This window comes from Globicephala melas, chromosome 16 (genome assembly GCF_963455315.2).
Source record: "Globicephala melas chromosome 16, mGloMel1.2, whole genome shotgun sequence".
NCBI lineage: Eukaryota > Metazoa > Chordata > Mammalia > Artiodactyla > Delphinidae > Globicephala > Globicephala melas.
This window is the reverse complement of record NC_083329.1, coordinates 62274406-62533862: the sequence shown is the minus strand read 5'-3', so window position 1 is coordinate 62533862 and position 259457 is coordinate 62274406. Positions and strand designations below refer to the sequence as shown.

Below are 259457 nucleotides of genomic sequence, written 5' to 3'. Positions count from 1 at the left end.
GCGATGCCTCCTCTTGCGTCCCGAACCTCCCCGCCTGCGCCCCGCCCGAGCAGGGCGCCGCCACGCGTGACGGTGCGCGCGCGACAGAACCTCCCGTCCCTGCGCCGGCTCCCTACGTGGGGGACGTGCCGGGAGATGCCGGGCTGTGGGGGATTTCGCGGCGTCGCCCGCCCCCTTTCCGGCACGGGGAGGAGCAGCCACCGAGCCCCCCCGGCCCTGGCCCGGCCGCGACCGCCCGGCGCTGCAGAGGCGCGCGGCAGCCAATGGGCGCCGAGGAGGTGGGCCGGCTGGAGGCTGTCACCCTCGCGGGGACGGGAGCGCGGAGACTGGGAGCGCGCGAGCCGCCGCCGCGCCCCAGGTCGTGGGGGAGGAGCGGCCGGAGGAGGAGGAGGAGGAGCCGCGGAGCTGCAGCCCGGGGACCACTGCTCACCCAGGCTGCGGAGGACAGACGCCCGCCCCAAGCCTGCCGCCCCGCGTCCCCGACCGCCAGCATGATCGCCGCGCAGCTCCTGGCTTATTACTTCACCGAACTGAAGGATGACCAAGTCAAAAAGGTGAGCCCCCGCCGGCGCCGCCGCCCGGCGCTCTGCCCGCAACGTTGCATTCCGGTATCCGCTCGCCGCCGCAGCCGCCTCCATCCTCCCGCGCCCAGCCTCCCCCAGGCCAGCATTGGTTGGACCGCAGGGCGGTGGGGAAGGCTTCGCCCTTTGATTCTTCCCCGGATCGTATGCTGCGTGTGTGTGTGTGTGTGTGTGTGTGTGTGTGTGTGTTGGGGGGTGGGGGGGGAGACCCCCGAGACTGGGCTGCCTGCTGCGGTGTCCTTGAAACGGGATGTGGATGTCAAATGGGCCCCCGGGCCGTGCGGGGAGGGTGACCGTGTGGCAACTGGTGGGTTGGTCCACAGGGCCTGTTTGGTACGGTCCAGGCGCCATGGGCGGAGGAGTGATCACAGAGATGCTGGGGAGGTGAGCGCGCAGCAGGCGGGGGTGCTGGCTGGAGGCCATGCATCCCATATTTGGGGTTCCCAGTGGAGGGCGTCGGGTGCCCGGAAAAGCTGTCACCCCGGCTCTCCCAGTTGCGGCTGCTCCTTAATCTGAAGACGGGGCGACCGGCACGGCTTCCTGGAACAAGGAGAAGCGTGGAGGCCACCGGAAACTTTGCTTATAGGCCTCAGGTCTGGAGCGGCATGTCTGAATGGAATTTTTTTATCCCTCTCCGTGACCACTCTGCTCTCTTAAGCTGTAATTTCCAGCCAGCCCAGGGAGCTCAAATAAGAGACTGGTCTTTTGAGTCGGATGGAGGCCTTGACATGTATGCTTGTGGCATGTGTGTACTTGCACAAGGACACATTTCCCTACCCTGAGGTATTGCTGCCTTTAACTTATGTCTAACATAAAATCCTGTCTGCTGGCAGGTGTATCTCTCCCTTATACCCGCTTTGGCGTCAAGTTTTTGAGAAACAGCCTAAGCTGTAGGGAAAGACGCCCATTTTATCATTGCCACGCCTGACAGATCTCCTGACCCATCCACACCCAGAATGGGTGACATTATTGCTGGGATAAGCTGGGGTGGACAGCAAAGTCAACCTGACTTTGGAGTTCAAACAAAGGAGCTGTACCTACAGGTGAGAGGCAGGAGCCACAGGTCTGCAGCCACAGGATGTTCAGTGCTCTTCTTAACCACCCAAGACAGCCCCCTCCTCTGGCACAACAGGAAACGGGCCTGCTAAGGGCAGTGACCTCATCAAGGTCACCCGAGGAGTTAGAGGGAGAGCCAGGGCGGGACCCAGGTCTCCGCCTCCCTCCACTGGGAACTTGACTGAGGCTCCTCCTGGAAGTCAGCTGAGGGGGAGGTGCTGAGACAAAGGCATTGGGGATGCTGCTTGGATCCTGGGTCCTGCGCTGAGTGGGGACCAGAGTTGGGTAGTTAGGAGAGAGGCCTGGGAATCTGCCACGGTCCCTCATGGCTACAAGTGGCAGTGACTATAGAGTTGTCAAACCGTGGGACTCATGCTCACTCCCGTGGAGCACCCTGGAGCCTCCTTCTGACCACTGAGCTTGGGGAGCTCTGCACCTCAACATGTGCATTTCACCAGTTTTCTTCAGTGGTGTTGTGTATCCTTGATGTTCTTCCCATTTCACAGTGGGGGATTTAAGGCATAGATGAGTTCACTGCCCTCTCCCTGCACACGGTGCCCTCTGTAGCTCAAGACAGCGGATCACTGAGGTGGGGACCCGAATGACCTTGTAAGCCTCCAGCATCCACAGCCACCAACGTCTGTGTGGCCGCCAGGGGCCATGCTGGGTTGAGGTTTGGACTGCCCTCAGTGGGGCCTATTTTATCAGGCACGCAGTATCTAGTGTGGCCCCAGAGCCCTCCACTCTCGTGGTGGCCTGTTTCACACTCTATCCACCAGGCTCCTGTAGGCATCTGACTGTGTGACTTCTGAATCAATTGATCCTCAAGTCCCTCCTCTGAGACTGGCATTCTGAAATTCCCTCCCCGCCCTCCTCTGGCGTCAGAACCTTGCTGGAGGTGGGTCTTGAGGCCAGAGCTTCCACCAGATAATATTACTGGTCAAGGAGAGTCTTGAAAACAGGCTGGCTTTCTTGCACCTCATGGAGGAGTTCTCAGGCTGCTTTCTATGGGGGGAGTATGTGGATTCCTGCCAGGGGGTCACCTCGGCCTTCGTGATGGGCTGTGTGACTCTGCCATCCGTGATGGTGGTTCTCAGGAAGCTTCCTGGGCCTCCTGAGCACATAGTGGGCACTTGTTCTGATGGCCTAGTCAGTTTTCCTGGCCCCTACTCGAGCAGATCCTGGGAGACTCCATGTGCTCTCCTGGGACTCAGGACTTTTTAGAGACCAGCTTTTCCTACCTACCACTTACCCTGGGACTCCAAGGTACGTCCTCCACTTGCAGGACTCCAAGCCCTGTTCCTCCTGCGGGTACTGGGCCCTACCTGCAACCTGATGAGGACCCAGTGCAGACAGCCCCCACCCCGCCGCACCTGCCAGCGTGGGCAACCATGGTGATTCAGCCCTCCAGCCCTAGGTGGCCTCTGGAGCTCTGGAGACAGCGCTGGCATCCCACACTAATCCTCATCCATCTACTTGCCCTCTGGCCTGGGTGTAGAGGGAAGATGGGGATGGTGCCAGGGAAGGTTTGTGGGATTGCTCAGGATACAAAAGTGATCGTGAAGGGGTATCATTTCTCCCCCCGTTGCCTATGAGACACATCAGTAATTCAGCCTCATAAATATATCCTGGGTTGAAACAGGCCAAGCATCTGGCTTCCCAGCCTGGAGTCCCATCTTCCAGACTGCATCTGCATAGTGTTGGATGATGTGGTGCGGTGAAAAGGGTGTCGTGGCATTAGACTGAAGTTAAGTATAAAACATAGATTTCCCTTTTACTCTTCTAGTGCTTTTAGGAGGAAAAGGATGCACATGTGTGCTTGTGAAAGGTTCCGTTCATCAGAATACCAGACATCTGTTAATTCTGCAGCTAGAGCCTGGGTCTTTTTTTTTTTTTTTTAATTATTTATTTTATTTATTTTTGGCTGTGTTGGGTCTTTGTTGCTGCATGCAGGCTTTCTCTAATTATGTCGATGGGCTTCTCATTGTGGTGGCTTCTCTTGTTGCGGAGCTTGGGCTCTAGGCATGCAGGCTTCAGTAGTTGTGCATGGGCTCGGTAGCTGTGGCTCGCGGGCTCTAGAGCGCAGGCTCAGTGGTTGTAGAGCCTGGGTCTTTTGACCTCCAAGTAACTTTTACTTTTAACTTTTACATGCCTCTCATCTTGCCTGCTTCCTCCACTTGGGTTAGCCATTAAGAGCTCGAAGGAGGGTAAAGGATTACGTAGTACTCTGTTCCTTTAGGAAAGGAAGATGGGTCCAGCAAGGTCAGAACTGGGCCTCTAAAGAAAAACTAGACGTCCTTTCCTTCAGGGTTGACAGATGGTGAGCAAATGCCGGTGGATTTTCTCTGGGAGGGATCCCCATGATCCTAAGGAATCCCCCTAAGCAGGTGAGCAACAGGTGTGATTTGTCCAATGGCTGAACCCAGAGTCCTCGAGTGGTTGGCTCAGGAAGGCAGAGGAGAGTATGCTTAGCAGTTAAAAGGCTACCAAGTTCTTTTTCCTGGGAGCCCATGTATTCCAGCGGCAAAAGCAAGCATTTAAAAAATGCCCATTTCCGTATTGCTCGGGGGTGAGAGAGATGAGAGTTAGAAAATTATGAAAACTATCTCATGCACCTTTTGATCTGGTGTTATACAAGCATCCAGTAAGAGCCTCACTCCCTGGGGAATCTTCATTTCATAATCCCTGTCCCCTCTGCCTTGGATGTTCCTTGGAGTTCTCCCCCTAAGAAAATGCCCAGCACTTCATTTGGTTTGATAATTTGGGATTGTCGTGAGGGAATAAACTGGGAAAGTGGGTGGGTATGCAGGACTTTCACATCTGGCCGTGCTGCGCTGTCCTCCCACATTCCTCCTGTTTTCTGGAGAAAAGACTGATTTGTCTCCATGTGTGTCTGCAGTCAGGGGTTCCTGCCTGATAGAATTAGCCACTGGAGTCAGCGCTGAACATGCCTGAGGAGGCCCTGGAGGAGATGCTGGATAGAGAGGCATCCATACAGCCCCGTGTCCAGGAAGCAGTCATGGCTAGACAGCAGGCACCTGCTTATTGATTTGAGGCCCTTTAGAATCAAATCCGATCATGGGAACTCAATCATTTCTTCAGAAAATGTTTGAGTCCTTTATTATGTGCAGAGTATTGTGCTAGGATGGGGTGACAGCTATAAACCTGGTAGAAATAGTCCCTATTCTCATGGAGTATAAATAATTATTTGCTGTCTTATGATAAGTGCAAAACAGAGAATGCTATGAGAGCTATAGGGGCCAGTGGTCAGATCTTGGGTGGGAAATCACTAGCCTAAGCGTTGCTTAAAGCCAGGCTGTAAGGAATTCCCTTGTGGTCCAGTGGTTAGGACTTGGCACTTTCACTGCCGAGGGCCTGAGTTCGATCCCTGGTTGGGGAACTAAGATCCCACAAGCTGTGCAGCACGGCCAAAAAAAAAAAAAGAAAAAAAATCAGGCTCTAAATGTACAAATGGAAATATTATACTTAGAAACTTCGTAAGGGAGAGTCGAATAGATAGTTACCAAAATGTAGCTTTCTTTTTTTTTTATTATAAATTTATTTTTATTTATATTATTTACTTTTGGCTGCATTACGTCTTCGTTGCTGCACTCGGGCTTTCTTTAGTTGCGGCGAGCGGGGGCTACTCTTCGTTGCGGTGCACGGCCTTCTCATTTCAGTGGCTTCTCTTGTTGCGGAGCACAGGCTCTAGGCACGTGGGCTTCAGTAGTTATGGCACACGGGCTCAGTAGTTGTGGCTCACGGGTTCTAGAGTGCAGGCTCAGTAGTTGTGGTACACGGGCTTAGTTGCTCCACAGCATGTGGGATCTTCCCGTAGCAGGGCTTGAACCTGTATCCCCTGCACTGGCAGGCGGATTCTTAACCACTGCGCCACCAGGGAAGTCCCTTGCTTTCTCTTTTTTTTAAATGGGTTGTTGTCGCTGAGCATCCCAAGACACCTTCTGGGTGCCATATCAGCTATCAATTGTGTGTGTAGCTATATGTGTGCGTGTATGTATATATGTCTGTCTATACCTAACAATACACATAGACACACTAACGTGCACGTGTGTGTGTGTGTGTATGCTTTCATCTGATCTTTCAGAAACCTGAGCGATGATGTCACGATAGGAAGTATTATTCCTGAGCTCCCGGGGCAGCTCCCTCCCCCTCGCAGCTCCTCCCCTGGACATCCTGCTGCCTTGTGTACAGTGGACAGAAGGCAGAGATTTTATTCCCCATTTAGAAACAGGGACTGACTGGAGGCCCAGAGGAGATGAATGACTCTCAAGGTCTTAGAAAATCTGGAATGGGATCCATAGGGCCATTCTTGCTCCCCCCACTTCTTTCCTTTAGGAGAAAAACCCATCTTTGTTGATTTGAACAATTTAACTTAGAACCTGTATTTTAATTCTCTCCCCCACAAATCAATACATATGAGTTAATTTTTTATTATGAAATATTCGGGGTGCGTAAAAAATATTGAAATTAACATAACAAACACTTGTGTATCCACTCCTCAGCTTGCGAGGTAACAGACACAATTACAATTACATTACAGACACGACTAAAACCCCTTCTATGCCCGTCTTCAAGTCACATTCATTTCTCCTCCCAGAGATGACCTCTGTCCTGAGTTTGGTGTTTTATCATTTCCTACATGTTTTAATATTTTTATTACATATCATGTATCTATGAACAGTATGTAGTGTTACTTTATATGGCTTTAACCTTTTGTAAATGGTGTTATCCTGTTTGTATCCTTCTGCAACTTGCTTTTTTTTAAGCTCAACGTTGTATATTTGACATTCTTCCATGTTGATCTGTATACCTCTGTTTCATCAGTTTAAACTGCCGTATGCCCTTACATTGTGTGAATACACCAAACTAATTTATCTGTTCTTTTGGTGAGCCTTTGAGTTTCTGATTTTTCAAATTACAGACAGTGCCCCCATGATCCTTCTGTACACACGTAAGTTGCTCTAGGCTGTGTTTCTAGGGCTGAAATCGCTCAGTGGAGGAGTGAGTGCATCTTCCCACTTTTACGATATTGCCAAATTTCCTCCGTGGTCATGTCAGCTCCCAGTCCAGTCAGAAGTTTGTACAGGTTCATATGGTTCCACAGCCAACCCTTGGTTACAGTAAAACCTTAAAATTTTTTAATAGGTAATTTTGAAAAAAACTGTTTCTTCCCAGCCATTTCCACTCACATACAACATTTGAGCTTGGCTTAAAATTAGCCATTTCCTAGTTTACCTTATGAAGGGGAGCCCTTGCTGCCCAGTGTTACTGAGTGAGGTTGACAGCTCACTGTGAGCAGTGCCCACCCCATTGGCTGTTAGCACAGTGCCCAAGTGGTGGCGGGGTAGGGCGTACAGAGAGAGGCTCGTGAAGGCTCTCTGTGTCCCCTTGTGCTCTAGCATGAATTCGTTAAACTTTTCTGGGAATTAAAACAAACAAGTGTGCTTTTGCCTGCACATACTCTCTTCCTGGGTGGATCTGACTGGGGCAGGGCTGGCTTATCTGTCCCCTAAACGTTTCTCTATTACAGAAAGCTCATGCCGGCAGCCTCTCTCAGACTATCTTCCGTAAAAGGAGAGGGTGGCTGTGCGCCACCTGCCCCCCGCCCCCCACCAAGGCACACTGCAGTGTGAGGTCTGCAGCCCAGTCCTTTGCAAATGCGGTCCCTGGGGAGGCAGAAAATGTCAGATCACGTTCATCTGATTGCATGCTTGGTTACAGGCTCTCAGACGCCGAGGCCTTGAGGGGGCCTTGGAGGGAAGGGTGCACTGAATGCCTACTAGGGGCCTCTCTTTCTTAAAATGGGTCTTATTTAATCATCAATAGTAACAATACTAATCGAAGCCAACATATATAATGCCTGTCACATTTGCTGCACCAAAGGCATTACATCCTCACAGGTCCCCCGTGAGGTGGGTACCCTTATGATCGCCACTTTTGGATGAGGACTCTGAGGCTCAGATATAAACAGAAGAGCCAGCATTCAGACGCATTAAGTCTTCTGGCAGAGCCCCTGCTTTTTTTTTTTTTTAATTGAGATATAAGTCACATACCATAAAACATAGCATTTAAACAATTTTTTTTAAATAAATTCATTTATTTTATCTTTGGCTGCATTGGGTCTTCGTTGCTGCACACGGGCTTTTTCTAGTTGTGGTGAGTGGAGGCTACTCTTCGTTCTGGCGCGTGGGCTTCTCATTGCGGTGGCTTCTCTTATTGCGGAGCACGGGCTCTAGGCGCGTGGGCTTCAGTAGTTGTGGCATGCAGGCTCAGTAGTTGTGGCTCGCGGGCTCTAGAGCGCAGGCTCAGTAGCTGTGGCGCACGGGCTTAGTTGCTCTGTGGCATGTGGGATCTTCCCGGACCAGGGCTCGAACCCGTGTCCCCTGCATTGGCAGGCAGATTCTTAACCACTGCGCCACCAGGGAAGCCCAACTTACCATTTTAAAGAGTGCAAGTCTGTGGTGTCTAGTATGTTCACAAGGTTGTACAAACGTCACCACCATCTATTTCCAGAACATTTTCATCACCCCCAAAAGAAACCCCATACCCATTAAGCAGTCACTCCCCATTGCTCCCTCCACCCTGATATCTACTTTCTTTTTTTAATGGATTTGCTTCTTCTGGACGTTTCATATGAATGGAATTATATAATGTGTGACCTTTGTGTCTGGTTTCTTTCACTTAGCATGTTTTCAAGGTTCATTCATACTATAGCATGTTTGAGTACTTCAGTTCTTTTTATCACTGAATAATATTGAGTTGTTTCTCTATACCACATTTTGTTTATGCATTTGTTAGTTGAGGGACATTTGGGTTGTTTCCACTTTGCGGCTGTTATGATAATGCTGATGTGAACGGTTTTCCCTGTGTGGACATACGTTTTCATTTCTCTTGGGTATGTGTGTAGGAGTGGAATTGCTGGGAGAGCCCCTGCTTCTGTCCACCTGAGGAAGGCATCATCTCCATTTAGAAATGAGGACACTGAGGTCCCCACGTAGTGAAGTGACTTGCTGACCACACAGCTCATGAGTGATAGGGACAGAAACACTACCAGGTCCCCTGACTCAGAAACCCATGTTCTTTCCACCATAACACATCCAACTCTGATTTTGCTGTAGAGGGAAACAGATTCAAGGAAGGAAAGAGGCGGGGCCAGGGCAGAGCTGGGCATGAGACCCTCCATACTCCCCCGATTCCCATTCCCCATCCTCCCCTTCCTCCCCATCCTCCCCTTCCTCCCCTTCCTCCCCTTCCTCCCCATCCTCCCCTTCCTCTCCTTCCTCTCCATCCTCCCCTTCCTCCCCATCCTCCCCATCCTCCCCTTCCTCCCCTTCCTCCCCATCCTCCCCATCCTCCCCTTCCTCCCCATCCTCCCCATCCTCCCCTTCCTCCCCATCCTCCCCATCCTCCCCATCCTCCCCATCCTCCCCTTCCTCCCCTTCCTCCGCATCCTCTCCATCCTCCTCATCCTCCCCATCCTCCCCAGCATCAGCACACTGGTTTGTGCCTGCCATCCCCACCCCTCCACCCCTCCACCCCCAAGCTGCTCAGTGTTGACCAGCTCCCTCCACTTGGGCAGGAAATTGACCCAATAAAGTCTTTTACAGTGAATGTTAGGGATTTTCTCTGGTTTTCAAATTTTTCTCTGTACCCTTTTCATTTGTCCCCTTCCCTCCATCCTGTTTGCAATTAAAAGAGGACACTTGGGGAGGCCAGTGCTTTCCCTGAAAGACCTCCCCATGCTTCCTATAAGGCATTATTCTAGCTTTCTCTCCCAGCTTCTGCCTGGCCCTACTGTAAGCAGCTGATTTCCTTGATTGATTGACACGTGGGGTTTGCCTTCAGCCTTGTTATTCAGTCTGATCTCATTTCTCTAATGTCCCCTGGTGCCTTCCGGGACCCTCTCTGGGTGGGTGGGGTGAGTTGAGTTGGAGACCCGCAGGCCATCCTTGTAACAAAGACACCAAGTCACATTTGCAAAGTTCTTTTCCACTCTCAAAATACTTTTACATGCTTGATTTAGTGAAGTCCTTCTGGCAAGCTTGGGTGTAGGTGTTTCTTTCTGCATCTTACATGTGGGGCAGGCAAGCTTCAGGAAGTGGAAGTGATCTGATCTTTGGTGGCCAGAGAACAGAGGGCTGGGATGGAGACACAGGTCTGTCTGACACTAGTAGGCAGCTGTCACTGTCATGCAGATCCAGGACTTCGGTCCAGGGCTTCAGGCTTCTAAAGCAGTGCATTGCAGCGGGCTCCCAGCAGAAATCATCACCCAAGGCTCCCACGATGGGGATGTGATTGGAGTGCTAGAGCCGTGCTGTCCACAACAGTAGCCACCAGCCACATGTGGCTCTTGAGCACCTGAAATGTGGCAAGTCTGGTTTGAGATGTGCTGTTGAACATAAAATACAGGATTTTGAAGACTCTGTATGACAAAGATATATAAAATCGCTCGTTGATCATTTAAAAAATATTACATGTGGGAATAATATGTTGGATATATTGGGTTAAATGTTATTAAAATTAATTTCACCTGTTTTTAAAAATCTGGCTACTAGAAAATGTTAAATTACATATGTGGCTTGCATTGTATTCCTACTGGAAGCACTCTGCTAGACAGGAAATTTTATGCTTCAGAAGTTCAGGCAGAGGCACTCTGCATTTAAGGCAGTGGGTTCCTGCGGTCCTTGGGCCTCAATTTCCTCATCTATAAAGCCAGGAGCCTGGAATCCTTTATCTCTCAAGGATACCTCTAGCTTGAGCAGTGTTGTTCGGTGGACATCAAGCTCTCTGGGGCTCAGTTTCCTTATCTGTCAGATGGGGTAAATGATTCCTACCTCACTATCTGCCCATTTATCAAATCAGAGAATGGATATGGAAACACTTGGAAAGCGTACTGAACTGTACAAATGTCAGATGTTATCATCGTTGTTCACCTGGAACACACCTGTAGGCACCTGCCGAGGCATGGTGGGGGAGTGTAGCTTCCTGGATAACAGAGGGTAAGCGGACAGAGCCCTGAGCCGGGGCAGGGATCCTGGGTACCATTCTGCTTTGCCACCATGGGATTTTGAAAAGCCTGTGTTCTGAGGAATCCATGGTGTCATGGAGCTCCTATGCCCACCATATGAAGACGAGAGGGCAGTTTTCATTGTTGGTTTTTTACTGATGGAAAAACACAGAGATGGAAGTGACTTGCCCAAGGTTATAGAAGGAATCTATAGCTGGAGGAGGCCTGAAGCCCTTCACTTTCCAGCCCAGTCTGCTCCCATCACTGCAGTATTTGCGAGCCATGGCTCTGGGGTCTGGTTGTCTCATAGTGAAAGCAGAGCTGTCCGTACTTCGGACCCTCTCTTCCCTCTCGTCTGGAGGCACCTGGCACATTGGGAACTGTGAGTCTGGTGCCTGGCCCTGCCAAAGCCATTGACCGTGAGGCCCAGAACGAAGCCTGTTGTTCTTGCCCCACCACATTCCAGGGCTGTTCTGTTCCCCTTGAGGGACTGGGTACCTCCTTTATTTTTAGCTAGTTCAGTGTGACAGCTTTGTTCTTGTCTGGGCAAGGGCCTGGTCTCTCACCAGCGGAAAGTGCCTCTTAGCTTGAGCCAAGGTCACCAGGAGGACCTTGGGCATGACCTCACGGCCTTCTGTGGTCCTCCTAGCAAGAGGAGTCTGGGGAAGTAGGGAGGGAGCACCGGGGCTGGGGTCTGAAGCCAGAGCCACCCTGGGTGCTGGATGCTCGGGCCTTTCGCTTGGCTTCACGCCCCGGGTTCCTCCCATGTAAAACAGGGCTGATAGCGCCCACCCTGCAAGTGTGCAGCTTGGATCAGGGCAGGCGGAAGTGCCCAGCAGGGGACCCATCCTTGCTGACCGTTACATCACAGTTCCCAGAACCTCAGTTTCCTCATCAAGAATGGGGATCCCGTTTTCCTCCTGATTTGCTCTGATTAAACAGAAGTGTTGTATGTGTGAACAGTCCATGGTGCTTCATAGGTGCTGCGTCCATGCTCACTGAAATGGAACTCACAGTTCAGAGGCGTCAATTAAATGATAGATAAGGCACCGAGAGCTGTGTCTGAATTTTGGAAAAGGACTGGAGAAGGGAACCCTCCCCTCATAGTGTGTGAACATGCCGAAGGGACCCTGATGCGCTGGGGATGTTCGCACGCACAGCCTTCACTGAGAAGCCTCTAACGTGGGATTTATTTTCCCAAACACATTTCCTCTTTCAGATATTCCACAGTCTCTGAGAGCCTTGAAGAGTGGAGCCTCCTGATTATCTGTAGAGCGTTTATATGTCCCCTTGGGCCTTGAGGTGCAGATGTTGTGAGGCGAAGCAGGCGTCTTAGAGCGCCTGGAACTCTCCATCACTCAGGGAGGGGCTGTTGGCTCCACGCAGGTCACCCTGAGGCTGAAGTGAGGGGCTGGTGCTGGAGAAGGGCTGGGTCATTCAGGGAACAGGAGTCTCCGGCCTTATCTGAGCCAGCAGACCCTTCGGAGAAGACCTCCCGGGCCAAGCGTCTCCAGAGGCCTTCCTGCCCCTCCAGGAGAGCAGCCACTCAGCCCAGCTGAGAAGCCACCTGAGGGGGTGGGGACACAAGGAAGTTGGAAGCGTGGCCCCTGCACCCCTGGCACTCGCGGTCTAGCTGGAGGCGTGCACCATGCACGTGTTGCTGCGGCGCGGGCAGATTGCTCCTACGTAGCACGAGGGCCGAGGGGATGCCGAGGAGAGCGGCAGCTGGTGCTGGGCGGGCGGATCATGGTACCCCCTTCGGAGGAGGTGGGTGTGGAGTGGAGTGCAGAGAGGCAGTTACAGGCCAAGCCAGCCGAGTAATAGAGGGGGATCTGTGAGGAAGGACCGTCGGGGGTGCAGAGGGCAGGAGGGTGCTGGGAGCAGATGATCCTGGTAGGGAACCCACAGGGTCCAAAATGTCTCTCCTTGTGGCCAGTGCCCTCTCTGCTCAGGTACCAGCTGCCAAAAGCAGGATAGAAATGTAGGTTCCTTGCGGCCGACACCCTTGGCAGTGAGGTGGGGCTGGGCAGGCAGGAAGAGGGTTGGACCTGCAGGAGGAGGGCTTGGGATGGGACCCACCACGGCGGAGGGTCCCATCAGGCCAGGACCTTTGGGCTTGCTATGGCCTTTGAACTTCCTTCCCAGGATTGTGTGAAAGGGGAAATGAGCAGTTCAGATCCCTGGTAGCTGCTGGAGGGTGAATGAGGCTTCCAGAATAATCAGGCCGGAGCAGCGTGCTTTCTGCAAGGCAAGGGAGCCATGCTGCTCCTGCAGTGGATGGAGCTGTGGCATTAATGCCACCATGTTCCCACGTCTCGCTGCTCTCGGAAGCCCTGGGCCTGGGTTCGCCCTGGCCTGAGCAAGAAAGGTACTGAGGAGGGACCACAGAACCAGGAACTTGGGGTCTACTCCGGTTTTCTTGCTGACCAGCGGTCACCGTGGCCAGTCGAATAACCTCTCTAGCCTCTAATTTTTCCTTAGGGCATTGAATGTGATGGCACCTGCCCTGCTTCTCTGGACAGGATAGTTTAAGGACCAGCGTGTGAAAGTGCTATGCAAAGTAGAGAGGCCTTCCTAGGTCAGAGTCAGGTGAACACACCCACATTACAGGTGGAAAGACTGAGGTGCCTGCAGGATGGCAAAGCTGGAGTCTGGCGCAGGTGTTTGTACTACCCAGTCCATGTCCCATCATTGAGCCAGGTAGGGTCCTGAGAAAATCTAAGTATGGCTGGTAGTGTGAGTCTTAGAGGCAGTTCCCCGAGGAAATAGAGGAGGAGTTAAGGTTTCAAGGGAGAAACTGCTTATGATGTGATTCCATTTTTTGTAAAATGAAATACAAAAAGACCCAAGCCCTGTATGTATGAATGTTTGTTTAGGTAGGAAAACTGTCCTAGAACATAAAGCTCTTTTAGCAGGGATTTCTCTGGGGAGATGGAGGGAAGAACTCAGACTTTTTACTTTTGTGCATTTATGTATTGTTTGAATTTTTTTAATAATGAGTGTATATAACTTATTGTTACTATAATGTACTGTTAGGTTTTTTTTTTAAGTAATAAAACAATCCAAATGTTTCAGAGGACTTTTGTGAGAATCTTTTATTTGCTATGGTTTCAGGCAAATGACCACCTACCTTTAGTTTTCTTTTCTACAAAATGGTTCAGTAATATTTGGTAATCAATGCATTTCTCTAGGTATTTAGGTAAAAGGAATTAGGGATATGTGATTATGAGTTAGACAAAGGAGTGAGGGAGATGGATTCCCTTTCTGTCATTTCGTTGGAAGGGTGGGAAGAATTCTTGGTACATAATTAAAATTCTCCGAATAGCTCTCTGAGGTGAAAGTATAATTATCCTCATTTAAAAGTGAAATCAGGACTCAGAGAGGTTAAGTAACTTGTCCAAAGTCACACAGCAAATAAATGGCAGGTCCTAGATTTGAACTCAGTTGTCTTCATCCATAGCCCTGTGTTCTTCCCGCCATGTAAGAAAAGATAGAAATCTGTAAGAAGAAGCCCCAAATGAGGGGTTAGAAGACCTGGAATGTAGATCTAGCTGCCACTGATAAACCATGTGACTTTGTGTGAGTCATGGGGCTCAGTTTCCTCGACTACCGCCTACTTTGCTGGGTTTCTGTGCCGGGAGAAGGGGAGCTAACACATTAGGCACCACTTCATGCCAGACCCCCGGCATCCATGAGCTCATTGCTTCTCTTTGTATGCCGTCCAGGTGGGATAATGTGTGTGAAAATTGTGTGTGTAAATAGCAGAGCCCTCTGCACACGTGAGCTCTTATTAAAATAATATTAACCCCCCTGGACCCATTCGTTCCTGAGTCAGTCTCCTTAAGAAAGAGAAGTGAATCTGATGTTGAAATCTCTGACCTACCCTTAAGCAAGAGTCCTTCTTAACGCTTCGCTGCCAGCTCCCCAATTTCCTTTGCAAGTAAAGTGTCTCACTTGGAACGTTCACTTCGTAGGCCTGTGCCGATCCGCTTCAGTCACACCTGTTGCTCTGCCTCGTTCTTGATCCTCACGGAAGAATGGACGAGAGAGGGAGTGAAAATTTTCCATGGCTGTTCCCCCTCCCACAGGAGGTTAGAGTGCCTGGGTCACCAGTGGTTACGGAGCCTCCTGCCATGACCAGCCTGTCCACTTGGGCATGTACAGTCTTGAATTGTTTTTTTCATACGTGTCTGTTGGGACCAGGAGGTGGGGCTGGGGTCGGGCACAGAAATGTTTGAGTTTAGACCAGTGCGGGGTCGCTGGGCTCTTCCACTGGCCGGACAGCTCTGGGCCAGCGGGGCTTGGTGAGGTTGTGTTCTCTTCTGACATCTCCTCCTGCCTCTGCTGTGTTCCTGCTTCTGGAGCCGATGAGAGCTTCCAGGCCCTCTTGGTCCGCAGGAAGGACAGCCCAGGTATTTGCACAGTAGTAGGGCACCAGTGCCTGCCCTGTGCAGCCTCCTCGGCTCCCACCCTCGGGAGAAGGGCTCTTCCCCTGGTGGGTGGGGGTGGTGGTGGTGGTGGTGGTGGTGGTGGTGGTGGTGGTGGCGGCGGCGGTGGTGGCGGTGGAAGATGCCCTGGGGGCTGGACAGGGGCGTCGTCAGTCTGAGCCGAGAGTCTGTAGGACCCAGCTCGCCATGTGGTGTCTGGGACCCTGGGACCTCCCCCATTTCCTTCCCAGTCTGACCGAGTCCTGAATACTTGTGTCAGACACCATGTGTGAAAGGGAGCCCAGGAGGTTCCTATCACAGACTCCTGGAAGCCTCTGTCTCTGTCTGTGACAGACATCCTATGAGAGATGTTCCAAAGGCTTGCAGCTTGAAGCCCACCAGAAGAGGTGCTGTGCCCTCCTGTCACCAAAATGTAGCGCTGGGGGTTGGAGGCACAGGTGGGATTCTTTGGGCACCAGCATTTGGCCAGAGCAGCAGAGTTTGAGGTAGCGTCCTAAGAGAAGAGCAAGAATTGTGGAAATGTGAAAGGGAGGGAGAGAGAGGGGAGAGGAAAAGATCTGGAGTTGCTATGGAGAGGGGACGGAAAGAGAAATGCTGAAAGGACCACAGACTTTGGCCAAACCTCCCAAAGCCAGAAGTTGTCCTTCTCCGGCCCTGCATCCCTCCTCCATCTCTCCCCTCCTGGGCTTCCGGGCCAACCTCCTATAAGAAAAGCAGCTCTTATACTGGGGTTCTTGCAGAGATCTGGAGCAAATGGGCAGGAGGACACCCTTCCTTTCTACCCCCTTCCACCTACCACCCTTTCCCAGCTTCTTTCCCAGGTGGACAGGGGCAGCCCGGCCAGCTGCGAGGCAGGGCTAGTCTGAATGAGAGGAAAGAGGCCCCTTGTTCAGTGAGGTGCTGGGCACTCTGGGCCCCTGGGAGTATTCTGCAAACGTCTCTTGTTCCAGCGCTTCCTGGGCTGCTTAAAGGGCCACAGTCCATATGGTGTGGATCTGCTGAGTCCTGCACCAGGTGTCTGCCTGGCTGGGCAGCGTTGGGGGGTACCTGCAGCCCAGCCCCAGGATCTGTGCCGTTCAGAGGCCCCTCCTGAGCTCCTGAGGACCAGAAGGGGTGCCCCTTGGCTTCTTCTCATTCACCTGAGATCCAGGAGGCTTCAAAGTCAGTTCCAGCTCTGCCCTAAGCTATACCCTCTTTCTGGCCCCAATTTCCACATCTCTTCTGAGAAGAGTTGTACCACGTGATGATTCATGAACCTGAACCAGCGGGGGAAACCCTCCTTCCTTCTACGCTGGGGGGCCAGGTCGTCTTCTATATCCCCAGCCTGTTCTCTTGTTTGAGCTTCTTGCCTCTCTATTCGGGTCTGATTGGCTGTCCTGAAAACGTCTGGCTTCTGGGCTCACTGTCCCTGTGCTGAGCTGTGCCTCGAGTTAGGAGGCAGGCTGGCTGTGGAGCCCTGCTTCTTCTAGAAGTTTCTCCCTGTCCAGCTGGAAAATCTCAGCAGCTTTGCTTGGGCCTGATCTCCACACGGTAGGGGGACTGGCCTTCTCCAAGGGATGGGGACGGTTGTAGGGAGAGTGTTAGGCTCTCAGGTATGGGACTGACTCCCTGGCTGTGTGCTTTGAACTAATCACTTAGCTTCTTGGAGCCTCAGTTTTCACAACTGTAGAATGGGGATTAAGAATGTCCCCCTGGGACTTCCCTGGTGGCGCAGTGGTTAAGAATCCACCTGCCAATGCAGGGGACATGGGTTCGAGCCCACATGCCGCGGAGCAACTAAGCCCGTGCGCCACAACTACTGAAGCCCGTGTGCCTAGAGCCCGTGCGCCGCAACTAGAGAAAGCCTGCGTGCAGCAATGAAGACCCAACGCAGCCAAAAATAAATAAATTTTTAAAAAGAAAAAAAAGAATGTCCCCCTGACAGGGTCGTATTGAAGGTTAAATGACATATTGGATGTGAAAGCACTTGATATAATTATAAAGTATTATTCTAGCATCTGGCATTCACTGAATTCCTCTTTTGTGCCAGGCCACTGGGTAGTTCCACAGGTCTCCTCCGTCTTTCCTTTCCTGGGGAACTCACATGTTATCGGAGGAGATAGGCATGTCAGTAGACAGATAATCGTGATGTAGGGTGAGGAGTGTGGTAGTGGAAACACGTCCACATGCCAGAGCAGCGCCGTGACTGCTGGTACTGCTCACCCGTCCCCGCCCCAGCGCACAGCTGAGCTTTCTGAAACATGTGTCACTGTCGAATACTCAGAGTCACGTTTAGAGTCTGAACCTGCTCGCCCAGTGCACGAGACCCTGCAGGCTTAGCTCCTGGCAGCCTTTCCAGCTGCTTCACTTCTTGCACTGTGTGCTCCGTCATCCCACAGACCACCCTCCCTCCCTCACCTTTGGCCTTCACACACGCTCTTGTCTGTGCCTGGACATACTCTCTGACATCACCCCCGCCAGCAGCCTTCTCCAGTCTGTGTGCTTCGTAGCCCCCATGTGCTTCTGCGGCCGCTCGTGCACGTGTGACTGCCTCTCCCGACCAGCACGTGGGCGTGGTGACAGCAAGGGCTGCGGATCAGCGCTGCCAGCCTTGGGGGGAGAACAGAGCATGTCTTCTAGGGCTGTGTTCTGGCCATTTATCTTTCAGCTCCTGGCGGTTTCTGATTGCCCTTCTCCACACGGCTTTCTCACGAAGGGGAAAGGAAAAGGTAGTTGCGGTAGAAGAGATGCGGGTGGGGGCAGGGTTGTCTCTGGCCACAGAGGACACTGGGGGACTCCTGCCAGTGCCCTGATTGTCCCTGAGACGGGAGACAGGCAGGGCCTGGGGGAGCACGAGGCATGGAGTCCAGAGCGAGAAGGCTGCCCAGGACCAAAATATGCAGAAATGACTCTGTGTCCTTGAGTCGGACGTTTCCAGCCACCCTGAAAAGTAAGCATGAGAAGCTATTCTCAGAAGCAAATCACGTCAAAGGTCTTTTCATCCTCATTGGGTCATAAATCTGTCTGTCCATCTGCCAGAAACTTGCCGTGTGTGAGGCTGCTTGTGAGACATGGGGAGGTCAAGGTGAATGGAGCAGACACTGTCCAGGTGACAGGCATAGAAAGTGATGATCCAGGCTGGACCGTGCAGAGAGATCGGTGCTGAGGGAGGCGGTATCTGCACCCCGAGGGTCTCGACGTCTGCAGGAGGGGTGACATTTGATTTGAACCTTGAAGGGGAGGTGAGCTTTGAGTAGCTGGGAAGAGAAGGAAGGGCATTTCAACAGGAGGGCCAGGCACCTCCCAGGAATGGTAGAGGTGGTTTGGCTGGTGTGCAGAGAGCCCGGAGCCACACCCGCAGAGTGTAGGCGCCTCCAATGTGGGGGGCTTTGCAAGGTTTTGAGCAGGGGATTGAAGTGACCAGGGTCCCAGTTTAAGAAGGTGAAATGTGGGGGACTTCCCTGGTGGTGCAGTGGTTAAGAGTCCACCTGCCAATGCAGGGGACACGGGTTCGAGCCCTGGTCCGGGAAGATCCCATATGCCACGGAGCAACTAAGCCCGTGCGCCACAACCATTGGGCCTGTGCTCTAGAGCCCGAGAGCCACAACTACTGAGCCTGCGAGCCACAGCTACTGAGCCCGCGAGCCACAACTACTAAAACCTGCGCGCCTAGAGCCCGTGCTCCGCGACAAGAGAAGCCACCGCAGTGAGAAGCCCGCGCACCGCAACGAAGAGTAGCCCCCGCTCGCCACAACTAGAGAAAGCCCACGCACAGCAACAAAGACCCAATGCTGCCATAAATAAATAAATAAATTTATAAAGAAAGAAAAAAGAAAAAAAAAAGAAGGTGCAATGTGGCCGTGGTGTAGAGGTTGGGTTGGAAGGGAGAGAAATTGAAGATTGAAAACCATGACACTGATTACGCATCAGGCGTCAGGAATACAGGCACATGGTTATCAGGGCTTCCTAAGGCAGGGAGTGGCAGAAAGAATGAATGGTGAGACAGAGAGACTTCAGTGAACTCCACAGTATCAGGCACCATGAGGACAGATGTCTAACCAAGAGCCAGACATGTAGTAGGTGCCCAGTAAATAGAGTCAGTGGGAAGATACTATGAAGGAAGAACAACAAATGACAGCAACAGGGCCTGAGGTTAGGAGCCCAGGATCCTTGAGGAGAGTGGGGAGCCCAGGAAGTGGAGCGGGTTGGTTTGGTCCTGTTGGGTCAGGAGCGGTCTGATCAGGAAGTGTGGGCACATGGGCCCTGGCACACGGGCGTGGGAACTTGGGCTGTCTCATACCTGCTGGGGGTAGTGAGGTTAAGGTCTCCGTGCTCTGGGCCTGCAGCCCCATGTCCTGAAGGGCTCCAGCCCTTCGTCCACCATTTCCACCTACCTAGAAGTCGTGCCCAAGGAAACCCACCAGCACCACTGCCTCACAATGCTAATAGCTAATGTTTACTGAGCACTTTCTGTGTTCTAAGTGCTTCTCTGTCTCCTTTGATCTTACAACATTCTGTGAGTTACGTTCTATTTATCATCTCAGTTTTTCAGTTGAGGAAACTGAAGTTCACACAGCTGGTAAGTGATGGAGCTTGGATTTGAACCCCAGGTAGATGGCTCTGGAGCCCTTGTTCTGTGGCACTGTCATCCACGTGAGGATGAGCCAGCCACCTCTCACAGAGGGAAGGAGTCACGTGGAGGCTTAAGATGCTTTTGGCACGTACCTGGGGATTGAAGGGCAGCTTCCATGTAATAGTCAAGGATTGGAAGGGACCTTGGACGTGTCTGGTTCATTTTACAGGGGGGAACCGGGGCTCAGAGCATTTGCAAGCCTGCTCTGAGTGACATGGTTGATTGCACTTGAATGATGAGCCAGCATGGGTGTTCCAGTGCCCACGGGAGCTGGACTGTCTTAGGCAGGTGGGAACCTCACGCTGCCTGCCTCGTCCTACCCCAGCCAGACTTGAGCTGAAACGACCTTCCTCAGCCTTGGCCTCACTTTCTTTCCTTCTCATCCTTCTTCCAGATCGACAAATATCTCTATGCCATGCGGCTCTCTGATGAAACTCTGTTAGATATCATGGCTCGTTTCAAAAAGGAGATGAAGAATGGCCTCTCCCGGGATTTTAATCCGACAGCCACAGTCAAGATGTTGCCAACATTTGTAAGGTCCATTCCTGACGGTTCAGGTGAGTCTCTCACCCAGAGATTGGGCTCTGAGGGCTGAAAGCTCTGTGAAGCCACCCTTCCAACTTACATTCATTTGTTTGTTCATTCATTCATCTTTCATTCATTTACTCATTCATCCAGTTATTCATTCATTCACCATTCCATCCATCTGTTCTCCCATCCATCCATCCATCAATCCAATGTATGTCCATTGAGATCCTACCATGTGCTATAGGGGGTACTGTGGTTGGACCATGCTGACCTGCCTTTGTCGGCCTGTCTAGTGACTTATGGTAAGAAAGTGTAGTGTCTATGGATCTTACAGATGCTGTGTGAGTTACTCTTATGCCTTCAGAACATGAATGGCTCCAGAACAGATGATTCTCCTTCATGTTAGGAGAATCTCTCCATCAGGGCACCAAGGCCTCCTTTTAGTACCCCAGATAAGTAGCGATTCTAGCGGCCAGGTGCATCTCAGACTCAGGGGGGAGACTCAAGTCCCCATTTGTACAAATTTCATAGATGCTAAGTCAAGATAGCCCCTCAAGCAGAGAAATGGTGAGAGGAGTAGGACTGGAAAAAAAAAATTATCCTGTTGGTCTGCATCGTGTGGCTCATGCCCCACAGTGGGGATCTGGGGGCTCCCTGAGGATTGTCAGTACCCCCTCCCCAGGGACTGGCCTCAGCCCCTGCTCTTGGCAGGGTGGAGGCTGGGAGGGCACAGCCTGGCCTTGGCCTGCTCAGTGGAGGTCGTTCTGTCTGGCTGACCCAGGAGTGGGTGCTGTGCCTGCCCCAGCTTAGCGCACGCACAGGAATCCTGCTCTGAGCCGTGTTCTGTGCTCTAGGCGGGGGCTCGCCTGCTTTGTGAGAGGGAGGGAGAGAGATCATGAAAGTCAGGTTTCTCTTGGGGTTGTGAGTACATAGCCTGAAAGTATGGCCCTTACAACACTGTTGTGTTTCTTCCCTACTCTGGGGACTAGTTTAAAGCTGCGATTTGGGGCATCTGATATGGAGCCGACAAAATGGACATCAGGAAAACTGCAGCTGTTGCAGCTGATGTTTATGAAAGGTGGGCGAGCGCACGGCTTGTTGGAGGACTGGCTGCAGTGGGAAGGCCCTGCTGTGCCTGCAGCCGGCCTTTAAAGTCCTGAACAAGATTGGGACGCCTAGGAAGGGCATGTGCTCTGTTTGCCCTGTGGCCACAGTTGGGGTTTACTTCATGCACACACACTGGTACTTATATCTCTGATGTTTCTTGACTGTTTAAAATCTACTCCACTTTTATCCTTTTGTTTTCCTTGAGGTCTTGGTGACCAGCAGTTTAGGTTTTTTTTATGACTGCCGAAGAGATTCTAGTCATCAGAGTGACCAGACCGTGGTGTCCCCTGGGTTTTGTTCTGATGCCTCCGGCTTTCTGATTCACTCCTGCTTTTTCCCAGCCCCGAATGGCATTCACATCCAGGAGCATTTGTGCCTTTACAGGGTTAGCTGAGTTCTGTAGGAGAGGCGTGGTCAGCTGCTGTCAGCTGAGAAAAGACGAAGGGGAGGCGAGGTGGGATGGGCAGCCCCCCAGGGCCCTTGCTCTGGCTTTGCTTGGAGAGCTCAGAAGGCTACCTTATGCCTGGGGAGCACCTGATCCTGTGTGACTGGCCCAGGGCCGGCACATCCCATGAGAGATGCCTTCTCTTTCCTCCTGAACGCGGCTTGCAAGCCAGCTCCCCTTCCCAGGACTGTGTGTCAGCAGGGGGTGCCCTCCTTCACTCTTTCACACACCATTTCCAGGGTTGAGGGGCTCAAAGTGTGATCCACATACACAAATGGCTAGTAATCTAGTCATTTGTCCCCATTAGTTACTCTTTAAAACAGGGCCCAAAACTCATCCTCATTTGGGAAAGACAACATTCTGCAGCCCCCTCTTAGAGATTCAAAGCAGACACCAACGTATTAAAGGCCCTGAGCAGTTCTGCAGGAGAGAAACCTGTTTAACCCGGCTACCTTCCTTTTCCCCAAACCTGTTTGATCTTTCCCCCCAACATCTATTACTATATTTCATCTATTTTGAGACACCTTTTTGTTTGAGTCCTCTGAAATCAGCAATGCATTGTACAATAGTTGCATCTTTAAATTATTATCGGCAGTATTTTTTCCTCCTTTCGTATTACGTAAAATAATGATGTGTCTGCAATCAGTGGTGTCTTAAATGTGATAACATATGTGGTAATATGCCCACGTTGGGAAACACTGTCCTAGGGTTTGCGGAACTGGAGCCAGCAGCCTGGGCCCCATGCTTCCTTCTGAGCCTCTCATCTCCAGCGTGGTTGGGGCCAAATGTTTAGGGCCTCTTGGGAGCCCAGAACAGTGCTGAGAACAGAAGGAGGAGGGGGGAGGAGGAACCAAAGCCCTGAACCACAAGGACCCGCCCTCCTATGCATGAGGCCCTGGGTCCCCCAGCCTTCCCCTACCCTGCCCACCTCTGTCCTCCCTGGTGACTGTTTCTTCTACCCTGCGTTAGTTTCCAACGCTGCTGTAACAAAGTGCCACGAACTGGGTAGCTTTAAATCAGAGTGAATTATCTCACAGTTCTGGAAGCTAGAAGTCCAAAATCAAGGTGCCAGCAGGGCCATGCTCCTTCTGAGACACTGGGTTAAATCTTTCCTTGCCTTTTGCTAGCTTCTGGTGGTGGCTGTCAGTCCTTGGCATTCCTTGGCTTGTAGTTTCCAGTCTCTGCCCCTGTTGTCACATGGCATTTTCCTCTTATAAGGATACCAGTCAGATTAGGACCCACACTCATGACCTCCTCTTAACTTGATTACATCTGCAAAGACCCTATTTCCTAATAAGGCCACATTTACAGGCACCCAGAGTTAGGACTTCCGCATATCTTTTGGGGGGGCCACTGTGCAACCCTAGTAATACACCCTATACTTCTTCTCCCTATGACTGTTGCTAACGTTCATGGGTGGGCTCGGGTCATGTGCCCAGGGGCCCACACTCCCCTTGGAATGGTCACTACAGCCCCACACAGACATTGACATTGATACCAAGGCCTTGGGCCCCTGACCCCAGTGCAGCCCCTGCCCCTTTGTAATGGAAGTGCCTCCAACCAGGAGGTCCCCTGGAGCAGCCGGGATGTGGGTTTCCTTCATAGTAAACCGTGGTGCTGTTCCCTTTTCGCAATGTTAATTACTGCTTCAACTGTATAATTAGTCAGCGACAGAATGAGTGGTAATCCCAAACCACCAAAGGATAACTTGGACTCACTGAGGTTGACAGATGCCCCTGCCTGTTAAGTGGTGATGTGACTTCCAAGTCAGAGGGAGAAACAAACCTTTCCTTTCCCGCTGACCTTGACCTTCATGACAGGACTCAGAGTTTTGAAACTCTACTGATTTTTCCGAAATGTTATCAGCCCATTTTTATGAACTTTTTTTCCCCTTTTGACGATTGTTATGGGCAGTGGTTTTTCTTTAATTGCTCTCCAGTAATCTACACACTAGGTTTAAAAAAACCCCCAAAAACCCTAAAGTGGCTTTTAGCTGATGCATATCCTTTCTGGAGTGAGAAAGGTATGAATAATATATAAAGAAGAAAGATATTGAAGCCTTTTTACTCCGATGACTTGGCTAAACAGAAACCTCTCTTCAGAGCTGCCCAGTCGGGGATAGGTGCCTAGCTGCGTCCAGCCTCCCTCAGAAGGCCTGGCCAACACTTTGTCTCACTTGTGAAACCTCCCCTTTTTTCTCCTCTTGTCATTTATCACTCAGGATATTGTATCCATAAATACCAATTAGATCGTAAGCTTCTCGAGGATAAATTGAGTTGAACATTTCCTTGTTTCTGTTTCATGTTTCCTGGCAGGCTCTTTGCTCAAAGGTTAAGTTAAAAATGTTTGATTTGCAGTGTGGTCACAGTTAAATTCTGGGGGCTTAAAATATACTACTTTCCAGCCAAAGGAAGGAAAATATTTCCTTTTTCCGCAGCATTTGGGCTGGTCATTTACCTTTCTCTGCCTGTTTCCTTATCTGGGAAGGTGGTTGGATTGTCTCAGAAATTCTCTCCATTCATGAAATCTGAATGTCTAGCGTTCTGGGTGGGTTTCTGACGAAGGTATAAACTCTCATCAACTAGCTGGATTGCAGACAGGAGGGAAGGCTTTGTGTCTCATGTACAGAATTAATTCACGGAGCAGAGCAAAGGCAGGCATTTCATGAAAGCAGAGTTTTTGTTTGCCCTGTATTCCAGCGCAGGTCTGGACTCAAGAGAGACATCTGTCCCCGTGTTTGTTTTCCATTATTTGCCGGTAATAATGGTTGTCGTTAGAAAGTGGAGAGTTGCCGGGGGCCCTTCAGATGTTTTGTTTAATGAGCCTTCTCTAGAAGAGCAGTTCTTCTGGCTTCAGTGGAAATGGGAAATGTGGGACGAAGTCTCAGCAGCGGCCGGCAGGAAGGTTGAGGCCAAAGATTTGAAGAGGAAGTTAGAGGGAAGCCAACTGCTGCAAAAAGAAGCTGAACTTGAATTTAAAGGAAAAAATAGGCTTCCCTGGTGGCGCAGTGGTTGAGAGTCCGCCTGCCGATGCAGGGGACACGGGTTCGTGCCCCGGTCCGGGAAGATCCCACATGCCGCGGAGCGCTGGGCCCATGAGCCATGGCCTCTGAGCCTGCGCGTCCGGAACCTGTGCTCCGCAACGGGAGAGGCCACAGCAGTGAGAGGCCCGCGTACCGCAAAAAAAAAAAAAAAAAAAAAATCTAACTCAAAGTTACATAAGCAAGAAAGGGAATTCTAGGTTCACATAACTGGGAGATGGAGTTGTAAGTTGGCTTCTGTTGACAGGGACTCATCTGTCTCTTATCCTTTTAGTCTTTGTGTCAGCTTCTTTTGTAGGCCACCTCTCCCTTATGGTGGCAGAGACAGCCCTGGCAGCCCTAGCTGACACCTCACCTAAGAACTAGAGGTCCCAGAGGTGGTCTTGGAGAGGGTAATGATTGGCTGACGTGGATCACGTGCCCATCCTGAACCAATCATGATGGGCAAAGTGGGGGACTCTTTGGAGGGTAGTTATCTAAAGAGATGCTAGACAGCAAACAAAGCTTACCGGAAATCTTGCTGCCCTTTCCAGAAGTTGTTCCTTGGTGTCCTTTGCCTGGCAGAGGATAGGACTGAACAGACCATGCATTTAACCCAGGTAGTTCTTATCAAACTAGCAGCAAACACGTACAGATTTGCAGGACTCAGTACTGGGGGAGGGAAGTAAGCATGTTAAATTGCCCTGGCCTTCAAATTGCTTATCATCCAACTGAGGAAGATAAGACATATATACATAAAAAATTAGGAGCATCCCAGTATTTGCAAGTACATGAGTGACTAAGAAAAGGGAAGGGCCCTGGGCTTGCCACAGGCGTGACTGTGAGCAAGTCATTCACCTGGTTTGGTTGGAGCTTCCTTATCCATAAACCGAGAAGGTAAGTTAATATTTGTCTCACATTTCCTGAGGTGCAAATGTGATTTACAGAAGAGAGGCCAACTGCCATTTCTTTTAGCAATCACAGACACACCCTGGAATCAAGGTCACTGCTCAGGGACAGATCAGGAGCTGCACTGGGCTTAACAGTGACCTCTTGTAAAATGCCTTCAGGGAATGGCCCCCGTCAAACCCATCAACTCCCACTAGCAGATGTGTGGAGTATGCAGTATTTAGCATTGTCGTGACATCTTAAGGTCGCCTTTCTGGTCTCCTTCTCTGACCCTAACTCCTTGGAACCCTACTGACCTGTGTTTGTGTTTTTTTTTTAAAAAAAAGGAGCAGTGGAGAGCTAGGGTGGGGCAGGGGTCTTGCAGAGCCACAGAAGTGTGGGCCAGCCCTATGCACCCTAAGGCCAGGTTCCTTCCCGACCTAGAGGCAGCTGAGACAATTTTCACTTACCTTGCTTGAAAACTTCAGGCCTGGGTCCTGCAAAGGTGCTGCTTGAAACCTGATCCCTTTCCGCATGAAGGGCTGAAAGCTCTTACCCGTTGTGTGTTGACACTGACACCAATAAGCAGGAGATGCCCCACCATCACCTGGAACTTGAGCACAAGAACCTGCTTTTACTTAGGCCTTTCATTCAACTGAAAATGAGACCTTTGACTGGGCTGGCAACTGAAAAATTTCCCAAGCTATTGTTTTTAAGTTATGATGAAAGCCAGTGTAAAACATGAAATAAATAAATGGTTTTATTTTTTGAAAACCATTAAAACAGTAAATAAATTAATTAAATTAAAATGTTAACAAAATAAAAAGTACCCGTATTTTCATCCTAGCACGGTGTTTGCTTTTGTGCCTAGTATTTCCCTATTGCACAGGTGGTTTATAGTTGCTTACGGGAAGGAGTTTTCGTTATCTTCATTAAAGATCAAAGCAAAAGAACAGAGTCAGAAGCTGCGAGGAATCATGGATGTTGACGAGACCCCCAAAGAGAGATGTAGCTGTTCCTGATGTGCTGAAGTATCACTTTGATGCTGACCTTGGGGATCCTTGTCCCCGAGGTCTGTCCGGGAGGCAGTTTTATCCAACGGTTATGAATTTGGGCTTTGGATTCAAATTCTGGCTCTGCCACTTACTGGCCGTGTGCTTTGGCAAGTTACCTAATCCCTCCCAGCCTTTACTTGCTCATCTGTAGAATGGGGATCATAGTAGTACCTATTTCATAGGGTGGAGAGGATTAAAAGTAAAATGAGGCATATGAAGTACTTAGCGACTGGAGTACAGAAAGGCTCAATGAATGATGGTTAAATAAAGTGCTTTTGGTGTTCTAGTAATTCTTCCTCCTGAGAGGAAGCACCTCATACCAAATTCATTTTTTTAACTGAGTAGTAGTGTAAGCACCACAGGGGTTAGGATTCTGATGGGAGCCCAAAGAAAACCCTAAACTGATTTGAACAACCTGTAACATCAGGGTCAGAATTTCCCACAAAGCTGTGACAGCTGCTTCCCAGTATTCTCCCTTGGTCTCTTTCCTTTGGACCATAGAAGCAGTTTTTTTTCCGTTTGTTTTAATTAACTTATTTATTTATTTTTGGCTGCGTTGGGTCTTCTCAGGCTTTCTGTAGCTGCAGTGAGCGGGGGCTACTGTTCGTTGCGGTGCGCGGGCTTCTCATTGCAGTGGCTTCTCTTGTTGCAGAGCACAGGCTGTAGGCGCGCAGGCTTCAGTTGTTGTGGCTCGCGGGCTCTAGAGCGCAGGCTCAGTAGTTGTGGCGCATGGGCTTAGTTGCTCTGCGGCATGTGGGATCTTCCTGGACCAGTGCTTGAACCCGTGTCCCCTGCCTTGGCAGGCAGATTCTTAACCACTGCGCCACCAGGGAAGTCAGGATAGGAGCAATTTAAAAACAGCGTCATCATGGGGAATTCCCTGGCGGTCCAGTGGTTAGGACTCCACATTTCCACTGCAGGGGGCATGGGTTTGATCCCTGGTCGGGGAACTAAGGTTCTGCATGCCACATGGTGCAGCCAAAAAAAACCCCCCCAAAACATTGGCATCATGTGGTATATCTATACAGTGGAATATAACTCAGTCATTAAAAGGAATGAGGTACTGATACATGCTACAACATAGGTGAGCCTTGAAAACATTATGGCAGATGAAAGAAGCCAACCACAGGGGACCACATATTGTAGTCCATTGATATGAAATGTCCAAAATAGGGAAATCTCTAGAGACAGACAATGGATTAGTGGTTGTTGGTGAACGAGGGGGTTTGGAAAGAAATGGGGAGTGACTGCAAATGGGTACGGAGTTTTTTTGGGGGATGATGGAAAATTTCTATAATTAGATAGTGTTGATGGTTGCGCAACTCTGTGAATATACTAAAACCCACCAAAGTGTACACTTTAAAATGTGATAGGTGAATTATTTCTCAATAAAGCTATTATTAAAAAAAAAAAAACCAACCAACCAGTGGTATAACTGCTTCCTGTTTTATGAACAACAAGCAAGGCTGCCTTGAATGAATGAATGGGCCACCAACCCTTGAGATCAAGCAGCTACCAAGCATTTATTGAGCTATCCTGGGTGCCAAGGGCAGATGTAAAGAATCCTAAGTTGTGGTTCTTCCCTCACGGAGCTTGAGAGGGTAAGAACAGAAATTCAGTGTGAGAAGACTTTGGTTCATTCATTGATTCCTTTACCACCCTCATTAGTTCAAGTATTTGTTGTGTTCTTACTGTATGCCAGACAACCATTCTAAGTTCCAGAAATAGAGCAGTGTGTCAGAACTTAAAGCTTGGTAGACTCAAATACAAAGATGGCGTCAGCTTTATAAAAGAAAAGCTGTTTTTTTAAAAAAGGCAACCACTACTTAAGAAAAAAATTAAAGAGCTCAAGGGACCCAGAATAGCCAAAACAATCTTGAAAAAGAAGAACAAAGTTGGAGGACTTTCACTTCCCAGTTTCAAATTTCAAAGCAGTAGTAGTCAAGACAATGTGGTACTGCCATAAGGATAGACATATAGATCCGTGGATCAAAACTGAGAGTTCACTATGTCAATTACGTCTCAATAAAACTGGGGAAAAAAGAATGGGGAGTCCAGACATACCCATACTTTATAGTCACTTGATTTTAAACAAGGGTGCCAATGAGGGGAAGAGTAGACTTTTCAACAAATGGTGCTGGAATTTGACAGTGGATATCCACATGCAGAAGAATGAAGTTGGACCTCTACCTCATATCATATACAAAAATTAACTCAAAATGGATCAAATACCTAAATGTATGACCTAAAACCATAAAACTCTTAGAAGGAAACATAGGTGCGAATCTTTGTGACCTCGGATTTGGCAATGGGCTTTTAGATATAACACCAAAAGCACTAACAACAGAAGAAAAAAGTAGATAAGTTGCACTTCATCAAAATTAAAACCTTTTATGCTTCAAAAGTCACCATCAAGAAAATGAAAAGATAGTGAGACAGTGAGAATGTAACATCAGAAGTAAAATTAATAGATTTTAATTGATTCTGGAGGAGAATGTGTGAGGGTAACTGGGGTAAAGAATATTAGATAGTGGCTTAATGGTTTGGAATCTTGCCCATCATGGCCTCCTCCATTGGTGCTGTATCGTGGTCTTGGCATACGGTCCCGTCATCTTTCTCTGTCCCACTGAGGTCCACCCCAATCACCGCACACATTGGTCTTGAGGAATATAACCACATCAAGCCAGTTTACTCCTATCTGACCAAGAGGGACTTCTGTTAAAAACATCCCCCGGGTGGAAACAACACAGGTGTCCAGCAACAGATGAATGGATACCCATACAACGGAGTATCATCCAGCCTCAAAAAGGAGTGAACGACTGATACAGGCTGTAACATGGATGAATCTTTGAGACTATGCAAGGTGAAGTAAGCCAGATACAAAAGGACAAATACTGTATGATTCTGCTTACATGAAATATCTAGAATAGGCAAATTCATAGAGATAGAAAGTAGAATCGTGGTTGCCTGGGACTAGGGATAGGGGAAATGGGGAGCTAATGCTCAGTGGTTATAGAGGTTCTGTTTAGGATGATGAGAAATTTTGGGAATGGTGGTGATGGTTGTACAACGTTGTGAATGTATTTAGTGTCAGTGAACTGTACACTTAGAAATGGTTGCGGTGGAAAATTTTATGTGATGTATATTTTACCACAATTAAAAAACAAAATCCCCTGGGGAATCAGTGGAGCTCTGGACTAGCTGGAATTGGTGTCTGAGCTGATGGGGAAGGAACCCAAGGCATGGAATGGACGTCAGATGTAGGGTTTTCTCTGACTTGAAATGCTGTTTTTGTCTTTATGGATAACATAGCCATTTGTGAAAAAGGGTAAGAAATTAGAGAAAGATGGGTAGGGCTTGGTACTTAAGTCCATACTTCCATTCTCCTATAGTCAGGAGTGAGCAGGACTGTGTGAAGCCGTCTGTCTAGGGACGCCCGGCTGGGAGAGGGTTTCTCTTCCACTCTTCCAGGCGGGGCAGTGGTCCTATGGGGTCTGAATGACTCTTCTGGCCGAAAGCACAGCGCGGTGGGGCTGGACCCTGTTGAGAAGCGGGCAGAGCATGAGACTTTCCCGGAGCGCTTGAATCTGATGTGATACTGTTTCTCCCTAAACAGAAAAGGGAGATTTCATTGCCCTGGATCTTGGCGGGTCTTCCTTTCGAATTCTGCTGGTGCAAGTGAATCATGAGCAAAAACAGACCGTTCATATGGAGTCCGAGGTTTACGACACCCCGGAGAACATCATGCACGGCAGTGGAAGCCAGGTGGGTCCCTGCTCCCTTCCGATCAGCCCCTGTGGCCCAAGCATCAGGCCCCAGGGTACCTCCAGGAGCCAGACCCCAAAGCACTGGGAGTCCATCATAGGCACGAGTGGAGGACTCCTGGGTGGAAGAGCGTGACTGCCTGAAGAGACCCCACCATGTGCGTAAACTGGTGGATGGGAGGGGGGCTGCTGGGACTTTCAGGTAAGGGGTGTGAAGAGGAGATAAATGCATCCATTCCCTAAGGATCCAGGGGTTGGTTCCCCAGCAGAGGGGTAGCAGAGCCCTTGGGTGAAAACCCTTCTTCCAAGTCATTGTCCTCACCCAGTTCACCAAAGGCCCAGGCCTCATAGGTTATGGCTGTCACCTAGTGGGGCAGCAGGAATCTGAGCTCACAGCCCCAGGGCTATTATAAAGGGCTCCTGGCTACCCAATTTAATAGTCTTCTACGAGTCCTTGGCCCAGAAAGCACCGAGGGCAGGGCCTTGCCTGGAAAGTCACCGTCCCTTCCTCTCACACTTGTAACCCCTGCCAATGGAGACGCTGCCTTCCTTTGCTGATCGAGGCTGTGGGCATGCTCAGAAGGGCCTGTCCACCCTCCCTGCTTCCCCATGTGGTCGTGGTGGGTGATGGGCCGAAGGCTCACTGAGGACCCTGTGATCAGGGTGTGGGCAGCCCCCAGTCAGGTTTTCAGTCATTTCCGGGTTCTGTTCTACTCCTCACCTTCTCCTGCAGGTGTTCTGGCCACTCCCATTTGAAGCTCGCCTCCCAAGTCATGGCTGTTGTCAGGATACGTTTTATTCAGAGCTTGCCAAATATTTGCTTTAGGGAGGGTGTGTTCACGGCAAGGTTCATGACTAAGTTCTCCAGAAAACTTACTGGTTCTGGGCTGGACTTTGAGATGAGACCCAGAGCCTTCTCTTGGCTCCACTTTGTTCCTAAATTAACATGGGTGGGACCTGATGCAAGCTCTCTGCCTTTTCCTTCTACTAGAGAAAAGGGCTAATCCTGGCGTTTAACCTACTGCTGGCGGGTTGGGTTCAGAGCTTTTCAGACCATGTCACAGTGAGCACTGAAGGGGACACTGTCCCTAGGACAGATGGGCCACTTTTCAGTCAGCCGCTGAAAGAGTGCCTCACTCATCTGATGGACCTGCCGGGAGGTCCCCCTGCCTGTCCCTCCATTACTGGGCTTCAGAGACTGGCTCATTCATCCAGTGTGTGCATGAAGGCTGCCAGCAAGTAGGTCTCCTCGTCCTGCCCAGTGGTTGCTGCGTTGCTCCTTTTTGCAGGTGGCCAGCAGCCTCTGGTTGGCATCCTGCTCTCTCCATTTGCCAAAAGTACTGACCTGTCACTCTGTTCCCCATGGTCTTTGGGTCGAGCCACCTCTGCCTCTTGCTTCACCATTGGGACTCACACCCTGTGCTGCAGACATTCCTGTGTGCTTTGGCCTAACCTTTTAGGAGCAGGGTTTATAAATTAAGGGGATGCCTCCCACCTCAGGTGCACACTTACTGTGTCACTTCCACAGTGACTTTCTTCTTCTTCTTTTTTTTTTTTCTGGCTGCGTTGGGGCACATGGGATCTTAGTTCCCCGACCAGAGATCGAACCCATGCCCCCTGCAGTGGAAGCGTGGAGTCCTAACCACTTGGCCGCCAGGGAAGTCCTGTGACTTTCTTCTTATTGCTGCCCCTGGGACCTTGACTCTCCCAGCCTCTGTCCCCATCTTCCCAGCCCCAGGATCACTTTGTTTCCTGCTGTTTCTTCCTCTGCCCCTTTCAAGCAGTCTGCAGAGAAAAGATGGTGATGATAATGATGATGATAACGATAATGTTATATTGTCATAGCAAAAACTTACATAGAGCTTGTTATGTATGTCACTGATCTAAGCACTTCATTTGGATTAACTCATTTAATCATCACAACAACCCTATGGGGTAGGTATTATTATTCCCATTTCACAGACGAGAAAGTTGAGGCTTAGATGTTAAGTAACCAGCCCCTTGGGTCACACAGCACATAAGCGATAGAGCTAGGATTTGAACCCAGGCAGTCTGGCTCCAGATGTTACAGTTTTAGCAACATGGGACACTCATAGACTGGGTTTTGTCTTTGTTTTTAATTAATTAATTTATATTTTTATTAAAAATGTTTGATGGTGTGGAAATGTGAGGGCTATGGGTAAGGAGGAAGGTCCAAGTGATTGAGGGAGAAGCTTAGCAGTTGAAAAATAGGGGTGAAACCGTAACCTCTTGTCTAGAAGTTTGGTGTGAGATTAGCAATAAATATTGGTGGTCCATTTTTCTGAGATCTCTTATCGACCTGTCGAATATTCTAGCAAACCAAGGGCCCCATTTTGCCCATGAAGCAACTCATACTTACAGACTGTGAATTGTGCTGAATTCTTGGGGTTGTGATCTCGTCTTCTGTAATGTACAGGAATTTTTGCTAGATTTTTAAATCTTTTATTCAAAGTAATTTTAAACTTACAGAAAAGCTTTAAGATAAGCACAAAGAGCTTTTTATACCCTTTATCCAGATTTCCCAATAAACTATTTGCTTTATCCTTCTTTCTCTCTTTCTCTACACAAGCACACACACACAGACACACACACACACACGCAGACACACACACACACAGACATACAAGGTATCTTGAAAGTTTCAGTGCAATTTTAAGCTTTAATAATTTCAGAAGCATAAATGCAACCTTCTTAAAACATCACTTATTTAGTTTTGGGAATTTTGAATACTAAATAAATAATTTAAATTTATTTAAATTAAATAAATATACATGTTGTCAGGAAAGAAAAAAAAAGTTTTTTAGACACTAAAATTTTGCGTGCCGAGAGGCTGGGTAACTTCCCTTTCTGGCTGGTCACAGACGTGGGTTAGCCTGGGGGAATGCCCCTGGGTTGGGGACATTTCTTTCTTAGCAGAGCACTAAGGGGTGGGTGTGTTTGGCTTGAATGGGGGCGGGGGGCTGCTTCCAGCACCCCAGCCCTGTGAATCCACTTCTGCGGCTGAGCTCTCCCTGCCTCTTCCTGTCCGCAGCCTGCCTTCCTTCCTTCCGCCCAGCGGGCTCTCTTCAGGGCCTGAGAGCCTGGAGCTTCTGAATGCAGATGACGTGGGGCGAGCTGATGGGCTTAGTAATGGGTTTATATCGCTCAGAAATGAAGGTCGCAGGAAGTTTAGCCGGGCTTCTCCGGGGAAGGTGGTCATGTGTCTCCTTAGTCAGTCGCCGCTGTAGCCATGACCTGAGTAATAGTGACTCAGGGACAGAGACTCCCAAGTCAAAACTGACAATTTTTCATTTACCTTGGCAGGAAAGTCAGACTGTTAGAGCTGGCTCAAGGACACCTGGGGAAGGATGGGGATAGGTCTCTCAAGGAGATCCTGCACAGTGGCTGTGAGGGCGGCAGTGATCCCCCAGGCTGCAGAGGCCCCCGTCCCCCAGCCTGGCCCCGCTCTGGCCCGGCCCTTGGCTGGACTCCTCCTATACAATTTATCTGACGTTTTATTTTAGTTTCCTCTACCCCCTCAATCTGTCAGGGAGCCCCGGCAGATTGGCCAGGAGTGAGTGAACCATGGCCTCGGTGAAGAGGCCTGCTCTTCTCCCTTTGAACTACAGCCCTGGTCCGGGAGAAGGAGTGGGTGCTGCTGTGGTCTAGTTTTGTTTTGTTTTTGAATTCAGGTAGGAATCAGAAAGCTGTGGATTCTGGCAGGTGGTCCTTGTGCCCTTCCCCCACTCCTGCCTGGGCTGGTCCCTTATTCCTCCATAGCCCTTTATCCGAAACATACCCACACAGACTGGGGACCAGCCCCCGCCCCTGTGTTTCTCCCCAAATCCCTTTAGATGCGGAGGGAAGAGGAGAGGGGAGGGGACCTGCCCCCTCCTCTGGCATCTGGGAGAGGCATACCGCCGTGGGCTTCACTCTTTACTGTGGGCTCTCTCCCTGACACTTTTGTTAAAATCAAGCCTGAATAAAACTATAAGTTTAATATGGGGGGAAAAAAAGGATACCCTGCAAATAAAGCCTTCAGGCAGATGACCTTGTCTGGGAACGTGGGCTGGGGTTGCTTCCTGTGACCGTGCGGTTTGGCTCTGCCAACACTGCCTTCTCTGGGCTTCAAGAAGCTCCATTAGGGCTTCCCTGGTGGCGCAGTGGTTGAGAGTCCACCTGCCGATTCAGGGGACACGGGTTCGTGCCCCGGTCCGGGAAGATCCCACATGCCGTGGAGTGGCTAGGCCCGTGAGCCATGGCCGCTAAGCCTGCGCGTCCGGAGCCTGTGCTCCGCAACGGGAGAGACCACAGCAGTGAGAGGCCCGCGTACTGCAAAAAAAAGAAGCTCCATTAGCTGTGTCAATCCCATATACAAGGGAGGTCTAATGGTCTGTGTTAGACGACAGCCATGTGAAAAAAAACCAGAGAGGTTACCTGGACTGTGGCATGGTTGCTGAAAGAGCATATATATGCTTTGGTTACATTAATAGAGGTATAGAGAGAAGGGAAAGGGAGGTTCTTAGTTCAACTAAGCTTTCCTCTTGGTCAGAACACATATAAAATATTATATTCAGTTCTGGATACATTTTAGAGAAGAAGGGAGGTATTGGAGAGATCTAATAGGTTGCCTTAGAGGTGGTGAGCGTCCCGTCATTGACAGTATTCACGCAGAGGCTAGGGAAACAGTGTTCTGGGTTCTTTCTAGTGGCGTCTAAGATATGTATACATATCCCGGCCACATGTTGTGGAGCTGGCAAATTTAAATTGCAATCCACTAAATAAATTGTGGTATAGTCACACCATAGAATACTGTGCAGCAGTGAGAATCAGCAATCTACAGAAACACACAACGTGGATGACACACACATAGTGTAGAGGAAAAGAAGGCAGACACCAACGAGTGCACCCTGTTGTCCCATTTATACGTAGTAGACAACCAGGCAAAACTAATCGAGGGCGGTGGAAGTCAGAGTGGCTGCCGATTGCCCTTGGGTTGGGTGGCAGCAACAGTGGCTGCACGAGGTGGGTGTCTGGGTGCTGATAACATTGTGTTTCTCCATCTGGGTGCTGGTGACACAGGTGGGTGCAGCTTGTGAGAATCCAGTGAACCCTGTACTTAGGATGTCTGCACCTTTTTGCATGCATATTATACTTGAGTAAAAATAAAAATTTGTTAACCTGAAGATTCTGAAATCACGCAAGTGGGCTAGAGGCTAGGAGTATATATGTATTCTGCGGAGCTTCTGGAATTGACAGAGTGAGGGAGATAGAGATACAGAGAAGGGGCCAAACGACCCCTCCACCTGGGTGGCTGCTGGTGATCCATGGCCTGTGTGTTATGGAGGATGAGCTGATTTTCTCTTATTTTCACATTTCCTCAGTACCCAGATAATACATCTTAGTGACCACCGAGAGGCCAGTTCTGTGTGAAGCCTTTAAAAGGCTTCCTAAGCCGTGGTGGCCCATGAAGCAGGCTCTTTTCAAGGGACTCTTCTTTGCCAGTCACATACAGCATGGCTTTTCTTTTTTTTTTGGCCGTGCCGTGAGGCATGCAGGACCTTAGTTCCCCCACCAGGGATTGAACCTGTGCCCCCTGCAGTGGAAGTCCCCAGCATGGCTTTTCATGCAGGGCCACTGGGTGCCTTGGGTATGGGCAGCTGGGGTAGCCGTGCTCCTCTCTGTGTGGGGCAGAGAATTGTTCACATTTTTCCTGAAATGCTAAGTCCCCTTCCTCCCTCCTGACTGCTCTCTTGTGCTTCCTCCAGCTTTTTGGTCATGTCGCTGAGTGCCTGGGAGACTTCATGGAGAAAAAAAAAATCAAGGACAAGAAATTACCTGTGGGATTCACGTTTTCTTTCCCTTGTCGGCAATCCAAAATAGACGAGGTAAGACATTCTAGGATTATAATGCTCCACAGAAGCCCCATAGGGGAAATGCTAATGAACCCTTTCCCTTGACTACTTTTCCCTTTTGCTTACAGGATGGCTTGTGTATCTTGTATTTTTTAGAAATATTTGTAGAAATTAATGTAAGGTCATGATAATCATGTTTATTTTTTAATTGCTTTAATTATATATGTATTTTTGGAGACATCTTTTTTTTTTTTTTTTTTTTTTTGCGGTACACGGGCCTCTCACTGTTGTGGCCTCTCCTGTTGCGGAGCACAAGCTCCGGACGCACAGGCTCAGTGGCCATGGCTCATGGGCCCAGCCGCTCTGTGGCATGTGGGATCATCCCGGACCGGGGCACAAACCCGCGTCCCCTGCATCGGCAGGCGGACTCTCAACCACTGCGCCACCAGGGAAGCCCGAGGGGACCATTTCTTAAACTCAAGCAAGTGAAGGAAAACAAAGTAGGTTTAGTGACCTTTCACAAGGCCTGTTGTTGGTACGAGTTTCCCTTGCTTTTGAGAACTGAGGCTTGATAGCCACACTCCCTGGGCAGAGACAGGGTGAGACACCCCTCCTCCCACAAGGAGAGGTGGGAGATGGCCTGGGAAGCGACAATGCTGGCTGTTTGCTTGTTCATCAGTGGCTGTGGTCCGAGTGCCATCCCTGTGTGGGCTGGGCTAGGCCCTGGGAAAGAGCTGCACGCAGACGTGGCCTGTTCCCCAGAGGTGCAGTCTTTCAGGGAAGGAGGCATTGCAGAAGTGGAGAGGGAATGTCCTCAGGGGCACAAGAGCCCCACAGGGCAGGGCAGATGTGCCTGGCAGAGAATGAGTCAAAAGTGTGCCCCCCACCTGCCAGCCTTGATTCCCATCCGGAGAGGGCTTCCTAAACTGGGCATGCTGCCTGCCAGGAAGCCAGTGGGTCACAGGCTCTAATTATCCATCTGGAGACCTTTGCCCACTCCTCAAGGCTGCCTGGGACCTTCAAAGTTGTCCAAATCTAGACCAGCTGCCTTTTTCCACAGATGAGCAAAGTGGGCCTCAGAGGAGTTGGGGAAACGGCCCACAAGGAAATGGGCAGAAGTGGTGGGAATAGGATAAATCTCCTGATTTCCAACCCACGTTCTTTCCACAATACCATGTTCTCTGAGGCTTTTGGGGGCCTGAGGGTTGAAGGGAAGAAAACAGAGTATCCAGGGGCTTTTGGAATGCCTGGCTCGGCTGCAGGCTGCTGCTCGCCCTTCCCGGTGCATCCTGCAGGCTGTGTGGCTTTCAGAGCGCGGGGCAGCCCACTGTGGACAAGCTTCCCATCGCTGTGTCCCCCCGGAGGCTACAGGGCCTGAACTGCAGCCCCTCCCAACCCTGCCGCATTTATAGTGACTTCCTCCATTCGGAGAAAAAGTTAAGTAGAACAATTATTTTTCTATTCTAGTATCCTTGATTAAAAAAAAAAATACAGGGCTTCCCTGGTGGCGCAGTAGTTGAGAGTCCACCTGCCGATTCAGGGGACACGGGTTCATGCCCCGGTCCGGGAAGATCCCACATGCCGCGGAGCAGCTGGGCCTGTGAACCATGGCCGCTGAGCCTGTGCATCTGGAGCCTGTGCTCCGCAATGGGAGAGGCCACAACAGTGAGAGGCCCGCGTACCGCAAAAAAAAAAAAAAAAAAAAAATACAGATGCAATATGTAAAACTATTGAAATAATATAAAGGTGTAAAGTAAAAATTCCTACCCTTCTACATTCCCAAGTGAATAACCATTGGATGTCTGTCCTTAATGTTTCTCCATTAATATACACACAGAGATGGATCATATTGTATAAATTGTAGTGTCACCGCTTACAAATGGCGGTTAAGTTCCAAACTTGGGGAAGAGGCACGAATCATACATAGTCAGTGTTATCCTTTAATCTCAGGATGTGGCTCTTAGAAGTTCAGTAGCCAAAAATTATCTTAGCATTTTGTTTCTCTTCCCAATTTGCCTCTGACAAAAGTTCCTTGGGGCTGTGGAAACCAAGGTCTGGTTTGAAAGCGCAGAAAGGTGATCAGGTAATAACGGCATTTCTCTTGTTCTCTTTTTAAATGAAGTCTGGCTGTGCAGTTGACATCAGTTAGATTTGTGTGCCATGTGACACCACGGCACTGGCCAGCCACTGGCTGTATTTGAGGATGAGCTGCAGGTTTTTTCCCCATGGCAGCCCCCAGAGAAATCCATTGTGTGGATGGATAAACAGGAGATGGGACAGAGTCTGGCTCTGTTACCCAGTGTGATCTGGAGTGAACCTCTTGTCCCCTCTGGGCCTCCGCTTCTGTCACTGTCCTTGAGCAGACCCCCAAGGGCCCTGGGGGTTCCGGGGGCCTCCCAGCCCTCTTCCAACCCCATCTGCTCTCCTTTGCAGGCCATCCTGATCACCTGGACAAAGAGATTTAAAGCGAGTGGAGTGGAGGGAACGGATGTGGTGAAGCTGCTTGAGAAAGCCATCAAAAAGCACGGGGTAACTTCTCACTGGCCACTTGCCTTGACTACCCGGAGGTGGGGGAGTGTGGGGAGAAGGCTGTGTGACCAAGGCTCTTTCAGGGGACAGTAGTGCATGGCCTGAGCCATCACATGGTGGGGGGGAGGGCAGTCCTTGAAGCCCCAGACAGGTGAGTGGTGAGAGTTCACGGTCTGGAAGGTCAGGGCTGGTTCAAAGCAGAGCTGTCCGAGGTGCTACCCCAAAGAGCCAAGCCCTTGGGCAGGGGATGGCCTCCTTCCAACAGGAGGGTAGCTGCGCAGGGAGCTGGCATGGTCGAGTGCAGCCTGCCGGCGTTGCATCAAGTGCAGAAAGAACATGGATGCAGTGGGGTGGTTTGCACAGGGCTGTGGCTCTGTGAGTAAAATCCATTCTGTAAAGAATCTTAAGCCAGATAATGAAGGGCACCTTGCCGTCTCCACAGCGTGACCACTGCACTCTAATCCAGTGAATTTGAGTGCCAGCAGTAATGAAAGCAGCACCGCCCATGGGGGCAGTGGCCGCTGTGAAAATAGGAGCCCTCCCGCCAGGCTGTGTTGAAGCTTGTGATCTCTGCTCCACGTGTGTGTGGACGGTGACACCCCCTCTTCTCCCCCAAGGACTATGACGCCAACGTTGTGGCTGTGGTGAATGACACTGTGGGGACCATGATGACCTGTGGCTACGACGACCAGCAGTGTGAAGTCGGCCTCATCATTGGTAACGCCCACCGTGTCCTCGTCCCTTCCTGAAGCCGGTGTTTCCAGACGGCACCGCCTCCTCTCTCATGACTTCGTGAGGTCACAGCTTCTGATCTCGTCTCTCTCTCCAAGGCACGGGCACCAACGCGTGCTACATGGAGGAACTGAGGCACATCGACCTGGTGGAAGGCGACGAAGGGAGGATGTGCATCAACACCGAGTGGGGGGCCTTCGGGGACGACGGGGCCCTGGAGGACATCCGCACCGAGTTTGACCGGGAGATTGACCGGGGCTCACTCAACCCCGGGAAGCAGCTGTGAGTCCCACCCTTTCTAACTAGTCATATAGAGGACTTAGGGGACACTTAACGGAAGATTTGGGGTGGGAAGTGAGAGGGGCAGGAAGCCAGGTGATCAGAAAAGGAAAAGCCCATCAAGTGTGTGTTGTCTCTCACTTCTTTGGAGAGATACACAGCTGTGAGGTCTGCAGCTTAAAAAGCGTATTTTATTTTATTTTTATTTTTTAATTTTTTTTGGCCACACGGTGCGGGTTGTGGGGTCTTAGTTCCCCGACCAGGGATCAAAGAGCATATTTTAAATGATTTTCTCTTTGTTTAATTACACTGTTATTGTGTCCTTGTAAAACATTTTGAAAATTAAAAGCACAGAGTCATTAGCACAAAGCTAAGGTTTAAAAGCGTTTCCATATGCTGTCCTCACTAGGGTTGCTGTTCAGGGTGGGAGAGGCCATCCGTTCATTCAGAACACATTTCTTGAACTCTTAGGATGTGCCAGCTCTGTGCTAGGCTCCAGGGATACAAATAGCACCTTCTCTTCTAGGACTTAAGGTCTAGTTGGGGAGGGAAGTCACACACGCAAACACCTGTCATGCAGAGGAGTCGGTGAGAGCCGTGTGAGTCGTGCAGACCTTGGTGAGACCTTCTTCCATGTCACGTGTAGGCAGATGGGTCAGAGCTGATAAAGAACATCACATCAGACTTCTTGGGCAAGTGGGTTTTGGCCTTGGGGAACTCTGGCTACAGAAGTATGAGAGATATTATTCAGGCTGGTGTGGGCATTGCTTCCTTTGAGCTACTTGTTTCCTGAAGTGCACACTCATATTTCTCTGTGATGCTAGCGTGCTGCCAGCTCTCTTTGATCGACCTCTCAGCAGCCTTGTCCTGGAGTTGGATGCTGTCAGCCCTCTGGGAGATGTTCATTGACCCTGTTGGCTTAACAGCCCTTATCCTATGTCAGAGAGACGCTGTCAGGGAGTTGATTGGTCATTTGGAAACCTATTTTACCTATCACCCAGGCTGGCGACTGGGCTTTCCGCCTGAGTTAATGGAATTGTATAAATGACCAGCCCCCCTCCACTGGGAGTTGGGGTAGTGAATAAATGAGGTCTCTCACTGAGAGAATCCTGAGTTCTTAGGCGCAGCGTTGAATATCTGCTTTGCATGCTGAAGCACCAACCACCTTGGTAATAAAGAGCCCCAGCTCTGAGAGCCAAAGCTTCTTCCCCTCAATCTATTGACCTAACCCCCAATTCTAAAACCTGACCCCAGCTGACATGAAACTATTTACTGTGCCTGCTTATACATGTCAGTGGAGATCTATGCTTGATTATACTACTGCCTCAGGCCCCTCTGGGTTTACTCTGTACTCTGTGGCATATGTAACATATTACATCTCTAAAATCCTCAAATGTCCACGTTCCCAAGCACATATGACCCCAGGGGTTTCAGATAAGAAATTACGTACCTGTAGTTACTATCAATCACTTAATCAGAAGTCACCCTTCTTAGCAGAGCACGTAGGGCAGTTACCTGTGATAACTGAGCAGATATGGCCCAGGCCCTTGTCTGTTTCCTTAGCCTCAGTGTAGGGATCCTACATGGCTTGGGTGGAAACCTGGATTCTCTGCCCTCCTTTTTTTTTTTTTTTTTTTTTTGCGGTACGCGGGCCTCTCACTGCTGTGGCCTCTCCCGTTGTGGAGCACAGGCTCCGTACGCGCAGGCTCAGCGACCATGGCTCACGGGCCCAGCCGCTCCGCAGCATGTGGGATCTTCCCGGACCGGGGCACGAACCCGTGTCCCCTGCACCGGCAGGCGGACTCTCAACCACTGCGCCACAGAGAAGCCCCTCTGCCCTCCATTTTGACGTAGTTCTAAATTTCTCTAAAGGGCTGAACCACATCCTCAGGCTGAACTGTGAACTGGGCTCACAGTTGGCTTGCAATAAACATTCTTGGAATGGTGTATGAATAGGGGATGGATGCAAGGACGGGTGGATGGATGGATGGGGGAGTGGAAGATGGATGGTGGATGAGAGATGTGGCTGAGTGACTGGGAAATGGGTGGCTGGCTAAACAGGTAAATGGATAAAACAGTAAGAAGGGTGGGGTAAAGTCCATCTCCAATATGCTTCCCTGCTTACTGATTACCATAGGTCAGGTCTTGGTAGGAACAGTTCCAAAGAGATGACAGATGCTTGAGTTGTATCATCTATTCCTAGAACTAGGCTATTGGCCAGAGAGTGTTTTGCCAAAGTAAATTTACCTGGTCTCTTAGATTTCTGCCTGATTTGGGGGGTCTTCCCTATGTCTTCTGTGCAATGCCAAGTTCTTCAAAGCCCTTTTGTTTTCCAGGGGAAAGGTGTTTGCTTCATTTGACTGATGGGGAAATTAAGGCACTAGGCTACGGGGATAGGGCAAAGCTGGCCCAAGGCTCTTTGTTGAGGTTTAATCTGGGTTAAGTTTGGGGTCTTCTGTCCTGTTGGAAAGTACATGTTTTTCATAGTGAGCTTCCAGAATGTCTAAGAGGCATCTCATCATTTATGAACAAAAATCATCAAGGATGGTCTAGAGGAATGTTTTTCTTTCTTTTTTTTTTTTTCAGGAATAGATTTTTTTATTTTAATTTTTTAACAATTTTAAAAACTTATAGTACATGCTTCTTTATGTATTTAGGCTTTCTACTTCTTATGATAGTTTTCTTTCTTTATTTTGTAACCCAAGTATATCTTAGGTCCTGGTCTATGTAATTAAGTCTATGTAAGTCTCTAAGTTCAGATTCTGTTTCTATCATACATTTAGTTTTGGCATCTGATGTATTAATTAGCCCCTTTAAGCCTCAGTTCATTTATCTTTAAAATGAATAGAAAGAATACAATTATATCATATGGATGTTTGGGGATCAAATCGTATAAGGAATGTAAAGCATTTAGCAATACCTGGTATCTGGTAAGCGTTGACAAACTATTACCAAGTTATTGTTACATCAATAGTTTATCCTGAGCCATCTTGATCAATGGCACCACTGCTCAAATAGGAAGGTAACCCCCAAACAAATAATCTATATCAATCTCTGTTTCTCTGCCTTTGACATTAATTTAAAAAATATTTACCAAGGGCATACTATCCTCAAGGTTCTGCTCTAGGCACTGTGGATGTGGAAGTGACAAAATAGACTGAAAGGAACGAAAACCAAAACACACATACAATGCGTTTTCATGGAGCTTTCATTCTATTAACCTTTTAGAGAAATGTTTTTCTTTCCTTTCTTTTTTTTTGGCCGTGCCACATGGCATGCAGGATCTTAGTTCCCCGACCAGGGATTGAACCTATGCCCCCCTGCAGTGGAAGCATGGAGTCCTAACCACTGGACTGCTAGGGAAGTCCCCTAGAGGAATGTTTTTCATTAGAATTACATTAAAAAAAAAATTTTTTTTTAAAAACGGGAATTTCCTGGTGGTCCCGTGGTTAGGATTCTGTGCTTTCACTGCTGGGGCCCCAGGTTCAATCCCTGGTCGTGGAACTAAGATCCCACAAGCCACGTGGTGCGGCCAAAAAAATAAAAATAAAATAAAATAATAAAGAAGAATTACATAGAGCCCTTTAAAAAGCATACTGTTGCCCAGGCATCCTCCCACCCTATTGACCTTCCCTCCCAATTCTGATTCATTTGGCCTGGGCTGAGGCCTGTCTTTAGGAGCCTAAAAGTGATTCCAGTTTTTAACCGGGGTTGAAAACATAGGTGTGTTAGTTCTTTGTAAAGGCTCTGCGCCCAGGTGGGCTCTAGCCCACTATGCACCCCCTCATCTGTTTTGACTGAAGTTTGCATTTACTGAGTACTGACCATACGTGGCTGACAGGAGGGGTAGTGGCACAATGGCTCCTACCTTCATTGGTGATTGCTGCTTTAGGACCACGGGGTAACGGCCCTGAGTATTCAGGAACCCCACCCTAGCCCCCAAGCTAGAAGGTCTCTCTCTAAAAGGGATCAGACATGGCCTTCCTCCCTGTCGCCCTCCATCCTGGGCCTTTGTTGTTTTGGTCCCATACCTATCTCCTATGGTAGATGTCAGCCCTACCTTCTTTCATTTTAAATTCCCTGTCTCCTCTTCCTGTCTTCTTGGGCCTCTGGCTCTTTTTCTCTGTTTTGTCTGGAATTCTGAATCCCATTTCCCTGTGATTCCTTCTCACATCTTTCGAAACAAAGGAGACACCACCCCACAAAACAGCAGTAGCAGTGATCATAACAGCAGGAAGGTTTGGTCTGGAAAATTCTTTGGCCTGAATGGTGGTGGAGTAACGCCACTTCTTTTCAAGTCATCCCCCAAACACCTGCTTACTTACTGTGGCTCTGCCTGCTGCATGGAATCTCTCAGCAGCTCTAATCCTCATTAGGTGGCCACAGACCTCACCCTCCTTCTCTGTGCCGGCGCTGCCTGTCGGGGCAGACCCTGGCTGCCAAGGGAACTCCTGATCGGCATGCAAATCCTTGCTCTCCTGTCTTAATATGGTCCCCCCGCACCTTCCCAGTCTCCCCCAGGCCTGTGCCCACCAGCAGGCAGTGAGGTTGCAACACCGTGGTGCTGCCCACCGGCCTGTGGTTGTAGGCACCTGACTGCTGAGAAGCAGATCACGACTTGCTTGGTTTCACTGGAGGCTCATGAGAAGTGCTGTTTCCTCATTCTGCTGCTCTGACAGGGACTCTGGGGACTGAGAAAGGACAGGCTCCTGGCCTCGGGCTTCCTTTATCTGGAAAGGGGGATGGTAGTATCTATGTGTCTAAGAGACCATCGTGTAGAAAGGGGAGCAGATCATTCTGAGTGTCTCCAGATGGCAGAGCAAAAAGCAGTGGGTAGAGGGGTGTCAGGCAAGGAGGCTGATTTTTGTTCATCTGAAGGGGGAAGAACCTTCCTATTGTCATACTTGCCCAACAGGGGGGCAGACTACCTAGAGGAAGTGAGCTGGAGGTGGACAAGCACAGACTGGGCTAGGGGTGGGGCTAGTGGCTGCTAGCGCAATAGTAATACAGGTAACAATTAATGATACTGTCTATGAGATAGGCAGAACAGCACAGTGATTAGAGCATAGAATCTGGGGCTGGATTTAACTGGATTAAAAATGTGGATTTGCCACTTATCAGCCCTGTGACGATGGGCCTCTCTATGCCTCAGTTTTCTTTTTTTTTGGCGGTACGCGGGCCTCTCGCTGTTGTGGCCTCCCCGTTGTGGAGCACAGGCTCCGGACGCGCAGGCTTAGTGGCCGTGGCTCACGGGCCTAGCCGCTCTGCGGCATGTGGGATCTTCCCGGACCGGGGCACAAACCCGTGTCCCCTGCATCGGCAGGCGGACTCTCAACCACTGCACCACCAGGGAAGCCCCCTCAGTTTTCTTTTTTTTTTAATTTTCTGTAAACATGTTATGAATACTTTTTTTTTGAATTGTATTTATCTTTTTATACAGCAGGTTCTTATTAGTTATCTGTTTTATACATATTAATGTATATATGTGTCAATCCCAATCTCCCAATTCATCCTACTATGCCTCAGCTTTCTTATCTGTGGAATGGGGATAATGATAATGTCTACCTCATAGGGTTGTAATGATGATGAAATAAGTTAATCCTACATATAAGTTGCTTAGTTAAGTATGAAACACAGAGCCAGGGTCACAGCACTCATTATCAGGCACCGTAGCACTTTACCTATTTCAATCCCTCTCCTCCATACAACAACCTTTAGGGTAGGCCCTGCCACGAGGCCCATTAAACAGGTAAAGAAACTGAGGCCCAGAGAGGTAAGTAACACAGTAAGTGTCAGGGCTGGGCTTAAGCCCAGGCAGTCTGGCTCCTTTCTGCTCTGAGTCTCCAGATTAGGCTGCACACAGGCTGTTCCCACAGGTGTTTGGGGCAGCAACTGGGCAGGGCAGCTAGGACTCAGAAGGGTGCTCTCCTGCCAGGGATCCTCAACACAGCTGTGGCTGGGGAGGTCCTGTCTGGTCCTGTCCAGAGCAGAACAATGAGAACCAGTGTTTCTCTGCACCTTGTTTTGGGGCTAGGGAGGGCCGCGTGCTCAGGTCCCAGCAGCATCCCTGGCTCCTGGGCCTGGCTCTGAATGGCACAGATCGTTTTGCTGTGTCACGGCCAGCTCCGGGCGTGCCAGCTGGGCTCCCTCTGAGGAGAGGCTGGCTGCCCGGATGTGGACCTGCCTCTTATCTGTCCTGCTCAGGGCTTCCTCCTTGCCCTTGGTCAGCCAGGATTCGGGACCTGGATCTGGCTCAGATATGTCATCGAGCCCCAGTCCCTGGCGGCCTCTCCCCTGCAGTGTTGGGCTCAAAATGCTGTTGCAGCCACAGAGCCCACACCTCCCACCACACCTCCCAAGGGAGGCGGGAGAGCGGATCCACTGGGACTGGCCTGTGGCTGAATGTGGCCAGAGCAGTAGGATGAGCTGACTGGTTTTAAGCTACTTGGAGCCCTCTCCTGGAGTGTAGGGGCCCATCACTGGGGAAGGAGTGAGTTCCCCAAAGCACGTTCCTGGTCCTTTTGGCTGGAGAAGATCATGGCTGCCAGGGAGGTGACCAGCGACAGAGGTCCCATGGGGAAAGGCTGAATTTCAGCCCTGTCATCTTCCCTTGGGGAAGACATTTTCCCTTTCTGAGCTGGGAAATGGAGAGAATACTTCCTGGCCACCTTCCCACAGGGATTGGAGAGCTCCCTGATAGGGTGATGAAGATGAAAGCCCTTTAAAAAGTACAGCATTGGGAATTCCCTGGTGGTCCAGTGGTTAGAACTCTGCGCTTACACTGCTGGGGCCCGTGTTCGATCCCTGGCCGGGGAACTGAGATCCTGAAAGCCGTGTGGAATGGCCAAAAAAAAAAAAAAAAAAAATATATATATATATATATATGTGTATATATATATATATAAATAAAAATAAAATAAAATAAAATAAAAAATAAGGCATAAAGTTTTGTAAGAGATGATCATATTCTGCTCATTTCTGTCTGGGGGCCTTCTCGTCAACCCCAATCTAAATCCTTATGTTTCCCCGCCTCCAGGCAGCCTTCCCTGCCGGCCCCTGCCCCTTGGTGGTCTCCTCCTGTTTCCTACCCTGGGGGTGGGGGTGGGGTCTGGATGACCCCTGTTCCCCCGCTGTGTGCTCGCTGTTTGATCACACAAGTGCGTGGTCTTGCCTGCCAGTGAGAATGTGAGCTTGTGAGGGGTTGGGCCGTGCCTTCCTCTCCTTTTGTGTCTCTCTCACCCTTTAAGAGCTGACCCACTGGTGGGTACGTAAGAATGACTGACAAGTGTCTGGGCGCTTTTCTCCTGCAGGTTTGAGAAGATGGTCAGTGGCATGTACATGGGCGAGCTGGTCCGATTGATCCTGGTCAAGATGGCCAAGGAGGGCCTTTTATTTGAAGGGCGGATCACCCCGGAGCTGCTCACCAGAGGGAAGTTTAACACCAGTGACGTGTCAGCCATTGAAAAGTAGGTGCCTCCCCTCAAGGCTTTCTGGGGGTGCGGGGCAGAGAAGAACGACAGGCCCCTTGTTACCACTTAAGTCCTGGTTTGCTGGGCTTCTCAAGAGTGTGAGGGCTTTCTGGGCTAGTCTCCCCTCTCTCTTAGCTCACGCATCCTGGGCTGCTCTCCCTGAGGGCACCTGGTGGCATTAAAGAGCCATTTAGTTAGCAGCAAATCCTTTGTGGATGGTTTAGTTATGAAAGTAGCCTCTTCTTCACTCTGCACCACACACACACACACACACACACACACACACACACACACACACACAACACACACACACACAACACACACACACACACACACACACACACACACACACCTCTGCCTGATTAGAATCCTGTTGGTGAACAGGAGCTGACTGAGCCCAGGTTCGGTTAATTCCCCCTTGGGATATCGGGACCTTCTCCAGACAATGTTCCAGGGAAACATAGTGACCTCAAGATCATTAGGTGTTCCCTGAAAAAAGGGTTCTGTAACCAATAGGATTGGAAAATACTTAGAGAAGTACAGTATTCATTAGCATATTAAAGAAAACCCAGTTCACCTTGGTTAACTGGTCATTTCCCAAATTTCCCTTGTGCCTGAAACACCCTCTGCCTCCTCCCTCCCCACTCTGTCTCGGCCCCCACATTCTCTCACTTGTTCACCGCCACAGGTGTTCCCTGGCACAAATTTGAGAAACATTGGTTAACAGATGAGATAGGACAGATAGACATAGAAGGATAGTCCAGCCAGCCCCCTGGCTGCTACCTTTTGTCCTCAACATAAGAAACCCAGACTTCTCTGTCTCAACTGTTATTTGCAGGCCTTGGGTGAACTTGATGCCAGGCAGTTTGGTGTAGTCAGGCGGCTCCACATTTGAAGGGCTCCTGTCCTGTGGCCAGTTCCGTGCGCCACTAGATTCTATTCCTGGTTCAGGAGACTCCACGTAGCCGTGTAAGGCCACCTGTTTTTTTTTCTTTTTTTTGCGGTACGCGGGCCTCTCACTGTTGTGGCCTCTCCCGTTGCGGAGCACAGGCTCTGGACGCACAGGCTCAGCGGCCATGGCTCACGGGCCCAGCCGCTCCGCGGCATGTGGGATCTTCCCGGACTGGGGCACGAACCCGTGTTCCCTGCATCGGCAGGCGGATTCTCAACCACTGCACCACCAGGGAAGCCCATGGCCACCTGTTTAAGGATAGGGCTAGCTTGGTGCCAGAAATGCCCTTTCATTTCCACACGAGGCGGTCATCCCACTGCCCCTGCTGTGGTCCTAGAAATTCAGAGCCAGTGGCATCATAGCTCTGGCTATAATGTAAGTGGAGAGGGGTTTATCTGAACTTACTCTTATTTCCCATCCGAGTCCTGGCATTTGTCCTAGGATCTCTCCTTTAGGAGCAATTGGTACAGAGCTACAGTCCATAGGGAGGCACACTACTGAGTTTCCAGTCATCTCTGTTCTCAAGTCACCTGGTCAACTGTTGGGAGGGGAGGGAGAAAGAGGCTCATGGTTTGTCTTCAGAATCATTGACAAAGTCAGGAAATGCCTGCCTTCCTCTGGGCCTGTTTCTGGTGTTGGCTCTTAGGTTACCAAGAAACAAAACCCACTTGAACTAGCTCAAGAAGGCATCTATATTGTAGTAAAGTCTATCTCAAAAATAACATCTTACCAGTGCAGATGTTGGAAGCATTCTCTTTAAAATCAGGAGCAAGACAGTATCGCCTGTTTCTATTCCGCATTGTCCTGGAGCCTTAGCCAAATTTTTTTTAGGAAAGAAAAAGAAATTAAAGGCATAAGAATCAAAAACAGAGGAAGTAAAACTGTCATTATTTGCAGATCGTATTTGTTTGTATGGAACACCAAAAATATCTAGACAAGTGATTAGAATAACAGGAGAGGTTAGGAAGATATCTGGAGATAAGATACAAAAATTATATTTCTATATATTGACAGTAATTAAAATATGTATATATTTTAAAATCTTTTATTTTAGAATATTTTTAGACTTACAGAAAAATTACAAAGATAGTACATATCCCTCACCCAGTTTTCCCCACTGTTAACATTTTACCTTAATATGGTGTATTTAAAATATGTGTGTGTGTGTGTGTGTGTGTGTGTATAAAGAATATATATATCTTCTTTTCTTTTTTAAAGACCACATCTACAATAGTAATAAAACTATACACTGGAGTGAATCCAGCAAAAGATATACAAAGAATGTATGTATGCAGCGAATTAAAATTTGACTGGAAGACATCAAGGAAGAATGTGTAAGAATGCAGGGGCAACTCACAGACCCAAAGAGCAGGAGATTTCCCCCAGGCCTCCTGGGCACTGAGCCCTGGGGTGGAAGCACCTATTTCTCCACCTGTTCAGGGCCCAGGTGGTCTGGCTTGTTCACTTCTCTCCGTTTGTCTGACATGGCATAACCCAGCCTAGTACAGTTTTTCCTCTCGCTGCCTCCTGACTTCTTATGGAGGAGACCCTTTCTCAGGCTCTTCTCAGGCATTTGACTGCCTTCATCCCATGTCGTACACACATGGTGAACGGTGAGTTCACCTCTCCAGGACCTTCAAACCTCAGTGCTTTGCACTGCCTGCTGTGGTCCTTAACTCACAAGTATTGGCCTCTGACCTCACAGGAATAAGGAAGGCCTCCACAACGCCAGAGAAATCCTGACCCGCCTGGGAGTGGAGCCATCTGATGACGACTGTATTTCGGTCCAGCACGTGTGCACCATTGTCTCGTTCCGCTCTGCCAACCTAGTGGCTGCGACGCTGGGCGCCATCCTGAATCGTCTTCGAGATAACAAGAGCACACCCAGGCTGCGGACCACGGTTGGTGTCGACGGGTCTCTTTACAAGACGCACCCACAGTGAGTCTGCCCTTTGCTATAATTGGCACTCAATACCCGCCTGAGCTAAGGACTTTCTCCAGAGGGCAGACTTTTGCACCCAGTGAAGGTTTCTGGCAGACAAGATAATACGTAGTTCTGGGCAGAAAGGTCAGAGTTGCCCACCTGGGGAAGTATCCAGCCCTCAGCCCTGGTGTTGCTTCTGCACTGCACTGTCATCTCTCCTCATTTCGTAAGTCTTGGTAGAGATTTCTATAGCTGCCAGGAGCACTGGGTGGAATATGTCTGTATCTTGAATTCTCTTGCTTGTCTGCATTTCATCAGGGACCTTCATCCTCACTGTAGCTCGGGTCATAGGTGTAGTGCCCACATTCCTATTTTAGAAGCTCTGATGAGTTTCTAAAGCCCCTCAAACCCTCAGATAGTACTTTTTAAAAATGGGTAACTTGTTGATGCTTTGCATCTGAGATACAGAGAGGGATTAAGTTGTTAAGTGGTCCCCATTGATGCTGCCTTCTTGTCTATTGGACGCCTTAGTGTCAAAAGCCTTCTGTGGCCACTAAGGACATGGCCTGAATCTATTAAAAAGGCTAAAGGTGAATTCTAAGTCTTCATGTTCCGAATTTTAACAAGAACTGCCTGCGACGTGATTTTTTTGTACAGGATCTCAGGTATTTCTCCCATTGTATATACAATGTGCCTGTGAAGTGGCCTTGCAGATACTGTGCCTTCGTACCCAGTTCTAGTAACAGTTAAATAAGGATTGACTTAAACTGAAATAGTTCAGTGTTGCTGAGGGGATAGGGTTTGAGCTAGTTAGCTGCTATTATCTGCCAGGTTCATAATTTTATTTCTTTATATTCTTAGAGTTTTTGTCAAATTCTTGATAATGCAATTAGCCATCTTTTTTTTTTTTTTTTTTAATTTCTTGGCTAATTTTTGGACAAGACAGCTTAGGGATTTACATCACATTAAAATAATTTTCTACTTGCGGTAAAATACGCATAATATAAAATTTATCATCTTAGACATCTTTTGAGTGTACAGTTCAGTAAATTTAAGTACCTTCACACTGTTGTGCAGGCATCACCACCAGTCATCTCTAGTATTTGCCTTATGTATTGAGGTGCTCCTGTGTTGGGTGCATAAATATTTACAATTGTTATGTCTTCTTCGTGGATCGATCCCTTGATCCTTAACACCAGTCATCTCTAGAACTCTGTCATCTGCAACATCACATTTTAAAAAATAACTTTGATTAAATACTGATTATTTCAGGAATAAAATATTTTTGGTATAGAAACTTCAGGTAGTTCAGAAAATTACAAAGAGAATAGAAGTCATTGTTAACCCCATCCCCTGGAGTTGACCGCTGTTAACATTTTGAGGTTCCGGTTTCCCAGTTTCCCATGGCAGGCAGCCTTCCATACTTATAACAGACCTCAGACCTGGAGAAAGTTCTGTGTCTCACTGAGTCCTGTCCTAAAGTCCTCTTCTAACCACTAAAAAATATCCCTAGTCTTGGGGGCTGAGGGAAAGGGCCAAGTGAAAATGGAAAACAAGAGAGATTCTTGCTTGATTGAGCCCTTGCTCAGCGCCAGTTATTCATCGAAGATGTGATGAACTCACTGAGTTCCCACCACATCACTGTCAGCCAGATGCTGTCATCCACATTGACTCCAAGGTTAAGTAACGAAACAAGGCCCCCTGGTACGGAAGTGGGGACACTCACCCTATCTCCTGGTCTGACTTTTAAACGCTGGGCTCTTTTGGGTTGTTTCTTGACCACTGTGCTGTATTATCTTCTTGTCATGGTAGACAACATTTTTGTGGACCCTGAATTTTCTGTATTTGATATTCTTTTTTTTGTTTGTTTTGGCCTCGTGGCGTGTGGGATCTTAGTTCCCTCACCACGGATCAAACCTGTGGTCCCCTGCAGTGGAAGTGCAGAGTCCTAACCACTGGACCACCAGGGAAGTCCCTCGATACTCATGTAACAATGAGAGCCCTCTCTTTTTATGTGTCACTGTGGGTGATTTCAGTTTCCCCTTTTTACCTGTCTGCATTTGGTAACTTTTCTACAGTGGATGTGTTGTGTGACTGGAGTAATGCGGAAAGCAAGTGTAGAAAATGGAATTAAGGTGTACAAGAAGAAAGAAAGGGGTCCTGGAGGTCCCTACAGTCCGGCTCAGTCGGCTATTGTGGCCTCCACACCCCAGGTATTCCCGGCGTTTCCACAAGACCCTGAGGCGCTTGGTGCCCGACTGCGATGTGCGTTTCCTCCTCTCGGAGAGTGGCAGCGGCAAGGGGGCTGCCATGGTGACTGCGGTGGCCTACCGCCTGGCTGAGCAGCACCGGCAGATAGAGGAGACCCTGGCCCACTTCAGTCTCACCAAGGATACGCTGCTGGAGGTGAAAAGGAGGATGCGGGCCGAGATGGAGTTGGGGCTGGGCAAGCAGACGCATGACAAGGCCGTCGTCAAGATGCTGCCCTCCTTTGTCCGGAGCACTCCCGATGGGACAGGTGAGGACCTCTGTTGGGGGCTGACACGCCCCTCCCGCGTCTCATACCAGTGGCTGAGTCACGGTGGGGCTGCAGGGTGGTTGGCTTCTCCAGTGGATGCTCTACACTGGGGTGGCATGATTTTGGCAAGAGCTACAAACTCACTCAAACCTCTGTCTTCCATTTTTACCACCGACTTGCCGTGTGTGTGACTCAAGGCAGTCTATTTCCCCTGGTCCAGCCTCCCAGGCAGGCGCTGTCTCTAAAACCACAGCCCTGTTCAGAATTAGAAAGTGTTCTTAAGAGAACAGAGCTGGGCAGATCCCGAAGCACTGAGATTGCTATAGGGCCTCTGATAAACACAGGAAAGTAGAAGAAGGATAAACACTCACTGCCCCTTCCTAGGTCCTGGTGGAGAGGCACACAGAGGCCTGGGCATTGTTATACCCGGGTAGGTTGGAGCTCAGCGTCCAACCCCGTACTGCTGACCTTGCTGGTCCTGTTGGAGCTGAGCACTGGGGGGATGCTGATGACTGTTTGTGATACGAGTATGTCCTCTGTGTAAGCTACTTACTCTTGCATTATAAACCACCGTGAAACTTAGTGGCTTTAAACAGCAACCACTTATTGTGGCTCAGGGGACCCTGGGTCAGCAACTTATTGTTGCTCCTCTGGGCCAGGCTTGGCTGAACTTTCATTCATGCATCTGCAGCCCCTGGGAGGCTCTCCCTTACATGTCCAGCATTTGTCTGTCAGCTGGGGTGTAGGAGTGCCTGGCCACGTGTCTCATCCTCCAGCGGGCCGCCGGGCTTGTTCACATGGTAACAGCAGGGTCCACGAGGGAGAGGGAGACCTCAAAGCCTCTTGGAGGCCTAGGCTGGGGCTGGCTCAGCTCCGCTTCTGCCACACTCTGTTGGCCAAAGCAAGTTATAAGGCCAGGCCAGATCCAAGGGGAGGCGGAAATAGATTTTTTTTTTTTTTTTTTTTTGCGGTACACGGGCCTCTCACTGTTGTGGCCTCTCCTGTTGCGGAGCACAAGCTCCGGACGCGCAGGCTCAGCGGCCGCGGCTCACGGGCCCAGACGCTCCGCGGCATGTGGGATCTTCCCGGACCGGGGCACGAACCCGTGTCCCCTGCATCGGCAGGTGGACTCTCAACCACTGTGCCACCAGGGAAGCCCAGATTCCATCTTTTGACGGGAAGAACTGCAAAGTCACTTTGCAAAGAAGCCTGCGTACAGGGAGGAATGGTTGTGGCCATTTTTGTAACACTCTACACATTGACATATATTATTAATTTTTATATGAGGTTCCCTAAGATCAGGTCATCGTTGCCAAGCTTTTTAGTAGCCTGGTAAAATCTATTTGTTTACTGTGACAGGTGCTTCATCTATGGGGCCTTTTGTCCTTCTAGTGTGGCTCAGAGGCTGCGGTGGTCATGAGTTGGTGCCCACCCTCTCTGAGCCTGGGCTGTGTGCTGAGGGAAGACTTAACAGCTTCTCCCCTATATTTAATATGCGGCCTCCTCCCTTGAAAGTCTGACGTCTTGGGGCTACTGGCTGCCAGGAGGCAATACTAACTCTTCTTGACCTTCTTTATGTTCTTGACCACAACAGAGCACGGTGACTTCCTGGCCCTGGATCTTGGAGGAACGAATTTCCGCGTCTTGCTGGTGAAAATTCGTAGTGGGAAAAAGAGAACAGTGGAAATGCACAACAAGATCTACGCCATTCCCACGGAAATCATGCAGGGCACTGGGGAAGAGGTGAGACAGGTTTGCTTTTATACCACCGTGGCATATGTGCGTCACAGACCTGGCCAGTGGCATCGGGCCCCAGAACCTGCATGTGATACATGCTGCTGTGCAGTTGTGTCTGTGTGGCCCGAAAGCATCAGGTACATTCAGCCATGCTGGGCTTAGGATGCTCAGGGGCTGGGAAGATACTAGGGAGGGGGGCTTGCTCTGCATGTGTCGGGGGCGGGTGTGTATGTGTGTGTACTTGTATGTATGCACTGAAGGTGTGAAACTAGAGGATACATGAGTAAGCCCTTCCTTTCTCCTAAAGCTGTTTGACCACATCGTTTCTTGCATCTCTGACTTCCTGGACTACATGGGCATCAAGGGCCCCAGAATGCCTCTGGGCTTCACGTTTTCGTTTCCCTGCAAGCAGACGAGCTTGGATGCGGTGAGTCTCCTTTTTCCAGGCATCAGACACCGGGCGGTGCTGACTGTCCCTTGGCCAGTGTGGGTCAGCTCTTGAAGCCTCCTCCAGCCTCTGTGTCCTCCCTCGATTCTGGGACAGTTTAGCTGTCACAGTGGGTTGACCCAGGTCTTACGCCACACCCTCCAGCACATCTTAAGACTCTACTCTTCTTTTATCTTATCATTTAAAGAATTCACCTCTTCTGGGAAGCCTTCTGGTCCTCCAGGCAAAAAGAATCTCACCCTCGTGAGTGTTCCCTGTTTCCTCTCATGTTGCCTGGTTATAGCACTTCTTACACAGTTTTTAGTGATCTTTGGTGTCTCTCTTTTCTGCGACGTTGTATGCTCCTTGAGCCGAGGACCTGTGTTCCCCACAGGCCCTAGCACAGTGTGCTATCAGAGAAGATGCTTAATAACTGTTTATTCAATAAATGGAATGAACCAGGGCTCAAGGTCAGGGCTTGAGCACCTGCTGAGGACCACGAGCTGGCCACACAGTTCCTGCCCTCAGGAAGCCGCCAGTCTAGTGGAGCATCTCAGCCTACTCCAACAACACCGGCACCATGCTTAGGGGTGTTGGCAGGCCCGGGGGGACGTTCTGTGTGGAAGGGAGCGGTTGTGCAGAATCATGCAGGCGAGACCCATTCTCTGTGTTTTCACAGGTAGAGGTATGGCCAGGGAGCAGGCCCCGATGTTGGCATCACATCACACGGGACCTTAGGCCAGGGTTTGAGGCACATGATTGGCAGCACTTGGCAAGCTGGGCAGGGCCACCTGCCTCTAGAAGCCAGTTAATCCAGACACGGTGCTGACTCGGGTCTTTTTCCCTCTTAATAACTCCTTCAGATCTCAACGGGTGGATCCATGTAAACTTGGTTTTGCAGTTTTGAAAAGGTCTGGTGGTTTTTACAAGCCGTTCACTTATGCCGTCATCATAGTGAGGACACACCCAGCAAGTGTATACACTACACTCCAATCAAACCTAAAGTTTACTTTAGGTAGTAACAGTGTTCCTAAAAATTTGCATTTCTCCACTTATGTTTTTGGCAGACTGTTCTTCAGAGGAGCTAGTTGGTTATACCACGGGCAGCACCATTAACTTTCTATGCCTCAGTTTCTCCATCTGTGAAGTGGGGATTACAGACCAGACCACTGTGAGGACAGTGAGAGGGGGCAGGCCTGCGGAGGACTCTTTGTATTTTATTGGTTTATGCTTAAGATGTTCCAGCATCGTCTCACTATAAATTCTTAGCAGGTGTTTACTCCGGAAGGAGGGGGTGGAATTTTGTATTCTGCCCAGAAGGATTAATGACACAGGACTCTCCCACTACCCTTCCTATTGCAGGGAATCTTGATCACCTGGACGAAAGGTTTTAAGGCAACTGATTGCGTGGGGCAGGATGTAGCGACCTTACTGAGGGATGCGGTAAAAAGGAGAGAGGTAACTATTAAAAGGATGTTTTTAAAAATCTTTCGTGGGCTTCCCTGGTGGCGCAGTGGTTGAGAGTCTGCCTGCCGATGCAGGGGACACGGGTTCGTGCCCCGGTCCGGGAGGATCCCACATGCCGCAGAGCAGCTGGGCCCGTGAGCCATGGCCGCTGAGCATGCGCGTCCAGAGCCTGTGCTCCGCAACGGAAGAGGCCACAACAGTGAGAGGCCCGCGTATCGCAAAAATAAAAATACAAAGAATTCATACGATACAGAACCCTGTGACAAGGATATTAAGGTTTCCCCAACTGATGGCAATAAAAGAGAGCAGAACAGTTTTGTGTTATTAAAGGATAGTTTAAGGAATGTAAAATCATGGCTCTCCTCCAGCTTGAAAAAGGGAAAAGCAGCCCCTGGCAGGGGGGCACAGCCGGGCACTGCCGCAGAGCACAGCCGTCATCACAGCCCCCTTGCGACCGCGATGGAATCAAATGAGCAGGAAGCGCTGCGTCATCATGGCAGAACTTGGCACGTGCTCAGAGATGGCCCTGCTTCCTGACAGCATCCAGTCCTGAGCAAAACCCCACTTCTTAGAACCCTCCCTAAAACCACCAGCACAGGCTCAGATCCTATAACTGTGCTTTCTAGTACTTTCTGGCACGCACCATGGGATGTGTTTGCCTGTGTTGCAACCAACCAGTCAGGAAGTGCAGGTTTTTCCACTGTGGGTATGTTTCTGGTGGTCTTTGGCTGGAGGACATTGACTGACAAAATATAAAATGAAAAATTCCGAAGTTTTTATTTAACTCATTAATTAATGAGGGAATCAGAAGTTAAAAAAAAAAAAAAGGTCCGTTCAAGTGTCTCCAGTTCAGAAGAGCAGATTAATTAATATACACAAGCAGTCAGGGAGGCTGAAATATATGGGTTGGAAGAGGGATCGATTGTTCCTGGAAGAGGGTGCTAGACGACAGCTAATATTTCTTTGAAAAGAAACCTGATGCCCTCTTTTTGCCCATTTCACAACTCTTAATCTCATTGTTCTTCCAAGGTACTTTCCATGCATATACCAACGTACACACATTTAAAAAATGGGAGTCATACCGTGTATACTATATTACAGCTGGCTTTTTTCACTTGCTATGAAATAGGAGTCTTTCGTGTCACTACCTAGAGGCCAGCCTCATTCACTTTCTTGGCTGTGCAGAATTCCAGAGTTTGCCCGAACCAGGCCTTACATGCCCCTTTTGATCTAGATTTGGGTTGTTTCTCCTTCTGGCTCGCATAAGTCACGCAGATACCCTTGGATGTGCCTTTGTGCACCTGTATGCTTGTCTCCGAAGAACAGATTCTGAGACATAGATTTGGTACTTCCATTTTGCCCTCTGAAAGGCTATAATACTTTAACCTGCCAAGAGAAAGAGTTACTTCGCCATTGTCCCTTGTCTCTTCTCCATTCCACAGTGCCCACTGGGCTGCCTCTCTAGGACTCATGGCCATCTGTGAAATGGGTAGAATACTTCCTTTCTTCAGCGCTCAAGCGTCAGATACATCAGTAATAGTAGATGTTTAGTGAAGAAGCATTTCATTACCTTTCACAGGCTGGTAAGGAAACTATTTCAGATGACGCACCAGCAGCTTTCTGACTGCAGTGCAGCAGAGTGACCCTGCAGAACTCAAGCCGGGCAGCGCTGTCCCTCCCCTAAAGCTAAACCTGTGTCTCTTTCTTTCCAAAGGAATTTGACTTGGACGTGGTGGCTGTGGTCAATGACACGGTGGGCACCATGATGACCTGTGCTTATGAGGAGCCCACCTGCGAGGTTGGACTCATCGTAGGTGGGTGTCCTGGAAGGTCTTTTTCTGGGGCAGGGTAGGCTGGGTTTTCCTGTTCTGTGGGGCCCTGAGCCAACAGTTCAGCCCTCGGTGTGAGACAGTATATCTGTCAGCACTGTCCCCTTAACCCACCTCCAGAGTTTCATCATGGCCTGAGGCTGCAGGGCTGTCCAGGGGTTTCCCCTCCCAACACCCAGCCCAAGAGGCTTCCAGTTGACTGTAAGCAGATTGTCAGCAGGAACGGAGCTCTCCAGGAGTGCTGCCCCCAGGTGGCTCACACGGCCCCGGCCCCCCGGCGGACAGGGTGGGAGTGCTTGGAGCTGGCCTCGTCAGCAGGGCTTGTAGGGAGGGACCCGGGCAGGTGTTGCGGGGCCGGGGCCTGTGGCTGGGAAGAAAGCAAGCCTCCTCTTCTCCTGACTGTGGAGAAGGGCCCGAGGGCAGTCTGGGCGCCATTTGGCCTTTAGCACCAATGATCCCAGCTGCTGAAGTGGGAGGCATATTACTGAGCCAAAACCTGGGTCTGCTCACCTGTGCACAGTAAAGCCAATCTACTGACACTGGGTTGTGGTGAAGGAAGAGTGCAGCATTTTTTATGTTTTGTTATGTTTTTGGTTTTTTGCTGGGGGGAGCGGGGATAGACAAAGAGGCACAGGACTGAAAGGGCAGCGTTTATTGTGAGGCGCCATACAAGGAGTCCAGGACAGCCAACGCTCAGGAAGCCCGAACTCCTCCATACAGTTCAGCACGGCCCTTTTATTTATTTTTATTTTGGCTGTGCTGGGTCTTCGTTTCTGTGCGAGGGCTTCCTCTAGTTGCATTGACCGGGGGCCACTCTTCATCACGGTGCGCAGGCCTCTCACTATCGCGGTCTCTCTTGTCGCGAGGCACAGGCTCCGGACGCGCAGGCTCAGTAGTTGTGGCGCACGGGCTTAGTCGCTGCGCGGCATGTGGGATCCTCCCAGACCAGGGCTCGAAACCCGTGTCCCCTGCATTAGCAGGCAGATTCTCAACCGCTGCGCCACCAGGGAAGCCCCCAGCACAGCCTTTTTAAAGGCCAGGTGAGGGAGGGGCATCTCAGGGTCTGTGATCAGCTCCTGCACAATTCTCTGATTGGTTGATGGTGAGGTAACAGGACGGTGTCACGGGTTAACATTAACAGTCCTTAGGCTCCAGCAGGCCTGGGGCTATGTTCTCAAGGTCATCAAGTAGCTAATATCTTCCATTTGGTGGGGGTTTTAGCATCAGTAAAACAACTTAGGGAATGTGCATCAGACACTATTATCTAGGTACTTCAGAGAGGAGCTAAAGTAGAGGATATGGGAGAGGGGTCTGTCCCGGGAAGGCCCCATAGGGTCCTGCTCGGTTAGAGGCAGAGGGATTATCTGGCTTTGCAGGTTGTTCCCTTATAATCGAAGCACAGTAGGGGTCTGGGCCTTGAGAGCACAAGATTCCAGAAGCATCTTGATTTTAGGCTACAAGAAAAACATTTGCCTAACTGATGCTGTTCCTAATGTCAGGGATGCTGGGAAAAGGCCCGGTTTCTTAGCTAACACCTGCAGAGCATCCCTGGGCGGAGAGAGTCAGCAAGCAGCCTGCTGCGTGGACCTGGGAGATTGGGCGAAGGCCCCAGCAGGCTGCCTTCCTGGTGCCAGGAAGCCCTTTTCATTTGTTAAACCACTTTTGGCTCCTGTAGAAATTTTAAAAAGCTAGGGAGCAGCCCCAGGTAAATGTCGTTTGGGGCCTGGCTTTGGGGCTCTTTGTTTCTTCCTTTCTTTTGCAAAGCTTTCTTTCTCCACCCGGCCCCTCCCTTCCTTCTGCTTATGAATGGGCTTAGGTGTGAAATGCAAAGCTAGAGTGACACAGCACTTTCTCTGCTTGGGCCTGACCTCACCTTCCTGGCCAGAGGTCAGGCCCGCAAATGCCGGGGGTCCGGAGGTGGGGGGTGGGGGTAGGGGGTTCTCCCGCTGCCTTCAGAGTCACTCTTTCCCTCTGTCATCAGTTGATCTCTGCTCAGAACGCCCATGAGCAAGAAGTATAATTTACACGTTTTGGCTTTCTTTGCACCCCTTCCATTTCTGGGGCTCCTCTTCCCTCAGTTTTACACTTTGGGTGAAAGGGAGTCGAGAAAACAAAAATAATCCAGTTATGTTACCCGAAAACTGGGTTGGCTTCTTGGTGGGTGTCGAGCCAAAGGACACAACCAAACCAAAGATCAGAAGGAAGGATTTATTACTTGCAGCAAGTAAAGAGAACACTGGGGATCTTTCCCAAAGCAGTGTCTCCTCAAACAGAAAAATTGGGGAAGTTTTAAGCTAAGGGTACGTGCATATTCATGAAGGGGCTTGGGCAGGGGAGAATTCAGTATAGAATTGGGGCAGAGGTTGACAGAGTCCAGGCTTCAGTTGATTTAAGTCACGAGGGTCAGGAAAGGTCAACATCACCATCCCTTAGGTTACACTTGATCTGGTGGTTGAGTGCCCAGCGGGGGTTTAAATTCTGCAAAACAGCTCAAGAAAGTGCTTCAGGCTAATCTTTACCACTGAAACAGAGCTAGGAGTCTTTACAACTGATTTATGATCTTTGCTATTGTTACTTCTCATGCCTGGTAACAGTTGGTCCTTTCGTTCCCTTCAAATCATTATTACTGAGACCTGTTCAAGAGCAAGCATTGTGGCCAGGCTTAGACCACAAAATGGTTTAGGCCAAAATGGCTCCTCTTATATCAAGAGAGTCATGCCTGTTTGTCTTTCTCTGGAGACCCCCTACCCTATCTGCTTACAATTACACAGTCAGAAGCATCTGTGAATTCTACTTAAGTTTCTTTAAAGGGCATAAAACAGCCAGAGCCCACTTGTCTAGCTGGTAGAGGTGTCCTTGTGTCCCTTAAGGATGTTGAAAATCCATCGACCTCTGTCTCCCACCCAGGGTGTGTCCACGGTGCTCGAGGGCCTTGCGGCTGCAAGTGTAATCCCTGGCCACCTGCGAGTGTGTTAGAAATGCAAGGTCTTAGGCCTCACCCCAGACCTCCTGAATCAGAAAATCCATCTTAACAGCTCCTCAGGGGATTCAGGTGTATGTTAAAGTATCTGTGTGAGAGACTCCTTGGTTAGTTGACTGGTTTTTAAATTTCCCGTCCATTCACTGAGACGAGGCCAGTGACCACAAGTTTGGATGTCTGGCTGTTAAATCTGCTGTGAAAGTTTTAGAACGCTTCCTCTCAGCATCTGTACCTAACTACTCCTAGTCGAGAACAGCAAACAGTTTGTGGTCCAGCCCTAGTCCTTGGGGGGCCACAGTCTGACTAGCCCTGCCCTGGGGAGGTCAGGGATGGAGATCAGAGGCTCCTGGTCCCCTGGAAGCCGTTTGTCTGTTTGTGTGTATACAGTGTAGGGGTGCACTCAGGGAAACATCCCTTTTCTCAGGAGAATCATCAGAATCTCAAAGAGATCTGTGATACCAAAATGGTGAGGAGCCATTGCTTTAGAAGGGCACCGTTGAGGTGCTCAGGACACTGTCCTTCCCTGAACTAACTGTGGGCCTCATTCTGGAACACACAGGAGAGTTCATTCAGGCAGAGTCCACGGCCAAGTTTGATAAGAAAAGATAAGTGGACATGCATGGTGGGGTAGTAGACAACCCCTCCATGTAATATTTTATATGTATGTGTGTATATACATATAAATGCAGTATATGTGTGTGTGTGTATATGTGCAGAGAGAAGGAAAGAGAAATAGAGAAATATCCTTCCAGTCTGAATGCTGCCTGAACTTCTACCATTGAAAATACATCCCTTTGTTGTAAGACCATCTTGTATTAAAATAAACAGAGCCCTGTGTGGACAGGTAAACACACGAGGCTCTCGGTGTTGATGTCTTAGTATAAAGTAAGTTAATCAAATGCTCTGGGCAGTTTTAACTCTGATTTTGCCTTTATATTTTGAGATTTTTCCTGGAAGACATTGGGAAAGTGAAGCTATTACTTTGTTCATCTCAAACATGTACCCCTCTCTGTGGAGCCCCAGGCCCCACGTCTATCTGCAGTCCCCCTACCCACTAAGCATGGTGGTGTGGCCATTCATTCTCTCCTCGTGTATTCCAGGGACGGGCAGCAATGCCTGCTACATGGAAGAAATGAAAAACGTCGAGACGCTAGCAGGAAACGAGGGCCAAATGTGTATCAACATGGAGTGGGGCGCCTTTGGGGACAACGGGTGTCTGGATGACATCAGAACGATCTATGACAAACTGGTGGATGAATATTCTCTAAACGCTGGGAAGCAAAGGTAATCCCACCTGGTGGAGGAGACGGGATGGGAGGGCATTCTGCCTGTTACAACGGAAGAAGTTTCTAGGAGTGGGGTTTGCACAAAGCCTGGAGACTGTGGTCCCTCAGGTTCACTCTTGACCTTGGCTTTTGGCCCAAGGAGAGCAGAGAACTTAGGGGTGGAGGGTGGTGGCAGCACATGGTACAAGATGGCCCAGGGTTGATGTTCTGTGCAGGTGCCTCTGGGGACAGGGTAGCAGTGGCCACACCACTCCTCTCAGTGACCGTGTTTATCCTGCAACATTCTGGCCTTCTCATTGCTCTCTGTTTCTTCCCCATCAGGCTAATAGAAATCTGTTGGTCAGCAGGTTTTTGCCTTGTTTAGTAGGACACATTTGACCTGCAGTTGTTAAAGGGCAAGGGAAATTAGGACGTCGCCAGTGGGAGTGGGGGGCTCCCCGTCACTGGTGAGGCAGAGGCCCGCCACCACCAATTCCTCCTTTTCCCACGGCAGACCTCCTGCACCACCTAGTGGCTAATTGGATCTTTGCAGCTCGGGTGTCAGGGACCCTCCCCAAGATGGCAGTGTCCACCCTTCCCAGCATAGAGACAAATGACCCCTTGTCTCAAGCTCCCAGGGATCAGGCCATCCTCTGCCGTAGCCAAGACGAGGTGGTCTAAGCCGTGCCCCCAGGAGCAGAATGAAGAGCTGGGGGTAATACCTCCCAAACATAAGTGATTCTCCAGCTGACCTCAAGATTTTTGTATTTTCCAGATACCACCTACGCTTAATGTTTTTCTTTAAATCAGCTTGTATTCTTACATTTAATGAGGGAGGAAAACCAATATTACCATAAAATGGATATAGTGTAGAACAGCGTTATTTCAATCCTAGCTACTGTGCCTACCAACAGCTCTACAGGAAGACCCCCTTTGTTATAAGGGAGCTCAGTAGCGGTTGGAAGTGGTTAGAGCCATATCAGCATCAAACTTATCAACACCAAGGAGATGTCTCCTTGATGGAATGAAAAGGACTAGATGGGAACTGATGATAGGAGTTCTAGTTCATGTTTTTCCTGTGGACCACCCGAAGTCTTCTGGAGTATCCACATTCCAGTGGAGTCGTGCCAGCTTGGGGACACTGGGATGGGGTGTGTGCATGGAAGCATTTAAAGCCCATGCCATTTCTTGAGGCTCCTGAGCATGGAGAGGACAGGAATTAAAAGCCCCCACGAACAGGTGACCCTCAGGGGTGTGGTGGCCACCTGGGTCCTCCAGCCTGTGTGGCTTTATCACTCTGTGGGTACTTGACCAGCACTCTGGGTTTTGGCAAAACCTTCCAAAAATCTAGTGGGAACTTTCCCTGTGTTGTCTTGTTCCTTTAAGCCGTTTGCTGGTTCTACAGGTATTGATTGAGCCCCTGACTGAGAGCAACGCTGAGCTGTGCTGGGCCCTGGGACTCAAAGCTGAGCAAGACACACATTCTCTGTCCCCTCGAGGCTTTCGCTGCAGGGGTGCCAGGGGGCGGAGGACCCGTGTGTGCTGTGAAGAAGGGAGGGTGCATGGGAGCTGAGATAGGCAGGGGGAGGACAGACCTCTTGGAGCCGTGCTGGGCAAGTTGAGAGCTGAGAGCTGGAGTGGGGTTTCGCCAGGCAAAGGCAGGGAGTCAGGTGAGGAAGAGGATGGTCCAGCAGTGAGACAGGGTGCTGGTACTTTTGCGTCTGATCCTGGGAGGGTTGGGGATTCCTCAGTCCTTCCCGGTCTCACGCTCTGCCTCTGCCAGGGAGCACAGGGCTGGGTGCACGGGTTGGTGATGCCGATGAGGCAGAGTAAGGCGCCCGGGGTTACCGTGAGACCGCAGGCTTCATATAGACACCCAGTCCCCTCCTCTCGTTCCAGGTATGAGAAGATGATCAGCGGTATGTACCTGGGTGAAATCGTCCGCAACATCTTGATAGATTTCACCAAGAGGGGATTCCTCTTCCGAGGGCAGATCTCTGAGCCGCTGAAGACTCGGGGCATCTTTCAGACCAAGTATCTCTCTCAGATCGAGAGGTGAGAGGGCAGGGCCTTCCCTATTAGAGGTGGACCTGGCCAGGGGGCCGTGATGGGGGCAGTAGGCAACACAGGGAACATTTTGGCCATTTGGGAGGGTTTTGTTCTTCCTCTGGAGTAGTAGGCCCTGAGCAGTTGCATTTTGAAGTTCCATAAGTTTACTATAAATCATTTCCTTTTATTCATCCTGTATGTTAGGGCATTATATTAATTTGTTTGAAATCATCCTGTGTGTAAGTAGGTTACATTCCAGGATAGGAAAGGTGCATCACAGATATTTGTATTGAAGGACCATTGAGTCCAGAAGAGCTAAGCACCCCTGGTCTGGCCTCACCCTCTTTTCCTCTGAAAGGCAGCCTAGGATGCATAGCTCACCGCCCACCGTGCCCCCCAGCGAGCTGCTTCTGTCTTCCTCCTGTTTTTCTCATGTAGAGTGAACATTTCATCTGTGCCTTTGCCATCTCCCACAGTGAGCTATGAGAAGAGGTGGAAAAGTGCTCAGCAAAAACCACCTTCATTTTAGAATGGTCACGATAGCAGCACTGACATTGGCCGGCTCGGGTCTGCCCCTCGCTTTCGCCCAGGCCTGCGTCTGTAACCTTCAGGTAGAGCTCACTGCCCACCAGAACCCACGCGGTGAAGTGCTAGCTGCAGACAGGGGCCCTGCGGCACTGACCCTGGAGGACTTGGGCAGGTGGAGTGATGGCATTTCACAGCTGCGGCGGGGGGGTCACCATGATAGGGAACCAAGCTCCCCACTGCTTTCTCTCCTCATTCTAAGTTCACCCAGGGGCCAAGTGTGGAAAATAGGAGCCAGAGAAGAATGAGAAGAAAATATCAGTGAATATTTCTTTTTTTTTTTTTTTTTTTGTGGTACGTGGGCCTCTCGCTGTTGTGGCCTCTCCCGTTGTGGAGCACAGGCTCCGCATGCGCAGGCTCAGCGGCCATGGCTCACGGGCCCAGCCGCTCCGCGGCATGTGGGATCCTCCCAGACCGGGGCACGAACCCGTGTCCCCTGCATCGGCAGGCGGACTCTCGACCACTTCGCTACCAGGGAAGCCCCAGTGAATATTTCTTGTTAACATTTTTTTATTGTGGTAGATATATATAACATTAAATTTACCGTCGTTACCATTTTGGAAGTGGGCAGTTCAGTGGCATTAAGTACATTCACACTGTTGTTCAGCCATCGTCACCATCCATCTCTAGAACTTTTTCATCATCCCAAACTGAAATTTTGTCCCCATTAAACACTAACTCCCCATTTCCTGCCTCCCCCCAGCCCCTGGCAACCACCCTTCTACCTTCTGTGTCTATGAATTTGACTCCTCTAGTGACTTCATGTAAGTGGAATCATACAGCATTTGTCCTTTCACACCTGACTTATTGCACTTAGCATAATGTCTTCAAGGTGTATCCATGTTGTAGCATGTGTCAGAATTTCCTTGCTTTTTAAGGCTGAATAATTCTTTGTATGTATACACTACATTTTGTTTATCCATTCATCCATCCGTGGACACTTGGGTTGCTTCCACCTGTTGTCTGTTGTGAATAATGCTGTTATGAACATGAGTGTACAAATACACAATCGAGTCCCTGCTTTCAATTCTTTGGGATGTATACCAAAAAGTGGAATTGCTGAATCACATAATTATTTTACTTATTTATTTATTTGGAGGAACTGCCATCCTGTTTTCCACAGTGGCTGTACCATTTTAACATCCCACCAACAGTATATACAAGGGCTCCAACTTCTCCACATCTTCGCCAACACTTATTCTTTTCTGTTTTTGTTTTTCTTTTAATAATAGCTATCCTGATGGGTGTGAAGTGCTGGGGAAGGTCCTTTCAAGTGTAATAGCAAAGGAAGAGATCATAAAGAAAAAAATGCCAAATTTAGCTGCATAATTCTATAAGATAAAAACAAAATCAGTCATCAAGCTTAAAAGACAAACAGAAAACTAAGGAAAACATTTGCATTATATATGCAAGATGCAGAGCATGGCATGGTGGGCAAGAGCTTTGGCAGGTCTGGTCTTGACACCTGCTCTACCCCATTGGCTGTGAGCTTTGGGTGAGTTACTCGATCTCTCCGAGCTTCAATTTCCGCATCTTTAAAATGGGAATAATCATACATGGATCAGTTGGCTGTTAGGAGGAGGAATAAGGTGATGTATGTAAAGCACGTGTCACATAGTAAGTCCTCAAAAAAGCCTGACTGTTCTTACCACTGCTGTTGTGTTCATCATCAGTCATTGTCAACTCTTTCAGTTTAATGAGAAGGAGACAAATATCTCAGGAGAACAAGAGTTTTGGTATAAGGTAGTTCATATGGCCAGTAAACAAAAACAAAAACAGTAATCCTCACTAAGAGAGGAGCACAGATTAAACCAGTGTGATGCCATTCTTACCAAATTGTCCAGTGTTTTTAATTTTAAAAAAAGTTTATTGGGCTTCCCTGGTGGCGCAGTGGTTGAGAGTCCGCCTGCCGATGCAGGGGACACGGGTTCGTGCCCCGGTCTGGGAAGATCCCACATGCCGCGGAGCAGCTGGGCCCGTGAGCCATGGCCGCTGAGCCTGCGCATCTGGAGCCTGTGCTCCGCAACGGGAGAGGCCACAGCAGTGAGAGGCCCGCGTACCTACAAAAAAAAAAAAAATTTACTTCTTTTATTTATTTTTATTTTTGGCTGTGTTGGGTCTTCGTTGCTGTGCACGGGCTTTCTCTAGTTGAGGCGAGCGGGGGCTACTCATCGTTGTGGTGCGCGGGCTTCTCGTTGCAGTGGCTTCTCTTGTTGCGGAGGACGGGTTCTAGGTGTGTGGGCTTCAGTAGTTGTGGCACGTGGGCTCAGTAGTGGCTCGCGGGCTCTAGAGCGCACGCTCAGTTGTTGTGGCGCATGGGCTTAGTTGCGCCGCAGCATGTGGGATCTTCCCTGACCAGGGCTCAAACCCGTGTCGCCTGCATTGGCAGGCAGATTCTTAACCACTGTGCTACCAGGGAAGCCCCTTTCCACTGGGGACAAGTAAGGCCAAATGCTCTGTTAGAGACAGTAAATTGATATAACTTTCAGAAAGGCACTTGGCAATATGTATCAAAAACCCTTTGACCGAGAAATGTATCCTAAGGGGAAAATCGGACTTGCACCAACAGGAACAGCATCAGAGTGTTACTTTATATTAGCAGAAAATTGCAAACAACTTAAATTTCTCTAGACTGGCTAAATAAATTATGGTCATCCCCAGAATAGACTACTATGGCAGCTTTTACCCATCTTGGTCGCAGATAAGGAGGTGGGAACTTGCTCAGATGTATGAAGCATGAAAAACAGCGAGAAAGAAAACCATATATAAAGGACAAGCCTGCAACATTGTTAAGCAACTACACTGCAATATAAAACAAAAACTTTAAAATAAAGAACAAGCCTATTCACATATCAGGACAAAGACATTGTTTAATGATATCCAAGAAAAATAGATTGGAAGGAAATATATTTAAACGTTAATAGTATTTTCCCCAGTGTTGGGATTGTAGATGGTTTTAATTATCCAATTTTTATTTTTCTAGATTTGCTAGTTTTTCTACAACTTAACATGTAATACTTTGGGGATCATTAAAAAACATAGACAAGTAAATGTTATTTTCAAGGGGAGAGAAAACCCCACGACCCTTTTCGTGGATAAGTGCAGTGATTTGGGGCCGGCTCCTTTGGAGTCGGTGGCTTCTGTGCTGCTCTCGTGGGTCCTGCTTCATCCAGCCTCCTGGCTTTTGTCCCCCTCAGCGACCGATTAGCGCTGCTGCAGGTCCGGGCCATCCTCCAGCAGCTTGGCCTGAACAGCACATGCGACGACAGCATCCTTGTGAAGACCGTGTGCGGGGTAGTGTCCAAGAGGGCCGCACAGCTGTGTGGCGCAGGCATGGCTGCCGTGGTGGACAAGATCCGCGAGAACAGGGGGCTGGACCACCTCAACGTGACTGTGGGCGTGGACGGGACGCTCTACAAGCTTCATCCGCAGTGAGTGGGGCTTCCGGTGGGGATGGGCAGAGCTTCCCGGGCAGGCAAGGCCCCTTTATGGCTGTGGGACATCAGGATGTGTTTCCCACCAGGAAAATTCCTCACCAGGACACAGCCAACCTGCAGGCTGTGTGGTCAGGGTGGGGCTTGTCTGGGACGAGGAAATGAGCTGCTCTGAAGTTTACCTGGGATGCCTGGGGAGGTGGAGAAGCGGCTTCACTTGGCCAGCTCACACCTGTGGCCTGGCATTTCCTGCTTTCCCCTCCTCCTGGGCCTCTCTCATCCAGGTGGGGAGCAGGAAAGGAGGTAAGGGTGGGTGTCCACTTACCCATCAGCCTGGCCGGGAGGCTGTGTTTGGTAAGCAGGAAGAGGGAGTGAAGGAAAGGGGAAGGGGCCCACTGTCTTGTCCACCTGCTAAATCAGTTTGTCAAGAGCCTTGGAAGGCAGGAGCGGTTTTGGCCCTGGGCTTTGTAGCAGGGAGGCGGGTGGGATGTGACCTCCCTGACGTTTTGGTTGGGTGTCCAGCACCCCATATGCTGGAGGAGGAGAAGTGAGCCCATCTGCTTTTTGATCTACCACACATCCCAAAGCTTGGCTCTTATGAATAGAGTGACCATATTATTGTCGAAATGGAGGTACTTTTGCCAATCAAGAGAGTGCTACTAATAATCACACTGGAACTGTCCCCAGTAAACTGGGCCGCTCACTCCACTTAAAAGCAACCTCACCCAACTCAGTGTAGGCGTTGCCCGCCTACGTCATGGCCATGGCTTGGGATGAAAGCATCTGTTGGGCTCCACCCCAACCTCTGTCTCTCCACCTTCATAGCTGTCCTCGTTGTCCCTGTGGTTTAGAGCTAGGCTTTGGAGGCGCACGTGGACATGCTTGGTTTTAATCTTGGTACCACCGTGTAGGAGCTGTGCTCAGTGGCTTCATCTCTGCCCAGTCTCCTCTTCATGGGAAAATGACCACCGGCAGGCCGGACGTCACATATATAAAGTGTGGGACACCTAGGAGGAATTCAGCAAAGGGCAGTCAGTATTTCCTCTAGGAGCATCTGCGGCCTGGCGCTATCTCATTTTCAGCACAAAATGCAAGAACCCAGAGTCACCTCTCATTTACAGATGATAGTTCATGGGGGTGGGGGGCTCCCTCTCTTAGCTTCAGGTGCTGGGTTGGGGGTGGAGTCCTCTCAGAGGACTGCAGCTGGGGGTGGGTGACGTGCGTTTCCATGCAGCCTGCTGAGCTGACCCAGTGCCGGACCAGCTTGGCCCACCTCAGTGGTCCACACCCAGGTCCCAGCACCCCTTCTTGGTTTTCGGTCCCCTCGGAGCCTCAGGCTTTGAGGATGGGAGCCGTCTGGGTGTGTTACTCACGCCTTAGCCCTCAGAAGGTGTACAGAGCAGCTGGTTTTGGATTCTCCGTTGTGCCTCCCTGCTGCAAATTGTAACAGGACTGGCTGTAAACCCACTTTCTCCCAGACGTTCTCAATAAGCCGCAGCTGCTTCCAAGCAGCCCCTCCCATCTCGCTTCCCTCCTCATTGTTAGGGTGCTTCAGCGTCTTCAGGTGGGTCCGGCGTCTCTCCTCATCTTCCTCTACCTACCCTTCTCTATTTTTGTCCTTTTTAGTTTCTCCAGAATCATGCACCAAACCGTGAAGGAACTGTCACCAAAGTGTAACGTGTCCTTCCTCTTATCCGAAGACGGTAGCGGCAAGGGAGCCGCCCTCATCACGGCAGTGGGCGTTCGGCTCCGGCAAGAAACGAGCAGCTAAGAGTCCTGGACCCCCCAGCCTGCTGCCCTTCCAGCACTTCTCTCTTCAAGCAGCGCCCCCCTGTTCTGCCCAGCGAGCTGTGCTGGGAGACGCCGGCACCAAAGCCCGCCAGCACCACCGCGGGGAGGAAAACAGAAGCCAAGTAATGGCGCGTAACGTAGGGTACAAAATAGAGTGTGTGCTGTTGGTAATCTCCCTGACCTCCAGATCCCTCCTCACCTGCCCTGCCACTTTGCATGATTTGACTTCAACCTGGTCGTACGTTCCCCACATGTGAAGTTTAGTGGCGTCCGTTTCTAACTTATGCATTAGTCCAACAGTTATTTATTGGCTCAAAATGAAAAGTCACACCATCTGACAGGCCTTATGGGCCTCCGCAGCCCGTCCTTGGGGATGTGTCCCCTGTGTGCAATGTATTTTCACCAGCAGACACTGCCGGGACTCCTCCCACGGGTGCATCAGCCGCCGCTTCCTCCCGGCCCCGCACCCATTGCTGTCTGGTGTCCCATCAGGGCGTGTCAATGCCACTGAACTGTGTGTCCGTGGAACTGGTCCTAGCCACATTGTGACAGTCTTGCATCCTGTCTTGGGGAGGGGAGGTGGGCAGTCCTGCGGGAAAGTGTCTTGTCTCCGTTTGGGTAAAACGAACCAATCAAGAAACAGTACGCTCATTGGAATTTCCCATCGCTTTTGTGAGCCATGTTGTATGACCTAGTAAACTTTGTACCAATTCAAAGACCCGAGTGACGCTTAATGGCTGGGGAGTGGGGAGGACATCGGGGGATGTGGCAGAAACCAAACCCTGGGGGTTCTCGTGGCCTTCTGGGTCAGGGCAGAGTTTGAAATGAAGGCTGTGTTCTTCAGCGTGCAGCCTTCTTTTGGCTTGAGGACTTCTGTACTCTCCCTGCAGAGGGTCAAGAAGTAGCCACTCCCCTTCTTCTAGCACCTGCCCTTTCACTTCCCTGCTCCAGCCCCGGGGGCCTACCGCAGGGAGGGACTCCTGCAGCCCCCGCCTCGACACCTCTCAGAAGGTAAAGGGATGGAAGGCCCCCGTCTTCCAATAGCCTGGCTTCCTCACTTGTAGTTGGAACAAAGGAAAAGTCAGCTTGGCTTGCGGGGGCTGTTGGAAGCCCCATGAGAGGACAGGGCAACACTGGCCCTCCCTCCTGCTGTGCTAGCGCGGGTCCTGCCCTCATCACCCTCTCTGCCAACTCCAGGACGATGGATGAAGAGATCCCCTTCCCTGAGCAGATGAGGCCTTGCAGCAGCCCAGGGTAGCAGGGTTGCTGTCCTCTCCCCAACCCCCATCATAAACGAACCCCTTCTGTGGGCCTTTTTCTGACCCTGTCATCCCTGCCCCACTGCAGTCTTGAGGTGCTCTTCCACTCTGTGGCTGCCGTTTGGGGTTCCCCCCCAGCCTGTGTGTGGACCCCACATCAGTCCACATTCTGGTACCCTGTGATTGAGGTGCGATGTGAGTCTCCCAGGCCATGACCACACCTCTGGTGGCTTTTCCCAGGACTGACTGCATGCTCCCTTGGTTTGGTGAGACCAGAGTCCCGTTATTTGTCACTGGCGGTGCCTATGACACAGTGATCTCGTGGAGAACACGGATAACGTTGAACTCTAGGTGTGCATTTACAGTGTTACGTGATGCTTCTGGAGGGGCCGTGAGGTGGGCAGGGTGAGTCAGCAAGCAGGGTGAGGTGTGGGCTGGGCTGGGCCTGGAGCTTTCTGGGAGATGGGACAGTGGGTGTTCTCTGCCTGCCACCTCCTTGAGCAGAAGTAAGGGTGAGGGCTGTGTTGCTGACTTGCGGAATTCAGGTCAAACGGCTGCCCTGGTAGTAATAGAAGTCACAGCTGCTGTTTATGAAGCACTTAACCTGTGTTGGGCCTGCCAGTTTATAGGCATCACTCCCATCGTCTTCACAGCATCCCTGTGAGGTAGTTTTGCCATTGAAAGGGAAAGGAGCTGAAGGTCATTGTGACTTGTCTGAGGCCACCCAGCTGAGGCTCCTTTTTGAAAATTAATTAATTAATTTTTTTGGCTGTGTTGGGTCTTCGTTTCTGTGCGAGGGCTTTCTCTAGTTGCCACAAGCGGGGGCCACTCTTCATCGCGGTGCGCGGGCCTCTCACTGTCGCGGCCTCTCTTGTTGCGGAGCACAGGCTCCAGACACGCAGGCTCAGTAGTTGTGGCTCACGGGCCTAGTTGCTCCGCGGCGTGTGGGATCTTCCCAGACCAGGGCTCGAACCCGTGTCCCCTGAATTGGCAGGCAGATTCTCAACCACTGCGCCACCAGGGAAGCCCCCTGAGGCTCCTTTTAACCACCATCTACACTAGGGTGGATCTGGGTTCCTAGATGCTAAGGCAAAGAAGCCCTGGATTGGCTCACAGGTTAGGGGCTTTGCAAAACAAGAAGCTTCTTTCCATGCGTCTTTAGCCTAATAATAGGTCAGTGTCATGGTTGGGTGCTGCCGACGGGTGTGTTTTGTTTGGTTTATGCAACATTTATAAAAATGGGAGCTCAATTGAACAAACCTGGAAGTTTCACAGGTTTGGATTTCTGGCTTCTCTTGAAAGGTTTGGAGGATCTGGCCACACTGGGCTCCCAGCCACGTGGCAGCATCTGTCCAGAGCCGATCGGCTGTTGTCCCCTTTGCATTCCTGTGCTCTCCAGTTTGCCACAGTCCCCACCCCTCCTTTTGCCCCAACACTGGAAGTCACTTACCTTTTATCATTATAGCTACAGTTTTTCTTTTATACTGGATTCGGTTTACTCATGTTGTATGCCCCAGGGAGGCATTCGAGCTTGCAACTCCCGGATTAGATAAATGTTAGCTCACACTGTCTCCTTTGACTTATTGGACGCCCTGAAGCACTGTCAGAGGGGTGGCTGGGAGAGTCGGCACCCACTGCAGAGTTCCTGGCCCCATCTTGTTTTTCCATTGATGTACTGAAGGGTGAGGCATGGGCCAAACTCTCTGATGTAGAGAGTCTCTCTGGCTACTTCTCCAGGGTGCTAAGCCTCCCCCTGCAGCCAGGCACAAGGGTTCAGGGGTCAGCAGACCCTTCAGCTTGCAGACTTCCAGCCTGCCCACTGGCAGCCCCAGAGGGGGCCACATCCCCAGCCATGAACAAAGTCTCTTTAGTGTGACACCTGTTGACCCTCGTGGAAAGGGATGAGGTGTGAGTCAGCTCAGTCTTGTCCTCCTCAGTTGGCGTGACCCGTGGGTAGCGACGGTAAGCAGGCCGGAATCCAGAGCGAAACCTGGGGGATGGAGGGTCATCTTGAGCAACGGAGTGAGGGCGGCAGTTACGGGAACTGTCCTGTGGCTGCTCCCGCCTCCAGGAGCCGATCTCTCCTCCAGAGGAAAGTCGCTGCCTCGCTCCCAAGAGCTCAGGGTCTCTGGGGAGACACGTTCTTTAGTGGATTTGGTTTTGGGAAACAACCAGAAGTAATCTGGAGCTAAGTCCAAGGACTGAAGTGAGCCGAATGAGACCGTTTGTTATTACAAACAAACAAAAATAAACCAAGTTCGGTCATAAAGACAACAGATTTTCTTGTTCGACTTGTTAACTGGCTTCTAAGGGAGTATGCAGAGAGGAGTCTGTTCCCGGAGACACAGGGTTCCGAGTTTCAGAAGAGCAGGCCCGATTTTAGTTCCTCCCGCTGTAGCTCTGAAGGTTCCGTGGTGCAGCCCAATAAATGCCTTTATTATGGGAGCTTCATGGCCTCTGCCCACACTCAGCATGTCCCAACCCGAGCTCCCCACCCTTTTCCCCCCACACCCCCCCCAGTTGTCCTCGTCTCAGTTCCTGACAACTGACCACTCTGTCCTTCCACTAGTTCAGGCCAGACCCCTGGGGTCATCCTTGACTCCCTCTCCATCAAATTCTGTTGGCTCTACCTTAGCAATCTCCGGACTCTGACCACTTGCCACATGTCTAAACCCACCATCTCTCGCCTGAATTATTGCACCTGCCTAACCATCTCCCTGCCTCCCCCACCTTGCCCCTCTGTGGTCCAGTTCCAACACAGCTGCAAGACTGATTCTTTTAAAAGGGAATCAGAGCATGTGTTTCCCCCGCTCAGAACACTGCAGGGCTCCTCATGTCAGAGAACCAGCCCAGGTCCTTACCTTGACCACAGGGCCCTTGCTTTGGCTGTTCCCTCTGCCTGGAATTCTTGTCCAGACACCTACAGGGCCCACTCAGTCCTCAAGTCTGCTCAAAAGACCCCTTAGTAAAGCCTACCCTTGACCATCCCGTAAAAATCACAACCCCGATGGCCATTACTTCCCCCGGCGCCTCTTGTCCTCTCTTACCCAGCTCTACTTTTTCTTTTTTCTATAGGATGTATCACCTAATACACAATGTATATTTACTCATTACATTTGCTTATTGTCTATCTCCACCTCCCCACTAGAGGGTCAGCTCCCCGAGGATAGTGATCACTGTTTTTGTTCCCCAGGGTGTCCCAAGGGGCCTGGAACAGTGCCGGGCACACAGAGCCACTGGTGAACGTTTTGCGGAAGAATGAAAATTCCGCCAGGAGCACCAGTCTTCAGAGCTATTGTCATCAAATACTGAATGATTCAGAAGTTGTAAAGCCCTGGGGTGTTCAGACTCCCAGGGACTGTGTCTTTGGGTAGCGGGAGAGTGACCAGTGCACAGACACAGAAGGCTGGGAGCCCCCTCCCTGATGTGACAGTCCCTGTCTCCAAGTTCGCACTCCTACAACTGCATGCCAGAGAAATGTGTGATGCGGGGATGAGATTACAGGCCTTGGAGACACATGGAATTCCTGCTCTATGAGTTTAGGAGAGTCTTCCTTTTGGAGGCTCAGTTTCCTCATCTGTAAAATGGGGATAACACCTCCCTCCCATTATATATTTGCCTCTCAGGAGACAAATGGAGGGTTCTGGCAGCCATTAAACAGTCAAAAAAAAAAAAAAAGTACAGTCTCTTACTTCCTTCTGGCCTGCCCCGGGTGGGATGTCTGAGCAACAGAGATCCTACTGGCATTATGAGTGGTGTGGACACGTGGGCAGGGAGGTGATAAAAGATGCCCAGGGCCAACCTCACCCACATCATTGCCTCGTTAAGGCCAGGACTCAGTGTCCACCTCTCATCTCCTCTTACCTGGCTCCACCGTCAAGGCTTTCTGAGAGGCTGAACGACTTGCTCCACAAGCAGGACTCCTGGGCTGGGGCTCCTGCCTGGCCCAGCACCTCCTCACCTGTGCAAGTGCCCCTGAGCAAATGCCAGCCCCTCTCTGGGACTACACTTCTCTAGAAGTACAAGGCTTGGGGGGAAGTGAGAACTTGGCTCCTTCCTTTCTGGCAGTGTCTGCCAAGGTCACTTCCTAGCTGCCCTGAAAGCCCCTTCTGTGATCTTCCAGGGAGCAACCTGCTCCCCCTCTAGTCTTGGCCCCGGGCCTCAGGTTGGGTTCTTCGTTCTGCTGCGGTTGGCGCTGTTCTCCTCGCCCAGGGACAGTCCTCAGTTCTTCCTCAGTGTAGGAAGCTGTTAAAACCATCAGTCCCTCCCTCCTTTACCTGGCTCCTTCCTTCCGCCCTCTCTGCTGTCCTTCTCCCTCTCTCCCCTCCCTCCATCTCTCTGTCCTTCCCTCCATTCTTCTTGTCCCAGATGCAGCCCCCAGAAGAAAGAGCAGGGGCAGGCCAACGTGAGAGCTGTGGCCTGGGCAACGGGGCAAAGCTTTGGGGAGGAGGTGGGGCGCGAGCTAGGCCTGGACCCGAGGGAGGACTGTGCTGGGGGCTCCCTGGGAGGATGGTAATCCCATGGTGGCGGGGATGGACGGGCACAGGCTCGAGCTGTGCAGGGGAGTCCAGATGGGGCCAGGATGAGAGGGGCTGGGGTGAGGGCTCACCTGTGGTTGAGGCAGCAATAAGTGATGGGATTGTACATGGTGGAGCTCATGGCCATCCAGAAGAGCGCCAGATAGACCTGCTGGATGAACTTGTGGCAGTAGATGTCCTCCTGGAAGCCACCCAGGATGAAGTAGAGGTGGTAGGGCAGCCAGCAGATGGCAAATGTCACCACCACCAGCACCATGGTCTTCACAAACTGGTCCAGGAGAGACTCAGGTCACTCCTCAGCCTGGAAGCCCCAAGGCCCGCTTTTCCCGAGGGGAAGCACGAGGCACGTCTCATGCCAGCCTGAGAAGCCCTCAGTAAGCAGGCCCTGTCTACCTCCACAGGCTCAGGCCGGTAGAGCTTCTGCTACCCAGACACTCCTGGGCCTTCCACCTCGGGGCTTTTGCTCAGGCTGCTCTCTCTGTTCACGCTGCTGTCTTTCCTTTGAAGTCCTCACTCCTCAAAGCCCAGCTCGGTGCCCACCTCCTCTAAAAGGCGTCTTGGATCCCCCTTAGAGCAGAGCAGCTCCCCTCCCTGGAGAGTGGATGAGCTCTCGTTCCTAACCACATCCTTAGAGGAGACCATGCCTGCTACGGGTTCCGAGGTCTCCCTCTCCCTGCAATCTGTGTCTGCCACAGCCCAAAGACCAAAGCAAGTCCGCCCGCCCGGGAAGAAGGAATGAATGTTCTGGCCAGGGACTTGGGACAAAGGGCAAGTTACAGGTGGAGTCTATCCTCCGCGGCGCCCTCTAGGGGACGTGCCCGGAATGGCTGATCCCGAGGCGGGGCCAAACTTCCGGCCCCGCTCCCGGACTTCACCTTCTCGGCCTGCAGGTGGCGCAAGTTGGCGCCATGCACCTCGTACCCTGGGACAGTGCGTCTCCAGAGCGTGAGACCGATGACACTGTAGGCGACGAACATCACCACGAGAGGCAGGAAGTAAATGAGGGCGATCACCACGAGGTCGTACCTGGAAGGAGAGTCAAGGGACTGGGCACGGGGCGACCTGGGGGCGACTCCAGCATCCGCCAGCACTCAATCCCCAGGACCTTGCTGACGCCCCTGAGCTGTCCCTGGCGGGCTACCCTTGGCCACCTCCCAAGGGCTTGGTTTGAAAAAAAAAAAAAAGTAAAAAAAAAAGGGCAGACTGGCTAGCACATGTGCCCAATGAGAGTTCCCCTGCTGCAAAAGGGACACCTGTGTTAGCTCTGAGTCCTTCCAAGCGACAGTCAAGTTACCAAACAAGGAAATAAATAGGAACGAAAAAGTTAACCAAGTAATACATTTGTTTAAAATTTAAAATGCCGTTAAGCACAAAGGAGGAAGTAAAATTATGTATCTCACCCCCACCACTGTTAATGGTTTGGAATATTTCTTCCAGAATCATGTAATATATGTGTATATGTATATGCACATATGTATTAGATAGATTATGTGTATCTTCTATATCTGCATCTGTCTGTCTAGATAGAGTTCCTAGAGTTGATACGGTTCTATCCTGCACCAACATCCCTAGCAGGGAAGGGGCAGTGGAGACAGGCCACACTGTACGTGCTAGTGGAGCATCTCTTCCTATGAGCATTTGGTTGGGAACATGGCTCACATCTGCAGATACTCTTTCACACCACCTGTGAGCAAGTGGCCCAGAGCACCATTGATGGCGCTCATCCAGTCCCCGTGGAGGACACCCGGGGCTGTGTTGAGGCCTTCTCATTTCCTTTTGGAAAGATGCGTGCTGCCCATTCTGGTTTCTGAGCGATGCTGTAGCCTCTGTCTGACAAGGCCCAAGCAGGAGCATCCGGTGAATGGACCCAAGACCCCTGGCCCTGTCATGTGACCTTTTTCTAGGAGAACAGAGGTGAACCCAAGCCCCTCCTTTCCTCCCCGTGTGCCAGCCTTGCCGGGTCCCTTTCAAGAGGTACTGACACCTGGAGGGAGGGGAAGACATTAGCAAATGTCTTCCCTAAAGCCTGAGTTTAGAATTCGGCTTGCTTACTTTTTTGGCAAGCATGCTAATTACAAAAGGTTTGGGGGCTCCTAGACTCTCCGATCATCATCTGTCCTACTGTGGAGCAGGTGAGGGCGGAGCAGCAGCCAGGTGCCAGGCCCTTGTACCTTACCTTCATTGTGACGTCGCAGAGTGTCTGAGATAGATAGACCTTGAGGATCAGCAGGGCCACCTGTCTCAGCACCCAGAGCGGGAAAATGAGGCTCAGAGAGGCACAGGAAGTCTGTGTCCTGTGAAACAGCTCTATACGGACTTAACACACAAATGATTTTCCTTCCACTGAGGGTCAGCCCTGTGGAGTCGGAAGAACTGGGTTCTTGCCTAGCCTCTAATTTAAAGCATGACCTTGGGCAAGTCAGATCTCTCCCTCAGTCTGTTTCCCCATTTGTAAAACAAGGAGTTAATCTCTACCATCCTTCCCAAGTATGAGCGACGCCTTTCTGTTGCCTCATTCTTTCGTGGGTCGGTTCAGGATAGGAATTCACTCTGGGCTAGGTTCCCACACAAAAGGGAGTGCCAAGGAGCTTTGGGAACCATCTTCCAGGGCCTGCCAGAATCTCATAGCCCGGACTGCCTTTTTTGTATTTTGATTTGGGGAGCGCATGTGCATTTTCCTAGATTCCTACACACACAGGATGTGAGCCTGTACGGATGGAGCCCCCAGTCTAAATCTCAGAAGCTCCCCAACCCAAGAACAAATAATATATTCTTACGAGAAACCAGGCTTTCCCCCAAATCCTCTCAGAATTCGAAGTAGCACCAAAGTATAGCCTTCCTAGCCCACCTCTGCCCTTCTGTTTTCCCCTGTTGCCTGGAGCAGAGTCGGAAATCACCATCCCCAGAAAGGTGGTGGTTGGTACCCTAAATTCTTACTGGTCCGCACCTCAGAGAGAAAAGCTCACTGTTAAGGTGGAGAAACACCGCCCCGCAGTGGCCAGTCAGGAAATGTTCTGCTCTCTGCCCCTTCCCAAAGCCAAGAAGGGGGCGGGTCCCTACGTAGACTCCGCCCCTGGAGCCGTGAGTCCTGAGAGCGTGGGCTACGGAACGAGGGCAGACACGCAGGGCAGCAGTTTCCCGGGAAACTCAGCAGTTGCCAGGAACAGGCTTCTCAGAGGAATGGCGCCTTCCGCGAAGGCCGCAGCGGGGCGCTCTTCTGTCTGGTGCTCGGGACGGGAGGAGACCAGGTAGGGGCGGGCGTTGGGGGAGGAGTGTTAAAGGAGGCGGGAGAGGGAGTTGAGCTGTCGCTGTGCTCTGGCGGCTCTGGGCTCAGAGCGTGCACATCCTCAGGCTTGGGGCAGCTGGGCTTTTCTTGGACTAAATCTGCCAGGTTTGTTTTCGTTTGTTCCCCGTTTAAACTGCCACCTACTGGGCGCCGGTTCTGTGCCAGGCACCGTGCTAAGTTGCGTCAGGTACATTTTCTCTTCTGTGTTCGCAACAACCCCTGAGCAAGGTTCTCTTACTAATCCCCTTTAAGAGAGAAGGAGCCAAAGGGTCAGAGAGGTTAAGTGACTACAAAGGGTCCTCGGCCAGCAGGGGACAGCGCAGGACTCCAACTCGACTACTGTCTCCAGAACCTCAACCAATTCTTTATCCTCTACTACCAACCCCCGCCCCCCCCCCCGCCTCGCGGTGCTTGGGGATGACAAAGCCACACCCGCTGTGAGAACTGGGCAAACTGACTCCCAGAAAGGGAAAGGACTTACCCAGTGTCACACAGCAGCTGCACCACGCCTGAGTTCTGTTTTCTCCCCCATCCCCCAGCCCATGGTGCCTGCCTCAGGTCAAGTCCGCTCCAGGCTCCTCCTGAAAACATCCCAGGCTCTGGCACCTGCCCTTTCATTTCTGTCTCGGTACCCTGACATGTCCCTTATTTAAGTAAGAGTGGTGAGGAGATTGGGCTCTGAAGCAGGACTGCCTGGATTTAAATCTTCGATTTACCACTTACTAGCTGTGTGGTCTTAGGCACATTACTTAGTTTTTTTTTAGTGCCTCAGTTTCCTCATCTGAAAAATGGGAATAATAATACATACATATCCATATTGTTAGGAGGATCCAGTGGGTTCATATATGTAAAGTACTTAGACCAAACCTGACATATAGTAAGTGCTCCTTTTAGTTGATACTGTACTCACATAATCCCCAGTTCACTCACAGACACATGTGCACACCCACGCATACACACTGCACATGTGTACGTGCACATATGTGCATGCACGCGTGCACACACACACCATGCTCCCCCACCCCCACCATGCTCCCCCACCCCCAGGCATTACAAAGGGTGCATCTTGCCGCCGCTGTCTTCGGGCCAGGCCACCACGCACTTGGTGGTACCCCGGTCCATGGTGATGGGGCAGTAGAAGCAGTGGGGGAAGGCGAGGGCCGGGGCCACCGGCCAGATGCCAGCAATTACTGCTCTGGTGCTGGGGACCGAGAGCCGTGGCTGGAAGGGGTGGACGATGGCCACGTACCTGTGAGCAGAGGGCGGTGTGAGTGGTGGGTGCCCTCCCGTCAGACCAGCCCAGATTCGCTAGTCCCATTCCCTGCACCCTGGCTGACCACCTGCGGAGAGCCAGCTGGGCTGGTGCTCTCCCACAGCCATGTGGGACACTAGCACCCTACACGCCAGCCCACCCCACCCCGTTCCACCACATGGCCTCCCTCTGAGCGCGGATGTGCTCTCGATGGCCACAAGAGGGCGGTGTGGCCACACCGGCAGTCCATCTGGGGCCTTCTCCTGAAGCTCAGCCCTGCCGAGTTCCCCAGCCACACAGCCTGTCTTCTGTTCAGAAACCTTAACAGAGCCCAACGGTCTCCTGCACGAAGCCCAAAGCAGCTGCCCACCAGCTTTCTGCCGTGGAGGAACTGCTCTACATACACCGAGACGGCTTTGGTCCTAGATGACCCCCGGGCCTTCCTCCCTGGGATCAATCTGAACCCTGAGACCAGGCCAGAACGATAGGACGCAGCTCAAATCCCTCTCTCACAATAGAGCTGATCCTCACCCCCATCTAACACTATGACCTGCCCTACCCCAGCACACATACCCTAGTGCCTCGGATGCCCTTCCTGATATTTTTCCATAGCACTCATGACCTCAAAATACAACATATCATTTATTTAGTCTTGTGTTTATTATTTAAATTCTCACTAGGGCAGGCATCTTTGTCTGTTTCTTCCCCCAGTGCCCAGAACAGTATCTGTACATAGTAGGCATTGAACATAAGAATGAATGAAGAAATGAATGGACGAGTCACCATTATTACCATCCTGACCTGAGCCACCATCCTTCCTCACCTGGGTTATTATTCAATGTCCTCCTGCCTGGTCTCCTGGCTCCCACCCTGCCCTCTACAGTCCGTACTACCCACCCTCCACCCAGCCTTTAAAATGGAAGTTCCATGAGACCATGATTCCGGGACTCTTTCCCCACTGGTGTTTATTCCCCAGTGCCTGAAACAGTGCCTCAAATACCTGAGTGAATGAAAAGAAAGTCTTAGGGGACTTTCAGATCTGCTGACTGATTACTCCTCCACCCCTCCTGCCCCCACCCCATCCCCGTCAGAACGTCACAGTCTGCAGCCCCAGAGAGCAGCATCAGGGAAGTAACTGGCCCCATCTTAATTATATAGTAACTGCGTGCAGTGTTGAAATATCCCCTCATATAATATATCTAGGAATAGGATGACAATATAAGCAATTCCCTTTCAGTAAAACAAAGATCAACTCCAGAGAAGAACACCTCAGAAGGTCCCTAAAACACCGTTGGTCTTCCCCTGTAGCCTTGAACAGCCGTCTAGTGCAAAGTTCTTCCTTGTGTCTAACCTGAACCTTACTTGCTTCGGTTCCACAGTCCCCTGTTTTCCAGATGCATAGTTTAGGATCATGATCAGGTTAGGAGGCAACTAATTCACTGGGTTCTACCCTTAACTTGCTGTGCGACTGTGGGCAAGTTACCAGCCCTGTGTGAACCCAGAAAAGCGAGCCGACTCCCCGCAGCTGCCCCCTCTTGCCTGTCGGCGGCGATGGTGGTCATGGAGTAGATGCTGACAAACATGGCTGTGATGGGGAAGAGGTTCTGGAAGTAGCAGAAGGCACGGCCAAAGTACCAGATGTTGTGGCTGGCGTAGACGAAGTTGAAGGCGGCATTGAAGGCGGCCATGCAGAGGTTGGCCAGGGCCGTGTCGACAGTGAAGTAGTTGGTGACCGTGCGCATCCTCCAACGGGCCAGGATTATCCAGATAACCGCAGCCTTGCCCATCACAGCCACCAGCACCGGGGCCAGGTAGGCTGCTGCCCACAATGCCAGATGCCAGCCAGGCATGGAGAAGGCTGTGGTGCCCATGGTGTTGCTCTCAAGGCCAGATGAGATGTTGGTGTCAGTCACCATGGCACAGGCTCCCATGGCTGCCTCTGGGTCTGGGACAACAGTCTAGCTCCTTGGCTCCTTCCAGGCCCTGGTGCCCTGCCGGATATGCTGTAGAAGACAGATCCTTTCTGGTGCATGAGTGTGGGGGAGCGAGGGAAGCACTCCTGTGCAAAGCCAGGCACATCTGGGGAGCTGGGGGGCACTCCCAAGTCTCAAGCAAAGATGAGTTAGGCTGAGCAGAGAGCCGGGTCCAGAGCCGTTGGCATTTTACATTTCCATGTCCTGGCCAGAGTTCTCCAATGTCATGTGGACATCTAGAATCCAAGACATGCTTTCAGAGCAAGAAACATCCTTATAAATCATCAGTCAACCCCTTCACTGCAGAAATGGAAAAACAGATTCCAAGAGGGGACCAGCCCAGGTCACACAGTACGTTGGTGATAAAGCCAGGACTCAAACCCAGGTCCCTCCTAATGCAATTCAGGGAACATTCTGGATCAGATGCACACACAGCAGCCGTCTTTGGATTCCATAGGTCAACTGCACAGCAGGCTCTCTCTCCAGGCGTTGGGGTGCAGGCAGGGCTGCCAGCCCGAGGTTGCTGCCCTGCTGCTCTCCGGGCAGGGCGTGCTGGGTGGTGAGGGCCTTGGCGGAGGTGTTTTCTGCTCACGAGGTAGGGCTGCCTTCTGCCCTTCGTCCCACCCCTGCGTGGAGGGCCCGGCCTTGTATCTTGAGGGAAGATTTAGGACTGGCTGCTGAGGCAGGGAGAGACCCAGGGGAAATGGGAGGTGGCAGCGGCGGGGCCAGGCACGCGGGGCACAGTCCTTGGTAGGGTGTTTACATTCAGCGGCGCAGAGCTACATCTAGAATGTGATCAGGGGCACGGGCTTGGGAGCCCCAGGGACTCCAGGCAAGTCTTTTCACCTTTCCCAGCTTCGACTTTCCCATCTGAAAACAATAGGAACAGTACGGTGCCCATCTCACAAGATATTGGTGAGTTTTAATGAGATAACGTACGTAAAGTCTATTTAGCACAGGAGCTGGCAGGTAAAAAAAACATGTCAAGGAGTTGTAGCCCTGCGGGAGGCCCCCAGACAGCTCAGGGCTCTGCTGGCCGAGGCAGGACGCAAAGCATTTCTAACACGTTCTCAGGTGATTCTGGTGCTGCTGGTCCAGGGACCTCACTTCGAGAACCACTGTCTCAAAGGGCAAGGACAAGGGCAGGGCTCGCTGCCTCTTCTGTGAGCTCCAGAAAACCCCGAGGGGCTGCCCACAGACTCTACTCTTGGTCATTGACTGTGTGCATGTGTGTCGGGTGCTGCCTGAAGCTGCAATGCTGTGTCTGAGTGATTGTGTGTGTGACAGACGTGTGTAAGCACACACACACTCGTGCACCTGTGCACGGGCCCCCGTGCCGGGCAGGCTCAGAAGGGCAGGGCGTGTCCCTCGTTAAAGCTGTGGAGGGCTTCTCAGTCACCAGCATTGGTGGCCCTGCTGGGCTGCTGGGCTAAGTGTGTGCTTGGTCTCCTGGGAAGCCAGCCCCGTTCCTTGAGGAGGGGCTGCTTGCAGGGGCCCCTGCTCCTCCCGTGGGTATGTGTACCGTGGGGCCCCGGGCCTCGCCTCGCCCAGAGTCAGCTTCAGACACAACTGGCTCCAGCCCTGGCCAGGCCGTGGGGCAGAGGCCTGTTCCTTGTCTGGATCGGGCCACCAGCCTCTGTTTGGATGTCTGCCCTTTGCTGAAGGGCCTCTGCCTTTGATGCCTTTTGGTAGCAGCGGTAGCCACTCAACTTTAGGGCTTGTTTGTCTCATGCTCCACTGACCAGGGTTTTGGAGGTAGAATGTATAGAAATAAGGACGTAACCGCAGGGCAGTCTTCTCTGTTTGCGGTTCTGCCTCCTACTCCAGGCAGCCAGAATTTGTTGAGTTTCAGGTGTAAGCCCAGTGCAGGGCTGGGACACCCAAGACTGTGTCACCTGCCCGAGAAGCCCCAAATAGCACCCTTTCGTCTTCCCCCCAGCGTCCCGCCACCTCCACTGTGTATGTGAGGATTATGTTTTGGAGCTGTGGAATCCAAGAGTTTTATTTCCCCCTTAAATCATGTGCTCGCGCGGCTTTCCAACTATGTGCTTGTGGCCTCGTGGAAGGAGAGGGTGGGGGCCGCCCCGCCCCGGACAAAGAGTTTACCAATCAGCCTTGCCGCTCAGAGCTGGCCTGCTGAGTTCATCGCTAAACAATGTCCTTGAAGGCTGCTCTTTGTCAAAACAGAAAAACATTCTAAATTCCTTTAGCTCCTGTGGACGCGTCAAGACTCCAGTTTGCTCTTCGAGCATGTATGGGGGAAGTTCCCTCCGCCAGGAAGTGGAGGGGAAGGCCGCCCGTGGGTTCTGGCTGGCTGGGCTGAGGTGATGGCGCAGGTTGGGTACCCTTGGGAGATGACTCTGGTTCAGACTTTAGAGTGCAGGATGTTTATTAAGGAGCGCATGGGATCAACCCCTGGCGAAGGGAGGGCAAAGAAGCAGGTGTGGGCGGAAGGGGAAGTTGAGCGGTGATGGTGAGACAGCGGCCTTGGACAGCCCCGGGTTGACTCACTCTGAGCTAGAATGGCCTGTTAGAGTTACCCTCATGGTTTGTGCTATTGTGGTCTTGAAGCGAGCATCCTGGAGACCAGAGTCGGAAGTGATCTGTGTTTCAAGGAGTTTGGAGGAGAAGAAGGTGGGAGCTGCTGCAGGGATGAGGGAAGGGAGGGAAAAGGGGCTCCGGGAAGCGTTGTGGCCTGGGTGCCCCTCAGCAGTGTCCCAGAGATGCCTTTGGAAGTCGCCTGACCGTGTTTCTGGCTGGGCTTGGGCCCTTGATCCTGGCTTCGGCGGGTCACATGCAGCTGTGGGTCATCTAGTCACCACGAAGTTCACAGGGCTGTGGGCAAAATGAGGGTGCGGACAACGCACTGAGGTTTTTATTCCGGGGAATGAATCCCATTTGAAGGCTCAGCCTTCATTCTGAGACCATGCCCTTCTTGCTCTTTGGGTTAAAGTGGCCTTCCTGTCATGAAATAATGGTGACGGCAGATGGTAGCTGTGTTCCTGGTTTTTCTTTTTCTCTAATATTTCTTACTCAGTGGAATAACATTCTGGTGAGCTGTGTGGTTCCTTCAATTAGGTTTATGATATTTTATTGGTCTATGAAATTCAGAGACTCAGGAGCCCTGATCTAGTTCCTCATTTGGAGAAGAGAGGGGGAGCCCCCGAGAGGGGAAGGCTTGCCCTGGGTCCTCGGGCCCTGGAGGGGGGCCGCTTCCTGAGGGCTTCCCTCGTCCTGCACTGGCCTGTCTGCCTCTGCTCGCTTGAGGCCCATCAAACCCACCTCCCGGTTACTTCCCTGTCACACAGGCAGGGAGCTCCTCAGGACCTGGATTGTGTCTTATTTATGTCTGGTGTCTAGGAGAGTAGTCAGTATATCAGGTGCACCATAAATGTTGATTGAATCAAAATGTTGATGAATAAAATTTAAAATATGACTCAGGGGTGAGGGATGATAAATTATATATATAGCATATATCATCTATCTGTATCTAATATATATATCTGAAAGCCTTATACTAATGGCACTGGCACTAATGGTGGGATTTTCGGGAACTTTGAGTGGGCAGGGCAGTATAAAGCCTGGTACATGGCACACAGTAGGTGCTCAGTAAATGCCAGATGAATAAATGAATAACAAATAATGAATAAAGTTGAAAACATCACCCTGTCAGGGATGATGGGAGTAGCATTCTTATTTTCACAGAATCTAAAGCTTAAACTAAAAGAACATGTCCATGTAGGTCGGGCAGAGCTTTTGGAGGATGTTGGGGTCTCTGCAGCATTCCAGGATTTATTCCTCACAGATAGCCCACCCCCCCCCCCGCCTTGTCCACAGACTAGAGGGTCCCAGGCTGGCCCCTTTAGCAGATGGGCTCTGGGCCCTCCACCCGCTGGCCCAGAGTCTGGGACTTCAGCTGGGAGAGGGAGAGTTGCCGTCTGCCAAGAGCATGGGCTGCAGCTGACACCTTTTTTAAACACTGTGAGTGTGCTGGGGCAGTGCCTCCCCCTGAAAGCCTGAAGTTTATCTAGCTGGAGAAGAGAGGCCGCGAGTGTTTACATCTGCTGTAGTCCTGGTGTACACAGAGCTCAGAAGCTCTTAACACAAAACGGGTTCGTTTCTCCACATCAGGCTTCTGCAAAATCTGCCCATCTATGGCAGGCAGAGGAGGAACTGGGTGCAGCTTGCCCTAGGAGGGGACACCCTAACACCCGCTTGCTGGTTGCATGACTGGGGTCATCCCAGAGGCAGCCTGGGCGTTGCAGGCAGAGGGGACTTGGTGTCTGCCCCAGGTGCTGGCAAATGCGGCAGCAAGTGCTGTGGCGAGGAAAGGGGGGATGAGGTAAGGAAAGGGGGGGTGGCAAAGGGTCAGCGCTTCTGAAAGGGCTGAGTCTTAGGCCCTGCAGCGGGTCTCTCGACTGGGCAGGTGGTCTGATGGTCAGCCCAGAGTTAGGAGAAAATGTCCTGTCTCTACCTTCATGAAGCTCCCAGCCAAGTTGGGGAGCCAGGTCCTGGAATAGCAGAGAGAACTCACTACCCCGGTATTATCTGTCCCCCTCCACTCCGTCCTCTGCCACCATATGATCTTTTAAAAACACAAATCCACCATGCATTTCCTGCTTGAAACCCTTCAGTGACTTCCCATTGCTCTCTGGGTTAAGAGAAAAATAGCCCTATTCCTTTACCAGGTGTGACTGCTAACTCTCCCTCAGGACCACTTTCCCCTTGTTTCTTTTAGCAGTAGAACCTCCCCAGATGTTACCTGTCACCCGGCTGCCCAGCTAAGGACTACCTTTCCAAGCCTCCCTTCCAACCCAGGTGTGGTCACATGATTAAGATCTGGCCCATAGGATGTGGGCAGGAGCGATTTATATGTGTATACGGACAACTTCAAGGTCTCGTTTTTTTTTTTTTATTTATTTTTAATTAAAGTATAGTTGAGGGCTTCCCTGGTGGCGCAGTGGCTGAGAGTCCGCCTGCCGTTGCAGGGGACATGGGTTCGCTCCCCGGTCTGGGAAGATCCCACATGCCGTGGAGCGGCTGGGCCCGTGAGCCATGGCCGCTGAGCCTGCGCGTCCGGAGCCTGTGCTCCACAACGGGCCCTCGAGGCCACAACAGTGAGAGGCCCGCGTACCGCTAAAAAAAAAAAAAAAAAAAAAAAAGTATAGTTGAGTTACAATGTTGTGTTAATTACTGCTGTACAGCAAAGTGACTCAGTTATACATATATATATACATTCTTTTTCATATTCTTTTCCATTATGGTTTATCACAGGATATTGAATATAGTTCCCCGTGCTATACAGTAGGAACCTTGTTGTTTATCCATTCTATATATACCAATTTGCATCTGCTAATTCAAAACTCCCAATCCATCCCTCTCCCACTCCTCTCCCCCTTGGCAACCACCAGTCTATTCTGTATGTCCCTGATTCTGTTTCTGTTTCATAGATAGGTTAATTTGTGTCATATTTTAGATTTCACATATAAGTGACATCATATGGTATTTGTCTTTCTCTTTCTGACTTCACTTAGTAAGATAATCTCTAGTTGCATCCATGTTGCTGCAAATGGCATTATTTCGTTCTTCTTTATGGCTGAGTAGTATTCCATTGTATATATGTACCGCATCTTCTTTATCCATTCATCTGGGGTTCTTTTTGTTTTTTTTAAAAATTTATTTGTTTGTTTATTTATTTATTTTTGGCTGCGTTGGGTCTTCATTGCTGCACACGGGCTTTCTCTAGTTGCAGCGAGCGGGGGCTACTCTTTGTTGTGGTGCGCGGGCTTCTCATTGTGGTGGCTTCTCTTGCTGCGGAGCACAGTCTCTAGGTGCGCGGGATTCAGTAGTCGTGGCTTGTGGGCTCTAGAACACAGGGTCAGTAGTTGTGGCCTAGGGGCTTAATTGCTCCACGGCACGTGGGACCTTCCCAGATCAGGGCTCAAACTCGTGTCCCCTGCTTTGGCAGGCGGATTCTTAACCACTGCGCCACCAGGGAAGCCACATTCATCTGTAGATGGACATTTAGCTTGTTTCCATGTCTTGGCTATTGTGAATAGTGCTACTATGAACATAGGGGTGCATGTATCTTTTTGAATTATACTTTTGTCTGGATATATGCCCAGGAGTGGGATTGCTGCATCATATGGTAATTCTACTTTTAGTTTTCTGAGAAACCCGCATACTGTTTTCCATAGTGGCCACACCAACTTACATTCCCACAGTGTAGGAGGGTTCCCTTTTCTTCATACCCTCTCCAGCATTTGTTATTTGTAGACTTTTTAAGCATGGTCATTCTGAAGGTCTCATCTTTAAAGAGGCAGCTGGTTGCCTTTCACTTCCACTCCCCTCTTCCCACTGCCTGGAAAATGGCAACAACAGGAGCTGCCATCTTGAATCCAGAGAGGGCAGCCCTGTCTTATGGCTGGCAGAGCCCAGGGCTGTTACATGAAAAAGGAAAGGAAAAGAAAACAAACTTCTTTCTTACCTAAGGCACTGCATGTTGGGCTCTATTATAGCACTTAACCCTTCATAATACAGTATCCTTCAAGAACTTCCTTGGTGCTCACTCAGGTTAACTGTCTTTGTTCTATGCTCCAGTAGTATTTCTGTGCTTTCCTTCTTGTTAACACCCTGACCCATCACATCTGTTCAGAGTGGGTTTTCTCTGCTAAGCTAAGAAGTTCATGAGGCCAGGAATCATGTCTGTCTTGATTATGGCCATATCTTCCCTTCCCTCCATTGTGATGGGCACATTGTATATGCTCAAGGGTATTTGCTGATTAAGTAAGTGAATGAATACAGTGAAACAACTTGGGTGTAATATTAGGAATACTTTTTGCTATAAGCAACAGTGACTTAAACAAATGGGGGCTTATTTTTCTCACATAACCAGAAGTCTGGAGGTCAGTGATTCCATGCTAAACAGCTCAATGGTTTCAAAGCTCTTTGGGAATTTTGATTTTTCTTGGCCTTTACATCATGGCTTCAAGATGGCTGCAACAGCTCCAAATATCATGTCCTTACGTGACAGCATTCCCATCCCAGGAAGGGAGCAGGAAGGAAAAGAACTCCCCTTCCAGGGCTTTCTCTTTTGTCAGGGAGGGAAATCTTTCCCAGGACCCTCCCAGTAGATGTCCCTTATATTTTATTGGCCAGAACAAGGTCACATGACCACCCTTAGCTACATGGGAAGTTGGGAGAGGAAGTGTCTTCCTTCTTCAGGACGCAACTGGATTTTGGCACTGTGGGACTCACTGGGGCTGGTGGGAAGAAGCCAGTTCTAAGAGCCCTTGCCTTTTCCTTACCCACGTGGTACCATATTCAGGAAGTCCCAGGGACCATGGGGTATCATGATGTGGTCACAAATCATGTGTTGTTCTTAATGCTTGCTGGAGAATGTCACTTTCTATCTCTTGAAATTCTCTTCTGGACACTGGCCTGCCCAGGAGACTGAGCTCTGCCAATGAGCTCACCTGTTCCAGTACAGTCCATCAACTATCATCTCTGTGGTCACAGCAGTAGCTGTGCACCACACACGTGCCCATGTGCGTGGTGACTGAACAAGTTATATAACCTCTTCATGCCTCATCTTCCTCATTTGTCAAGTGGGACTAGTTGTCCTATCTCATGGGACTGTTTTTGTGCCAGTACCTGGCACATAGGGCTAAATAAGAGTTTGCTGTTGTTATTTCATCATATCCCCATTTCACACATGGGAATATATGCTCAGAAGAGTTAAAGAACTTGCCCAAGGTCATGCAGTTGGGGGAGCCAACAGTCAAAGCCTGATCTGTCTGACTCCAGAACCCACACACTTTCTTCTCCTACCACAGGGCTTCTCTGAGATGACAAATTTGTACTGAATGTTCCAAGGGTGGGGTGTCTTGCCACAGACACTATGTATGAATCCTTTTAGGGCCCGGATGGAATGCTGCCTCCTCCTGGAAGCCTCCCTGGATACTTGCTCTCTACTCCTCACTGGCACATGGAAGCTTTTCTGGAGGACACGGGAGCTGCCCCTTGTCTCTTCCTTGGAGGGCAGAGAATGTCAGTCTTGGCCAGTGTTGTGGTCATCAACACAGATACAGTCTTAGCCCTCCGGGGCACCTAGTCCTGATAAGGACACTGATGCCCAGGTGAGGCACTCACTCCACGTCAGACAGCCAGTACTAACAGAGCTGTGTCTGGAGCTCCAGCCTCCAAATTCCCCATGCAGTGCTGTTTCCTCAGGGCTCCCTCCACGACGTGAGCACTTTGCAGAAACAGCAGCTCATCCAAAGGACACCCTCATTCAGGTTGGACTGAGCGTGGGGATCACTGGAGATCCTGGCCTGAGACTAAGGGAGATCATCTCTGATCTTTCGCCTCCACCCCCGTTCCTACCTGGGCCGAGGTCCTGGGTCCGTCCCCTGCACGTGTGTCAACTGCTGCCTGAGTGTCTGTAATACACAGATGACGACACTGAGGACAACATCATTGCTTTAATCCTTGTGAGCACAAGGGCTTCAAGCAGCCTCTCAGTCTCAAATGATGATTGATGAGGATGATAACGATAACCATGGCCAGGGTTAAGATTTATTGAGCCAAACCTCCTTGTAATAAGTGTGCATAATCTCTAATCAGCAGGTCTTCCCGCACACACTCCTTTCTCCTGCTGTGTTCTGCATCTCAGAAAACTGACCACATCCACCCAGTTCCCCAAGCCTGAAACCGGGGCATCACCATCAGCAACTTCTGCCCTCGCTCTCTCCCCACTATCACCTACTCCCATCCATTCTACATCCTAAATCTTAACCCATCCACTTCTCTCCATTCCCACTGTTTGTCCTCCCCCCTCCAATTCCCTGTTCAATCTACTGAGAGCCATAGGCTCTTGCCTCAAGTCTTGTGGTTCCCAAACTTTGCTGCACGTTAGAATCACCTGGGGAGCTTTGAAAACGCCTGATGCCACGTCACACCTCAGACCAATTAAGCAGGAGGTATGGGGGTGGGAGGCAGGCATCAGTGCTTTTTATTTTATTTATTTTTTATTTTTTTGCGGTACGCGGGCCTCTCACCGCTGTGGCCTCTCCCGTTGTGGAGCACAGGCTCTGGACGCCCAGGCTCAGCAGCCATGGCTCACGGGTCCAGCCGCTCCGCGGCATGTGGGATCTTCCTGGACCAGGGCACGAACCCGTATCCCCTGCATCGGCAGGCGGACTCTCAACCACTGCGCCACCAGGGAAGCCCCATCAGTGCTTTTTAGAAATCCCCAGGTGGTTCCAGTTTGCAGACAAGTTTGGGAACTACTCTTCCCTTGTTCCGAGACCCTCTTCCACACACTTTCACTTGGGCAGCTTCCACTTAATCTGGCAGGTCTCTCTTTCTTTTTTTAAAATTTATTTGGTTGCACTGAGTCTTAGTTGTGGCAGCCGGGCTCCTTAGTTGCAGCTCGCTGGCTCCTTAGTTGCAGCCCGTGGGTCCTTAGTTGTGGCAGGCGGGCTCCTTAGTTGTGGCTCCAGGGCTCCTTAGTTGCGGCTCACCAGCTCCTTAGTTGTGGCATGTGAACTCTCAGTAGCGGCATGCATGTGGGATCTGGTTCCCTGACCAGGGATCGAAACAGGCCCCCTGCATTGGGAGCACAGAGTCTTATCCACTGTGCCACCAGGGAAGTCCCTGGCAGGCCTCTCTTTAACATTGCTGCCTCCTGGAAGCCTTTCTGGAACAGACAGATCTAAGCAACTGCTCCTCCCCTCGACACTTAACCACTCTGTGCTGTTATTGCTTTTTCAAATGTCTGCCTTCCCTCCCTATCACCACCCCCTTCCTCACTGAGTGGAAACATTAATGGAACCAATCCTCACAACAACACGAGAGGTAAGTTTTATTAATCTTATGATTTTGAATATTGCCCCAGGTTTTTATTTTTGCAGTTTATCTGTTTACAGTGTTTGAAGCATAAAGAAAAGCATTTTCTCTTTAAATGTGGATGTAGATATAAAGATGTTTGTTCTTAATACTCTTAAAGCCAGTGTTTTCCTGTTTTCTGTTTGAAATGCCCAAGCCATAGCTAATAATTCCTGAGGGACCTTGAGACTATGGAAAATACCCCATATTTAAAGCTGATCATAGATTATGGTTATTTCCTCTCAATCATCTACCGATGTTGCTTTTCTGTGGTCTAGATTCAAGAGCTAAAAATGAAGAATCTAATGTTTGCTTGATACTCTTTTTTTTTTTGCGGTACGCGGGCCTCTCACTGTTGCGGCCTCCCTCATTGTGGAGCAAAGGCTCCAGACACGCAGGCTCAGCGGCCATGGCTCACGGGCCCAGCCGCTCTGCGGCATGTGGGATGTGGGATCTTCCCGGACCGGGGCACAAACCCGTGTCCCCTGCATCGGCAGGCGGACTCCCAACCACTGCGCCACCAGGGAAGCCCTGCTTGATACTCTTTTAAGGAACCTATTCTCTCTGCTGGAAGATTGTAGCTTTTTCTCTTTTCTCTATGGAATTCAGGAATTTGCCAATTTATACCCTGTGTATAAAAGAGTATCAGTTTTAAATATGGTACTCAGTGAGTCCTTTCAGTTTGAAAGCACAAGTTTTTCTTCACCGGGAACTTTTCTTCTATAATTTCTCTATTTTCATATTATGTAAGAATGTTTTCAGGTGTAAGTAGCAGAACATTTGAATAAAGAATGACTTGAATAAATAGTTGCTTATTTTCCTCACTTCACAAGGCACTGGGTAGGCAGCTGCTGGCTTGGGTTCTGTCGTTTGACAACATCAGGGTTTGGGCTGGTATCTCCTCAATTCTCTTGGCCTCTCTCTTGTGGTCACAGGACGGTTGCCGCAGCTCCAGGCACTGTGTTTGCAGTCAAGTTAGGAAGAAAGGAGAAAAAAGTGCGGCACTAATTGCATATGCATTTTATATCAGAAAAGACGAAAGTGTTTCTGGATGCTTATGTCTCATGGGCTGGAACAGTGTCATATAGCAAGGGAAGCTGGTAGTAAGTGTCCAGCCTCCATAGTGGAGTCAGAGGAGGGAGGAGGAGGTTGGCCACGGGGTTCAGCTAGTCAGCCAGTGGCTTCTGCTACATTTCTTCATCCTGGATCTGGCCTCCACATCTCTTATCTTTTTCTTCTGATTTCCACGTCTTTGTGTTTTTTGCTCTGAATTGTGAGGTACTTCTCTCCCTTTGTCTTCCAGACTCAATTCCCATCCCCGACTGTCTCTATTAAATTGTTATATTGGAAAGTCATACTTTTTAGGGAATTCCCTGGCGGTCCAGTGGTTAGGACTCTGCCCTCTCACTGCCGAGGGCCCGGGTTCAATCCCTGGTCGGGAACTAGGATCCTGCAAGCTGCGCAGCGCGGCCAAAAGAAACAACAAAAAAAGAAAGTCATATTTTTTAGTTAGCAGGAATTTTTTTGTGTGTCCTCCAACTGCATCTTCCCATAACCAATTTTTCTTTATTTGAAGTCCTCTCTTTCTTGCTACTTCTACTTAACGCGCTCACCTAGGGCTTCCTCCCGTATGTTACTGAGTCCTTTTAAATAGGTGTGATTTTTCTTTCCTTCCTCATATTTTTTCCTCCTTGGTCCCCATAGAGGCCAGGCTGTTGACATGTTTAGAACAGGGACCAAGCCAGTAAGCGGTGGAAGACACAGCAGTTTATGCTCTCCTGGGCCTTTGGCGAAGGAAAGGTCTGGCAAACAGTCACTCCTTCGCCTCTGTCCACTCTAGGCATCCCTGGAGGCTCGCTGGCCACCTGCAACCCATCAGTCCACCAGTGCTGCCCCCCACTCCGTGGTGGTCAGCTGGGCGGCGCAGGCCCCCAGGACCACACACGGCCTGCAGGCAGAAGCAGCCCCTCCCTGAGAAGAGTTAGGGTTCCACGGGGGTGGGGGCAGGTCACCTCTGGGAACCAGAAAGTCCCTTCTACCTGGTGCCGAAAGGAGGCTGTGCCCCTTCTCCCACCTCTGGCCCTTCAGCTGTAGCTCAGGAGGGTGGAGCCCCAAACCTGCTCTTGCCCTTGGAGATGTAGGGTCTCCCTGCGGCCTCAGGTACTCCTTCCTGGCTTCCGGGTTATGGCCTCAGGTACTCCTTCCTGGCTTCCGGGTTATGTCACGCAGAGAGTGGGTGGCAGGCAGGGGGAGGGGGTAAGCGATGTGCAATCACTGCTCAATCAAGGCAATCTCAGGATTCACTTGAGCCCAGTTTATAAAGGTTTGGCTTTTGCTTAATACCTGGGTACACTCTGTACAAACAAATGTTATAAATCCAGGTGCGACTTACCTGTCTGCTAAAACAGGCCTGGTAGGGCTTCTCTGGAGGCATTTTATCAGGAGTTTGAATTAGTGATTTCAAACAGTGGGTTATGACTAGTGTTAAAAGCGACAGTATAGAAAATATAAGAACGCATCCTGCGGCAAGGGTGAGTTTGTTTCATGCAACTTTTGCTCAGTTTTGTGTTTTGTATGTACATTGGGCTGTAACGTAAACTACAGTTCTGGGTCATGTTAAAAAAAATGTATAAGCAGGGGAATTCTCTGGTGGTCCAGTGGTTAGGACTCTGCACTTTCACTGCTGTGGCCCGGTTCAATCCCTGGTCGGGGAATTAAGAGCCCACAAGCCATGCAGCGCAGCCAAAAAAAAAAAAAAAAAAAAAAGTATAAGCGGTATTGAATTGGAGGATGTTCTGGGGACAGTTGTTTTGGCTTCACAAGAGAATAAAATTAGAGGAAGATGAGATCCTTTACTAGAAGAATTCCATAACTCCCTCCACCCCAGCTGACTTTATTTATTTATTAAAAAATTTTTTTTTTTAATTTATCTTTGGCTGTGTTGGGTCTTCGTTGCTGCGCGCGGGCTTTTCTCTAGTTGCGGCGAGCGGGGGCTACTCTTCGTTGTGGTACTTGGGCTTCTCATCGTGGTGGCTTCTCTTGTTGCGGAGCACAGGCTCTGGGCACACGGGCTTCAGTGGTTGTGGCTCGCGGGCTCTAGAGCGCAGGCTCAGTAGTTGTGGCACACAGGCTTAGTTGCTCCACGGCATGTGGGATCTTCCCGGACCAGGGCTCGAACCCACGTCCCCTGCATTGGCAGGCGGATTCTTAACCACTGCGCCACCAGGGAAGCCCCCCCCAGCTGACTTTAAATGCAGGTTCCTATGGCATTTATGATGCACTAGAACTAACTACTGTTTAGCAGCCTAAACTCATGGTGTTTTTCCCCAGCCCCTACTTGACCCTCCAGAAGTCAGACCAGCCTGCTTTCTCTGCAGTCCTCGTGAAATCTCAGAGAATTTGCTGGGGCAGAGAGGCAGCCAGCATTGCTCCAGGGTTTGGAGGGAAGCTTGAGGAGGCTGAGCAGGAGGTGGAAACCAGCCCCGGGTCCGAGTTCCTGCGCGGACCCTGAAGGGCTGTGTGACTTTGGGCGCACACTCCGAGACTGTGTCTCCTCGTGAGTGAAGCAAGAAGTATCCTCCTCGTCTTGTTTCCCACACAGAGCGATTCTGATGACCCACAGAAAAGGAAAAAAACCACATTTCAGTCAACACATGTTTGTAACAGAAAATGGCATTTTGCTAGTGGAAGGCCTTTTGTTTTCTCTGAGCCGGGCAGAGGGGGACTTGGGAATGTACGACAGAATGTAGGTGCTGCAGCTGAGGTGAATTTGCTCAGCAAACAAGAAAGAGGAAGTTGAAATGGCCTGAGGGGAAATACCGGAAGTAGGAGAAAGGAGGCGGCGTTTCTGGGAGAAGAGAACTGGCTCCTCCCGGGACAAGTTTTTCCTCAAATGTCTGTGTGACTGGCTTTCTGGTGGGAGCCCGGGGGAGGACGGAACCTGCAGTCTGAACGGGGCTGCAGGCAGAGCCGGCCCGCGCTGCGAGGGACAGCTGACCTGTGGCTTCCGTGTTTAATGAGCAGCTATGTGTGCCCAGCACCCCCCCAGGTCCCCAGATACCAGGTGGTGAGATGGCCCCTGCCGACAACCGAGTGGGGAGGGGGGCGATATCCAAGTAAATCTGGGGGTGGTGAGGGTTCTAATAAGTGGGTGAAAGCACTTTGTCAGCTGTAAACTGGGCAGTCTACCTTTAATGGGGTCCCCTAGCAACCAGCACAGGGCAGGATGCTGTGCCCTGTTAACCTTCCTGGCATAGGCCAGCAGATCCATGTACGTTTTCTGAGTGTAAAACCTTACACCCCTTCCTCAGTAGCTGCAAGATCAAGTCCAGACCCCACTTCTGTGTCCCCCAAGGCCTATTCCTGGTACCTTCTGACCACCCTGGGGGCCCAGCCACCTCCTCTGAGACTCCCCTTCCCCAGCAGCACCCAGCCTTCCAGAAGCAGGTGCCCTGCCCTCCCGAGTGACAGGTGGAGCTATTGCTGCCGCCCTGATGGCTGGCACTCACCACTCCCAGTGAGTCACGCAGGCCTGGCCCAGCAGCCATTGTTCCCACGGTGCTTTCCCAGAACGCCTGGCTGGGCCCCAGTGAGACCAACCCCTACAGGTGGCCGGCTGCGAGACTCCTCCTCTGTCAAAGCTCTGTGAGGCCAGCTTGGAATCTCCTCCAGAAAGGCCCCTCCCTTATGAGGAGAAGAGATGGGAATGGCGTTTTCTCAGTCTGTCAGCCCTTGGCATTGCCCACTTAAAAGAATCTATTACTTAATTTAAAAATGTACAAAGGATAAAAACAGAAAATTTATAGAACCACCAATGGCTGATCAACATGTAAAAATACACTTGACCTCACTAATTATCAGGGAAATGCAAAATAAAAGGGAACATTTTTCTTTTTAAAAAACATTTATTGTGCAATATAGCACACATGTAGAAAAGGGCATAAAAGATAAGTAGGTAGCTGTAAGCAGGATTCTGGCCTTCTTTGAGCTTGAGTTCCTCTGTCCGTTTATGAGGCAGGTGGACCTAATGATACCTGAAGATCCTCCCAGCTCGGGTACTCCTTGAATCACCACTGTCAGCCTTGGTTTACCGCTAATTCCCTCTGTGACCAGGGGAAATATCCTAACCTCCCTGTTTTCTCATTTGTAATTGGGCATACAAACACCTATCCAGCCTACCTCCCAGCGCTGGCAGGTGGCTCCAAAAATTTTGAAGGAGAAAACCAGCCAGAGGATAAATGTCCTAGGAGGGTGGATGCTAGGCTCAGGGCCAGCACCTGGGCTATGAAGAGATGGAAGGGGTTCTGGTGGTCTCCAAGGCCTGGCCCCCTCCATGTCTACTGGTCCCCATTGGACTGCACAGAGGCAACCCAGCTGTGGGCAGATTTGACTCAGTTCTTTAGGAGCTGTTTTGTTCTAGGTACAGTGCTTGATAATTTCATTTGGTTACCTTGAAGCATCCCATTTCACAGATGGCATTGGTGTCCCAGGAGGGTAACAAAGTTCCCAGTATCCTCATTCAGAGTTGGCTTGCACGTGGTAGGTCTGGCATGTAACCTGCCCCCTGACTGTGAATCAAATGTTTTTCACGAAGCTGTGCTGCTTCAGGGAGCTTGACTCACCTTCAGCAGGTCCCCTTCGTCCCACTCCTATCCCAAGGGATCCCTTAGAATGAGTTTTCCTCTTTCCCCCATGATAACCTTCAGATAGCTGAAGTCACTGGTCCTATCCCCTGAGTCTTCCCTTCCCCTTTCTCTGACTTTTCCTCTGAGGGCACAGTTTGAAGCCCTCACACCACTGGCTAGTCCCTTCTGAACATCTGTGAGATCATGGGAAGGGTAGAAAGAAATAGGATGACCATCTTGTCCTGGTTTTGCACAGGACTCTTTTAGCACCAAAACTCCTAGATCCCAGGAAACCCCTCAGTCCCAGGTGAACTGTTACGGTTTCTAGGGACTGTCCCAGTTTTAAAACTGAATGTGCCATGTGCCCCAAGCCACTGATAGATACTAGTTATTGAGATGTTAACAGCTGTTGTCTGGGGGAAATAGGATTGTGCAGTCAAATATAGTTGGGAAAAGCTGCATCCCCATCTTTCCTCCTGGAGAGAAACAATATCCATTCTCATATTAAAGGATATGAAAAAGTCCTGCAGCATTTCCCAGACTTTTTTGATAGATTCTTTTTAAGGAAACACGTAAAAGCTCAGAACTACCATCTTGCAGAAACACACAATAACACTATGTAAAGTTTCAGCTCTGATCAGTATTGAACTCTTAATGTTTGCGCTGTTGTGTATTATTTCTCTTTGCTTTTTAAGGCACATAGTTAACACGTTTCATTCTAGTGTAGCTGGGGCCACAACTGCATTCAGTAGAAAGCACATCATTTGCTGGCTCAGAGTATTTGACCTTCCCACTGGAGAAAAGTCAGTTTACTTCTCTGAACCTCAGTTTCCTCATCTGTAAAGTGGGATTCATCACATCAAATTCCAGGGGTGGTGGGGAATTAAGAGGTGATTATGTGAGGGACTTCCCTGGTGGTGCAGCAGTTAAGAATCTGCCTGCCAGAGGGAGGAACACTCCCAAACTCATTCTACGAGGCCACCATCACTCTGATACCAAAACCAGACAAAGATGTCACAAAGAAAGAAAAGTACAGGCCAATATCTCTGATGAACACAGATGCAAAAATCCTCAACAAAGTACTAGCAAACAGAATCCAACAGCACATTAAAAGGATCATACACCATGATCAAGTGGGGTTTATCCCAGGAAAGCAAGGATTCTTCAATATACACAAATCAATTAACGTGTTACACCATATTAACAAATTGAAGGAGAAAAACCATATGATCATCTCAATAGATGCAGAGAAAGCTTTCGACAAAATTCAACACCCATTCATGATAAAAACTCCAGAAAGTAGGCATAGAGGGAACTTTCCTCAACGTAATAAAGGCCGTATATGACAGACCCACAGCCAACATCGTTCTCAGTGGTGAGAAACTGAAACCATTTCCACTAAGATCAGGGACAAGACAAGGTTGTCCACTCTCACCACTATTATTCAACATAGTTTTGGAATTTTTAGCCACAGCAATCAGAGAAGAAAAAGAAATAAAAGGAATCCAAATCGGAAAAGAAGAAGTAAAGCTGTCACTGTTTGCAGATGACATGATACTATACATAGAGAATCCTAAAGGTGTTACCAGAAAACTACTAGAGCTAATCAATGAATTTGCTACAGTAGCAGGATACAAAATTAATGCACAGAAATCTCTTGCATTCCTATACACTAATGATGAAAAATCTGAAAGTGAAATTAAGAAAACACTCCCATTTACCATTGCAACAAAAAGAATAAAGTATCTAGGAATAAATCTACCTAAGGAGACAAAAGACCTGTATGCAGAAAATTATAAGACACTGATGAAAGAAATTAAAGATGATACAAATAGATGGAGAGATATACCATGTTCTTGGGTTGGAAGAATCAACATTGTGAAAATGACTCTACTACCCAAAGCAATCTACAGATTCAATGCAATCCCTATCAAACTACCACTGGCATTTTTCACAGAACTAGAACAAAAAAATTTCACAATTTGTATGGAAACACAAAAGACCCCAAATAGCCAAAGCAATCTTGAGAAAGAAAAACGGAACTGGAGGAATCAGGCTCCCTGACTTCAGACTATATACTACAAAGCTGCAGTAATCAAGACAGTATGTTACTGGCACAAAAACAGAAATATAGATCAATGGGACAGGATAGAAAGCCCAGGGATAAACCCACACACATATGGTCACCTTATCTTTGATAAAGGAGGCAAGAATATACAGTGGAGAAAAGACAGCCTCTTCAATAAGTGGTGCTGGGAAAACTGGACAGGTACATGTAAAAGAATGAAATTAGAGCACTCCCTAACACCATACACAAAAATAAACTCTAAATGGATTTTGAATGTAAGGCCAGACACCGTCAAACTCTTAGAGGAAAACATAGGCAGAAAACTCTATGACATAAATCACAGCAAGATCCTAGAGAAATGGAAATAAAAACAAAAATAAATGGGACCAGAGGAAACTTCAAAGCTTTTGCACAGCAAAGGAAACCATAAACAAGATGAAAAGACAACCCTCAGAATGGGAGAAAATATTTGCAAATGAAGCAACTGACAAAGGATTAATCTCCAAAGCATACAAGCAGCTCATGCAGCTCAATATCAAAGAAACAAACAACCCAATCCACAAATGGGCAGAAGACCTTAACAGACATTTCTCCAAAGAAAATATACAGATTGCTAACAAACACATGAAAGAATGCTCAATGTCATTAATCATTAGAGAAATGCAAATCAGAACTACAATGAAATATCATCTCACACCGGTCAGAATGGCCATCATCAAAAAATCTACAAACAGTAAATGCTGGAGAGGGTGTGGAGAAAAGGGAACCCTCTTGCACTGTTGGTGGGAATGTAAATTGATAGAGCCACTATGGAGAACAATATGGAGGTTCCTTAAAAAACTACAAACAGGACTACCATACGACCCAGCAATCCCACTACTGGGCATATACCATGAGAAAACCATAATTCAAAAAGAGTCATGTACCACAATGTTCATTGCAGCTCTATTTACAATAGTCAGGACATGGAAGCAACCTAAGTGTCCATCAACAGATGAATGGGTAAAGAAGATGTGGCACATATATACAATGGAATATTACTCAGCCATAAAAAGGAACGAAACTGAGTTATTTGTAGTGAGGTGGATGGACCTAGAGACTGTCATACAGAGTGAAGTTAGAAAGAGAAAAACAAATACTGTATGCTAACACATATATAGAGAATCTAAAAAAAAAAGAAAGAAAATGGTCAGAAGAACCTAGGGGCAAGACGGGAATAAAGACATAGACCTACTAGAGAATGGACTTGAGGATATGGGGAGGGGGAAGGGTAAGCTGGGACAAAGTGAGAGAGTGGCATGGACATATATACACTACCAGACATAAAATAGATAGCTAGTTGGAAGCAGCCACATAGCAGAGGGAGATCAGCTTGGTGCTTTCCGACCACCTAGAGTGGTGGGATAGGGAGGGTGGGAGGGAGGGAGATGCAAGAGGGAAGAGATATGGGGACATATGTATATGTATAACTGATTCACTTTGTTATAAAGCAGAAACTAACACACCATTGTAAAGCAATTATACTCTAATAAAGATGTTAAAAAAAAAAAAAAAGAATCCGCCTGCCCATGCAGGGGACACAGGTTCGAGCCCTAGTCCAGGAAGATCCCACATGCTGCGGAGCAGCTAAGCCCGTGCGCCACAACTAATGAGCCTGCGATCTAGAGCCTGCGCACCACAACTACTGAGCCCGCGCGCCACAACTACTGAAGCCCGTGTGCCTAGAGCCCATGTTCCGCAACAAGAGAAGCCACCGCAATGAGAAGCCCGTGCACTGCAACGAAGAGTAGCCCCCACTCACCACAACTAGAGAAAGCCCACACGCAGCAACGAAAACCCAATACAGCCACACACACACACAAAAATACAAAAGAGGTGATTATGTGAAGTCCCACAGCTCAGTGCCTGATGCTAAATAAATAACTGGTCAAGAATAAATGGAGATCCTTGAGAGTTAAGATGGGATGGGAAGGAGAAGTGGCCTAAATTCTGAGCCACGAGATGGCACTAAAAGGAGTCAAGGAAAACCTGAAGGACAACAAAAGTCTCTCCTCAAGAAGAAATATATAGACTCAAAAATGCAGTACTTTGGGGGAAGAATTGGAGGAAGAGGAAAAAAGGAGATGGGTGTTTGAGTTTAAAGAATTTTTTTGCCTCTAAGAATGTACCAGTTATCTTCTGCTGTGTAACAAACCATGCCAGAATTTAGTCCTTAAAACAACAGTCTCTAAATTGGTTCTCTAAGTTGGCACGTTTAGGCTGGGTTCAGCTGCTGGTGCCTGGATTCCTTCACATAGATACAGTCAGATGTGGCATGGATGGGCTGGATGGTCTAAGATGGTTTCACACACATGTCTGGTGGTTGGGGACTGCCAGCCAGGAACCTTGCTTCTATCTCATGTGGTTTCTCCAGCTAGCTCATACTTGTTCCCATGGCAGTGTCGTTCCAAGAGGGCCCAAGGCAGGAGCTGCAAGGCTCTTGATTCCTAGGCTTGGAACTCAACCAACCTCACTTTTGTCACATTCTATTGGTGAAAGCAAGTCAGAATGCCAGCATAGATTCAAGAGGTAAGGAAACAGATTCTATCTCTTGATGAAGAAGCTGCTGAAATTCCTGACCATTGAAACTCTTCCACATAGGTGCTAACTCATGCATATTTGGCCTGGGAGGCTGTTTGGTGGGTTGGGAAGAAGTCCACATATGCACTCCCACGTGAACGGCTTTGTACACCTGCCTGCTAGTGTATACTTCCCCGTTTTGTCTGCACTTGCTGCCTCCATTTCTTCGCTTCCTTTCTCTCCTCCATCCACTCCAATCAGGATTTTGTTCCTATTGTTCCATTGAAAGAGCTCTTATCAAAGTCACCAGTGACCCACATCTTGCAAAGCTGATGGTCAGTTCTCTGCTCTGTGCCACCCGTCCCCCGCCGCACTCTCAGAACATAGTTGAAGCCTCAGCGTATTAAGGGGGGTTCCCAGGACATTAAGTGCTGTTGAGCATCTCTTAACTTCTTTTTTTTTTTAACATCTTTATTGGAGTATAATTGCTTTACAATGGTGTGTCTCTTAACTTCTTGAAGCCCTTTCTTCTCTAGGCATCCCTGTCACCTTTCTGGCCTCATTTTCCTTCTACCTCACTGGCTGTACCTTTTCTGTTTTCTTTGCCAGCCTCTCTTCCTCTCAAAGGAAGGGGCCCCAGGGTCTGTCTTTGTCCCTCTACTTTTGCTACATTTTCTCCCTAGATGATCTCACATAGGCCCATGATTTAAATTGACCTGATGACTCTCAAATTTATATCATCCAGCTTAAACCTCACCTCTGAGTTCCCTGGACAATTCCACCTGGATTTTGAAAAGATAGTTCAAAAAGTTAAATGGCCAAACAAAGTAATTGATTTTTTTTTTAAAGGAAAGCTTTTTTCTTTTTTTTTGGCCGCACCGTGCGGCCTGTGGGATCTTAGTTCCCCGACTAGGGATTGAACCCGTGCCCCCTGTAGTGGAAGTGCAGAGTCTTAACCACTGGACTGCCATGGAATTCCAGTAATTGATTTTTTAAAAAAATTTACTTATTTTATTTATTTTTGGCTGCGTTGGGTCTTCGTTGCTGCGTGCGGGCTTTCTCTATTTGCAGCGAGCGGGGGCTACTCTTTGTTGCAGTGCACGGGCTTCTCATTGTGGTGGCTTCTTTTGTTGTGGAGCACAGGCTCTAGGCATGCGGGCTTCAGTAGTTGTGGCACGTGGGCTCACTAGTTGTGGCTTACGGGCTCTAGAGCACAGGCTCAGTAGTTGTGGTGCATGGGCTTAGTTGCTCCATGGCATGTGGGATCTTCCCGAACCAGGGGTCGAACCCATGTCCCCTGCATTGGCAGGCAGATTCTGCGCCACCAGGAATCTGCCTTCACTGCGCCACCAGGGAAGTCCCCAGTAATTGATTTTTGACCCACTTCCCCCCAGCAGCATTCTTTGTGACCTCCCTCACCTTTGTAAATGACAGCAACATTTACCTAGTTGCTCAAGGCAAAAGCACTTGGGAGCATCTTGATTTCTCTTTTCCTCACATTCTACACCCAATCTGTCAGTAAGCTCTGTTGGTTCTATCACCAAGATATATCCCCAGTGCAGCCACTTGTCATTCTTCCCAGTGCTGTACCCCTAGTCCACAGCCTTTTGCACTGAGACTGTGCAAAGGCTTCCTAACCAGCCTTCCTCACCCCCAGCCCTGTCTCCTGTCTGTCCTCCATGCTGCAACCTTGTTATTTATTTATTTATTTTGTGGCCACCACGCGGCATGTGGGATCTTAGTTCCCTGACCAGGGATCGAACCTGCACCCCCTGCGGTGGAAGCTCAGAGTCTTAACCACTGGACCACCAGGGAAGTCCCAGCTGCAACCTTCTAAAGCTTAAATCACATTCAGAATCACGTCCCTGCTTAAAACCTACCAGTGGCCCTCACTAAAACTGGAAACAAATCTACACTGTTTACGAAAGCTGTGAGGCTTCTTCCTATGCCTCTGATCTCTCCCCGTTCTACTCTCCCGAGGTCCTTGCATGAGCCACATGGACCCTCTCAAAGCTGCTTCTTCTCTCATGGCCTTTGTACCTGCTGCTTCTTCCACTAGAAGCTCTTCTCCCGCATCTTTAGCACATATCAGTACCTGAAATTACCCTTTTCATGTAGTAGTTGTCATGTGTGTTGCATGTCCCCGCCCCCCCGCCCCCCCCCATTCCCATGCCCCAGTAGAAGAGAATAGAAGCTCTTGTCTATCTTGTTTACAGCTGTATCCCCAGAGCCTGGGGCAGGGCCTGAGTCATAGTAGAAGCTCAGTGTACATTTGCTGACTGATTTGTCTGTGAGGACTATAGCTAAGATTGTTAGAACTAGGTAGAAGAAAAACAGTCCAGCCTCATGGTTTCACAGATGGGGAAGCAGAGGCAGGGGTGCAAACTTATGAGAGCCAAGTTGATTGTGTACAATCCGTAGGTTTCATTTTCATAAGCAGTAGTAGCCGCTAAAGGTGAAGGTTAGTTATTTCCTCCTACAATCTCCCTGCCAGGATTATCATGACAATAGATCTCAGAACAAATTCTGCTACCCATACAAATCTGTATACAACAAGCATTTACTAGCAGGAAGCCACAAAACCGGTTCATACAGTCTGTTCTGTAAAGTCAGTGAAGGCTCATCCCTCTGTCCTTCTAGGTGCTCTGTCACCTTGCATGAAGGGTCCACTCAAGAAAGATACAACGTTCTAGACGCAGGATTCAGCTAGACAGATGGTCACATCAGGCAACCAGAATCCCTCAGGATTTGGGATGCCTCAAGGATTTAGCCCAGTGCATCATCCTTAAGTGAGATTTTTTTTTTTTTACTCTGAAGAAGGAGTGGATGGTGCCCCTCATCATTTTAGCCAATCTACGTATCTCGAATGCTACAGGCACACCTTGTTTTATTGCACTTCACTTTATTGTGCTTTGAAGATACTGCGTTGTTTTACAAATTGGTTTGTGGGAGCCCTGTGTCAAGTCCAACAGCATTTGCTCATTTCATGTCTCTGTGTCACATTTTGGTAATTCTTGCAATATTTCAAATTTTTTCATTATTATATTTGTTATGGTGATCAGTGACCTTCAATGTTACTATTGCAGAAAGATTATGACTCGATGAAGGCTCAGATGATGATTAGCATTTTTTAGCAATGAAGTATTTTTATTTATTTTGTATTTTTTAAAAGTTTATATTTTTATTTTTTAAAAGTTTACTTATTCTTGGCTGTGTTGGGTCTTCGTTGCTGGGTCTTCTAGTTGTGGCGAGCGGGGGCCATTCTTCGTGGCGGTGCGCGGGCTTTTCATTGTGGTGGCTTCTCTTGTAGTGTAGTACAGGCTCTAGGCGCTTGGGCTTCAGTAGTTGCAGCACGCGGGCTCAGTAGTTGTGGCTTGTGGGCTTAGTTGCTCCATGGCATGTGGGATCTTCCTGGACCAGGGACTGAACCCATGTCCTCTGCATTGGCAGGCAGATTCTTAACCACTGCGCCACCAGGAAGTCCAGCAGTGGACTGTTTTTAAATTAGGCATATATATTGCTTTTTTAGACATAATGCTATTGCACACTTAGTAGACAGTGGTATAGTATAAATGTATCTTTTATATGCACTGGGTAACAAAAATACCTGTCGCTCACTTTATTGCGATATTGGCTTTATTGTAGTGGTCTGGAACCCAGCCTACGATATCTCCAAGGTATGCCGGCAGTAATTTCACCAAAAGATAGCTTATTTCTAATACCTGTTGTGCTAATTAATAAGCCATGAATTTCACTGATACATTCATTATGGCGCTCTCTATGCTAATCATTATTGAGAGAGGGAGAGCTGCAGGGCTGTGCTGAGCTGATTGGGTGTGATTGTGTACATCTCAGACATGGCGGAAGTATTTACACTATGGAAAGTGGCAACAGGGTCTCCCTGCCCACCCCACCAACCAGAGAGCCAGTTATTAAACATTGACCAGCGCACCACTGGATAGCTTAGAGCCTTCTGGACTGTGGCCTTTCTGATAAATTCTGGCCAACCACCTCACCCTCATGACTACCTCTAGACTTGGTGATAGTCATAGCTGCACTTCAGAAATTACCTGGCACCTTTACAACAATATTGATTCCCAGGCCCCGGTCGGTGGAGATTCTGACTTAACTGGACTGGGGTGGGGCTTGGATATCAGGATACATTTGAAGATCACCACGTGGTTCGAAGCTGCAGCCAGGGTCACACTCCCACCTCTGTGTCATACTATTTATGCCACATATTCTAACAAAGTTAATGGCAAAGCCAGGCTTGGCACCAGGCCTGCTGACCCCCAGCCCAGAGGTCCTGGCAAAAGGAGAGAAAAATTGAAAATAGGTCATTACTTCTTCTGAGATTTCAGTATTTGCAGATGTGTCTGAGGAGCAGCCCATAGTGCTTGGGGTCAGGTTGGGGGTGGGAGGAACAACGAAGTTGCCCAGGAGCCCGGGAAAGGCTGTGCTAGCCCCAAAGAGCTCCAGGCTCCCTCTGCGGGGGTGTCTCAGCCTCATCCCTCAGGGCGTCATCGTTTAGGGGCTCAGGGAGAGCTGAGAGGGACCACTCAGATGTGTGTGTGTCACTAGGGAAGATTTGAAAGAGGAGAGCGTGCAGCTAGCTAGAGAGGTCAGGACTAAGGCGGGGGCAACTGAAAGAAAACCGGAGTGGGGAAGGAGGCTAGGAGGCGAACCCCCAGGGAGAGGGAGACAGACAACCCCTCCTGGGGATGGAGATGAGCACCTCCATGAGTGGGTGTAAGCCTGGCTCTGTGGGGCTGGTGAGGGAAGGTAGTCCTGCAAAGAGGGGTAAAGATTTAATTTCTTCCTCCTTAAAGGACAGAGAGGATGACTTCTAACCTTGGGGTAGGATGCCTTCTTAGCCCCTGGTTATTCATTTGAAGGTGACCCTCAGCAGTTCCTGGTTCCAAGTCTCCACCCAACCTTGCAAGGCTCGCTTGCTTCCTAGTACCAGGAACCTGGCTTCCTTTTAACTCCCTGGGCAGGGCATTGCCTCCCTCCCCACCCCCACCTTACTTTCTTCTTTCTATGGCAGAGCCCTGAGGGCTGGGACAGCCTGGTCTCTGTTCCTCTCTGGGAGGCTTGGGAGTCTAGGGCAGGGGACTGGGACAAGTGTGCCATTCCTGCAGTCACCACCAGGGACCCCACCTAGCGCTGCCGTGAGCTCACAACCTCTGGGCCACACATTTAATTCCTGAATGGCACAAACACTGATTGCCGGCCTGCCAAGTCCCAAGCTGAGCTAGGCCTGCAGGGAAAGGAAATAGCAGTGAGTCAAGCAGGGGCCGTGGGAGACAGACTCACAGACAGGAAGACAGATTCTGACCCCGGGCAGGGGAAAGGCTGGGTGCGAAGAAGCTGGGTCAGAGCTGGGCTGAGTGTGTGCAAGGGAGGGGGCTCCTGAGTTGGGGTGAGGGGGTGAGGGCTTCTCAGAGGAGGAGGCCACTGGGGCAGGGTTGGGATCTCACCTGGCCGCAGAGAAGGGGAATCTCAGAGACCTGGGGAAAAGCCTCCAAACTGTTACAAGAGGAAACTGCGGGCCTCAGCTCCACGAGGGCCCCTACCCGCACCCTCGTCTGCAGCACCTTCCTAGATGCGGCTCTCCCACCCCCCTTAGGCTGAGGAACTCCACTTCCTTATTCCATTCATGCCTTGCACACTCATTTGCACACTTTAACACCTTAGCCATAAATTCCTGCTCTTTTCCCATAGTCTTCTCTCTTGACAACAGTGGAAAGCGAGCATTTCTGTGTACCCCGAATGAAGCACTCTAGCTGTCTCCCTAGCGCCCCTCTGCACACACTCTCCCACGGCCCCCAAAGTGCCTGAGCATAGGCGCTTCCACAGCTGCACGCGACCTCTTTCGCAAAACCCTCGCCCCTGCCCCTCCCTCGGCCTCCTCTGGGTCCAGGCCGCTGCCCCGCCCCAGGCCCGCCCCCTCCCAGAGCGCCCATTGGCCCTGGGGCTGGGTGGGCCCGGGCCGGGGCTGTGATTGCGGCTCGCCGGTGTCAGTCCCCGAGTGAGCGCCGGTGGCGGGGCGGGGAGCCGGGCAGGCAGCCTCAGGTGGGGCTGCTGGCAGCGAGGGACCCAGCCCGGGAGCCCCCCAGGATGCCCCGCGGAGACTCGGAGCAGGTGCGCTACTGCGCGCGCCTCTCCTATCTCTGGCTCAAGTTCTCGCTCGTCATCTACTCCACGGTGTTCTGGGTGAGTGACCCCAGTCGGGCCCCGGCATGGGAGGGGGAGTCGGCACTCCCTTGTTCACCCACACGCTGAGCCGGCGGTGGGGGTGGGCTGGGTCCAGGCTTGTCTGCTCCAGGGAGGGGCAGAAGCGCACTCCTGGATTCTCGTCCCACTCTCCTTGTGAACTAGGAAATTATGGTTGCTCCAGCTCCGCCTGAGTTTCAGCCGCTCGGTGCGGAGCCTTAGAGCTTGGTGGCAACGTCTCAGACGAAGGAGCTCCCACGAAGGAGCTCCGCCTGGCTCACCTGTGTGCACCTGACCAGCAGTTTGGTTCTGCGAGTCCGCTGCGCTTCCGCTGGTGCCGTAGGCTGTGGTTACCACGTTTGGCCGCGCTCACCCCACCTGCCGGGTATTACTGAGTTCGTCTCTCTATCCGTCTGCGGAGAAGTGGTAGGGCTTTGTTGTCCGGAGTCGGGAGACCTGAACTCCTTATGCTGTCCCCACTATTTACTTGCCGATGCCCCTGAGCAAGATGCTTTTCCAGGTGCCTTGATTTCCTCTTTGGTGAAAGGAGGATTCCACCAGACGTGTGGTCTCCGGCTGCTCCCAGGTGCTCAGTAACTTAAAAAAGCCCCTGCACTTAACCTTCTCTCTCTCTTGTTGGGGGCAGGGTGGTAGTGGCTGGACATGAACCAGCCTTCGAATCCTGCCACTACGTCTTTCCAGCGGCGTGATCTCGGGGAAGTTACTTCAACTCTCTAGGCCATAGTTTCCCGGTCTGCAAATGGAGACAGTAATTATACTCAACTTTCAGAATGGTTGTGGAGATTAAATGAAACAGGTCAAGTACATTGCTTAGCACAGGGACCAGTGAAGAGCTTAAGAGGTGTCAGCCATTATTATTATGGGCAAGGGAGCTGGGCCCTCCTGGTAAACTGCCCCAATAGACAGCATTTCTTTATGGAGATTTCAGACTAGGCTGGGCCCCCTTGTAGAAATGAGGACCTCTTTCTACAGGCCAGTGCCAGCCCTGCCACTCTAGAATAGCCCCCTACCCCCAGTATGCCACAGGGCAGACTTGCCCAGGTACCTGACACCTCTCCCCACAGGGCAGACTTGCCCAGGTACCTGACACCCCTCCCCACAGGGTAGACTTGCCCAGGTACCTGACACTCCTCTGCCTCAAAACACATGCACACTCCTGGTCTTCTCCTCAGCCCTCATTGGGTCTGTTCTGCTGGCAGGAACTGTTAGATCTGCCATCAAGCCTGGCTTTCCTTGTGACCCCTCTGTGTATGTGACCTTACCTGGTAGTCAAGATCCAGATTCTAGTCTTGTTCTGTTTTGAATCACTGGGAGAGCTTAGGCAAGTCATTTCCATGTTTGGGGCCTCAGAGCTGTTAATTGACTTGCCCAGCTCCCAGTCCAATTCTCTGACTCTATGTAATGTGGAAGAGAGAAGAGCAGTATGTGTGGGGGCCGGAGGATGGAGCACAGACCCATTGATGGAGGCTTCAGGGAGGCAGAAGGTTTTATGTGGAACTGGATGGGGGTGATTTGAGCTGTCATTCAGTGGTTCTTAAAGTTGCATCAGAATCAACTACAGAATTTTAAAAACACTACAGTTACCTGGGCCCTGGCCTGTGTATTTATTTGAACTTATTTAAGCTCCCCAGGTAATTCTACTGTGTGGTCAGGGTTAAAAACGGCTGAGTTAGATGGTCTCGTAGGCCCTTTGATTCTGATTCTGGGTTTTTCTTGCCTTCTCCTTGTTCGTCTGGCCTCAGAAGCTCATTCTCTGTAGGTCAGAGTTGAAAGAAAGGCTGAGGTTGATGGGTGGGGAGGTGAGAAAATAGGGGAAGACCAGGAGTCAGAAGGTGGGGATTACTGTTTTGGCTTCACCCCTTCTCTTGATATATAATCACTGACCAGTCTCTTAACCTCTTCGTGCCTCCATTTTTCCATCTGTAAAATGGATAACTGATACCCTGCCCCACACTTCATTGGATTGTTTTTGGGGTTAGTGATGTGGGGAAACAGTGATATGTGGGGAAACCAAGGACTATAAAAAAGAAAGTTGCACAGTTAAAACGGAACTGGAATTTTCAAGGCCTGTCCTGTCACTGTCCCCTGCAGCCCTGAGAAAAGAGCACTCTGTGACCTTTGCTTTGTCCCTCTTGGAGCAGGGTGGGACTCAGAACTCAGAATCTTTCCTTTCCAGCCACCTGAGATTGCCTTACCAAATCGTTAACTTCCCATCCCTGCAGGTATTTGTGCTTAAAAGTCTCCCTAGGCATGCCAAGAGCTCAGCCACCTGCCAGGGCAACTCCAGGTGCCAGAATTTGACTGCAGGGTGGAGGCCCAGTTTAAGTAATTTGTCCTAGACTGGGTTTGCTGTTAATTGGAAGCCATTACAGGAGAGCCTATCGTCTCCGTCCCTTGGGAGGAGGAGTAGGGCCAAGGGTTACTTGCTTTTTAAGCCCAAAGTGCCAACACTTTCATCTCAGTATTTAAGGAGCCATAAGTTTTACCATAGCCATGCACCTTCTATAGGGCTTTTTGCTTTAAAACTTACTATCAAATAGGAAATGCAAGGAGACTGTACAACATTTAAAAGTATAGAAGAATCGTCATCAGTGATAAGCCTTCCTCCTATCCCTCTCTCCTGGCCTGCCCTGTCCAGAGGAGGCCTCTGTTATGAGTTTCTTATGATTCTTTTCTGAGATGCAATCCTAGGCACAGGATGTCCTAGGCACAAACATGTGCATATGTTACATATTCCTTTTTGTTCCCCCTGCATAAAGTAGCACACTACACAGCTCTGCCCTTACCTTTTCACTTAAATTTAAATCTGTGTGAAATTTGGAGCTTTGCTAGGGGCTGCCTCCTTCTGTTTGATGGCTGCATAGAATTCACTGTAGGCTAGGCCAAAATATACTTAATCAGTCTCCAGCTGGGGAACTCAGGTTGTTTCCAATCTTTCCTTACTGCAGACAGTGCCGCAGTGAGCGTCTTCGAACGTGTCATTTTGCACATATGTGTGTATGTCTTCAGGGTAATTTCTAAAAGTGGAATTGCTGGGTTAAAGGGTATATGAATATATAATATACATACAAGAATACACTCATAATAAGTGTGTACAACTTGATTAATTTTTACAAAGTGAACACCACTGTATACTCAGCCCCCAGGTCAACCAGCAGAATGGACAGAAGAAGCCAGCAACTCCCATTGTGTCCACTGCCAGTCGCTACCCCTTCTCGCCAGTAGTAATCACTATTGGGATGTCTAATAGCACAGAACAGCTTCACCTGTTTTTGTATGTGCATTAAAAATTTTGATAGATGTTGTTCAAATAGCCATACGTAGAGGCTGTAACTATTATAATATTGTTTACATGTAATATTACTTTAAGCTGATTCACTTTTTAAACTTAAGTTTATTTTTAAAAGGAGGCTTTATATCACCACTGCCATTGGGGAACCAATATTCCTCATCAAAAATAGCAGGTAGAAATGCAGATCAAAACTACAATGAGGTATCACCTAACACCAGTCAGAATGGCCATCATCAAAAAATCTACAAACAGGGACTCCCCTGGTGGCACAGTGGTTAAGAATCCGCCTGCTAATTTAGGGGACACAGGTTCGAGCCCTGGTCCGGGAAGATCCCACATGCTGTGGAGCGAGTAAGCCTGTGCACCACAATTACTGAGCCTGTGCTCTAGAGCCCGCGAGCCACAACTCCTGAGCCCACGCGCCGCAACTACCGAAGCCCGCGCGCCTAGAGCCCATGCTCCGCAACAAGAGAAGCCACCGCAGTGAGAACCCTGGGCACCGCAACAAAGAGTAGCCCCTGCTCGCCACAACTAGAGAAAGCCTGCGTGAAGTAATGAAGACCCAACACAGGCATAAATAAATAAATAAACAAACAAACTTAAAAACAAATCTATAAACAATAAATGCTGGAGAGGGTATGGAGAAAAGGGAACCCTCCTGCACTGTTGGTGGGAATGTAGACTGATACAGCCACTATGGAGAACAGTATGGAGGTTCCTTAAAAAACTGAAACTAGAACTACCATATGACCCAGCAATCCCACTACTGGACATATACCCTGAGAAAACCATAATTCAGAAAGAGTCATGTACCACAATGTTCATTGCAGCACTATTTACAATAGCCAGGACATGGAAGCAACCTAAATGTCCACCTACAGATGAATGGATAAAGAAGATGTGGCACATATATACAATGGAATATTACTCAGCCATGAAAAGAAACGAAAGTGAGTTATTTGTAGTGAGGTGGATGGACCTAGAGTCTGTCATACAGAGTGAAGTAAGTCAGAAAGAGAAAAACAAATACCATATGCTAACACATATATATGGAATCTAAAAAAAAAAGAAAAATTGTTATGACGAACCTAGGGGCAGGACAGGAATAAAGATGCAGACGTAGAGAATGGACTTGAGGACACGGGGAGGTGGAAGGTTAAGCTGGGCCGAAGTGAGAGAGTGGCATGGACATATATACACTGCCAAATATAAAATAGATAGCTAGTGGGAAACAGCCACATAGCACAGGGAGATCAGCTCGGTGCTTTGTGACCACCTAGAGGGGTGGGATAGGGAGGGTGGGAGGGAGACGCAAGAGGGAGGAGATATGAGGATATATATATACATATAGCTGATTCACTTTGTTATACAGCAGAAACTAACAAAACTTTGTAAAGCAGTTATACTCCAATAAAGATGTTAAAAAATATAGTAGGTAAATATGACAGTAAATATAGTGCAGGGAAGATAAAACAAGTTATTTAATCCTAGCTAGATACTGTGGGTGCTGTAGGCTGCAAACCTGAGGTTTGCCCTGGTTGTTCAAAAGCAGTTTGGCAAGTGTTTGAGAGGCGTAAAGACAAACTGACACCGAAGCTGAGATTTGCTCCTTGATGAGATTGGAAAGATCAGAAGGAAAATGAACAATGAAAACTTCTCAGTCTATGAGTCAATATGAACATGACCTTGAACCCCTTACAGTGACCTCTTGTCCCACACTTGGGGGCCCTCTCATTTTTAGAGGGTGACCTCGGGGCTCAGAGGGGGTGTGTCTCAAGGTCACTGAGCAGAGCTGGCACTAGCCCCCACGTCTCCTCATTCCCAGTTCAGTGAGAAAGGAGCTTACCCAGAGGCTCTTGGAGGCTCCTCTTCCCACCACATGGGTGAATCACTCTGACACATGTGCCCTTAGCCCACTGGGGACACATCTCTAATTATAGCACCAACCACAGGGTATCCTAGAGATCTGTTTACATGACTGTTTTTCCTCACTGGACTGTGGGCTCCTGGAGGTCAGGGGTGTAGCTCATTCGTATCCTCTTCCAAATGCTGGTCTTGGAGCCGGGCACACAGTAGGTCCTCAGGGAAAGCTTGTTGCATTGGGGCAGTTGAGTCCCAACCTGCATCTTGGAAGCAAGGATTGGAGATATGGGTACCTGGATCAGAGGCTGAACTGGGTGTATAGCCAGCAGTGGTCAGGTTTGCTGACGCCTTGAATTTGCAAAGTGGGCTTTACTGGTCGTGGAGACACTGGCTCTCTGGCAAGCACCTGTTGTCTTGACAATGAGGTAGGGTGAAAACCCAACTGAAAAGTTGGGTAATGGTGTCAGGGCTGAGGGGTGTTGATGATTGAGAAGGAAGTGGGTGTGGATAGGTGATGAAGGTTATAAATGCCAGAGGCAATATTAACTCTTCTTGCCCTCTCCAAGGATGGGCCCCGTTATCATAGTTTGATCTGTGATGCTTTATTTTTCCCTAAAGTTTAATGATGAAGAGCGTGGACTCTGTACCAAGCTATCTGGGTTCAAATCCCAACTCTGACACTTATAGGTTGAGTGACATAGGCACTAACTTCCATCTGGCTCAGTTGTCTTATCTGTAAAGTGGGTGACACCAGAACCTACCTGAGAGTTGCTGAGACCATTAAATGGATTAATTATAGGAAGAGCTTAGAGCAATGCCTAGCACATGGTAAACACTACACCAGCTACTTAAGGATTAGCCGTTCTTTCCCAACCTTCCTCTCTATTCTTCTTGGTACTCACTGAGAATTAGAAGGGCCCTAGTGTGACCTTTTTGTTTTACTGAGGAGAAAACTGAGGCCTGGAGAGAGGAAGCAAGTATCTGAGACCCCACAGCAAGTTAGTGACAGACCCAGACCAGGACCCGGTTGCCTGACTTCACTTTCTTCATGGGGTCACTGTGACCTTTACCAGCCATTGTACCCCCAGCCCCTACCCCGTGGTAGTCCCTCCACATGTCAGGGCTCAAGGTGTAGGTGGAAGACAGCATTTCTGGAAGGAGCCAAGTACCTGGCCTCTCACTTAAGCACAGAAGGAATTTCCTTTTTTTTTTTTGTCTGCATTGGGTCTTCGGTGCTGTGCGCGGGCTTTCTTTAGTTGTGGCGAGCAGAGGCTACTCTTCGTTGCGGTGCGCGGGCTTCTCATTGCGGTGGCTTCTCTTGTTGCGGAGCATGGGCTCTAGGTGCGCGGGCTTCAGTAGTAGCAGCACGTGGGCTCAGTAGTTGCGGCGCGCGGGCTCTAGGGTGCATGGGCTTCAGTAGTTGGGGCTTGCGGGCTCCAGAGCGCAGGCTCAGTAGTTGTGGCACACGGGCTTAGTTGCTCCGTGGCATGTGGGATCTTCCCGGACCAGTGATCGGACCTTTGTCCCCTGCATTGGCAGGCGGATTCTTAACCACTACGCCACCAGGGAAGTCCATAGCAGGAATTTCTAAGTTTTGAAAAGAGCTTTGTTTGTGTGAAAATAATATGTGCACATAGTTTAAAAAGAATTCCAAGCAATTCAGGTAGGTACACAGATGAAAATAAAAGTCACCTTCGATTCTACCACTGAGCGAGAACTCATTGTTGGGGTTACTGCCCATTTGGACATGTCCTTGTACATATATGTACATATTTAACTTTTTTTTATTGTGTTTGATTGATCGGGCAGGTCTATTTCCCTCTTGTTCTAGGCAAGCATTTCAAAGAGAAAATAGTGAAACTCAAGTAGAAAGTGAGGCAGCCTTCATACTGGAGAAGCGGTTACCATGCCTCATGGGCTGTCAGAGATGACCTGGCGCTGGGCTCAGGCCTCAGGCCCAGAGAGGTCCTCCCTTCCCCCAGCTTGGCCATGGGACCTTTAAAATCCAGAGAATCAGGAAGACAGTCCCGGAAGGGATTTGGAGAACCTTCTAATGAACTCATTTTCCATATGAGCAAGTAAGGCCCCGAGAAAGTTTCTTTGTGCTTAGTCGAGGCTTCTGTGCATGAACCTGCCCCCTCCTGTAAGAGAGGGGTTGCTTTAAGTTGTAGGAGTGGGTTGGGACCTCGCTACCTTTGGTTGTTCGTTCCTGAGCAGGAGTAACTACCTGCCCTTCTCCTTTCCCCTGCCCAGTGCCTCCTCTCTCTCCGTGAGTCACAATGCCAACCTGGGGTGGGGCTTAGAGTCAACCAGATTAGGGACTGATAATGCAATTTCCATACCAGTTGGCTGCATATACAGGGGAATGATGTCTTCTGGGTAAGCCCGGACACAGGAGATTGAGAAGATAAACCTTTCCCAGAGAGCACCTCTGGATGTGAGTGGGCTGGAATCGACATCTTCTGGAAGGCAGGAGATTCCAGTCTTGATCTGCCATTCCCTCCAGGGTGGGGACCGTTTGCTTATTCAGTCAACAAAATAGTTATTTAATGCCTACTGTGTATACCAGGCATTGTGGTAGTTACCAGGAAACAACTATGAATGAGACAGGTTAGTCAGACAAACCAGTAAATAAACATAGCTGTGATAGGTGCTAAGGAGGAAATTAGGGAGGAAGTGGGAAGAGATGGGAGTTCCTACTTTAAATGGGGTGGTCAAAGAAGGCCTTTATGAGGAGGTCAAAGTCTGAGAAGGACCCAGCCACAAAAAAGGCCTGTAGAGAGCATCTCAGACGGAGGGAGCAGTAAGTGCACAGGCCCGAGGTAGGCAAGTATGGCTGCAGCAGATGAGGAAGCCTAAGGGCCAAATTGTGGGTGGAGAGACTCTGGTCATATGAGGAGTCTGGGGTCTAAGTGGCCCAGAGGGGAGGTTTAATTGTCAGGACCTGATGGCAGTGCCATTTGGAGACATGGATCAAGTGCTGGTTCTGCTGTGACGCTGGGTGAAGGACCAACTCTCTGATTCTCCTGGACGCTTCATCTGTGGATACCCTGGAGGGCTGTGGGGAGGACCCTGCAAGATGAGAGATGTGGAAGCACCCAGCACACTATAGGCCCGGTGTCCCTGGGGGGGGATGGAGACTTATCTGGGGAGCCTTCCAGAGCTCAGGGGGAGCTGAGACGTAAGATGTGATGAGAAGTTCTGGAATTCGTCTTATCAGAGGAAGCTGCTTTCTGCTGGGGATTCTCTGCCTGCTTAGAGCAGATGGCTGTGGCCTTGCCCTTGGGCGGAGAAGTCTGCCCCCTTGGGAGCACATTCAGCCTCTTCTGGGGCCTGAGTTCTTCCCACCCTTTCGTTCCTAGGCTTTAGTGGTGTACCAGCAGAGGCTGTGTGCCACATGATGGGCACGTGGGTCTAGGGAGGCCAAACTAGAAGTATCCTCAATGATACTGAGAGCACCTGGAGAAGGAGGGGTGGGGGAGCCCAGGGGCAGGGTCTGCCCTTGCCAGGGAATGTCACACAGGTGTACTGTTCAGCTCCAGGCTGGGCCTTCCCACCTGGGCCTGTGGGAGGGGAGACAGAGAAGACTAGGAGGTCAGCCCACGGGGGAGCTGGAAGGTGAAATCAGGCGGCAGCAGCCAGTTGGAGGCAGCGTGTGGTTTCCTGCGGGGCTGCCTGGCCGTGACTGCAGAGGAGCCCTGGGGAGGACTTCCAGGAGGTGGCAGCCGGGCTTGAAGGGCATGGATGCCAGGCTGAGAGGAGTGGAGATGAGCTTTGGGAGAGGAGGGGGGGTCACTGCAGAATGGGATATTTGTTGGGCCTGGATGTTGAGGTCAGAAACGCCCTTTTTTTTTTTTTTTTTTTTTTGTGATACGCGGGCCTCTCACTGTTGTGGCCTCTCCCGTTGCGGAGCACAGACTCCAGACACACAGGCTCAGCGGCCATGGCTCACGGGCCCAGCCGCTCTGCAGCATGTGGGATCTTCCTGGACCGGGGCACGAACCCGTGTACCCTGCATCGGCAGGTGGACTCCCAACCACTGTGCCACCAGGGAAGCCCCCAGAAACGCCCTTTGAGGGGACCAGTCCTGGAGGCGCAGCTCTACCACGCAGCAAGTTAGGAGAACGAGCACTTCTTGGTTGATGGGTGAGGAGCAGGTCTGATTGGCTACATGACAAGTCACGGACAACTCTCTGTGCCTCAGTTTCCCTGTCTGTGGAAATGGGGTAACCGTTGTACCTCACAGGGGGCCAGGCTTGGATGGGGCGATGCCTCCAGGGCTCTTAACCGGGCGTCTTGTGCGGTAAGCATCAGCGCGGATGCCGGGAGAAGCATCGCTGGACGTGAGCCCGGTGGCAGCTCGCTGTGTGTTGGTGAGAAGGGCTGGAGGGCGGGAGGAGCCTCCGCTTTGCGCTTGCATCACCATACTGCAGGGAAGTAAATATTTGCCCAGAGGGTAGAAGGAAAACAGCCTTGGCCTGGTCATTCTCAGAGCCCTCCCCCTTCCTGCTGGAGAGCCCCTCCCAGGATGCAGCGTGTGGCCTTGGACAAGTCACAAGGCTCCTTGTGCTGTTTCCCGTCCCTACCAGAGGACGGGCTGTGCTGGGTGCAGTGTGGGGGGCCGCAGAGGTGCTTGGGGTCAGGCGGTCAGCTCCCGTGCACCCTCTGTGGGCTGGGCACTGGGCCCAGAGATGGGTGCAGCCCCCAGCCCGCCCCGTCACAGATCGAGGCCAAGTCGCCCGGCTGGAGTGGAGTGGGGTGCTGGCTTCCGAGGCTGGCACCGAATTCGGAGACTGGGTCACTTCCTGAGGTCAAAAGACAGGACCTTCTGGGCCTTGGGCCTCTGAGGCGTCCCATCTTGAGGATTTCACAAGGGCATGTGTCCAAGCCCCATCTTCAGAGCTGACTGCATGGGTCTAGGGTGGGGCCCAGGCACCTATAAGTTTTAAACTTCCCCGGGTGACTCTAACGTGCAGCTGGAGTAGAAACTGCAGCTCATGGTGGTGTCTGTGAGGGAATTCTGATGGGAGTGGCCCGGTTTCCAAGCTGACTTTCTCTCTACCTGAATCCTGACTGCCCTGCTGAACCTTTTCCCAACCTCGCTGCCGATCTGGACAGTGTCCGTGGGCTGGGAAGTCACTGTGCACATTTGAGAGAGGCTCACCGTGAGGGAGCCGTCCTGGAAGGGGAGGGTGCGCTAGCCAGGGGTGGAGGAGCGGGGGTGTTGGGTGGGGTATTGACAGGGCTAGTCTAGGCTGACGGAGATGTGTGGAGACCACCAGCCTGGGGATGGGGGTGACCGTGCGGGAGGCTGGGCTTCTTCCGGGGACCCAGATGTATCCGGGTTGGGGGGTGTCCACGGTTCTAGAATTTTGTTTTCCTTTTGGTTATCTTTATAGCATCCTTTAATCTGCTCTAAAGGCAACACGTCTCTGTAGTTAACTTTGTAACTTAAAGAAGTTTCTATAGAACCAGACTTGAGTTTCTTGAGTCAGGGATTCACACACTTAGGGGGTGAGCTGTGATAATTCCACCCCCCCACCCCCGAAATTATGTCTCCAGTTTGAGAACTGCTGATGTGTAGGCATCATGTTGGAAAGCTGGTTGTGATCTATTGAGTGTCAGCGACCTGCAGTTCTGACTCTGTAGGGGAGGTACAGCAGGTGGTGGGGAAGCAGAGTTCCAGGTAGGTGTGATGAACTTGCGTGGGGTCACAGTGATGAGCTAGTGGCCAGTTCGTGGAAGGATAGGGACTTGACTTCTGACTCTGACCAGTGAGCTCTGTAGTGGGTTGGATGGTGCCCCCCCACCCCACAAAAAGATGTGTTCATGTCCCAGAACCTGTGAATGTGGCCTTATTTGGAAAAAGCATCTTTGCAGATATAATTACGTTCAGAATCTTGAGATGAAATCATCCTGGATCGCCTGAGCTGCCTTAAATTGAATGACAAGTATTCTTGTAAGAGAAAGGCAGAGGGAGCTTTGAGACAGAAGAGAAGACACAAACACACCTAGGGGAGAGCCGTGTGAATGCAAAGGCAGACGAACCAAGGAATGCCTGGAGCCACCAGAAGCTGGACGAGGCGAGGAGCCTCTGGAAGAAGCATGGCCCAGCGGCACCTCGGTTTCAGACTTCCGGCCTCCAGAATTTTGAGAGAATACGTTTATGTTTTAAGCCGTTTGTGGTCATTTGTTGCAGCAACCCAGAAAACCAATGCAAGCCCTTTCCGCTTCACCAGGTTGCCTCGCTAGGGAGGGGTCCAATTGAGCAGGTCCCTGAATATCCCTTTCCTTTCTGCGGGTGCTGAAGACAGAGGACAAGGGGTGGGGATGGGGAGAGGAGCCGGGCTGGCAGAGGGTAAGGCCCATAGTCCCACCCCTGCTGGTGGCCCCGCCCCTCCTGCAGCCCCACCCCCAAGCGGCCTGCCCCACACAGGCCCCGCCCCTTCCCAGCAACTGTCTGCCCACACAGCTCAAAGGCTGTGCTCTACAACTGGTTTCTGCAAGGAAAGCCTGATAGTAAGAGGTTAAAGCATGAGAAGGGAATATAAGTTAGCTCTCAGGAAGCACTTCCTGATTCTGAAAAGAGTTAAATTGAAACCGCTTTCCAAGTGGGGCTGTAAAATATCTGTGATTCCCTTACAACCTCTCTGAACAGGCGTATCACCCATCACTTGGGGCAGTTAGTTGGGTGGGGTTCTAGTTGGGCGAACTTCAAAGGGCAGTGGAGGGCATCTGGTGTAGCAATGCCTTCCTCTCAGAGGGGAGGAAACTGAGACCAGGCCACACGGCAAGTGCCTCTGGTTCTAATACCGCCATCGTTCAGAGGGGACAGTGGACACTGCTCAGTGATTTCACCCCAGTGGCATGCTCTCCAGCTGGGATTATTGGTGTCCCTACTGTAAACGGGCCTGCTGCTGCACCTGGGGACAGAGGCCTGATGTGTGACTTATCACAGACTGGTCTTCTCTGCAGAGCCAGAAAGAACTCAGGCAGCGGGAACGCTTGTGCGTGCCACCGGGGAGCACTGTTTGCCTGGCCCTGTGCTGGGTTGGTGGGGACAGATGAGCCAGCCCCGTCCCTTGAGAAGCCGGCACTCACTGAGTCCTAGCAGGGTGCTCAGGACAGCTGCAGATGTTCTGTGATTGGAGTGGGGTGGGCTAGCGGCTCCCAGGAGGCTCCGGTGGGTGGGGAGGCTTAGTCAGCAGTGGAGACTTGGGCTCTGGGCTCCCCACAGGGGTGGCAGCAGCCACTTGACTCTTTCCATCTTCAAGGGGGCGTGGACTCAGGATCAGAGCAGAAAGAAGGCGAGGACAGGAATTGTTCAGAGACCCGCAGTTCTGAGACAGGAGCGGCCCTGTTTGTTTGTGTCTTGGTTCTCCACTGCAGTCTCCTCTGGTGCTCACCTCACTTAGAATTAAACGTTCCCCTTTACAGTGAGAAAATCTCCCCTGGCTGCCCTCTGTCTAGCCTGGTTGTGCCTTCTGCTTCCTCCTCTTTTGTCTTTTTAATTTTTTTCTTTCAGTTTTATTGAGATATAATGGACATACAGCACTGTATACGCTTAAGGTGTACAGCATAGTGATTTGACTTACATCATGAAATGATTATCACAAGTTTAGTGAACATCCATCATCTCATACAGATATAACATTAAAGAAGTAGAAAATAAAAAGTTTTCTTTGTCATGAGAGCTCTTAGGATTTACTCTCTTAAGAACTCTCAGGGACTTCCCTGGTGGTGCAGTGGTTGAGACTCTGCACTCCCAATGCAGGGGGCTCGCGTTTGATCCCCAGTTGGGGAACTAGATCCCATGTGCATGCTGCAACTAAGAGTTCGCATGCCACAACTAAGGAGCCCTTGAACCACAACTAAGGAGCCAGCGAGCCACAACTAAGCAGCCCTCGAGCCACAACTAAGGAGCCCGGCTGCTGCAACTAAGACCCGATGCAACCAAAAATATAAATAAATATTTTAAAAAAGAACTTTCATATGTAACATACAGCAGTGTTAATTATATTTATCATATAGTACATTACATCTCTAACATTAATTTACCTTATAACTGGACTCTTTGTCTTTTTAAAGCTAACAATTAATGAGCCCTTCCTGTGTGCTGGACTGAGTTGTCTCCTAGACATTCTCTCCTTAATCCTCCAGCAACCCTCAGAGGCAGTTTTAGGGTTATTGCCCCATTCTACACTGAGGTAAAGAGAGGCTCAGAGAGGTTAGGGAACTTGCAAATAAATGCAAAGCCTTATCCCCTCTCTTCTGGCAGACTTCTCGATGCCTTCCTATTCCAGGTGTTTGTCCTTAAGAGAAGGACGCTTTTAAGGGAGGTGGGCTGTTTGGGGATGGGTTGTTTGTTCATTGGTTCGGTCCTTTAGTCACTCATCTAACATTTCCCAGGCATCCGGGGGCCCTCTGGTTCTCCCTGAGGTGCTGCTAGAGGAGCAGGGGCCCTGGAGTGGGGACCAGCTTCCTGGGGCCAGGGCCCCAGGGAGGTGGGCTGACTGTCAGACTCTGTGGGAAGGACGGGAGCAGACCTGAAGTGGCACAAGGCACCTGGGCCAGGTCCCCAGCGGGCTCTCTGAAGCTGCAGGAAGTCAGAAATGGAGCCTCTATCACCGTCCTTCAGAAGCAGGTTTTTTGTTTTTCTTTTATGAGAGGATATGCCAGGGCGTGAGAACATTTTTTTCCCGATGAGGGAGGGCAGCTTGCAGTGGAGAGAGCACTGGACTGTGTGACCTTATGGGAGTGACTGCCTCTCTCTGGGCCTCAGATTCCCATCTGCAAAATAAGGGGGTGGGGCCAGAACAGCATCCATCTCCTTAGTCCTGGTGGGTCCACAAGACGATTTTAGGTGGTTGCTGGGGGAACATTTTAAAATGTAATACGTGTGCATTAGGTGTAATGTGTATTAAAGAAAATAACTAATACCTCAGATCTATGATTTCATAGATGTTGATTAGGTTAGGCCAAGACCATATTTATTTTAGTAAGAAAAGTCAGTCAATTTAAAGAAAAATAGTGGCACCTCCTGGTCAGGTGTAGGCACTTAACAGTCTTTGCTGGCTTTTAAAGAAAGAATGGGGATTCTCATTATGTGTTACAGCACCTTACAGTTTACAAAGGAGTTTCCCCATCTCCCCAGGTCCTTTGAGTGACCATTAGGCAGGTGTTATCATTCCCGTTTAACAGCAGAGGCAGCCGACCCTCAGAGAGGGAAGTGATCTGTCCAAGGTCACACAGCTCCCAAGTGCAGAGGGCCTCAGCTGGCACATGCTCTTTGCCAGTCCCACCAGCCCAGCCTCAGGGAGCGCTGGGTCACTCGGCCTTACCTCCTCCCACAGCTGGCACCGGCTGTCATCATATTGTTGCTTTGTCGTACGCATCTTCTCTTGTCCTGATTTCCTTAAAGCAGAGAAGGATGGGATTGAAGGTGACGAGTGACCCTCTGTGTCCCTTCCTGCAGGCCTCTAACCTGTGCACAAGGAGGAACGTGTCCTACAGGCCCCCTGGGGTGCTGTTTTCTAGTGAGCTCGCTGGATGGATAATAGGTAGGTTCCCGTCACAGCTGATCTTTAGCCCCAGTTGGCAGTTAGCGAAACATCTGGTGAGGGCATTAATTCCAGGCCAGAGGAGGCTGCCTGCCCTGAGCCTCTGGTGAGCAAGCCCCTGGCTGTGGCCACTGAGACTTCCCAGGCCAAAGGGAGACTCAGACTGTGAACAGATCTCCTCTTAGAAGACATGGAACTCGGATCTTGCTTGCTGCTTCAACGTTTTTATTGTTAAAAAATAAAACATAAAACATAAAAAAGGTTAAAGAATGATTCAGTGAACACCCATATGCCCACTAACCAGAATCAGTAATGTTGACATTTGGCCGTGTCAGAGGAAGTTGCAGACATCATGACAATTCACCCCAACTATCCTCAGATGCATCTCCTTAAACAAAATTGTCCTTGGATACAACCACAGCACCACTATATACCAAGTCCATGTTAAAACTTCTCCAGTTATCCTTAAGATAGTTCTCATAGTGCATTAAAAAAAAAAGAATCAGGATGCAGAATTACAGTTCATGCATTATAGCGGATCTCATTTTGACAGAAAAGGTCCCAGTGCCTCTGAAACATGAGGGGTGACCTCTGAGGCCTTGAATGTTATAGGTTCTGGAGTCTCAGGGAAGACAGTCATGTGTCACTTGCCTGCATTTGTCTGATCCACCAAGACCTACTGGGGTCTTGCCCTCTCGTTGCTTAGGAAAATTCAGAAAGCATTCAGCTTGCTGGGCCTGGATATCCATGTGGAGCTGCTGGCCCACCCTGCATGAGCCCTCTTCCCATTGGAAGGAGAACTGCTGAGTGGCCGGAAGCCAGACCCAGGACTCCCTGAGTGCCCACTGTCAGTCACCAACGGCATGTGCTGGGCCCTGTGCTAGGCACTGTGGGGAGATGCTCTAAAGAGCTTCGAGACCCGGGGCCCACTGCCCACGGTCTGCCTGGGGACACCCAGCACGCCCTGGTGTTATCTGTTCAGAGACGCTCTGTTTGCAGACAACCAGCTTGTCTGGGATGTGTGGGGCGGAGCCTCTGTTCCTTGGGGAAGGGGAGGCGGGAGAGGCCCTTCTTTCACGGGACAGGGAGCGCTAAATAAGTAGTGCCTAATCAAGCTGTGATGGGGAAATGAACTTAAAAAAAATTTTTTAAACCCACAGAAAAGTTGAAAGAAGAGTTCAATAAATACAACACTTTTTTTTTTTTTTGTAGCCATTGTGACCTCACCCTTACGTACCCCAGCACCCAGCTTTCCGAAAAGGGGGTTCTCCCACACGCTGCCATTGTCCATCTGAAAACAAATCACCATTAAATAGAACATCATCTGTGCTGTCCATTTCCAGATTTCACCAGTTGTTTCCCACATGTCCTTTGTAGTGGACATTTTATCCAGTCAAGGTCCACCCATTGTTTTCACTGTGACATGGCTCTTTCATCTCCTCCAACCTAGGCTATCCTCACTGCTTTGGATTCCTTTGAAGCCTCCAGGCCTTTGATTTGCAGAACATCAGCGTCCTGGATTTGCTCTATGGTTTCCTTGTAATTAGGTTCAGGCCACACATTTCCTGCACGAACGCTGTGTGGGGAGGCGGTGAGGGGGTACAGGAGGCCACGTTAGGAGGTGCGTGGCGCCCGGCCTCCCGGCTGCTGACCGTGCCAAGCTGGACCGCCAGCCCTGTGACGACAAATGCGTAAACCGTGGGTGACACTTGCGGCTGTGTGCACATTCTGTTCGGTAAACAACTTTCGAAAGCAAATCTGAGCATGTGACTCCCTGCTTAAATTATTTCAGTGATTTCCCTAATTTCAACTTCAAAATATATCCAGTCTGCCTGCTTCTTGCTACCTTCACGTGCCCACCCTGATCCAAGCCACTCTCACCTAGCATCTAGGTTACTGCAGTGAATTCCTGACCGTTCCACCTCCATGCCTCCATCCCCCAGTTCTCAGCACAGCAGTCAAGAGTAACTCATTTAAAAATCACAGTCATATCAGATGCAAACTCGTACTGCCTTCCACTCAGAGCAAAAGTCAGAGTCCTCTCAATAGCTTCAAAGGGTCCATCTGCTCTGCAGCCCACACCCCTGCCCTCTCCCCTCCTCCCCTCCACTCTAACCCCATCAGGCTCTAGCAGCTGTTCCTTGAACACATGGGCACATTCCAAGGTCTTGGAAGCTGCTTGGATGTTCGGCTGTGTATCCACGTGGATGCTACAGAGCTACACCCACCCCTCCCCACTTCAAGTCTTCACTCCAGTGTCACTTTCCCTGGCTGTGCTATTTAAAATGACAGCCCCCTCTACCAGCCTCCCTGGCTTCCTTTTCTGTTTTTGTCTTCATAGCACTTATAACCAAGATATACCGTATACTTTTCTTATTTATTTGTTTCTCCCCGACTAGAACGTGAGCTCCACCAAAGCTGAGACTTTTGTGTTTGGTTGGTTCACTGCTAGCTGGGCCCCACTCACCACCCCGCAGCCCATTCCTAACAGCTGCTCCCAAAGTGTGCTCCAGGGATCCTTGGTGGGGGGACTCTTCTGAGGGGTCTGTGAAGTCAAAACCATTTTCATGATAATACTAGGATACTATTTGCTTTCCTGCTCTCATTCTCTCAGGAGTGCCCCAGGGAGTATTTCAGGGGCACGTGACCGTGATGTGGTAGCAAACTGAGTGAGGAGCAGCTTCAAGAATCCACCAGTTCTTCTCATCAGCCAGACATTAACATTTGCGAGAATGTAAAGCCCATGCCACTCTTCCCCCTCAATTTTTTGGGGAAAATTTTTAACAAAAAATATTTATGTTAACATGTAAATCTATTACTGTTATTTCTAAATGAGTTAATAAATATTTAAAATATGTCTTAATTTCTTATGTAGTAAATAATTGATAGATATAATTCCCCAAAACAAAAACTCTAGGGTCCTCAAAAGTTTTTAAGAGTGAAAAGGAATCCTGAGACCAAAAACTTGGAGAACCGCTGGCTTACACAACCTCTCAGTAAAGAGATGTCAAATGAATGAATGAACTTTCTGGTTTAACCTGAGAGACCTTGCCTTGGTGGTCTGGCTTCTGCAAGCTTCCCTGGCCTCCTCCCCTCCCCCATCTGCCTGTCCTTGGCTCTAGCTATGCTGACCTGCTGTCCCCATGGCACCTTCATAGGCATCTGAAACCCCTTGTCCATTTCAGAAATTCTTACTTATCCATTACGTGCATCAAATGGACTCAGTTCAAACTCACCTCCTCCAGGAAGCCTTCCTTGCCCATGATTTAACGTTTCCTATCTCTAGTGCCTCTGCACAATTACCTCTACCCCAGTGTTTCCCTAACTCCGCTGCATTTGTTGGTGTGCAGGTGTGTCTTACCAGACTGAGCTCCTTGAGGGCAGGAACTAGGTCTTACCTTTTTATTCCCAGTGCCTGGTACATACTAGGCACTTACTAAATATATGTTGAATCAGTGAATGTTGCCTTAGAATTCAGAATAGGGACTCTCTTTCCCTTATTTATCCTTGGACCAAAGTGCCTCTAAAGGGGAAATGGTTTCTGGCGTCTGATTTGAGTCTTGAAATGTCAGGGTTACAACAGTACTGCATCTTTACTGGGAAAGGAGAAGTAACATTTATTGAGCACCTGCTGGGTGCCTGGAACTTTTGCACGGTATCTTGCTTCAGGGGCATTGTGGTTCATTAGGCCACTGTGAACCGACTTGGGCTCCAACCACTTTCCATATGGCTTCTGTGGGGAGAATGTGGTCTGGGAGCTAAGCTAAACTTCCTGTGAACTTTTGGGACTAATGCATTTGCATCATGTATGCAGACTGTGAAGTTGTTGAGGTCAGAGATGGTATGGTATATGTGTTGCTGGGTCCTGCCACCTCGCTCTGCATGCAGTGGGTAGTAAATACCCAGAATGATCTGTTCAGTGGGCATAGTTAGTATTGTAAATAGCAGTACCAGTGAGGGCTTCCCATTGGTGATTTCATAGGTGATCACAAGTGGAGAAAGTTCTCTATAGCTGGGGTGATCCAGGAAGGCTTTCCAGGGGAGGAGGCTTTGAGCTGAGCTTTGGGGGATGGGCATTAGCCTCTTTCAGCTTTGTTATTTCCAAAAAACAGTTGGTCTCCTTCCCACAGCTGCTGTGGGAGGCTGGGAGGTGTGTGCCTTGATCAGGGCGGAAAGGGCATCTCTGTCCCCTGTAGGACCTTTCTCATGCAGGAGTGTGACGTCTCCAGGCCAGGTGGGAAAGCAGGGGTAGACCCATGGAGAAGGACTCAGTAGAGGAGAGGACTTTGCACCACCCACGGTCTGCCCATGGCCAGGGTTCTAACAAGGGCTGTCCGGGCATGAGTTGCCGTGGGCTCCCGGAGCAGTGAAGGGACTCTAGGGCTTGTGGCCAAACATCTCCCTTTTGGAGCAGGGAAATTGAGGTCCAGAGAGGGGAAGGGAGACTTACCCAAGGTTGCATGGGAGTTAGCGACAGAGCTGGGATTAAAGTTCAGGGCTCCCCTCTCATCCTCCCCCCCGCCCCCCAGTTCTCCTTCCAATGTGTCATGCTGCCTCCTTTTCCCTTTTGCCCTTTGACCTCTTTGGAGTCTGAGCCTTTGGAGTGGGGGCGATTTATATTCTTTAAGTGTCATGCCAGGCATTGACACTTGTGGCCTGATTGCCTCCTCTGCCTTCCAGCCTTCGTTCAGGGACAGAGGGCCCTGTTCAGATGCGGGATTTTGTGCAAAGAATGAACCAAGGGCCATATATATATATATATATATATATATATATATATATATATATAATCAATTCGCTGTATTTTTTTCTTAGCTATAAAACTACATCTAACATTAAAAACAAGAAACACAAAACAGTAAGCTCTGTCATTGCCAAAATTGTGTGGAGACAGCTCTTAGTTCATATCTGCCCAGCGCAGCCAGGTGTCCCCCGGGAAAAGGCAGCCCTGGCTGTGGGCCTCACTGCCTTCTGCACCTGCTGCTGGAATTTCCTTCATCCCCCCCCGCACCCCCCATGTCTCCTCCCCAAACTCCTGTTCTCTTTGGTGCAGCTCCCTTCTTTTTTTTTTTTTTTTTTTTTTTTGCGGTACGCGGGCCTCTCACTGTTGTGGCCTCTCCCGTTGCGGAGCACAGCCTCCGGACGCGCAGGCTCAGCGGCCATGGCTCACGGGCCCAGCCGCTTCGCGGCATGTGGGATCTTCCCGGACCGGGGCATGAACCCGTGTCACCTGCATCGGTAGGCGGACTCTCAACCACTGCGCCACCAGGGAAGCTCAGCTCCCTTCTTTATTGTGGCTTCTCTCAGTAGCCTGGAGGGTCAGGGAGAGTTGAGATCATGGGGGACTCCACCTTCCTGCCCCCTTCCCTGAAATTCCTCTTGCCGCCACTTTGGAAAGAATGGGGGATGCCTGGCCCAGTTCCTGGTGGGCAGCTGGGGGTTTTGAAAGGCTGCTGGGACCTGAACTGGAGGCTGTCTAGGACAAAGCCCCCTTATCACCTGTGTGAGCCTGTGTCTGCTTTTAGAGGGTCTGAGGGAAGGGGAGACCTGGGCCATCTTACTGACTCCTGCCAGTGGCCTGCAGCTCTGAGCAGGGGAGCCTTAGCCAGCCCTGCTAGAGAAAGAAGGGAGGGGAGACCAGCAGTGGTTTGGCACAGGGTGTACTGTTGAGTGTACCCCAGCAGGGGGTGCCCTACCTGGGCTGAGATCTGGGAAGATAATCACCCAGGCGCCGTGGGAATACAGCCCTGGGAGGTGGGCTCTGACTCTCTTGGTTCAGACACATGGAAGGTGGAGAGAAGGAAAGGGGTCCAGAGACAGAAGGGAAAAGAAAACCAGGGAGAAGAGTGTGTTGGGTGGAGGTGATATGCTCTTGACTCTCCTTTGCCCCTTGGCTGTTTCTGTGGTTTTCAGATTAACCAGATAAGTCATCTTATCCTTAAGCCTCAGAGGCCTCTACTCTGGAATGGCATCACTAGTTTCTTCTTTGGGCTCATGGGCATCTGAAGCAATAGCATTTCTGATTCATTCCGCCGACAGATCTATCGGGCCAGTCCCTGTGCTGATGGAGCGTCCAGTGGTGTGAAGTCAAACTCCTGTGCGTCCTCCAAGGCTCCGTTCCAATAGGCCTGCTCTGATTTCCCAGGAGGAAGTGACTGCCAGGCCTCTTGTCTCAGAAGATTTTTACCACTTGTTTGTTACACCACTCCCCATCTGCCTGCCCCTAAACTCTTCCCAAAGAGAGTCCGGGCTCTGTCAGCTCCTACCCACAGTGTTTTATATGTTTGTGCTGGTTTGTGATTAGAAATTCCACTCTGCCCCGGCTGGGTTGAGTAGCTGGGGCTTGCAAACCTCCCAGTTTAGCTCTTTCACAGCCTGGAATCAGCTGTGTGCATGTGGGAGCCTTTTTTTTTTTTTTTCCCCCAGCTGTAAGAATGTGGACGATCATCTAGTGATAGAGAAAGTGACAAGGCAGACCTCTAAAAAACTTCACAATATAGAGAACAGACAACATGTGGGAGTCTTTTATTTTTTTAATTTAATTTTTATTTTATTTTGGGAATATAGTTGATTTACAAAGTTGTGTTAGTTTCAGGTGTATGGCAAAGTGATTCAGCTATACATATACATATATCCATTCTTTTTCAGATTTTTTTCTATTATAGGTTATTACAGAATATTGAGTAGAGTTCTGTGTACTATACAGTAAGTCCTTGTTGATTATCTATTTTGTATATAGTAATGTGTATATGTTAATCCCAAACTCCTAATTTATCATGTGGGAGTCTTTTAAATCAAGTGTTTGTAACTGTTGGTGACAGGAGGGTAGCAAAACAGACTGGTGTGTCCACTTTGCTTCTTAGAGAGATTTGTTTTCCAAAGACCATGTTTCCCACCCTGGGCCTAGCTGGAGGGGCAGCTTGGGAAAGACTTCCACAAGTCTCTCCCCAGATCTGCCTAGACAGCCACAGAAAAGCTTGAGGGAGGTGGAGAGCACTGTTATTAGAGAGGTCATAATAAAGGTGATGTAAATAAAGAAGGAATAGATCATGCTTTTGGGCAGGAAGGCCTGATAAAGATGTCAATTCTCCCCGAAGGGATCTATAGATTCAATGCGGTTCTAGTTAAACCTTAGCAGGTTTTTTCATGGAACTTGATACAATGATTCTAAAATATCTACACAAGAGTCAAGGTCTAAGAGTATCCAGGACACTTCGGAAGAAGACAGGAAGGAGGGATGTGGCCTAGCAGATGCCATGGTGTGTTATAAAACTGTATCACTACACTAGGGAGGTTCGTTTCGGGACCGAGTGACCCCTGGGAGAGTCAGTGTGTGACAGCAGAGTCGTAGCACATCAGCGAGGACAGGAGGACCGGTTAATATGTTCCAAACAAAAGCAGACTGTCAGAGGATGTCATGGACCAAGTGTTACAGTTAACCAAGTTCTCTGCATTGATGTCCAGGTTTTTAAAAAGAAAGAAGTCCAGGGTGAAGGCAGAGTTGACAGCAGAGTATCAGTGACAAAGACCAGAGGCTGGCTTTTTTGCTGGCGTAAGAGGCCGTCTCTGCTGTTTCCTCCAGGGCTGGCTTTCCTTTTGGGGTTGGGAGGAACCCCTTTCCTCAAGCACAGGCTGCCTGGACTTAGTGCTGAGGTCCAGGGCCCCAGAGCTTAGAATACTGCCCTGTAGTCCTAGAGGTGGGTCTGGCACCTTCCCAGGAGACAGAATAGGCCCTATATCAGTTTGGGTTGGGGATGCTGGATCTGGTGTGTCCTGCTTTCCTTAGGGGCAAGAAGGATGGGATAATAGGAACTGAGCTTTCTTGGGGAAAGTGGGAAAAGAGATTGCTTTCTCCTGAATGAAGTCAGTGAGTATGAATTGAACTTCCTCTACCTAGTGGCAGGATGGTTAGGGCACGTGACTCTTTAATAAGGGTGGTCTGTACTATCAGAAAGGAGCAAGGTGAGAATGGTAAGGGGCAGCGTCCAATGAGAGCTGCTCTGGAGCTGTGCTGTCCAATACGGTGGCCACCAGCTACACGTGATCAAATCTAAACTACTTTAAAGGAAGTAAAATTAAAAATTCAGCTCCCCAGGCACACAAGCCACATTTCAAGAGCTTACTAGCCATACATGGCTAGTGGCTACCGTATTAGACGTTACTGTCATCACAGAACATTCTCTTGGGAGCACTGCTCTGCTACTGGAACCTTTGTATTTTGCAGAGACATTTCAGACCAGTTATCTCCCAGATCTAAGTGAAAGGCCCATCTGGTAGCCTTAGTGGCAGGCCAGACAGGTTTTGCCCACACATCCTGGCTCTGCCTCTCATAAGTTCTGTGACACTTGGCCTCACTGAGACTGGTCTGTAAAATGTGATTGGCTGTTTCTTAGACGTGTAAGGATGTGTGATGGTCAAGGGAGATCACGCTGGTATAGCACTTTGCAGGATGCTGGCACAGCATAATCACTCTGTACATAGCAGCAGGTGAAAGGTGAGGGTCAAAGAGGCGAAGTGACATGGCCAAGGGCACTGAACTAATAAATGAAGGTCCAGAATGCCAACTCCCATCTCTTATCCTGCCTCTACTGCTCCTTCCAGCCCTAATCTGTGCGTGAGAGAAGCTGATACAGAGTGTGCTGAGGAGGAGGTGGCTGTCTGCAGGGTGGGCTCTGCCTAGGGCCAGGCAGGATCGCCCTGGGGCAGAAGAGCTGATGGATGTGAAGTCCGGGGTTTCTTGGCTGGATGCCGGGGGCCTGCTAGCCCCATCTTATTTAAAATCTCTCTCAGGCCTTGGATTTTAGCTACTCCCCACATCCTTTCAAGCTCAAAACTCAGAAAAGTGCTTTGTTTGGGCCACACAGAACCCTGGAGCCTTGAGTGACCCATGAGATGGTTTCAGAGTGAAACAGTTCTTGGGACCTTCCAGGAAACGCTGGCTCCTCCAGGAAGCCCACCTTGATTTTCTGATGTTTCCTTTTTCCCCCTCAGTTTTGTTCAAATTCCCAGAGCCTTCCCCATGGGAGGGATTGCAGCATGCTTCCCGTAGACCTGAGGTTCTTCCTCTTTTTTCGTGACAGGAACATTTCAGTTAAAAGCTAATGAAAGTAAAGACCCCTGAATTCCATCCGTCAGGCCATAGAGATCATTTCTAGCCTCTTAATCTCCCCTCCTCCAGACTTAGCCCATTGTCTAGTCTTGGGACCCCTTGTGACCCCCAGGGTCTGGAACACAATAGGTGCCTGGCATGTGCCTTTGTGGGTAAAAATAGGCCTTGCAGGTCCCCTCAAAGTGCAGACCTGCCCCAGCTGGGGGTAAGCCAGCTGGGACCAGATGCTTCCTGAAGGAGGGGACGACGCAGGTGCTGGAATGCCTCACACGGCCTCCTGCTTCCCAGCAGCTGCGTGAAGCTGGGCCTCAACCTGCAGAGGAAGAAGCCGGTTCCAGGCTGCAGGGCTCAGAGGGGACCTTTGGGCCTGGTTCACAATGGACGACAGGGCTCCCATGCAGCCTGTTGAAGATGCCATGTGGCTTGCAAAGTCTGGGGCTCTGGTCCTGGCCCGTGGGCTACCAGCAGCATGTTCTTTGCCTCTTTGGCCCCAGATGGGCATGGCCGTGTGCCCCTCATCCCCAGCCATGTTTAGCTGAAGCTGTCCTGCTTGACAAATGGGCCATTTACTTCCTGCGCTGGAGCTGGAGTGGCCGGCCCCCGAAGAGAGACTATAATTAGCAGAGGAGAGTGGATGGGATTGCACGCTAGCATCAACAGTTAATTTTATACTCACATGGAAACATAAACTGATGTCCTCGGAGATGTACATATCATTTGGAAATCTTGAAGTGCCTGGGAGGGGTATGCCGGCCTCTCCCCGTGCCTACTGCCCCTGGAACCCTTGAATGAGGAGCCCAGATCAGCGTGTGCTGTGTGCGAAGCCGCCCTGGGGACTGCCTGCTGGCCGCTGGGAGGGCTGGACCAGGAGACACAAACCTGTGATAGCTCAGCACACAGTGGTGCGGGAGTCCAGAAGTTTGGGTCTGCGTTTGCCACAGTAGCTTTCCTATGGCTTTAGTGGTCTGGAAATGTTGCAAGGCTGACTAGCAAGGAAAATGTGATCTTTTGTAACAGGAGGGAGATCAGACCAAAGGAAGTTTTGTTTCCTCCCGGCAAGGCTGTTCTGGAGTGTCCGGGGAGCTTATAAAAATAGAAGAAGCCACTGACTGGCCTTTACAAAGAGGGCTGGGGTCAATTCTGCTCAGAATGGAGGCCAATGACAGCTTTGGTGTTTTGGAGATGGTTTACGGTACTTTAATCCAAAAGCATAGCCTCAAGCGGGAAGGAGGGAGGGGGACAGGCTAGGGCACTGGGAAGATGTCAGGGCCTGTGTCCATCCTGACCAAGAAGAGCTTTTTTTGTTTCACAACAGGAAACATAGAACTCTCAAAAGTATATGGAATCAATCCTGAAAATATTAAGATGTTATCTTGTTGGTTCAGTGACAACCTGAGAATCATACTTTCCACCAAGATAGAGGGTGAAGCCCCACCTCTGTTGCCCCCATGGCCTTGCATGTTGGCTGCACTCCTGCCTGGGCTCTGAAGATGTCACCTCTTTGTGGGGTTCTTCTTTAACCGTCATCCCCAGGGTGAAGGGGTGGAAGGATCCCCGGGGTGGAAGGATCTCTGGGCTCTGTGTCTGGTTCAGGGTTAGGGTTGAGTGAGTGATTTCTTGTAATTGCACTAATTCGGAAGGGGAGGATTTGGCTCTCTAAAGCTGCTTGCCCTTGTTCTCAGAGGACCCGCAGGGCTTAGGCCAGCCTTGAACAATGATTTCACCACGTTCTGGGGTTTGGAGCATGAACTGACCAAATAACTCTGGTTAATCTTTCCCTATCAAAGGTAGATTTTATTTCCTGTGGTCTCCATTTTCCTATAGAGGGCTGTGTGTGTGTGTGTGTGTGTGTGTGTGTGTGTGTGTGTGTGTGTGTGTGTGTATCCTGTCTTATAAATTAAAAAATTTACCCAACTGGGTAATTTGGATGACATCATTTCACTCACAGTTTTCCTGATATGGCCAACTTGTTAATAAGTGGCTCATGGCCAAGTTTGTCAATGCCTTTCACACCTATTGGCCCATGTGTGTCGGGAAGGCATTCCTTTTAGACCAGGGGAGTGGGTCTCAGTAGTCCCAGATTATCCTTTCAAACTAAGGGGAATGGCACTTAGCTGAGAAATACAGCAGAACCCTGGACCCCAGGGAGATGGCTTCCCAGTAATCCCCTGTTACCCAGTGTTTCTAAGTAAGGTTGGTCTGTTTGACTTTCGGCATCCCCGCCACTTGTCAAAGCTTAGGAGAAGCAGGCACTTCCCTTTACCCAGGACAGTCTTGGCGCTCTTTAGAAGGCAGTCAAGGGGATCTACTTTGACGGCACATTGTAGCCAATTTAAGGCGGGGGTAGACCAGGAGTAACTTGAGGAGTTCCAGATGTTGACTCTAGGGTAGCTGTGCTCATGGCACATCTGGCCCACATCTTGTCTGTATTATCCCTCATTTCCTTTACTCAGACCTTTGCTGACAGCACCATGGCTTCCAGCTCCTCTCCCACACTGCCTTCTGCTCTGTGAAGTCCAGGGTATCTGCTCTCGGGAATGTGTGACCCGGAAAGCCAGAATCCTTGGACGGGAAGGAGGCTGGGTAGACAGCGGCAGACTCAAACCCAAGGGGGTCTCTTGGGAAGCCTGGCTTGCATCCATTCGACAGACATTGATTGTAAATGCCTGTTGTACTTCCTAAATGTCAGGGCTGTTGTGGGTGCTGACGATGTCCGAAATGGTCGAAAATCCCTCCTAGCATGGAGCTTATGTTCTTGTGGGCAAGACAAACAATTAAAAAATAGAGCAAAAAATGTAGTATGTTAAGTACTTGCAATTACAAAGGAAAAACATAAAACAGGAAAATGGGATCGGGAGTTTCAAGGAGAGGGATTTTCTACGTTTAAACAAGATGACCCCAAAGGCCTCACTGAGCAGGAAACGATTGAGCAAAGACGGAAAGGAGGTGAGGGAGGGAGCCATAGAGCCATATGGAGATCAGGAGGAAGAGCATTCCAGGCAGTGGGAACAGCCTGTGCAAAGGCCCTGGGGCGGCACACTTCGTGTGTTTGACCAGCAGTGAGGAGCCCCGTGCAGTTAAAGCAGAGTGAGGAAGTGGGGGGAGTGAGAAGTGAGCTCAGACAGGCTGCGTAGGCTGTGATTAGGGTTGTGGCTTTTACTCTTGGCGCACAGAGCACCAGCCTGCCCTGATTAGGTTTCGCCTGTCACTCTGTTGTGGAGAACAGGCTGAAGGGGGCCAGTTAGAACACTATTGCGGGTCCCAGTGCAATGTGGCGGCGCAGCCACAGACTCATCTGAGGGTTCGGGGTGATGTCAGCTGATCAGTCTCCCTGAAGATTTAGTATGAGAGTTTTCAGGCTGAGAGCAAAAAAGGGGTCCCCCAAGGGCTTTTTTTTGCCTGGTTTTTTCTGATGGGTTGTTACAGTGATCACCTTTCCACCCTTAGGAAAGTTGATGATGACGAATTCACCGGAAAAGCCCTCCTGCTCCGACTTGCGGCCTTCCCGATAGTCTTTCTGAAGATAAATTCCATGTTTATGGTGCTGAGTGAAATGCCCATCTCCCTGAGCAGTTCTGAAATTTCCCTTGGTGACCTGCCTGTGTAATACGCATCCCAGGGGCCCCAGGCTTTCAGACTTACAGTGTTTCCAGTTTCCTTATCTCACAAAAGCCTTGCAAAAACCTGTGGGGTGAGCAGGGCAGAAATGATAAACTTCAGCCATTTTTCAGATGAGAGCACAGACTCGTGTGGTCCAAGGCCTATCCAACGCCCAGGGCTAGCAAGTGGCACAGCTGGGACTCGAACCCAGGTTCTCTGACCCTCTAGCCAGTGGATTTTCCCTGACTCACCAGTACCTTCTTCTAAAGCAGCATTTCCAAATAGGGTCTGTGTTAGTTTGCTAGGGCTGCCATAACAAAGTGCCACAGACTGGGTGGCGTAAACAACAGAGATCTGTTGTCTTGCAGCTCTGGAGACCAGAAGTCCAAGACGAAGGTGTGGGCAGAGTTGGTTTTCTCTGAGGCCTCTCTCTTTGGGTCTGTAGATGGCTGTCTTCTCCCTGTGTCTTCACATGGTCTTCTCTCTGTGTGTGTCTGTATCCTAATCTCCTTTTCTTCTAAGGACAACATTTGTATTGGATTAAGGCCTAGTCATAAGACCTCATTTTAACTTAATTACCTCTTTAAAGCCTCAATCTCCAAGTACAGTCCCATTCTGAGGTCCTGGGGGGTTAGGGCTTCAGCATGTGAATTTGGGGGGACACAGTTGAGCCCATAACAGTTTCCCTCACATCCAGTCACCTGGGGTGAGGCCCTCTTAACGGCAGACTCCACAGCCCTCAGACGAGCCCTTTGTAGGAAAATCACGCGACTGCCAGTCCTTCTCCTCTCTCACTCCTTGCTTTCTTGCCGCAGCTGATCGGGGGCCTGGTCCTGTCAGTGGGGATCTATGCAGAGGTCGAGAGGCAGAAATACAAAACCCTGGAAAGTGCCTTTCTGGCCCCGGCCATCATCCTCATCCTCCTGGGGGTTGTCATGTTCATCGTGTCCTTCATCGGCGTGCTGGCTTCCCTTCGCGACAACCTGTGCCTTCTCCAAGCGGTGAGTCCGCCCCACGCACCCCTCAGCCACTGGTGGTGGTGGGGTCCTTGGCATCCCCAGGAGAGCTGGGGAGAGCACCCCTGGGCCCTTGGGCATCCCAGTTATTCAGTCCTTGCCTCAAACCAGCTCTTTTAGAGGGTTTCCTGGGTCAGCCTGTCTGTGCACGTTGGCCCAAGAGTGCCCAGCCTCCTCCACTTCTGCGTAGAAAGGCTGATTTGAATACTGTTCTTCTTACTTAAACCCTGTGTTGGTCTGGACTGTCGGTTGGAGGTGGGAGAAAGCACACTCAAATGAGAGCAAGCAAAACCAAGAAAAGTTGTTGGTGGTGAGTCAGTAGCTCATGTAACCAGCAAGCCCACACTGGGTCCGGGGGTACAGACGGTGCCCTCAGGCGCTCTCTCTCGCCACCTCCCAGCTGGACGCCCGATGCTGTTCTCAGGCTCTCTTTGCAGTGGTGGCCAGCAGCCTCAGGCCAACAGTCCTTATGGTTCTTGATTCCGGGGAATCTTTCCTGGTAACTCTGGCCAAGGTCCTAGGACTCTGATGGGCCTGCTTGGCCAAGTGCCTGCCCTGGGGTCAGGGGAGGTCAACTCCCCTACCCCACTTACTGGCAGGAGATGGATGGTTCCCCAGAGTGGGGGGTGCCGGGTAGGAGGATCTGTTTTCTCTGCAACCACATGTGTGTTTGACCTCATTGTCCCCCTCACACGGGAAGCCCCTAAAAGCCCCTATGAGGATAGTCTCGGTGCTGCCTGAGCCTGGAAGTTATTGACATCAGTTTGGACAATGCCCGTTTCTGTGATAAAGGGGGGTGTATCCTCTAAGCCTCAGGCATCCCCTCACCCACCCTGGGGGTCTGGGAAGCCACTGTGGAGAGCCTCTGCAGGCAGAGCTGGAAATGTTGCACAGCCTGTCCCCTCTGGGTCAGCCAGAGCGAGGACCAGCTCTGCTTGTGGTGGGGGGTGGGTGGAGGGGATTGTGTTTCTCCACCTAGACCCTGCTGAGGACCCCTGGGACAAACCTCGATAACAGTCTGGCTGGGACAGCTGAGTCCCTTTTCCTGACCACTAGCTCCAGCGACAGGCTTTCCCGGGAATGTGTGTCCACATCCTGTGTCCTCACAGGAGGAAGGGGCGAAAGGCCCAGGAGCTGCTAAGAGCTCCGACAGAGGTGATTCTCTTTATTGCGCTTGAGCTCGGCACAGATGGCACTTCCGCTTCCCCTCTAGGTGAATCTCTGAATTTTGTTTTCCAGTTTATGTACATCCTTGGGATTTGCCTCATAATCGAGCTCGTTGGTGGCGTGGTGGCCCTGATCTTCCGGAACCAGGTGGGCCTCTGGCGCAGTTATCAGCCATGTGTATGCTAGTCACGCACTGTGTATGCGCCCAGGGCTGCAAACTGGGGGTGCAGCAGAGAGCTGGGCAGATAATCCCTCGTGGAACATCCACTGGGCTGGGGCGATGGGCACTGAACAGGTAAACCGGAGAACAAGAAAACAAAACAGGCTGGTAACAGAGTGCCTGGGGTGGAGGTGGGGAGGATGCTGCTGAAAAGGAGCCAACCAGCTAAGGCTCAGAGGGAACAGAGGTCCAGGCGGAGGGAGCCACTGAGGCAGAAGTGAGCTTGGCGGGTTTGTGCACGGTGTGGAGGCCGCTTGGCTGAAACAGGTGAGTGATGGGGAGGGGGTAGAAGATGAAGATCTAGGGCAGATCAGGTAGGGCCTTGGATTTTTGTTTTAAAGGCAGTAGGAAGCCTTTGGAGAGTTTTATGCTGGGAAGTGATGTGATCTGATTCACATTTTACTTGCTGCTGAATGGAGAGTGGACAATAGGGAGACCAGCTGGGTGGGCCTTAACCACAGGCATGTCTACACCCTTGGAATCCAGGGGTCTTCTTCCTGTTTTGTGATGGAAGGGGAGATTCCCACCATATTGATGGAGTCATTGAGGCACAGAGAGGTTAAGAAGCCCTCCTAAGAGCACACAGGAAGATGGAGGCAGCTCAGGGATGCTTTCCAATCTTTTTTCAGTTCTTTTTTTCTCCCCTGCCCTAGCTTTATGGGGAATAATTGACAAATAAAGTTGTGATATATTTAAACTGTACAGTGTGATGATTTGAGATATGTATACATTGTGAAAGGATTACCACAATCAAGTTAATTAATACATCCATCACCTCAAATAGTTAACTTTTTTTTTTTTTGGTGAGAATACTTAAGATCTGTTCCCTTTGCAAATTTCAAATGTATAATACAGTATTATTAACTATAGTCAGCATGCTATACATTAGATCCTCAGAGCTTATTCATCTTATAACTGGAAGTTTGTACCATTGACCAACATCTCCGTATTTCGCCCACCTCCTATCCTCTGGCAACCACTTTTCTACTCGCTGGTTCTATGAGTTTGACTTTTTTTTTTTAGACTCCACATATAAGTGACTCCATATAGTGTTTGTCTTTCTCTGTCTGACTTATTTCACCTAGTATAACCCCCTCGAGGTTCACCCATGTTGTCACAAGTGGCAGGTTTTCCTTCTTTTTTATGGCTGAATAATATTCCATTATATATATATATATATATATATATATATACACACACATATATACACATATATATATGCACACACACACACACAATGGAGAATATACGTATATCTATATAGCTACATAACTGTATCTCTCTCTATATCTCTCACATCTTTGTCCATTCATCTGGCAACAGACACGTTGTTTCCACATCTTGCCAATTGTGAATCATACTGCAATGAACATGAGAGTTCTTTTCCTGGCAGATAACTCTTTGAGATAGTAATTTCATTTCCTTTGGATATATACCTGCAAGTGGGATTGTACCACATATGGTAGTTCTATTTTTAATTTTTTGAGGAATCATCATACTGTTTTCCATAATGATTGTACCAATTTACACTCCCATCAACAGTGTACAAAGGTTCCCTTTTCTCCTCACCAACATTTGTCTCTCGTTTTTTGATAATAGACATTCCAACAGGAGTGAGATAACATCTCACTGTGGTTTCAGTTTGCGTTTCCCTGATGTTTAGTCATGTTGAGCATCTTTTCATATACCTGTTGGCCATTTGTATGTCTTCTCTGGAAAAATATCTATTCAGGTTCTCTGCCTGTTTTTTACTCAGATTACAGTTGACCCTTGAACAACATGGATTTGAAATGTGTGTGTCCACTTATACACAGAGTTTTTTCAATAAATATAGTACCTGTATTTCATTTTACAGATCCTTAAATAACTAAGCGTGAGGAAAAGTTTATGTTCGGTTAGAGATTGCAATATGTGGAGTCAAAAGAACTAGGGTTTGAGTCCTGACTCTATTTAAGCTGTTTTAGCTTCCTGCCCTTGGGTGAGTTATTTATCATTTCCTTTGCTTTTGAGGCAGAAATAGCAGTATGCAGATTTTCAACTGTGTTGGATATTGGCATCCCTAATCCCTACAGTGTTCAAGGGTCAACTGTATTTGTTTTTTTTGCTATTCAGTTGTAAGGGTTCCTTGTATATTTTGGATATTAACCTCTTATCAGATATATGGTTTACAGATATTTTCATAGTTTGCCTTTTTACTTTTTTGATTATTTTGCCGTGAAGAAACTTTTTTGTTTGATGTAGTCCCACTTATTTATTTTTGCTTTAGGCGACATTGCCTATAATGTTTGATGTCAGATCCAAAAAATCACTACTAAGACCAATGTCAAGGAGTTTTTCCCTATATTTTCTTCTAGGAGTTAGTTCTACAATTTCAGATCTTATATTTAAGTCTTTCATTCGTCTTGAGTTGATTTTTGTCTATGGTATAAGATAAGGGTCTAATTTCATTCTTTAGCACGTGGATTTCCAGTTTTCTCAACACCATTTATTAAAGAGATTGTCCTTTCCCTGTTGTATATTCTTGGCATCTTTGCTGGAAATCGGTTGACCATGTATGTGTGGGTGTATTTCCAGGCTCTCTATTCTGTTCCATTGACCTGTGTGTCTATTTTTATGTCAACACCATACTGTTTTGGTAACTATAGCTTTGCAATATTGAAATCATGAAGAGTGATGCCTCCAGCTTTGTTCTTCTTGCTCAAGATTGCTTTGGCTATTGGGGTTTGTTGTGGTTCCATATGAATTTGAGGATTTTTTTTTCTATTTCTGTGAAAGATGCCATCTGAATTTTGATAGGGGATCACATTGAATCTGTAGATTGCCTTGTCCCACTGGTTGTCTTCCCAATCTAGTTTTGCTACCTGTTCCTCCCTTTTTCTCTTTTCTACTTTTCAGACCATCTGCTCTGGGCTGGCAGTTCCAGGGTATTGGTTCATTTTTCAGCAGTCCTGAGGGGAGAGAGATGTTTATTCCATTTGCGAATGGGGATGCATTTTTGTGCAGTCAGCAGGGCTCCTGGCCAGCCCACAGCTTTCCAGAGTTATGAGTGCTTTACTGACTAAAGCCCAGGTGCAGGCCAGGGTTAGCAGCATCAGTGGTTTAATAAACAATCCCCTAAGTGAACAGCAGTTCTGGTTTCCCAGGTGCTTTCACAAAGGCGGTTGACTTATTTTCCAGTGCCGGGTAGGTCAACAGGGGCTGTGACACCACTCTTTTCCAGGGAGAGAACTAAGACGAAACCTCCAGGGACCCTTAGGTCTTACAGCTGAGGATGCCGTGGGCCTGAGGTCAGGGGTGAGAGTTTCCATTATCCCCAAACCCTGAGGGCACCACGGGATGAAGTGTGTTCCTTCCCCTTGGGTGGGTTGTCCCCTTCATGGGGCCCTGTCGGGAAGGTCTCAGTGTGCAACCCAGGAAGGACCTTCACCTTCAGGGATCTCAGCTCTTTGGAGGCTCATGATGGGCTGTGCTGTCATATGCCCGTGATACATAATTCAAAAAATTAAAAAATGAGATACAAAACTAAGTGCAGTAAGATCTCCACAATGAAAAACATAGGCCTGGAAAAACCTGGAAGGAAATAGAAATATTAACATATTAATTCATATCTCCTCTGAGGGATGGGACTCTTTTTTTCCCTAGCTCCCAAATTTTCTTTTTCTTTTTTTATAATCAAGGGGGAAAATACCATATAAAGAAAAATGATGTCCCTGCCAACTGTAATGCCATGCGATTTTGTAAAACAAGAAATGGGCCAATGGCGAGGATAGGGAAGGAGCAGCCTGGCTGTTGATGGTGGCAGAAAGGGGCAGCGTATGATGGAGGAAGAGGTGAGGCACAGTCAAGGTCAGGTTCCAGGAGGAGGTGAGTTCCCAACTCCAGTTTTTCTTCACCAAGAGGAGAAGACAGATTTCTCTGAATCACGATGTAATAAGTTCAGTCTCCAGCCCTGCAGGCTACCTCTTAACTCTAAGAATCCACTTGTGGTGACAAATGAGGACAAGTCATCAGGCTCATAACTTCACACAGGGTTCTCAGGAAGGTGCACAGACCATGGCCACCGCCAGGCAGCGAAAGATAAACAGACTCCAGAGTGTAAGGAAGAAACTCTCCATAAACCGCTGCCCCTGGATGAGGCTTCTGCTGCCAGGCATGACCCAGTAGTTGGACTGAAGCAGCTTTTCTGCTTGTGCAGGGTCGAGTGGCCATGCGTTGGAGAGCTGGGTGCAGAGCTGTTGGCCCCAAGGGCCCGGGCATTAGAAGCAGAAGTGCAGCACCTTGAACCCAGTGGGGGGCAGAGAACCTGAATGACCTCCACAGCTGTCTGGGTCTCACCGCTCTTGACCTGCCATCACCCCAGCTTGTCCCGAGCCTCTCTGGAGGGTGTCGGGGGTTTTGGAGGTGGGCAGCTCCTGACCGTATGTTCCCAGTGAGGCAGGGCTGAGCAGGGACACCCAGAGGGCACTGGGCTGTAGCTGGTACGTCTTTACCCATCCCCGACCTCCTTCCCTCTACCACCAGAACAGTCAGGGGAGCGACCACTTTCCTGGCCTTGATCAGAGGGTGCTGTGGTCACACCTAACACCAGGCCATGGAATGATGGGCAGCACCCAGCCTGTTTATCATGGCACTGCCACGAGCGGGCTCTGGGTGTGACCGTGAGGTCAGGGCAGGGAGAAAGGAGACAGCATAGCCTGCCTGGCTGAGCACCTGAGCATATATATCCTTCCCACCCAGAAGAAAGTAGAGAAAGTTCTGCACTGTTGTGGACAGATTCCCATAGCTGGTGCCTCCCACTGTGGGAGTGAGAGCTGGAGCCCCAAACACCTGGGAGACCAAAGCGTAACCCTCCCCCACCATGGGGATTAATCCTGTGACCTCCAGCCGGGTATTCCAGAGAACCTTGCAGAGTTTGCACCTCTTTCCTTCTCACTCCCTGGGTTCCTCTCAACCCTTGGTTGTCTGATGGGGCCCATCTCAGGGCTGGAGCAGAGGCTGGGGTCTGGAGGCAACGAGGATGGATCCCCACCTTCTGGGGGTACTGTGGGGAGCCCAGAGATGCTGGCTCAGCCCAGGCACTAAGGGAGGAAGGAAGTCCTAGGCTGAGCACCCGCCTCTGCGTTATGAGAGCTGAGCTGCCAGCTGTTGGGCCTCCCCAGCATGGGCCTCAGAAGCGGACATGAAGCGATGGAAGCCGGCTGGCAGCCTGTAGGAAACTAGGACAGCTGCGTCCCCAGAGGCCTGGTGGGAGGCTCCGGCTGCCAGCCAGCCCTTCCACCCCTGCCGTCCTGGGGGAGCTGCTGCCCCATGCCCCCCACCCCTCCAGTTCCTCATTTATTTAGGCTAAAAAAAAAGGCTTTATTGATATTTAATTCACATGCCATACAATTCGCTCACTTAAAGTGTATATTCAGATACGTGCAACCATCACCACTGTCGATTTGAGAACATTTTCATGACCTCCAGAAGCAATCTGACATCCCTTCGCTCTTCTCCTCCTTCATTTAAAAACTCTCCAAGTGCCTCCACTGAGAGCAGTGATGCAGAGGCTTCAGATATCTCTAAAACTAGATTAAAAGAAAGAACTAGAAAGGGCAGCTCTTTGTAGCTTGAGTCTGGTGGCTTGAACAATGTGCTCTGAAAATCCCATGGCCTTTGATGCTCGCTCACTCTCTGCTTAATTTAGCCCGGGCCACGTGCCTCTGAGGCCATGCCAGCCATTTGTGAAAGGTGGTTTTCTAGTCCTCATTGGAGCTGCCCCTGCTGTGTGACCTGGTTTAGAGCAGGGTGGGGCTGGCACTGTGTGCGTTTGGCCTCTGGACGCAGCAGAGGAAGCCAGAATTCTCTTTTCCCTTCCACGCTCCCACAGGGCGCGTCCTCTCAGCGGCTCCCCCAGTCCCTCAGGACATTGTGGGATATAAGCACCGTGCTTTACACTTAATTAGAGTTAATTAATGACCTGTATGCCCTCCACCCCCACAGGAACCACCCAAGCATTCTACACACGTCTCTGGCATGGGCATGCACGCGCACATGCACACGCACGGTGCCAAAGGCAGTGCACACGTGCAAGAACCAGCACAACCTAAAGAGCTCTCTGATGGTAACTGGGGGCAGCTGCCGCCTGTGGAGCCTGGGACCATCTGTTCCTCCTGTCCATCCCGAGAGGCCTCCAGCGGGGCCTCCCTTCCCCACAGGGTCCCGGTTCAGCTAACCAGATGGAAGGCCTGATTTGCACAAAGAGGGCTCTTTTGGAGTCCGTGCCTTTGGAAAATGCTCAGAGACTGAGCTGGTTTGGGGAGGGAGGTCAGGGCTGCTCACCAAAGAGGGAGGGAGAGCCTTTCCCCTTTGGGCCACTGAGCGTCCCCTCTGCCGCCTGTCTTCCTCCCTGCCCTGGGCCTCCTGCCCTCATCCCACCCTGTTTCCTAACAGCATGTGACCCAGTGGGAGGGCTGAGGGGTGAGCCAATGGGCTGGGGTAGGTGGACCAGGACGGTCCGCAGTGCCTTGAGAGTGGAAGGAAGCCACCCCACCTCCCATGAGTGGCCCTAGACATGTCCCTGACCTTGGACATCAGCCCCTGCACCTCAGTTCAGCCAAGGGCCCCTTACACCATGCCATTGAATGCTGCGAGCTCATTCCCTTGCCCTGCCCTGGGTGACAGACTGATCCTGCCTGGTGTCCTGGTACCCAAGGTCGGGAAGGCTGCAGGACCTGGGAGCCTCTGGGAAGGGTGGCCTGAGGCCAGGCAGCCTCCTGCTCTGCCCAGGTCGAGTGGCCAGCAAGCAGCTCTTCCACTGAGCCCCTGCCCTGGTTGGGATCCAGTGCCAGACCTGGGCAGGGCTGAGGGCTGGTGACTGCAGAGCCTCTCACATGGGAAGGGGGCTGGCCCTGTGCCTCCCGAGGCCTGCAGCTCCCAGGTCTGCTCCTGAGCGGCTGATTTTCATCAGCAGAGGGTTTTCCTTCTGGCCACAGAGATAGGTTTCCCTGAGCCAGTCTCCTCTGTCACCCTGGCTTTGAGCAGTGTCTGAGTTTCAGGAAGGAGATGGCTGTCACATCCTTCATTCCTCTCTTTTTGATACTGGAGATGGTTTGGGGAGATGGCCCCAATCTGAACCTTGGGTTCTATTCTTGGCTTCTTTTTTTCCTGTTTTCCGTATTCGCTTTAATCATCGGTAAACATGATCTTTTATGAGTCTAAGACTGTTAATATTGTTTCTCATTTTACAGAGGAGTTACCTTGGATAACCTATCCCCACACAGAGTTTTTGTTTTTAATTTTTATTGGAGCATATAGTTGATTTACAATGTTGTGTTAGTTTCTGGTATAAAGCAAAGTGAATCAGTTATACAGATACTTATCTTGGCTTCTTAAAGTGTATCAGGCCGGGAGTTTGACGCTTTGGTTCCAGCCATCTCTCTGCCAGTGATCAGCAGGGTGACCTTGGACACGTCACGTCACCTCTTTGGGCTGCAGGGTGTTTGTGAGGGGTCCCAGGCTAGGGCCCAGCTCTTGGACAAGACTTAGGGCCTTAATTTCTTCTGGGATTAGCCATTTTCCACTGATGACGTAATGGGTATGAAGTGATACCACAGGGTATCTGTCTCCTGGAAAAAGAAAGACCTATCATAATAACAGCAGGGCTTACTATGTGCCTGGCGTCCTGCTAAGCACTTTTGTAGATTTAGTTTATTTGAATCTCCAACCCCTCCCAGGCAGAGGGTTCTCCCCCACCGCCAGCCCCCATTCTGTAGAGGAAGAAATGGAGGCCCGGAAGTTAAAGGAAGTGCCCGAGGCCAGCGTGGCTGCAGGGACTGTGAGGCCTGACAGCCCCTCGCAGCCTAGTCTTTGATCTTCAGAACTCGGAGGTGTCTTAAACATAGGCCTGCAGGGTTGGTTCACAAGTGGGAAACTGAGGCCCAGAGAGGAGGAGTAGCTGTGATGGGGCCTGCAGTCCCAGGCTGGGGCCTGGAACCCAGGGCCCTGCTGTCCCCATGTACCCTGAGGGCACCTCCCGCGGGAATCGTCCGGCTCCAGAGCTGAGAATGCACCCTTTGTGCCAGCACAATCTCTGATGAGACACGGGCCTTCCTGCTCTGAAAGCCCCGATTGTCGCTGCCAGTGTGGAGCTGGGCTGCCCACGCTCCCGCCCCATCCCTTCCTGCTGTGGGGCCTTTTGTGCTCCTGGATCCCAGTACAACAGCCGGGCTGTTGATCCAGAAGGCCCAGTGTGACTGGGACAGGGCGGCCTGCCAGTGCCCTTCCCGGTGGGGATTGTCCCAGCCCGAGAGGGAGGTGGGCCCTGTCATCTCCCTGCAGTGACAGAGAGAGGCCCGGAGGAGAGTCAGGAGACCTGGCCGGGCCCCTAACCAGAGTTGAGACCTGCTCGGTGATCTGGGGAGAATCAAGCTCCCTCTCTGGGCCTCCTTATCTGTAGAACAAGAGCTTGGATAGGAGAGAAGAGTGGAGAGAAGGCCTGGAGGGCAAAGGGAAGGTTCCAGCACAGGCCTGTCTTTGGCAGTAGAAGGAGCGCCAGGCCAGGAACCTGAGCAGCTGAGTCCCAGCCCTGGCCTGGATGGGTTGTTTGATCTGTAAAGGAATGGGGTGCACCACTCCTGCATCCGATGGGCACTGGGGGCGTGGAAGGGGTGCTTTGTGCAGGTAGGGGCAGGGGCCACCTGGGCATGTGGGCACTCTGGTTCAATCCCGACTTTTGGGAAATCTCGGGTGGGACTCTGGGGATGTGTGCTCTTCTTCCTTTGTAATTTCTCTGTCTAAATAGACCATCGACTTTCTGAATGACAACATTCGAAGAGGAATCGAGAACTACTATGACGATCTGGACTTCAAAAACATCATGGACTTTGTTCAGAAGGAGGTGAGCCAGGCTCTTTGGGTCAGACATCTGCCTCCCATGCCCTTTGTCCCCTACTGGGGACCCTGCTCAAGAGGGTCGGGGTGAGGGTCACATGGCTTATCCATTCCCAAAGCAGGTGGCTGGCCACGTTGGGAGGCAAGGGCGGGCCATGGATGGCCGCCAAGGGTAGGGATGCCAGGGCCTGACCTCAACCAGCTCTCTACCCGTGTGCTTCCCCCACAATATACTTGCCCTACCTGTTCCTCTCCAGGTACACGGGCCCTCCCCTCCTGGAAAAAAAAAAAAAAGAACAAGGTCAGGGGTAGCTACAAGCCACCTGGCAGTGCCTCAGGGTGCCCCATCTCCAGTGGGTAAAGATCCTCCTTCTTTGAGGTGGGAGTGACCTCCAAGCCACCCAGTTCGAAGTTCCCCCTGCCAGGACCCTTTAGTGATGGGGAGCTCACTGCCTTGCCAAGTCCAGGACAGCCCCGACGGGGAGAGAGCTCTTCCCCGACTCCACTTCCCCCTGCATGGGGGAACAGCACAAGACTTCTCCTTTTCCTCGATGACGCTTCTTTGAATGTGATAATTGTCCTTTGGGGATGTCATCCCTCTTCCCAAGGTCCACCCGAATCTGTGGGTGTAATAATAATAGCAGTTGCAGGGCAAGCTGCTGCCCTCGGGGGCTTCTACACATCAACCTCACTTAGTCCTTCTGCGCCTTAGCCTCCTCATCTGCCTCAAGGGGCTACTAATGGTCCCTTCCTCTTGGCGTCGTTGTGAGCTTGCCTCGACCTGTTTCAGAGGTGGTTAGAGCAGTGCCAGGCAAATGATGAGACCTAGGTCGGTGTCAGCTGCAGTGGTCATCATCCTCATGTCCTACTAGGTGAGGACAAGCAGAGTTTGAGGGCCGAGGGCCCGCTCAGTCCTGGCTGCGCTTCTTTGGATGTGACCTTGGGGGCGTCAGCTGGCCTGATCCCCATGCTAGCCCTCAGTGGGGACAAATGTCTCACCGCGCCCAGGGCCACCCGTAGTGGCCACACCCTTGGCTCAGGCCTTCCATGTAGTCACAACAGGTGCAGCCTCCGGGAGGCCCTTCTTTGCCAGGGATGTGCCTGCCAGCTCTGGCCATCAAGTGGAGCAAAATGCTTTTATTGGAACCAACCTTCAGCTGGCTCGCAATTTTCATTTCTTCCAGGGTGGAATGGCGGGATGACTCATGCTCACTGGGCACCCTGCTTGGTGCTGAATGCGTCATGCATGGCTTCCCTTTGTAATTCTCAGCTCAGCTGTGCAAAGCTGACGTTGCTCTTCCTGCTTTACGGTTGAGGATCTGAGGCACAGAGAGGGTCACTGACTTGCCCAAAGTCACACAGCATGGAGTTACCGGTAGTGTGAGGATTTGAACTCTGGCCTGTCTGATGGCAAAGCAAATGCCCTTTGCACTGTACCCCAAAGAGGCACTTCCAGATCCCTCAAACTGATAACCTAAAAGGCTCTATGGGGACTCTGAAAGGGTATCTGTGTTTTTACTAAGACCTTGGATCATATCACTCCCCTGGTTAATAAACCCTGCAGTGACTTCCCGTCACTCAGAATACCATCCCAGCTCCCTGCTGGTTCTGGCTGACAGGGCTTTCGCGGTCTGGCCTCATGTCCTCCATTCTTGCTGGCTCTGCTCCAGGCACACCTGCTGCTGAAATATAACCACCTCGTCTCTGCGTGGGGTCTTTGCATGTCTTGACCGGCTTTTTCCTGTTGTTCCTATTTCAGATTAAATGACATCTCCTCAGGCCTTTCCCGACCTCCCCGCTCCTTCCCCTGTTTGCCGTATCCCTGGTACCCAGCACTACCTCACTGTCCTTTTCACAACGCTGATTCCTCTCTGTCTCCCTCTGCACGTGTGTCCCATATGGGCAGGGCTGTGGTGCTTTGGCTGCCCCTTGTCTCTCTGGCACACAGAACAATGCCCGGCACGCACCAGCATCTCAGTGGAGTAACTGCTTCCCCCAGGCGTTGGCATCTGTACAGGGGGAGATGCAGGGAGGGGCTAAGCTAAGGGGAAAATGATGCCAGCTGTGCCATCGCTTCAGTCCTGAGCCCAGGCCAGGGTGTGAGGTGTGTGCCCCTTTGCTAAGGGCAGGACAGGCAGAGCTGGGGCAGGTGAGGAGAAGGTCAGTGTGGTTCAGGGACCCCTGGGTTGTGGGGCTTCCCTAGAATCCTATTCTCCGGGACCTTAAAGGCCAGCTCCTCGGGTTGAGCGCCTGCCCTGGGGATGTGAAGATGGAGTCCGGTTGTCAAGGAAGGATGTTCCCTCCAGTGTTTAGTCACCACCCCGCTATCCCACCAAAAGGCTACCCAGCCTTGGCTTGCATGCCTCTCCAGTGACGGGGCGCTCACTACCTGTTGGGCAGCCATGCCGCTTTTGGTGAACTCTGACCCCACAACGGATGCCTCATTTGCTGCCTGTAGCTCCCCCTACCAGGGTGACCCCCATCATAAATCACATCGTCCATCCCCCGGCAGGGCCCCTCCCCGCTGTCTGCCCGGGGCCCCGGCGGTGATGGCAGCTCTCTTCCCCGCTTGTTTCATCCCTCAGTTTAAGTGCTGTGGCGGAGAAGACTACCGAGATTGGAGCAAAAACCAGTACCACGACTGCAGTGCCCCCGGACCCCTGGCCTGCGGGGTGCCCTACACCTGCTGCTTCAGAAACACGGTACCCACTGCTCCTGGGGCTTCCCGGCTGGTCAAACGCTTCTCTCACCTTTCAGGACGGGTGGTGGGGATGGTTGGGTGCGGCAGGCAGGAGGTGGTGGTCATTGTCGAGGCTTCCTGAGCCTCGAGGGCTACTAAAGGGGATGAATCTGGGAAGGGGGGCGGGGAAGTCTTGTCTTATTAGTAGCGGTCGTTAACATCTACTGAGCACTTACCATGTGCTGGCCTTTTCTAGGTTCTTTAGTTGTATTAACTCATTTAGTCTTTTCAACAACCCTGTGAGGTAGGTACCGTTATTTCACCCACTGTACAGATGAGAAAACTGAGGAACCAAAAGGTTAGGTGCTTTGCCCAAGGTTGATGGGGCTGGGACGAAATTCAGGCAGCCATTGTCAGAGCTGCACCCTGGACTCCTGTGCAAGCCAGGCAAGGAGTAGGAGAGGGTCCAGGCCGGGGGGCTTAGCAGGGTGGCTGGCTTGACAGCCGTAGCCAGAGGACCAGAGCAGGGCCTGCACTGTGGGCATTGCTGGTGGACTTTGGGCTTGACATCCTGGTCACCATCAGCAACAGGGTATTTGGAAGGGGTCTGGTGATGTAACCGTCAGCTTCCGCCTCTCCCCAGTGGGATCCTCTCAGCTCTGTTGCCTCCTTGGCCACTTGGGAGGCTGCCCTGTGCTGTCACTGCTAATAAATGAGAGGCTTGGTCAATCCTGTGTTTGACTAATGTGTCCCAAAACTGCATGGTTTCTGGGTTGGAATGAGGCAGAGAGCTTTGCAATTACTCACACCCTGAAGAGTCATGGAAAATTTCTCTTCTGATGCTCCACCATTCTGTGCCCACTTCCGGATTCTGTAAACCACGCAGCTGCTGGTAGGGGTGGGGGCCTCACCCAGTGAGTCAGGGAGCCAGTGCCAAGTGCATTAGCCCTAAAAAGGCTGGGCCAGGAGGGGAGGTTTGTTTGGAAATTGTAGCTGCCATTTTAGGGTAGCTTTCTGTGCAAGGGGAGTGCTGGGGAAGAGCCCGGGTTTTTTAGGGAGGCCTACGGGGGGTGACCCTGAACTTCATCACCCAAGGCAGTGGCACCTGAAGGTCCAGGTTGAGATGTGGAAGCCCAACTTGTATTCATTCATTCATTCAACGAGTATTTATTGAGGACCTGCCAGATGTGGTTCTACATTCTGAGGATACAGAAAACACACAGAGAACTTTTGCCTGCATGGAGCTGACATTCTTTCTAGTGGGTAGAACTGATAAGAAAAATAAATAAGTAAAAGAGATAGTATGCTAGACGATGATAAATGCTAAGGAGAAAAATAAAGCAGGGGCGTGGAGGATTGCAATTTTAGATACTGAGAATGTAGGTTCTCAGTAAAACCCTGAAGGAAGTGAGGGAGTGAGCCACGTGTATCTGGGGATGGGAACTCCTGGCAGAGAGAACAGCAAGTGCAAAGGCCCTGAGGTGGGAGTTGCCCTGGTGAGTTTGAGAAACAGTGCAGAGACCAGTGTGGCTAGAGCAGAGTGCGTGTGGGGGAGGAGAGTGGCAGACAAAGTCAGGGAGGTCATGGGTGCCCTGATGGCCGTGGTCAGGACTTAGGTTCCCTTGAGTGACAAGCAGTCAAGTGACAGGGCTTCAGTAGCTGAGTAGCAGATCTTACTTAGGCTTTACCAGGACCACCCTGTCTGCTGTGGGAGCAGAGGTGACGTGGGGAGTCTGGTTAGGGGCTAGTGCAGTGGTCCAGGTGTCACAGCTAAGGCTGTCCAGGAAGTGGACTCTGACATGCGGGTTAGTGAGCAGGAGGTTTAGTAGGAGGTGCGCTCAGGATTGACACCTGTAAGGGAGGTGACAGAATCTGGGCTGGGCAGAGGGAGAGGTTGAGCAATGATGCAGGCTCAATGGGGGCCTCAGCTGCCTCTCCAGGAATGTTCTGGGATGGTCCTTCAGAGTTGTCCCATATTGGGGCAAGGGGAACAGGTCTTCATACCCTCCACATGCACCAGGCATTACATGAGGAGTGTCCCACCCGGAAGGGACTTGCTGGCTTGTTCAGCAGAGAAACAGAACCAATAGGATGTGTGTGTGTGTGTGTGTGTGTGTGTAAAGAGATTTATTATAGGAAACTGACTCACAGAATTATGGAGGCAGGCAAGTCCCAAGATCTGCAGGGTGAGTCGGCAAGTGAGAGCCCCAGGAGAGCCAATGGTTTAGTTCCAGTCTGAGTGCACAGGCCTGAGAACCAGGAGAGCTGATGATGTAGTTCCTGTTTTTTTTTGTTTTTTTTTTTTTTTGGTACGCGGGCCTCTCACTGTTGTGGCCTCTCCTGTTGTGGAGCACAGGCTCCAGGCACGCAAGCTCAGCGTCCATGGCTCACGGGCCCAGCTGCTCCGCGGCATGTGGGATCTTCCCAGACCGGGGCACGAACCCGTGTCCCCTGCATCGGCAGGCGGACTCTCAACCACTGCGCCACCAGGGAAGCCCTGTAGTTCCTGTTTTAAGGCTGGCAGGCTCAAGGCCCAGGAAGACCCAGTGTTTCAGTTCAGGTTTGAAGTCAGGCAGGAAGAATTCTCCCTTACTTGGGGGAAGGACCGCCCTTTTTTTCTATTCAGGCCATCGACTGATTGGATGAGGCCCGCCCACGTTAGGGAGGGCAATCTGCTTTACTCAGGCTACTGATTTAAATGTTAATCTCATTGGGGGCTTCCCTGGTGGCGCAGAAGTTAAGAATCCGCCTGCCAGTGCAGGGGACACGGGTTCGAGCCCTGGTCCGCGAAGATCCCACATGCCGCAGAGCAACTAAGCCCGCGCACCACAACTGCTGAGCCTGCTCTCTAGAGCCCGTGAGCCACAACTACTGAGCCCGTGCGCCACAACTACTGGAGCCCAAGCGCCTAGAGCCCGTGCTCCACAACAAGAGAAGCCACCGCAGTGAGAAGCCCGCGCACCGCAATGAAAAGTAGCCTCCGCTCACTGCAACTAGAGAAAGCCCGCGTGCAGCAACGAATACCCAACGCAGGCAAAAATAAATAAACTAAATAAATTAATTAAAACAAAAACAAAAAATGTTAATCTCATTAAAAAACCACCCAGAATTAATGTTTGCATAGATATCTAGGTGAGTCACCCTGGGGCCTAGAGAAGAGTTCTGGGCTCTAGGGTTAGGGAGGCCTCTGCTGCTGCATGTCTGTTCCCTGAGGGGCAGGAGCTGTGGTTCTACCTCCAGGGCTGGAAGCACAGTGAAGAGTAAGTTTATTCTTGTCACCTTCTTATATACCATATAGCTTACTTATTTATTATGTTCATTGTCTGTCTCCTTCCCTAGAATAAAAGTTCCATGAAGGCAAGGACCCTTTTTTGTTCTTCTATATTCCCAACACCTAGAACAGAGAATGGTACATAATGAGTGCTCAGTATTTGTTCAGTAATGACTGAATGAATGAACTAATGAGGTAGGAAGCACCTGTTCCCATCATGCCCTCTTGCACTTGCTCCCCAGGCCTGACCTTCTCCCTGGGGGTCATGTTCTTGGCCTGGGGGGCCACAAATGCCAACTGACATGAAGTGGATGCTCGGTGTTTTGGGGTCTGAGGGCTCCTGGGGGACAGTCTAGACTGAGAGAGGTTATTTTGCCCACACATCAGGCCCTGACATTTAGACAGATCTAGATGACGCCTGAGGTTCAACCCACTCTTTTGGAAAGAGAGTAGACAGCCCTCCTTGCCTTCCAGGGACTGGGATCGTGTCCAAAGTCACTCCAGCCAGCGTGTCTGTGTTCTGCCATGTGCCCAGCCCTGGGATAAGCCCTTTACATGTATATCTCACTTTATATTCAAAACAGCTCCGTGGGGTACATTCTTAGATCACCATTGCTTTATGGAAGAGACCAGGGAAGCTATTCATTCATTCATTCATTCATTCAACAAATCCTTATTGAGTGCCTGCATGTGCTAGTCCCTCAGCAGCCCACCTAAGGTTGGTCACAGAGCTCCTAAGTGGCAGAGCAGGACCTGGACCAGGTAACATGATGCCAGAGACCACACTGGCCACTCCGCTGTCCTGCATTACTGCTGGAACCTGTGGCACCCTGGTCCCACAGCAGCTTTCACTTAGATGTGAAGGGATGGGACCGGGACATCGAGCTTTCTCTCACCTTCTAGAAAATAGAGGAAACTATACAAGGGCTCAGGCAGTGATGGGAAGTGCCCCTGCCAGTCCTGTGTTATAGGTCTGCTGGGAAGAGATTTGATGGGTCTAGGGCCGACCACAGCTTCCCCTGCGCCTAGATTAGTCAGCCGCTGGGAGTTCCTGAGAGCAGCTCTCTTCCCAGGAAGGAGGTTGGGCGGTCCTTCCACTGGTGGGTGGCTGTCTGCAGGAACAGGGAAGTGTGGTCAGAGGCCTGGCTTTGCCGTCAGGTAATCCCCAGCTGGCCAGGGCCCTGGCTGTGGTCTGGGATTTTCTTTCATAAGAGCCAGCGTAGTGGGAGCAGCCCAGCCCTGACCTCAGACAACCCATAACCATATCAGCAAAGCTTGGGCTCTGGGGCAGCTGCACTAAGGGAGCCTGGGGCAGTGCCCTTTCCTCTGGGTTCCTAGGCTGCCACGGGTGGAGCAGTGGGCCTCCCACCGAAGCGCCACGGAACTGGCCTTCCCGCCTGTCCTCCCTGTGCATTTCTTGGAGGCGGGAGGTTAAGATGCAGATTTGAGCCAGGCTGCCGGGGTGGGAATCTCAGCTCCATCCATACTGGGCAGTGCAACTCTCTGTGCACTATAAAATGGGGGTCAGGGGGAACAAATGTCTTCTGCAGTAAACACTATGTAAGTGTTAGCTAATACACATTTCTGTTTCAGACAGAAGTTGTCAACACCATGTGCGGCTACAGAACTATTGACAAGGAGGTAACGTCTTTGAAATCTCTTTCCTCCAGAAAGGTTGCCCTTCCTGTCCCATCTCCAGGGTGATCAGAGGGGCTACCAGGGGTGAGGCTCCTGGCTGCTGAGATTTCCCAACATTCCTGGCTGTGAAAAGGAGCCAGGGACTGCTCAGGTTTTCTGCCCCACCCAGAACAGGACTCGGGGAGCCAAGAATCCCCCCAGGCTGGGAAAGGCTGGCTGCCAGGATGTGCCGGGCACCTAACGTGTGAGGCCACCGTGCCCCTGCCAGTGCCCCCAGCATGCCCCTGTGCCCGGCCGCGCTCAGCACCAGCCTGCCTCTGCCCTTGGAGCTGCCCATTTGCAGACGACGCACACCGGCTTCCTCAGCCTGGGACCCAGGAGTCCCTTGGGGAAGGGAGCCTCTGGAAGGTCCCTCCTGGCTCAGCTTCCTGGGCATTTCTCCTGGACTTGGAGACAAGCTGGGGTGGTGCTGAGAAGGAAGCTGAAAATAGTGACGACTTGAGATGCCTCTGAGCAGTGGTTCTCACAGTGAGGTCCCCCGACCAGCAGCAACAGCAGCGCCTTCCACCCCCCCGCCCCCGACCTGGGAACTTCTTAGAAACGGGCATTCTTGGGGTGGCGCCGGCAGGTGATTCTGACACACGTTTAACATGCAGAGCCACAGACCAGCAGTGATTCTCCAGCCATCAAACCCAATGGCCAGTTTTTACATTAAACACTTGGTAATGCCCTATTTATTATTCCAAAGTGAAATTCACAGATAATATAAGCTACCTACACACGTAATTCCAAAACAGGTAACGTAATGATTTGAGATAAAAGGAGAAATAAGATAAAACAATTTACAACCATATACCATATTTCAACACGTACGTGCTCAGGCACTAGATAGAGAAAGCGAAGTGGTTGGGTGTTTACACTGCCAGGGGCTTCTGATACTTGGCAGGGGTGTTGTGTGGACAACTTGCATTACCATGGGCGTATTTTTGCCATTGACATGGTTTTTCAAAATGGTGAACAATTCTTGATAAAGTTGCAAACAAAATAAAGTATAATTATCCCTTACTTTATCTAATATTCTTTCTACAGAATTCAGTGCATAGTAAAAACATGCAGAAAACACTTTGGTTTTTATGTCCCTGGAGTTAGGCTTTGGGCTCAGATAATTATGGATGGGTTTTCACCCATCCAGATGCCCAGGGGACATCTAAGAGGCAGGTAGTCTGGGAAGTTGTCCGTGGAGTAGGATTGCCCTGAGCTCTACAGTCCCTCAGCCCCCAGCCCCGATCGCAGTGATAACCGGAAGTGCCACCACAATGTCCGCAGTGCTCTCTAGGGAGCGGTACCACCTGCTGAGACCCAGTGATCTAGAGCCACCTTCTCATCACATTGCATACGAGAAACTGAGGCCCAGAGAGGCTGAGGGACTCGCCTGGACCTGGGGTGAGTGGCAGATTTGGGACCAGGGCTTCCAGGCGAGTGCTCAGCCAGGCTCCTCCCCGGCAGCGCCTCAGCGTGCAGAATGTCATCTACGTGCGGGGCTGCACCAACGCCGTGCTCATCTGGTTCATGGACAACTACGCCATCATGGCGGGCCTCCTGCTAGGCATCCTGCTCCCCCAGGTGTGCTGGTCCCCCCCCCCCGGCCCCCAGGGAGGGGAGCTAAAGGTGGGGATGGTGTGGGCAGGCTGTGGCTTCAGATGATGTGTGGCTCGGTGATTACAGAGTGCAGAGTAGGCACAAAGGGCTGGGGTGAAGAGAGCTCTTGGACCAGCCACCTGGGCTTACCCTGGGAGGGCTGGAGGGCTGGAAGGAGGGGGTGAATGGCCTAGAAAGTGAGTGACATAGCTGGGGGGGGAATAGGAGTCGCAGAATGGAGGGTCTCTGGGATTTCCCGGCAGGCGCAGAGGAGGGCCCAGGCTGGGGCCATTGGGGTAGTGGGGGCTCGGGACTGCCGGAGAGGGCCACCCAGATGGCCAGCAGGCTCTCACCCGCCCTGCCCGTTCTCCTCAGTTCCTGGGGGTGCTGCTGACATTCCTGTACATCACCCGGGTGGAGGACATCATCACGGAGCACTCTGTCACCGATGGGCTCCTGGGACCCAGCACCAAACCCAGCGTGGACGCAGCAGGCACGGGGTGCTGCATGTGCTACCCCAATTAGGGCTGTAGCCTGGGGCGGCAGCTCCAGAAGGACCGTGACAGGACATCTCTGCGCAGGCCACGTCGTGGGGGCCAGATAGGACTGTGGCCCCTCTCTCCACATTCAGCACTGACCAAAGCCATGGCTGTGTTTGCTCAGGGCTCCCAGGCCACCGCCTGTCTGGGGGGCGGAGCCCCTCCCCAGCTGCGGAATTCTGTGCGTGCCCACCCTGCTGGGCGTGGGGAACAGGGCACCCCTCCTCCATGCTCCGGCTGCTGGGGAAGGGGGAGCTTGGCGCTGGGCTCCGAACCCATTTCATTTCTGGTAGTGCCTTGGCCTTGGTGTTTGTGCCCCTTTGAGGGCAGTTTTGTAGTGATTTGTAATCGGGGAGGGAGGAGAGCTTGTGTGCCCCGAGGTGAAGGAGCAGAGGGGTGGGGTGCAGACCCCAGGCCCCAGTCCTTCGGCCTCACCCTGAGGCCACGTTGGGTCCGTTTCTCAGCCTCCCGGGTACCTTGAGACCACCCCAGGGCTGCTGCTTTGTTGACCCTGTTTTGTACCTGATTTTATAACATTCATTTTGTACACAGTTAACAGGAGTTTCCGACTAATCAAGGCTAGCTGTATTCAAAACCCCATTCCTCTTCCCCCTCCAAGCCAGTTTATTAATCAGACAATAAAGACATGATTTTTTTTTTTTTTCTGGTTTTTTGTTTGTGCCGTTTGGGTCGAGAGTGAGGAAGACCCCAAGTTGGGCTTGGAAACCCCTTGTTGGTGCAAAGATTGAAGGGGAGCCACCCTGAGACCAAGATTTGGGACAGTTTGGGACACTGAGGCCCAGGAGGATCAACCGAGGCTGCCCGTTCCCAGCTTGGAAGGGCCTCTCTCACCCTTTGGTTTGTGGACTGGGCCTGGAGCCTCCTGTGCCCATCCTTCCTGCCAGGAATTCACTTGCGGGAAACCTCAGGGAAAGAGGCAGAGATGACAACCTATTTTACAGACTGGGAAACTGAGGCCAAGCCACACTGGCATGAGTCTTCTCTTCCGGGAAGTGGGGTAGATGGGAACTAGGAAAGTCAGGGGTCGGGGAAGGAGCAGTGCCCACAGATCCACCCTCGACCTTTGGGCTATAGAACTGGAGTGACTCTCTTTTTTTTTTAACCAAACAAAACGTGCTTTATTTAGTAAAAACTGGTGAGTGTGGGCAGGACATGGCAGAAGTACACAGGGGCTGGGGATGGGAGGGTCAGGGGTCAGCACAGGGGGGACATGACTCAGGATGGAGGAGCCAGAGGTCAGAAGCCTTGGAGGTGGGTGGGTCATTGGTAACTTATCACCTGCTCCTCTAGAGGCTACACGTGGCTCAAAAGCCCCTGGGGGTTCCAGAGGCCTGACCAGCAAGCGAAGGTTTGTCTCTGCAGGCCTAGGGAGGCCTTACCCCCAACATCAGCAGGAACTCTCGGGGACAGGATGAAAGCACCTGGATAGCATCGGACTGTAAACAGCCCATTGTTCCAGGGCCTGGGGTGGGGCTGGACGGTGCTCACTGCCTAGCAAAGGATGGTGCTGGTCGCCCCCTGCTGGAGACGGCAGGACCTGCGTGGATCAGTCCACCCAAGCCTTCCTGCCCCAAGAGTTGAGTTCTAGATTTGCTGTGAGGTTCTTAGTAGCCAGGGCAATAGAAATAAACAGCATGAGCCCCAAACCTGAAGAATTCAATTTAAGAGTGTTAAAGGAACTGCCCATCACACCCACAAGAGGTAGGATGCCTGGTTGGCCATATGTACAAGCCTGCGTTTTCTGATGTGTAGGAAAGAGCAGAAGAGGGATTTTTTTTTTTTAAAGGATAGAATAATGCAGCAATAGCAAGCACATCACTGAGCACACTCTGTCTCAGAAACTTGTCTAAACATAGATATTAACTCCTTTAATCCTTACAACTGTATGTGGTAAATCCTGTTATCTCCATTTTATTGAGGAGAGACTGAGGCATATTGTGGTTAAGTAACTTGCCCAAAGCACACGGCTGGTAAGTGACAAAGCCGTGATGTGAACCTGGGTAGAATCTCCCTGGCATGCAGCCCCTCTGCTGTACCGATTCTGTTGACTCGTATGGACACGTGGTACTAAGCGTGCAAAACCTGGGATGGCTGTTACTGTAGCTGTCCCCATGGGGTGGCCATTGCAGCCGCTGCTGGAGCCTCTGCCTGGTCCCCATTTTGACCAGTGCATTCAAGGCCAGGTCAAACTCTGTGTCTGGCTGGTGGCCTCGTGGCACCCTGGCTCTGGCTGTTCTCTGAGGATTCTCTCTGCTCAGAGGGTGTGGCAGCTGCCTTTGGGACAGCAAGATGGCAGAGGCACCGAAGGGGTTGGGACTGCACTGAGTCTGCTTATCCAAAGTCACATTACCCTGGAACCTGGAGACTTCTGGTCACCTTGTCCTCCGTCTTCTCACCACCACTCACCAACACCCCTCTACCTCCCCCTGCTGCTTCTGTGCACCAGGGATCACAGGTTGGTGCCCACAGGAGGCTGAGTGCCGTGGACACTTAGCTCTTCTTTTTTTTTCGAAACCTCAGCCACTCACCTCTCCTGAAAACAAACGGAACCCATGGAGAGGCCTTTCTCAGTACTGTGGTTGGGATGCCCCTGCTTTGCACCCTTTGTGCTTCAAAAGCAGTTACATCATCCTGACCCCTCGTAACACAAGGATGGAAGAATGACCCTCAAAGTGAGTCATTTTCCCTCACCGTGGCACACACAGAAAATGATGATATCAGTGCAGCCCACAATATTTGTGAAGCCGGGGGAGATCTGTAGGCTTTGATTTGGGACTTTTTTCGTTCTCATATATTTATAAGAAAAACAAAACAATAAAATGCATTAAGGAAGACTGGGTTAGTAAAAGAATTCCAAATAGTATTCTCCAAACTTTGTTTTAACAGTATATTGAGGTATATTCAACCTAAAATAAACCACGCACATTTAACTTGACAAGTATATCACTGTCAAACCATCATCACAATAGAGATAATGAACAACCCCACCATGCTAAAGAAATTTCCTCTTGCCCCTTGGGGATTCCTTCTTTATAGCCCTTCTCAGCACCCGCTAACCCATCTCCAGGTGACCATGGATCTTTCTGTCTCTATACATTATATTTTCCAAAATTTTATGTAAGCGGATTCATACAGCATGGACTCTTCTCTCTGTCTGCCGTTTTTTGCTTAACGTAATTATTTTGAGTTTCATTCATTTCCTAGCACGGATCAGTAGTCCATTCCTTTGTATTGCTGAGTCGTATTCCTTTGTATGGCTTTGCCATAGTTTATACGTTCACCTAGTGATGGACATTTGTGTTGTTTCCAGGTTTTGGGTTGTTTTTAATACAAATAAAGTTGCTATGACCATCCATGTACCTGTCTTTGTACAGAAGTATACTTTCATTTCCCTTGGGTAAATATCTAGCAGTGGAATAGCTGGATCATATGGTAAGTGTATGTTTAGGTTTATGTTATAAGAAACTGCCAAAGTATTTTCCAAAGTGGTTGCATGATTTTATATCCTGACCAGTAGTGTAGAGTCCCTGTTCCTCTACATCCTTGCCAGTATTTGGTATGGCCAGTCTCTTAAATTTTGGTCGTTGTAGTGGGTGTGTGGTGATAAATCGTTGTGATCTTACTTTGCATTTCCTTTTTTATCTATGTGTGTGTATATATATCTATCTATATATATTTATTGAAGTATAGTTGATTTACAATGTTGTGTTTCAGGTATACAGCACAGTTACATATCTATAACTGATGATATATTGGTAATATAATATAAATCTATTCTTTTCAGATTCTTTTCCCTTATAAGTTATTACAAAATATTGGGTAGAGTTTCCTGTGCAGTACAGTAGCTCCTTGTTGGTTATCTATTTTATATATAGTAGTGTGTGTATGTTAATCCTAACCTCCTAATTTATCCCTCCTCCACTCCTGTCTTTGAGAAGATGACCCCTTCTTTGGGTGACCTCTCTCCACTGTCCTACAGAATCAATCAGGTAACAGCTGCCCCCCTTTTTCGTGCTTGTTGTGCACCGGCTCCATGCTCATCTATTTTCACCTATAATGATGGTCCATAATAACCATGTTATAGAAAAGGGAACTGGGATCAGAAGGGTTGAGGAACGTGCCTAGGGTCCCCCATCTAGTAAGTGATACTGCCAGGATTTGAGAACATGTCTGACTCCAAGGCCCTTGGTCCCCCACGTGCTAGCCTGGCATTGGAGGTCCTACCTACCATTCTGGCCTCATCCATGTCCCTTGTTCCTGTCAGCAGGGCTTACCCAGTTCATTCTTAGCTCGCACGGTTCTACCTATCATCTCGTGAGAAAGATCCAGCTCTCAACTCTTCCACATTCCCTTTCCCCATCTCCTTTGAGTTTCACTTCAATTCTGTGTGTGGAAAGACTTATTTTTATGATTGCCTATTTTGCAGATGGAGAAAATTGAGGCCAGACTAGTAAATTGTATACCAAGTGGCTCCACCAGCAGCCCCAGAACCTGGTTCCTTCCAAGCCCCTGCCCTGCCGACCATCCGCCTGGGGCCTGGGACGTGCACAGTAATATGGGGCTGCTGGTTCCCGGCGATGGCCTCCCACAGTCTGAGCCCTTGGAGGGAGCCTGATTTGCAATCCTGAGAGCCCAGGAAGGCAAAAAGCACGTCTCCTGGCATGGCTGCATATTGCCACTAGGTGGCGCTGCCGGCCCGCGGCTTGACGCCCAGAACGCAAACTCCACCCCCCACCCCCGCCCCACGCCGACCAGAGCCCGGGCCGGCGCTGTGGCTGCCGCCGGAGTGTGCCCTTCAGACCGTACCCCAAGGAGCGGGCCAGAAGGTGAGGCTAAAATACTATCGGTATCTGCATCTAGTAGGCACTCAATAAGTGATCGTTACTGGGAAACGGAGGCTGGATACTAACAGTAGCTTACTATTATTGACTGTCCCTAGGTGGCTGTGTGGTGTGAGGGCGTGTGTGTGGAGGGCGGAGGTACACCATGCTTAGCACATTCTAGTCTTCATCCTCGTTAGTCGTCACAGGTGCTTTATTCCCGTTTTGCGGGTGAGGAAACTGGGGCTTAGGTCGGTTCGTGGAATAGAGGGAAGAACCAGGATTTGAAGCGCTCTGCCCACATCCTGTCGGGATCACCTGTTGGTCCAGTGCCGCCCCCTCGTCCGCCTCGAGCGGGAGCCCGGGATGAAAGCCCGCTACCCTGCTCAGCCAGCACAGCCTCAGCCCCCAGCATCATGCGACCACCAGAGGGAGGCCTCGGCCTTCGGACAGCCGCAGAGGGGCCTCGAATGAGGCTGGGAGGGTGGCGGAGCAGTGGGGCAGCTGGGCCCTGGAGGGCAGCTTCTGGCTCTGGAAGGAGGATGAGCACCTCTGCCCGGCGGGTCGCCGTGGGCTGACAGGAAGCCATGCAGGTCCACTTGTTGCTCTGTGAGGGCTCCGCAGCCAGCCCTGCCCCAAGCCCTTGCCCCGGCCCTGAGCGGGCCTGAGCAGGCCGTGTGGACGAGCAACCATCGTAACATAGCGGCCACCGCACGTGTTATCTATAATATTTTCCTGATTTGGTTTGCTGTTATCCGTCTCGCCCACTGAGCCACTGACAGGCGGGATTTTGCCTGCTCCGTGCACTGCTGTCTCCCCGGCACTCAGTGCTGGTGTTGGAGCTTGGTGGGTGCTCAGTGAGCAGGCGCTGGCGGAGGGAACGGAAGTGGCCCGGAGCACGGGGTACCTGCGCTGGGCGGGGCTCCGGGACTCAGTGGGCCCCTTGTAACCCACGTGTGAACCCCAGAGGGCCAGGCTTGGCGTGTTGCCCTGCTCTGCAGGCTGTCAGCCTGGTCAAATCTTTGTACCCCAGAGGGCCTCTCTCGCCTCCTCTCCAGAGGAGCATCTAAGGGTTTCCAGGTGTGGTGGCTCAGGGGGTGGCAATGCAATGCACCTGTTGCCCTGTCATGGCTGTACCGCCCCCTCCTTCTCCCTGCTTCTTTCCTCCATCTGCCAAAGTGAACATGCCATGGCTGCCCCTCCCCCTTCCAGTATCCAGTGAAAACCCCAGTGAAATCGCTGCAAATAGAAAAATGTCTGCATCAACTTAAGAAACTAAGCCTGTGCTTGAGGCCGCTCTTGTAGCAGCTTCTAGCAAGGACTCAGGCTAAGACGCCATTAGTGAGGGCCCGGATGGGGTTTTTATGACTAGCCTTTGCTGTCCTCCCTCCAAGGTGATGCTGGAGAGCCTCTGGCAGTGGAGGCCCCTTTAGAATCATTTGGACCCTGCTGGCAGCAAAGATGGGTCTCAGAAACTGACTCGCTTGTGAAGAGGCACCCGAAGCCTCCTGCGCCATGTTGCCTGGAGAACTAGAACAGGGTCTCACACCCAGAAGGGCAACCTGCACGTGGAGAACATTGGTCAGGGCTTGGCTGGGTACCACATAGCACAACATCTTCCACCTTAGATCTGTGAGGAAGATTCCATCTGGGTCTGGGGGCCCTAGGTGGGAGCTGGGACAATCCATGCATCCAACAAAGGCCCACAGAAAGAACTCTTCATTAGAGGAAGAGTCGCCAGGGAAAAAAATGGGCCTATGAAAAAAGATGCAGCCAAGGGGAAAGGAGGACGAGAGGGCAGGAGCTGTATCTTATAATCACTGTAGCTCTAGCACCTCGCAAGACACACGCAGATGCTCAATAAATATGTCAAATGAATATGTGACTCAGAGTATAACCTTCCTCAGCAATAGATTTTACCAGCAAAGTTAGAATATTTGTACTTTAGGCTCTATATAAGGTGCAAGAGAATACAGCTTCTATTAAATGAGGGGAATTCATGGGAGGAGACAATGGTAAACAAAAAATACAGGAGCTGAGTTACAATTTGCATTGGTTGCAATAAATAGTAGACCTGAAAGTGCAAAAATCAAATGAGAGGTACAGAGGACCAGGTGGAGAGGCATTCGCAGGATGCAGAGGGAAAGGGTAAGACAAAGCATTATGAGAACAAACAGGGACAAGGGCCACAGAAACCTCATCCGAGGGACAGGCATTCTCTGCCTCCCACCAGACAGACAGACAGACAGACAGATACACACACACACACAGACACACACACACACAGACACACATACAAGGAAAGAGAGGCAGTAAAGTTATAAAGGAAGTAAATTCTTGATTAAAAAAGAAAAAGACACAGTAAAGCTGAAAATGTGCGATTATGGCACTTGTTTCACTTTCTCCAGTGCTTATAGAGAAAGTGATAATATTTATGGGTTCTCTAGATAAAGGGAGGGGGCACCCAGGCCCTGGGCTTCGGGAACCAGAATCTCCGCTGCCCGTGGCCCACCCACATGGGTGAACCCTAGACATGCACATAGGTGCACTAGGAATGGTGACCAGGATGTCCATCACCGTGCTGTTTGTAATAGTGAAACATGGGAAACCGCCTGAGTGTTTGCCAAAAGGGAGCGAATCCCTACCAGGTGGTATGTTCTTCCAGTGGAATATTATATAGCACTTCAAGTGAAGGAATCAAAGCTCTACGTATCAGAGCTTAAGAATGCAATGTTGAATGGAAAAGCTAGCTGCATAATGATACGTAGAATACGATGTCATTGTATTTCTTTTTATTTACTTTTTTATACAGTAGGTTCTTATTAGTCATCAATTTTATACACTTCAGTGTATACATGTCAATCCCAATCGCCCAGTTCATCACACCACCATCCCCACCACCCCCCGTGGCTTTCCCCCTCTTGGTGTCCATACGTTTGTTCTTTACATCTGTGTCTCAACTTCTGCCCTGCAAACCGGTTCATCTGTACCGTTTTTCTAGGTTCCACACATGTGTGTATATATGCGATATTTGTTTTTCTCGTTCTGACTTACTTCACTCTGTATGACAGTCTCTAGATCCATTCACGTCTCAACAAATGACCCAATTTCGTTCCTTTTTGTGGCTGAGTAATATTCCGTTGTATATATGTACCACCTCTTCTTTATCCATTCGTCTGTCGATGGGCATTTACGTTGCTTCCATGACCTGGCTATTGTAAATAGTGCTGCAAAACTATGTTGAATAATAGTGGTGAGAGTGGACATCCTTGTCTCATTCCTGATCTTAGAGGAAATGCTTTCAGTTTTACACCATTGAGAATGATGTTTGCTGTGAGTTTGTCATATATGGCCTTTATTATGTTGAGGTAGGTTCCCTCTATGCCCACTTTCTGGAGAGTTTTTTTTTTTTTTTTTTTTTTTTTTTGCGGTACGCGGGCCTCTCACTGTTGTGGCCTCTCCCGTTGCGGAGCACAGGCTCCGGACGCGCAGGCTCAGCGGCCATGGCTCACGGGCCCAGCCGCTCCGCGGCTTGTGGGATCTTCCCGGACCGGGGCACAAACCCGTGTCCGCTGCATCGGCAGGCGGACTCTCAACCACTGCGCCACCAGGGAAACCCTGGAGAGTTTTTATCATGAATGGGTGTTGAATTTTGTCAGAAGCTTTTTCTGCATCTATTGAGATGATCATATGGTTTTTATTCTTCAATTTGTTAATATGGTGTATCACATTGATTGATTTGCGTATACTGAAGAATCCTTGCATCCCTGGGATAAATCCCACTTGATCATGGTGTATGATCCTTTTAATATGTTGTTGGATTCTGTTTGCTAGTATTTTGTTGAGGATTTTTGCATCTATATTCATCAGTGATATTGGTCTGTAATTTTATTTTTTTGTAGTATCTTTGTCTGGTTTTGGTATCAGGGTGATGTTGGCCTCATAGAATAAGTTTGGGAGTGTTCCTTCCTCTGCAATTTTTTGGAAGAGTTTGAGAAGGACGGGTGTTAGCGCTTCTCTAAATGTTTGATAGTATTCACCTGTGAAGCCATCTGGTCCTGGACTTTTGTTTGTTGGAAGATTTTTAATCACAGTTTCAATTTCATTACTTGTGATTGGTCTCTTCATATTTTCTATTTCTTCCTGGTTCAGTCTTCGAAGGTAATCCTTTCTAAGAATTTGTCCATTTCTTCCAGGTTGTCCATTTTATTGGCATAGAGTTGCTTGTAGTAGTCTCTTAGGATGCTTTGTATTTCTGTGGTGTCTGTTGTAACTTCTCCTTTTTCATTTCTAATTTTATTGATTTGAGTCCTCACCCTCTTTTTCTTGATGAGTCTGGCTAATGGTTTATCAATTTTGTTTATCGTCTCGAAGAACCAGCTTTTAGTTTTATTGATCTTTGCTATTGTTTTCTTTGTTTCTATTTCATTTATTTCTGCTCTGAGCTTTATGATTTCTTTCCTTCTGCTAACTTTGGGTTTTGTTTGTTCTTCTTTCTCTAGTTCCTTTAGGTGTAAGGTTAGATTATTTATTTGAGATTTTTCTTGTTTCTTGAGGTAGGCTTGTATAGCTATAAACTTCCCTCTTAAAACTGCTTTTGCTACACCCCATAGGTTTTGGATCGTCGTGTTTTCATTGTCATTTGTCTCTAGGTATTTTTTGATTTCCTCTTTGATTTCTTCAGTGATCTCTTGGTTATTTAGTAATGTATTATTTAGCCTCCATGTGTTTGTGTTTTTTATGTTTTTTTCCCCTGTAATTAATTTCTAATCTCATAGCGTTGTGGTCAGAAAAGATGCTTGATATGACTTCAATTTTCTTAAATTTACTGAGGCTTGATTTGTGACCCAAGGTGTGATCTATCCTGGAGAATGTTCCATGTGCACTTGAGAAGAAAGTTTAATCTGCTGTTTTTGGATGGAGTGTCCTATAAATATCAATTAAATCTATGTGGTCTATTGTGTCATTGAAAGCTTCTGTTTCTTTATTTATTTTCATTTTGGATGATCTGTCCACTGGTGTAAGTGAGGTGTTAAAGTCCCCCACTATTATTGTGTTACTGTCGATTTCCTCTTTAATAGCTGTTAGCAGTTGCCTTATGTATTGAGGTGCTCTTATGTTGGGTGCATATATATTTATAATTGTTATATCTTCTTCTTGGGTTGATCTCTTGATCATTATGTAGTGTCCTTCCTTGTCTCTTGTAACATTCTTTATTTTAAAGTCTATTTTATCTGATATGAGTATTGCTACTCCAGCTTTCTTTTGATTTCCATTTGCATGGAATATCTTTTTCGATCCCCTCACTTTCAGTGTGTATGTGTCCCTAGGTCTGAAGTGGGTCTCTTGTAGACAGCATATAGATGGGTCTTGTTTTTGTATCCATTCAGCAAGCCTGTGTCTTTTGGTTGGAGCCTTTAATCCATTCACGTTTAAGGTAATTATCGATATGTATGTTCCTATGACCATTTTCTTAATTGTTTTGGGTTTGTTTTTTTTTTTTTTTGTGGTATGCAGGCCTCTCACTATTGTGGCCTCTTCCATTGCAGAGCACAGGCTCCAGATGCGCAGGCTCAGCGGCCATGGCTCACGGGCCCAGCCGCTCCGCGGCATGTGGGATCTTCCCAGACCGGGGCACGAACCCATGTCCCCTGCATCGGCAGGCGGACTCTCAACCACTGTGCCACCAGGGAAGCCCTTGGGTTTGTTTTTGTAGGTCCTTTTCTTCTCTTGTGTTTCCCACTTAGAGAAGTTCCTTTAGCATTTGTTGTAGAGCTGGTTTGGTGGTGCTGAATTCTCTTAGCTTTTGCTTGTCTGTAAAGCTTTTGATTTCTCCATCGAATCTGAATGAGATCCTTGCCGGGTTAGAGTAATCTTGGTTGTAGGTTCTTCCCTTTCATCACTTTAAGTATATCATGCCATTCCCTTCTGGCTTGTAGAGTTTCTGCTGAGAAGTCAGCTGTTAACCTTATGGGAGTTCCCTTGTATGTTATTTGTCGTTTTTCCCTTGCTGCTTTCAATAACTTTTCTTTGTCTTTAATTTTTGCCAATTTGATTACTATGTGTCTCGGTGTGTTTCTCCTTGGGTTTATCCTGTATGGGCTCACTGCGCTTCCTGGACTTGGGTGGCTATTTCCTTTCCCATGTTAGGGAAGTTTTCGACTGTAATCTCTTCAAATATTTTCTCGGGTCCTTTCTCTCTCTCTTCTCCTTCTGGGACCCCTATAATGCGAATGTTGTTGCGTTTAATGTTGTCCCAGAGGTCTCTCAGGCTGTCTTCATTTCTTTTCATTCTTTTTTCTTTATTCTGTTCTGCAGCAGGGAAGTCCACCATTCTGTCTTCCAGGTCACTTATCCGTTCTTCTGCCTCAGTTATTCTGCTATTGATTCCTTCTAGTGTAGTTTTCATTTCAGTTATTGTATTGTTCATCTCTGTTTGTTCTTTAATTCTTCTAGGTCTTTGTTAAACATTTCTTGCATCTTCTTGATCTTTGCCTCCATTCTTTTTCTCAGGTCCTGGATCAACTTCACTATCATTATTCTGAATTCTTTTTCTGGGAGCTTGCCTATCTCCACTTCATTTAGTTGTTTTTCTGAGGTTTTATCTTGTTCCTTCATCTGGTACATAGCCCTCTGCCTTTTCATCTTGTCTTTCTTTCAGTGAATGTGGTTTTTGTTCCACAGGCTGCAGGATTGTAGTTCTTCTTGCTTCTGCTCTGATGTCATTGTATTTATTTAAAAATGATATATTGCAGATGGATATCTATATAAGAAGTAAAAGTATAAAAATGAGGAATGGATGGAGATAGGTCAAAATCATGAGACTCTGTAAGGGGACAAGGGAAATGGGGCTGGGGACTGAATAGAATTCAATCTTATCTGTATGGTTTATTTATTTTCTTTAAAAGTTGTAAAGGGAAATGTTCAAATGTGAATATTTGTCCATTCAGGATATTGGTAGATGAAAATTTATGTTATGTTATGTCTGTATTTTTTTGGTTGTTTTTTTTTTAGTTGAAATATCGTTGATCCAGAATGTTGTGTTAGTTTCAGGTGTACATCAAAGTGATTCAGTTATATATATATATATTTCAGATTATTTTCCATTATAGGTTATTATAAGATATTGAATATAGTTCCCTGTGTTATACAGTAGCTCCTTGTTGCTTATCTATTTTATGTAAAGTATTTTGGATCTGTTAATCCCATACTCCTAATTTATCCCTCATTCCCCCTTTCCCCTTTGGTAACCATAAATTTGTTTTCTGTCTGCGAGTCTGTTTCTGTTTTGTTTTGTTTTTTTTAATTAACTTATTTATTTTTGGCTGTGTTGGGTCTTTGTTGCTGCGCATGCAGGCTTTCTCTAGTTGCGGCTAGCGGGGACTACTCTTCGTTGCGGTGTGCAGGCTTCTCATTGTGGTGGCTTCTCTTGCTGCAGAGCATGGGCTCTAGGTGCGCGGGCTTCAGTAGTTGTGGCTCGCAGGCTCTAGAGCACAGGCTCAGTAGTTGTGGTGCACAGGCTTAGTTGCTTCGCGGCATGTGGGATCTTCCCTGACCAGGGCAGGAGGACTCCCAACCACGGCGCCACCAGGGAAGTCCCTGTTTCTGTTTTGTATATAGATTCATTTGTATTAATTTTTAGATTCCACGTATAGTGATATATTTGCCTTTCTCTCGCTGACTTACTTCAGTTAGTATGATATTCTCTAGGTCTATCCATGTTGCTGCAAATGGCAATATTTCATTCTTTTTTTTTTTTTGGCTGAGTAATATTCCATTGTATATATGTACAACACATCTTAAACCAGTCATCTGTTGATGGGCACTTGGGTTGTTTCCATGTCTCGGCTATTGTAAATAGTGCTGCTGTGAACACTGGGGTACATGTATCTTTTCAAATTAGAGTTTTCATCTTTTCTGGTTATATGTCCAAGAGTGGGATGGCTGGATAATATGATAGCTCTATTTTTAGTTTTTTAAGGAACCTCCATACTGTTCCATAGTGGCTGTACCAATTTAAATTCCCACCAACAATGTAAGAGGGTTCCCTTTTCTCCACACCCTCTCTACCATTTATTGTTTGTAGACTTTTTGATGATAGCCATTCTGACAAGTATAGGTGATACCTCATCGTGGTTTGGGTTTGCATTTCTCTAATAATTAGCAATGTTGAGTATCTTTTCATGTGCCTGTTGGCCATCTGTATGTCTTCTTTGACGAAATGTCTATTTAGGTCTTCTGCCCACTTTTTGATTAGGTTGTTTGTGGGTTTTTTTTGATATTGAGTTGTATGAGCTGTTCATATATTTTGGATATTAACCCCTTGTTGGTCGCATCGTTTGCAGATATTTTCTCCTGTAGGTTTTCTTTTCATTTTGTTGCTGGCTTCCTTTGCTGTGCAAAAGCTTTTAAGTTTGATTAGGTCCCATTTATTTATTTTTGCTTTTATTTCTTTTGCCTTGGGAGACTGATCTAAGAAAATATTGCTAAGATTTATATCTGAGAATGTTTTGCCTATGTTCTCTTCTAGAAGTTTTATGGTGTCATTTCTTATATTTAGGTGTTTAAACCATTTTGAGTTTATTTTTTGTGTATGGTGTGAGGGATATTCTTTTGCATGTGGATATCCAGTTTTCTAAAAATAAATTGCTGAAAGATTGTCCTTTCCTTACTGAATGGTCTTGCATCCTTGTGGAAAATCTATTGACTATATATGAGAGGGTTTTTTCTAGGTTCTCTACTTTATTGCATTGGTCTGTATATCTGTCCTTCTTCTAGTACTACAGTGTTATGATTACTATAGCTTTGTAGTGAGTTTTGAAATCAAGAAGTGTGAGTCCTTCAATTTCGTTCTTCTTTTTCAAGATTGTATTGTGGGGTCACTTTTCTGTACTTTTTAACTTATCAAAAGAAAAGGAACATTTGCTGTGTAAAAGCTTTTAAGTTTCATTAGGTCCCATTTGTTTATTTTTGTTTTTATTTCCATTTCTCTAGGAGGTGGGTCAAAAAGGATCTTGCTGTGATTTATGTCATAGGCTGTTCTGCCTATGTTTTCCTCTAAGAGTTTTATAGTGTCCGGTCTTACATTTAGGTTTCGAATCCATTTTGAGTTTATTTTTGTGTATGGTGTTAGGGAGTGTTCTAACATCATTCCTTTACATGTAGCTGTCCAGTTTTCCCAGCACCACTTATTGAAGAGGCTGTCTTTTCTCCATTGTATATTCTTGCCTCCTTTATCAAAGATAAGGTAACCTACGTGTCCATCAGCAGATGAATGGATAAAGAAGATGTGGCACATGTATACAATGGAATATTACTCAGCCATAAAAAGAAACAAAATTGAGTTATTTGTAGTGAGGTGGATGGACCTAGAGACTATCATACAGAGTGAAGTAAGTCAGAAAGAGAAAAACAAATACTGTATGCTAACACATATATATGGAGTGTAAAAAAAAAAAAATGTTCTGAAGAACCTAGGGGCAGGACAGGAATAAAGATGCAGATGTAGAGAATGGACTTGAGGACATGGGGGGGAGGGGGAAGGGTAAGCTGGGGCAAAGTCAGAGAGTGGCATGGACATATATACACTACTGAATGTAAAATAGATAGCTAGTGGGAAGCAGTCACATAGCATAGGGAGATCAGCTCAGTGCTTTGTGTCCACCTAGAGGGGTGGAATAGGGAGGGTGGGAGGGAGACGCAAGAAGGAGGAGATATGGGGATATATGTTTATGTATAACTGATTCACTTTGTTATAAAGCAGAAACTAACACACCATTGTAAAGCAATTATACTCCAATAAAGATGTTAAAAAAAAAAAAAGAAAGAAAGAAAAGAAAAGGGACAGAGGAACTTCCCTGGCAGTCCAGTGGTTAAGACTTACGCTTCCACTGCAAGGGTCGCGGGTTTGATCTCTGGTCTGGGGACTATGATTCCGCATGCCAGCATGACCGAAAAAAAAAAAAAAAAGAAAGAAAAGGAAAAGGAAAAGAAAAGGGACAGGGCTGATGGGTAGACTCAGAATTTACTCCTTACTAGGCAAAAATTTAAGAAGGAAATCCACAGCCTGGTGGAGGTTTTAAGTGCAAGTCATAAAGAATTCTTAAGAATAGAAGTAAAAAATAAAGCTTATCCACAAATTAACAAAGCCAGGGTGGCTTCACTTGATGGTTCAGTATTAGGAGATTTAGTTATATTGTGTCAATAGATCAAATCCAATACCCATCTCTAGAAGAAAAACTTCCTCCTCACAAAGAACATAAAACAGTCATTGGGCTTCCCTGGTGGCGCAGTGGTTGAGAGTCCGCCTGCTGATGCAAGGGACACGGGTTCGTGCCCCCATCCGGGAAGATCCCCCATGCCGCGGAGCAACTAGGCCCGTGCGTCACAGCTACTGAGCCTGCGCTCTAGAGCCCGTGTTCCACAATAAGAGAAGCCACCGCAAGGAGAAGCACACGCACTGCAATGAAGAGTAGCCCCCGCTCGCCACAACTAGAGAAAGCTTGCGCACAGCAACAAAGACCCAATGCAGCCAAAAATAAATAAATAAATTAAAGAACAAACAAACAAAAAACTATGACTTACAAACGCATCAGGTCTAGATGATTTTACAGTTGATTATGGTATCAGTAGGCATTACTAACTGCTATAACTTCCCTCCTTAAATCTTAGGGGCTTAACACAACAGAAGTTTATCTTTTACTCACATAGAGACCAAAACAGGCGTTCCTCATTGGTTGTTGGCTGTTTCCCAATGGTAATTCAGGAATCCATGTTTCTTCCATCCTGTCTCCACCATCTTCAATAGATAGCTTCTGAGGTCATTGCAAAAGAAGATGGTACAAGGAGGGTGGAAAATTGGAGATTTTTCTGGCCCAGGACTGGAAGGGGTCTGCTTTTGCCCCATTCCATTAGCCAGGACTCAGTCACATGGTACCCTAACAACAAGAGAGGCTGAGAAATGTGGTCTAGTGTGGGCCCAGGAGGAAGAAATGTTGAGTTCTAACCAAATTTTTAAACAATGAAGGTTTCTGTTACTCAAACTATTCCAGATTATTAAAAAAGATCGAAAGCCCCTCCAATCCACTTTGTAAGCAAGCATGATCTTAATCATGAAACTTGATGAATATGGTACCAAATAACTATAGACCAATTTCACTTAAGAATATAAATGCAAAAATTCTGAGTATACAAAATTTAAAATTAGGAAATTTGTCAACATAAGTGAAGAATAATTTAAAAGACAAAGATCACATAATTTGATCAATAATTGCTAAAAATACTACTGATAAATTCCATAGAGATACCTAATAACAACTCTAACATTTGTTAGAGACTGTCACTAGACATGATAAAGGCCTGGAGTGGAATAAAAATTGTTCAGGACAGGAACAATAGAGATGAAGTAAAGAGCTGATCCAGGGAAAAATGGGGTGAGGCAAACAGAGCTAGAAAATCTGAGTAAGCAGCCCACCATATTTTTAACACTGTGTAAAAACAATAGAAGAGAGATTTGTGCAGTAGTAAAAAACATCTTGAACCATACCTTCTTCATAAGGTTCAGGAAAACTAAGTTCACATAAAAACAAACAATCAAGAAATATTGAGGTCAAATCTTACTTACAAATTTATTATAAGAAAAAAGAGGGACTAAGGAGCAGAATACTGTTGCCACATCAATGAAAGCATAGCAGAAAGACAAACCTACACCGAAAAGTATCAAACTGTAACCTATTATCTCAGTGGTAAAAAATACATTAAGAAACTGATATAAAACATGAAAGAGTAACTTAAGAATTAGAAAAATATGAAATGTGATGGCAGAACTCCAGGAAAGAATTAGAAATAAAAGGAAAAACATCACTTCATAAATTAATACTAAAACAGAAGGAACATAATGAATAAAGAAAACAGATAATGTGTTAAGAGAAACAGAAATGACAAATATTGAAACAGAAAAAGAAGATCCAACATATCCCTGAAGAAGAAAACCAAAATAAGGGTGCAGAATACTTAAAACTATTACTCAAGAAAACTTTCTTGAAATAAAAAAAAGATTGGAAGCTATGTGTGGAAAAGAGTACACCACACATCTGAGTGTCAACCCAGAATGAACTATACCAAAACATACTCTAAAAAAATTACTGGATTTGAAGAAAAAGAAGAATGATCTGGTCAACTAGGCAAAAAAATCAAGTGCGTTAGAGGGAAAGAAAATTAGATTATTATCAGATCTTTAGACAGCAAAACTTTAGGACAGAAGAAAATTCAGTACCGTATTTAAGATACTCAAGGAAAGAAAATGTAAGCCAAGGATTTATATCCAGCAAAGTTGACTTTAGAGTCTTAAAGCAGAGACAAACTGTTAACAACATGCAAGAACTCAGAGTATTGTTCCCACGACCTCTTCCTGGGAATCTGCTAGAGAATGAGCTTCAGACAAGCAGAGTGACCAGAGAGGCATCAGGTCAGCATAAGGACTGTTGGTGAATGTTAAATACATAGTTATCTGTAGAATGCAATGGCTATATAATCTGACTGGGTAATTATAGTGCAGTCTCCAAAATAACAGGGGCTGGAGGAGAATGGGAGAGTGTAACCATTTTCAATAATTATCTCAGTTGTGGTAGTGTTAGTATTGCTATTCTGATACTGTTTGTGTACAAAGTGGGGTAAAGCAAATGAGTGTTTATGGGGTATTCTAATCTTTTCATAGCCTGGTATTGGTAACCACGTATCTCAATTCGAAAGAAAGGAGGTATAGATGTAATATACTAGAGGTTACAGAAAAACTCTGTAGGGACTTCCCTGGAGGTCCAGTGGTTAAGAATCTGTGCTTCCACTGCAGGGGGCACGGGTGCTATCCCTGGTCGGGGAACTAGGATCCTGCATGCCTAGGATCCCGTATGCCGCGTGGTGCAGCCAAAAAAAAGAAGAAAAAGAATTAAAAAAAAAAAACCCTCTGTAATATTGGACTTGAATTGGAAGACCCAGAATGAACTGTTGAGGTATTTCATCTTAAAATATTTATATATTTTTATTTATATTTTCTATCCCTGCCCACTGAAAAGACCTAGAAACAACGACTTATCCAGCAGCAATGAGTATTCCTAGGAGAAATGCTAAGAAAATCCCAGATTATTAAAATGTTGTAGTGCCATTTCCCATGAAAGGAAAACAGGACTTTGGAAAAATAGAAGATTCCAGTTTGGGACAGGAAACATCTAAGATTAATCTGGAACGTCTTCTCATACCAGGTAGAGAGGAAGTTATCAAGCTACTAAAGTTGTGTCCTATGGACCGAGCAGCCAACTTAAAGAGGCTTCCACTGGCCAAAGTGGGACAATTTGAGCTTCAATGAGGATAATAATGATAATGAATTCAAATCTATCAAGTGTTTAATGCATGAATTCATAAGGATAATAAAAGAAAAAACTCCACAAAACTAATTTGTCTCTTTTGGATAACAGAGAAACCATTTATTGTCTTAAAACCTGATAAATAAAGGGAAAGAAGCATTCATACTGCTTTTCTTATGTAACTAGTACTATGGAGTAACCAAATAATACATGAAAGGAGTTATTGCTTTATAAAATTATTCCTGCTGATAAAATGGAATATCTGGTGTGATCTGAGGGCCTCCTCCCCACAGAACATTTTCCCCGTTAGCTTGCTCAGTAACCAAAATGCCTCCATAAGAAACCAGCCCTGGGTTCAAGGTACCAGAGCATTTGAGGGAGGCTGGCACATGCCCTGCAGAATCCACAGGCCTGGAGATACCCAGAATATGGCCCCCAGGAGAGAAAGTCTCAAATCTGGTGGATATGGTGGGCTGGGGTCAGTAAAGGAACATGCAACTGGGGAGAGGGGCTTGGGGCATCATAGTGGCCAATGAGGATGGGAGAGACCTTGAGACCAGCCTCCACCCCACTTCAGAAGAGGGTAAACCCCAGCTGCACGGTATGCAGCACCAAGGCATCAACCCGCGAATCAAGCCTGTTCAAGAACTGCTTCCACCAGGGAGCCTTTCCTGATTCCAGATTTCTCCTCTCTGGCCTCCTGCCCCTACCCCAGAGAGCTGGGCATACATGGGAGCCAGAAGGATTCTAGGACAATTGACAATGGACCAGCAATTCAGTGTTTACTGTGGTACAGTCCTAAGCATATTACTTGTTTAACTCTGCTTTAATTACTCTTTGCTGTATAACAGACCATCTGGAGATGTAGTAGCTTAATTACCTAATACACTTCCATAGGATGACTGGGTTCAGCTAGGCAGTTCTTCTTCTGGTCTTCCTTGGAGAAGGAAGGCTCAGTTGGTGGCTCGACTGGGACACTCAGATGTTGGGATGGCTGGTCCTCGTTCCCTCTCCATGTCGTCTCAGGGCCTCTCTTCAAGTGACCTGTGTGCAGGTGGCCTCTCCTCCAGCAGGACAGCAGGACTTCTTCCATGGCAGCTCAGGGCCATGCCTTCCAAGAGGGGAAAGCAGAAGCTGCTGGTCCTCTTAAAGACTAGGATTGGGACCAGCGCAGCAACCCTCCTTCCACATCCTCTTAGTCCCAGGCCTGCCCAGGTTCAGCACTGCAGGGGGACTGTCCAGAGCTGTGGATCGTTGGCAGCCATCTTCAGAGACCAGCTACCACCAATCCATTGGCTCCTCCAACAATGCCTTGGTGGTGATTGCGATTATTTGCCCACTTTACAGACAAGGAAACAGACATAGAGAAAAAGTAGAATAAATGGAATAAAGGCATAGACACACTGCGGTGGGGTCCAGAGAGGGAAGTCTTGGCAAGTTTCCCAAAGGAGGGACACTAGACCAATGAGCAGGTGTCTTTCAGGAGAACAAGTGGCCGCAGCAGTGGGGGAGCTCTGTAGCCTTGCAGACACTGATGTATGAAGAGCACCATAGCACATGCAGGATGTAGCTGGTGGCTGAGGCACAGCGTGTGAGGAAGGGGCCAACAGTGGATGGTGCTGGAGCAGCAAGCCGGGCTAAATCATACTGTGGAATTTGGACTTGAGGGTGGTGGGAACACCGATGAGTTTCCAGGCAGGAGGTGACAATGCCGGGTCTATGTTGCTGCCCATCCCTCTGGCAGCTGTGAGGAGATGGATTGTAGGAGCAAGGTGTGGGCAGGGGAACCAGTTAGGAAGTGTATTAGTTTGGCAGGGCTGCTGTAACAAAGTACCAAATATGGGTGGCTTAGAACATTAGAAGTTTATAGTCTCACTGTTACGGAGGCTAGAAGTCTGAGGTCCAGGAGTCATGCTGCCTCTGAAGGCCTCAGGAGAGGACCTACTCCAGGCCTCGCTCCCAGCTTCTAGTAGTTGCTGGCTTGTGGCAACATAATTCTAATCTTCACAATGCATTCTCCCTGTGTGCATGCCCTTTTTATAAGGATACCACTCATGAGAGGCCCACTCTGCTTCAGTGTAACCTCATCTTAATTAATTGCATCTGCAACAATCCTATTTCCAAATAAAGTCACATTTTGAGGTACTGAGGGGTTAGGACTTCAACATATGAATTTTTTTTGTGGGGGTGGGGTGTTAACAATTCAACCCACTAGAGGAAACTCTGGCAGTAATCCTGGCATGATCTGATGGAGGCCCAGACTATGAAAGGGGTGTGTGGACCCTGGGAGTGGAGGAAGCAAATTGTCTTAGCTCAGGCTGCCGTAACAACATCTCACACTTGGTGGCTTGAACAACAGACATTTATTTCTCACATTTCTGGAGGCTGGAACTCTGAGAGCAGGGTGTCAGCATGGTCCAGTTCTGGTGGGAACCCTCCTCCTGGCTTGCTACCACCAGTGCAAGCCACCTTTTCCCTGTGTCCTCACAGGGCCGAGAGAGGAAGCACTGGTGTCCCTTCCTTTTCTTAAAAGGACATTAATCCCATCATGAGGGCTCACCCTCTTGATCGCATCTAAACCTGATTACCTCCCAAAGGCCCCAGCTTCTAATACCATCCTGTTGGGGGTTAGGACTTCAACATGAATCTCAGAGGGACATGAACATTCAGTCCATAACAAGAATGGATTTGAAAGGTACTGGGGTCGGGGCGGGGCTTGACAGGGTTGGTGATGGCTGGATGTGGGCAGGAGGAGGAAGTGGGAGGTGAGGATGGCTCCCAGGACCCCGGCTTTTCTGAGGGGGTGAATGGTGGCCTCTTTAATAGGCTCAGGGCTGACAGAGGAGCAGGAGGTCTGTTTTGAAGCCGTTGAGTGGTTTTGGCCACAGGCTGTTCAGTCAGACTGCCTGGGTGTGAATCCTGACTCCCCCACTTACCAGCTGTGGTGACCTCGGGCAGGTCCCTTAACTTGTCTGTGCCTCCTGGGAAGTGACGGTACCTCAGTCACAGGAGTGGAGATTCCATGGAGGGCAAGCGCCCACGCAGAGGGCCAGGGCAGCCTGGACCACGGGAAGCACTCAGTCGTGTCAATCATCATCATCATTACGATGATGCAGCAAGAGAGGCTCCATGGGCAGCTGGGAGGAAAGGAATTCTGCTTCTGGAGAGAATGGTCAGCCTGAGAGTTAAAGCCTCAGCAGTAGATGAACTCACCAGGAGGAGTGTGCAGTGGGAGGAAAAGAGAAATGAGTCACAGTGAGATTGAGGCCAACTAGTCTGAGAAGGTAGAAGAACAAAGAAGGGGAGAGACTCCCAACGAAGGGAGTGGGTAACGGCATCCAATATTGAAGAGACTTGGAGGAAAATGAGGACGGAAACATGGCCCCCGAATTTAGCCAATAGAGGTTCTTGGTGACCTTGGTGAATTCAGCCTCCTGGAGGAGTTGTGAGCAAGAAATTCTTGTCACTGTGGATTGAAGAGGGCATGGCGGGGAGAGGATGCATGATGCTCTTTGAATCTAGGCTCTGAAAGGAGGGGAGCCAGAGGGCAGGTGGTAGAATGGGACACGGGCTGGAGAGCTTGAAAGCCCCTGTAAGGTGGATGAGACAAGGACATCTGTTCCTAGAAGGAGCTGGGTGTAAGATACAGGAGAGAGAAGAAATGAGCAGCAGAAGAGGACCCTTGAGGAGGAAAATGTCCCAGAGCACACAGCTGTGAAGGAGAGGAAGGGCACAGCCACTACTGCAAGATCAAATAATAGCAAATCCAAAGCAACAGGGCTCACAAAACAGTCTCTCTCTCATGCTGAAGAAGTCTGGGGGAATCAGTTTTGGGCTGATTCAATGAGGTCAGGTACCCAGATTTCTTCTATCTACAGCATGACCTGACCTCCAGGCCCAAGTTTACCTCGTGACCAATATGGCTGCTTCTGTTCCAGCCATCATGTTCACATTCTGGCTAGTAAGAAAAAGGGGAAGGGATCAGAGGTCAAACCCCCAGGAAAGGGACCCAGAAACATACGGATTACTTTCCCTTTTCTCCCATTGGCCAGAACTTAGCATACAGCCACACTTACTTGCATGGGAGACTAGAAAATGCAGTCTTTATTCTGGAGGCCACATATATAGCTCACAATCCTCCTAAGATGGAAAAGGGGAGAATGGATTTGGGGGAGGATGGCTAGTCATCTTTGCCACTGGTTATAGGCATGGGGGCATAAAAGTGAGGAGATTCCAATCAGATGGCTTCTATTTCTTTCTCTCTCTCTGTGAATTACGAGGCGAGGTCCCCAGTTATGTAACGTGGTGGGAGAGTAGAACAAGGGACTTGAGGTTTTAAACTTTTCTAAGAGGAATGGGAAGCAAGGCTGCTTTGAGACAGAGAGAGGCTTGCCAAGGGGCACTGGAGGCCTGGCGGAGACTGCGCTCCGTGTATCCACAGGGGCAGCACCCTGCCTGTGGAGAGTTTACCCCAACAGCATTCACATGCTGGAGGGGATGGCTGGCTCAAGGTCAGGGCTGTCTGAGGTGGGCTGAGGACAAGTGTCTGGGGATCTGGGCATGTGGCAAAATATGTTAAGTGATGGACCTTGGGATCCGGGATCTGCAGTTTCCCTGCTTTCTGCCCTGTGACTGGGAGGGAAGGAGGGAGTGGGGTGGGTCTTGGAGAAGACGAGAGGAGGTCAACCGGGCTGTGTCCCAAGTTCAGGGGGAGCACTGGGAGGCCAGGAGCCGACAGCCAGCGAGTCTCCAACTTCAGAGTCGGATGGCTCTGGAGATGCCAAGCTCCAGGGTGTGGGCGGCCAAAGAGATTCAAAGGTGACCATCCTGGGCTGGGCTGAGGAACAGAGGTGCCAGGTGAAGATTCCAAGGGGTGCTGAAGTTCCCCAGAATAATGGCAGACCTTGGGTTGGAGGAGGAAGTGTGATCCAGATGCCGATGTCCTTGAAATTATGGGGTCATCAGAACATTCCATGATGGCCACGACGATGACCGTGTACCTCAAAGGGAGATAAGGTTTCGTACAAAGGGGGAAGGGCAATGATGGTTGGAAATCTCCTGAGGGCCCAGAGGAGCCACTGCCCTCTTCCACCCAGCAGACTCCTCACTGGGGGCAGTTCAGGTGGAGAGGCTATCCAGGAAGGCTTTGGGGGGAGGAGGGTAAATCGTGCAGGGAGATCATGGGAGAGGCCAAGTGGATGGAGAAGCTCGCAGTTGTGTCTGGTGATGAGAGGACCAGGAGGGGGGATTAGCTGGCTCCAGAGTTCCAAATGGCACTTTGGACTAAAGTGGTTTTGAATCCCAGCTGGTGGTAGTCCAACCTCCATTCACAACCCCTGCTCCCCACTAAGACAACCCGTTCCATCTTTTCTCAGAAAGTACTTCCTTGATCTGAGTCCTCACCTGTCTCCTGGTAACTTCTGTGCTATTCCTTGAGGCCCTGGGGGACTGGACTCCAGCTGCCTAGTGTGGCCCCTCAGTGTCCCCAGATGGAGAGGAAGTGCCCTAGAGCCCTCCGTTCTGCAGACACGGGATTTGCATCCCTGCTGTTCAGCTGGGCTGTGACCAGAGCACCAGCTGTGGCACTCTCCTGGCCCTCGTGTGAATGTTAATGTCATTCAAAGTTGCGTTTGCTCTTTGAAGCAGTAAGCATAACAGTCCAGACACACAAGAATCCCCTCTTGGCCACTTGTCAGATGTGTAATTTTTTTTTTTTTTTTTTTTTTGCTGTATGCGGGCCTCTCACTGCTGTGGCCTCTCCCGTTGCGGAGCACAGGCTCCGGACGCGCAGGCTCAGCGGCCATGGCTCACGGGCACAGCCGCGGGCACGTGGGATCTTCCCAGACCGGGGCACGAACCCGTGTCCCCTGCATCGGCAGGCGGACTCTCAACCACTGCGCCACCAGGGAAGTCCAGCTGTGTAATTTTGAGCAAGTACTCACGCAATCTTGAGTTCAGTGTCCACATCTGAGTAGTGAGGGTAAGGATGGGGGGATTTCTCTCTCTCCCTTTGGGGAAAGCCTTTCAAGGTTACAGATTCACGTGACTGCCTTTCCATCTCATTTCCCCCCATTTTTCACTTTGCTCGCATGGTCCCAGGGAAGTATTCTGCTGGATATCCGAGTACATTGTGATCCATTCCCCCATCTCATCTTTCTAACTAGGAACCGTGAGGATGAGCAGGTTCTGCTTGTCCCTGGTTCCAGCTGAGGTTGGGTAGCTCCGAGACTCTACCATGGCTTCCTAACTTACAGAACCTCCCCGCCAAGGTGAGGGGAATACTCTTAAAATCAAATTCCTGCAGTGCCTACTTGCTGGGGGCGGGTGGTGGTGATCCTGGAGCCTCAGAATCCAGTCCCCCAGCCCTGGCCCTGTTGAGGCCGCTTCTGGCTGGGCACGCTGGTGGGGCAGAGGCGAAGGGGTGCATTGTCAGGGAACAGCAGCTGCCCGGCTGGAGGCTGGGAGGCCTGAATAGCTTCACAGCTCTGGGCTGGCTCGCTGAATGGAGCTCACCCCTCCCTGGCGGTGGCCCAGAATAGATGACATTTTCATTGCAAACTAACAAGGGGAGAAATCCAATTACCTTACAAAGGGGCTCCAAAGGGGCCTCATAGCTTAGAGAGAAGGGGAGGGGAAGAGGGGGAGAGGGAAGGGAAGGGAGAGGATGTGTGTGTGTGTCTGTGTGTGTGTGTGTGTGTGTAGGCTCCCACCCAAGCCAGGAGAAACAAAGCCCTAGGGGGCATGGGGGATAGGCCTGGAGGCAGGAGAGCTGGTACTGGGGGTTTTAATTCATTCCATTCTGCCAGAGGGTCTGCCAGGGAAGCTCCAGGTCCCTGGAGCCTCTGGGCAGCCAGACCTCCTTCTTTCAAGCCACGTGGGTGGTGCAGGAGAGAGCACCCCTCAGGCAAGCCCCAGCCTCTCTGAACCCCATTCTCTGCCTATCAGACTGGGTTTTGCCAGACTTGAATCATCAGGAATTCACTGCATACTTTGCCACATCCAGTTAAACTATTAATCCTTTTTCTTTAAATTTATTTAGAGTGCATTATTTTAAAGTTTAGATTTAAAAAGAAAAATTTCTATCCTAAATGCAAATAGAAAAAGTAGAAGCTAACTCTAAAGTGAAATATGATTCAATAACCCAATGTTGTTAAACCTCAGCTAGGTATTGGGGTGGCCAAGGGCTTTGGAGCTGGAAGCTGAGAAAATCTAGGGGTGGGTGGGGTGGGAGTGGTAAGGGGGGGGTAGGGTGGGGTGTTAGCAAGTGTTTGCAACAAACCCTGATTTCCCCTGGGCCTAATCCAGGAGGATTAAGAGGATTAAAAAAACCACCTCTCCTCTAGGCCCTCCCAGCCCTGGCCCTGGAGTGGTGGGTGTAGCGGCATCAGCCTGGCTGCCCTGAACCTTGGTTGCCCAACTGCTTAGTGGGCAATATGGGCAAAGTGGGATCTACTGTATTATTGGACAGACCTGCTTTCTGTGCTTTGTGGGGTGGTCACTGGGGTCCCAGAAAGTGTGAGGGGCCTAAGGGAGGTGGAAGATGATGGTGGTCCCAGGACGGCAAGAAAGTCTAGTCTCCTGCTTTTACTTTGGACTTGGGAAGAAGAGCTGCAGACCCCCTTTGGGATGAAATTAGCATTCGCTTCCTCCAGCTCAGCCAGAGCAAATCAGCCTTGAAAAGCTGGCCTGCCTCGAGGCCACACAGCGCGACCCTTTGTGGCTCATTCCCTGTCCCCTCTCTCTCTACACTGGCGAATTGAATTCTCCAGCCCAGAACACCTGAAAGGTAGCCTTCCGAGGCAGAGGGACCTGGGAGCTTTCCGGGGGATTTGGGATTTTAGAGACGCCCTTGCCAGTGACCTCTCCAAACTGGGGACATTGCCTGTTTCTTCTGTCAAATGGAGGCTTTTGTGGGGGGGAGCTTTGGTCCCAGGGGAGTTTGCGCCCAAGGGTGGGACAACATTGGCTGTCACTCTCACTGCCACCCCAAACCCTGGGGAAATTAAAGCAAATTGGGAAAGTGGCAGTGCATGCTAGGGGACTGGCTCAGATTAAGCCCCACCCACTCACCACTGAACAGTCCCCACTTTGGGGACTGGATGCTCCCTCCTGCTCTCCTGGGCCATCCCTGCTTTCAGAATGCTGCAGGAGAGGAGATTAGGGAATGCAAGTCTGATCCAGAGACCCAGGGGCACCCCAAGTCTTCAGGGAGCTCTCCAGTCAGTCAGATGCTTGGGGAGGGAGGCAGAGGCAGGGAAGTCCAAGAGGAGGTTGGTCTGCACAGGCTGAAGCAGTCAAAGAAGCTTAGAGAAGCTTGATTACAAAGAGAGTAATCAACACTAATAAAGCTTTCCCTAAGCATACTCGGCATGGTGCCAGGCACTTCAATACTCTAGGAGGTATTGAGGCTGGGTGGCTGGCTTAAGAACATCAGGTAGTCAGTAGCAAAGTTCACCCTGTATATCCTTGCCATCTACCCATTTCTAGTCCCTATTTTTCACCTCCTATGGCATTTGACCCTTTTGAAAGGCCCTCCTGTTTTTTTTGTTTGTTTGTTTTTTTGGGTTTTTTTGCGGTACGTGGGCCTCTCACTGTTGTGGCCTCTCCCGCTGCGGAGCACAGGCTCTGGACGCGCAGGCTCAGCGGCCATGGCTCACGGGCCCAGCCGCTCCGCGGCATGTGGGATCTTCCCAGACTGGGGCATGAACCCATGTCCCCTGCATAGGCAGGCGGACTCTCAACCACTGCGCCACCAGGGAAGCCCAGCCCCTCCCCTTTATACTCAGGCTTTCTTTCTTTCAGGACTACGCTCTCTCCCTGGCCTCTTCCTACTTCTCTGAGCATTCAATGTCCATCTTCCTATGAGTCCATCCTGGGCATCTGCTGCCAGGGTTGTGTGTGTGTGTGTGTGTATATATATTTTAAAAATACATAGTCTCTAGCCTACTGGAGTACTGTAATTCGGCAGGGCTGGTACCATCCACTGAATGTACCTGGGGTTCATTCCTTAACCTACTCATCTATAACCGGTCTCATTGGTTTAATCTTATCTCTTCCCTGATGACTCCCAAATTTATTTCCATCGCTGACAAATCCCACAGCTTATAAGACACATCCACCTGGACATCTCAACTCAAAAACACGAGAGACCATCAACTGAACTCGTGTTTCCTCCAAACTTTCTTCTCACCATGAAATCTTCTGTCCCAGGCCCCCAAAGTGGAAACTCCTAGGTCCTCATTGATCCACCTCTGTCCTGACCCCTCTCATCCCCCTTTGTGACCGAAACCTGCCCCAGGCCCCATTGTCATCCTACCCAATGACCAAGGTAGTTCTGCCTCTTAAATCCCTCTTGTGTCAGCACCTCCCTCATTCTCTACCAGCATCTCATAAGACTATTGAAGAAGACTCCTAACAGGTGGCACTGCTCAGTCTTTCTCCTGCAAAGAGAACCCGTTTAGCATAGAAATCTCCCTGCTTACGGATTCCTGTGCCCTCCCCTCACCAAAAACGCATATTACTTTCTCTTATGGATTCACTTGCCTGTGTACTCTACATTGCACTATAAGCACTTATCTATACACTCCCGTCTTTTCATCTTTATTCATTTGTTTATCCAACAAATATTTGTTTCTTTATTTTAGAAACTGTTCATTTTTCATCAATTTTAGTTTTATTTTCTACTTAAGAGGATGGGGAAGAACAGCTTAAGGCCACTCAGTGGTTGTTCCTACCCGTTCAGTGGCCTGAGCAGTGAGAGCTGCAGACCCATTCTGAGCCGCGGGCTGAGGGCTCTGTCTTCTGTCGGGAACTGAATAGGCACGGAGGGGCCCTGTGCCTTCAGAGCAGCCTGCGACTTCAGAATGAGTGGCAGTAAGTTTAGAAGCTGGAGCAGTCCGTTCACTCTGGAATTCTGGTGTTCAGCCTAGCATCAGTAACCGCTGGAAGTCACAGCTCCTGGAGGGCTGCCTGGATCTGAATAGTGAAGGTTCCAGGAGTGAAGCAGCCAGCAAAAGGAGTGGCCCCGGTGGCAGCAGCAAACTTCAGTACGGGCTGCTGGCCAGTATTCCTGGGGTATATGACACTGACATCAGCCAGGTTTTCAATGGCGACAATGGCATGGGCCACCAGTAGAAGCTTCTCCCAGGTCCTCTCCAGATTTATGATGTAGATGCCATCACTTTTCCCTTTGTAAATGTACTGTTTCATTTGGCTGTCAAGGTTCATGCCACCTGGGGCTCCAGACATTGTGAAAGTTGTTCTTTAAGTTATGACGGGAACCCAGAATGATGCTATAGGGACCCCTTTATAAGTTGTGTGGAAAAGCCAACATTTATCTGATGTCAGCTATGAGTCAGGCCCTGAGCTCAGTGTTGGGGGAGAAAAGGACGAGGCAGATCCTGGCGCTGCCTTCACAGAGGCTGGAGTCTAGTCTTCGTGCCATTGCACATACTATTCTGCCACGTAGATGTATGCCTTTTCCATCTGGAAAATGCCCGCTCATAAACAGGAGATCTTATGTTTCCTTCCCACACACTGACGAATCATCTTGTGCCCCCTTGGAGTGTACACAGTGCACTGTAAAGACACCTGGATCAAGACGTAGAAATAGGACAGTTAGGTAGGTTTTGTTCTTGTTGTTGCTGAAAGTGACAGAAAACCAACTCAAACCGGTAGAAAAGGGAATTTACTGCTTCATATAAACAGGAAGTGCAGAGGTGGAGCTGGCCTCTGGGACTGCAGGGATGTCACTCATGTTGCCAGGACTCCCTCTGCTCCTCTACTCGAGCCTTCTGCCCTGGTCTTTTTTACTGCAGGAATGGGGAGAGGAGTGGGATGTAGCTGCAGAAAACTGTAGGCTTACCTCTATCCAGATTAGCGATGCCCCTAGAATAAAGTTTTCTCTCCTAGCATCCATGTAAAAATCTTAAGGAAGGGTTGTGATTGGCCCGACTTGGATCAGGTACTCATCCCTGAATGAATAACCAAGGCAGAGGGCTACAGAGCTCTGACCTGCTGCGTGTGGATCAGATACCCATCACTGTCACCTGGAAGGCAGGTGATGTGATAGGCAGCCCAAGCAGAACTATATGGAATTCTCCAAAAGAAGATGGGTGCTGTGACCAGGAGAAGGAGGAAAAGGATGTGGGGCAGACAAAAACTTTAAATTCTACTACAGACAGTGAGGGGGCAGAACGATATCCCCGTTCCATGATTCTCTCCATTGCACCACACAGCCTTGCGGCTAGGTGATCAAATAGAACATCCCTGAGCACAGGTATGACCCTAAAATGGTCCAGTTTCTCATTCTTTCTCATCCTTGTACAGGAACTGTTAATGGTAGAAACATTTCCTCACTCCTAATATTTCTTTCTAGATTTCTTCCAGCCATGAGGGAGTAATAGGGGAAGGAAGACTTACCTAGAACACTGGACAAAACGTAAGATACAACAGTTTTTAGACAATAAACAACAGACAGCACAGGATTATCATCCTTGAGAGAAGGGAAACAAATGAGGTGAGCCCTGTCAGCACCCTGGCTTTTTGCCTGGAGGTGATTTCTGATCTGTGGTATAAAGATGAGGAAACTAAACAAAGCTTGGTGGTCTTGTGAGTTGATGAGACAGAGAACAGAGTTCAGGAAGTTGATGTGGCTAGGATTTGCAGGGCAGACTCGTGGAGAAGAGGGATCTTTGCAGAGGAAACCCCAGAAATGTGCGTAGTATCCACTTGAGTCTTGGGCTGAATACAAATGTATGCATGTGGAGAGTGAAATTCCACAAGGCTGGTCAAAAAACAACTTCCAGGGAAGCTGTAAGATAGAAGATTCTCAGAGCTCACACAGGATGGGGAATCATTTGATTTCCTACTGGGCAGGGTAGAAAGACATTGTTGAATATATGAGGCGTCTATATATTTGATGCCAGATGCCAGGAGGGTCATATTTCATAGTGGGACTAAACTACCTCTAGAAGAAAAGCTACTCTAGTTCTACCTTTTAAAAGCTTGAAAACAATCCTGTAAAAGATCATCATGTTCTTTTAATGACATGACAGAGCAGAGTCCAACCCTCTTTAATGGACTACAACAAAATCCAGTACTCAAAAACAAACTTACATTGTGCAACATTCAATCAAAAGTTAATAGAAATGCAAAGAAGCAGAAAAATGTTACTTGTTACTAGGAGAAAAATAAATCAATGGAAGTGTATTGAGAAATGACAGGTGATGGAGTTAGTATTCAAAGATACTAAAATAACTCTTATAAATATACTTATTTTGCGCAGTGATTTAGAGGGAAATGTGAACATAATGAGGAAAGAAATAGTTGATAAAAAGACCCAAATGAATTCCTAGAAATGAAAAATATTTGAAATGAAAATTCACTGGGCAGGATGAACAATTATTTAGACATTGTAGAAGAGAAGATTAGTAAACTTGAAGATGTAGCCTTAGAAACTGTCCAAATGAAGTAAAGAGAGAAAAAAAATTGAGAAAAAAAATCAATAGAGTCTCAGTGACCTATGGGGCAACATCATGTAGTCTGACATACATGAAACTGTAGTCCCAGAAGGAGAGAGTAGAGACAGAAAAAACATTTGAAGAAATAATAGGAAAACTCTTTTCAAATTTGATGAAAACTATAAATCCACAGACCAAGGAAGCTCAATGAAACCCAAGGAGGATAAACACCAAAGAACACACCAAGGAACATTGCAATCAAATTGCTGAAAACCAGCAATAAAGACAAAATCTTGAAAGCAGTCAGAGAAATAAAAAAAGACATTATGCACCCAGGAACAAAGATAACAACTACACAGACTTCTCATCAGAAACAGGTCAGAAGACAATTAAACAACATCTTTGAAGTGCTGAAAGGAAAAAAAAAACCCTGTTAATCTAGAGTTCTCTTTCCAGGGAAAATATCTTTCAAAAATGAAGATGACTACCTCTTTATTCCTGCCCTGCAACTAGGTTCATCAGTACCACTTTTTTTTTTTTTTTAGATTCCGCATATATGCGTTAGCATACAGTATTTCGGGTGAAGTGAGAGTAGCATCAACATATATATGCTACCGAATGTAAAATAGTTGGCTGGTGGGGAACAGCAGCATAGCACAGGGAGATCGGCTTGGTGCTTTGCGATGACCTGGAGGGGTGGGATAGGGAGCAGGGGAGGGAGGCTTAAGAAGAAGGGGTTATGGGGACATGTGTATGCATGTGGCTGATTCGCTTTGTTGTGCAACAGAAACTAACACAGTATTGTGAAGCAAGTATACTCCAATAAAGATCTATTAAAAAATATTTTTAAAAAATGAAGTTGAGGGCTTCCCCGGTGGCGCAGTGGTTGAGAGTCTGCCTGCCGATGCAGGGGACACGGGTTCGTGCCCCGGTCCGGGAGGATCCCCCATGCCGCGGAGAGGCTGGGCCTGTGAGCCATGGCCGCTGAGCCTGCGCGTGCGGAGCCTGTGCTCCGCAATGGGAGAGGCCACAGCAGTGAGAGGCCCGCGTACCGCAAAAAAAAAAAAAAAAAAAAAAAGAAGTTGAAATGAAGATTTTTTTCATGCACATGAAAGGTGATAGAATTTGTTGCCAGCAGACCTATGTAAGAAATGTTATAGGAAATTCTCCAGGAGAAGGAAAATGATACCAGGTAGAAACTTGGATCTACATGAAGGAATGAAGAGAGCAAGAATGATAAACAGTTGGGTAAATAGAAAGTATTTTTTTAAAAAGATAATTGACTGTATAAAGCAAAAGTAATAATGCAATATCTGGAGGTTTATAATATATGTAGAAAATGTTGAAATTGCTGTCTTGGGAATGTCTTCTGGGCTCTGCAACAAGTGTCAGTGTGGTAAACGGACCCAGGGAACCAGGTTCAGGCCCTGGGAAGCCTCCTGGCTCCCATCTAAAAAAAAGAAAAAGAGAAAAGAAAATGTATGACAACAGTGGCACAAAGGATGGAAGGGGAGAATGGAAGTGTACTGTTGGAAGGTTCTTACGTTATACATGATGGCAGACTGCGATATGTGATATGCAGTAAGCATATTGTAAACCATAGAGCAAGCATGAAGAGAATGACAAGTAGAGATACTAAGCCAAAAGCAGAGCTACAGTGGAATCTTGATGTTTTCTTCTGTGTGTGGGGAGCCCCATCAGCATAACGTACTTGGCGTCTCTGCTGTCTCTCCCTTGTTCTGCTCCAGGAAATAGTGAGTGGCTTACTTGATTGGTGAGCTAGGCTTGGGTAGCCCAGCCCTTTTCTCTAGGTACAAGCTACCTGCAGGGAACACACGTTTCTGCTGTGCCCTAGTGGGTTGGAGAGGCTGGTGATGGTCCCCAGTTGCCTGTGACTTAAGTCTAACTAGTTCTAGGTTTCCGCGAGGATGCCCACCTACCCACAGCCATAAGCCATGTTCTTCAGCATTTGCTTCATGTGTAGTAAATGTGCTACTTGTTCTCTATCTGCCTTGCTTCTTTGTCTAATTTCTTAATTGGTTTAGAAATCAGTATTTATCAGTCAACTCCCTGAGGGAGCAAGGGTACGCCATCCCTTCCCCACCCGCCTTGTGCGGTTGACCTGGAGCAGGCAGGGAGCAGTGGTGGAAAAGGTGATGAGGAACACCTTGGTGCTGGACCCCTGGGCTCACAGAGGACTGGAGGGGCCTCAGGTGAGGCTGGCAGGGAGGAAAGTCCTCAGTTTTCCCATCCTCACTCCCTGCTCAGAGTCTCCAGTGTCTCCCCAGGTCCCCCCAACTAAGCAAGTTATGGCAGAAGCACAGACTGGGGGCAGAAGACCTGGATTCCTTGCCCAGGGGGCCACTAACTCACCGCGCAACCTTAACCAAGTTATGCCTCTCTCCCCAGTCTGGCCTGAGTTTCCCCATCTGAAACAAAAAGGCAGTATCTAATAGTGGCTCCTCTGGTCTTTTTAAAAATTGATTAATTAGTTAATTAATTAATTTGGCTGCCCTGGGTCTTAGTTGCAGCACGCGGGATCTTCATTGTGGCATGTGGGATCTTTTAGTTGCGGCATGCAGGATCTAGTTCCCTGACCAGGAATCAAACCCAGGCCCCTCGCGTTGGGAGCACGGAGTCTTAACAACTGGACCACCAGGGAAGTCCCCCTCTGGTCTTTATGGTGTCTGTGTCCAGACGACAGACTCCAGCCTAAGGCTACATTTAGACTTATTTCGTTTGGCCTACCACGTGTTAGATTTTTTTTTTTCTCCCGAGGTAGTTGCTAACATTGGGGAGATTTCACATACAAATCTGAATTTCTAGCTTCTCTTGAAAAAGTCTGCCTTCGTTGTTGCATAGAAATAATAAGCTGGACTTAAGCAGCAGCTGGCTCCTTTAGGGGTACGTGGCCTCTCCAGGTGACTACAGTCCCCACTTGGCCACTACCATCGTGATGCTGCCTGCTTGCCCTGAAGCACTTGTTCTGGGGCCTCTGCAGGGACAGTGGGGAAGCTGCGATGTGAACCCTGATCTCTGGATTCTTAAGCCAGGGTGATTTCTGCTATATTCTGTGGCCAGTTTGACTCTGCCCAGATGGAACAGGAGAGAGGAGTGACAGTATTTCAGAGCTGCCTGAGGTTACAGGGAATCTGGACTTAGGGCAGGAAAGGCACAGAACTTCACGGGCTCCGTGGGTCCTGGTGTTCCACAGTGGACCCCAATGCAGGAAACACAAGTGCAGTCAGAAGTCCCTGGCCTCTCCCTAGGTCCTCTTCCTCCCACTCCCAGCTGGTGGCTGAGCCAAGAGGCTGGAGTTAAAGCCCCTCCCCCACTGACAGCTTTATAGATCTCTCCCAACCCCCCACCAGTGTGGTTAAATCATTGTCAGAGGCACAAGGTCGGGTCACCAGGTGGCTGCCCCATGCCGAGGAGGCTACTGGTGGTGTTGGGGCAGGAGCCTGTGGGAGTCCCTGCCTTCCATCTCCACAGCCCCGGATCCCACACTCCCCAGCGCTGCAGACCCTTGTTGTAATCCAAAGGGCACCTGCCCTAAGTGATGCTGAGAAGTAATCCCAGCTCTGGTGACAGCCTGGCCCAGGGAAGGCTCAAGAGCTATGGGAAGGTCAGACAGACCTGGAGTTGAATCCTTGCTACCCATCAGCTGTGCCCACCGAGGTCAATTACTGAATGCTCTGAGCCTCAGTTCCTTCACCTGTCAACTGGGACAAATAATAACTCCTACTCCTCAGGGATGCTGTAAAGATGCAATGAATGACAGAAGGAGGGTGGACGTGGAGTGGCAGCATTTGGTAGGCTCTCAATAATTATTAATTTTCTCTCCCTTTGTTGAGCCCCGTGGAACTGCTCCTGGGAGTCCTCCGCTAAGCTATTGGGGCTGTGTGTCCTATAGGCAGACAAGATAGCCCAGAAATGACAGCATGGAAATATGATGCACTTTAGCTTTTAGGACAGAAAACTAGAAAGCAGCTTCTATTAAAAAAAAAAATTAATCTCTTAGACTAGTCACAATTTACAAAGGCCCACCCCCTGTCTCTCCCTCAGTCCCCATGGCCATTGTGTGAGAGTGATATAACTATCATCCCCGTTTGCAGATGGGAAAACTGAGAGGCAGAGTGGTTCTGTGAGTTGCTTAAGGTCACAAAGCTAAGTGTGGGAGGCAGCCCTTGTTGTCAGTTTAGGTCTGGCCTTGGGGCAAGGCTCTGCCCTCCCAAAGACTCAACTAGCATGGTGGGGGACGGTTGCCACAGCTGAGGGCAGGCCCTGGCTGCCTCTATCTCCCACCTCCCCTAGAAAGGTGGCGCACTTCTTCCCCAACCCTTTGCCCCACGTGGACTACTGCCGCTGAGCAGCCACATCCTTCTCACCTTCCAAGGCTGGCAGAAGTGTCACCCCCTCTGACGTCATCTCCCCTGTAGATTTTCTCCTTCTCTACTCTGACTTCTATGGTGCTTCCAGTACTCACCTCCCAAACCCATGGGCTTCCTTACCTGCCTGCTCAACAACTTCTCTTCCTGGGTGGAAGCCTGGATGACAACCCCCCTGGTGGGGTGGGGTCCATGCTAGATTGGCCTTATTTCCAACCTCTGTCCACAGGCCACCCTCCTCCTACCTCTGCCTCTCACCCCGGTGCCGGTTGGACAGTCCACAGGCTCCAATAAACACAGGTCTAACCCTTTAGCAGTATATATCAAAAGCCTGAAAAAGTACATATACTCTGACCTAAAGTTCCACTTCTAGGACATTTTCCTAAAGAAATGATTGAAATATATATGTGTAAAAATGTTCATCTAACTGTTATTTATAAAGGGCAAAAATTGGACAGAACTTAAATATCCAATAGGGGATTTGGGGTTAAATATATTATGATACTATACCTGAATACTTAGAATATGTGTAGCAATTAAAATGATGAGATAAGATCTCTACTTCATTGGCATCATAATGTATTAAGTGTAAAAAAAAGATGGTAAGAAAAGTATATGAGAGTGATCTCTCTCTCTTCATATATGTATGTGTGTGTTTGTGTGTGTGAGATGTCTGTGTGTGGGTAGATAAAGATAGATATAAAATCTACCAAATGTTAACAGAGTTATCTCTTGGTGGTGAGATTAATGGGTGATTTATAATATTTTGCTAATCTACACTTTTCTGCAGTGGGTTACTTGGGAGATTGAAGAAGCAGGAAAAACATTTATTTTAAAGCTGCATGTCACAGGTTGGGCTCTAGGAGTCTCTGCAGGCTCCCCCCCATTAGAGACCGAATGAGGCCAGGTGAGGCCAGGTGGGGCCAGGTGGGATTGGGGACAGGGTGGGTAGCAGGGGCAGCGAAGCTGGCTCCAGCTCACCTCTGGTCAAGTACGAGCCAGGCCGAATGACATCAGGTTTGGTTCTTGGCCTGGGTGGGGCATTCAGTCTCCAGGAGGCACCCTGTAGCCAGGTGATTGTCCCTCCCCAGCCTGCACCTGCTCCATTAATCTTCCCTGTCCCAACCTGGCCGACAGAGCCCACTCTGTCTGTTGACCTAAGCGGAGGGTGCCAAGGGCTCAGGGAGGGGCTCCTGTTCTATACCTGCCGTTGCTCAGCAGCTGAGCCTGGAGCCCTCACAGGGGGCCAGGTTTGTCAGCACTGATGGATGGGGAGCTGCAGGAAGGCCACTCTGTCCTGCCACCACTGCCCCACCTCCCCTGGCCCACGCTGTTCTTTGGAGTGTTAGTGCCCTAGACAGGATGGCTAATGAAATCCAACCTGCAGATGTCCACGACCCACACACAGACCCCTCCACAAGTACACTTCTGCAGTACCACAGGTTTTCTCATTTAAACCTCCCCTAAGCACGAGAACATAGCAAGTCAGATACTAGCTTTTTTATAGATGAGAAAATGGAAGCAATTAACCTAGCAATTCAAATAACAAGGTAGATCTGTATTTCACTGAGATTGAAAGATATTTGTAATATATAAAGTGAAGTAAGCATGGTTCGACAAAAGTAGAGCATCATTTTTCCTGTGTAATATATATATGGAAGGATATCTGCCAGTTGTTAAGAGTGACACAGCTGATGTTTGAACCAGGTGTGTGGGCTTACATCCCATGCTCATTTCACTGTCTGCCATTTCACTGTCTGCCATTGCCTCTTTGTCGTGAGGGTCTTCCCTCCTTCAAGCTCCACCTCCTCCAGGTGGCCTCATGGGACTCCTCCCCCAACCAGGGTTGGGCCACCTCAGTCTTCTAGAAACTCTCTCCTCTGACGAGCCCTTAGGCTGGACACTGCCCACCGCAGCAAGTTTGTGTTCGGCCTGATGTCTGTACTCCTGAGAGCCCCCAGCTGGTACCATGAGGTCTTTGCCCCGACCCCACTAGATGAGGCCGCCCTCCTTCCCATCTCCTCTGGCATCATCCTGATGGCACGAAGTCCAAGACTCAAAGCTCATACGCTCAAAAGGAAGAGTTCCTAACTTAGATCCCACTTATTCTTCTTTTGCACACAATCCCACTCAGCTTGGATAACTGGCCCCACAGGCCACAGGTCTCTAGATATTTTGTAGTAGTTTGCAAGTTGCCTTGCCTGCCGTCTTGCTTAAACTCCAGTTTTTCTCACTTAGCAATATATTGTAAACATTTCCCCTTTTAAGAAGCATTATTTTACAACACAATTTTCAATGGGGCATAGTAACCCCACTGAATATATATAATAATCTAATATATATTAGAATATATAATAATCTAATCTGTCTTCTGTGGTTGAACATTTCTTTTGTTTTTGATATTTTAGACACATATCTAATAATCTAATATTTAAATGTAATGTGTAATTTGAAATATAATCTGTCTAATATATAGTAATATAATTTGTTCTCCATGATAGAACATTTCCTTTGCATCTTCATTTTTTTGCCATTATAAAAGATGGTGTTATGAATGCCTTTGTTGACACATTTTCATGCAATTTCTTTTTAAAATTAATTAATTAATTATTTTGGCTGCGTTGGGTCTTCATTGCTGCACGCGGGCTTTCTCTACTTGCGGCGAGTGGGGGTTACTCTTTGTTGTGGTGTGCGGGCTTCTCACTGCGGTGGCTTCTCTTGTTGCGGAGCACGGGCTCTAGGTGCGCGGGCTTCAGTAGTTGTGTCATGCGGGCTCAGTAGTTGTGGCTCGCGGGCTCTAGAGCGCAGGCTCAGTACTTGCGGCACGCGGGCTTAGTTGCTCCATGGCATGTGGGATCTTCTCGGACCAGGCCTCGAACCAGTGTCCCCTGCATTGGCAGGCGGATTCTTAACCACTGTGCCACCAGGGAAGTCCCTTATGCAATTTCTGATGATTTCTCTAGGAGGAATTACTGGGCCAAGATGTTTGACCATTTTCAGACATTTGATAATACTGCCAGCAAGAAAGGATGGGTCAATTTTTAAAATAATTAAAGTAGTATATGGACATTATAAAAAAATTTTAAGTACAGAAGGACACTAATCATGACAGTAGCCACAGCTAACCTTCACTGATGATCTCTTGCAGTCTCCTACTTTTGTATGTTATTATATTGTATATAGTGTATACTATATACAATATATAGTGTATACTATATAGTGTATAGTTGGATATTGTATTATACTGTAGATACTATGAGAGAAGCGCTATCATTATTCCTATTTCGCAAATGGCATCGAGGCTTAAAGAGCTTGCCTAAGGTCACCAAGCTGTAGGTGGCAGATCTGTCATCCAAGTACAGGCAGCCCAGCTCCTAAGCCGCGCTCTTGTCCACTACAACAGAGAGTTAAGTGGCTCTCTCGCCTCCGTGGAAAGCTCTGTGCGGAGGAGCTACAGGAGCTGCAGTGGGAAGATAGGCTGTGGTGTGCGGGCTGGACCAGAGGGAGAGGGGACAAGAAGTCTCCCGGCAGGGACCTCTGCCATAGTGTAGCCAAGAGTTGAAGGAGAGCCAGGGCGGCTCCACGGACATTGCAGAGGCAGAATCAACAGAGCCAAGGTGAGGCTGGCACCCAGGTTTCTAGCTTGGGAGGTGCGTGGCTCGTGGTGGTGCTGTTTGTAGGAGTGGAGCCTCAAGGAGGAGGTGTGACCAGGTCACAGAGGAGAAGCCTTGCTCTGCTCTGCTAGGGCTGTGCTTGTGGGTCTGACTGGCCCCTCCTGCTGAGGCCCATGGGGCTCTCTTTTCACACAACTCACACAGGGCCTGGCATGCACTGAGGACCGGTGGAGCCAGAGCCCCTGTAAACCTGCCTGCTTCTCTTTCCCCTCCTCCTTCTCTCTTACTCCTTCCTGTTTCATGTTGACCTGGTGAGATGCCTGTTGCCACCTCCCTCCCTGCTTGAGGCTTTGAGGATTCCAACCTATTTGTCCTGCCCCTGGAGAAGGGTGAGAGCACCTCTCTCCTTTCCGCCAGTGTTGACTGTTCCTAGAAGGGGAAATGGCTAGAAGGGGTTTGACTGCTAAACGTACACCTCTTTCTTATGTATCCTCCCTGCTCGCTGGGCCCAGGGAAGGGAACACCCTGGGCCTGGCAACAAAACCACAGCCCAGAAGGTGGCTGATACGAGATCCAGAGAGTAGGGGCCAGCCTGGCCCCTGCATTCATTCAGTTCAGTTTCATTAAAAACATTACCACTGAATGCCTACCACATGCCAAGCATTCAGGGGACACTGCGATGAACTGGACACTGTGATGGCCCCTGCTTTCGAGCTATGACCCTCTCTTAGCCAGACAGCTGAGACATAAAAGGAGAATAAACTTGGTGCCGTGGGCATGGAGGGGTAGCCTCAATTCTGCATAGCGAGTCTAGGCTGCGAAACTGGGACACTCAGCTCCGGACCCAGACCTGCCACTAACTCTGCGTGTGACCTTGGGCCAGGCTCTTCCCCTTTCAGGGCTTCAGTTTCCACAGCTGTGAAGCCAAAGTTCAGGACTCAGGGGTCCATGAGGCCATTGCCAGCCAGAGCAAGAGGCAGTTCTGTTCCTGGATCCCGAGTCCTTTTTCAGTTGCTGCTAGCTTTTTGCTCCCACTCTTTAAAAGCAATGAGAAGAGGCTGGGATGGGGGCAGGGGACATGGGGACTGTAAAGAAATTCCCAGACTGATCTGTTGCTTTTTTTGTGTGGATGGAGGAACTGGGGAGTGCTGGGGGAGGGCGGAGGGGAAGGACAGGGATGGAGTGAGGAGGGGGAGAGGAGGGTGCACAGGGGAGACAGAAGAATGAAATAAAGGCGAATCCAACAAAAGGAAGTGAAAAGTGAGTGACAAGTTTGAGGCTGCAGGCCCGAGGCCGGCCAGGCCTTTAGGGCAAAGAATGGAGACAAACGAGCTAGATTTTCATGCTTGGTGGATAGTGAATGAAGAGCATCTTTTAAAACCCTATCAGGAACTCTTTGGATTGTCATTAGATCTGGAGAGGGGAAAAAGACGGAGGGAGGAGACTGCTGAATTTGGCCCCTTGGGTGTGAAAAGATCCTGATTCTCTGCTGGTGGCTGGGGGGGCCTTGGGCCTTCTTCTTCCTGGAGCTAGGCACGCCTGGGCCCCTCAAAGCTTTCGGTAAATTATTTATTATTTCGAGGGCCCTTGAAATCCGGTGGCAGGCTCCCCTTGCTCTCAGTGGGTGACACCACACTGGAGCTAGGAGGGGGAGGGAGGGCTGGGGTGGACACAGGTTTCTGGTTCCTTGTAGGGTAACGAACCATCGGGATTTGCTGGGGACAGGACTTCTAGTACTAAAACTGGGAAAGTCCTGGGCAAACCAGAATGATTGGTCACCAAACTTTGGGGTGAGACTGGTGGGGCGGGGAGGAAACTGACTTGCCCAAGGCCAGTCCCACTAAGCCAGGGAGTCAAGGCTGGCCTGGTCTTGGTCTTGGCCTTGGTCCTGGCCACCAGCTGGCCGCCTGGCTCACCTGCTCAGCTGGGAGAGAGGAGATTCTAAGATGGAGATTCTTTGCACATTTTAAAAAAGTTGATTGGAAGTGTTTGAATATGACTAGCTGTTAGATCATATTATAGAATTGTTAATTTTATTAAGTATAAAAAATGGCTTTTTTTTTTTTAAACGTTCTATCACCTAGAAATGGACACTGAAGTCTTTACAAGTGGGATGATCAATATCTGGGATGTGTTTTTAAAAATTCCACACAAATAAATATAGAAGTGTGTGTGCAGGATTGGGGCAGACGGGGGCGGGGTGAATAGATGAAACAAGGTTGACCATGACTTAACGGTTGCAGAAGCGGAGTGATGATCCATGAGGACACGGGATTCTATTCTAGTTTATGCATGTTTGAAAATGTCCAAAACCAGAACTTAAAAAGGGGAAAAGTAGAGCATGGCAGTGGTACAGTGTAGCCGTGGTTAGGTCTACTGCCTCCAGGGCAAAGGACCCTGAGTTCAATCCAACTCCACCTCTCGCTGGGTAACGTGTAACATGTTAATGGCTCTCAGCCTCAAGTTCATCATTTGTAAAATGGGAATAATAATTCTGATCTCATAGATTAACAGAAAGCACTAGAACTCTGCTTAGACATAGTAAACACTCAATAAAAATTAGTTGCCATCCAGAAAAAGGGAAGTTTGGGGGGCCCTTTCCGCCCAAGAGAACTCTTTGGAGCTTTGATCCTGGGGGTGTGGGTGATTTCCTGGAATAACCTTTTTTGGAGAGGTCAGCTGTTAGGACCCGGGCCTCCTCTATACAACGAACCTCGGTAGGCTGGCTCCCTTTCCCCACCCTCGGCTTCCACGGAGCCCCCTCCCTGCCCCTCTCTTCTGTTCCCAATCTTATGTGTTTGGTAGACCTTAGTTTCTCCCTGCTTCCTCCAGGAGGTCTCAGTACCATGCTTGTGCCGTCATGCCTTTGTTTGACCAGTTTGACTCTGGTCTCTGTCAGTCAAATGTGAACTGCAAGAGGGCAGGTTTTAGTCTCCATCTGGGGTCTCTCTCAAAGGCTGAGCACATGGAGACATGAGAATATGCTAGTTCACACAGAGGGACAGCACACACTCAGACACACATGTACATGCACACACAGAAGCATGGGCACATGCATGCACACACATATACATGCAACCTTAAGGCAGGTAGATTGACACCTGCTCACAAGTGGGACCATCAGGAAAGAGGTCAGAAGGCCTAAAGATGCAAGGAGAAGAGAAGGGGGTCCTGGTCTTGCTGATCTGGGGGTCCATAGTGCAGAGCTGAGCAGGGTTGTGAGTGGTAGAGGCTGGGGGCCGTCAGCACCTGACACCAAGCTCACTGCTGAGGTCTGTGTTCTCATAGTGCAGTGCCAGGCACAGAGTAGTAGTGACAAGCCACTTGCCTCTATGCCAGGAGACAGCACCAAGAGACCTGGATGTTGGAGGCCAAGAGCTGACTTCCTGCCAGACTACAGCCATTGCTGATGGTACAGTGGTAGCAAAAATGGAAACAATGAAAGCCTCCATTTACTCTGCCCCTGGCACAGATGCTGAGCACTTGTCTTGTAAAATTTCATTTAATTCTGACAGTTACCCTCTGAGATATCATTGTATCCTTTTATAGTTGAGGAAACTGAGGCTCAGAGACATTAGGTTACTGGCTGAAGGTCACACCGCTGGGAAGGGGCAGATCTGGGATTTGAACCCAGAGTGTCTGTCTTCAGAGCAGCTCTCAGCTGCTACGCTCTATGATGCAAAAAACAAACAAACAAACCAACCCAAAAAACCCCTGAAACTGGGGAAGGATTTGTGGTTGAAATTGTATGATGCCTTGGATTTGCTTCAAAATAATCCACAGAGGTAGTGCTGGGGGAAGTGGGTAGGTATGTGGGTGAAAAACAATTGGCTCTGAGTTGATCATTGTTGAATTTGGGTGATGGATACATGAGAATTCATTATGCACCTCTATCTGTGATTTTTTTCAAAATAAATTTTACTGGTTCTGCGTTCTACCTTGGCTACACCATCACTAGGTGACCTTGAACATGTTACTGAACCTCTGTTTTCCCACTGGGCCTTGCTGCATCTGTTCCCACCTCATTGCAGGACTGCAGCACTGCTTAATTTGTGCCCGTGGATTAAGGGGTGTGGAATCTGGATCTGCTGAGACACAAGCTCCCCTGTTTCTAAGGACAGCCATGGATCCCTTCTAACTGACCATCACTCTCTGCCTCTCACTTTCCAGAAAGAAGAATTGTGGCAGAGCTGCCTGTGTGTTTGGTCTGTGTCCGGACTCCTAGAGTGGAAAATATAAGTCTGTGTGTGTGTGTGTGTGTGTGTGTGTGTGTGGTGGGGAATGTGCAATGCCCTGCTCACTCCACCTGTGTGGGTATCCTCTTCTCTTCCAAGTCGCCACATGTTCATTCCTCGTTCAAAAGGAGCATAGGGGCCCCAGGCAGAATGGTGGTGCTCAGACCCTGGGACAGGCAAATGAGACTCTGGGCCTCCCAAACACTGGGGATGATAAATGGGGTCCAAGTCTTTCAGGCTTCATTATAGAGTCACCATGGGTTTGCCCAAACCATGGCAACCGATTCAAGCAATGATTAACCTAATAAAGCAGAGGCAAAGGGGAAAAAGATGCATTCAAGACCCCAAGTCAGGCTCTGGTTCTCTAGAGGCAGTAAATTTCCCTTCAGTGGGTACGGTGTCCAGGCTCCAGACGTCCTAAATCTCTGCCTCCGAGAGTGGGGGTGGGAAGCCTGTGAAAGCAGTAAACGGATGTCAGAGATCAGCTGGGGTAGCTCCAGTGCTCACTTAATGGTGCCCCTCCTGGGCCCTTCTTGGAAACAGACCCAGCACCGGGAGGCAGAGAGACATCTGCTTTAGGCCCAGGAGTCAAATCACCTAGGCTTTCTTCTTTTGAACTTTGATATATTTGGTCCTAGGGAGGTATATGTGTGTGAGTGCACACATGTGCGTGCACATGTGTGTTTGTCTGTCTGTCTCTAGGGTGTAGAAGGCAGGCAGCAAATATTCTGCTACTGCCGCTGTGATGGGCAGCCTCTAAGATGGACCCCAGTGATCCATGCTTCCTGGTATTCGTGCCCTTGTGCAATCCGCTCACCTTGGCTGTGGCCTGGATTTAGTCATTTCTAGTGAATAGAATGTGGCAGAGGGATGAGATGTCACTTGTGAGATTAGATTACAAAGAGACTGTGGCTTCCGTCTTGGGTGTCCCTCTACCTCTTGTTTGTTTGCGTTGAAGGAAGCCAGTTTCCATGTTGTGAGCTGCCCTATGGAGAGGGCCACGTGGCAAGGAACTGAGGAAAGCTTCTGGTCTAAAGCCACTGAGGAACTGAGGCCCTCAGTCCAATGGCCCTCGGGGCATTGAGTCCTGCTAACAGCCACATGAGTGAGCTTGGAAGTGGATCTGGCCCCAGCGAATCCAACAGGTAAGACTACATTCTTGGCTGACACCCTGACTGCAGCCTCATGGGACACTTGGAGTCAGGGATGCCTACCTAAGCTATGCCTGGATTCCTCACCTACAGAAGACCCACAAAATAAATGTTTCTTGTTTTAAGTAATAGAGTTTTCTTGTAATTTGTTATGCAGCAATAGATAACTAGTAGGACAGAGGTACTATAGCTGCTGATGATGTTAGAATTGCAGGAGCATCAGTTTGTCTCCATAATTAACAGGCTTGGGCAAGTCATATAAACTCTCCCTGGTTAATGTGGGAAAGTCAGTCCTGGTCTCTGCCTTCTTAGCTAGCCTTCTGTAGGCTTAAGATGGAGATGGGGTGGGAATTATAATGAGGTCTGCTTTAAATTGCAGGCAGGCACGTGAAGTGTATGGACATACCTGTCATCTCATCTGAATCCTCATAAAACCCTATGAGGTAGGTGTGGTCTTCTTCATGTTGTTATTTGGAGAAATTTTTATATATGGAGGCTTGGAGAGGCTAAGTAACTTGCTCATGTGATAGAATTAGGAAGTGCTGGAGTTGAGATAGATGCCAAGCTTCATGCTCTAATGGACTATCTTAGGAGGGATTGGAATTGTTACTGGTGATCTCAGAAACAGTGATACTCTTGTGATAACCCAGTCTCACCAAATCAGTTGGGGCATCTTCTAAAATAAACCTATTGGCAGCCAAAGACAGGCTATTTTGGTGCCGAGGAGGGTATGATGCAGGAAGGGTAATGGGTCTCTGTATAATTTATTAATTTATTAATTCACTTATTCAACAAATATTCATTGACCTTTATACAGCAGCCAGTCGGGGGAAGGATAGAAATTTCTAACATATAATTGAAATACCTTTCATTCAGTCAGTCAATTCATTTACTCTAATTCATTCTAAAAACATGTGGCATATGGTTGAGAATGGGTACTCACTGGAGACAGGAAGGACACTTCCTTTTGCCAGTGGAGGGCACAAATAGCAAACAGATAATCACAAATGCTACCTGGAAAGTGCAAGGATATTCTTATGCACAGGATATTATGGAAGCAGGAGCAAGGAGGGAGGAATAGTTCAGAGAAAGATTCTGAGAAGAGGTGATATCCACGTTGGAGATTTGGGGAGGGGGAAATGAGGGTTTGGGCAGGGACAGCAGTGTGGGAAAAAAGCATGGAAGTGGTACTGACTGTGTTTAAGGGTAAGACTTCAAGCAGGTCAGTATTTCTGAGGGTAAATGCCAAGGCAAGCAAGACATTATGAAAGAAAGGCTGTTGCAGCAGGACTCTGGTCATAAGCACGAGTGATTCGTGATGATAAAAACAAATATTAGCACATATAATCCAATGTAATCCTGACAACAGTCCTGTGGTGAAGACTGCTCATCACCTGCCAGAACCCATTCTTCACTTCTTCCTAGGCACATAGCCCTTCTTCCAGTTAGGTTGAGGGGATACGATCATGTACTCCCAGTGGAGTGTTAGCAGAGGTGAAACATGCTACTTCTGAGTCTAAGCTTTAAGACTGCGGGTGAGGCTCCTCCATGACTTATTTCCCCTTCCCACTGGCTGGGACCCATGGCAATGAGCCTCAATCATGTGGATGGCAGGGACCTAGGAGCTGGGGGAGGAAGAAGATGGAAGGAGTGTGGGTCCCTGAGTGATGCCACAGAGCAGAGTTATCCACTCACATGGAATGCTCACCTCAGAATGAATTATTGGTGAGTCTGGTATAGCAGCCTGGGTTTACTTTAATCTAAACTCCATAAGGTAATATTATTATCCCTGCTTTACAGTTGAAGAGATTGAGAGAAAGGCTAAGGAACTTGTTCATGAGTCATACTGATAATTGGTGAACCAGATGGGAATTGAACCCAGATCCATATCACATCAAAGCTCACATTACAACATCCTTCTCTATTGGAACGTGAGCTTTATCCCAGGGATGATTGGAACCATTTGAAAATTTTAAACAGGAGAGTGACAGTCTTATATTTGCATGTTTCTGTGGTTGCAGCATGGAGGGTATAGGGACAAGTATTGAGATTAAAGGTAGAGAAATCAGGGGGCTTCCCTGGTGGTGCAGTGGTTGAGAGTCCGCCTGCCAATGCAGGGGACACGGGTTCGTGCCCCGGTCCGGGAAGATCCCACATGCCGCAGAGCGTCTGGGCCCGTGAGCCATGGCCGCTGAGCCTGCACGTCCGGAGCCTGTGCTCCGCAACTGGAGAGACCACAACAGTGAGAGGCCCGCGTACCGCAAAAAAAAAAGAGAAATCAGTTGGGCAGTCTCTCCATATGAAAGTTGAGAGCCTGAACTAGAGACGTCATCATAAGGAGGTAAAGGAGAGGCCAGGTTCAAGAAATAGTGGGAAGGACAAATCAGCAGGTCTTAAAGGTTAATCGGTTGTGGGTAGTAAGAGAGAAGAATCAAGATGAACCCTAGATTTCCAGTACGGATGACTGGGTGATGCTAGTTAGTGAGATCAGGTACAAGAGGCAGCATTAGTTTGGAGTTAGGGGAGAGTAATTCCATTTTGAACATGTCTCATTTGGGGTGCCCAAGTGACATCTGGATGTATAATCCTGGAGCATGGGAAAGGTAGATCACAACTGGGGAGGGTCACCGGGAAGGGGTGGGTGGCCCTTGGCCTTTGTGCCAGCTTGCACTGCACAGGAGATTCAAATTCATACAAAAGCAACCTCCTCCATCCCAAAATATCCTGGGTGAATGAGAAGAATTTGAGACAAATGAAGATATTAATAATAATAATAATCACCATTTATGGCAGCTTAATGTGCACTAAAAGCAAGCACATTTAATCAGCCCAATTAAGTGGCTACTACTTATTGTCCCAACCCTACAGGTGAGGAAAAGGGGCCTTAGGGAGGCAAAGGGGTATAATTGAAACCCACTAGTTAGTGGCAGTACCAGGCTTTGAACTAATGTCTGTGTGATTCTGAAGTAACTGTTCTTAACCACTCTGCCATTTATGTATGTGTTTGGAGGGCTTCCTTTCGTCTTTGTTCTTGGAATAACTAAAATTTCATTTTAACCCAAAGAATGAGACCCCTCCCTTTTAATACTTAAGAGATTTATTAAAGCATCTTGTCACAAAGATGAAAACACATACAAATTAGAAACATGCAACCGGCATCATCCACAGTCAAGTTAAAATGTCGTATATTTTTCCTGTTTTCATAGCTGAAAACTTCAGATCTTAGACCGAACTCACTCACCCTGAGTATTTAATTCATTCTTCCTGAAAGTATCCAGGGCAGCAAATAACCAAAATACAAACTATTATATAAGGAAGGTGCAAAGTTAAAAAAGAATATGTATGGAGAATGCCCCCTTCCCACCCCCCTATCAAAGGCAAACAATGGCACTTTGCTCTTGCTTAACCTAGATTGTCTTCAAAAATTATCGAGGGCAAAGTTCCAAACCAGTTTTCCAGTTAGGGCTGCTGCATCCTAAACTTCCAATATTGTTCCACTTCAGACCTCTCATATGCTGTCAGAAATTCCTCAGCTGGTAACTAACTCAATTCTAACTCCATCATTTATAAGGGAATTTTCTTTGTCCTAGATGAGAAAAGGGCCTGTCTGGGGTCGGTCATACAGTCAGTTATTAGCAACAGAGTCTGTGCTTTCACCACCATATCAAGGAAACCGACAGCCTTCTGGGTCTACATATCCACAGGGGGCTCCCTAGGGACTCAGCACTGGAAAGGTGGGCAGAGGCTGTTGATAGGTGGTTTTCCTTACTGAGAACGCCAAGTTCCCAGGAGCGTCTCTCCTCTGAACCGATGCAGTCATTTCAGCACCATGGTCAGGGGCACGCCGCCGCTTTTCAGGACCTCGGTGCCCGACATTGTTAGCCAGGCATACGCTCTCTCCCACCGCTTTGGTCCTCGGATCGCAGAAGCAGAGGGGGCACACAGCAGCCTGTGAATCTCGCTAGGGTTCCGGAGAGCGGCCAAAGCGCGAGGGAGTCTCTTGGTCTTACAAGACCCAGAGGACACAGCTCAAGTCAGTACATAAACACCTAGAGACTGAGTTGGCACAGAGGGAGAGAGCTCTAAACTACTAGCCTAGAGCCAGGGTCATACTTTTAGCTTGCTCCAGTAACTCACTGAGTGATTGAGGGCCTTGGGCACGTCACCTACTTCCAAGACTTTGGGTCTCTATTTCCATGGGTGTCACCATCCTGCCTTGCCCCCCTCACCGGCTGTAGGAGGGGACCTGAGATAAGAAGTGTCCAGCCCCAAGTCTCCCACAGTCTGTGCTTTTGGCCCTTTGAAGGTGGAGCAGGCAAGTAAGGTGAGTGAGTGTCCCTGACGCCCCCCACTCCTTCTTGAGTACAGTCTGCAGATATTTAAAAGGGGAGGAGAGGGAAAAGAAACATGACAGAGAATCTTAATTACATATATGTAAAATGTAATTATAATATACTCAGCATTTGTTCTGCACCGCATTCTCAGTCGAATCTCCTCTCCCTCTCGCCCACACACACACTGTACACACACTGTTACCCTGGGTCTAAAGGCTTTTTCCCACTGTCACTTTTCCGGGGTCGCCCGGGCCTATAATTCCGTCCATCATAAGCAAGGCCTTCTCTTAAGCACCCAGAAATCCAGTGAAAGGGTATTAGGGACTCTCTCCAGCTTCTCATGTGAATTAGCTGAGGCTCAGAGACTTGTCCAAGGTCACACAGCCGGGCAGTGTGGCCTTTGGGTGAGAGGAGGGGCAGAGGGCGTCTGTGGGGTTGTGTGCTCCCCCGGCCCCGCCTGCCTTTGTGCCAGCCCTGCGGCCAGGCTCCCAGACATTAGCATTCCAATAGCCCTGGGACGCTTTGTCCTCCGCCTGCAGCCGGCTTGGGGATGGGGTGGGATGGGGGCAGGACACCATAAATCTACCTGCTTGTGTGTGCGGACGGGGTGGGATGGGGTGGCCGCAAGATTCATGTGCTGTTTTTCTGGAAGCCAGGGCTCAGACAAAGGCACAAGAGGGGAAAGAGTCCTTTGACCGGAGCATCCTTCCTGGCCCCGCTTGGGACCCTGTCTAGGTTTTGGGGAGCTGGGGCGCAGGCGACGACCTCAGACCACGGGAGGCCCTGCAGCCACTCTAGCTGAGGTGTAGTGGGTGGGCTTCCAGCTGAGACCCAGAGCAGCCTGACCAATTGTAAAAGCCGCCAAATGCAAAATGCCCGAGGATGGGTGGGGGGGGGGGCGTGGTGGTGATGCCACTGGGCTAGTTGTAGGCGCCACCCAGAAATGTTTCCTCGCCCTTCTTGATGAGGGGCTCTTTGGAAAGAGGCGTGGATGAGGTTTCCCATCTCAATACGGTTCCATGCGCCTTGATGGAACTCATCCTGGGCAAGGAGCCCTAAACCTTCCTCCACCTCCTCCTGACTTGGAGACTAGAGCTCACAGCTCTGGGGGATCAAATCCACCCCAACCCAAGGTGGCAGCCCAGCATTCGAGTTGGTTAAATAGTACTTTTTTTTTTTTAATTTGTGGGGTGAAGGACGAGTCTCCGTGTGTTGGGTGACTAATAGCTCCTTAGTGAGCACCCTCACAAGCAGGAGAGGGACTGGGCAGTGGGTGTCTCCACCTGGAACACAGGGTCAACACTTTTTCTGCTTCTGGAAGTCGTTTGCACCAAAGGAGTCCCTTGCCTATTTGAACACTACTTCCCACAGCCTTTCACAGGAAGAATGATCTTCCTGCTTGAGGACTTCCTCTCCAAACCTTTAGTCCTGGCCCAGAATGCCACCTTCTCTGGCAAGCTTCCCAATCTGGCTGCAGATAACAGTCCCACTGTCCCTTCTGTGGCTCCTACCTCCACTCAGCACCAATGTTTTTTAGCCTTGAATGATTTTGTCTATATACTTGCTATTGTCCTCGGAGGACAGAGATGGACCTTCCTGATTTTTATGTCTTTCCACCCCTCCCCCCAATGCCCAGTAATTAGCAGACCCTGGCTTGGTCTGTGCAACTTGGAGCTGCCGACACCTGCCCCAGGGCGGTGCCCCAGGTGGAAAATTGGCTGCTGCAGAAGTCACCAATAACCCATTAATCTTTTCCTTCCAGATTAAAGCCATGAAATACAACAGGCTCATTCATTCGTTTGCAGTGTCCCCGTCCCCGCCCCCCCCAATCCAGGCCCTGATAACTAAGACTTATCTCCTCCGAGCCACCTCTAGGGACCTAGGAATAGAGGAGAAAGGAATAGCTCAATTTGAAGCGGGGAGGGCATAAGAGGCAGACACAAGAGGCATTAACCCCTGCAAAGCCACCACCTTTGCACTCTAACACTGGAAAGCAACCTACCCTACCCAACCACTCCCAGCTGCTGACTGTGCCATGCATTCCCCACTGGGGTTGGCTCGCTTCTTCCCCTGGCACCCCGGGCCAATCCAAGGAGGCCTCCGGGGTTCAACTCGTAGGGTAGTGTGCCCACCTTCCATTTTCCTGTTCCTGAGAGTCAGGCCTGGGTTCTTAGAGCTCAAACCTGCTTCCCAGAGGTCCTGGGGGTCTTGGAAGCTAATGTAGGGCTGCTCCAGCAGTGCTCTGGGGACATGTCAGTGTCACTGTGCATCAGCCCTACTCTACCTTGGAAGTAATAGAGAACATGGGGCTGGAAACCTTGACTAGTTCCTTGAAAAGAATAGTAGTTTATTCAGTCAAGTTTGCTGGGTGTTGGGAGGTGTCAGAGACTGCAGCCGGACCCTCCACTTTCTCTACTCCCTGCTGCTTAGTTCCATGAGTCTAATGCCACAGCCTCAGCACCGGCGGCAGCGTAAAATGAGCTCAGAAGATGGGCTTGGGCTCTAAGCACTTTGGGAAAATTCCTGGGATGCCCAGCCTACCAGCATTTCTGAGGGTTCTGACCCTGCTGCAGGGTTATTACTCCCTCCCTTCCCCCAATGCAACAGTCACTCTAAATCCAGGCTAGTGGCATAGGGGAAAGGGTCAGCACCACCAGTGAGTAACCCTAGTTGGAGGCTTGTCTTTCTCCTAAACCACTGTTTGGAAAAAGACAAGTCGCTGCCCCATAAATAAAACAAGGGGGCTGAGCCAATGATTTTTAAGAGCCTTCCAGCTCTTCCTTTCCAAGTGTGTATAGCTGACTTGCCCTGAGAATGCAGTCTGCCTGGCCTCCAGCCTAGCGCCATAGTTTCTCAGACCAGCCCTCAGGAGCGGCCCCAGATCCCCAGAAAAACTCTCATCCCTCTCCTTGGACAGGGCCCTCCTCCCCCAACCCCAGCCACAGAGGCTGGCCCCTCCCCTCTGCACCGTCAAGTTACCTTGCTCAGGCTTCTTTTTATTGGTTCAAAATCTCATTCACCAGTCCCTAAATCATCTTATGTACAACATAAAAACTTTTCCCACTGTGAAATCTCATCAATAAATACAAACGTGTAAAACAGGGGAGGGGCCATATAATTTACCAGACAAAAATTCATTTCAAAAGATATCAGATAATTTACAAACTGATTTTTTTAAGACAAGGGTGCTTCAGTTTGCAGGGTGGTGGTGGAGGCGCTCCCCCTGTTCATAGCCTCGTCTCCCGCCCCTGGGAGGGCAATGGCTCCAGGAAATTGCACAAGGAGAAGGCAGAGGATCGCCTTCGTGAATTAAGGCAGAGTAGAGAGGCCCAAACCCCGGGGCTTGATAGGGACTAGAGGAGGTCGGCGGCATCCTTGAAGAAGACACGCTGGGCAACAGGAGCAAGTGCTGAGAAACCAAATATTGGATTAAGCCGCATTGGGGGAGGAGTGGTAAGAGAGAGACGGGCAGACAGACTTCAGCGGGGGTAGGGTGGCGGAGACAGTGGGTGTCACCTGCTGTGTAGTGCTATCATGCTCGTCTTTTCTGCACGAGTTTTGGGGTGGCCACAGGGAGAGGGCCTAAAACGCGCGGAGCCTGCAGTGCCCACTCGCGCGGGCAGCGGCAGAGGGTTGCAGTTGGCTCGGCGCAGAGGACCAAGGGATTGAACCCGGCCTGCCACCCTCTTGGGCGCCTGGGCCCGCCAGGGGTCAGCGAGCCAGAGGCAGCAGGAGCAAGTACGCCTGAGGGCCTCCACCGGGCGTCTCCGACGGCTTCCGCCCCTTCCCTTTCTACCATCACCCACTGCCCAGCAGCGGATAGGCCCCTTCATAGAAAGTCTGAAAAAGCCAGGGCGCCAGGGTGCAGGCAGGCAGGGGAAGCAGGCGCCTGTAGCCCGGGGCGCTCCTCCAGCGAGGCGGCGGGACTCAGGCTGCCCTCCTGGGAGACCGGGGAATAGAGGGAACCCCAGTCTCCCGGGGAGCAGCCGTCCGGGCTGGCCAGCTCCTCGCAGGGAGGCGCAAGCGACTCCAGCCCGTAGAGGCTGTGGTCCGCTATGCGCAGCGTCTGCGTCAGCGCCCAGATGTAATTGTGAGCGAAGCGCAGCGTCTCGATTTTGGTGAGCTTCGCATCGTCCGGGAAGGTGGGCAAGACGCCGCGCAGCGCGTCCAGAGCGGAGTTGAGGTTGTGCATCCGATTGCGCTCGCGGTCGTTGGCCTTCTTGCGCCGGCTCCGTCGCTGCTTGCTCAGAGCCAATTCACTCTTGGGGCGGCTGCGCCCTCCGCGTCGCGCACGGAGCTTCCTTGAGGACCCTCGGCAACCGCCCCCTTCCGTCTCGGCGCAGTTCCACTGCAAGCGAGCGGGGCTGGGCGGAGCGGATGCGACGCAGGTCACTTCGTCGTCCGAGACACCCGGGAAGGGCTGCTCCGTCTCGTGGGTCACTAGGACACCTGGCGCACACGCGGGATGAGGCGTCATCCTGCGGCGGGGTAAGAGGTAAGGGTAAGAGTGGGTCAGTCACCCGAGCGCAGTTCCCAATCCTGGGGCCAGGTGGGAAAAATCGAGAGAAAGCCACCCCCCACCCCCGCCGGACCAGAGGACCCCCTTTCCCCTCTGCTCATCGCTCTGTGGCTCCAGGCGTTACCTTGCTGTAGGGCGCAAAGAGGTAGAGAGCCGTAGGCAGTGAGAGCAGCGGTGAGCTGCGCTGGCTTTTTCGTCTGCAAGTTCAGCTGAGAAGCAGGCGCTGCCGCTGGAAAGTTTCTTCGGCCCCAGAGAAGAAAAGTGTAAAGGGGGCCCCGGGCCTCTGTTGCTCTCTTTTGGCGCGGCTGCGAGACCCTGCAGATTTTCTGAGCCGCCAGTCGTGTGCCCCCTTGGCACGCTTTATCTGCTGCGCCCGGGCTAGGAGCGTGCCTGCCCCGCTGCTGCCCGCGCCGCCGTCCAATCAGCGCCCGGGCCAGGGGGCCGCGCCACGCGAGCCCGCTCCGCCCTTCGAGGGGCACAGCTGGATTCCGGACAAAGGGATGGATGGGGTCGGGGGAGGGGAATGCCGCTCTGTTTGCTTTCTCCCCGCGGGCTCTGTCCCAGCAACTCTCGGTTCCTCAAAGAGCCTCGCCCAGTGAGAAGGGCCTTGTCTAGCTCGCGTCTGGCGGCCCCAAACCGCTTTGCTCCATTCTGGCTTTCCTTGGCATCTGTCCAGACCCTTTCTTGGTACCCTGAAGGGGGCTTTGAGAAGTCAGTAGGGTAGGTCAATCCCCGTGTGTTACACAAGGGGAAACTGAGGCTCAGAAAGGAGGCAGCTTGCCCCCAAACCACTCTGAAAGGACAAGGAGCCAGGTGTCCTGTCAGCTTGGAGGAGCAGCCACTAATTCCTAGTGCCATTCTGCTCTCCTCCTCTATGGGTCAGGTTAGGAAATACAGAGGGTGATGTTTCACTGACCCTTTCTATTTGGGGAGGAGGCACAGGCTGACCACAGAGAGAGATCCTGCCTATGTCCCTGCCACTTAGAGACCTTTGCCTGGGGATGATGAGCCCCCCACCATGCCCTGAGATGATGCCCCATGCTCAGATGTAGGTGCTTAGAACCTCTCCCCTCATCCCACCACCCATCAGAAACCTAAGACATTTTTATCGTGCCTCAGAGTTGGAGGGTGGCTATGGTGGGACCTCCAGGGGCATTCCACCACTGCCAATTGTGGACAGTACCCTAGCAATCTGCCGGGGCCTGTGGGGGAAGAGCTCAGATGAGAAGGGGTCAGGAGAGGGCCAGGAGTTCACAGCGAGCCCCTGTGTATTTTAAATGCCCCTGGAGTGCTGGTGCTTCAAGAAGCAGATCAACTCTTTCTCCCCTTAGTCCTCCTGTCCAATCACAGGCCGGCAGGGGCTGCCTGCACTACCTGGTGCAAACCCCTAGGCAGGGGTCAGGCAGTGAGCACAAGGCAGGGTGTCTTCAAGACCCCCAGTTAGCAATGTGTGGAAATAAAAGTGAGCCTGAACACACCATCCCTCCTTTCTTCCCCCGCCTGTCCCTTTGTCTCTGCTTTGGACACCCTGTGGTCTTCTGCTTCTGGTCAGTCAGGGTGAGTGTGCCCCCGGGGAGAAAGCCGAGTCTGGGAAGACCGGGGTCTGGATTAAGTCCCTGCAGGCCCCGAAGGCTTCACTTTCTGGCGGAACCAGATAACCTGAGCCTCTGGAAGCTGGCAGAGGGGGGCAGGACCCGGCAGGGAAACTGAGGGGATAGGGTGAGGGAATGAGGTAAGTAAGTCTGCATATCTGCCCTAGTGACAGCCTCTTGACACTTGCCCAGTCTGCTCGGAGGGCGAAGTTACCTTGAGGCAGAGAGAGGGTGGATATGCTTGGGAGCCAGGGAGCCAGGGCTCTAGGTCTGCGTGGAGGCGACGGTGCTGTCCTCAGGATCTCAGCTGCTGTGCTGTTGGCAGAGGCTCCTTCCCTTGTTGCTTGGGAACTGAAGCTAGGAGCCAGGCTCCAGACCAACTAAGGGACCCTGCCGAGACTCCTGAGTTCCACATTTTGCTGCTGCTCCTCCCTTAGGTCACAACTTGCTCCAAACTTGTCTTCTAGTCGTAAGAACCTTAGGCCCACTTTTTTTTTTTTTTTTTTTTTGCGCTACGCGGGCCTCTCACCATTGTGGCCTCTCCCATTGCGGAGCACAGGCTCTGGATGCGCAGGCCCAGTGGCTCACGGGCCTAGCCACTCCGCGGCATGTGGGATCCTCCCAGATCGGGGCACGAACCTGTGTCCCCTGCATCGGCAGGCAGACTCTCAACCACTGCGCCATCAGGGAAGCCCCTTAGGCCCATTTTACAAATGGAAAGTCAAGGCCCAGAAAGGGTAAGTGACTCAACACAAGGTCACACAGCAAGTTCTAGCAGAATCACATAGAACTCAGGTCCTAAGACTCCTAGTCCTAGATTCTCCCTTGCAGCTGTTGCCTCTCTTTGATTGGGGGAAATTTTTTTTTTCAAGGCAAAACCAGACATCCCCAAATGTAGAAGATAGAAGTCCTGTGTCTATGAGGAATGACAGAATCAGAGGACAAAAAGGATAGTGGCCCCATCTCCCAGTGCCAAGGGGAGCCAGTATGCACTCAGGCTCCGTCTCTCTACTTTCACACCCTATACACCTGCCTTGCTTGATTTCTATCCTGCAAATTAGGATCTGAGAGAGGAAACCCAAAGCGTGCTTCCCTAGGGCTAGGGGACCCAGCCTGGCTCCGAGGAGGGAGCCCTGGCCATAAGGGATCAAAGCACCCCTATGGGTCCCTGGAGGCCTGAAGAGCAGCCCACAACCAGGGCTCTCATCCTGCAGTGGCCCTCAGATGAGAACTGAAGGCGGGACTCGCCTTGGCTCAGTCTTGCCTCAGGTGGCCCATGTGTACTGATGAGAGCCGCAGGGCAAGCTTTCTGCACCAGGGAAGATTCTGGGGATATTTGGGAATCTTCTTGACTGGGAGAGAAATCTGGCACCTTCTGAGAATTCTTATCCAGCTTCCCCAGCGTCATTCCAGCTCAGGGCTCTCCAGGGCTTGCGGGCTGCCACCACTCCTGCTTTGCGCAAAACACAGGGCGAGGAGCGCGCAGCGACCGGGGGGCAGCGATCTCCTTGAGGCACTCAAGAACTCTCCGCAGCCCTTCCTCTGGTCTGGAGGGTGGGGCCGGAGGTCGAGGAGTCCTGGGGGATTAGAGATCAAGGATCCACGTCTTCCCTTTCAGCTGTAGAGGATGCGCAGCCCCCTCTCCAAAGTTAATTCCTGTACTTTTGGCGGCGGAGGCGCAGGCTGTGATAACTCAGTGTGCGCTGGCGGTATTTGTGAATGGGCTCTTCCAGCCGGGAGCAGAGCCTGTTCCTGAAGCCCCCGGCCGGCCACCGCCTCTAAGGCCTTTGGGAACCCCGCACCCCTCAACTCTCTGAGACCTAGGCTTGCCTGGAGGCTGAGGGGGCCCAGGAGAGAGGCGACAGCCTGATGCCTGGAGACCGCGGGCAGATTGGAAAAGAAGGAAGGCAGTGGTCTGCCCTGCCGCCTTCCCGTCGGCGGGGGGAATCTTAGCAGTGCCTGGGGGCTCTTTGAGAAACGAGGGGAAGGGAGGGGGGCCACAGGAGGCTGAATAGCTAATGACTTGACAGAGGAGGGGGCTTCTTTCTCTCTCCTTCGCCTCCACACTGAAAGAGGGCAAGACAAAAATCTGGCGAGCGAGCTGCCCAGGCCGAGACTAGCCACTTCAAACAGCCCTTCAAACAAAAGGAGACGACGAAAAGAAAGCCCCACCTGTCTCCAGTGTTTGCTAAAATAATAATAAATAGATTTCGTTTAATAAATAATTACAAGAGATTGTAAAGTGGAGTGCTTTGGAAAACATCTACTGCGGGAGTCCCGCAGCCAGCCGTCACCTGCTCCCAAGGCGGGCAACTTTATTGTTAAGCCACCCCCCAACTAGTTTGCCTCTGATAAACCCTCTCTCGTTTTCACAGTGACTGTTTACTCATAGTTAGCACAATATTACCTTTGCCGTGATAAACCCAGATGGGGGAGACCTGGCCCCTGGCCCCTGGGCACACCTGTCCCAGAAGCTGACACATGGATTTGGCACGGAGCAGGCCTTCCCCCGCCTCCCCTGGCCTTCCCCCGTGTACATTGGCCCAATTGCCACCCATTTATAACAGGTTGGCTGCAAGGCCTATCTCGGTCCTATTTGTCTTCTTTTATTGAAAGCATATGGTCTCCAGGGGCTCACCAGCCCCATATTTCATCTGCCGGGAGCTGGGGCGCTTCCGCAGGCTGGTGCTGCCCTGCGCTCTGCTCCCCACCCAACGGCTGCTGCGCCAGCTGAAAGGATGGCGGAGGTGGGGTGGGGAGAGATAAGGAGGGCTCCTCATTTGCTTTGGGAGAGAAGCTGTTCCCCCAGAGACTCCCCCTCCCCGACTCAGGGAGCTCGTGCGCTCCTGAATGGGTAGCCGGTTCTTTTTCTTGGGTAGGTGAGAGGGCGCCATATGCCACCCCCCAGGGCGCACGAGGGAGCTCCGGCCCCGGGAGTCCTCGAACAAAGGGAAGAGAGGGCCCCGGACCTCAGGAGCATCCGAGGTCTTTATTTGCAGATGCCCCTCCCTGCCTAGGGCCGCTTCCCCCCGGGCGTCCGTAGCTCGCACGCAGCGCCTGGAAACAAAGTGTCTACATTATCTCCGCCGCGGACGGAGACAGTGAATGCGTGAAAAGGTGCATTGCGCACCAAGACACCTGTTGAAGCGGCGCCTCTTCTCAGCGCCTCTCTCTGCTCTGCCTTCAGTTAGGAGGGAGTGGGGGGTGGGAGGAGGGAGAGATACTGTGATTTGTGGCGACATATGTTGAGCAGATCGGTGTGTACTCTTCACAGGGACACACGCACCCTCGCTCCCATACACACCCCGAGAGAAGGAGCAGCTGCTCTCCTCACCTTCTCCCGACATAATACCTGGGCCAGGCGCTTTGGCGTAGCCTTTTGAGACTCCAGCTCTCCCCACCCTCTCTGCCTTCTGCCCCCACCCGCTGTCCCAGTCTTGGCAGCTTCGCTGTAGGACTTTATTGTCAAATTTAACAGATGCACGTTTGTTCCCAGCGCCCGGGCCTCAAACACACACATACACACACGCAGACATCCACAGAAAACGCGACAAATGACACAGATGCGGAGCGCGAAATGTCCATATGCCGGGCTCCGCGCCCGCGCGGACTGGGGAAACAAACAGGGCTGTGTGATTTTTCCCTCCCCAGAAAGGAAGAAACGGAAATCGCCCGGGGGGCCGTGAGGCCCCTCCAGGCGCCTCCAATTTCGCGCTTGCCCCTTGGCGCGGTGGCGCACTGCGCGGCGCTGGGGGCCAGGAGAGCGCAAGGTGTGGACGCAGAGCGCAGAAGGAAATGCTGCAGGAAAGGGGCCCCTGGGAGAAGCGATGAGGGCTGGAAGCTCTGCAGGTGCGGGTTCGGCACTGCCTGACCTCTGGCCCTCACTTGACCGCTGGGCTTCTAAACTCCTGAGTGGTGAAGACGCCTTGGTCCTTACAGGATTCCCTGGGTGGGCATCCACCTGAGGCGCACTAGGGCCGGAGGAGTCCGTTGGGCGCGCTTCACCAGCCCACTTATCTCCTTGGCGGGTGCGCTAACAGAGCATGATAAGGAGAGCAGTGGATGGGGGAGAGGGGGCCTGGCTCTGCCAATATCCCTGTGCCACCTGAGCAAATTATTTTACACGGGCCTCGGTTTCCCCTCTGTTAAAGGAAAAAGCTGTGAAGGAAATACTTTGTAATTTTCTTTTCAAGTTTTGCAAAATTTGGAAGTCTTGGATAGCAATGGGCCTTAGGCTGTGAGTGGGGGAAAGCCAGAGGCAGTGTAGCTATCCTCCGCTCCCCAACACCCATCTGGTTCCCAGATGTGAGCTTCTGGTTGGATGAGTCTTTCACCAACATTTGAGTGGCTGAGGGCAGTGTTGGTCGTAGGGAAAGACAGACACTGAGGGGTTTAGGAAGCTGTCTTCTGTCCCTCTGTCTTTCAACTCTCAGGGCATAGGCAACCTTTGGGCCACTGTGACATTCGGTGACAGTCAGGCATGCCTGATGAAACCAGGCTTTCAGACCTTCATTTCTTCCAGTGCCAGGATGGAGCTGGGAAGCTGGGTGGTGGATGTAAGGCTCTTAAGCCCTTTAGTGTCTCCAGGCCTGTTTTTGGAGAAGAACATGCCCCTCCCACCTCCATTGTGAGCTTGGATGAACTCTGCTCGTTCTGAAAGAGAGAGACAGCTTCCCTCAGCCTTTCACAAACTGTCTTTATTTTCTGTGTGCGTGGTTTTTTTTTTTTTTTTTTGACTGTAGGGGTTCTGACCTTTCTGAGGTCCACTGGCCCAGGGCAGGGGGCAGTCTCCTTTGGGAGAAATCTCCTTTGTAGAAGTCAGGGCTGGTGCTGGCAGGGGAGCCCTCTGCCTGGTGGTCCCTCTGTTCCCCTGTCCTGCTGTCCCCTACCCAACCACCCCCAGCCCTGTGGGGATTCTGTATAGGCAACAGCAGTCAGAACCAAAGGGTGTCAGAACTGCTGTGAGTTGGGGTGAGGGCACCTCACTTTTTGAGGTCACCATAGATGAGATACTCACCCCACCTCCAGTTATCAGATTGGGAAGGCAACCTAATAAAGGGACAGGGGTAGAAGGTGGGCAGGGTCAAGAGTTAATTCTAGAGTAACTCAGTGGAGAAGCCACAGAATGTAATGCTTTCTACGAAGCACTTAATAGCATTCTATCCGTATAGAACCTTGAAGGAGGCAGAGCACCCTCTCACACAACCTGTGCGGGCTCCAGGAAGGGATTTTTCTTGTTCCCATTTTACGCCTCACCAGTCTGAAGCTCAAGGTCATAGAGCCGAGTCTGGAACTCCTCTTCCCTGTGTCCCCTCCAGCCAGCTGGCAGGGAATCTTCATTTAGTCACCCTCCTGGCCCCCTACCCACTGCCCACACTCCAGGATCTTCATCCTGCCACCCCCTGGAGCCCTTTGGAGATGGGCAGGTCTCAGCCAGGGCTTTGGGGGCACAGGAGTTGAGGGGTTTGAGAACAATAAATAAGGCAGACTTTTCCCTTCTCTCTTGTCTTCGTCTTCCTGTGGCTTCCAAGAGCCTCCCCTAGCTCCTGGCAATGCTACGGAGGCAGGGCCAGGCTTGCAGGCCCTTGAGAGTGCGCACCTTCTTAATTTGTGTGCCCAAGGCACCTCACTTAACTTCACTGCAGCCCCAGCCCTGCTGTGAGGGCAATAAGCTTCCTGTCCCCCCTTTAGACTGTAAAATAAGTGGGCCCAAGTTTTTTTTTTTTTTGAAATCATTTTATTTATTTATTTTTTAACATCTTTATTGGGGTATAATTGCTTTACAATGGTGTGTTAGTTTCTGCTTTATAACAAAGTGAATCAGTTATACATATACATATGTTCCCATATGTCTTGCATCTCCCTCCCTCCCACGGGCCCAAGTTTTTTTGATTATGTGGCACTCTCAGAAAACTATTTTAGGCACACCCTTCAAGATATGTTAGCTACTTATAATTCTTCACGTATTATGTACAATATAAAGCATATGCAAAATATGATTTATTGTAAATGATAGATGTCTTTCTGTACCAGACAGGGCAAGTAGTGGAAAAGAGAATGTGATTTGAGCCAGACACCCTGGGTTCCATTTTGGATTTCTGTGCCTAGCAGCTGTGTAACTTTGGCTAATTGACTCAACCTCTCTGAGCCACCTCCATTTTCTCACCTATAAAATGGGCATAATAATAGAGTACCTACCTCATGGGGCTTAAATGATCGGATTTGTTTAAAGTGATCAACAGCAGCAGGTAGTGAGTGCTCAGTCTTTATGAATACAATGTAATATGTACTTTATAAAACATACCTTCAAAGAAATTTGCACCCAGGAAATAAAAATAAATATAACTAGAAGTCCTAATACGTGACTCTCCTCATGCTCCCCCGTCCAGGCAACCCACTTTGAAGGCTGCTGTGGTGTGGCCACCGTAGCAGTATCATCAACAGTTATGACACAGGTTTATATTTGATGGGTACTTTATCACCCGTTATTATTTCTCACCACACCAGTGAGGCCACAAGGTCAGAGATCTTAATCCCGTTTTACATATGAAGAAACTGAGGCTTCACAGAGCTGATGTGACTCACCCAAGGGCAACCAATTTGTACTGTGGAATGGGAATAAGAATCTAAGTCTTCTGACCCCACATCTGTGCCTCGTCCACCCTGGCTCTATGTTACACTGTGGATCCCACTTATGAGCTGGTTGTAAACCCAACCCAGTTAGGATCTTGCAGAACAACTGCCAAGGAAGGGGGTGTGGGCTAATCAATGAGCTGGTGGTGTGTGCATATGGCTCATTCACTCTTGTCCAGCAGAAACTGTAGTGGGCTTGGAGGCCCCTGGCATGTGACCTTATTTGGTGGGTGGGGTACACTTTGCAGATGTTAAGTGTAGAAGGGAGCACTTTTATGCAGAGCTTCAAGTCTGCACAGGAAACAGCAAATCAAATTCCTGTCAATGCAATTGCCCAGATACCAAGATGGCCTGGGTTAATTGGGCACACCTTACCTTTGTCCCATAAATGTTTATGAAGGGTCATCAGGAGACAGTGGTGGCCAGCTGTTCCCTACAGTCACAGAGATTAGACTCAGGGGAAGTGGTTTGAGTTGAAAAGGCAGGGATATAGGCTATTTATGACCATGTCTTCCCTAATAGATAAACATGGTAAGAGTCCTCTTCAGGTGAGGTGGAATCCTCTCTGTAAAGACCTCCCATTCCTGGCATAGAATGGTTATATAGTCTGCTTAGAGGCAGGGGGATGGCCTGGATGATCCCAGGAGACCGTATCCATCCCCATGACTTTTCCACTGGGACTATTCAGTTTTATAGAACACACTTGGGGAGTCAAGTCACCTGCCACAGAAGTCCTTCAAGATCATGGGTGGAATTTATTACTATAGTTCTTAACCTGAGTGAATTGGAAGTAATACCAGTCCCCTTCTGAAGCATTACAGAACAATAGCACAAACCCATGATATGCTAGGTGTTGTGAGAAATATCAAGAACCAGAGGGTTGGGGCTGAGGAATACCTTCACTAGTATGTGGTCCCCAACACTAAGTTGACACATGATTGGGAACAGAAAGGAAATTTGTCTTGTCCAGTGTCACACTACAAGTGTGGCCAAGTCAGAACTCAGGTCTCTTTCCACTATTATTCCATGATCAAGTCCCAGAGCCCTTGCTCTGTGTTGTTCTCATTTGGTACCCACCCTTCTCTGCCTGGTGTGTGGAGGTCCCTTGTCCTGTGTCTCCCTCAGTAGAGGATGAGCTCCCTGAGGACAGGGGCTGTGTCATGTTGAGAATTTAGCAAGGATGTTGTAAATGGTGGGTCTCCAATAGAGACCAGCTTTATGGGCCCAGGCAGGTGAAGGTTATGTGAGACCTGAGTATCTGGGCAGCCAGCCGGAGGTTGGCAGGATATGGAAGGAGTGGAAGGGGCTGATCAGACCCCGTCTGCTGTTGTAAACTCTGATGCAGGTAACGCAGCTGAGGCTGTGGGGATGATGGAAGCAGAAAAAGGGAGGCACATTCTTCCCTTTAAGGGCACAACCTGGAAGTGGTATACATTACTTCTGCTTATGTTCGGATCAACTAGTACTTAATCCCATGTTTCATTTAGCTGCAAGGGAGGCTGGGAAATGTAGTCTGAAGTCTAGGTCACCATATGCCTAGTTATAAATTGGAAATCTATTAACAACAGTCTTTATCACACTTAGTTATTAGAAAAGATGAACTTTTCCTCCTTGGACTTCAGTAGGGATCCTTAATGTAGTGTCCATCCCCCAGCCTGGGGGCTCCCAAGGATTGTGAAACCCCAAAGTTAGTAGGCAATGTTCCGTGTATGCATGCATCTTTCTGAGAAAATTTGAGTTTCATTAGGTCATCAAGGGGTCCTTGGCCCTCTGCCCCAAACATTAAGAATTTACTATGGTCTGAAGGTTGCTGAGAAATTTTGTGCAAGTCATACAATCTCTCTGAATTTTTTTTTTGAGAATTCTTTTCTCTTCTATAGAGATGTGCTGAGGCTCTGAGTGAATAAAGAGCTTTGAATAAAGTTCTGGCAAAACAAAATGAAGGTCTCTCAGTCATTTAGCATATATGCACTGAAACCTGAAGTGGACCAAGCACTGTGGTCAGCGCTAGGAATAAATCTAGTCCCTGCCTCAAGAGCTCAGAGTCTAGTGGCGAGACAACAGGCACCTAGACTAGGAATTACAGAACTCTTCTGTGCCTACTATCGCAGATCAGCCCTCTGGTAGCCCAGAAGTCTGAAAATTTAACAAGTACCCCAGGTGCTTTTGATATGAAGCCAGAGTTGGGGCCAGGCCACAGATGACTAGCTTATAAGCTTTTGAGGAGGTCACTGCAGGCAAAGATGCAGGAACCGAGGGTGGCAGGAAGAGTCCTGGGCTCTGGGTTCTAACTCCAGCTCTGTGGAACTGTAGACAGCTCCTCTGTAGACTGCTCACTCATTCATGAAGAGCAGTTACAGAGAGTGATCAAGAGCAGACTGTGGACATTCACAGAAAGATAGACAAAATGAAAAGGCAGAGGACTTTGTACCAGATGAAGGGACGAGATAAAACCCCAGAAAAACAACTAAATGAAGTGGAGATAGGCAACCTTCCGGAAAAAGAATTCAGAATAATGATAGTGAAGATGATCCAGGACCTCGGAAAAAGAATGGAGGCAAAGATCGAGAAGATGCAAGAAATGTTTAACAAAGACCTAGACGAATTAAAGAACACACAAACAGAGATGAACAATACAATAACTGAAATGAAAACTACACTAGAAGGAATCAATAGCAGAATAACTGAGGCAGAAGAACGGATAAGTGACCTGGAAGACAGAATGGTGGACTTCCCTGCTGCGGAACAGAATAAAGAAAAAAGAATGAAAAGAAATGAAGACAGCTTAAGAGACCTCTGGAACAATATTAAATGCAACAACATTTGCATTATAGGGGTCCCTGAAAGAGAAGAGAGAGAAGAAGGACCAGAGAAAATATTTGAAGAGATTGTAGTCAAAAACTTCCCCAACATGGGAAAGGAAATAGCCACCCAGTCCAGGAAGCGCAGTGAGTCCTATACAGGATAAACCCAAGGAGAAACACACCGAGACACATAGTAACCAAACTGGCAAAAATTAAAGACAAAGAAAAATTATTGAAAGGAGCAAAGGAAAAAAGACAAATAACATACAAGGGAATTCTCATAAGGTTAACAGCTGATTTCTCAGCAGAAACTCTACAAGCCAGAAGGGAGTGGTACGATATATTTAAAGTGATGAAAGGGAAGAACCTACAACCAAGATTACTCTACCCGGCAAGGATCTCATTCAGATTCAACAGAGAAATCAAAAGCTTTACAGACAAGCAAAAGCTAAGAGAATTCAGCACCCCCAAACCAGCTCTACAACAAATGCTAAAGGAACTTTTCTAAGTGGGAAACACAAGAGAAGAAAAGGACCTACAAAAATAAACCCATAACAATTAAGAAAATGGTCATAGGAACATGCATATCAATAATTACCTTAAACATGAGTGGATTAAATGCTCCAACCAAAAGACACAGGCTCGCTGAATGGATACAAAAACAAGACCCACATATGTGCTGTCTACAAGAGACCCACTTCAGACCTAGGGACACATACACACTGAAAGCGAGGGGATGGAAAAATATATTCCATGCAAATGGAAATCAAAAGAAAGCTGGAGTAGCAATACTCATATCAGATAAAATAGACTTTAAAATAAAGAATGGGGCTTCCCTGGTGGCGCAGTGGTTGAGAGTCTGCCTGCCGATGCAGGGGACATGTGTTCGTGCCCTGGTCCGGGAGGCTCCCACATGCCGCGGAGTGGCTGGGCCCGTGAGCCGTGGCCGCTGAGCCTGTGCGTCCGGAGCCTGTGCTCTGCATCGGGAGAGGCCACAGCAGTGAGAGACCCGCGTACCGCGAAAGAAAGAAAGAAAGAGAGAGAGAGAGAGAGAAAGAAAGAAAGAAAGAAAGAAAGAAAGAAAGAAAGAAAGAAAGAGAGAGAGAAAGAAAGAAAGAAAGAAAGAAAGTTACAAGAGACAAGGAAGGACACTACATAATGATCAAGGGATCAATCCAAGAAGAAGATATAACAATTATAAATATATATGCACCCAACATAGGAGCACCTCAATACATAAGGCAACTGTTAACAGCTATAAGATAGGAAATCGACAGTAACAGAATAATAGTGGGGGACTTTAGCACCTCACTTACAACAATGGACAGATCATCCAAACAGAAAATTAATAAGGAAACAGAAGCTTTAAATGACACAATAGGCCAGATAGATTTAATTGATATTTATAGGACATTCCATCCAAAAACAGCAGATTACACTTTCTTCTCAAGTGCACACGGAGCATTCTCCAAGATAGATCACATCTTGGGTCACAAATCAAGCCTCGGTAAATTTAAGAAAATTGAAATCATTTCAAGCATCTTTTCTGACCACAACGCTATGCGATTAGAAATCAATGACAGGGAAAAAAATGTAAAAAACACAAACACATGGAGGCTAAACAATACGTTACTAAATAACCAAGAGATAACTTAAGAAATCAAAGAGGAAACCAAAAAATACTTAGAGACAAATTATAACGAAAACACGACGATCCAAAACATATGGAATGCAGCAAAAGCAGTTCTAAGAGGGAAGTTTATAGCAATACAAGCCTACCTCAAGAAACAAGAAAAATCTCAAATAAACAATCTAACATTACACCTAAAGGAACTAGAGAAAGAAGAACAAACAAAACCCAAAGTTAGTAAAAGGAAAGAAACCATAAAGATCAGAGCAGAAATAAATGAAATAGACACAAAGAAAACAATAGCTAAGATCAATAAAACTAAAAGCTGGTTCTTTGAGAAGATAAACAAAATTGATAAATCTTTAGCCAGACTCATCAAGAAAAAGAGGGAGAGGACTCAAATCAATAAAATTAGAAATGAAAAAGGAGAAGTTACAATGGACCCGCAGAAATACAAAACATCATAAGAGACCACTACAAGCAACTCTATGCCAATAAACTGGACAACCTGGAAAAAATGGACAAATTCTTAGAAAGGTATAACCTTCCAAGACTGAACCAGGAAGAAATAGAAAATATGAAGAGACCAATCACAAGTAATGGAATTGAAACTGTGATTAAAAACTTTCCAACAAACAAAAGTCCAGGACCAGTTGGCTTCACAGGTGAATACTATCAAACATTTAGAGAAGAGCTAACACCCATCCTTCTCAAACTCTTCCAAAAAATTTCAGTGGAAGGAACACCTGCAAACTCGTTCTACGAGACCACCATCACCCTGATACCAAAACCAGACAAAGATACTACAAAAAAATAAAATTACAGACCAATATCACAGATGAATATAGATGCAAAAATCCTCAACAAAATACTAGCAAACAGAATCCAACAACACATTAAAAGGATCATACAGCATGATCAAATGGGATTTATCCCAGGAATGCAAGGATTCTTCAATATACGGAAATCAATCAATGTGATACACCATATTAACAAATTGAAGAATAAAAACCATATGATCATCTCAATAGATGCAGAAAAGACTTTTGACAAAATTCAACACCCATTTATAGTAAGAAACTCTCCAAAAAGTGGGCATAGAGGGAACCTACCTCAACATAATAAAGGCCATATATGACAAACCCACAGCAAACATCATTCTCAATGGTGAAAAACTGAAAACATTTCCTGTAACATCCCGAACAAGACAAGGATGCCCACTCTCTCCACTATTATTCAGCATAGTTTTGGAAGTCCTAGCCGTGGCAATCAGAGAAGAAAAAGAAATAAAATGAATATAGATTGGAAAAGAAGAAGTAAAACTGTCTCTGTCTGCAGATGACATGATACTATACATAGAGAATCCTAAAGGTGCCACCAGAAAACGACTAGAGCTAATGAATGAATTTGGTAAAGTTGCAGGATACAAAATAAATGCACAGAAATCTCTTGCATTCCTATACACTAACAACGAAAGATCAGAAAGAGAAGTTAAGGAAATAATCCCATTCACCATTGCAACCAAAAGAATAAAATATCTAGGAATAAACCTACCTAAGGAGGTAAAAGACCTGTACTCAGAAAACTATAAGACACTGATGAAAGAAATCAAAGATGACACAAACAGATGGAGAGATATACCATGTTCTTGGATTGGAAGAATCAATATTGTGAAAATGATTATACTACCCAAAGCAACCTACAGATCCAATGCACTCCCCATCAAATTACCACTGGCATTTTTTACAGAACTAGAACAAAAAATCTTAAAATTTGTTTGGAGACACAAAAGACCCCGAAAATCCAAAGCAGTCTTGAGGGAAAAAAACAGAGCTGGAGGAATCAGACTCCCTGACTTCAGACTATACTGCAAAGCTACAGTAATCAAGACAATATGGTACTGGCACAAAAACAGAAATATAGCTCAGTGGAACAGGATACAAAGCCCAGAGATAAACCCACACACCTATGGTCAACTAATCTATGACAAAGGTGGCAAGGATATACAATGGAGAAAAGACAGTCTCTTCAATAAGTGGTGCTGGGAAAACTAGACAGCTACATGTCAAAGAATGAAATTAGAACACTCCCTAACAGCAAACACAAAAATAAACTCAAAATGGTCTAAATGTAAGACCGGACACTATAAAACTCTTAGAGGAAAACATAGGAAGAACACTCTTTACGTAAATCACAGCAATATCTTTTTTGATCCACCTCCTACAGAAATGGAAATAAAAACAAAAATAAATGGGACCTAATGAAACTTAAAAGCTTTTGCAAAGCAAAGGAAACTACAAACAAGACAAAAAGACAACCCTCAGAATGGGAGAAAATATTTGCAAATGAATCAACGGACAAAGGATTAATCTCCAAAATATATAAACAGCTCATGCAGCTCAACATTAAGAAAACAAACAACCCAATCCAAAAATGGGCAGAAGACCTAAATAGACACTTCACCAAGGAAGACATACAGATGGCCAAGAAGCACATGAAAAGCTGCTCAACATCACTAATTGTTAGAGAAATGCAAATCAAAACTACAATGAGGTATCACCTCACACCAGTTAGAATGGGCATCATTAGAAACTCTACAAACAACAAATGCTGGAGAGAGTGTGGAGAAAAGGGAACACCTTGCACTGTTGGTGGGAATGTAAATTGATACAGCCACTATGGAGAACAGTATGGACGTTCCTTAAAAAACTAAAAATAGGGCTTCCCTGGTGGCGCAGTGGTTGAGAGTCCGCCTGCCGATGCAGGGGACACGGGTTCGTTCCCCGGTCCGGGGAGATCTCACATGCCACGGAGCGAGCCATGGCCGCTGAGCCTGTGTGCCCGGAGCCTGTGCTCTGCAGTGGGAGAGGCCACAGCAGTGAGAGGCCCACGTACCGCAAAAAAAAAAAAAAAAACAAAACTAAAAATAGAATTACCATATGACCCAGCAATCCCGCTACTGTGCATATACCCGGAGAAAACCATAGTTCAAAAAGACACATACACCCCAATGTTCATTGCAGCACTATTTACAATAGCCAGGTCATGGAAACAACGTAAATGCCCGTTGACAGATGAATGGATAAAGAAGATGTGGCACATATATATACAATGGAATATTACTCAGCCCTAAAATGGAATGAAATTGGGTCATTTGTTGAGACTTGGATGGATCTAGAGACTGTCATACAGAGTGAAGTAAGTCAGAAAGAGAAAAACAAATATTGTATATTAACACATATATGTGGAACCTAGAGAAATGGTACAGATGAACTGGTTTGCAGAGCAGAAATAGAGACACAGATGTAGAGAACAAACGTATGGACACCAATGGGGGAAAGTGGCGAGGGGTGGTGATGGTGGGATGAGCTGGGAGATTAGGATTGACAGGCATACATTAATATGTATAAAATAGATAACTAATAAGAACCTGCTGTATAAAAAAAAATAAAATTCAAAAAAACAAAAAGTAAACTGTGGAGTCAGCTAGGTAGGTCTGAATACAGGCTATGGACGGATCTTAATCTCTTTGTAATGTTGGACTAATTACTTAATTTCTCTGGCTTTGATTCTTTTATCTAAAAATGGATGCAACCACAGTGCTCACATCCAAGGTTGTTCTTGTTTTAAATGAGCTAATAGATGTCTAGCACTTAGAATAGTGCCCAGCTCATAGCAAGGGCAATGCTTTATTGAGGGTTACTGGGTGCTGGCCACTGGGTCCATGATAAGGATGCACAGGAGAGCAAAACACACAGTCTCTTACAGGCTGACAGCCCGTCTACTTGGGGGAGGCAGATGTTAACAAAGCAGTCATACGAATAGATGATGACAAACCCTGGTGAGAGCTATGAGCGACAAGCTTTAGGGTGCAAAGGAAGCTTGCAATCAGGGAAGGTGTTCTAGAGAGAGGACCAACATTTAAGGCCTGAAGCAGGAAAGAGCATGGCACATTTGATCTAGTGAAAGGGCCTTGTGGATGGGGCACAGAGAAGAAGGGAGAGAGGTTTGAGATGAAGCTGGAAGGCTGGCAGGGCTCCTTTTGGTAGGGCTGGGCCCTGCATAGCTTCATGGGTATTTACCTTGAGAGCAGTAGGTGGCCACTGAGTGGTTTTGAACTGGGGACTGGCATGTTCACAATGTACATTTATGGAGAGATCAGTGTGTATGTGAAGAGCAGATTGGTGTACACAGATGGGAAGCCAAGGGGCCTGTACGGGTGAGAGGATGGGGCTTGACTGGGGCCAGGGCATGGAGAGAAATGGCTGGATCTAGCTGAGAGAGGGAGAGTGGGCAGAGTCTGGCAATAGATCAAGTATGGGGCATTAGGGAAGGGATAATAGAAATAATGGGGCCCTTGTCAGTGAGATGGAGATCACCAGAAGACATGTTGCATTTGGTGCCTTTGAGATGTCCAAGACGGGTCTTGGTGGAAGTGTGTGCTGGAGATGCACATTTGTTAAGCCATCTGGGTATAGCCAGTGTTTGGGAATAGATGAGACAGTTTAGGGAAAGAGCATGGAGTGAAAATAGGAGGGCCTGGGAGTCTAAGGAACTCCAGGCTTTAAAGGCATAAGAGAGGAGGAAGAGCTAAGGAGATTGAGGAGGAGTGGCCAGAAAGGAAGGAGGACCACCAGGAAGGTGCGTTGTCCTGAAGGCAAGGGAAGGGTCTCTTAATTCTGCCTGGAGTAGGACACAAGGTATGAACCAGCTTGAGGGAGAGCTGAATGTTCCATATGGATATAAGAAAGCATTGTCATTACAAATGTAGTGCTGTGAGTGAAAGTGTTCTACAAACAGCAGAGGGCTCTGCAAACGCATGAGACTAGCCACGTGAGGTGTGTGGTGAGAACTCACATTACAGTGCAGGGAGACACTATGGAATTCATCCCTAATCTTGTTTCATTAGCCAGTCTTTGCTGGTCCATATTTTACACCTCAGGAAATGCCATGAGGACGAAAGTCTGGAGACAGAGGATGAGGGGAAAAGCCTCGGAGAAAGCAGGAGGTGATGGTCCTGAAATATTAAAATATGCAATTTTTTCAAATCCGTGTCTTAGGGGAAAAAGTTGTTTCCACTTCTCCAGAGGCCTTTCCTGGCATTTCAGCTCCAACATAAATCTCCTGTCTTAGAATGCCCGCATTGCATTGTGTATGATCAAGGGATTTATGTCATAGAAAAGAAGGTGAGGAATTGGATACAGGTTCATGGCATCCACTGGTTATTTCACATATGGCATCTTTGAGAAGCTGCTGCCTAACAGAGTGTTGGAATGGGCTGCTGAAGGTACCAATGAGTCAGAAAGGATAGGATACCATCCTCCAGAACAGAGCATACATTCTTTTGTTTGTTTGTTTATTGAAATATAGTTGATTTACAATATTATGTTAGTTTCAGGTGTACTACACAGTGATTTGACACTTGTATATATTATGAAGTGATCACTATGATAAGTCTAGTAACCATCTGTTTCCATACAAAGTTATTACAGTATTACTGACCATATTCCTTATGCTGTATATGACATTACCATGACTTATTTTATAACTGGAGGTTTTTACCTCTTAATCCCCTTCACCTATTTCAACCCTACCCTGGTAACCATCTATTTATTCTCTGTATCTACCAGTCTGTTTTTATTTTGTTTTGTTTTTTTTGTTTTTTTAGGTTCCACATGTAAGTGAGATACTTGTCTTTCTGTCTGATTTCACTTAGAATAATAGCCTCTACCCAGCCATGTTGTCACAAATTGCAAAATTTCATTTTTATGGCTGAGTAATATTCCATTGTGTATGTATGTGTGTGTATATATATATATCTTCTTGATCCATTCATCTATCAACAAACACTTAGGTTACTTCCATATCTTGGCTATTATAAATAATGCTGCAGTGAACATTGGTGTGCATATGTCTTTTTGTATCCATTCAGCCAATCTGTGTCTTTTGGTGGGAGCATTTAATCCATTTACATTTAAGGTAATTATCGATATGTGTGTTCCTATTCCCATTTTCTTAATTGTTTTGGGTTCGTTATTGTAGGTCTTTTCCTTCTTTTGTGTTTCTTGCCTAGAGAAGTTCCTTTAGCAGTTGTTGTAGATCTGGTTTGGTGGTGCTGAACTCTCTCAGCTTTTGCTTGTCTGTAAAGGTTTTAATTTCTCCATCAAATCTGAATGAGATCCTTGCTGGGTAGAGTAATCTTGGTTGCAGGTTTTTCTCCTTCAACACTTTCAATATGTCCTGCCACTCCCTTCTGGCTTGCAGAGTTTCTGCTGAAAGATCAGCTGTTAACCTTATGGGGATTCCCTTGTGTGTTATTTGTTGTTTTTCCCTTGCTGCTTTTAATATGTTTTCTTTGTATTTAATTTTTGACAGTTTGATTAATATGTGTCTTGGCGTATTTCTCCTTGGATTTATCCTGTATGGGACTCTCTGTGCTTCCTGGACTTGATTAACTATTTCCTTTCCCATATTAGGGAAGTTTTCAACTATAATCTCTTCAAATATTTTCTCAGTCCCTTTCTTTTTCTCTTCTTCTTCTGGAACCCCTATAACTCGAATGTTGGTGCGTTTAATGTTGTCCCAGAGGTCTCTGAGACTGTCCTCAGTTCTTTTCATTCTTTTTTCTTTATTCTGCTCTGCAGTAGTTATTTCCACTATTTTATCTTCCAGGTCACTTATCCGTTCTTCTGCTTCAGTTATTCTGCTATTGATCCCATCTAGAGTACTTTTAATTTCATTTATTGTGTTGTTCATCGTTGCTTGTTTCATCTTTAGTTCTTCTAGGTCCTTGTTAACTGATTCTTGCATTTTGTCCATTCTATTGTCCATTCTATCTCCAAGATTTCGGATCAACCTTACTATCATTATTCTGAATTCTTTTTCAGGTAGACTGCCTATTTCCTCTTCATTTGTTAGGTCTGGTGGGTTTTAATCTTGCTCCTTCATCTGCTGTGTGTTTTTCTGTCTTTTCATTTTGCTGATCTTACTGTGTTTGGGGTCTCCTTTTTTGCAGGCTGCAGGTTCGTAGTTCCTGTTGTTTTTTGTGTCTGTCCCCAGTGGCTAAGGTTGGTTCAGTGGATTGTGTAGGCTTCCTGGTGGAGGGTACTAGTGCCTGTGTTCTGGTGGATGAGGCTAGATCTTGTCTTTCTGGTGGGCAGGTCCACGTCTGGTGGTGTGTTTTGGGGTGTCTGTAGACTTATTATGATTTTGGGCAGCCTCTCTGCTAATGGGTGGGGTTGTGTTCCTGTCTTGCTAGTTGTTTGGCATAGGATGTCCAGCACTGTAGCTTGCTGGTCGTTGAGTGAAGCTGGGTGCTGGCGTTGAGACGGAGATCTCTCGGAGATTTTTGCTGTTTGATATTACGTGCAGCTGGGAGGCCTCTTGTGGACCAGTGTCCTGAAGTTGGCTCTCCCACCTCAGAGGCACAGCACTGACTCCTGGCTGCAGCACCAAGAGCCTTTCATCCACAGGGCTCCTTAATTTGGGATGATTCGTTGTCTATTCAGGTATTCCACAGATGCAGGGTATATCAAGTTGATTGTGGAGCTTTAATCCGCTGCTTCTGAGGCTGCTGGGAGAGATTTCCCTTTCTCTTCTTTGTTCTCACAGTTCCCAGGGGCTCAGCTTTGGATTTGGCCCCGCCTGTGCGTGTAGGTCGCCGGAGGGCGTCTGTTCTTTGCTCAGACAGGACGGGGTTAAAGGAGCCGCTGATTCGGAGGCTCTGGCTCACTCAGGCTGGGGGGTAGGGAGGGTCACGGAGTGTAGGGCGGGCCTGCAGCGGCAGACGCCGGTGTGACGTTGCAGCCTGAGGCGCGCCGTGCGTTCTCCCGGGGGAGTTGTCCCTGGATCCCGGGACCCTGGCAGTGGCGGGCTGCACAGGCTCCCCGGAAGGGCGTGTGGCTAGTGACCTGTGTTCGCACACAGGCCTCCTGGTGGCGGCAGCAGCGGCCTTAGCGTCTCATGTCTGTCTCTGGGCTCCGCACTTTTAGCCGCGGCTCGCGCCCGTCCCTGGAGCTCTCTCAAGCAGCGTTCTTAATCCCCTCTCATCGTGCACCAGGAAACAAAGAGGGACGTAAAAGTTTCTTGCCTCTTCGGCAGGTCCAGACTTTTCCCCGGACTCTCTCCCGGCTAGCCGTGGTGCACTAACGCCCTGCAGGCTGTGTTCACGCCGCCAACCTCAGTCCTCTCCCGGGGCTGCCAACCTCAGTCCTCTCCCGGGGCTCCGACAAAAGCCGGAGCCTCAGCTCGCAGCCCCGCCCGCCCCGGCGGGTGAGCAGACAAGCTCCGCTTTGCCCTCCGCACCCCTGTTGCTGCGCTCTCCTCCGCGGCTCCCAAGCTCCCCCACTCCGCCTCCCGAAGTCTCCACCCGCGAAGGGGCTTCCTAGTGTGTGGACACTTTTCCTCCTTCACAGCTCTCTCCCGCTGGTGCAGGACCCGTCCCTATCCTTTTGTCTCTGTTTAGTTTTTTCTTTTGTCCTAACCAGGTACGTGGGGGGTTCCTTGCCTTTTGGGAGGTCTGAGGTCTTCTGCCAGCGTTCAGTAGGTGCTCCGTAGGAGTTGTTCCACGCGTAGATGTATTTCTGGTTTATCTGTGGGGAGGAAGGTGATCTCCACGTCTTACTCTTCCGCCATCTTCCCGGAAGTCCCTGCATATGTCTTTTTGAATTAGTGTTTTGTCTTCTTTGGGTAAATACCCCAAAGTTAAATTGCTGGATCGTATTGCAATTTGATTTTTAATTCTTTGAGGAACCTCCATACTGTTTTCATAGTGGCTGCACCAATTTACAATCCCCACCAATAGTGCATGGGGGTTTCCTTTTCTTCACATCCTTACCAACACTTGTTATTTGTTGTCTTTTTGATGATAGCCATTCTGACAGGTCTGAGGTGATATTTCGTTATGGTTTTTTTTTTTTCTTGTGGTACGTGGGCGTCTCACTGTTGTGATCTCTCCCGCTGTGGAGCACAGGCTCCAGATGCGCAGGCTCAGTGGCCATGGCTCACGGGCCCAGCCGCTCCGTGGCCTGTGGGATCTTCCCGGACCGGGGCACGAACCTGTGTCCCCTGCATCGGCAGGCAGACTCTCAACCACTGCGCCACCAGGGAAGCCCTCATTGTGGTTTTGATTTGCATTTCCCTTATGATTAGTGTTGTGGGGCATCTTTCATGTGTCTCTTGGCCATCTGTATGTCTTCTTTGGCAGACATAGTGTACATTCTAAATCAACAATCTATATGGTGCTGTATACTCAGTAGGATAGAACACACAAGTCCCGGAATCAATAGAGTGGAGGCAGGAGTAGCCCCACTCTCTATCACACTCAATGACCCTTTTGGGGAATTTAGCTCTCTGCCTCCACCATTTTGGGTGTGCAGACCCTAGAAACCCAAAGGGAGAGTGCTCCAACAGGAGATAGAACATGAGTGCATGGAACTACAAGTTTAGGTTGCAGCCTTGGCATATCAAGCTCCTTGAAGCAGGAAGGTGAGTCATCATCTTGGCAGGAGTAGTTGATTTCAATCCCCAGAATGATGTAGACAACTGATGCAAAGTGGAGGCGGGGAGTAATATGTTCATTACCCAGATGATCTACTTGGATGAATCTTGGTGAAAGACGGACAAGTGTAGCAGCCACAACCTGAGTAGGGCATGGTGATAGGGGCTCAGACCTCTCAGGGATGAGGGTCATGCCATCAGGTAAACCACTGAGCCCAGCAGAGATAATATCTATGGGGGAAGGAAATCTAGAATGGATTGAAAATGAGGGGGATTATGTGTATCAGTTGTAGCCCAAGATCAGATACATAGCAGGTATTGTTTTCTTCTAGCTGATGCCTTCATTTTCTGAGTTATCCCCCAGTAAATAAACCGTCCCATAATTCTAGAGAAGTTGCACCCTGAACTTATCTAAAGAAATTAATCTGAGATCTGAGCAGCACAAGGGGTGGATTGTAGTGGATGCTACAGTGATGCTCTATCCAGTTTGCTCTTTAGCAATAAAGGATTTACTCTTTTAGATGCTAGAAGTGCCTTTGGCTGTTAACCCTCCTCAGAGATTGCCTCAGGTCAATGTAGTTGCCATGGCCAAGGTCATGTTTCCTTCTTGCACAGCCTGCATCTGATGACTGGTCAAAGTGGGGTATAGATATCCATCCCCATCACCCCAACTTGGGATAACCTTAAGGACCATCCCAGCTTCAGAGCTTTCTTGGGTAGAATGAGACCTTTGTTGAGAACATATCTCAGCCTAACTTCACCCTCTTCCCAGTCAGGCTTTCTTCCTTTCCTGTCCCCTCCACAGGTTTGGTCCTAAGAGAACTCTCCCATAAACTCCCTGCACAGTAATCTCCACGTCAGAGTCTGTTGCCTGGGGAAGCTGACTTGAGACATCGCTTTGCAGAGTTAGTGTTTTGGAGATAATAATAGAACCACTGAACTTTTAGAGGTGGAAGGGATGTAAGGATAATCTAGTAATACCTCAACCACTTCATCTTTTAAATGAAGACCCCAAAGTTCAAGAGTAGCCTTGCCCAGAGTTAGTTGCTGGATCTAATCACTCCCAGGTTGTCTAAGGATTGGCTTCCTGACTTGACCTATTATGACTCCTTTGAAATCTTGGTTTGACACAAGGGCCAGCAAACTATAGCCAGCCACCTGTTTTTGTAAATAAAGTTTTGTTGAACACAGCTATGCTCATTGATTTAGGTGCTACAACAGCAGAGTTCAATAGTCACAACAGAGACTTTATGGCCCACAGTGCCTAAAACATTTACTAACTGGCCCTTTACAAGAAAGTTTGCTGACATGTTTTAACAGATGAATCAGTCAAGGTCCAGTGAGAAAAAGAGAAAGTACTCTAGGTACTTCAGCTGAGGGAATTTAATATAGGAAATTGGTCAAGCAGGTGTTGGAAGCAAAAATTACCTGAAGGTGAAAAAGCAAAAAGTTTATGCCAAGGGAACACAGAGTAATAACTGCAGGAAGCAGCTACTATCTCTAGGAATGGGGGTTAGAATCTACAAGTTCAGAGCAGGGTTTCCTTGAAGCCAGAGCTCAGAGCTCTGAGGAGGGGCATTGGCTGGTGCTGCTACTGCTGGCTAAGGAGGAGTGACGAGACTGGTGCTGAGATTGCCAAAGGAAGCTGGAAGTTTCTTGCCTAGAATCAGTTTCCACTGTCAGGGCCATTGTTGGGGCCATGCTGATAGGAAACTCCAGCAAATAGGAGAAGCAAGTCCCTTCTCACCTCTTCTTGTCTGCCAGTCTCCCTCTAGTGACCCCTGTGGTCAAACCTTACAGGAAGCTGGCAGGTAAAGCAGGTATGTGGTTTGCACACTCAGTTCCAGCACAGCAGAGCAGAGTATAGAAGGAGCTGAGAAATAGAAACACAGTGACCTGCCCCATAGACCGGGATAATGTTAGAGCTGCTAGTTAGCTTCTGTCTCAAGTTCTCCCCAGGCCTGGCAGAAGGAGTAGGGTAGCAACAGAAATAGTCCTATGCCCCATAGACTTGCCCTGCTTGGGCCCTACAGGTCCTCTCCTATTTGTGGGCAAGTCACAGGGAAAATGGTCAGATTAATGGGTCTGAGTCAAAGATGTGCTCTAGGGACTGTTGGGATAAGCCTATGTCCCAATAAAGAAACATTCTTTTCTGTCTGAGGATAAGCCTTGCCAGATATATCTGCTTCCTTTGCAGCTCAAATTAGTATTATGAGTCTCATTAGCTCTGATTCATATCTGACTGGGGTTGTATGTCCATCTCTGACCCAGTTATTAGGACAAGAGAAATGAGATGCTCTGACTGGCTTAGCCTGGGCCACATGCTCCATCCCTGGAATACTGGGTATGAGGATGGGGAGGGGAAATGAGGGGTCCATTTCATCTGAATCAAATGGACTCAGAATGGGAAGGAAGAGTTCCCCCGTAGTCAAGCCACTGTAGTGTTACCAGAAGGAATGGTCAGTGTCCTATTAGAGTGTGAACAGAGTGTGGTGAGAACACAGAGGGGCCAGAGATGATTTGTCTCCAGGCTGGGAAGACAACTCAAATCATAAGTTCTACTGGCAACATGGGGGTTATTACAGGACTTGGCCAGAAAATCCAGATGAGCCTGGCTGACCCAGAGTTCAGACAGAATCACATGGTAGCGTGGCTGATTGGGTGATCTCAGTGTCAGGCAAGAAGGAGGGGGCATGGGGTGGGGTGGGGCTGGGTTGCCAAGCGTATCAGACTTGGGGTCACTTGGTGACTCAATAGATGGCTATGTGAAAAGGGGTTATAGGAGGAGGAAGAGGTCCATACTAGCAGCAGGAGGCCCTCCAGAGCCAAGATAGAAAGACGATATGGCTGGACTACCACGAGCTGCCCTAGCCGTGCAGGGCCAAGCCCTCCCTCTTCTGCCATGAGATACGGCGATTTCCCAGCAGGCGGCAGCATCTCTGGAATAGTCCCTGCTTTCCCTGAGATCCCCTCTTTGCTATTCCCTGGCTCTGCTCGAAGTTGCAAGGAGCTGACCTTGGGTTATGTTTCCTAGGCTGTGGTTTCCGCCTGGGATCAGCCAGTAGGAGACACTGGTGGGAGATTCAAGGGTGGGAAGAAGAGAAACCAGGCTATTTCTCACCTTTCCTGTCTATCTAAGGCAGCACCTCCAGCAGCAAATTTACCAGCTAAGTTTTTTTTTACTTCCCTTCCATGGCTCTGGTCTTTCACCACTATGTATGATGTTATTGGTAGGTTTTTCATAGATGGCCTTTATCAGGTTGAGGAAGTTCTTTTCTATTCCTAGCTCACTTAGACTTTAAATCATGAATGGCTCTTGAACTTTGTCAAATGCTTTTTGCCCATCTATCAAGGTGATTTTGTACTTTTTGTCTTTTATTCTTTAATGTGGTGAATTTTATTGATTGATTTTTAAAAAATGTTAAACCAGCCTTGCAGTGCTGAGATAAAATTTACTTGGTCATGATGTATTATCCTTTTCATACATTACTGTAATAGATTTGCTAATGTTTTGTTAAGGACTTTTACCTCTGTGCTCAGGAAGGATATTGGTCTGTAATTTTCTTGTAAGTTTTTTCAGTTTTGTTTTCAGAGTTTTTCTGGCCACATGAAAATGGACAGAAGGAATTGACAGGCTGTGCCAGTTATCAGTCTATTGCCTATCAACTCCAAATCCATTCTTCTTTGCCTGCTCTGTGATCAAGGAGATGGTCATGTAAATATTTCACCTTGGTCAGCAGGCACCACGTTAAGTCAGTAGAGGATGCTCGAGGGACACTGGAGGAGAGAAGGATTTTCTCTTCTTCCTGTAGCATGAGCTCCCAGTGCTTAGGTAGATCAGCATGGTGGCTCCCCCACCTCCCTGTTCCTGCAGCACGTGGCAGCCAGCGGCCTTCCTGGGTACCTCCTCAGGTGGCGGTGGAGTGGTGCTGGTGAGGTACTTCCCCATAAATGGCCACCCCAGCAACTTTGTAGCAGGTTCCAAGGCACAGCACCTCACTGTGGATGACTTCCCTCTGCACCTCAGAGGACAGGTTTCCATCAAGTCACATGGTACCTTGGGCACCTTAGCCCTCTCCACTGTCCAGTGTGCTGTGCCATGTCCTCTTCAGTGAAGTCTGGATCTCAGTCCAGGGAGGGGGATATTTATGATTGCCCTAGCTCAGCCCCTAGGAATAGCGGCTACTCATTATGTTTGCTATTCCAGTATTCTTTAGGGTTCTCTTGCACTCTTACTAGACAATTTCCCCTTTTCCCCCCCAATCTCCTGATAATATTTCTTTATATTAAACTTCAAATTACCATTTGAATTACCATGTAGTTTCTGTCTCCTGATTGGACCCTGAATGATACAGAAGTGCTCCTTTCTCTTCTGTTTTCCAAAAGAGTGTCTAAGATCGATATTATTTCGTTTTTAAAATTTGTTCACAATATTTTCTCATTATTCTTTTAAAGTCTGTAGGATCTGTAGTGATACCACCCATTTCATTCCTGATACTGGTATTTTGTACTCTCTCCTTCTTCTTGATAAGTCTAGCTAGGGGTTTATCAACTTTATTAATCTTTCCAAAGAACAGACTTTTGTCTTTACTTTCTCCTTTATTTCTCTCTTTCCATTTCATTGAATTCTGCCCTTAATTATTATTTTATCTTCTGTTAACTTAGGGTTGAATTTCTTCTATTTACTTCTTTTTCTAGCTTCTTAATGTGGAAACCTAGATAACTGATTATTTTATAATATAGATGGTATAGATGGCATAAATACATTTACCTCTAATGTAATTATTAATGTGGTTGGGTGTAAGTGTATCATCTTGCTACTTATTTTTCATTTGTTCCTTCAACTTTTTGTTCCTCTGTTTTTCCTTTTCTGCCTTCTTTTGGGTCAATCAAATGTTTTTAAGTGTTCTAACTCATTTGTTCTATTGGCCTCTTAATTCTATACCTTTTCACTACTTTTATTATTTCCTTCCAAAAGTATGATGCCATTTACCTATCCTCTCCATCCTTTGTGCTATGTTTGTCATATATTTTCCTTCTACATAAGTTATAAACCTATCTTACATGATTATCATTTTTGCTTTAAACAGTCTATTTTATTTATTTATTTATTTATTTATTTATTTATTTATTGCGGTATGCGGGCCTCTCACTGTTGTGGCCTCTCCCGTTGCGGAGCACAGGCTCCGGACGCGCAGGCTCAGCGGCCGTGGCTCATGGGCCCAGCCGCTCTGCGGCATGTGGGATCTTCCCGGACCAGGGCACGAACCCGTGTCCCCTGCATCGGCAGGTGGACTGTCAACCACTGTGCCACCAGGGAAGCCCCAGTCTATTTTATTTTAAAGAAATCCCAAGAATAAAAGATAATATAGCCTTTTATATTTACCTACTTATTTACCATTTTTGGTGCTCTTCATTTCTTCCTGTAGATAAGTTATCATTAGGTATCATTTCCCTTCAGCTTGAAGAACCTCCTTCAGCATTTCTCATAACCCAGGTCACTGGAGACAAATTATCCCTGATTTCATCTATCTGATAATGTCTTCATTTTATACTCAACTTGAAGGATGTTTTTGGTGGCTTTAGGATTTTTTGGTTGGCATTTTATTTTTCTGTTTCAGCACTCTAATGATGTCATTTCATTGTCTTTTGGTGTCCATTTTTTTTCTGATGAAAAGTCACATGACTTTTCATTCATATCATTGATTCTCTATACATAATGTGCCTTCTCAAATTGCTTTCAGGATTTTCACTTTATCTTTGGTTTTCACTTTATCTCTGGTTTGACTATGATGTGCCTAGGTGTGTTTTTCTTTGTATTTACCCTACTTGGAGTTTGCTGAGCTCCTTGGATCTGCAAGTCAATGTTCTTCATCAGATTTGGGAAATTTTTGGTTGTTATTTCCTCAAATTGTTTTTCTGTCTCGATTTTACTCTCTTCTTCTGGGACTTTAATTATATGCATGTTAAATGACTTGTTATTGTCTTGCAAGTCTCTGAGATTTTGTTCAAATTTTTCCAGTATTTTTTCCCTCTGTTCTTTAGATTGACTTATTTCCCTGATGTTTTCTGCTGCCGTCTCCATTCTTATCACATCATAGCAAAAGTACATGACATTAGCAGCATGGTTTATCACTGATAGTATTAATCACGATCATTTGGGTGAGATAGTGTTTGTCAGATTTCTCTGCTGTAATTCCTTTTTTCCTTTCCATACTATAATTTTTGGAAGCAAGTCACTAAGTGCTGTCCACACTTATGATACGGAGAATTAACTTCCCATTTCTGGAGGAGTAAATATTTACATAAATTATTTGGAGTTCTTCTGTGTGGGAAATTTGTCTTTTCTTACTATTCATTTATTTATTCAATCATTTATTTATATCAGTATGGACTCAGAGCTGGCAGGATAGGGTATACTGTCAGACCAGGTCTGGTCCACATGGCCACCTTTGGACCTGGGAGTGGGATTAGCTCCAGCTGAACTAAATGGACCAACAGTGGAGAAGGGCCCATTCACTCAGGAGAAACTGGCCTGCTGATATCAGAAGAAGGGAGAACACATGCTGGGCCGGCTAAAGCAACAGGTGACCTTTCAAAGATCTTTTACAGGCAAAATAGCCAAAGCGTCCAGGATACAGTTGAAAATCACAACCCAGGGCTCTAAGAAAGCCCTAAACACAATTTATGTCAGACTCTGGAGAAGAACAGGAATATGGGCTCATGGCATAAAGAGCTAGAAGCAAAGAATGTGTGTGTAGTAACTTTACACTGGTGATCTTAAGCTTTAAAGTACATCAATGTGATTATGACGTGTGACAAACACAGCAGCTTTCCCTGTGTGATCAATTGCCTAAAAGACAAAAAAAGGGCTCATAGAAACAGAACATTACATCATCATCATATATTAACCTGAAACTGAAAATTCATCATTGCAATAAAGATATTGAGCTTCATCAAGAGTAATTTAGTAATTTTTAAGTTAAGCATCTGTCTTAGTCAGTTTGGGCTTTTATAACAAAAACACCATAGATTGGATGGCTTAAAGAACAAATATTTATTTCTCACAGTTCTGGAGACTGGAAGTCTGAGGTCAGGGTGCCAACATGGTTGGGTTTTACTTTCAGCAAAATCTAATTTCCAATCCTGTCTCCTTCTCCCATTATTGGAAACCATTTTTATTAGTTTTTGGTTTATCCTTCCATGTTAAATATATAAGGAAATTTATTTATGTATGTATGTATGTATGTATGTATTTAGTTGTTTGCGTTTGTATTTTCCCTTTTCTTAGATAAAAGACACCACTCTATACATTGTTCTGTACCTTGCCTTTTTCACTTGGCAACTATCACTCCATAGTTGTGTATCTGTAACTGGATTTTGAATGAGCTAGACTTGCTAGGATGCAAATAGAAAGCAGCTATATATATCATTTCTCCCCAGCCCTTTTAAACTGGCTTTCCCATCTTATTCTTCTTTGCTCCTGGGTGAGATCTCTGGCTGTTTTCAGGGCTTTCCCAATCACTAACAGGTAATGAATAGCATCTTTTTCCAAATCTTAGAATGTCCAGTCCAGTGTACTGTAAGAACTCCAACTTTATTTAGGGCTTCTCGCCTCCCTCAGCCTAGACCTATAGCAGACTGGGAGCCCTGCAGGGGGACACGTGAGCTTATGGGGGGTGTGATCAACTTCTCTCTTCCTTCTCCTGCCCACCTCCCTAGCTGCTGGTTTCTACCCCAAAGTGGGAAGAATCAGGAAAGTTCTTGCCTGACTGCTATAGTTGTCACCTGGTGCTGCTGCTCTGTGGCTGTGGTTCTTTCCAAATGCTCATCATCTCACTCTAGAAGTAGCTTCCTGGGTTCTTCGCAGACCATCTCTCTCACTAAGGATTTCTCACCTGTAGCTCCCTTGGCACAGACATTGTCTCCATTTGCTGTTTCTGTATATGACCTCTCTCTGCCCCTTGGTTTCTGGGGGGTCACCTAGTCCCTTCACACTCTCAAGGTGACCCAGCCTGGCTTCCTTCTTCAGATTCCACATATGACCCAGAGGAACTCACGGATTCTTTGCCTGCCCACTTTCTGCTTTTCTCCCCTCAGCTATCCCAGGGCAGCCGCAACCTGGCTTTTTTCTTTAGACTTTTCAGATGTGAGTTGGACACCAGTTCCTGCATCCTTCAAACTCCAAGGAGCACATGTCAAACTCTACATGGTTTTCCTGAGGTCCCTTAACTTGGCTTGACGTCCCAGAATGTAGAGGAAATGCTTAGCATGCTTACAAGTCTCTTAAAAATTCTTCACAGTCCACTTCCATATCTTCAGAAATTTCTTTGTTTTCGTTTTTTACTGTCTGTTTCCTCACTCTGCTCTGAGTGTCCTCCTGGGCTTGTGTCAGGGCTGCAGGAGGGGAAGGTCACATGTGTGATGATGGGTTGCTGATGACAGTAAACCTGCACAAGGCACGATGTGCTAAGGGCTCGACAAGGCTCATCCTCATTAATTTCCATTGCAAACACAGAGGATGGGAATTATCACCCCATTTTACAGATAAGAAAACAGGTTCAGAGAGCTTAAGTCACTCCCTTGAGGCGACCCAGTTGACAAGCAGCAGAGTGAGCATTCAGATGGAAGCTTGACTCTGAGTTCAGCCCTTCACCCTTGGGCTGTCTGGCTGCTGGGACCAGGTGGGGGGAATGGGGATAGGTCGGGGGTGGGTGAGTGGGGTGGGTCCTGCTCGTGGGCGTGGCAGGTACTGGTGACTGTCTGCTGTCCTAGACAGCCTCACCTGAATGGCACACTTTGGGAAACTGAGTCCCACAGAGGGTCACAGCCTGCTCGGGTGCCATAGCTCTGTCCTACCCCACGGGCATTTCCCCACACTGGGGTGAGGGCTCTGCTACCCTTTCTGGTTGTTTTATTTCCTGTTCTGGAAATAGTGGAAGGTGACTCTGGGAGACACTGTCGGTTCTTGTAGGGCTTAGGGATGGTCCCCCTCAATTCCCCCCCTGCTGGCTCCCCTCCCCGGCAGGCCATAGGGCCCAGCACCATTGAAATTTCAGTCCCAAACCTCAGCCAGGCCCTGAACATATGTTCTACCCTGAAAGGAACAATGGGCTTAATTAAGACCCCACAAAAAGCACTTGGCTGGGCTGGCCTCATTCTCTGCTTTTGGTTCCTTTTTTGCTCACCCCACCCCCGCACTTCTGTTTCTGCTGCTCCCTCTGTGGAAGGGATGAAAGGCGTCCAGGACCCTCCCGGCTCCTCTACTCTCCCTGCTCGTCTTTTCTCACAGTCTGACCTCTCTCTGCTCTTCTGAGCCCTGGAGTAGAAGAGGCCGCTGGTTCTGGTGCCAGACTGCCCGAAGCCCCCATGCCCAGCCCAGCTGCGGAAGCAGGAGGCCAGTGAGGGCCTGCCTGGCTTCCAGTCCCTGAAGGGGTGCCCCAAGCCGGGACCCTCTGGATAACCCCTCGGCTCAGCCTGGCCTGGGCCAGCAATCTAGTCTGGATTTTATTGGGTGGTGGCCTCATTGCCTCTAAGGTGGAGCTCCAGTTCTTGGGCCCAAGACCACAGGCCTGTGAAGGCTTATTGATGGGCCCAAGAGCACAGGTCCTCGAGGAATTTTTAGGTTGAATGAATGTACAACTTTTTACTTATTTAACAAAGCTCATGCCCAGTTTACTGCACGCCTGAGAGCTATTAATCTTCACATTAGGTAGTAGTATTATCCTTATTTTTACAGATGAGACAACTGAGGCACAGAGAGGTTAGGCAAACTGCACAAGGTCACACAGCAAGTAGGTAGCAAAGCCAGAGAATTCAAATCCAAGTCAACTGAACCCAGAGGCCATACGCTTAATCCATACCTAGGCAGCCTCTAATGAAAGAATAGACCCATTTGACCACGACTTGGATAGACTGACTCCTTCCTCAGTTCTGTCCCCCCCACTTCCCTGTGCAGTTTAACAAATTATTATAAAGTGAATGTTCATGAAACTACCAACCAGGTCAAGAAGTTGAACATTGTCAGCCCCTTATAGCCTCCGCTGCCTACCATGTGCATACCCCTTGCCATGCACAATTCCTCTCTCTCCCCTAGAGCTAACCACTAAATTTTGGTAATGATTTATTTGCTTTTCTTTATACTTTTATCACCCAAGTATGCATCCCTAAATAATATACTTCAATTTTACCTTCTTTTGATTTTTATATAAATGAAACCATGCAGTAAGGTTCATTTTGCTTCTGGCATCTTTTGTTCACTATTGTATGTTTTTCTTTTAGCATGGTTTATGTAGTTTTAAAGATAGGGCTACAGTGGTATAGTCAGATGACCTGGAAAGGCTCGTCAGCGCTGTAGGAGGCTGTGGGGCAGTCAAGGCCCTCTCCTCAGGCAGCCTGAGGAGTTTGTAAGTCAGGGCAGTTTGTTAAATCGGAGGAGTTGGAGAAGGATTACGGATCCCTTAGCCCCGGGTGAGCAGCTCTTTTCTGGGTTGCACAGCCATTCTTTATCTTCCTTCTGGGTGTGTGATAAGTATCTTTAATGTACCTTCGCAAATTTTCTTGGTTTGACCCCTTTCTCCAGCGATTGCTTTAGTACCCATTCCATGCTGGCTTTGACCAGTTTTCTGCAGGTGAAACCTGAAGGTCTCTCCTCAGGCTTGTGCTGCTGCGGGTCTTGATGTCAGCCCTTGATTTCACTGTTGGTGGGTGCCTCTCTGACTCCCCAGCATGGATTGCCCATGCATAGAACATGCTAAACAAAAATATGGGTAAATAAAATAGGCTTTCCTTCTCCTCTTAAGTTTTCTAAATTATGTTTGACCCTTGAAACTAAAATGATAACACTGTCTGATGTGGTTCTAAATATAAGTAGAGTAAATGTTTAAGACAATTACATTAAAATTGGGAGGGTAAATGGATATAAAAGAAAGTAGGTTCTTATATTTCACTCAAACTAGTAAAATGATGTCACCAGAAGACTGATGAGTTATGTATATGTAATATGATATTTAGAGTAACCACCAAATAAGATATATAAAGAGATATAATAAAAAGTACTATAGATAGGGACATCCTTGGCTGCTCAGTGGTTAGGACTCTGCCATTCCACTGCAGGGGGCATGGGTTCAATCCCTTGTTGGGGAACTAAGATCCCACATGCTGCGCAGTACGGCCAAAAATAAATAACTAATAAAAATTTAAAAAAATAAAAAATTCATTGAACTAAGTGAAAATGAAAACACAACATATCAAAATTTATGGTGCACAGATGAAAAGTGCTGACAGGGAAATTTATAGCAGTAAATGTTTACCGTAGAAAATAGGAAAAGTCTCAAACAAATAATCTAAGCTTCTACCTCAAGAGCTTAGAAAAAGAAGAGCAAAATAAACCCAAAACAAGCAGAAGGAAAGAAATAATAAAGAGCAGAAATCAATGAGATGGAAAACAAAAAAAAAACAATAGAGAAAATAAAACTAAAGCTGTTTCTTTGAACAGAACAATAAAATTGACAAATCTCTAGCAAGAATGAAAGAAAAAAAGAGAGATGACACAAATACCAGTATCAGGAAGGAAGAATGGGATATCACTGCAGACCCTGCAGACGCTAAAAAGATAATAAGGAAACACCACAAACAACTCTATAAACAAATTCGACAACTTCGACAAAATGCACCCGTTTCTCCAAAAGCACCTTCCAGCCTCAGCCAACCTCAAGAGGAGCTCTGGAGCTGAAATGGCTCATGGATACCTCCTACCTCCATCAGTCATTGAATGTGGGCAGCCTCTGGAAGGGCTTGACCTTGGGTGAAGTGTCTTTGTGGTGAAGCAATCTGTGAAGGGGCTGATGGCTGAAGGCTGCCCTGATGGCCTCCCAGAAATTAGGGCAACAAATCCTTCCTTGGAGGGGGTCTGGCCAGCAATCCTCATGTCTCCCACAGTCCACTTCTTGTACCACTCAGATCTCCTTTCTAAGGATTCTGGTGGGTCTTTCTGAGAAATACTAGTGGGACAAACTATAGTCCCCTGTGTTGTAGCTGCAAATGGTCCGTCCACTACCCCTCGGCTAGCACCTCTTTTGGTTTTAGCGGCTCACCTGGTGGCATGACCCAGACCCTTGTCCCTGAGGGCTCTGGGCTCCTGGTCACATGCCCTTCTCAGGACAGAGTTGCTGCACCTGCCCTTTACCATTACATTTGGGTAAAGGAGAACCCAGAGACATCCAAGTGGATCACCTGGGTGCCAAACATGGTCTGCCTGTCCCCATTTTGTAAGAGCAGCCCTACCTCCCCTGGTGATCAGGACCAGTTTCTCCTGCCAGGACAGTGACTCCTCTTCATGCCTGCGAGACTCCAGAAATAGGAACTCAAAGTACTCAGGCTGGGCTTCCCTGGTGGTGCAGTGGTTGAGAGTCCGCCTGCCGATGCAGGGGACGTGGGTTCGTGCCCCGGTCCAGGAAGATCCCACGTGCCGCGGAGCAGCTGGGCCCGTGAGCCATGGCCGCTGAGCCTGCGCGTCCGGAGCCTGTGCTCCGCAACGGGAGAGGCCACAACAGTGAGAGGCCCATGTACCGCAAAAAAAAAAAAAAAAAAAAAAAAGTACTCAGGCTGCACTCTTAGCTTGACAGGACTCTTGCTGTGTTCTCTGGTTCCAGTTACTGCTGCTTCCACCCCTTGGTTCCTGAATCCATTTCTAATTAGAGGCACAACAGCTTGTAAAGGTCTTTGATTCAAGGTATTGAATGCATACTTGAGAATGACACCCCATCCTTGCAGAGTACTGCCTCTGAGCTGGCATTTGCCTGTGCCTTCAGTGGGCTGTTGTAGTGTTCTATCAGGCCAGTAGCCTCTTTTTTTTTTTAAAATATTCTTTTTGTGTGTGTGTGTGGACCAATTTTAAAGTCTTTATTGAATTTGTAACAATATTGCTTCTGTTTTATGTTTTGGTTTTTTGGCTCCAAGGCATGTGGGATCTTAGCTCCCTGACCAGGGATCAAACCCTCACCCCCTGCATTGGAAGGCGAAGTCTTAAACACTGGACTGCCAGGGAAGTCCCTCAGGCCAGTAGCTTCTCGCCGGTGACATATGTGATATAACCAGTGAATCCCATGGTCATGAGCATGATCCTGCGCCTGTTTTGCTGTAAAATGGGACCACTGGTCTAGACCAGTAGTAGACCACTGGTCTACTACTACCATACTAGTAGATTAAACACTCTGTAAGATGTATGGTGCTAGTTGAGGCCCTCCAGGCAGGAAAGGCACACACACCTGGAGTGTGTGTCCATTCCTGCCAGAAGGAATCTCCGGCCCTGCCAGGCTGGGAGGGGCCCAGTGAAGTCAACTTGCCATCAACTAGCCGGAGGGTCTCCTTAAGAATTGGAGCTATATTGGGGGCTCAGTGTTGGTCTTTATTGTTGGCATTTGGATATTCAAAGGAGGCAAGTGACTGTAATTATGATGATGTACCTTGGGCAATGTTCCCCGTCTGGGGCCTGGGCTATTATACAAGTTAATCTTTGTTAGCAAAGTGGAATTTGCTGCTTTGTATCCGAAGAGGCTTTAAGTTTGAGGGGCATCTACCACAGTGTTTTAAAAATGACTACACGTCAGTGTTCACAGCCTTGAGTGCCTGTTCAGTCACCTAGAATGGAGGTGCCTAGGCTTTACCTCCTAGAAGTTCTGATGCAATTGGTTTGGGCACCAGTGGTTTATGAAAGTTCCCTTTGGTGATTCTAATGTGCAACCAGGGTTGAGAACCATTGTATTAGTGGATAGAGAAATCGAGTGAGGTCTCGATTGGCATTTTCTTCCCTTACAAAATAGAAAATGTCACCGTATAGCTAATATAGAAAGGATAATATTGTTTTTGAAACTTCTTTTTCGTGTGTGTGTGGGGAGGGGCTACTAGGTTGTGATGTAAGATGTATTGCCATCAAAAGAGCTTGAAAAGCCCCTGGTCCAAAGTAGTGCTTGTCAAACTTCAGTGTATGTAAGAGTAACCCTGCAAAGACCAGGAAAACCAAAAGCACATTTTTACCGGGCACCTTCTGGGAGTAAGACATGACCTGGGGCCAGTCTTGTGCCAATGGCATTGGATGGGAGAGCACCAAGTAAAGAGGCAGCAGAGATGGGACAATGCTGGGGGAGGCTGTTTGGTGGTGGCTAGATACAGAGCCTACAGTGCAGAGCTGGGGGGATCCTGGCTCTGCCACTGACCGCGGGATGGTCACCCAGAGTCCCTCTGAGTCTCTTTATTAGCAAAAGGGGAACAATAGCCTATACCTTTCCTATTTCAAAATCCGAAAAGGATGATGTGGTTTCTGGAAAAGCACTTTGGAAGTGGTAAGGACTCTGTACACATAGAGGTTATCATTACGACATGGAACAATCAGAACTGAAGTTTATATTGTTGGCATTAAAATTTGGGGATGGGGTGGGATTTAGATTGGGTGGGGAGGGCCTTTGGGCAGATAGTCAGGCCCAAGCAGAGCAGGACTTCGGGTGATGTACTTCAGGGAGAGTGAAGAGACCCTGGCAGGCAGAGCTGAGGGAGGGAGTTGGTAAGAGTGTACTGGGGCCAGATTTGGAGGGCTGTTGGAGCCTGCCAATGAGTGGGTCTTATTGGAGCAGACAATAGGGAACCATTGCAGGTTGCTGAGTAGGGGAGACACCTGAAGGAAGTGGAGAGGTAGGAAAAGTGATTCGCAGCCTCCTGAAGTTGTTTTAATTGGTAATGATAGGACTTTTCTAAGTGCAGTCAAACACTACTGCCTCCTAAAGCGGTTCTTGACCCCCTCTGGAGGGACTTACTTCCTCCAATGGGCTCTCACGGCTACCTCTGGCTAGACTGTGTCTATTTGGCAGCTGTGGTACCGGCTGAAGCCTTCCTAGAAACTTCTCATTTCCTCCCTGGTTTCCCCAGCCCACAGAGGTCTCTCCCTTCTTGGGGTTCCTGGGTTATGAGCCCCATGTATACAGCTCAGTTCATGGAAGGTAGTGGTTCTCTGTCCTGGCTGTTCATTAGAATCACCTGGAATTTGTTTTTTTAAAACCTCTTCATGCCCAGGTTGTATCCCACATCAATGGCACTGTCACCTCTGGGGTGGGACTCAGGCATTGGGATTGTTTTTAAACATCACAGATAATTTCAATGTGAAGACAGGTGTTTTTTTTTTTTTTTTTTTTTTTTTTTTTTTTTTTTTGCGGTACGCAGGCCTCTCACTGTTGTGGCCTCTCCCATTGCGGAGCAGAGGCTCCGGACGCACAGGCTCAGCGGCCATGGCTCACGGGCCCAGCCGCTCTGCAGCATATGGGATCCTCCTGGACTGGGGCACGAACCCGTGTCCCCCGCATTGGCAGGCGGACTCTCAACCACTGCGCCACCAGGGAAGCCCCTGCAGACAGTTTTGAGATCCACAGACCACCTCTGAAAATTGGGCATCCTGCCTTGGGATTACCCCTTCAATGTATGCACTATACCCACCTGCAGCAAGAGTATAGGAAGAAAGTATTAGGATTTCAGTTTATATTTATTTGAAATCCTGTTCTTTTCTAATGTATATGCTTTACAATATAGTACTTAATGTAGTGGAGCAGTAGCAATGACAGTGACTACTGAGAACATATTGTGGCCTCATCTAAGGCTCTCATCTAAGCACTTTACACTAAGCACCTAGTGCTTCACAAAAACTTAATGAAGTGGGTACTGTTATTATCTGCATTTTACAGATGAAGGAACTGAGGCCAGAGAGGTTGAGTAACTGGCCCATCACACCACCAGAAGGCAGCCGTGCCAGATTCCAACCCAGGCTGGCTCTAGCATCCACCTTTTACCCACAATGCCAATCTGCTCTCATAGCACACATGTATAATTTATAAACAAACAACTAAATAATACACAAATAAGGTACAGATATCAGGGGTCCTGCTCAACATTTTTTACTGATAAGTTTTCATAATCAAATAATTCAACCGTGGTGGCAGAAGATGAGCCCTTGAGGCAAGGTCTAAGTCTCAATCTTTCTGTTCCCCCACCCAGGGGCTAGTGAGCATCTAGGTCTATATATGCTTAATAAATATCTGCTCCCAGAAACATCTACTGCTTGATAATCATAACAAATGGTTATCAACACTTGCCATGTGCCAGAGACTCTTATTCTTAATCTTCACAGCAATCCTGAAGGTAACTGCTATGTTTGGCCCCATTTTGCAGATGAAGAGACTGAGCAGCTCTGGAACTTGCCAGAGTCTGACTCAAGTTGTGGGGTTGCCGAGCTTATTCTCTTCCACTGGTGAACAGGTCCACAGGGAGCAGCTTATGAAGGTGGGCGGGGGTGGGGGGTGAAAACACTGGGAAAGAGGCAGAGGTTTATCGTTCACTCCTTTGCCAGGTGCCCTTCCTTATTTGCCTGACAGGTAAACTCCTACCTACACTTCTTGCCCCAGTTCAAAGGCCACCTCCTCTAGGAAGCCTGCCTTCCTTCACGTTGCAGTTAGTTGCACTTGCCCTGTGGTTCATGTGTTGTCTTCCCCACTGGGAGGTTCCACACTGGAACAGGAGCTGGAGTTCCTTGAGTACAGGGCTGGGTCCTACTGAAGGGGCATCCGCTGAGTGGGCTCAGCAAACTCATACGGGTGGGCTGAGCCTGTGCCACCCAGGCCAGAGGCGCCCCCACCCCGTAGGTTTTTCCTCCTCCTCTTCTTCTCCCTTCTCTTTGCTTTCCTTCTTCCTCCGCACTCGTCTCCTCCCTCCCTGCCCTGTGGTCCACCCGGTCCTATCTTCGTTCTTCTCCCGCCCTCTTTCTCCCGCTCCTTGCGCCGCCCAGGGTCCGGAAGCTGCAGTTCCCCCAGAGGCCTACAGAGGGAGCTGCTGCGCCACCTGCGGGGCCGTACGGCTGCGGCGCGCGCTTCCTGTGAGGTCAGGTGGGAGGAAGCGGCCTGGGAGCCGCGGGGACTGGACGCCGTCGCCCGTAGGTGAGTGTCCGGGCCCTGGGCGCGGGGGAACGAGGGCGCATCCCTCCCCTACCCCGGGCCTGGTCTCGGAGTCGGGCTCCGCGGCCCGGGCAGCGGCCTGTCCCACCGCGGCAGCAAGCCCAGCCCATCCCCGTTCCCCGCCCCCATCCCCCCTTAGTGTCAGGTGCAGGGAGGGCCCGCCGCACCCTCAGCCCACCCAGCGAGGCGGGATAACAAAGCACAAAAGGACTGCGGAGGACCCTTTGGACACGCTTGGCCTTCTGCAAGGGCCAGCAGGCTTCAAAATAGGGACCCGCCGGCCCAGGCCACGGGCGTGAGAACAAGGGCTCTTAATCTCTTTTGGCGTGTGCGTCACGAGTGCTTTTGAGAATTTAGACGAAAACTGCCTCATCTTCTGAGAAAAATGATGGCCTTTACCCAGATTCGGGAGAGGCGTGGAAAGGCCCCCATCTCCAGCCCGTGGACCCCCTTGTGGTCTGTGAGTGGGGCCTCCGCAGCGTCCCTCAAACCGTATTTCGGGAAGGCTGGCCGCGCCCGCCCAGGTGTTACCTGAGAGGTGAGGGACAAGTGAGAGTATGCCCTCTGCAGGAAAGTAGCTCTCCCCGATCTCCTGCGGGGAGAAGGCCTGAGTCCTTCGCATTTCCCTGGACCATTTTTTAACGGAAGGGAAATGGAGACACTGGGGATCCTGGTGTCCTGGACTCCCTACTAGGGCCAGAGTTCCTGGCTTCGTGCTCGTTCTCTGCTGCCCATGGATGAATGGTCCCGGGTGAGTGAAGTAAGCCCCTCTGGGTCCCTAGCTGTATCTGCCCCGGAGGAGTGTTGGGAGGTGTAAGTGAGATGAGCCTGGGTGGACTTTCCACAGGGCCTGCGCCCCAGCAAGGGTTGTCATCCCTATTGTTGCTGGAGGTGGTGGTTAATAATAAAACTTCCTTCTCCAAGAATCTTTCTGATAGTTTTCCTAGTGGACTCGAAGTCTGAAAGATTTTTGTTTCGCAAACAACTTGTATTTATTTCTCTCCTTTTTATTAGTCAGACACACTGCCTACTCAGCATGGGTCACCAGTGTGAGCACCCAGAATTGCAGTTTCTCCCACTGAAAGCAAGCATCTCTTTAACTTTGGTAAATTTTTTCCTTCAGGTGTTTCGAGGTCTGGGGAAAGGTGCAGCCCAGCTGGAACCCATAGCTCCTGGAAGGATGGTTCGGATCTTGGCCAATGGGGAAATTGTGCAGGACGATGACCCCCGTGTGAGGAACACTACCCAACCACGCAGCAGCACCCCTCGACAGGTAGTCGCCCCGCCCCTGTGGAGGGGAGCAGCTGGCCTCCCGTCCTCTGTACCCGTTACTCCTTAGCTCCCAGAAGCTCCCTTTCTGGTGATTAACCTTCTCTAGCCCGAAGTCCTCTTTGCAGAGAGCAGGCTGAGCAGCATGGGGGTTTAAGACTTGGGGAAAACCCCAATAGATTTGTTGCCCAGCCCCCTGCCTCCCCAGCTCTCCTTTCTCCAGGCAGCCTTCCCAGACTTTAAACCCAAGAGCTCTCTCTCCCTTAACCTGGTCAGCAACCCCCACTGGAGCCAGCATCTTTTAGAGTCTGTTGGATGAGAGGGAAGCTGGAGAGTAAGTGGAGAAGAGGAACCCACGGCCACACAGTGATGAGTTTAAAGGAAGGAGTGAGGAGTGTTAAAAATGCCTGCTCAGATGCTGTGCCCTGGGTGTAGTCCCACCCTCCTTGCCCCCTTCCTCTTCTCTGTCCCCGGCAGCTTCTCCCTGACGTGACATAGGGAACCTAGACTGGCATTTTCTGTGCTCTGAGAGCTTGCGACTCAGTGGTTGGGATCCCCACGGGTGGCATGTGAGGATTGCTGAGAAAGGAGGGCATGGCCCTGGGTGGCCGTAGGGGAGAGCAGGGCCCCACCCAGAGGGTTCCCCCCTGCCTCTGGTGCCTCAACTCCAGCGAAGCTCTCTCTGGATTCATTCGTCTCTCTCTGTCTTCACCTTCCAGAGCTTTCTCAATAGGGGCCATGGCGCCCCGCTGGGGGGTCCCGGCCCTCGCCAGCAGCAGGCGGGCGCCAGGCTGGGTGCCGCTCAGTCCCCCTTCAGTGACCTCAACCGGCAGCTGTTGAACATGGGCTTCCCCCAGTGGCATCTGGGCAACCACGCCGTGGAGCCGGTGACCTCCATCCTGCTCGTCTTCCTGCTCATGCTGCTTGGTGTGCGTGGACTCCTGCTGGTGGGCCTCGTCTACCTGGTGTCCCACCTGAGCCAGCGGTGACCTCCGGGGGCTGCTGGAGCAGGTGTGTGGGAGAGGGAGCTGCTGGGCCTCGGTGTGAGAGCGGGCACCTGGGGAGGAGCTTCACTGGTGCCTTGAACGTGTGCTCAGAGAGCATGTTTCCATGTTGTGTTAAGCATGAGGCAGAGGGAGCCTCTAGTCCAACGTTCCCAAAGGATCAGGTGATACCCTCATTCCCTGGAGATGCATTTCGGTCGTATCAGGCATTAAGCACAAAGTCAGAGCGAGAAAGGGATTCCCTTTCCAATTCTCACCCAACCCTTTTATGCCACGAAGAAAGTCTGCTGTGTGCCAATACGTTCTTGCGCGTCTGGAACACGGGCTGACTTCCCCGTTACTAGGGAGTAGGCCTCGAGCTTAGGGCAGGTGGGAAAGGTTTCTAGACTTTTATAGCTCTGTTTTGTTTTAATGGGATATTTTTATTGGCTACCTTTTATTTACGACAGGTGGTACTGGTATTCTCCTTATTGTGGTGGCGTTTTCAATAAAGAAATTTAAGTAAAAGTGAGTCCATGTAAAGACATTCGTAAATAATTGTACAACTGCATGTAGATCTGGAAGACGTGGTGAAAGTGGTTTGGGATTGGGGACCAGGTAGAAGGGGGCATTTGACCTTGGAGGGTGGTTTCTAACCTCTTCCTGATGGGCTCTGAGAGCAGGGGCAGGGGGCCAGGTGAAACCTGTGCTTGGGCCCCTTGACCGATGCCTGGATAACTCTGGCTTACTCTGAGATGTTGGCCTTGTCCGGGGTGGTGTGGGAGAGTTTCTCTGACCAGAAGGGCCAATGAGGCTGTGGGGTCAGGACAGCCAGGGTGCTGGCCTCCCCTCCCAGGGTCTCTGACCAGAGGCTGCTCAACCTCGCTCAGTCTCCTGAGGCTCTCATAGCCTCTAACCTCGGCACACTCTCCTTAGAAAGCAGGGGTCTTGGCGCTGACTACTCCGTGCACGTGGGCTGAGGATGCCCTGCTTTCCGTGAGTGGAGGCCTTGAGTTATGGCTGGTTGAGCCCTGGGTCTGTGTGGAGACCCTGCTGGGCGGCGGGGTGTGGCATCGGATGGCTGAGGGCTCTGGGCCTACAGTGCTGACCGTTCAAGGTCAGGGAGAGGCTGCGTGAGCTGGAGGGCTTCCCCGGCTCAGGGACCAGATTTCTCACCTCACCTTCCTCTTAAGATCCTTCTGGGTCTGGTAGTTTGGGGGAAGAAGGCAGGTTTTAGAGGTGCTTCTTGAAAGCCAGGGCCAGGGCAGCAAACCATCATGGGGTGTATGTGGGGGGAGGATGGGGGAGAGAGATGGAGGTTGATTCCGTCCCTCCGGAGAGCCTGCGGTGCTCCGGGGGAGCAGAACCCTCTTCCCCCGCCCTTGTGCCCACCGCTGCCCTTGAGGGGGCTGGCGGCCTTTATCATAGACATTCCCGGGGAAGCTTTATACTGTTCAGATAGGACTCCTATTTCAGGGTTTTCTGTGTCTTTATTTCTACAGAACAGGGAAGGGAGGGTCTGGCTCCCGGCGGCTCCTCTGGGGCCTGGGCAGGGGAGGTGGTGCCCAGGCCTGGTTGGTATCCCAGCTGTTCCCCGTGGCATCTCCTTCTGCCCAGCACATCCCCCAGCCCCCAGGCTCCTGTGGCTCTAGCCCAGCAGCCATGGGGGAAGGGATGATCCTCCACAGCACTCCCTCTCCTGACACCCCCCTTCAGTGCATCTCTCTGCGGCTGGGCTTTCCCTTTCTTTTTGCCTTGCAAAGCTGTGGGACTTGCTGAAGAAATAAATCTTAAGTGGACCCTCAATATATAAAATTCCTTGAAGGGGTATGAATCTGAGTCCACAAATTCAGGGCTGAGAACTGTGTCTTTTTCCATAATTCAGTTTCCATTCCCAAAGCCTGAGGCCTTTGAGGAGAATTGAGGGTGCTTTAGAGAAGGCAGGGCTTTCCTTCCTGCTTCTGACTAGGAGACAGACTGGGGCAGGCCCTGGCGGGCAGGAGGAGCCCTGGGCACCGCCCCAGGGACTTGTTAGCCAGCCTAAGGGAAGCAGCTGGGGGCTCGGACCGGACGAAGTGAGTTGTTCAAGAAAGAAGTGCTTTTTGTTGATTGAGCTCGACACCCATGACACAGACCCAACAGAGCTGCGCTGGTTGAAGTGGCCCGGGGCGAGGGCCCAGGGGCCCACCTCTCCACCCTTCTTTCCTCAGCCAACCTTCCCTATGTCCCCTCGGGCTCTGGGCAGTTTGCTAAGCAATGCTCTGCCTCACTTCTCAAGGTCCAGGGTCTGAAAATCTGCCTTGGCAGAAGCAGCGTGCTGAGGGAAGGCGCCCCCTGGGGTTGTGCAGCCTGTGGAGCTGCTATAAGCCGTCTGGGGGCCGCGTCTCCACCTCTTTTGTGAATGCCCTTCAGTGGGCTCTCGCCCGCCTGCTCTCAGAAATCATGGTGCAGGCATGTTCTGAGCAGGTAGAGGCTTGTTGCCTGGCTGGGTGGCCAGATGCAGAGCCCGACGGGCCCCTGAGAGAGGCCAAGGGCCACCTTGGCCTAGTGTGCGTCCTAGCTGGAGGCTTGCTGAGGAGGGTGGGCCCTGCCTCCTCTGCCCCCCCCTTCCCACCCTACCTGCTGCGTGACGGGACCCCCCAGACTGGGCCACCTTGGGGGCAGATTTCAAGGGAGGTTTCTGCTAATCTCTAGGGCTAATCCTCGGAGCCCTGTGTCTCCGTGTCAGGTCGGATTTGCGGCCTGGCTGCCTCGTGAGCCACAGCGGGGTTCACACCAGGCCTCCACCGCCTCCATGGGGCTGGAAATAACTCCCACCCCCCATGGGGTTGTTTGACTCCCTGGTTGGGGCCACCTGGTGAGGAGCTGCTGGGGTCCGACTGCGTGTTGCTACTCCATCTCCCAGGACGAGCGGCCTCCTGGGCCCTTCCTTCCACAAGTTCCAAGCCCTTTGCTTTGCACGCCCTACCCCTCCCCGCCCTCCAGCTAGCCTGCCGGTGGGGTCCACAGTTCCATATCCCCAGAAGAGACGCTGCGCCTGAGAGAGAGCTACATGATTTGCTGCCTCCAGGGCTCTTCCTGGGCCTTTTGGCAGAGGCAGGGACTTGGGCTCCCTGACTGGGGACTCTGGCTCTGTGAGTTGAGGAAAAACCCTGGTGTGGTGGTCAGAGCTTCTGCCCAAGGACACCTGACCTTGAGGGCAGAGAAGGCCCCCCAACCCTGGCCGGCTGGACCCTGGAGGAAGCTTGCAGGCCCTGCTCTCCTTTGTGGGTCCATGACCTTGGACAGCTCACTCAGTCTCTAGGGCCTTGTTCCTCATCTCTAAGGAGGGATGATGGTCCCTCTGGGTCCCTCCTGCCGTCCGGAGCCTCAGGGATCACCCTCAGTGCAGTGGGTGAGGGAGATGGACAGAGGGCATGGGGAGGACTGCTCCAGCTCCGGCACCTCCTCCTCGGATGCTCTGCCTTGGACCACAGCTCCTGTGCTGTGGGCTTAGCCAGAGCAGCCGCCATGTCCCAAGCTCCTAGGACCCCCAGCTGGGGTCATGCTGGGCTTCTAAGACCAGTGTCACCATCCACCCACCTTCTCCCGTTGGAGAAGAAATGCAGCTGCTTCTCTCACCCCTGGAAGCTGAGGGGCTTGTTGCAGGTCTCGAGTGTCAGGACAGGAGGAATTTGCCAGGTGTGCTGTGTGTCTGACACTATGCTAAGCACTTGGTGTCATTTAATTGTCACTAGAACTTTATGATCGAGGTACAATCACTGTCCTCCTCATTTCACTGCTGAGCACACTGTAGAGCATTTATGACTCGCCCCCAGGACTCCCGCACCCCTCCCACCCCCAGGTGAGTCGGGGGTGGAGCTAGGATGCAGACTGAGGCCAAGCCCACATGTTCGACCACGCCTCTGTTCACCTTTGGTATATGTCAGCATCACCTCCAGACTTGTTTCAGGTGCAGATTCCCAGGCCTCACCATAGAGTTTCTCAGAAGCGCTGAGGGATGTGCTCCAGAGCTTGCCTCTTACAAAGCCCTCCAAGTGATTCTGAATGGAGGGTTGTGAGTGAGGGGTAGTTCATCTCCTGACTGTGCAGAGGGTGCCTGTGGCCCAGAGAGAGGAGAGAAACAGGGCAGGAACAGGCCTCACTACCTGCTGGGACCCATTGTGACCACTAGATCAGCTCTGTGAGGGCGGAGGGCACAGGGTAGGTGTGAGGATGCTGGCTGCAGCTGCCCGGCTGGGTGGCCTCCCTAGCTTCCCAGCTCTGGGCCACAGCCATTGAATAGGGTGCAGCCCTCTTCCCTGCTTTCCTGAATGCATGACGTTTCACAGCAAAATGGCAAGGGGAGAAATCCAGTTACCTCATGTAGGGTCCCTGAAGGATGGTACAGGTGAGGGTGAGGGAGGCAGAGGGCTTTTCCCCCAAAACTAGATGGAGAGAGAAGCCTGCAACCTGTCTAGCAGAGCACGACGGTGGGAGAAGCAGAGCTTAGCTCTCCTTGTGCTGCTGCCTGGGACCCCACAGAGCGAGAAAGTTCAGGAAGCAGATGGAGTGCTTCAGTGGAATTGCAGGGTGTGTGTGTGTGTGTGTGTGTGTGTGTGTGTGTGTGTGTGTGTGCGTGCGCGTGTGTGTGTGTGTGTGTGTGCGCGCGCGCGTGTGTGTGTGTGTGTGTGTGTGTGTGTGTGTCTATAATCCTTTGGTTAGGGGGTGGAGGGAGAGCTGAAACCATTTGGCTTTAGGGACCCAGAGCTTGGGAGGAGGAAGATAAAGCTGTCCAAATGAGGCTGAGCCTTTAGGGCAACTACCTAAAGTGCAGGCTGCCAATGGCTGGAGGGGGGAGGGCTGGTCTGCATTCACTGGGCCACCAGCTTTTAGTCCCTCCGGTGTTGAGCCCTACAGGAGGCTGGATGCCTGGGTTCAAATTCCAGCTCCACCTCCAGTCAACCAGTGACCTTGGGCAAGGTCCACATCCTCCCTGCCTCTCTGTGTCCTCATCTGCACCTCCCAGGGATGGGAGGGTCAGTATATTAATTCATGGGAAGCACTTAGCAGTTTCTGGTGCAAGGTTAGCACTTGATAATACCATATTCACAAAGCAATGGCATTAGGGTTTATGTAATAGTTTTCTTTAGAGCAACATACAATTTACTTAAAATATTTCCAAAAGGAAGACTCATATTGCTATTGCAAATTGAAGACCAATGTTACTTGCCATTCCTAGTAGATATTAGTACAAGTAAATTGAGTGTAGAGAAAATAACATGATTCCATTTTCACCCTTTAGCTAGCTGCCGCTGTCAACCAAGGCTCTAAGCCTGATGCCTTTTTTCTTTGTTAAAAAGGCAGTTTACCAGGATTTAGAAAGGTATTAAAGACCTACTAGCATCTCACTGAGTCATTACCCCTGACGGATTCAGAAGACGGAAGAGAAATGAAAAGGGAATGGCTTTCTCACTGAATGATTCAGTGCTGTTTGTGAGTTGCTTACAGTCACCTTGTGCACCCCAGATCATTTCACGTGAAAGCATCCTACCATGTGAAAGCATCCTACCTACAACTGTGGGAAACACTGTATGATCTTGGGCAAACTGTTTTTAAAATTTAGTCTTTGAAACAGAATTCATTTGCGTGGTTCAAAGATCAAGTGATGTACAAATGCATACGGACAAAGTCTCCCTCCCTCCCCTGTCCCATCCATCCATCCATCCATGCATCCCCCCTCCAACCCTATAACTACTGTTTTTAGCATCTTTTAAATCCTTCCAGAACTTATTTATGCAATTATGTGCAAACACAAATATACTAATTTTGTCTTTTTTAATATAAATAATGGAAAATTAGACACGTTTTCTGCCCTCTCTTTTTTACGTTAACAGTATCCTGGACACATTTCATATTAGTGCATAGAAAGCTGCCTCATTCTGTAGAGTTTTGGTATTGAGGTGAGTTGTTGACCCTCTTTTGCTCTCAACGGAATCATCTGTACCACAGGGGGTTGACCCAGTTGACCCCCAAGGGCCTTGCAGCACTGACCTTGAACCACTCCATGGGGCTGTTTCTCTGAAATGAGGGGACCCTGAGAGAAATGTCCCCCTTCTTCAGGGCTGGAGGAGGAAGCTCCCTGGATGGTTTAAACTTGGTCCTAGGTCTGCAGTCTGTTCAGCAGACATTCAGGAAGAGTGTCCTGTGTCCCAGGAGAGGGTGAGGCAGGAATAGCCTAGGAAGTCACACCCAGTTCATTTTCTCTGTTCCCTTTGCAGTCGGATGGGATGCCTTTCCTGTCTTCCCCTGGCTTTGTCTGGCTCAGCTCAGCAAGGAGGAGGGGAGGAGGCGAGGTGGCCTCACCTGAAACCTGTCCTCCTGAGTCAGGCTGCACCCTAAGGTGAGCCTGGCAGGCCTCTCCACCACCTCTAACAGACAGGCGTGACCCTCCCCTGGCCTCCTTCCATTCTGGAAAAACAAAGGGGCAAAGGTGGATTTCCTTGAAGGCCCCTCTCAGCTCTAAAACTCGACAATACCTGCCAGAGGGCCTTGCCCATAGTAGGTGCTTGGTGGACTTTGCTGCTGACATGGCCTGGCATTGCCACTGTCACTGTCCCTGTGCCCCCACCCCCTTCCCACCACACTTTTGATGAAGATCTAGATGAAGGAGATGGAGGGAAGCTGTGAAGAATGACACAGCCTCAGGCTTTCTTTAGCTCTGACTGAATGAAGTCCTGTTCTTGTGCAGGAAGACCCTGGAGACCCCAGCGATCCTGGTGTGTTGGCCTGAAGGGCTGTGAATGTTGTACCATGGCGCCACCTGGTGGAATGTCTCTGCAGGAGCATGATCTCTATCCCTCCATCGAATCATCCTTCCTCCTGGCCCAGGTGAGTGCTCCGCTCAGCCAGCCCAGGCTTACGATTGCCTTGCATTTCCATGATAGCAGAACTCGGGTTTCTCGTGGAGAGTACATGCGATTCCACTGGAATTAATTTACTATGGTCTCATCCTGGGGTAAGACTCTTGTCTCGTTTCATCCTCCCGCAAAGAAAAATAGACGTCTTTCCCTTTTTTACGGATGGCGACTCTGAGGCTTGGAGAGGTTAAAGCAACTCACACGTGGTTGCACAGAGATGGCAGATCTGGGCTGGGACCCCTAGGGGAGGGGAGGGGGGAGGGTGCAGGGTGGCTGAGGCCCCCAGGAAGAGACTCTGTCACCAAGGGCCTTGGGCCTGTTTTGAAGAAGAGCCCCTGGTACTTAAGCCTCCAGGGTAGGAGTTGGAATGAGAAGTCTCACACTGGGTGATTTTCTAGTCCAGGATTGCTGTCATCACGGAGGTGGCCCCAGCGGGAGAGACTCACTTGTTCTCTAAGGCTGGGCTCTCTCTAGATAGGGTCTGGGGGGAGCTGTGTCTAGTGCAGCCCGCCCAGTGCAGTGCCCACCAGCACTTCCACACTCACCTGTCTTCATTCCGCCCAGTTTCCTTTGATGAATGTGATTTCGTGATCTGGTGTCATTCAGGACACAGTGTCCCTTGTGTAGTGCTTGTCTTTTACGTAGGAGGCAAGGAGTAAGGGAGTCAGATCTCCCACTTGCTAGTTGTGTGCCTCAGCTTCCTCATCTGTGAAATGGGGAGAAGGTGTCATTTAGGGCTGTTGTGAGGTCCAGATG

At 49.3% G+C, this 259457-nt stretch overlaps 5 protein-coding genes across 9 annotated transcripts; 3 read left to right on the top strand and 2 right to left on the bottom strand.

Annotated features, from left to right (window-relative positions):
• Positions 1–299: 299 nt before the first annotated feature.
• On the top strand, positions 300–71069 carry HK1 (hexokinase 1). 2 transcript variants are annotated; one of them, XM_030862435.3, is made up of 18 exons: positions 302–554; positions 20120–20282; positions 30384–30532; positions 36300–36419; positions 38820–38915; positions 39533–39632; positions 39746–39929; positions 47237–47392; positions 50053–50286; positions 52485–52789; positions 54384–54532; positions 54834–54953; positions 56316–56411; positions 58135–58234; positions 62330–62513; positions 64394–64549; positions 68326–68559; positions 70189–71069. In XM_030862435.3, exons 1-18 carry the CDS (start codon positions 492–494, stop codon positions 70331–70333), a joined length of 2754 nt encoding a protein of 917 aa, XP_030718295.2. In that variant the 5' UTR covers positions 302–491; the 3' UTR covers positions 70334–71069. The 2 variants fall into 2 exon arrangements, with proteins under 2 accessions (XP_060142724.1, XP_030718295.2); XM_060286741.2 differs by lacking the exon at positions 56316–56411 and having other exon boundaries at positions 300–554.
• Positions 71070–73282: 2213 nt separating this feature from the next.
• TACR2 (tachykinin receptor 2) lies at positions 73283–82619 on the bottom strand. The gene is made up of 5 exons (XM_030862452.2): positions 82228–82619; positions 80491–80685; positions 77026–77176; positions 76222–76418; positions 73283–73602 (listed from the first exon to the last, which is right to left on the bottom strand). The coding sequence occupies exons 1-5, from the start codon at positions 82617–82619 to the stop codon at positions 73386–73388; spliced, it is 1152 nt and encodes a 383-aa protein (XP_030718312.1). The 3' UTR covers positions 73283–73385.
• Positions 82620–108804: 26185 nt separating this feature from the next.
• TSPAN15 (tetraspanin 15) lies at positions 108805–158162 on the top strand. 2 transcript variants are annotated; one of them, XM_060286753.1, is made up of 8 exons: positions 108805–109016; positions 137277–137462; positions 138717–138791; positions 147647–147742; positions 150321–150437; positions 155284–155327; positions 156831–156947; positions 157338–157474. In XM_060286753.1, the coding sequence occupies exons 1-7, from the start codon at positions 108921–108923 to the stop codon at positions 156928–156930; spliced, it is 714 nt and encodes a 237-aa protein (XP_060142736.1). In that variant the 5' UTR covers positions 108805–108920; the 3' UTR covers positions 156931–156947; positions 157338–157474. The 2 variants fall into 2 exon arrangements, with proteins under 2 accessions (XP_060142736.1, XP_030718308.1); XM_030862448.2 differs by having other exon boundaries at positions 108806–109016; positions 155280–155327; positions 157338–158162.
• Positions 158163–162240: 4078 nt separating this feature from the next.
• On the top strand, positions 162241–258672 carry FAM241B (family with sequence similarity 241 member B). 3 transcript variants are annotated; one of them, XM_060286754.1, is made up of 5 exons: positions 162241–162348; positions 201357–201543; positions 201929–201992; positions 250674–250823; positions 251539–252334. In XM_060286754.1, the coding sequence occupies exons 4-5, from the start codon at positions 250731–250733 to the stop codon at positions 251806–251808; spliced, it is 363 nt and encodes a 120-aa protein (XP_060142737.1). In that variant the 5' UTR covers positions 162241–162348; positions 201357–201543; positions 201929–201992; positions 250674–250730; the 3' UTR covers positions 251809–252334. The 3 variants fall into 3 exon arrangements, with proteins under 3 accessions (XP_060142737.1, XP_069900034.1, XP_030718321.1); XM_070043933.1 differs by lacking the exons at positions 162241–162348; positions 201357–201543; positions 201929–201992 and adding exons at positions 249406–249532; positions 258533–258672 and having other exon boundaries at positions 251539–251830; XM_030862461.2 differs by lacking the exons at positions 162241–162348; positions 201357–201543; positions 201929–201992 and adding an exon at positions 249406–249532.
• On the bottom strand, positions 209713–210360 carry NEUROG3 (neurogenin 3). Its single transcript, XM_030862832.2, has one exon. It carries the CDS (start codon positions 210358–210360, stop codon positions 209713–209715), a length of 648 nt encoding a protein of 215 aa, XP_030718692.2.
• Positions 258673–259457: the final 785 nt, after the last annotated feature.

Coding starts and splice junctions, on each gene's coding strand:
- TSPAN15 (XM_030862448.2), top strand. CDS start 108,921: ATGCCCCGCGGAGACTCGGAGCAGGTGCGCTACTGCGCGCGCCTCTCC. Junction 137,463..138,716: donor ACCTGTGCCTTCTCCAAGCG/GTGAGTCCGCCC, acceptor TTTGTTTTCCAG/TTTATGTACATCCTTGGGAT. Junction 150,438..155,279: donor CCTGCTGCTTCAGAAACACG/GTACCCACTGCT, acceptor TTTCTGTTTCAG/ACAGAAGTTGTCAACACCAT.
- NEUROG3 (XM_030862832.2), bottom strand. CDS start 210,360: ATGACGCCTCATCCCGCGTGTGCGCCAGGTGTCCTAGTGACCCACGAG.
- FAM241B (XM_070043933.1), top strand. CDS start 250,731: ATGGTTCGGATCTTGGCCAATGGGGAAATTGTGCAGGACGATGACCCC. Junction 250,824..251,538: donor GCAGCAGCACCCCTCGACAG/GTAGTCGCCCCG, acceptor TTCACCTTCCAG/AGCTTTCTCAATAGGGGCCA.
- TACR2 (XM_030862452.2), bottom strand. CDS start 82,619: ATGGGAGCCTGTGCCATGGTGACTGACACCAACATCTCATCTGGCCTT. Junction 76,419..77,025: donor GCCACCTGCAGGCCGAGAAG/GTGAAGTCCGGG, acceptor CTCCTGGACCAG/TTTGTGAAGACCATGGTGCT. Junction 73,603..76,221: donor TATTGCTGCCTCAACCACAG/GTGAGCCCTCAC, acceptor TCCATCCCCCAG/GTTTCGCTCTGGATTCCGGC.
- HK1 (XM_030862435.3), top strand. CDS start 492: ATGATCGCCGCGCAGCTCCTGGCTTATTACTTCACCGAACTGAAGGAT. Junction 56,412..58,134: donor ATGCGGTAAAAAGGAGAGAG/GTAACTATTAAA, acceptor TTCTTTCCAAAG/GAATTTGACTTGGACGTGGT. Junction 58,235..62,329: donor CGAGGTTGGACTCATCGTAG/GTGGGTGTCCTG, acceptor CGTGTATTCCAG/GGACGGGCAGCAATGCCTGC.